Source organism: Pollachius pollachius (assembly GCF_949987615.1).
Source record: "Pollachius pollachius genome assembly, chromosome: 2".
Taxonomy (NCBI): Eukaryota; Metazoa; Chordata; class Actinopteri; order Gadiformes; family Gadidae; genus Pollachius; species Pollachius pollachius.
In genome coordinates this window covers 35,289,835-35,497,178 of record NC_136935.1, presented here as the reverse complement: position 1 = coordinate 35,497,178, position 207,344 = coordinate 35,289,835, and the positions used below count along the sequence as shown (strand labels likewise).

Genomic DNA, 207,344 nt, shown 5'->3' with positions numbered 1-207,344 from the left:
TTATTCAGGGGAAAATCCTAAATCGCAATTTATACAGCAACAGGGTTCTCCAGCGACATTCCCTGGAGGCCATGTTAATTACGTTCGCGTCTCCAACCAAGTCTCCCCCAGCTCCCAGCTATCCGCTCCCCGCACCGCTCACACTCAGAGGGCCCCGGGCGCTTTAATAACCACCGACCATTTAAAAAGAGTGCACCACCGTATACATGTGAACATCGCTCGATTTTCTCCCCCAGCTTACATTTCGATACAATTTTGAACGACACACTCACATTAAGAAATCGAGGCCCATGGCGTTCTCCGTTCCCCAACCAAGGCCTCGCGACGTCACGAGGGCCAGCAAGGCCATGTCCAGGTGTTTCAGTGTTAGAATAAAAGGTGATGGGGTTTGTCTCTAAAGACGGAAAAAGGGTGAGCTCCATGATGCGATCCGTACACTGCGGAGTGTTTTCTATGTGTGTGTGACACTAGCCTCTATCCTCAGACATGGACAGAGGACACAGAAATCTCTCTCTGTTATCATTTTTTTCCGAGTTTGCAAGCACAAAACTGTTTTTTGTTCCTCGCTTTTTTTTTTTCATTTACCAGGGTTAATGGAGAGAGGCTTGGGCGTTTGATCACATGGGTACAATTCACCTGAGATAGAAACAAAGAGCGCAAAGAAAGAGAGAGAGAGAGCGAGAAAACTGAGAGACATGGATTCAACATGAGAAGTCCAAGGGACACACAGGGGTTATTGTTGCTCTCTCTCTCTCTCTCTCTCTCTCTCTCTCTCTCTCTCTCTCTCTCTCTCTCTCTCTCTCTCTCTCTCTCTCTACACACACACACACACACACACACACACACACACACACACATGCACAGAAAGAGGGTTCAAGAGAGAGAGATGGAGAGAGAGCGAGAGAGAGATAGAGAGAGAGAAAGAGCGAGAGATAGAGAGAGAGATACATAGAGAAGGTTCAACTCCCTTCATTCTCAGGTCATGTTTCTGACAACAATCATGTGCGTGTACAAATTGACCGGAAGTCTATCATACTTTGCGCATGTGTCATCTTTGCAGCAAACAAGAATCGTGATTGAAAAAGAATATTGTATCACATTATCGTTTAGTAGGCCTAAAACCAACGTTTCGTCAAAAATGCGACCATAAAAATAGGGGAATGTCTACATTAATTTCTCTATCCTCATTTCTTGAAGACTGTAATACATATCTGGACAAAAGTTCCTTCAAAATAGGATTATTTTATATACACTATGCTCCATAGTGTCAAAACACTATGTGTGTCCTTTTTATGGCATTCTTCAGTCTCCTCGGCGTCTGTCTTCTGGAATCTACTTATCAATTTATGGCTTATCCTATTTTGGCTAGACGATTCACGTCATCAGAATTACCCAGAAATCAAATATTGTGCCAATCCCCGTTTTTGAACCGTTTAATCTCCCTACTCTCATTTCTAAACCAAAAACAAAAAGGGCTGCATCTCTGTGTGGCTCTTTGAAAGGTGTCAAATTATTTCACCACAAATAATTATTCTAATAATTGTTTATTTATTTCCAATAGCATGTCAACATAGGCAACAAAGCTGCCCTTCTTTTGGCCCTAAATGGGCGCACTGTAAAGTCACTTAAGCCACTCCGATGTAAAATCTCACCTCTTTTCATTGGAAATATTCATGCTGACAGACGGACAGGCATTAACAGTACTGCTCTGCGCCAATGAGGAGCGAGGGGAATATTGGTGGGCCAATAGGTGTGGAGAGCGCACCCAGGAGGGGCGTCGCCGCCGCAGTGCTGGAATGCTGCCTCTTTGGGAATGTTTTCCACTTTCAATCACTTTTTTCTTTCCTTCTCACAAGGCGCTCTTTAAGCTTCTGCGCGCGACACAGAGCGGCCATTCATCGCCGAGGGGGCAGGGGACGGAGCTGCAGCGTCACAGGGTTCTGTACACGGACCGACCATTCCCATGTTAAACCACTGAACATCACATTTGGTAAGATGTTCCTTTTGTTATTTTTGTAAAAATATACATAATTGGTTTTTTTTATTTAGTTTGCTTGAGACTTTTTTTTGTAAATCTCGGTTAGTGGAGTTTTAGGAAAAACGAACTGCATCAATTAGGCTGAATAATGAGTGTTTCGGGCAAAATGTTTTAAACGTGTTTGATGTATTTGTTATTGATAAGCCTATATTTTTTGGGGGGGAAATAAAAATATCGAATGAAGTCTTTATCCCGTATGCTACTTTTGCTTACATATGCTTCGTCGTCTGTTTTTGCATGCGTTGAAACTTATAAAATTATAACAATACTAAATCCACCAAGGATTTGACTTAACACGCTGCAAAGTACGGTAGAGATGGGCCCAAACTTCGTATTTTTATTATGAATAATTGTCCATGTATTGCCCGTAACTACCGCACTAACCCTTCACTTCATTACAGGTGGTGTCTAGGTGAAGCTGCTGTTCATATCACACCCGGAGACAAGGAGCGGGGAACCTTTAAAAAACTTTCCTTTAATAGTTCTGGTGTGAACCGCCAGTAGAAAGAGCGAAAACAGATTAGCCTGGGGCACATTGTTCATCTATTAACACTTCATACAAGACGACACTTGTATGACCCATTTCACTTCTTAAAAAAATCCCAAATCGGGCTTTCTTTATCAAAAAAAAACAAAAAAACACAACCATGTCGGGTGAGGAGCACAGCCTATCAGAGGCCGAGATGAGCCCGGGAGGCTCCGAGGACTGTCACTCGCTCTCCCCGACTCACCCGCGGGCCGCGGCGGGCCACGACTCGCCCCTCGATGGCCAGTCCCAACAGCTGACGGCCCTCTGTGGCGCCGAGAGCGGCGGGGAAGACGGGGGACGCACGGTGCCGAAGACCGAGGAGGAGGACGACCGTTTCCCCATCGGCATCCGCGAGGCCGTCAGCCAGGTACTGGACGGGTACGATTGGACGCTCGTGCCGATGCCCGTGCGGGTAAACAGCGGGAACAAGAGCAAGCCGCACGTGAAGAGGCCGATGAATGCCTTCATGGTCTGGGCGCAGGCCGCGCGCCGGAAGCTGGCCGACCAGTACCCCCACCTGCACAACGCAGAGCTCAGCAAGACCCTGGGCAAACTCTGGAGGTTAGTATGACTCACAATGGAAAATCCCATTTCTCATTTTATACGAATCCTCTGATTGAAATCGATAATTTAAGCCTCTTGAGTTCTGCTAAATTAGATAATTATAATCATTAAATAATAATAATATTTGTTTAATTTTAAAAAAAAGCGATTGACTAAATACGCCCCTTTCTTTTCCTAACATCAGGCTCCTGAACGAGGGTGACAAGCGGCCATTCATCGAGGAGGCGGAGAGGTTACGGAAGCAACACAAGAAAGACTACCCGGAATACAAGTACCAGCCCCGGCGACGCAAGAACGGAAAGCTCGGCCCCACCGCCGACACTGACGGCCAGGGGGAGGGGGAGGCGAGCCACTCCCAGTCCCATTACAAGACCCTCCACCTGGAACACAACGGTGGCGGCGGGTCCCCGCTGGGAGACCTGCACCACCACCACCATCACCACCACCACCCTGCCGGTAAGCATCTCATGAGTTGATAATCTGTTGTGAAATGCAAAAAAAATAAAAGATCAATATAATAAATTGGCTTGCGCACACACGCAGTCACGCACACACTCATACAACAAACACACATTTTTAATGACCAACATTTAAAATCCCACCTTGTGAAATGTGGGATTGCCCAAAATACTTCAAAGCAACAGTAAGCATTTTGAAGGGCTCAGCTGACAGACCTCTCCTCCACCCTTGTGCCCTCAGGTCACAGCCCCCCCACACCCCCCACCACCCCGAAGACAGAGCTCCAGTCTGGGAAGCTGTCGGACTCCAAGAGGGAGGGTGTGGGCGCGGGCTCCAGGGGGGCCCTCGGGGTGGGAGCGGAGGGCCCGTCCGTTGGGCCCTCGTCCTCCGGCGCCAAGCCCCACATCGACTTCGGCACCATGGACATCGGGGAGATCAGCCACGAGGTCATGTCCAACATCGAGCCCTTCGACGTGAACGAGTTCGACCAGTACCTCCCGCCCAACGGTCACCACCAGGGGGCGGTGGCCGGGCCCTCGGCCACGTCCTACGCCTACGCCCTGGCCGCGGCCAGCGGACACTCCGCCTGGCTGTCCAAACAGCAGCAGCAGCAGCAGCAGCAGCAGCAGCAGCAGCACGCCTCCCCTTCCTCCTCCTCCTCTTCCTCCTCCGACCCCTCCAAGGCCCAGATCAAGAGCGAGTCGGCCTCCGGGAGCCACTACGCCGAGTCCTCGTCCTCGCCGTCCCCAGGGGCCCACGTCACCTACACCCCCCTGAGCCTCCCCCACTACGGCTCCGCCTTCCCCTCTCTGGCCTCCCGGGCTCAGTTTGAGTACGGGGACCACCAGACCCCCGGGGCCTACTACGCCCACTCAGGCCAGTCCTCAGGGCTGTACTCTGCCTTCTCCTACATGGGCCCAACACAGAGGCCCCTGTACACCACCATAGGAGACCCCGCCAGCGTGGCCCCCTCCCACAGCCCCACACACTGGGAGCAGCCTGTGTACACCACACTTACCAGACCCTGAGGAGCCCGGCCAAGCCAGAAGATCAACAGCATAGCCTATGGGAAGTGTGTGAATGTGTGTGATTGTTTGTCTGTGGGTTTAAAGTGTGTGACTGCACGTGTGTGTGGGTGTGCGTGTGTGTGTGTGGGTGTGTGCGTGTGGGTGGGGGTGTTTGTGTGCGTGTATGTTTATGTGTGTGTGTGTGTGTGCCAATGCCATATTGACGTTAGGAGATGTTTTTCTTGTCATGCCAACGCGAGAGGCAAGGCCTTATGAAGATTATGACTCACCCTAAATATTTGAATGCAAATCAATGGTCAACAACCAATCAAATTTAATACACCTAAACAAAAGCGTGCCAATAAAAGTGTCGGGATGTACAGCGAGTTTGTATAAAATGAGTTATAGGTATAAGTGACATTTTTGCAGTTGAGGTAGGATTGTGGGAGGGTTGCTCGACATGACCTAAGAACCATGGGTTTAAGGCTGACATAATCAGATTATATTAACCAAACTAAAGGTTGTTGTTGACATCATAGTGTTATTTTTTATGAGTAGTATGTGTATTATTATTGTTGTTGTTGTCGACCTTTAAGGGTGTAACATTAATGTGATTTAATCTTAAGTGGCTGACCACTGCTTTGGGAAAGGAGACTTATGTTCAAGATGGCCGACCAGGTTTTTGAAAAGAATAGTTTTCTTCTTTAACTTTACGGATAATTCTCCATCTTTTCATTTTTCTTTGTTAAATGCAACAACAATTTAAGGGGAAATAGGACAAAGAGAGGGAACGAGAATGTTTAGGATGCATTTCAGCTTGCCTATATGTCGCCTGGATTTCAAAAGATCACATTACCTCAACTCCATTCATGTTGTGCCAATAGTGGTAGAGAGTTACTATTCGTCGTCCCAGATTCAGTAACACGAAGGTATTCAAAATGTTTCAGCACTAAACCTTCAGTTTAGTCACTCACTGGACTATGTTTTCATGCTTGTTGGTTATCAAGTGTATACCTCTTTGTGGCCTTATATTTTTTTTTTTGTTTCTCCAGTTACTGAAGCAAAAATATATACACCAATTTCTACAACTAGAGTCTTAAGCAAATCTTTTGAGGTGAATGGCAAGCTTTGGAACCTACTTAGGGATCAGAGTCCCATGCACCACAGTTGTAAAGCACATGTAGGAGAAAAGCATGCTTACCGCCCTAATATTTCCCTCATCATCTCTTCTTAACCCTTCCCCTCGTCAGCAATGTGAATCAGTTCTTACCACAGGCTTTTCTTTATTATATGACGCATACTGTATAATTTTTTACTGACCCTCTCAGCGTGTAGTTATGTTTATGTAAGTGATAATGCATTTGTGTGTCAAACATTTGCTTTTACAGTTTTGTATAATTCTGGATATTTTTTTTTAAGGATCGAGATAAATGTTTGGAGCTATGTGCTTACATGAAAACAGCGATGTTGAAAAGTTATTGATGTTGTCAACTATTAAATCATTTTATTTATCAAAAACCTTTCGCATGTCTTTTTTCTCTACTCTTTCCAACCAACCATGCAAATATATGCTTAATATTCAATGATGAAAATTTTTGAACATATCCCTCAAAGGGAGAAACTGCAAAGTCAAATGTTGCTGACGTGTGAACTGTGGATAACGACTTAATGAGTGTCTCACCAAACTAAGCTGTTTAGTTTGTGTGTTTGTGTGCTTGCGAGGCTAAAATTGACTACTAATTCCTCACATTTAATCGGCTGGGGCTGCACGTTACCGAGCAGCACAAAGACAGCCATTCAGTTTAAGGTAAGGGGAGGGATTGTGAGGCAGAGAGGGGGGGGGTGGGGTTGGGAGAGAGGGGAAAGGGAGATTGGGGAGAGAGAGTCAGAGAAAGGGGGGATTGGCGAGAGCGAGAGAGAGAGAGAGAGAGAGAGAGAGAGAGAGGATAAGGAGAACGACCACAGGCCAGGCAAATTGCAGCTTAGTAACTAATATACACTTGGACTTTTGTACATATCCTGTCCTTTCCTTCCCCTTTACCCTCCACTCCATGAAAGCTTTGTTGAGTTATTTCTTGGTTAGCGTTTCAGTTAATTCAAGACATCTTATGATTTTATTGGCTCCGTTTTGAGACATCAGTTATGACATATCGCTTCAAGGAATTGAAGTCCAATAGACAAACATAAATGGGGTGGACAGTACTCTAGTAGGCCTTTACTTCAGTCAAGGGGACTTTATCATTTTCTTCCACTACGATTAAATGCAAATAATTCAGATTGTATTTCAGTCAAGTATATAAGTAAAGCTTTTAGTCTGAAACTGTTGTCAATATGAGAAAACCATTAGGCTTTCAACCACAACAGGATGAACTTTTTGGATTAATAATCAAGAATTTATCCCAGTAAATCGGTAGGAGGTCTTGATGATTCTTAAGTATTTAGTAAAATGAAAACGAAAATGAAAAATTAAGATTGTTGCTGCCACGTGGTGTTATTATCATCGACGTACTGAAACTCATTTTCATATTCTGAAGACTTCATTTCCCTTGAGCCACCGCGGTTAACGTCATTCCGAGGGCGCCAAATCCACAGCAAGGAGCAAGGTATAAACATTGCAGACTTTCGTGGAGAGGATAGCTTTAAAGCTCTATCATCGCGAAAGGAAAAGCTATCGTGAATGATACAAACGCCGACATAAATACAGTTATTGACTTGGTGAGCAGGGATTCATCAGCTGAGATATCAATAAAGTTATATTCAATGCCGCAATAGATGCTCAGGTGCTCAGATGCTCTTGTAACAGTTACAATGCCTTTCCTTTTACAGGCCAAACCCCTCGTTTTCTTTTATATTTGTTTGTTATATTTGTTATATATATTTGTGTTTGTGTAGAAATAGAATGCTAGCCTATTAAAATAAAAGTCAAAAGATAGATAATTGATTGAATAAAATAAGTTCATCTGTGGTTAGTTAGTTCTTAGACATATGATTGATTTCCCCCCCCCAGCTGGAGTTTTATTAAGTCATGGATCTCGGGGATTTCGAAGCAGACAACTCGGTCAGCTGCCGCCTGACGTCTGAGATCCCGGACATCTGCAAATCAGAGGACTGCTGTTTGGGTATCGACGAGGCAGGGAGGGGCCCTGTATTGGGTGAGTTGCTTATATAATCATACACTCAAAATCAAGTCTTTCAAACCTTGTATACGTTTGCTCCCTGACATCTCTGAACCTTCATTACTATGAATGATCCATCATTCTAGCCATCACAAGCAGGAATAATGTCAAACCGTAGCCATACCATGCATGATCCATAGGTTTGGATTAGTTAGTTAACATTTTTATATTGCATCATCAACACGGTGGCCCTTGAGCTCACCCTTAGAAGTTTGAAACAAACAACAGGCGGATTGGAAAGCACTTCTACTTCTTATCCCCTAAAGCAATAAGCCACTTGTATACAAATTACTACACGGTTATTGGCTCATTTCATAATCTTAGAAAAGCTCTGACTGCTCTGGTTTCGGAAAACATTCAACCAACCATACAACGTGGGATTCAACTGCAAGTATTTAGCTGTGACTGTGGACTTTTAGACTGTGGCTTTGGTCATAATAATAATAATAATAATAATGGCCTGTTTTGATACTTTGTCTTTTCTTTAGATTTTATTTCCAGATGACCCCCATTGCACTTTAATGTACTCATGTGCATCCATATGACTCTGTGTTTTCTGAAAGTGAACGACTAATTCCGAACCTGTGGTCGTACCATCATATCCAATAATACCATACCACCAATTTGCCCTGATCTAATTTGAAAGTCAGCAGTTGGTACTCTACCTTACTAAAGTACTCAACTACAGTGAAGCAAATGCAATACAGTTTTGTCCCGCATTGATATCCTGTTGAAACGCACTACATTATGCAATGCCATACTCTAATTGCAGTTTCACATTGTCTTTAAGGGTTTCCGATTCAGACTAGTGTTGGTTATTTGTCTTGTTTGTATTGTTTTAATGAGTTTCCCCTCTTCCCCCAGGGCCGATGGTGTATGGGATCTGTTTCTGCCCCGTGTCCCGGAAAGAGCAGCTCAAGGAGCTGAAGGTTGCAGGTAGACTATCACGACACGTCAGAGCTGTCTTCATCACCCTCACCTCAGGCCAGTGCACGTCACGTGCACACCAGGCTTGTTTTCCTCACATGCACTTCAGGCCAGTGCACGTCACGTGCATATCAGGCTTGTGCTCCTCACATGCACCTCAGGCCAGTGCACGTCACGTGCACATCAGGCTTGTGCTCCTCACATGCACCTCAGGCCAGTGCACGTCACGTGCACATCAGGCTTGTGCTCCTCACATGCACCTCAGGCCAGTGCACATCACATGTACGTCAGGCCTGAGTTCGCCACATGTACGTCAGGCCCATTCCCTTCACATGCACGTCAGGCTTTTCAGATGCATTTATCCCACCACAGTCCAGTTTGTCTCACAGCAGGGGGCTGCTTGCCCCAGGGAGCGTAGCCTCTGTGTTTAATCATTTGCTTCTTAAGTTCAGCCTCTGTTGCAGTTCACAGTGAGGGGGGGACAGGAATTATTCCTTTGTTCCTTGCTCCTGTTTTAACCGATTGCTGGGAAATGTTTAGGGCTGGGTAAAAAAATCGATTAAATCGATTTTGGATCGATTTCATTACAATTTTGCAATATCGATTCATAGGGCATGAAATCGATTTTCTTTTATTTTTTTTAATTTGTTTTTTTAGTTTTGTTACCATTATTATTTTTGCACTTTAATAAACAATGCCTTAATGCAATTTGCAGTGATGGAATGTTGTAGTTCAAGTACTCTTTCACTTGCAATTCCTTTCTAATTTCAAAATTGCACTTTTGAGACTTGAGACAGTTTTGTTTACAGCTCAAGTTGAAACTGTCCAATTTACAAGTTTAAAACCTGTTGTTTAAGATGAAGAGAAAAAATAAAGTACATTTGTATTTTGTAACACAGTTGAGCAATTTTTATTATTTAAGAGCAGATTGAATCGAATCGAATCGTGATTAATCGACTCAGAACCTTATGAATCGAAATCGAATCTATTTAGGAAATTGGCCACAATACCCAGCCCTAGAAATGTTTGTGTGTTTTCAGCCACAGGAAGCACAGAAGTATATTATTTGTGATATATCTGTCATACTCCAGACAAGCAACCAGCCATTGGCTGGTGGCAGGGATAATTGTGGATGGTGCTCTATACCAATACCTCCAATATCCCGAGTTGAAATACGTTTTGAGGAACATTTCCTATTAATTGCAAACAAGGAACATTTAAAAAGTTATAATTAGTATTACAAAGCGCATGCAGGTGCATAGTTACTTCAAGCGATTTTAACTGCATCACAGCATACATTTTATGTTCATGTTTCACCCAGCTGTAATGGTTATATCCATGAATCAAATTAAATCACATCGGCTATTGTTCTGTGGTCTAGATGAATAGTTTAACGACTCCTTTATTCATTCTACCAGACTCAAAGACGCTGACGGAGGCGGAGAGGGAGAACCTCTTCCAGAACATCAGTGATGCCAAAGACTTTGTGGGCTGGGCTCTTCAGATCCTCTCACCCAACACCATCTCCACCAGCATGCTGCAGAGGTGCACACTCATACATATATGTATTTAGGTTCTATATAGGTTGATACATTCACACAATAATCTATATTCCGATATCTGCCTCTGTATAGGTCAAAATACAACCTGAACGCTCTTTCACATGATGCAGCCATCGGCCTGGTCCAGTTTGCCTTGGACAGCGGTGTGCAACTCAAAGAGGTATAGTCAACCAGTAGAGACTTTTATATAATAGAGAACCAGTAGAGGTCTTGATGGAACTCAAAGAGGTATAGAGAACCAGTAGAAACATTGATAGACCTCAGAGGTATAGAGGACCAGAATAGACATTTATGATATAACTTGCTCTGCTCTCCTCTCATGTCTCTGCTCCTCACCCGTCTCCCCCTCTGTGATCCTCACCCGTCTCCCCCTCTGTGCTCCTCACCCGTCTCCCCCTCTGTGCTCCTCACCCGTCTCCCCCTCTGTGTGCTCCTCACCCGTCTCCCCCTCTGTGTGCTCCTCACCCGTCTCCCCCTCTGTGATCCTCACCCGTCTCCCCCTCTGTGCTCTTTACCCGTCTCCCCCTCTGTGCTCCTCACCCGTCTCCCCCTCTGTGTGCTCCTCACCCTTCTCCCCCTCTGTGCTCCTCACCCGTCTCCCCCTCTGTGCTCCTCACTCGTCTCCCCCTCTGTGTGCTCCTCACCCGTCTCCCCCTCTGTGTGCTCCTCACCCGTCTCCCCCTCTGTGTGCTCCTCACCCGTCTCCCCCTCTGTGCTCCTCACCCGTCACCCCCTGTGTGTGTGCGCTCCTCACCCGTCTCCCCCTCTGTGTGCTCCTCACCCGTCTCCCCCTCTGTGCTCCTCACCCATCTCCCCCTGTGTGTGTGCGCTCCTCACCCATCTCCCCCTGTGTGTGTGCGCTCCTCACCCGTCTCCCCCTCTTTGTGCTCCTCACCCGTCTCCCCCTCTGTGCTCCTAACCCGTCTCCCCCTCTGTGCTCCTCACCCGTCTCCCCCTGTGTGTGTGTGCTCCTCACCCGTCTCACCCTGTGTGTGTGTGCTCCTCACCCGTCTCCCCCCTGTGTGTGCGCTCCCCTCAACCGTCCCCCCCTCTGTGTGCTCCTCACCCGTCTCCCCCTCTGTGCTCCTCACCCGTCTCCCCCTCTGTGCTCTTCACCCGTCTCCCCCTCTGTGCCCTCACTCGTCTCCCCCTCTGTGCTCCTCACCCGTCTCCCCCTCTGTGCCCTCACTCGTCTCCCCCTCTGTGCTCCTCACCCGTCTCCCCCTCTGTGCTCCTCACCCGTCCTCCCCTCTGTGTGTGTGTGCTTCTCACCCTGTGTGTGTGTGCTCCTCACCCGTCTCCCCCTGCTCCCCTCACCCGTCCCACCGTCTCCTCCTCCAGGTGTTTGTGGACACGGTTGGTCCTGCTGAGAAGTATGAGGAGAAGCTCTCCCAGCGCTTCCCGGGCCTGGAGGTGACGGTGCGCCCCAAAGCTGACTCCCTCTTCCCCATCGTCAGCGCGGCCAGTATCTGTGCCAAGGTCAGTGCTCCCCAGAGACACAGGAAGCACTGGCTCAGTGTTCAGGCCCAGACAGAGCCAAACTGAAAATTGGCTATTTGTTTTAATGACGTCCAGAGCTTCCTCCTTGTGTCCTTGTAGTCCCTGCTTGAGCGGTAATACAAATCAAAGGTGCATAATCCCTAAAAATCTCTGCACGTCTTTCTTCAAACTGGTTCATTTTGAGATGAACAGGCAGCATAATTGTCCATATTTTACACATAATACAATTATTTCCAGTTATCAGGCACTGACATAACAATTCACATGATATGGTTTGCTGAGGGGCGATGTTTGAGGGGTACGTGGAAAAGTACGACTGTGCAATGCTATCCTTCGTTGTGCTCTCAAACTGGCTACTCTGTCTGCAAATACACCTAATTAAATAGTGTTAATAAGTATATTGGAAACTTTATTTGGGAGCTGAAACCGATTAGTGGTGTTCATGTAGCTTTCCTTATGTTGGTGGTTGAATAAGACAGACGAGCATCGTTTTTGAAACACTGCTATGACTGAATGTAGTTTTGTATGGGCTGATATCACTTTTTCATGCATAGCAGACAGTACAGGTTCTGACTGCAGTAGCCTTTGTTAAACTAGAGATGATAACGCTGCAGAAGGTGGAGTATTATTATGTTCTTGTGTGTTTTGGTTACTCTTTAGCGCAGACAAAGTCTGGACTTTGAATTCATTACGTGTTGAGGAGGTATGTCTTTCAGAATCCTACAGATAAAGACCTTATGTGCTGATCCTCAGGTGGCCAGAGACCATGCAGTGAAAGGCTGGAGTTTCACAGAAGACCTGGGAGAGGTGGATAGGGACTGGGGCTCCGGTTACCCTGGCGGTAAAGTAGAACACATGGAAAACCAAACACACCAGGAACTACTCTCATCCCCACAAAGAACTAGTACTCTTCTCTTACTTGGTGGTTTAAAAATTATCTATGCAGCCCCTTGCCCTTTTTGCATTGTGTACATTGTAAAATAAGAGTGGAGGTACATGTAGATTTAAAATAAATGATTGGACAGGCTTATTACAGGCCTGTGACAGCGACAGATGAACAAAAAAATGTAAAACAAATGTCAGTGCATTTGATTTGATTGAAGGGATTTCAACAAATTAGACAAAAAAAGCTTCACACACAAGATCACACACATTTCCAAGTTTAAACATTTAAACACTGAACCTAAAAACTAGATTGAAGATTAGAATTGATTGATGGATTGATTGAACATTGTCTGCCACCTGTTCTCTGTACTCAAAGCTCTCCTGTGTTTGGCTCTTTACCCAGACCCTAAAACCAAGGCGTGGCTGCTGAAGTACCAGGACCCAGTGTTTGGCTATCCCCAGTTTGTGCGCTTCAGCTGGAGCACGGCAAAGAACCTGATGGACAGCAAGGGCGCGGCGGTGTACTGGTACGGAGTGGTTGGCCATTCTAAACTAGTATCTAGTGGTGCAAGATGCTCCTTTTGTCTACCTTAGCTTTCGAAAGACTTTTGATTCAGATCCGGATCCATGGTTCTTGTAGAGGGTGGCATTATGAATCTGCACAGAACACTGGATCAGAGGCCGCTATACAGATAATTGTCTGTAACCAATCCATGTAACCAATTTCGGTTCACTGTCTGGTGACAACCCAGCTGCTTGTTCCAAGCATTCTAATTCGTCACTTTTTTGCCTCTGCGCTTGTTTATTACTAACAGGCAATGTGTCATGGGAGGAGTGGTAAGCATGGTTTATAGCAGTGGCATTCACCGACACTGATGATCCAATGTACCGTAATCACAGCCCTCATGGTCCGAGTGCACGTCCATTTGTGGCGAGTGTCATTGTTTTAAGAGGTTGTACTTTGTGATTGACAAGGGTTTGTTTAGTTATAGTACTGTTATACGAGCCAGGCTATAGGCTCGAATGCAAGATATAACAGATGTCTTCTTTATCCATAAACACTGTATGTGTATTCAGAATTCTTAAATTGTCAAATTTTAAAACGCTTTGCCTCCTGCCTGCTTATGAGCTGTCTGTGATTTGTAATTTGGCAGGAAATGCCTGACTTAATTCTAATTCGTAGGAATTTAAATATGTTGGAATGAAATCAGAATGTTCCTAGAAATTGCTTAAGCCCTGTATACAGTAGTTGTTGACATCTACTCCTTAAGAACTGCAGTTTGTGAATTAGCAATTTATCTTCATTTTGAAGGCGTTATTTCAAATGTTCTACAAAGATTGTTGTGATACTGACCCAGACATTTTCTGAGTCATGACTCATTCCCAGTAGCTCGAGGACATGATCTCTATCGGTACTCCCAGTAAAAATTAATGACAACACAACGGATGTCAAACAAGAGCTTTGTTCCTCCGCAGCAACTTTCCCCAGTCGTTATGAACCTCTGGAGGAATCAGGGTCTAAAATGTTGCATATTCATAACTGATAGTTGACGGGATTTTGTTGGTTAGTATTTCTCTTTTTCATGTCCTTTATTTTGTTAGGTGCCTTATGTAAAAGGACCTTAATTTGCCTATATTAGACAACAAGGGTCAGAAGGAACCTTTTGGGTTGCAGTCGGATACTGCGCAAACGTTGCATGTCCTTTCCTAACCTCTAGCCTCTGTAGGTACGTTTTTATAGATAAGCCCGGCCCACCCCCCTCTTTGCTCCCTCCCTCCCTACATTTCTCCAGCATTAAGAAGGCTTGTGTGTCTCACACCTGGGAATAACCAGCAAGATGGATTCCCTGAACTAGTCAGGGAAGAGAGGTCCTCCTGATTGGTCAGAAGTGAGCAGGGAATGCTCTATAATTTAGTTTGGCTCATACAGAGTCAGGCGCGCAGTCAACCAGAACAGATGTGTAATTTTCACTTATATTTCACTCACTTATAGAATTATTATATAAATCCTACTCACAGTGCCTTTTAATCAAAATATTTCCATGGACAATCCCTTGTTGTGTTTACACAGTACCTTTAGACTTGTTAGTTTACCAAAGGAAAATTCCACCAGCCTGGAGTGTTTCCCAACTTTTTAATGGGACCAATGTGTACGGGAACGTCCAGTCCAGCGTTTGTGTGAGTATCTCTCAGCCTGGAATGTGTCCTCTTGTGTAATCGGTCTGTTTAGGGACGATGACGAGGAGGACGGGGAGAAGGCGGCCGCACGCCAGAAAAACACCTCCATGTTGTCCTTCTGCAACCGCCCTACAGGAACTACTGCCCAGGGCACCGCCCACCAATCACATCGCTTCTTCACTGAGAGACGGCTGCAGGGCCTGGGAGCGCTCTGAGAGACCGTCTCACTCTCAGTCCCTCTCTCTCTCTGTCTCTGTCTGTGTCTGTGTGTAGCCTCGGGCTCTTTCTTTCTATTATTTTCTCATGCTCATTTTTATCTTTAATCTGTCATCCCGCCCCCTTCTTTCCATACAAACAGAAATGTTGCTTTGTAACATCACATGCTAATAAACAGGCAGTTAGTAGGCCCCTGCACCAATGTGGTGGACTAAATCAGTTACACAATGTATTTCTGGGCTTTTTCTAGCAAACGCTTTACTTGTCTTTGTATTTTTTATGTATAAACAGAACTTTTTACAATGTTTGGAATTTTCCTTGTGTCCCTCCTTTGTATAATATTTTATATAATTATAACTATTATGTGAGCAGAGGGTTAACCTGTTCTTTGGTGACCCAGCACTGCCCCCATCTGGCAGATGGACAAATAACAATGAAAATCACACATTTAGCTTATCCACATGAATATTTATTATAGTGGTCTAAAGGTATATAACAAATTTCACGTAATTGTCTTTACTAGGAAACTAGAAACTCGTAAAGATTTAGTTTGAAATAATATTTCTACCATTGTAATCGATTAATACGTCATCAACGTAGGGCGTTGCTAAATGCACACCGGAAGTAACCACTTGAAGCGCACTCTTTTTTTTACCAACTCTTTACAACCTGTAGAATGTGACACTCCCAGTGCAGTCGTCATTGTTCCCACTTCAAGTCAAGTGTTTGGTTCCAGCTGGTAATCAACTTGGTTGCTCCGAGATGTTCAAAGTTAGGTTGGCCTAGTGCCTACACACATCTTTCTATCTTGGTTCAAAAGGGGAAAATTATGAGTCGTTGAAGAAGGTCCCGCTCTTCGGTAACCCCTAAACGGCAACACCGCTTTTCAATCCCGTCCCTACAAACTCGCCCGTCGGACTGCAGTTATCTTCGTTATCTAACAAAAGCACATTTGACGTTGCATTGTGGGAGACGTCCCTCTCATTCTTCCTCAAGCTCGTGCGCCGCTCTTGGAACCTGTTGTCGACATGGCAACCTGCCATCCAATCCCACATGGGATAACAGCATTCCACGTCTGTCTCGTGAGGCGTCCTCTGCTAACACACTAATACCAAGAGCGTGGAAGGGTTAAGATGGGACCACACTCTGTGTGATAACTGCAAGTAGAAGATGCCTGCGGCCGCAGGAAAGGCCTAATAAAATGCATCATTAAAAAATCATGTTTTTAAGAGCATCCGTATCAGAAAAAGCCATTGTTGTTCAAATAAAGACCAGCAGGCCGCGGGCGCTAACCTCCAACTGAGCCCTCCGTTTGGGCGTACGTGATGGTTCGGGACTTTTTCCGGGACTCCTGGATCTTTTTACCGAAGTTCATGGCCAGCGTGGACACGGCGAAGGACGAGAGGATGAGGATGGAGCTGCCCACGAAGCTAGAGGAGGCGCCTCGCTGGTTCACTCTCGGGGGCGGCCTTCTGGGGGCAGGGTCTCTGTCGGACTGCGCGCCGCTCACGGACTCTCTCGCCGTTGCCATGGTGACCGTGTGTTCCGGAGTCCCTGGATGTCTCGGTCCAGAGGTGTTCCGGTTATGAAGTTCACCCGCCGGGCTGGCGCGCTTGAGTATATAAACGGGGTTCTCGGCTGGATTGATGTTGTTCTTCTCTCCCACCTGAGCGTCGCTGCTAGATGTGTTCTGTCCGGCCGCGTTTCAGCTTTACCTTCCCTCTCCCCTGCTCCTTTATATAACCTCCGTCCAGGCTTAGGGTCAGATCCAGCCAAACGGCCCCATCTGCCACAGCGTCAGTATTGTGAGTCGGATGGCCAGGGCAGGGCTAAGACGGGATCTTCTCCAGTCAGAGTTCCCTGGTTAATTCTGTAACTGGATAACGTCTGCTTATCCTTGGCTGGAAAACAGTGTCTGAAGTTGACGTCATGATGTCAACATGGCAGCTGGTGGCTCGATTATCTTGTTGATTACACTTGAGTGATGTTTACATTTAACAAGGAAGCACTGCGTTATGATATAACTTTCTATTCAATGTTTGTCCCATTTGAATCTTTGTTTTTCTTGTTTACAAATATTCCAAATAAGTGACATCTGGTTCTGGCCCTCTTTCTCCTGTTGGCATGTTCTTGTTTCAAAATGAAAAGTGTTCAAATATTGTTAATGTATCTGTTATTCTTAGCAATGTCTCGGTTGGCCTTTTAATATGATACGCTTCTATAAGGTTTTTTGAATATATGAAATTATGAAGAAAAGAGTTGATTGCATATTTTAATCTCATTGTTTTTCAAAATGTCTCTCAACTGCTTTCAAACATGTGGGTGGGGATGTGTTGTGTAGGACTGTTTAACAGCGTCATCGTTTACACTTACCCGAATGATTTACGAATCGCGGGCTTATTAAAAGAATGATGAATCAAACAATCACACGACCGGCCGGGATTCGATCATGAATCCACGTGACATTGGTTTCAGCACCACGGGGAGCGCAGCGGCGCGGACAGCAGCACGCGCCTCCAGTAGTAGCTGTTCAACGGGCCCCTCCTTATTCGAGTGGTTAATGCCCAGCACATGCCACACTTTCTCTCTCGCCTTCGCGTTAATAGGATTCCGCGTTCCTACTCTGATCCTCCTCTGAAACAGAAAATTGGGAGCGAATCATTAATTAGGATTAGATGACGATCCAACTCGATAAGAGTGCTAGAGAATGCCGGGAAATGAATAGGATCGTGTCCCGAAACGACGTGTTCCATGACCCTGGAGCCCGGTAATGATCCCCTTGTCTCGGTCATCAGCCAGACAGAAGTCTGGCGTTCGGTCTGAAACACTCGACAGTAACACGACGGTTATCCCGTTTGCGATAACATATAAAAAACAATACCCGTTTTTATTTCCTGTGGTTTTCTGCATCGTCTGGTCGAGAGCATCAAATGCACATTTCAATGCCTCAGGCTTGGCTACAGTGTATAATATGAAAATGTAACGTATAAGTTTGTGCCGTGTGAAATCCTTGGTATTTCTAGTTGAGCCAATTAATCGGAAGCTTGTGATATGCGTTCTTATTATGTCTCCATGTGTGTATATATATACCTAGCCAGGTGCGACGATTAGCCTGTTGAAATTATCCCTCGAGATCCAACATTGTAATTACAACTTTCTGCCACACGGTGTCCACATTTCCCAACATTGAGCGTTGGGTAAATCTGGGTCGTTGACTGTTGCTTTTCATTAGCCTATTTAAAATAAGAAGTTTGTGATTACACGCGATATGCATGTACCCAAACATGCATGTATTCTGTGTATCCTAACATGAATGTACCCTGTGTACCCTAACATGCATGTACCCTGTGTACCCTAACATGCATGTATCCCAACATGTTGGCTCCCAACATGTTGGCTCCACACAGATAACCTAAAGACAATAAGGGGACCATGAAAGGAAAGCGATGTGTTTAAAGTTTAAACTATTCTGCAAGTCACTGAGTATACGAGTCAATACAACTTGGACAGCACAGACACTGATCTGGCACCAAAAGTACTACCAAAAGTACAATGTGGCTGATGGCAGCATAAACAGCGGAACGGACAACTCCAACAGTGGCTCGTATCCTAGTTTCTTCTCATGACTTTGTTGGCAGACAGCTCCCCGATGCATTGATGTAACCGTATAAATGTAATAAATTCAGGGCAGGACGCCACTGTGAAACACTGAATGCAGGAAGAAGCCGGCTGTCCCTATTTGCATTAAACTGAGGCAGAGGAAACAGAAAGCCATCCAGCATTTGAACACGCATCAACTCCCGTCCGGGGCAGATTGGTATTGGTGTGTGTGTGTGTGTGTGTGTGTGTGTGTGTGTGTGTGTGTGTGTGTGTGTGTGTATGTGTGTGTGTGTGTGTGCGTGCGTCCGTGTGGGTTTCTCATGGGGCTCCCCCCAGAGAGTGAGTTTTGCCTGGTGTTTTATTTAGAGGACTCTCTCTTTCTCTTCTCAGAGCAGGCTTTTAGCCCTGCTGTTGTCTGTGACCCACTTCCCCCACCACAGAGCTCCAGTAAGATGGAAGCTTTCGTGTGTGTTGGGTTGTGTGTGTGTGTGTGTGTGTGTGTGTGTCTGTGTGTGTGTGTGTGTGTGTGTGTGTGTGCACCTGTTTCCAGCAACTAGGCACACTGGCAGCGCAGAATACAAAGAGTAATATCAGTTGTTGGAAGTTGAAAAGAGAGAGAGAGAGAGAGAGAGAGAGAGAGAGAGAGAGAGAGAGAGAGAGAGAGAGGGAAATGAACAACTTGAATCTATCTAGTCTCAAGTGATATGTCAAAATATACACACTACTGGTCAATTTCCATTTCTTCCTCCCAGAATGGCAGTGAGCTGAGCGAAGTATGCGTGTGTGTGTGTGTGTGTGTGTGTGCGTGTGTGCGTGTCTGTATGTAAGATGAGCAGAGGTGTCCTGTAATGGTATGGAGGATTATGAAAACAATAGGATCACGCCACAGAGATGAAACCATAGTGGGTTTAACTTTAGAGATACACACACACACACACACACAGTCCCCCCCCCCCCACACACACACACACAGTCACAGTGTTAACCTATTAATCAAAAACAAAAGTAATCTAGTCCTTTCTTTGAAAAAAAAAAGAAGCAATTTGAGTCATGCCATAAATTATTGCATTGGTCGTAATACCTATTCTCCCCACACAAACACACACGCACACACCAGGGATCTTTCCGCATATGCACACACACAGACACACACACAAAGACACACACACACACACACACATACACACACACACACAGTGAGGTTGATGTATTCAGTCAGTAGCACCCCGGGGGGAGACATACAGGGTGGTGGCGTGGCTTAGATGAGACAAAGACTCGCCAGCTCGTTGGGAAATGAGAGAATGGCATTCCCCTGGCAGCAGGAGCAGCAGCAGTATTCATACAGTCGAGCCAGGGTTCAGGCCTGCCCGCCTGCCTGCCCGCCTGCTGGCCAGTGATAGCTGAGCCCTCTCATTTCCCCTTCAGGGCTGAATCCCTTTCTAAGGGGGTGACATCATTCCTGGTGCCTTACGCTGGGGGCAACAAGGTGTCCTAATGGGGAGGGAGGGTTATTAATATTCATGAGGTGGAATGAAACACAGCCACTCCAGGGGGAACACATTTAATGGGGTCTCATTCATGGTGTTTTCTTAGCAAATGTGGTTTTACTGTCACCAGCTGTACTGATCTCTTTTGGAAGATGATCAGGTCCCAACCACGGTTTGTGAGATAGCCAAACACACTCCCTACTCCCCTCACGCTGCCACCCAGACAAGTGCAGCCCAAGGTGTCAGTTGAGCATGTGCGGGCTTGTTGGTGTGCATATTTGTGTGTGTGTGTGTGTGTGTGTGTGTGTGTGTGTGTGTATGTGTGTAAGGTGCGTGTGTGTGAGTGCATGTGCTTGTTTTTGGGAGGACATACAAGTCGTTCTCTGAGTTGTTGCACCCCCTCCTAATTCCAACCAGTGCCCTAGTCCCAGAAGAACAAAAATATGTAAAATTCATGTTCCTCCATTAATTATTTACTATTAATTAGGCGGGTAACGCGTTTTAGAGTCTGGCACACTGACTGTGAATAGGCCTGCCTTATAAAACACCAGGCCTTTCACAGTCTGCTTACCAAAAACATATCAGGGTGCACACGCTGTTGGAGTGCACAGGGTACATGCATGTCAGGGTACCCAGGGAACATGTATGTCAGGGTACCCAGGGTCCATGTATCTCAGGGGACACACGACATGGCACATGCATGCTAGGGTACACAGAGTACATGCGTGTTAGCGTATACAGGGTACATGCATGTCAAGGTACACACTACGGGTCACATGCATGTTAGGGTACACAGGGTACATCCCTGTTCGGGTACACAGGGTACATGTATGATGTTGTATACGGGGTACATGCATGTCAGGGTACCCAGGGTACATGTATGTTAGGATACACAGGGTACATGTATGTTGGAGTACACAGGGTACATGTATGTTAGGGTACACAGGGTACATGTATGTTAGGGTACACAGATTACATCCCTGTTCGGGTACACAGGGTACATGTATGATGTTGTATACAGGGTACATGCATGTCAGGGTACCCAGGGTACATGTATGTTAGGGTACACAGGGTACATGTGTTTTAGGGTACACAGGGTACATGTGTTTTAGGGTACACAGGGTACATGTGTGTTTGGGTACACAGGGTACATGTGTTTAGGGTACACAGGGTACATGCATGTAAGGGTACACAGGGTACATGTGTTTTAGAGTACACAGGGTACATGTGTTTTAGGGTACACAGGGTACATGCATGTAAGGGTACACAGGGTACATGTATGTTAGGGTACACAGGGTACATGTGTGTTTGGGAACACAGGGTACATGCATGTGAGGGTACACACTGCAGGGTACGTGCATGTTAGGCGGGGTACATGCATGTTAGCACAGTGAAGAAGAGCACCATACAGAAATGCTTCTGTTGGTACGTTTTGTTTCAATTCATCACCATTGATTGACATGCTTTTTGTTGAAAAGGGGGAGATCTCTTTGAATATACAGATGAGTGGGAAAGAAAGCTGTGGGAGAGTGTGAATGTTTGAGTGACAGATAGCGACGCTGAGGGGGAGGACTGCGGGGATTGAACTGCCAGCCAATCAGGACCAGCAACTGCGATAATCGGCCTTCCACTAGAGATGGTGAGCTTTGATTAGGTTTAACTCATAATGGAATATGAAGGATTTCAAGCTCAGGAAAGAGAGGTTGCTGATTCTGTTCAATTGGCACACTCTAACATTTACTGCTCCTGGAAATAATTCGATTGGATTAACATTAATCTTAATTATGTGTAAAGCTATTCATCGTCATGTTCAGATCAGTTTTTGCATCTGCTCTATCTTAAAGGCAACAATAGCCCAAATTAACTTCATATTTCCAAAGTGCATGTTCATGGGCCATGCATATTTTTGATACCCTAAAGTTGCCCAGCTCGGTAACCCTAACCCTAACCTCTTCTTTTAATAAAAAAATCCCCGCTTGCCCGACCAAGTGACTTTACCCCCGGCTCCATTCTACTCCCGCATAATCTCTCTCACATGGCCCACCGTGTCGATGGCGCCTCCCGTTTTGTTGTCATAACAGTTCCTGCGTTTTAACCAGGGGTGTTAAGTTAACACTGTCAGATACATCCGCCCTCCCCGTCCCCCTTCTGTCCGCCAGAAGGAAGAAACACAACCTTTAGATCAGGGATCACGTTGAATGAAAACGAAAGGGTCAAACGTTTTAAAAACGTTTTCGTTGCATAGAGCCAAAGGAAAGAGGGTTTAGTTGCAAAGAAGCTTAATCTGTCACCAGCCTTGATCATTGATTTCCTCGAAATTCAAATTTATGGAAATTTGTTTTTCCATGTGAGTTCAGGCATTAACTTGAAACTTTAGCAGGGGGCGGGTGTGAAGGGCTGCTTGGCAAGGTGTGAATATTGAATCACGTGTCAACCTAAACCTTCACAGGTTTTTTAGTTTCCTCTTAACGATCGAATTGCTTTCAACCACAAATGTAAACATCACCCGTCCTCATGCAAACGGAAATCAAAGTTGAGGTGAAGTGGGAGAGGCTGATAGGCTCGGTTTGTGTGAGGAGGTGTTCAGTAGGAAGTGGGTGGTAGAGATAGGATGAGGGGAAGTAGTGGAGGAGCCTATGTAACGTCCTTACACAGCAGAGACCCAGCCTACACAACACTACACCTTACCCCGATCTACGATCACATGGAGATCATACGCTGTACGCTCACACTTCTTCGATACGAACAGGAGAACACTATCCCTGACGACGCCGAGCCGTGTGTGACAACGTGTGTTTAGTAAGTGGTTCTACGTGGCTGTGATCATATGGACGTCCAGAGAAGCGCCCCTTCTCCCGCCATCAGCACATAACAACACCGCCCGGATTCCCATCGATCGCTCTTATTTTCCACGCACGGATCATCTCTAAGAATCGCCCACACTTCATGGTTGTGGTGATTATTATTAGTTGTAAGTGTCTGGGGTGATTGTCAGTACAGTGTAAGCCTGTACTATTTACACCGTGGGAACAGACTGTCCGCGCTGTCCATTCCTTTGTAGCCCGAGGATAACGGTGTAAAACACCAGGCTGTGTGGTGTATACACTTGGACCTCTTCGACCAACGCAGTGGATGGTGTTGTAGTAGTAGTAGTACGATGGACTCGGTTGGATAAACGGACCTACCTTGAAGCGACACGTTGTTTTTTTTTGTGCTGACATTTATTCGGGCTGTTAGTCGGCAACACTGCGATGAATCAAAGCGAACACGTCGTACCGGAGTGGAGGAGAAGAGGCTGTCAATAAACATAGCCGCTGGATTTACAGATGAAGACCGGGGTTGTTTTTTGCGATCACACTCACAACGTGTGTAGGCCTGCAGAGCGCACCGTGCGCACGGATATCCACCCCTGGCTCGCGCTTATTCAGCAGCTCAGGGTAGTGGTAGTAGTGGTAGTAGAGGTAGTAGATTGTTGCCTGCTGTAGTGTGGTTTCCTCACAACTGTACTCTTAACTGTATAGTGGCCCCAGAGTCACGGAGTATCGTGCACTAACCATTTTGAAAACAATAAGATAACTAGGCTAGTTCTTAACCCACTAGTTCCTCTTCTGGTCATCCGGCCCCAAAGTTCCCCGGCCTGCGTGACTGCATTGGTGGCAAGACCCGACCTACATGAGTCCTGGGTTTCCGCCATGGACGACTCCGGGATCATTCGAAGACGGAGGCTACAGGTGGGGTGACAACATAATGATGCATGAACTCAATTAGACTATATGCTGTAAATCCACCGATTTAGCATTGCCAAAATGGACGTGATCTCTCTGCAGTTGTGGTGTGGCCTGTTTCACATGAAAAGAGGCAAACTGAATTTGAAAATGTTAGTTGGGAACTAATTTGAAAGGTCAAGAAAGATGAGAATGCCCTACATAGATTAAACTAAAAGCAACTTGTATACATGTATTTAGTAAAGGTTGTCTATTCCTTTCTACAGAGGTAAAAAGTTGGGAAACACAATTTGTCTCATAAATATCTTGAAGATTCTACATGATTACTTTGTGCCTGGACAAAGATTGATTTTCCAAGGTAGCACCTACCCTTGAACATCTACCCGCAAAGATTTCACTTGTGAGTGAAAAGAGATGCTTGATGCTTTGGAGCAAAGTGCACCAGTGAATGTTTGTCGATGTGTTGGCAGGGACAGGTGGTCATGGATGCATTTGCAACCCGCTGATGCTGATGTGTAAACGTACATCCAGCAGCCCTGCCTAGAAATGAACACAGCACTCTACATATCAATCGTGGAGGGTCGATAAGCATATCAGAGCTAGGGGATTATGAGGATGTGGCCCATTAGCAGGTCTTATATTGGCATAGCTTCCCTGGCCTTGGCCCTTGTAAGAGAGTCGGACCACTAACAGCCCCACCAGTGACTAGGGTGGGGGCAGCAGCTGGCTACTTAATGGTAGACCCAAGTGGCTGTTAGAATATGCTCATTTCCCTTCACCACTCTGTCCCACTTTCATCATCCAGAACATTGAAGACAGAGGAGAGGGATGGAGATATTAATTATAAAACACTTGCATTAACCTTTGTATATTTAACAATTGCCACTAGCAAGCTAACCATAAATAGCAGTCTTTAAGTAGCTAACCATAACTACCACACAATACTAGCTTTGAATGACTAGCGAGTCATTCACTAGCTAACCATAACTAGCAAGTCGCTATAACCTAACCATAACTTGCAATTCATGACAAGCTATCCATAACTAGCAAGCTGTTAGTTGATCATAACTAGCAAGCCACTATTACCTAACCATAACTAGCAAGCCATTACTTCCTGACTATAACTAGCAATCGATTATGACTATTAAGCTGACAGCAGTCTACTATAACTAGCAAGTTGTTATGAGCTAACCATGATTAGCAAACTGTTACTAGCTAACCATAACTAATAATGTTACAAGCTAATCATAAATAGCAAGCCATAACGAGCCTACCATAACTAGCAAGTTGTTATAAGCTACAAATAACTAGCAAGCCGTTACTAGCTAACAGAGCTAAACATAAAAAGAAAGGCTATACCAGCTAACCATGAAAAACAAGCTATTATTTTCGATCCATAACCAGAAAGCCTACCACTAGCAAGCCAAAGCCATAACTTTGAAGCTTTAACGAGCACACCGCTGTCACAGTGGTTGGGTGTCTTGTGAGGCTTTCATGTAAGCCGTAAGAAAAGTCCTTGGGTACCACACATGATTGACTGACATGATGTTCATTGAACGGCTCCCCTCAGTGCTTAGTCATCTAGTTCCTCTGGGCAGGTGGTGTTGTCACTGTCTGCCTGTCATTTACCATGGCTCGTACAACCAGGCAAGGGAGCAGGGAGCAGGGAGCCGTCCCAGTGTACTGGTTTGGTGGCCACCAGTGGTAATGCAGTAAAACGTATTATCAGACCTATATGTAAGGGTATCCATTTACAGCAGAAATGAAATAAACAAAAAGCTTCAGGAAGGAAGTATAGGATAGGATCAATTGAGAACCATTTCTTATATTGGTCTAATGCTACTATTAGTATTACAATTTGTTTGTTTCAGCAACATCCCAGGAGACAACAAACTACTTTTAAAAATCAAATGACAATATATGAAATCTGAGCATTGACCTATTATTTGCTCAACCTTATCCAGATAACCCTGACTGGCGGGACTTATATCAATTGAAGCTAAAATATAGGGTGTTAAGTAAATACAAATATGGCAATTTTTGCCTTCTGTATCCAGTTGGTGTAATACATTTAATTTGATAACTGAATAGCTGAAAACTTTAAAATTGCTCATTGACTGACCAATTATGAATATTTAATCATGGTCAATCATTGTCATCAGTTTGCATTTGAATAATCTCTTTTTCTCCAAATGGTTAGTTAATCAGTCTTAGTTTACTTATTGACGTACCTTTCCTCTCCCTGACAGGTAGCTGTGTAGAGATCCATATCAATCAACAAATGTGCTTAGATAGTACACCTATGATTCTCTCCACACACACAGACCCTCTCCTCTCTCCCCCTCTTTCTCTTTCTCCCTTTCTGTCTTCTCTGTCTCTTTGTCCCTTTCGGTCTTCTCTCTCGCTCTCTTTCACTCTCTCTCTCTCTCTCTCTCACTCTCTCTCTCGCTCTCTCTCTCTCTCTGTAATTTGGTCCAATATTTAGTACTGGGCGCAGGGCCCATCTTGAATGCTCTAAGCAGCAGAGATAAGAGTGTGGAGTCTCTAGAAGAGGCAGCTCACTTAGCCAAGTCATGCCACTCACTGCCATACCAGCTGCCTCTGCTCGCTCATAATAGTCCACTGATGATAATTATACTTCCAGAAATCCAAGCAATGTATTTAATCCAAGTAAGCTAAAGGTATGTCGTATAGTGTCTATGAACCGAAGGGGAATGTGAGTGCAGCTTGTTGCAGCTGAGTGACGGTCGTACCTGAGGAGGCTCCAAGAATGGAGATTGCCACGGAAACAGGTTAGAAAATGAAATCCCTGGCTGGGATTTTATGTCCAGATCAAAGTGTTACATTCCTTTGATCCCTTGTTTGTTCTGATTCAACTTCAGACATGAACTCAAAGGTGAACGGGTGAAGCCGATTCATGTCTTGGCTCTCTAGACATAAATGAATACTCTCAGTATCAGCTGCTGCAGAGCCATGATTCCAGGTCCCTGGTTAAACAGCTGGTCAACCATTAAGCTCAAAGGACAAGGCTGGCAGAAAGCTATTGGTATTTCGGTGGGGATGTTGCCAATTGGAAAACCGTCACATTATGTGGACCTGGTGCTGTGACGTTGTTTTTCAGCACATGGCTTGTCTGTGGTTTTGCAACATGCAGAATATTTGTTTTCCCAATCCTTCATTAATCCTGGGTAGGAATGACTAAACAAAAGTATACAAAATGGCAAATCAGAAAAAAAGTTGTAATAATGTACAAATCACACATGGTATATGAAGAAGAATCATAAACAAAATAAAATAAAATACCATTATTAATACAGCTTCATTAATAATGCGTTTAGCTTTTCATTGTTTTTCTTTCTGTCTTTATTTATATAGGGTCCTCTCAGTTTGCCCAGCTATCATGTTCTAGTGGTTGTCATGGTCACAGGGCACATGACTACAAGGGACAACTCATAGCGACATTGTAGAGTGACTAGCTCATCCATGGCAATCCCACGGACAGAACACAAGACAGGGCCAGCCAGAGAACAGGTGTTTCAGCCTCTATCCATTAGCCTACCCTAACGGCTATATCTACACACACACACACACACACACACACACACACACACACACACACACACACACACACACACACACACACACACACACACACACGCACACACACACACACGTGGGTATGTACACTTACACAAATACGTTGACCCACACGCGCACACGCATGCCATGAGGGCTCTCTACAGGGTCCTTCTGGCTGAGGTCACTTCCTTGCAGTGATGTAACTCATTAGCTGCTCCACTGGTGGATGATGTCATCCCATTGAGAAAAGCGGTCCACCCTTAAGCCCGGCTGCTGCACTCTGTTGCTCCTGTTTTACGACTTCCTTTGAACACGTTTCCACGGACACCGGTGAGGACACGTGCCCTGCACCGATCGTGTGTGCGCGGACAAATGCTACGGCTCATAAGCTTGTATAAAAAGGAACTTTACAAAATGTATGTTAAGGCTAGGCGTTGTTTATTTTAAATGCCAATGGTCCCAATACCTGCTGCAGAGATTTACATTTTTATATTAAAAAAAAGGGCATGTCCTCACAGAGGAAGGATATAAATGAAAACATGTGAGTGAATACTCAAATAAATATTTATTTACCAGCAAAAAGAGGCGACTCAGAATACCACACCCTCATTTAGACCTCAGTCTATCTCCAATTGAGGACACAGTGAGCTTACAAATCACAGAAAGCGGCAATAAAAAAATGACATACTGACTCATTTCTAAGGAATTGTGTTGAGTCTGTAGCTGGAGGCTTGCGTGGAGACGAGAGCTCTGAACGCCAGTCTTTGGTATGTGAGGGGTGTGTTGTTTACATCTCCAGGGACATTGAAGGAGGAAACACGACGCTAGAGAAAGAGATTAAAGAAACAGCCAGACAGAGAGAGTGAGAAATTTATGACTGCTGTGTGCCCACCGGAGGGAAGGAAATCCCTCTCTGGAAAATAAAACCCAATTTCATTCTGTGTTGACCGTACTATCCTGGCACCTTTTGTGTTTGTTGTCTGACTTTTCATCCCAGCGTGGCTGTTAACTCCTGGATGGATGCCAGAAAGTGCACCCAGACTGTAACAGCCCCCCCTCAGCCCCCTTCACATACACCAGAACCGCCTTGATCAGAATAAAAACAAATGTCGGCCCATCTGTGAGATGATATAACTTGATAAGAGAGCGCAGACTTTAGCCACGAACAGTAACCCGATCTAACCCGGGATCGGTGTAAAGTGGAACCAAATTGCCAATGGATGGGCAACAAGGAGGGTAATTGTGGTTGAGATCCGACCCGAGGGATTCTAATCGAATCACCGCCCTCGCCGCTCAGTCTCCATGCCATGTACACGGCGGCAGCCATTTTTAAAAAACGGCTTTTGTTTTAACGTTTGCCATGTCCGTCCCATGGCCCCATTGAGCTTTCTCTCGCTCTGAGGACTTTCTGCATTTTGAAATTAACTTAACACGTTAAGATGCCTCGATGTGGTTATTCTTTGCCAGCAAGAGAGTGTGTTATGCTGGATCAATGCTTGTGTCCTTTCGGTCACTTTAGCGGTTATCATTAATCTTAGGGATGTCAGTCAAAAGACAAAACATAAAAAAGCTGAAACATTGTGAGTAATACCAAATGACCTGGAACTTTCTGAAGCGACTGATAATATCTAGTCAGTATCTTCCTTGTCCTCTATTTGTAATATGTTACCCAAGTATCCAATGTTGCAATCACTTATGTTATATCTAATGTAGCATGCACATATTTTGGCTCTAAAGGTATACAAGTCATGTTTATTATCTGTTCAATGTAGCAGACCGTTTTAGATTGAATAGCGTCGACATATGTTTGTAGGTTAATTGTATCGTCGTTCTTGTGGCACTGTGTAATTGAGCAGGTTCTCTGGTGCCGTCGTCATTGAGCAAAAATAACATGATAATCAGGAGCAGTAAACACCTACAAATATACTGGCAAGAGGCTGAATTACATAAGTCACACTAACACCACATCATTGAACACTCTCCGCAGGGTGGTTATGTTGAAGTATTAAACCTTCCTCTGTTAAGTAAAGAAACCAGAATGTTTTCCAATGGTTTTCATTGCATCAAATCAGTTTATTCATTCCTTCGTATTTTCTGCTTTCTTTTGAATTTACAGAAGGACCTTCCACTGCCTCGGAAAAGTACCAGGTGGGTCCACTCTTGTCACATATGCAAATAGTTTGATTGTACTGCTGCGTTAAAATCATGATTTCATGGCGAGAAAACCTGAGATGTTCCAGACCACAGTGTTTCTAGCTGTGTTTGGTTTGCAGTGTTCTGAGCCATGTTGTTGTGTGAGCTGTGCCTGGCCTCTGTAGACACAATCTGTTGCACCAGTGAGCCACGGCCTTAAGGAGAGAGAGAGAGAGAGAGAGAGAGAGAGAGAGGGGGAGAGAAAGAGAGTGGTGTGTGTGTGTTTGTGTGTGAGAGATAGATAGAGAGAGCAAGAGAGAGAGAGAGGGGGGGGAGAGAGAGAGTGGTGTGTGTGTGTGTTTGTGTGTGAGAGATAGATAGAGAGAGCAAAAGAGAGAGAGAGAGAGAGACAGGGCCGTAGAGAGAGATCTAGGAGACAGAGGGGTAAGAGACAGATGTATAGAACAAGGAAATGGACTGGAAGGGAAGGAGAGAAGGAAATAAGAGGAGAAGAGACGGAGAGCGGGAGGATAAGATGAGTAAGGGTAAGGGAAGGAGGGATAGAGTAGTGTGGGAGAAGCATACTGAGAGAGAGGGAGAGAGACACAAAGTGGTAGAGAGAAGTGTGACACTGCAAGAGAGACAGAACGAGTGAAAGAGACTGATAGGCCGTGCTTCAGGAAGGGAGTAAAGTGCCACATGTACTGCTTAGATGTGACTGATTAACAATGGCAGTACTAAGTATGTGTGCGTGCATGCATGACAGTGACTTTTATTTCTCCAATTCAGAACAACAGCGTCATTGAAACGTCTCTGATCCTTGCTTGTGGTTAACCTTTATCTTTATTAAAGAGGCAGATGATGAAGAGATTTTTATATTATTATATTTATATTATATTACAATATTTATTTACATTTTCAGACAACAGCACCACTGTTTTGAATGATCAATTTGCACACATAGCTGTGTGTGATATTTTATAGTATGACAAACGCAGTATGTAAATACCATGTCAACTGAATTTGCACTCAAACCAACCTCAAACTGCTCACCATCTGGATAGGTGATTGACCGCTTATTTTTTACTGTGTAACGTCTACGTGGGTCTGTGTGACAGGATCTGTGTTTTGGTTTGTGTGCGTGTGTGTCGCTGTCCATGGTGCTGAAAACCTAGGCAGGTGTAATCAGGTCGGGGTCAAAGTGCACCGCACACTCAGATCTACATTAGAATCTATCGATTAACATCTAAGCCCAAACCCTCAAACTGACAAGAAATAAACCACACATGACCCCAGTAGGAAAATACCAGAAAGCGTGAGAGGGAACACACAGGAAGATGGAGCTGTTGTTCAATTTAAACACACAATTGGTCCATTGAAATGTGCGATCGAGAAGTAAAAGACCAACAAAGCCTTGAAGGTGAGTCATCAGCTTGTAATGTAAGGCGCTTCCCCCCTTGGATGTGTGGCTCTGTTTAACTCTCTAGCGCCCCCTCTCTGTCGCATGGCCAAACATCTTCTCATAGCTGATGTTGAGGTCCTTATGAAATACAACCGTATAATTTACAGCACAAATAAAAAGGGAATTCATTTCCTCACAAAAGCATTGGAATGGATGCACAAGGCTGGACAAGCAAAAATGCGAACCATGACCTTTTACAAAGTCATGTTCAGGTTTTTTAATCAAGCATTTTCTTTTGCCCTCAACTTGTGATTTATTTTGCACAAAAAGAAAGCGTTGATCAAAAAAACTACACAATTGAGATTACTGAGTTGGATCAATTGTCAGGGGAATAACTGTTGACACGTGCAAGATTACAGAAGCCAAGAGGCAAATTCATGTTTGCTAGCTGGCTTCTGTATTGCATGAACAGACGGGAAATAAATCAAGCTGTTTTTTCTTTCATCAGACAAACAGGTATTCCAGCCCACACGGTCACGATAGTGGTGGTTTTGAATTGCGTGTGTTCTTTGTACTTGTATATGTGTGTGTGTGCGTGCGTGTGTTCCTATAAGCCCTAATGCATTGTTCTCGGTTGTCATTGCCCATGGCCTTTGACATGTGCCTAATGGTAGCAGATGTCACTGCAGGACACGTGTGTGTGTGTGTGTGTGTGTGTGTGTGTGTGTGTGTGTGTGTGTGTGCATGGGAGGGGTCACGGCAACAGAGGAAGACCCCTTTCAGAGGCCAGATCATGACATCATTACAGTAGCATGTCCGGATCGCTCCTCGACGCATGGGAGAGGAAAGAGTACCACAAATACATTTGAAAGTTGAATTAATGAGGCAAGGTGTTGCGTCCGTATACCTGGCAGACCAGCATGCAAATGATATGACCACACACACCCTCCCTCCCTCCCTCCCTCCCACCCTCCCCTCCACTCCATCTCCCTCCCTCCCTCCCCCCCAGGTCTCCCATGTATATTTTATCCGGTCGGACCGCCACATTAGTGAGGTCATCCATTATTGAGCTCCCCCCCCCCCCCCCCCTCCCCCCAGCGCTGTGCGGCTACCATCACAGCGGCTCAGCTTCAATGTCCCCTGCTGCTCACACACACACACACACGCACACACACACACACACACACACACACACACACACACACACACACACACACACACACACACACACACACACACAGGGGGGGGAGTGCTGCCCAAACACACACACACACACAAACACAGAGGGAGCTGCCCAAAGACACACACACATTGGGGGAGCTGCCAAAACACACACACGCACACACACACGCACACACACACGCACACACACACACACACACACACACACACACACACACACACACACAAGAAGGGAGCTGCCCAAAAACACATGCAACCACACACAGACATGTTCACACATAGGCACACACACGTATGCACCCGCACACAGGCGCACACAGGCACACACAGGCACACACAGGCACACACAGGCGCACACAGGCGCACACAGGCACACACACAACCACAAAAACAGAGACCCAAACGCACACTCGCACGAGACATCAGTACATGTTAATGCACTCCTCTCAGAATGTTTAGCGTTTTCACTCACAAGCGGTCACACACACACACACACACACACACTCTCTCCCTCTCTCTCCCTCCCTCGCTCTCTTCTTGTAAGAATGCATTAAACAGCTTGTGTGATATCTAGGGCAACAATGCAAGATCTCATGAAACATGGCATAGATGGTAGAGAGATAGAGAGAGAGAGAGGGAGAGAGAGAGAGAGAAAGAGAGAGGGGAAGAGAGAGGGAGAGAGAGAGAGGGAGAGAAATAGAGGGGGGTGAGAGAGAGGGGGAGATGGTGTTTCTTTTTATAACAGCAAATTAATTTCCTCAAAATAGTTGCACTGCATTAGTTCCTGTTAGACACTACTAGCCTCTCTCTCTCTCTCTCTCATGTCTCTCATATGTTTGCTTGCCTCAACATCCTGCCCTCTGGTTACTCAGCTGTCTGTTTGCAATAATTCTCATTAAAACCCCGACACACACACACTAAAACACATACACACACACCAACAGACCAACTATCACCTCTGTCTCTTTGTCAACTCATTTTCTCTGTCTTTATCTGTCTCCCCTCTCTCTCTTCTCCCTCATTCTCCCTCTCTCCCCATCCCTCAGTCTCGACCACCTCGTCCCCTCTCTCTCACTTCCCCTCGCTCCTCATTCACATTTGCATTAGTCCACAGTTCACCGCCTCCTCATCCCCTCGCCTCAGATTAGCTTTCCCTCCCTCCCTCCCTCCCTCTCCATCCCTCTGTTTGTCCCCCCACTTTATTTCCCCCCTGTTTCTCTCGCTCGCTCTCTCTCTCTCTCTCTCTCTCTCTCTCTCTCTCTCTCATTCTCTCTCTCTCGTTCTCTCTCTCTTTCTCTTTCTCTTTCTCTATTTTTCACTCTTGCTTCCTACTTTTTTTCAATTCTCATTTTCACTCCTCATTCTCACCTCCCGCACACTCTCTCTTTCTCTCCCTCTCTTTCTCTCCCTACATCTCTACCACTCTCTCTCTTTCTCCCTACCCCCCCCTCTCTCTCTCTCTCTCTCTCTTTCTCTCTCTCTCTTTGCCCCTCCTCCTGCTCTGTCGCTCAGCACTTCCTGCCTTGGCACGGTACCCTTGAGAGCCAGCCTGCTCTCTACTCTCCTCTCTCTCTTTGCGAGAGGAACGCCGGGCAGTCTGTTCCCTCTCGCCTCTCCTCACCTTCTCTTCTCCTCTTACTCTCTCTCTCTCTCTCTCTTGTGCTCTGTCTATCTCCTCTCAATTTACCATATCTGCGGTGCAGCTGACATTTCCTAATCTTTATAATCATTGCCCTTTTCTGTCTCTGTCTCTGTCCCTGTCTCTGTCTCTCCCTCTCTCTCTCCCCCCCTTCTCTCTCTCTCTTCCTTTCTCTTTCTCTGCCTCTTTCCCTTTCTTTCTCTTTCTCTCTCTCTCTCCTGCTCATATTGGAGCTCGAACGCCCGGGTCATCAGGGATCTTGGAGATGTAGGAGACCATGGATGTGTACATTAAAAGCCTAGCCGCGGGGAGCTGTCATGCTGTTGTGGAGCGCATCTGCCTTTTGACTGCCTGCTTGTCTGCTTAAGTGTGTGTGTGTGTTTGTGTGTGTGTGTCTGAGTGTGGGCTCAGCTGCTCCCACGTGCAACTCCCACTAACAGAGTGGGCTGCCGGCGACATGTTTCGACGCACCAAGAGGTAAATGAAAGGCTGTGTTTTATTCTCTTGTCAAGCTTCCTTTTATTAAATGATAATTGTCTTTTTTCGTTTAGCCAGAGAGGATGCTGTTGTAGATATGCTGTCTGTGACCCATCTCTAGGTATTTGTACTGGTGTGTGTGTGTGTTTGTGTGTGTGTTTGTACTCTTTACTGTTTATTGAATAGAGTGTGAGTTGGACCTAAAGGGCATTGTGTCCTGCTGGGAAGTTATAGATTCCGACACGCACACACACACACACACAGACACACACACACAGACACACACACACACATGTGAATATATATATCCGGGTGGATATATATATATATCCACCCGGACGCATGCACACTGTTGGCTGTGTTGTCAGTTCTAGCGTTATGAGGTGAGGCCATTATCTCTGGTGTCAAGGGGGCTCTTGTAGTGGGAAGCCAATATTGGGGCCATGCTGCCCTCTGTTACTACGAGAGCCTTCTGCTCCTCCTCTCTCCTCCTCCTCCTCTCTCCTCCTCTCTGTACTCTCCTCCTCCAGGCTGGCGCGCTCTCTATCACTGCCTCCCTGTCTGCCTCCTCTCATTAGCCTTCACTCCTGTCTGCTGCCCCGTCTTGTCCTCTATTTCCTCTCATCCTTTCTTTATTTCATGACCACTGCTATTTCTGTCCTCCCCAACTTGCTCGTCTTGATTTATCTGTCTTCATGTCTCTGTACTCTAGATCCCTCCGTCTGCATTTCCTCTTTTTTGCTTTTCTCTAACCTGTCCTCCTCCTCCCCTTCTACTATTTCTCCCTATTTATCTGTCTTTATCTGTCTTCCCCCCCCCCTCTCTCTCTTTCTTTCTCTGTCTGTCTGTCTGTCTGTCTGTCTGTCTGTCTGTCTGTCTGTCTGTCTGTCTGTCTGTCTGTCGTCCTTTCTATCTTCTCACTCTTAATCTCTTTTCCTCTCCCTCTCTCTCTCTCTCTCTCTCTCTCTCTCTCTCTCTCTCTCCCTCTAAATCTCCCTGTCTCTCTGTCTTTCTCTCTCTCTGTCTCCCGCTGTCCCTTCCTCTCTTGTCCCCAGCATCTAGCATCCATCCCCCGCCTCTGTCCATTCTTCCTCTCCTCTTTCCTCTCCCTCCATAATATTACTCCCCCCATCCCCACCACCTCCAGCCCCCAGCCCCCCAGGTCCCCAGCCCCCCGTGGTCGCCCATCCCAGGCTGGCCTGATCTCCTGGGGTATGGATTAGTCTGACTGTCCCTGCAGGACTGCTGGTTGGCAGCGGGATGCTTCTGAACTCAGAAGAACCGAGTCATTCAGACAACATACTCCATGTCTACAACATGGTGTTTTTGTGTGTGTGTGTGTGTGTGTGTGTGTGTGTGTGTGTGTGTGTGTGTGTGACAGCATAAGTCAGTATAGAGCTCTCTGTTTTGGAAGTGGGCTTTACCTTTGACTTTAGTTTGGTGGAAGCCTACCTTGGTACGGTCATAAAGTATGGTGCCCTCGTCAGTGCAGCGCTGCACCAGGGGTGAAAGTGTTATAACTGCTTGTGTTTATATCTGGCTGTCACTGTCATATTCACATAATGGGGAACTGAAAAGGACAGCTAAAGTCCTAGCAGGATGCGCTTCTGTGGTTGCAATCATTAGCATTTGCTATATCTGGAGGAGGTGCTGATTTCGATACCCCTAAACATGCCCGAGAGAAGGGAGGGCTATTCTTTAGTGATTTTATACTGCCTTAAAAATCGAAAGTAGTATAATTATCTGTACAGTAAGCATGACTTACTATATACTATTTGGGTTGATCTACAGTTTAACTGTACTACACTTTGAGAATCAGTTTTTAATTTTATGATTATAATCTTCAAAGGGGTGAGTGTAATGGAAAATCCCTATAGTGCTTTGCTGTATAGCATTGTCTTTCTGAATCGGCGTGGTATGGAGGGAGCTGAACAGGGAAGTTGGCTCAACAGATGTTGGTGGTAAGATGTACAGGGTGTCCTTTGCACCACACCGTACCACCGCCCATTATAGCTTCTACCGCCTTTTGATCATTATTACAACCTCACTGATGCAAACATCTCCTTCTTCAGAAGTAGTATCAACAACATTGTGAGCATCTCCTATTTTGACGGAGCGCTCCTATTGGGGATACCAGCTGTATCTTTAAAACTGTTCAGTGCTCACTCTACTAGAGAGGAGACTGGTGTATGCATGCATTAAAATAGGATTCTTCAACTATGGTGTGCTAGGGAGTATCCACACACAGTGTGCACATGTGATCATGTTCTGGGATATTCCCAGGTAACTCTATGTGGGTGGGTGCCACCTGGGTCGAGACACAGTGCTGCTAGTTTTAAAATGGTTGTTACAATATGGTTACAATATCATTCTACCATATACATACGGGAATCAAGTGTGCTGGTTTGTGAATAACTCAGAGACTGACTGACATTGTGTGTGTGTGTGGGCGAGCAGGGACTTGCTGATGTGTCTGTGTGTGCGTGTGTGTGTGTGTGTGTGTGTGTGTGTGTGTGTGTGTATGTGTGTATAACAAAAGGTGGGAGTGTGTTTAATGTTCTGAAGTGTTTTGCCTTTTGTCAGTGGGTGTGTTGAAGCTGTATGTGTGGTAATATCACACCGCTAATTGCATCTATATCTATAAACATCAAGGGTTAGGACAATGGATGGGCATGCTTGTGTGGGTTTGTGTGTGTGTGTTTGGCTCAGTTCAGTTCTGCTCTTTGAACTCTTTCTATCTTTTTTGCTATCTCAGTATATTTGGTCTTCGTATGTGTGTGTGTGTGTGTGTCAGTACGTACGTGTTTGTACATGTGCGTGTGCGCGCGCGTGTGTGTGTTTGTGTGTGTGTGTGTGTGTGTGTATGTGTGTGTGTGTGTGTGTGTGTGTGTGTGTGTGTGTGCATATAAATGTCTCTTGCTGTCTCCGCTCTGTTGTGTTAATTAGAGGACTGATACTTGAAGCTCTCCCCTGATGGGCGGAGCTGACGGAGGAGTGTAAAGCAGAATAAGAAACAGAGAGAGAGGGAGAGAACGACGGAGACGGAGAGAAAGAGCCAAAGCGACTCAGAGCCAAAGAGAACCAGAAATGGGCATAAGCTTTTGAAGTGACTGAGGGAGGGGAGAGCGAGACACAAGTCGGCCCGTATGAAAGGTTCTGCCTGAGGTGCCGTCTCGGCCTACATTTCAGAGGTGGGGCTAGGCTGGCTAGCTCTCTCTCTCTCTCTCTCTCTCTCTCTCTCTCCCTCTCTCTCTCTCTCTCTCTCCCTCTCTCTCTCTCTCTCCCTCTCTCTCTCTCTCTCTCTCCCTCTCCCTCTTCCCCTCCCTCCCCCTCTGCTGTGTCCTTACCTTCCTCCTCCTGTTTCTCTACCATTCTTCTTGTCTCCTCTACGGTGTCCATGTGGAACGGTAGGAAGAAAGTGTGGGAGTAAAAGATGAGAGGGCGGTGGCAGAGTGGGGGGTGATAAATACATGGTGATGGCTGGAGCCAGAAGGAGCCGGCACCCTGTGATCTCACCCCCCCCCCCCCCCCCGCGCTGTGCGGGAACAGTTGTAGGAGCTGAGCGCAGGTTCTCCATCCGTAACATCACGTTGCTCCTGCATAATTTACCACTTCCTCCCTAAAATTCTCAGCTGCAGCCGAACATATTTACCACCCTCCCCCCCCTCCTCCCCCCTCCCTGCAGGTGGTCTTAATGTCTGCCATCACTCTGTCTCTCTCTCCCTCCCTCTCTCTCTCTCTCACTCTTTCTCTACCTTTCTGTCTCTCTCTGTCTCGGTCTCGGTCTCTCTCTCTCTCTCTCTCTCTCTCTCTCTCTCTCTCTCCCTCTCTCTCCCTCTCTGTCTCTCTCTTTCTGTGAGTTGAATTCGTTCCCCTTCATTGAAACGGGGAGCATTATGGTCTCGTTCGGTTCCCCTTCCCACTGGGTCAACACGATCCCCCCACAACGACACCTTTTGTAACACGGAGATTGGGAGCTGAACAGGAGCCCCCCCTCCCTCTCTCTGCCCTGCCTATACATCTGCCTTTTTAACATTTCTCTAATTATCTCCAGCGGCTTTTACTGTTGCCTTTTACCAAGGTGTAAAATATTAATATGCGTCGTTCCCCACATACCTTCCAAGTTATGCTCAAACTGAATAGACTACACTTACTTAGTAGTGTTTGCCGTTAGCATGCATTTATGTAATACACAAAGTACGTCTCTGCAGATACACAATACACAAAGTACATCTCTGCAGATACGTAATACACAAAGTACATCTCTGCAGATACACAATACACAAAGTACAGTTCTGCAGATACGTAATACACAAAGTACATCCCTGCAGATACACAATACACAAAGTACATCCCTGCAGATACACAATACACAAAGTACACTCCTGCTGATACATAATACACAAAGTACAGTTCTGAAGATACATAATACACAAAGTACAGTTCAGCAGATACACAATACACATACAGAGGGTGTTGATATGTGAGTATTGTTCCAGCTCTAGTACTCACATGTACACTCCTTAGGTGTGTGGATATGTGGGTATTGTTCAATGGTATTAACATGGACCCATCTTTAATGTGTGGATATGTGAGTATTGTTCCAGCTCTAGTATTAACATGGACACTCCTCTAGTGTGGATATGTAAGTATTGTTCCATAGTATTAGCATGGACACTCCTTTAGTATGTGGATATGTCAGTATTGTTCCATAGTATTACCATGGACACTCTTTTAGTGTGTGTATTTATTGAGTATTGTTCCATAGTATTAACATGGACACTCCTGTAGTGTGTGGGAATGTCAGTATTGTTCAAGCTCTAGTATTAACATAGACACTCCTCTAGTGTGGATATGTGAGTATTGTTCCATAGTATTAACATGGACATTCCTTTAGTGTGTGGATATGTGAGTATTGTTCAATAGTATTAACATGGACACTCCTTTAGTGTGTGGATATGTGAGTATTGTTCCATAGTATTAACATGGACACTCCTGTAGTGTGTGGATACGTGAGTATTGTTCCATAGTATTAACATGGACACTCCTGTAGTGTGGGTATGTGAGTATTGTTCCAGCTCTAGTATCCACATGGACAGTCGTGTGTTGCAGCACAAGTCCTGTCGTGGCGCGTGGCGGTCGCCATCTGCTATTGGCTGGGGCTCTAGCAGTGTCTTGGCATCGGGACATGGGCGGGTTTGTTGTCTATTTTTTGACGCTGAGACGACTGCAAAACAAACGGCTCGGATGTAGCGGTTGGCTAACGGCCACCAGGAGGCACAAGCAATATGAAGGAGTGCTTGCGCACGCCGAGGGGCGGCGGCGGCTCAGCCGTCCTGCCCTGAAGGCCGCCCTTCCTGCTAAAAAGCCCAAACTTTCTGTTTGACAATAAATACATACCAACACGCAACAGGAAAAACAGGACAAACAAAAGAAAGAAAGCACACATTAACGCTCCCCTCCCCTCCACCCTTTCATCAGTTTAAAAATAATAAACGAATCTCGTTGATTAAGTGTCTCGTGGTGACACCCATCTTGGTGTGGTGCAGCCGCTCCAGATGTTTCGTGCTCTTCATTTTGAAGCGTCGATGGCATTTCTACCTGGGTCCCAACAGACGCAGCCTGTGATCACCGTGGCTTATCCATATGCATTAGCATAATCTGATCCAACCCAGACGTAATACCTACCAGGCCCCGGCTGCTAGGGCACGTTCCACTGATGGAAAAGGCTTCGGTGGTCCCTCCCAATAGTATGTTTATAGTTGTTTTTTTCATACCGTTTAAACATATATATATATATATATATATACGGTTGTTTTTGGAAACTTAAAAGAAAGAAGGTGACCGAGTCGCTTCCCGTTTCCCCAGACAGAGAGACACACAGAGAGCCTGCACACTAATAAACCGACAAAGCAACACGCACGACAGATAGAAACACAAGCAGACGGGTGAGTCTTTGCACTTTGTTCTACCAAAACATGGAGCTGGGTCCTCCCGCCTGAGGATACGTTCTCACATCAAGTCAAACCTCAACACCTTCAACTGGTGAGAAGAGACCAAAATAGAGTGTTCTAGAATATAACGACGCACTGCAGTCGTGTGCCGGGTTCATCTCGTTATTCTCTTCAAGGCATCTGGTGGAAAGGATTTGGCTGCCATATGCACACTCATTTATCTACTGTATAGATCTATATCTATATAGATATAGATATATAGATATAGATGGAGTATTATCTATCAAGGTTTAATCACTCGATGAAACTGATCTGTTCAAGCAGTGTCAGCACAAACCAAAACAGCCTCCACCCAGCTGCCTCACACCCTGCGCGCACGCACACACAAATGCGCCACGCACTCACGCACCATGTATGCATGCACCCGCACACGCACACAGACGTATATATGCACGCGGACGCACACACATGCATGCACGCACTCACGCGCACACAACCCCACACACACACACACACACACACACACAAACTCACACTCACACACAGGCAGGGCTGACGCCATTGAATTTCTTTTTCTCCTTGCCGAGATGCTCCATACATGTTGGAAGCGACCAGATGCAGGGGTGCAGTCAGTTGGCTGCATCTGTTGGCGAGACCCCCGGGGGAGCAGATGAACCGCCCAATGCAGGCCCGCACACACTTCCTGTCTGTTGGTCCACCAGACCCTCCACCCAGCCTGCCAGTCAGAATAACAGGCTCTCAGCTAAAAAACACATATGCACGCGCGCACACACACACACACACACACACACACATGCGCGCACGAGCGTGAACACACAGGCGCATGCGCAAGGACACACACACACACACACACATTGTCTTCAGTAATTCACGTTCTCCTTATCATTGTATACAATTCAACATGAATAGTTGAGTTTGTAGTGTGCTAAACTAACATGAGGAAGCTCAATCTTCTCAATACGTCACGAGGAAGCATTTATATTACTTCTGGCATCCCCCCTCCCCCTTGCCTTCGATCCCTGTTCCCCTCTATAGACCCTTCTCACAGAGTCTCACAGTACGACAGACACAGGGGGTTCTCACGGATCTGCTCCTAGTATCTACCAGGGCACAGGTAGCAGAGTAAACTAGGGAAGGTAACCTTGATCACTGCTCGTGCTTTGCCACACATATGAAACACCTGCGTACCTACCCATGTTGTGGCCAACACCTTGGTCGACCCTGCTATGACAGGTATGAGAGTTAAGGACGGGACTCGCCAGACACACATTTGCAGAGTGAAACTGTTTTCATCAGGACACACCATGCCACATCCTCTGTGCCGTAAACATGCACTCCTGTTATATGAGTGTCAGGGATGACAGGTGGGTCATGTGACAGGAAGTGTGCCTCAGTGGGTCGATGGTGTTGGGAGGCTGGTGTGCTGGAGTGCTCTGTGACTCAGCACTAAGAGGGTCAGATGACACCGGGGTGGGACACACATAAACAAGCACACACACACACACACACACACACACACACACACACACACACACACACACACACACACACAGACACACACCCGGTGGCCCCGTTTTGCTCTCTATATTCATCATCAACATGCTCAAGCAGTCGCTCAGTAATGCACTTAGTTAAATGCATCATACGCACAGGAGAGTTCATAACTAGGAAGCTGTCAGAGGCTGACGCGTGCATACTGATTCTTAATCACCCCCGGTAATGCTCCCGGCCACACACACGCAAAGACACATGCTCACACAAACTCTCGCACACGCACACACACACACACACACACACACACACACACACATAATTCCGGTCATGTATGTCACAGCTGTTGGAGGTCATTGTGTTCGGAACGCAGCCTCGCAGCAATATGGACCCTGTTCCCGCCCCCAGACATCGTTAAGGAAACAATTAACAACGACCTCAAACACACAAGAGGAAATCAAAGTCTGAACACTGTCTGAGGAAGGGAGGGCCTGTCATGTGTGTTTGGCGTTTTTGTTGTTGTTTGTGCGCGTTTCTTTTGTGTGTTGTGTTTTTCCTCTACCTTTTTAGTTATTCCCTTGACATGATTTCTTGTCTTTTGTCTTCCCTTTTTTCCCTCATTCATTGTTCACTGCTGTCTCCTGTGACTCATAGACGTTTGTTTGTCTGCTGCTGTGTGTTGGTTGTGTGCCTCTGCGCTGCTGTGCGTTGGTTGTGTGCCGCTGTGCTGCTGTGTGCATAGAGAGCCATCGAGGCATTTCCAGCCAACGCTTGACTGCTGGTTAACATTGATTCACTCCTTTAGTAGCTGCCACACACGTTCATCTGTGGATACACACAGACGGAAGCAAATACACAACCCCACACACACGCTCACCCACACACACACATACACACGAGCATACCCACACACATATACAAACACACAAACACAATCAATTCAACCCTTGATCACACAAACTGCACTTACGCACAGACATGCGCAAACAGAATACCCAAACACCAATGCAAACACAGATACCAATGTTCAAACACACACGCACACACACGCATGCACACACAAACACACACACACACACACACACACACACACACACACACCTGAAGCAGGGGACGAGGGTACAGCAGGCTGTCTGGCTGGTTCAATCCCCTGCTCCGCCTAGCAAACTGCAGAGGTAACACATAACCCTATAATTGCTCCTGACACACTTGTGAAGGGTTGACGGCGCCGCCAGCGTCTGACTGAGCGTGTGGGTGAAGGGATGAATGCCAGGCGCTAATTGTGCCGCACTCTGAGTGGCCGTCGGTCACAACAGGGGTCCGTGAACGCAGGCCATTCACCGTGAGCGTGGGGTCTTCTTCAGGTGCCCCGGTTCCTTCCCACACATTAGACAGACATGATAGGTTAATGATACTGAAGACCTGATGAATGCAGCCATCAAAGTTCCCTAAGGCCACATCAAAAGACGTATTGTAGAGAAGGGAACCACGACCACTAGACATGTATACATGCACGCACGCTCGCTTGCACTCTCTATCTTAATCACTCACTCCCTCACACACATATCTACGCATGCAAGCATACTCGCACTCTCACTCACTAACACTCTCTATCTCACTCACACATAGACACACTCACTCACTCCCTCACACACACACTCTTTCTCTCTGTCTCTCACTCACACACACACACACACACGCACACGCGCACACACACACGCACGCACACACACGCGCACACACACACACACACACACACACACACACGCTTTCTCTCTCTCTCACTCACACACACACACACACACACACACACACACATGCTTCAAAAAAGAGCATGCTGCACAGATTACATAACGGCTTCACACGGATAAGGAATCCCATATGCATTGTTTTTTAACACACACACTTTGGTATAAATCACAACGCGCACACACACAGCTGTATCTCATCCCTGACTGTCCAGGGCTTTGTTCCTTTGATGTTCAATGCATGGGTTCAGAGATGTCGTATTGATCATATTCAAAGGATGGACCGGATCTGCTTTAACATTTCAGCACACTGCCTTGAACAGGAAGCCAGCCTTTCTATGTCTGCCTTTTAAATACATTCACAACCATGCAGTGTTATCCCGATTCACCTGTTTAATGATGTAGTTTTTGTTGGACCGATTACTTAATAATATTATGATATGACTCGTCTCGAAACGCACAAGCAACCAAACCGACGACATCAAAAAAAACAACAAATCAAATAAACCAGTAGGAGTTTCTCCGTATGTATGTGTGTTACCATGGGAACCTTCTATGCTCCCCTTCCTTTCTCATCTCCTCCTCCACCCATCCGTCTTTGTTAAAAGCATTATAGATCCCAGGAATTACTCCCCGTCTGAGAATCTCATGAATATTAGATGAGCACTTCTCTCTTCTCCCCAGACCTGGACCTATGGGCCGACGCCCCTGTTCCCTGGCTGGTGAGACCTCGTCTCACCGTCGGCACAGGCTTTATGGAGGCATGGGGGAAATGCTTTGCTATGATGAGTCTAGTCACACAATCTTTCATACGACTGCACACACACTTTGTTTGTTTGTGTGTGAGCAGTGTGTGTATATGTGTGAGCAGAGTGTGTATGTGTTAGCAGTGGGTTTGTGTGTTGCTGTGTTTGTGTGTTGTGAGTATTGTGCGTCAGTTTATTCTAAAAGACGGGTGCCAGCGCAAGATTGATGACCACCGCCACTTTTGATTAATGGTTCACCACCTAAGAATACACATGCACATGCACACGCACGCACACATGCCAACGCACACACCAAACACACTCGGGGGATGAGCTCAGGAGGCATGACCATCACTATGACGGAGTGATTCAAACTGTCACTCACACTTTGCTGAGGACACACTCCCACACACACACGCACACACACACACACACACACACACTCACACACACACACACACACACACACACACTCTCACACACACACACACACACAGACCCACACACACACTCACACAGATATTATCATACATATATCATGTATGTCACTCATACTTTACAGATAACAAACACACACACTCCAGCCAGTGCACAAACACACACTACCACACACACACTCCCACTAATATTATCATACATATATCATGTATGTCACTCATACTTTACAGATGACACACACATACACACACACGGATAGTTACATACATATCAAGTATTCACTCATACTTTACGGATGACACACACCCATGCATGCACACATGCACACACGCACCCTTACACAGCTTGACTTTATGTTTGGTGGGTGCATATCTCTCATCACCTGTTGCTAATCACTTCATCTTGCATCAGACTCTCAGCACTACACTGTGTGTGTGTGTGTGTGTGTGTGTGTGTGTGTGTGTGTGTGTGTGTGTGTGTGTGTGTGTGTGTGTGTGTGCGTTTGTGTGTGTTTGGGGAGGAGGGGGTTAATCTCTTTCCAGGTCCAAAACCGTCCATCTCAACGCGTCACAGGGCCGAGGCTAAGCGCTAACTAAAGCCCTGGTCTGCTGTCTGGAGAACGCGCGCAGCATACATAGTTAATGTGACATTTACAAATCCTCCGTATCCAAGTTTGCCATGAGACAAGCTCATAGATCACAGATTTGCCGTCGAATTGAGTCTCTCTTGTTTCTCTGTAAATGGCGGCAGCAGATGCTGTCGTCTCTACCCCTAGTCTTGTCGACGACAAGCTAACAGGACGCTGTCGGATTACCTCTGAGAGTAGTGTGTGCGTATGTGTGTGTGTCGTGTGTGTGTGTGCGAGTGTGTGCTGTGTTGTTATGATGCTGCAATGATAACCAGTGCAATAACCCCCTGTCTTCCACCTTCCACCAGACAGTTGGTGATGTGTCCCTCTGTGGGAAAGTGTGAGGGACTCACAGATGGGCTGGATGAGAATACATTGTGTTATGTTCTGAAAAGAGGGGAAAGCTCACATAAATAAGGCCAAGTGTGGAGAGCAGGTGGAAGTGGGGGGTTGGGGCGGAGACGAGAGGAGTGTGTGACATGGCAAATGTGGCATTGTTACACAGAGAATTTTCCCCAGAATTCTTGGTTGATCCTCATCGAGATTATAGCGGTGTTTTCGCCCAAATCTGATAAAGTGTGTGCAATTGCCGCACACACCCAATAAAAAGCTGTTTGAATCATACTGGCAAGCTTTAGTTATTTTAGAAATAACACATGATGAGTCACAGTTAAGTATCAATGATAAGCTTATAACCAACACATTTAAAACACACTTTGTGTAATGTGCAACAAAGAGAAATTAGCAATGTGCACAGATTGAAGAAAAAGTACTTGTGTTGGTGCAGGGGGGGGGGTCAACTAATGCATGTCTCTTCAATATTTCAAAACCATGAAAGAGGTTTTGTTGAGATATATGGATAGCAATGGAAATGTACTTTTGTGTTGGAGTGTGTTTGTTGATGGGAGAGCGAGAGAGCGAGAGAGGGAGAGAGAGAGAGAGCGAGAGAGGGAGAGAGAGAGAGAGAGAGAGATACTAGATTTATTTAGTGTCTTCCAGAGCGGTCTTTGCTGATGCAATATGAAGCAAGCTGTTCACCACTGTTTAGCTAACCGTGTCGCATCTTGGAATTCTTAAAAACTGTGTTGGATAACACGAAACACAGACACACTAACACACACAGACACACACAGACACACAGACACACACACACACACACACACATAACCCCCCCCCCCCCCCACACACACACACACAGTGTGCTGAAATGCTGGGCAACATGTCTATTGACTCACTGTATTATCCTCAAAGTCTCACACGAAAACGCTTGTGAAAGAAGCGACAATCAAACTTCAATCTACCCGTGAAAATAACATCTGGTCTATTCATCTTCCAAACTGTCAAATCGCACATGTGCAATCACGGGTCCGTCTGTATGTGTGTTGGTGTGTGTGTATGTGTGTGTGTGTATGTGTGTGTAGGTTGGGTCTGAGCTGTAGTGTGTCCTAAAAAGCAATAAATAGCAGCGATGGAGAATTAGACCTGACGGTGGAAGGCTCTCGGCCAATCACAGCGCTCCGTACTGTTTCCCTCTTAGACCTTTCTATCTTCCTAGCGGCCTCCGCCTCTTCGTCTCATCAGCCTTCAGCTCTTATCTCCTGTGACAGCTGTGATGCTGAGGAAATTACACACACACATATAAACACTCTCATACACACACACTCACACACACACACACACACACACACACACACACACACACACACACACACACAAATACAAGAAGGCACACACAGACACACACACACATGCACCTAAACACGCGGACACGCACACTCATTCATATACACATCCACCCTCACTCATGCACACCTTAACACCCTCATATACACAAACGCTCAAGCATTTACGCAGGCTGACACACCGTCACTCAACCACCCACACTCTCACTCATATAGACACACATACTCTCTCATATACACAGATATCAGCGCAGGTACACACACAGACACACAGAAAAGAATATGCATAAGCACACAAAAACACACAAATACATGCATACCCAAGCACATACGTAGGCACTAAATCACTCCCTCACTAATATACAAACACACAAACACACACACACTCACACACACACACACACACACACACACACACAAAGAACAGCAACAATAAAACATATTGGTTTTAGAGAATTGTAGAATTGCTTGGAACTGGATCCCATTTCCTGCCTTCAATCCACCATTCACAAACACAGACACACAAACATACACACACACACACACACACACACACACACACACACACACACACACACACACACACACATAATGGCCGCTTTCCGCTCTTGATACGAATTGTTTCAAACATTGACAGATATCGATGTGTTTATGTTTTTTTTGTGTTACCAGTTGCCGGACCAGTAACCGGAAGAGCCTGATCCTGACCAGTACCTCCCCGACTCTCCCCCGGCCGCACTCTCCGCTGCCTGGACACCTAGGTACCTGCACACGGGGGCCTGCAGCCTGTCCTCCTGCGACGCTGAGGGGCCCCATATGTCTCTAGTCTCTGCCGCCTCTACCTCCTCCACAACCGCAGACACATGCTCTAGCCCCATGCTCTTGGCAGATTACCTCATAGTGTGAGCTTTACACAGATACAGGAATCAGCCAAGTGGGTTGTTAAGTGTGTGACCTACTATTTCTACACAAACCCGCTATCGCTATTGCCTCCTACTACGATGTAAACGATATAACCACCTCTGTTTCACAATTGGCCCCAATCGCATGTTCTCGTCAAATGCTTCGCTCTGAATGGCGTGTCATGGGGATTTTTAAAGGAAGAACTTGTCTGTGCGTAGTCATCGATCGGCTGATAACTTTGTTTATCTGTGACGGCGATGCGTCACGCAAAACCGGTATTTGCATGGAGGAAGTGCATGGGCGGAGATGAACCGCGTCAGGGCAGGTGGTACAGCCTCTGTAGAGTCAACCACATGACGCATTCAGGTCTGTGCAGCGGGACCATGAGAACAGCGCTGCTATTGATGTGTCCGTTTCAGCATTTGGTTCATCGTAATATGTTGATCTATTTTTAAAGATAGCTCGCCTTATTTAACAGAACCTGCTTGTCCAAATTATGTACCACATCATCGAAAAGCAAATGCTTAACACAGAGATGTATTGTGAAAGTTATTATGGGCTATTTATTACTTGCTATTTGTGTGTTCTTTAACAGGAAGCAGCCCGTTGGACAGTCCACGTAATTTCTCGCCTAGTGGCCCTGCCCACTTTTCCTTTGCATCCTCAAGAAGGTCTTGTTTTATATGTTTCACAACACACACACACTTACACACTTACACACACACACACACACACACACACACGCACACGCACACGCACACGCACACACACACACACGCACACACACACGCACACACACATACACGCACACACACGTATGCACACATACATTAACCCACCACATTGCATATATTTCCATTGTTTTGCATGATTCATATGCTTATATTACAGTCTCATGTGAACACATAAACACACACAGTGGAACTATCCTTCAGTTGTTGTTACTATCCCTCTTATCTTTGTTTCTCTGTTTCCTTCTTTCTCTCTTTCTTCCTTTCTTTCTTTCTTCTTTTGTTTTCCTTTCTTTCCTTCTTTCTTCAGGGCTGATGGGCGAAGATGGTCCCTTGCTTCTTTACCTTCCTCAGGATATGGAACCAACACACCCAGTTCGACGGTACACACACACACCACATACACATACCCACCGCGTCCACATGCACGCATACTATAAACACACACACAACCACACATCCAAAAGCACAAAACCACACACCCACAAACGCCTCACAAGATCTTCGACCAATTTTATACATAAAGTATTATTCGTATAAGATTAAAAATACAGATTAAATTAGCAGTGCACTTTCATCTTCTCTGGCTTATCTGCTTTTGTGTGCGAGAGTTGTTTCTGGCACATTAATAAATATGACATAGTCAGAGCCGATTAGCATATTTGGCCATGCATGATTCCCAATATACTATGTTAATTATGGTGTGTACTATGGAAATCATGTTGTGAAAGTTGATGGGCTACCTTTGGTGGAGCCTTACATTAGAGGCTGCTTTAAAGTGATTACATGCAACACTAGCCACTAATTGTCATGGACACACACACATGCACGTATCACGCATGCATGATCGCTCAGTTAGCACATGCGCATGTAAATTGCTAATATATGCTATGCGCACACATACATACACACACACAACACGCTCACACACACACATTCACACATAACAAACACAGAAACACACACACGCTGACACATAACACAAACACATAACACAAAGCTAAAAATAACCAATTGGTTGCTAAGATATTCTGAACGTGATTTCTCTGCAGCTGACTTTTTTCCTCAAAGATGCAGGGACAACATGACCTGTCCTTCTGTGTTTCAGCCGGCAGGGCAAATTGAAAGGGGCAGGGAACCAGGAGAAATATCTGGTGAAGAGTCTAGATCAAATGAGGAGAGCTTGAGAGGATCAGGGAGTGAGAGCAGATGAGGAGGAGTCGAGTGCTCCAATAGAAATGGTGGAACCAGGATAAAGTGTAACTATGTGGGAGGATGTCAGGGACCCTTTGTGGTCGCTGGGAAGGCAGTGCTTTCTGGGAAGAAATATGCATTTTAGGACTGACACGTGTCAAGGAGAAGAACACTGGCCATGGACGTTTTGGAAAAGTTATTTTGAGAAATGGGCTTGGAATATGTGGAGCGCTGTTCACCCAAATACAATGTCGTGCCCTATTGAACGGTATTATCTGCTGCCCTCTTCTCTTCTCTGCTGCGCTGTCTCTCCTCTCCTCTCTCATCCCCTCCTTGCCTCTCCTTTCCTCTCTTTTCTCCCCTCCCATCCCCTCTCTACCCTCTTCTCCCCTCACAACTCCTCTCCTTTCCTCTCCCATCCCCTCCTCGGCTCTCCTCTCCTATCCTTTCCTCTCCCATCCCCTCCTCTTCTTTCCCCTCCCTTCCTCTCCTTTCCCCTCCTCTCCTCCTTTTTCCTCTCTTATCCTCCCCTTACCCTCCTATTATCACCTCTCCTCTCCTCCCTTCTCTCATCCTCCCCCTCCTCTCCTCTCCTCTCCCCTCCTCTTCTCTCATCCTCCCGTACCCTCATCTCCTCTCCTCTTCTCTCCTCTCTTCTCTCATCCTCCCCCTACCATCCTATCCTTTTCTATCCTCTCCTCTTCTCTCCTCTCCTCTCATCTACTCCCACCTTCTATTATCCCCGCAATATGCCTTCCTTTCCCGCTAGCAATCCATGCAAGCAGCCGATGTAATAACACTGCTCTAGTTGAGGGAAACCAACTATGATAACAACAGAAACAGAATAGTAAAGATTCAGCTCTAATGTCAATAATCAAGAAGAGTGTAATGTAAAATATGATGATAGTTAGCATGTATCTCGCCCAGCAGCAATTGATGTATTTCTTATGTTGTCGCTGGCTGCCAGTAGTCCTTTATTCTCATCCTCTCCTCACCTCGATCTCCTGTCTGCCGTTCCATCTCTGCATTGGTGCTTCGTCGGGTCCCTGGGTTCCGCTTGTCTCGTCTACGCATCGTTAGGCTCTCAGGAAGCGAGGCACAGAGTTCTCTCGCTGCTCTGATGCCGAGAAGCAGGAAGAAAGGGCTGCATGTGTGTGTATGTGTTTTGGGGGGCGGGGGGATTGGGGGTGTAGGCTGAAACAAAAGGTGGTGGAGAGTGTTTGTTCAATTAGAGAGGGAGGTTTACAGACGGAAAACCCAGAAGATGAAAATAGTGTATGCTTTCTGAAAATAACTCAGTATGGAAAGCGGAGTAGAAACTGCATGTCCACGTTGACTCACGCCAACATGACACACTTCTCATCTCCAATAACTCTCCACCTCACTACGGCTCTTTAATTAACCTCCCACTTGCTTTGAAGTTCTTAACACACTTGACAATTAAACAAGTTCCCTTAAAGGGATTTCCCTGTGGAAGACACATGTTCAATTAACCATACATTGGTTGAGAACAGTCAAACCAACAATAACAATTGTATGCAATTAGAAGCAATTACAAGGGGGTTTCTAAACTGGATAAGTTATTGGTGGATGGGTGGGCTGGTGCATGTTTAGTGTTTAGTGCATCTCATAACTTATTTAGAGTTATGTGTTGTGACCACTTTCATCAAGGCAGTGCCAGAATACGTGCTGGGCCTATGTTGTCTTTTGGGATTGAAAAAAGGGGACAGGATGTGTTGGGGAAGAACAGGAGAGGGCTGAGAATAATGCCTTGGGGCACACCGGTTTTCACCTGATGTGACTATCAGACGCCCTCGCCCTCCACCGCACCCTGTGCTTCTAAAGAGGGGGGATTGAAATGCCCTGGGCATGATCCCAGTGACGCTGGTGCGATCAGAAATAGGTTGCTGGAGGGTCGGCTGGTTTCACGTGCCTAATCTCCGCCGATAAGTCAGGCAGGATGACATCTGATGATCTACCACGAGCTCCGGGTCGTCTCAGTGGAGGGAAGCGGAGCTCTTTTGAAGCCAGCAGGCTATTCTGCAGGAGAAACCATCAATCGGTTGAGCTACAGCAATGGTTGTGTTGTGGATAGGGGACATTGCCATAGTTGTTTATCAGTTTTTTCTGTCAGAAGCGGCAAGGTCATCCGAGCCTTTCAATATAATCAGGGAGCGTTCCTCCTGATGTAAAACACAACAGTTTAAAGTCTGAAATTGAAGGCTTCTATCAATAATTTGTCATTAAAAAGTTCTCCCAGAGCAGGGACGAACGAAGGTCCCTGAGCCAGCGTCGAGTGAAGCAGGGGCCCATGAATGTTAGGGGACCGAGGGGTCCTGAGCACGCGGTCTGACTGCACAGATCTATGCCGAGGCCACTCCGGTCCCACAGGGGGGTGTGTTCATTAAGCCGTCCATTGATCCGGCTCCGGGGTTTCCTGCTAGGCTGGAAAGGAGAGAGGGAGCGCTGGTATTGACCGGCCAGTGGCTCAGCACTTATACCCTCCCAGCAGGTCTCACTCCAGCCCTCCCGTTCTCTCTCTCTCTCACTCTCTTCGGGTGTCTGGTCACATCATGGCAATGAATACATTGCCGGGCCACCTGAGTGCTGAGCAGTCAGTGAGTGAGGGCCGGGATGGAGAGCAGGCTGTTTGCGGCCACGGGGATGGGGGGGGGGGGGGTCATCATATGCCGTTAAATTCCTGTGACTCACTTGTTTACAAGGTCTTCTGTTTTTAATAAAGGCTTTGCCAATGCTTTGTGGAAGCCTGTTGATGAAGCGCTGTTCAGACATGACTTTACCTCACTTTACCTCATGGCTTATTTCTTTTATCTCCCTCTCTCTCTCTCTCTCTCTCTCTCTCGTACTCTCGCTCTTGCTCTCTCTCTCTCATTCTCTTTCTCGCTCTCTCTCGCCCTTTTTCTCCAATCTCTCCCTCTCTCTCTCTTTCTATCTCTCTATCTCTCTCTCTCTTTCGCTCTCTCTCTCTCACTTTGTGGAAGCCTGTTGATGAAGCGCTGTTCAAACATGACTTTACCTCACTTTACCTCATGGCTTATTTCTTTTATCTCCCTCTATCTCTCTCTCTCTCTCTCTCTCTCTCTCTCTCTCTCTCTCATACTCTCGCTCTCTCGCCCTCTCTCCAATCTCTCCCTCTCTCTCTCTTTCTATCGCTCTCTATCTCTCTCTTTCTCTCTCTCTCTCTCTCGCTTTGTGGAAGCCTGTTGATGAAGCGCTGTTCAGACATGACTTTACCTCACCTCATGGCCTTTTTCTTTTATCTCCCTCTCTCTCCCTCTCTCTCTCTCTCTCTCTCTCTCTTTCTCTCTCTCTCTCCCTCTCTCTCTCTCTCATGCTCTCTCTTTCTCTCTCTCGCTCTCTCTCTCGCTCTTGCTCTTGCTCTCTCTACCCCTTTCTCTCTCCCAGTCGTCCAGCTCATCCCAGGAGCGACTGCACCAGCTGCCCTACCAGCCCACCATGGACGAACTCCACTTCCTGTCCAAGCACTTCGGCAGCACGGAGAGCATCACCGACGACGACGGCGGGCGGCGGTCCCCCAACGTCCGCCCGCGCTCCCGCAGCCTCAGGTCAGCTGACCCTCATAACGCCTCGATCATAGCTATAATGACGAATGAGGATGATGATGGTGATGATGATGGTGGAGGTGGTGGTGCTGATAAATGACGATGATGAAGATTAGGGTGGTGGTGGTGGTGTTGGTGAAGGTGTTGGATGTGGTGATGCTGATGATGATGATGGTGTTTTTGCTGATGATGATGGTGATATTGATGATGATGATGACGACGATGATTGTGGTGAAGATGAGGGTGGTTATGGGGATGATGATGATAATGATGACGATGATGATGGTGACTAATGAATTTTAGTGTCTTAGTGTGAACTAGAAAGTCACTAGTCCCAGTGGTGAAATTAATGGTGAACTAGAAAGGGGTGAGAAAGGGAGCAGTCCAGTTCACTAGTCCTAGTGGTGAGATAGTTTGTGCACGACATACCTATTCCTTTGTAGCCTGGTCCTACCAGACTCTCGTACTTCATTTCATTTGCACAGAGAGTCTGGACCTACTCAATTGACAAACGTTAAGTCACTTGAAGGCGGGTGTCTGTTGAAGTTTAAAACTATTGGATCTGCCCAGTGCCACTCTGGATCTGCCATAACCAATCGCTAACGTTTGGCCGGGAATCACGTTGCACGCAGGCTGTAAACAAACCAAACACCGTGGGTGAAGATGTCCGTCAACGAGAGCTGACTTTAACGTCATTGTTCTCAGCCACTCCATCTGTTCGCTGATTGGACGCAGAAAATTTGGACGGAGAAAACCCACTAACATACTGCAGACCCAGACGTAGTACTGAAGGGAAATTGAAATTGAGCGGAAGTACTTAGGCGGGCGGAGCCAGGCTAATTCCTTTGGGCTTTGTTCTCTTGTTTTAATGGTGTGTATCGATTGCTTTTGTTGTGTTTATGTGTGAAAAAAGACCCCACCATATCTCTTTTCCGTCCAAAACACTGCAAATCTTTGCACCTGTGCAACCTTTCAACTAATTGGGGCAGGGAATTTAGGATCGTAAAATACCGCTGGTGGCTCCCCCAGTGATGTGTGATGTATGTTTCCATTTCTTTAGTCCCCCGAAGGTTCTGGGATCCACCCCCACCTTCCTGAGTCTACCTGTAGGCCTTCAAGAGCAAGAGGGCCTGACCCACACCCCTCCCTTAGGACTGGGATCTAAACCAAATCCCTTTCAGGCCTTCTTTGAATAAGAGCATCTGCTAAATGACCCACTAGTGAACGTAGTAAACAACACACCTGAACTTGGTGGGTGAGTCTGCTTTAGCCCAGCGTCCTACCGGACAGCCTCATACACAAGCCATAGGGCTTTATGAGGGCGTACACTGCTGTAGTATGACCCCCAATCTGTAGTGATTTGGGGGGTCCCCAGAGTGTGTTCCTGCTGAAGTGGGCTATGACCATGGGCTATGACACAGCCAATCACAGCCTCTCCTCCTGGTACAGTACCCCGGCCCGCCCCCTCATTAGGAGACACTGCTCAGAGAATAGTTCCTCTTTTATGAAATCTGGGGGTCCCCCAAACTGTTCCCCCCCCCCCAAGAGGGAGCAAGCTGCCTTGTAAATTAAAAGTTGTACATTGTTGATGTAATTCTGCACATTTATAAGCTGTTGTTTAGTGTTGTAAATATTCATGAAAATATTCCAGTATATATTCCAGACAATGCGTTCCGTGTTAAATGCTCCTTTTTAATATGCGCTCTTTAAGCATTTGGCAGAGCCCTGGTTGAGATCCCTTGACGTTTCTCATACTAACACGTACATACTAATGCATACATAATGTGTTGTTAATCTGCTGAGGACTAAACACTGTACACCAGCACCGTTCACCATCGGGCATATACCAAAACGACTGCCTATCCTTTAATGTGTTGGCCAGGGGAACCGAAAATAATTCCCTTTTGTGGCTGGAACTCAAGTGCAGAAGTGTCTGTTGGTGTGTGTGTGTGTGTGTGTGTGTGTGTGTGTGTGTGTGTGTGTGTGTGTGTGTGTGTTGGTGTGTGTGTCTCCCACACTGTTGATGGAGGAGTGCGGCTGGTGTGGGGCTCAACCGCCAGTGGGTCCATTAGTGAGACGGGTGACGCTGAATGTGTGATTGTGCCATTAGCATAACGCACAGACACAACACACACATGCTGGGGGCACTGTGAATTATCCCCTCACGTCGAGCTAAAAAATGCATCCCTGCTCTGCTCTCTCACTCTGTCTTTGTGTGACTTTACATTTATTTATTTTTCCCTGATATCAAATGTATTGTGTTCATTCTTTCTCAACCTCTCTCTCTCTCTCTCTCCCTCTCTCTCTCTCTCTCTCTCTCTCCCTCCCTCTCTCTCTCTCTCTCTCTCACTCTCTCTTTCCCTATCTTTCCCTCTCTTTCCGTCCCCCCTTCTCTTTACCTCTCTCTCTCTCTCTCTCTCTCTCTCTCTCTCTATCTCTCTCTCTCTGTGTCTGTCCATGTCTCTAGCCCGGGGCGATCGCCGTCCTGCTATGACAATGAAATAGTGATGATGAACCATGTCTACAAGGAGCGCTTCCCGAAGGTCAGTCCTTTGAACACACGCACACACACACGACGGTACACACAAAAAAAGGCACACACACACACAAACACACATACACACACATAAAAATGCAAAAAATGCACAGGTTTACACGTGCACACAAACACACACATAAATGCGCACAAATGCATATATTGACACGTGCGCACACACACACACACACAGAATCTACTGCTAACACAGCAAAGCAGTTCAAGTTCCACCTAGGCAGTTTGCCCTTCCATGATAAGCTCCCCAGATGTGACATCTGATAAAAATCCAAACAAGATTAACAGCTGCGAGTGACAGTAGCGATAACGCTATCAGGGAGAGGGCACACCAAGAGGAAACTCTGGATGCTAATGGCTGGAATGTCACCTTTCTATTATGTTGCATTGTATTGTAGTTAGATAATAACGCCCCTATCACAGTGATTAAACAACAGACTGGCAATGAATGTTAACAAACCCACGAAATCCCTACACAGTGACTGCATATATTCCAGCTGGAATATTATGTGTATTGTGCCATTCCAAAACGTATATTATAATCCGTATTATCCGCGACCAGGAACTAACCAGGAACCACAGTAACAGTTGAAGCCCATTCGTGGATCAAAGCTTCTGTATTCCCTAAGCCAGTCACAACAGGGGTGACCGGAAGTTCATAGTCAAAATGTGCCTGATCCTACATCCAAACGGCAGTTCATCACTGCTGGATTATGGGAGAAATGTCCTGGTGATGTTACAGAAAGTCATTCATGGCTCGAAGCGTCATGGGACTAAACGTGGTGTTATTATGCACCCTGATCTATAGACCCTCATTAGGCCAGCAGGAGTCGATTAAAGGACCTATGGACCATTAAAGGACCATTTAATAGTGTCCAAGGGACCTATTTGTGTCCCTTGGACAATATTAAATGCATCAGGTTGTAAGGAGCCAGACAGAAGTCCAATTGAATATTAGTCTGTCCCTCCCGCTTATGTATACATACAAAAAATCGAATTGCTTTTAAACTGCGAATGGGAGAAGTCAAATTTGCTTAGATAATAGAAAGATGAAAGCAGTGACTCCTTATTACTAGACACTTGATCCTCATGGCCATCTCTGATGGAACCAAACGTTTGCAATGGTTATTCGACCAGTTCTGGTAGGATCTTAAATCACTTGCCATGTTGTGGCTGCAAAGCCACAAACTATGGCCCATGCCTAAAGTGAAGCAGAAAGTGGAATAACCTTTTGATTTGTGCAGATCCTGTGACTTTCTTGAAGTGTTAGTTGTTTGGGCTGATTATTTTATTTTTTTGCTAATATTACATTTGTTTTATTTATTATATATTATATTAAATATATATATTATTATATACAATTCTAAAAATGTATTTTATTTTTTATAATTTATATATTATATTTTCTATTTATAATGTTTTTTATAACCTAAAAATAAATCCAAAAAGGATTCCTCACAATTCACCTGACTGTTACCCCTTGCTGAGATTCTATGTGAAGCCCATGTATGTTGTTTGAGCGTGCTGTGCTAGCTAGCCCCATGTGATGGTGGATCACACGTGTTCCTCTACCGCTCTAACCCCATGTGACGGACTCTCCAGGCCACGGCCCAGATGGAGGAGCGTCTGGCTGAGTTCATCCACAGCTACTCCCCCGAGAGCGTGCTGCCGCTGGCCGACGGGGTCCTCAGCTTCATCCACCACCAGATCGCAGAGCTGTCCAGGGACTGCCTGACCAAATCTCGCGAGGGCCTCATAACCACCGTCTACTTCTGCGAGCTCCAGGAGAACCTGGAGAAGCTGCTGCATGACGTGAGGAGGGGGCGGGGGGCACATCGTGTCCTCATCCCATGTGGATCTTTGTCTGTGTAGTCTGTTCAAACTGCTGCCAAAAAGACCTGCTTAATATTTATCACCAATATTTAAATTTTCTTTATGTTCGCTGTTCCTAAAATAATACACACAGATACGGCGCTTTAAACACTCGACCAATTCCATTCTTTGCCTACGCTGTACTTTCACTGGCATCCTTTCACTGGCATGTCATGTCGTACACGGTGTGATTCGACTCTAACACAGTTAGCACTCAAACCATTCCTGAATAAACATTTCCGCAGCTGTAGGCTAGCTAGATTCAGGTCAGGGCCCATTTACTTGTTTGTTAGCTGCCAGGCTTTTATCTTTATTTGGTATTTAATGGGTACATTCATCATCGTACCGTCATTATTCATTCACAATTAATGTGTGGATATTTCATTCGAATGTAGCTCCAGACAAGGTTGATATGTTTCTATTTAATATGTTTATTATCTCCTCGTCTAGACATCAACAATTCATGAATTTTTATCGCTGCTGGTTACTGTTAGAGGAGTTAGACAGGACAGGAGTGAAGGAAGGTGGTCGAAGGCATGCAGAGGAGGTGGTGTGGGGGAGGGGGGTTGAGGTAGTGTCACCTTGACTGAGTGAGCGGTGAATTGATGACTGGTTCACAACGACAGCAAAACACTCACGACGACCTGTTGGTGTCAAGCAGAAAACAACACGATGCAATTCCTCCGGACACGATTTAAAAAAAGGATGGATGTGTATTCTTTTCCCCAACATTGATTGTGAGAAAATCAAGTGAAAGGTTTCATGTTGTTAAGTGATTAACGCTCTTCTTCACCCCCTTTCTTCCTCTTGCTGTCTCCCCCCCTCCCAGGCTTATGAGCGCTCGGAGAACTCAGAGCTCACCTTCGTCACAGAGCTGGTAAAGAAGCTCTTCATCATCATCTCTCGCCCAGCCAGACTTCTGGAGTGCCTGGTGAGTTTCCCATCCATCACTACTTCTGTCTGTCTGTCTGTCTGCCTCTCCGTCCGTCTGGCTGTCTTTCTGCCTGTCTGTTCGTGTCTGTCTGTCCTTCACTATATCCGCCTGTCTTTCTGTCTGTCCGCGTCTGTCTTTCTGTCGGTCGGTCTGTCTGTTTGTGTCTGTACGTCTGTCTGCACTGTTCGGGTGAATATAGCTTAAAGCTACACTGATTTGACTTCTCTTCTCACGTTAAGTTTTAGTGTGGATCAGTTGATGTTCATGCTCAGGTTAAGTGAAAGTGTGGATCAGCTGATGTCCATGCCCAACATGATGCCTTCAGAGCTCTGACAGCATGCCCCTACGCCAGGTCACCACGGACGCAGTCATCAGCGTCATGACGATCAGCCACGTACACACACACATCAGAAGTGGTGGTGGTCTCAGGAGTGGTGGTCTCAAGCCTATGTTAGATCTAGCACTCTTTTAGTACTCACTACCTCATTGCTCGTAGTTCATCAATTTAGAGAAGCAATGAGCGTGTATGTTCCCACGGTTTCTATATAATTTGTGCCCTGCCTCAGTCTGGCTCCAGGCAGCCATAGGCCCGTCCTTGGGAAGGATTAGCCCCGCCTTCATTAACACCAACCTACCCTGCATAAGTACACTGTTTCTGTCTGGATTTGTTTTTCGCCTGTGGCTGTCTATATATATATATATGTGACTGTCTATATATATATATGTATATATATATAGACAGCCACAGGCAAAATCCATACATTAATCTTTTTCTTCTTATTTTTAAACTTTTGTACGCACACACACACACACCCACACACACACAGAAACCCACTAGGTCAGCTCAACAAGCCATCCTTCAACAGAACCCCCCCGGCCGACAGCCTGGGGCTCTTAGTGGCAACGTCTCCTCCACTCCACACCCACACCGCCAGGCCACTCTGCCTCCCAGGGAAGGCATCCCATTGGTCAGAACCAGACGGATGTCTTTGTCCTTGCGCCGCTGATGCAGACGTACATTAACTCGCCGAAATTCCTGAGCCGCGATTGGCTGCTCGGCACATGCAGGGGGCGGGGCCTGACACCTGGGTTCACCCTCACCGAACGGATCGCCCCCTCCTGCGTGCCTCGACCGGCCCGGCGCCGCCCCTGCCCTTAAGGCTCATCTTTCCGTTGTCACGGCAACCGTCGGAAGCGGTCGATAGGGTCGTTCAGGATGTGGACTTGAGATCTGTGTGGCAGATTGTTTAGAGGGGAGGAGGAAGAGGGCGGAGGAAGAGCACACAAACACACACACACACACACACAGATGCACGCACACACACACACACACACACACACACGCGCACACACGCGCACAAATAACAAATGACCCATGCACCTTCCCGTGGACACACATACATGCCCAGGCACAATGTCTGCACAAGTTTATTTAGCATTCATGTCAGTCCCACACTCTGAAATGGTGGAAATGTCTCCGACCGGTAGACAGAAGGATATTATAGTGAGGAGATTATAGCAATTGCCCCGTATTTTTTCTCTGGCCGTCTCTATCCATTTGCTCCATCCTCCCTCCATTTTCTCTCTCTCTCTCTCTCTCTCCATCCCCCATGTCTCCTCTCTCTCTCCCTGGCCGACCGAGGGCAGGGTATACACAAGAGCTCTGGTGACCCTTGCTGCCCTGTGCTCTTATTTCTGATCAAAATGTCATTCCCCTCGCCTCCACCCACCGGCTGAAACAGGACCTCGCACAAACACAGACGACCTTAACCGAAGGGTGATGAGTCATTTACAGAAGGCCTTTAGAATCGAAGACGGTATTACAACCAAAGGGGTTTGGTCGGGCAGCTCCAGTGCTCTGTTTGATTACAAACAAAGTAAAACCACAAAGACCTAGGAAAGGGAAAGTGTTTTGACCAGAGACTAGAAACCAATTGCAGATTTCGTGCGGCTGGTGTGGTCGTATGCGATGAAGGCAATTCTGTGTGAGTGAGATAGGTCATAGAGTTACACGGTGTGCACCACTGCATTCTCAATGAGATGTTCAGATTATATTTCTCACAAAGAAGAGTCACATTGAGCCAGTAATTGTACTGACGTTCCTTGGTTTTCCATTCAAAGCTGTGTTAGTTGCATTCTGACCACTAGAGGGCAGCGGGGCAGGGACACATTTTGACAGCAAACTGTTTGTACGATTTGATGCGTGTAGATTGTGTGTCAATAGTGTTTCACTGTGTAAACTGTGATTTCTTTATGCATGTATGTATGTACATGCATTTATTTATGTACATATCTATGCATTAATGTATTATAGCTCAGAGGATTCTGAGCCTAAACGTTTAGCCACAGTATTAATGTGTGTATAATCGATCCACTGGAAAATAACGTGGCGTTATTATCCACACTGATAGACCCTTTATAGACCCTCATTAGGCCAGCAGGAGTCGACACTTGGACACTTAAAACGTATCCGATAGGCAGGAGTTAGACAGAAATTGATCTGAATACTGCAATGTCTCCCCCTCTTGTATACAAAAATGAAAGAATACATCAAATAACACGACACATAAAATAGTAATTCCATGTGCGTGCATGTATGCAGCTGGGTGTGTCTGACCGGCGTGTGGTCCGTCTGTGTGAGCCAGGAGTTCAACCCGGAGGAGTTCTACCACCTCCTGGAGGCTGCGGAGGACCACGCCAAGGAGGGCCAGCTCATGGGCACCGACATCCCCCGCTACATCATCAGCCAGCTGGGCCTCACCCGGGACCCCCTGGAGGGTGAGGCAGGGAGGGGGGAGGGAGGGAGGGACAGGGAGGAAAGAAGGAACGCAGGAAGCAAGGAAGAAGGAAAAGAAGGGAGGAAGGACGGTAGGAAGAAAAAGGAAGGTAGGCAGGATAGAAGGAAGGAAGGAAAGAAGGAACACAGGAAGCAAGGAAGAAGGAAAAGAAGGGAGGAAGGACGGTAGGAAGAAAAAGGAAGGTAGGCAGGAAAGAAGTAAGGAAGGAAAGAAGGAACACAGGAAGGAAGGAAGGAAGGAAGGAAGGAAGGAAGAGAAGGCCGAACGGTAGGAAGGAATGAAGGAAACAGAGTAGAATAGGGCACACTTCCCGGGGGATTGGTTGGTCTGAAGCCTCCTTGTTAGCTGTTACCTGCTCCTCAATACCCTGTCAGTGTGCTGTCACTGTGACTCACTGTGGATTAGAGTGCTGACTGAAACCCTCTGAACCCTTAAAGAAGCGAAGCAGTGAGAAAAACACCCCAAAACCAACTGTGAATATCATGAATCAGCTCCAGAAGCGGTACAAAGGGTCTCTATATCGGTGGTCGGGGTTCCACCGGTGGAGCCTCACAGTGGAGCCACCTCTGGGGCCGGCTGCCTCTGCCTCCCGTCCCGACACCACGGCAATTAATCACCGCGAGACCCTCAGACGGAGACGCCCCCCCCCCCCCCCCGACCCCAGCTCACATCTGCTCAGCCTGGCCCGGTGATCCATCTAGAGGCGCTCATTAGCTGACGGGCTAAATGGTGCGGAATGAGTATTCACAAAGAGCTACTGCCGTCCCGGCCCCAAATTAAAACATCCTGCGTTGGGCTGGAAGCCTCGTAGCTTATCTCAAATAACAACATGGCTTTATCCAACCCCGTATTTGGTATTGCTACACACACACAGGCGCGCATAAACCAAAGACAACAAATTGAGGCACGCATTTAGGGATATCAATTGTTTTTCTTCAGGGCTTTTTCATTTGCTGACGCCGAACGCAAGATTTCTCCATTTTTATATCAAATCAGCGAGGAACACACAATCTCCTCTTCATTGTGTCCTCGGCTGATGCTCAGCCAGCAGCGGCAGCACAGCTTTATTTCCCTGCTCCTGGTTTTTAATTACACTGGCTGTCCATGTGCTGCCTGGCTTTGTGGGCGTACAGCTGCAATCAGAGCATTTCAACTGCTGTCACATCCAAGAGATAGCGAGCACAACAGACAGCGCTGCCAACAACGCTTTAGCACATGGAACATTTAAATCCTGGGGTCGGATTCACACAGACTTGGGCAGGCACGGGGAGGGCGGGATTGTACCATGGTAATGAGGCTATTTTTATGCCACCAAAATTTGGCTTTGTATTTGGTGATAATGACCCAAGTTTCAAACGCGAAAATGATGATGTGTGCAAAGTTAAATTGCATTGTTACAACGGGACTTTTATTTTGACACCAGCTGTTGCCGAGTCAACAGTCCTCTGTGTGCTCCCACCCTCTCAGACCTCGTGGGGCTGGACAGCTATGACAGCGAGGGGCCGCACACACCGGAGACCGACGACTCAGCGGAGGTGAGCAGAACCAGCACACACACACATATGCACACATGCATGCATACACACACTTAAACACACACACACACACACACATACACATACACACACATACATACGCACACATATACACACATACAAACACACACGCACACACACACAACCTCACTCCAGGAACACATGTGTGTGCACAGATTCACGCTTTCATACATTACATTCACAAACATGCACACTCACAGATTGTGTTTGTATTTCATTTGAAGGTGTCTCCTTTTTAGTGGTTAGGGTGTTAGTGGGTAGCCCAATGCTTAGCAGCCTAACCTGGCGGCATCCACGAGCAAGATGCCTAAACCCTTACTGCTCACTAATAACATCCATCAATTCATTTAAACCACGTCCATTAGTAAACATGGAAGTGCTGCATGATGACAGAGTGCTCATAGAGGATGGAGGACATCAATGCGTTGACGTTAACATATGTTTACTGTCGCTTTGCTCTCAGGGGAAGTCGCAGCCGATGAAGCCTCCATGTGAGGAAGACTTCCAGACCATTAAACTGATCAGTAACGGTGCTTATGGGTAAGGCAGGGAAAGGCTTGTCTGGGTTAGTGTGGGGTAGAATGAACCAAATAAACATTCATATTAAGTGACCCCCTCTTTCTCTCTCTCTCTCGCTCTCTCTCTCCGTCCTCCATCTCCCCCCCCCCCCTCTATCTCCCCCCCCCTCCTCCCAGTGCGGTGTACCTGGTGCGCCACAGAGAGACCCGGCAGCGCTTCGCCATGAAGAAGATCAACAAGCAGAACCTGACCCTGAGGAACGAGATCCAGCAGGCCTTCGTGGAGCGGGACATCCTGACCTTCGCCGAGAACCCCTTCGTGGTGTCCATGTTCTGCTCCTTCCAGACCCGACGTCACCTCTGCATGGTCATGGAGTACGTCGAGGGTGAGACCACTCAAGGCTTTTATTTTGAAAGGGTTACTGTCTCATGGGAGATTGTCAGTGCAGGATTCAGGCGTAGAATCACGGGGGAGAGTCGGTGTGCTCGTGTCTGGATTCAAAATTTCACTCTTAACACACTTACCAATGACGACATAAATAAGATATAATGTTAAATTTACTGATGGAATAGAAGAAGAGCAGACAAAATTAATAGGCCCAAGATTTAGTTCACAGATCCACCCTTATTTTCCATTGCTATATTTTCAAGTTTATTTCTAGATTATTAGAGTCCCCTTAATTACACCGTCAAAGAGAGCATTGTCATGTGAAAATTGCAAAAAAAAAAAAAGATATTAGCAGCAGTGTGAGCTTTCTGTTTCCATCTGCTGATATTATCACCCCTAATAGCACACCATGCCTGTTTAATTAAAACAAAAGGACCAAACATGGCCAATTCACCTAACCAGAGCGTATTTTATTATATATATATATATATATATATATATATATATATATATATATATATATATATATAAATATACAATGGCTGCAAAAGCGAGGTCAGGCCGCGGTATTGTGTTCCGCCCTGTTTGCTGTGATAACAACACATCACGCTGCATCAGGCGAACTCAAGCCCTCTGCGCTGGCACCGACAGAGAGGTCGAAGTCCCCACCGGTCGCCTCTGCTGTTCGTAAGGACAGATGAGCCGAGGGACTGCTCCTGTTTCACCCCCACCTCCATACTCAGTGGAGAGAGCCCAGAGGGTTGAGTTTAAATGCAGCCACCGGCCAAAAGCGGCAGTGACATAAACCCGTGTGTTCACTAACCTCTACCGCAGGATCCAGGAGTCCTCCTCTCCGCTTTCACAGAGCGCTCCGGAGAGGGTGAGAGCGACCAGGTCGGGGTCTTAAGGGGCCGGTCCCACAGGAAACTTTGGAAGGCTAAAGAGGACGCATCCTCCTTTTGTGTTGAAGATTGGGATATTTGACTGTTGCAAAGCACCCTTGAATATCCAAACCTAAACCTATGAGGATGTTGGCCGCTTTTTTATGCTCGAGTGATCTTATGATATTATTTTTACTTAACTACCAAACTACTTAAAAACATGAAAAGCTTCATCTGCTAAAAAGCGGCAAAGCAGGGTGCCCATCAGCAAAGGAGGCATGTTCCCCCATCCCACGCGCTTAATTAAACCCGCTGAGATGCCGACGCCGCCGGGTGCTAACCGGCATCAAACCGGCCTCTGTGGTCCTCCACAGGGGGCGACTGCGCCACCCTGCTGAAGAACATCGGGGCCCTCCCCGTGGACCTGGCCCGGATGTACTTCGCCGAGACCGTCCTGGCGCTGGAGTACCTGCACAACTACGGCATCGTCCACAGGGACCTGAAGCCTGACAAGTGAGGCCCACAGATGTTAGCCCTTAAATGTTGAATTTCGCTACACGGGTGGAGCACAGAAAGTGAAATAAGAACAGGGATTTTCAAGGTGTTGTCAAACATAGAGAGAGATACCATTTTAAAACAGATAAAATCAAAGTAAAAACATTAAAGCTTGGTGATTTGACACAATCGAAATGTTAAACAAATGCCAGTATGCACAGTTTTCTCTTGAAGTCAAACTAAACATTGTACTGAGATCTTTAGGACCTCGTGGGGCCTGACTCGGAGCCATAGTCATCATGTTTTACGATGTCCGTTCCTGAGCGAGTGAATGAGTGATCTGTGGTAGGGTGGAGGCTGCTTTTACAACGTGGTTCAGGTGATGAAGTGCTCGCTGTAACTCTGTGTGTCTGCAGCCTGCTCATCACCTCCATGGGTCACGTGAAGCTGACAGACTTCGGCCTCTCCAAGATGGGCCTGATGAGCCTCACCACCAACCTGTACGAGGGACACATAGAGAAGGACGCCAGGGAGTTCCTCGACAAACAGGTAGGAGGAGCCTGCTCATTCATGTAGTACTGAATGGAGCACTAATTATAGGACTGACTGGAGCACTGATTATAGGACTGACTGAGGCACTAATTATAGGACTGACTGGAGCACTGATGATAGGACTGACTGAGGCACTAATTATAGGTCTGATTGGAGCACTGATTATAGGACTGACTGAGGCACTGATTATAGGACTGATTATGTTACTGATTATAGTGCTGATGAACCTCTAATTATAGTCCTGATTATAATACTGATTATATACTTACCATACCTCAAATACTATTATATGTATTAATATGGTATATTTACCATTAATACTACTTGTTATACTACTGCATTTACTTATTCTACAAATATTACTCCATTTACTAATACTAATCATTTCCTTGGCTTCTGCCACCGACCGTATGATGATTGAATAAGAGCACTTAGGGTCAAGACTATGGGCTGTGTCACCATGTCCTGCAACAGCTGTCCCCCCTGGCACGTCCCAAGGGTCTGGGCCAGTCAGAGGCGGCCAGAGTGCATGCATGGTCACTCTGTGCTCACTGTACTGGGGATGCCCTTACTGGCTCCCTGGCTGCACCTTAAAGGAACAGATCCATAATTAAAGGGTAGGGCGGCGTGTGTCTACCCTCCACGTCTGGGAGGAGGATCCGTTGCAGGCCTAGCCGTCCTCTTCCAAGGCCCCGTCTCATTCAGCTCTGAGACTGGGGTAATTGAGAGCTTGTTGTCCTTGTGTTTGTTCTAGCCACTTTGCTCAAAGTCACCTTATGTGTTCTCACGTTCCATTATACACACGTTGACCTACCCAAGAAGGCAATGGTTGTGAGTTTTGAGATGTTTTCTATGTCTAATTAGGTGGGACCCGTTGTACGAGAGATGGAGACCCCACCATTTTATACAGATGCATTCTGTGTTAAAGAAAGGGTTGTAGAATTCAGATCAGGTTCCTCAGTGTCAACAGGGCCTTTGGCTCTTTAACTTTAGCAAGGATCAAACATTACGGTTTCCAGACGAGCTGTTGTCTCCTGGTTCTACCTTCTGAGCTGGTTCCATGGTCTCAGCGGTTCTCCTGGCCTGTGTAAGACCATAGCACCAGAGACATTGATTGCTTATGTAAATGTGTCTGAAAACTATAGTTGGCAGTGCAACTGTGACAAAGCAGCTGTATACACAGACATGGCGTCCATCAGCAGAGGTCATACATCATTACAATAAGATCATTAAGAGAGAGAAATTGTTCATTTGGACCCAACATGCGATATTATGTTGTTAATAATGCATGAATAAATTCATCATCCCACACCCAGAAAATCAGGGGAGGGTTTTTCCCCGTCCAGCTTGCGCGCGTAAACAAGCAGTGGTGTGCTGCATGGGCGATGATTATCCATTATGAAGACACAGCACCCTGAATCACCCATGGGTGCCAGGATGAATGGATTCTTGCTGCTCCTCGTCCTCCAGCACAAAAAAAGCGACATTCTGCAACTATAGTTATTGTTTGTTCCCCCAAATTAAACCAGTCATAATTAATCTGATTGGTCCACGAATCCTTCAGCCAACTGCGATAGCAGCGAGCATCTGTCGGACAGGGTGCAATCAGCTCACGCAGATAAACAGCCGGGCCCTCTCTGTGTTTCTATTAGAGTACACAACATGGTTTTATTATGGAGATGAGGGAGGCTTTTTTCTCTTTCCTGTTTGTCTCTGGCCTAATGTCTATGTTGTTAGGCAGTGACACAGAACCTAGAATCATATGCACATATTCCAACACACGCACTCACACACACACACACACACACACACACACACACACACACACACACACACACACACACAAACACACACACATATATAGACACAAACACAGACACAAACACAGACTGATATTTTACAGAAACACATACACACCCACACACAAACACACGCAGATGCACAATCACGCACACACACAACAGTACTTTCATGTGTTTGTGTGCGTTATGTGCGCACACATACCTGCGTGCCTCCGTACGTGAATGCTCAAGCACATGCGCGTGTGTGTATGCGTGTGTGTCTCCCTCCAGGTGTGTGGCACCCCGGAGTACATCGCCCCGGAGGTGATCCTGCGGCAGGGCTACGGGAAGCCGGTGGACTGGTGGGCCATGGGCATCATCCTGTACGAGTTCCTGGTGGGCTGCGTTCCCTTCTTTGGGGACACCCCCGAGGAGCTCTTCGGACAGGTGATCACAGGTGAGCACAGGGTACACACACGTCACGGGTGATCACAGGTGAGCACAGGGTACACACACGTCACGGGTGATCACAGGCAAGCGCAGCCTACACCCTCATCCAGGTGACAATAGGTAGGAAACCCGACGTACTCTCGATTTTTTACTCATAAAATCAATGTCAATGTCAATGTTCGTATTGGTGGTTAACGTGCAAAACATTGACAAAAGTATTTTATTAAAATGACAAAACATTTTATGAATGGAAACCTTTGAATAAACAATGCATCACAGTGGTTTTCAGTTATTCGGTTTGATAGACGATCATGAGATAGGATATGACATATTAATGTGGCTTAGTTTAGTATTTATTGTCGTAACCTCTTCCAAGGCACACATAACCATTTGAATCCACAGATAGAGGGAATTGATATTAAAATTAATCAAGGTCGGGGTATCAACCAGGACCCAAGGCACTGAGAGCATGTAATATAGATGACGTTTCTCAGAAATAACAATTGATTAATTCCCTTCAATGTTTTACTTATTTACTTCCTATTTTCCCTCATGTACTCCATTTATGTTGTCTGTTGATAGTAAAAGCATTCCTCAAGGGTCAGCAATCCTCAAAATAACTGTCTGTGTTGTAGCACACTTCAAAATAAAAGCTCTCTGTTCCCTGCTTGACTCTGATTGGCTCCTGCCAGACGACATTGTGTGGCCTGATGGAGAGGAGGCCCTGCCTGCGGACTCCGAGGCCCTGATCTCGACCCTGCTGCAGACCAACCCCCTCATGAGGCTGGGCACAGGTACTGTAGGGGCTCTCTGCTTATGTTACTGCTCCCATCTGGATAACGCCAGGTGGATCTGTTAGTGGAGACTAGAATAATATTAATTTATGTAAGAGACGTTGTGGAGCTACAGCTTTGCAATTGTTGTGATCATATTCCTTTTCCTCTTCTTCCTTTTCCTCTTCTTTTTCTTCTTTTACTGCTTCCTCCTCATATTCTTCTGTTTCTCCTTCTGCTTCACTTTTCTTTTTCATCTTCTTCCTCTTACTCTTCATGGTAGTAGTAGTTTTTTTCCGGTCAACCTTACAGCCCAGTTGTATTATGCGACCTGATTGGCCGCGCTTTGAGAGGTCTGCACTTCAACTCTATAGGAATACAGCGTCCTCCATTGGCAACCGTTGGCAACCCGGTGTGTGTGTGTGTGTGTGTGTGTGTGTGTGTGTGTGTGTGTGTGTGTGTGTGTGTGTGTGTGTGTGTGTGTGTGTGCGTGTGTGTGTGCGTGCATGCGTGTGTGTGTGTGCCACCAGGGGGAGCGTTCGAAGTGAAGCAGCATCCGTTCTTCTCTGATCTGGACTGGAACAGCCTGCTGAGGCAGAAGGCCGAGTTCATCCCACACCTGGAGTCCGAGGAGGACACCAGCTACTTTGACAGTAAGTGTATGTGTGTGTGCGTGCGTGCGTGCGTGCGTGCGTGCGTGTACATACACTGCGTTCAACTTGTTCCCAACCTCTGCTTTCTAAACCATCATCTCACTTCCTTGTCCCCTCTCTCTCTGTCTCTCTCTCTCTCTGTTTCCTCCCCCCTCGGTGCCGTCTCCCCCGTGGTCTCCCAGCGCGGTCCGAGCGTTACCGCCATATCAACGCGTATGAGGAGGACGACACCAACGACGACGAGCCCGTGGAGATCAGACAGTTCTCCTCCTGCTCACCACGCTTCAGCAAGGTGCCGTCTCCCCCCTCCCCCCTCCCCCCTAAAAGAGCGGCCCGCACACGGTCAGCGGTTAGCGCCATCCCATAATGCATTGGGACAAAGTTGGGCTCCGAGGTCACGACCTAGCGTGGTCAAACTAGCGTTCATCAATTTTAACCTCTGACCCCGGTGGACACCAATCTGATCAATGCGTGGCCAATCACATCACAGCTTTGCTTGATGTTGCTAATACAGACGTAATCGAAATGCAAACTCAACCTCAGTAAGAGTTAATGGTGTTGGCTGGCGCCAAACGCACAACCTAGCATCCGATGCTGTGCTGAACACTCGTGGTGTGATCACCCCTCCACACTCTCTTGAAGGTTGAGTCAGAGTTGGCTTCCTGCTGGCGATCAGCACTCCACTCAGTGCAACAAAACAGTTCATCTAATTGCAGCGGCGGCGGCTTTTTCTGATGAAACTTTATTTTCATCATGGACGTTTAATTAGCATTTCAACAGCTATTACAGATACCATGCTTTCTGCCTCAAATGACGGCATTGCTCGGATATCTGTCGACACAAACAGTGGAACGATATGTTAGAATATGCTATGGCTTTGCACAAGCTGGCACAATATTTTGGATGCAATGCATTCGTCTTGTCCTGAATGATGCTATCCTCTAGCTGCAGATCCCTTCGGGTTGTGTCTTTGAAAAGGGAAGGAGCTCCCTTCAAGGCAGCTCTGCTCTGCACATCTTATCTCGTCGACCGTCGAGTGTGGACCACAAAGCCTTCCCAACTCATCCGTCTCGAGAGCTGCTTCTGAACGCACATGCTCCTTTCATCCTTTCAAGGCGGCGTGTTCTCTTCTCTCTCTCGTCTCGCCACATTTTCATCCTTTTCTGTGCATCTTTCATGCTACGGTTATTTATTTCTCTTTTTATTTTAAATATACTTTCTCTGGCCACCTCTGTGGACTTATTTCATTTCACAAGAAAAATAAGAATTGAAACCGGCCCCACTGTCAGAACAACTTCACAATGTTTAGAGGATGAAGCAGAGAAGAGGAACTGAGAGGGTACGAGGTCCATGTTTGCCGAAGAAAGCAGAACAGGTCGACTGGTGACTGATTTGAAAAGCGCCAACCGTTTCAGACATCATCGGGTCGCAGAACCACGGTGAATCTTTCAGTGTGGTGTCAGAAACCCCAACCCTCGCCTCTGTTCGCTCTCCACACTGGATTGGCTTTTTTATATCACCTTGCCGTGCTCCTCCGTTTCAATTCCCATTTGTCCTCTCTTTCTCTCCCTCAGCACACTCCATTAACCGTGGTCACTTTCAGTCCGCCCCCTCTCCCCTCGCTCCTCTAACTCTCTCCTTCAGCATGGGAGTTTTCAAGTCTCTCCCTCCCCCCCCTCCTCCTCCTCCAGATTCTCCTGTACTCACCTGTTGTCTGTCTCCTCTCTGTGCTCTCCTCTCTGGATCCAGGGAGGAGGAGGTAGTTACTTGAGTACACAGGATTGTTCTTCACCTCCCGTGATTGGAGTAGAGAGAGGTGTGAAGGGCTCTCGGGCCCTATAGCGCAGGATACGCCATACCAGATTTACACGCACCCCTGCCCACTCACACATAGCCACACAAGGTTCACTGCCCTGTCCGCCCAACGAAAACTTTGCATGTTAATGTAGAACGCTTAAGTAGTCTCACAGAGCTGTCCTTACCTTATCCTTCAAGAGAGTCTTTTATTATATATTTTATTAACCGGGTCAAGAACCGCCTGCTTGTCAGTGACAGGTCTTGATTGACATGCAAGCACAACCAGTACGGACATACTCCAGAATCAGCACTTGGTTCTATAAACTTCATTTGAAAGTGGATGCACAACAGTTGCTCATCGGCCTATGAACCGAATAAACCCATGAATGTTAATAAGAGGATGGCTACATAAGAGCCCTGCTTCAACCATGTTTACTAATGGATCAGCTGGACCAGCAGCTGAGTTGATGCTCCATCTCATTTGGCGTGATGCTGTGTGCTGTGAAGCCTCCTATCCGCTAAAGACTTGCTTGGTTTTTTTCCTCAAACGGAAAATCAACGTATTCATCAGACATAAAAAAAAAGAGATAAAAAAACAAATCAGCCAATGCATCCAAATGTAAGACTGAGTTAAGACCTCTCACAGAGAGGTCTTAACTCCTATCCGCTAAAGACTTGCTTGGTTTTTTTCCTCAAACGGAAAATCAACGTATTCATCAGACAAAAAAAAAAAGAGATAAAAAAACGAATCAGCCAATGCATCCAAATGTAAGACTGAGTTAAGACCTCTCACAGAGAGGTCTTAACTCCTATCCGCTAAAGACTTGCTTGGTTTTTTTCCTCAAACGGAAAATCAACGTATTCATCAGACATAAAAAAAAAGAGATAAAAAAACGAATCAGCCAATGCATCCAAATGTAAGACTGAGTTAAGACCTCTCACACCACTGTGCTCCAAAACCTCACTTCAGACACCCACTGACATTCAGGTCCTGCAGTCAACCGCTCGCTATTTCCATTTCCATTTGAATCCCCCGGTCTCAGTGTGTTGTGCGACGCGGGGTCGTTTTGGTCCTTTAAGCACGCTGGCACTGCCACTGCAGGTCCTTGGCCATTCCCCTTCCCAAAAAACGTTGGGTCTCCACACGCCTCCACGTCGCCACACAACCTCCCCCTCCTGCCCTCAGACCAGCGACCTCCGGTCAGATGCGACCACCAGTGCATCCCTTTCGGATGCACTGCACTGAACTTATCCCAATAAGAAGCAGCGGCTGAATCCATCGTGTCTGTCACAGCTCCCAGACATCACACATAATGGGATCTGGGACTCAGCAGTCATACCGGGCGCTGGGGAGAGACGACAGCCTGGGCCAGATACCGACCCAATACTGACAGGGGTGGAGTTACGCCTTGTTCCCTGTTTCATAGCGGAGGAGGGTTCTACCCAAGAGATACTTATTTGAAGATGAAGCATTCAATGGTAGAACTTTTAAAACGTGTATTTCAACAGTGAACAGTCTACATGGTGTTTATTTAAAACCTTTACAGACACTTTCTCTAAGAGCTGTTTTAGCTGTTTTAGATGACTTCTACTGGCTTGAATTTGTTTTCCCTGCTAGCAGATTAAACGCTTTTATAGCCCCGTCTCCAGCGACATGATTGGTTGAAACAAACAGATTCGAGCTCATCGGCTATGAAATATGATATTAAGAATCTTCTGATCAGATTTTATGTTAGAGATATTATTTGATTATTCTCAATTGTGACTACCAATCAGCTCCCTATCTTCGGTAAAATGTGGGTTAAACTCTTTCTTCTTCTCTTTCTCTCTCTCTCTCTCTTTCTTTCTTCTCTCTCTCTCTCGCTCTCTCTCGCTCTCTCTCTCTCACTCTCTCTCTCTCTCTCTTTCTTTTTTCTCTCTCGCTCTCTCTCTCTCTCTCTCTCTCTCTCTCTCTCTCTCTCTCACCCTCCCTCCCTCCCTCCCTCCCTCCCTCTCTCTCTCTCTCTCTCTCTCTCTCTCTCTCTCTCTCTCACTCTCTCTCCCCCCCTCTCTGGCGCCCCCTGCAGGTGTACAGCAGCATGGAGCATCTGTCCCAGCTGGAGCAGAAGGGCAGCAGCAGCTCGGTGACCCGGCGCGAGCACCGGGGCTCCCGGGAGGAGAAGGTGTCCAAGAGAGAGAGCCTGGGCAGCTTCGGCATGAGGGACAAGAGCTGGAGGACCAGCTCCCCCGAGATGTAGGTGGTGTGGGTGTTGGTGTGGGTGTGTTTGGGTGGGTTCTATTATCATCCTTATTGTACCGACAGCCATATATTGTTTCACTTTCTCATGACAAATGCACTTATTGTAAGTCGCTTTGGATAAAGCGTCTGCTAATTGCCCTCAATGTAAATGTAAACGTAGGTTAAAATAAATTCTGTAGAACTAACCCTGTCACCGACCCTCTGACAGGAGAAATGTTCAGAAAGAAGCGAAAAGAAAACAAACAGGAGCTTAGATGTCCGTTATTCAGGCATCTAAGCCTTGTGATTATTATTATATATACAGGATGCCCCCCCCCATAGCATAAGGGTGCGTAAGGGCTGAGGACCAAAGGAAGCCAGGGTAACCTAGCGAGAGGTTACCCTGCTAACCTCTAGCTAGTCTAGACCAAGGGTCAGTCAGTCTACTCTTGCTAGCTGGTCCGTCACTGCAGGGGGGGCCGAGGCGGAGCTAACCGCCGGTCTCCGTGTGACAGGAAGCGCCTGTCCTGCTCCGAGTCCCTGTACCCGGAGGGGGACTCCAGCCCCCCGCTGGGGGCCCGCCGCCGCTTCTCCGCCCTGATGGACACCCACCGCTTCGCCTCCCCGATGGAGGGCGAGCCGGACCCCCTTTCCCGCCAGACCCCCGTCAAGGCCCGCGGGACCTCCCTGGACGGGGCCTTCGGGGCCCCGCCCCCCAGCCTGCTGGAGCAGAGGGCCGCCCCCCCCCGGCCTGACGGAGCCCCGCGGCGGCGGCCCCAAAGACGCCGACGGAGCAGGTAGTGGGGGGTGGGGGGGGGTATGGTACCCAGACAAGGTGCTCACGGTCTTGATTAAGGCTCTCAGTGTCAGCTACCTTTTATATGTTGTGTTTCTTTTGTTTTGTTTTATCTGACGTTAAGCTATTCAGCTTAACGTCAGATAAAACAAAACAAAAGAATGTTGTTTTTTTAGAGTGTTGGACACCCAGACAAAAGTAGATGTCCGATCACATAGTTCTCCTTTCTTAGATACCTCAGCCCCACATTCCCCTGAAGACAAGCAGCTGAATTCAAACATCCCGGGATGCTGTGGAATTGGTCTGAATAGTAAAATAGCATGGGACACCCTTGGACAATGATATCACCCTAGTCTAGAACCTTGGCCACACAAAAATATGCATATATTATTGATTTATTAGCTCTGTTATTCGACTTGCGTTCTGTTATTTCCTTGAATCTTCCTTGATACTGAATACTGCGACTCTTGACGCTGGATGCACAGAATCCGACTGCGATGTGCAGTGCATACACCTGATTACCAGTCACTTTAGACAGGAGTGTCTGTTAAAGGCTGTAATGCTATAGAGTCTGAGGAGACGCAGTGTGTAGGAGTACAGGAGGCTGTGCGGCAGACAGACTGTCGGCCTGGAGAAGTATACAACACTAACGTAATAAAGTGAGAGTGAGGAAACACTGGGAGGGATGGGAGAGAACGGAGAGAGGAGGTGAGAGGGAGAAGGGGAAACCTGACAAGAGCAAAAAAAGAAATCCTAACAGCCCAACAGTTGTATTTATAGCTTGAGTTTATGCGCGTGAGTGAACAGACGACGCAGACACGGTGTCACTTTCCGTTACTCTCCCGCTGTGGCCCTCCACTCTTTCCCACCCTCCTCGACTCCTCACCAACAACCCTCTCCGGTCCACCTTCCCCTCTCCCCGATCCGTAGACCCCAAGCCCCCGAGGCCAGGGGAGGGACCGCCGGCCCCCGGCCACGCCGACCCCGGCCTGGACCAGGACGTGGTGGCCCCTCTGTTCGACCACCAGGGGCCCCGGGCCACCAATGACCTGGTCCTACGGCGGGCACGGCACCAGCAGATGTCGGGGGACGGGCCCGAGAAGCGGACCTCCAGGGCGGGGAACAAGGTCATCAAGTCGGCCTCGGCGACCGCCCTCTCCGTCATCATCCCCGCAGGTACGGAGCGGGGGCCAAACGGACTCACAGTGAGGTCCATTAGACGGATCGTAGAGTTAGGAGTGTGCTCATGTACCTGAAGAGGGATTACTGTTCCTTTAACTGGGTGAGGCTGTTTGTATCTGTTGTCCCTTTTCTGTGGATAGGGGACGGGCCGGGGAACAGATCGCGTCGTATTGATTCATTTTATGGGTCCCGGGGGGGTGGAAATGGTTGTTACCTTTACAATTGTAACTGTTTCACTGAAGTGCGGCCCCTTAAACAGGGTGAGCTTGTGTGGATCAATAGGGCCTTGTCTGGTTTTATCATGATCTGTTTTGCTTCCTTGTCTCTGGTCTGCTGTCTCTTTGTTTGCAGTCTAGGCCAGGTCTTCCTCTGTAAATAGGTTTTAAGATCTTCCTTTTTGATCTTTCCTCATAAATAAAAAAAATACAAATTGTAAAGTAAGGAAATGTCTCTGCTGAAGCTCCTAGAAGGGGAGAGCAGAATAGATTGGAGCAAAACACAAGGATATGTGCAGAACGCAAAGAAAATACAAAGATAGAAAGCAATCTATGCAAAATGTACAATATGTACATTATATCTAAGTAAGTAAATAAAATGTGCATATAAAAATGTAAAATATTCAATGTTCATATTGCTGTAGAAGTGTCATCATTGCTATAAAAAGGTTGAGATAAGATTATACGTGTGTAAATCCAATTTTTTAAACCGAGCTGTTAGACTAGCTTCTCTCTCCACCTCTGTGTTCACCCCCCTCTCCTTTTTCTCTCCCTCCCCCCAGTGGAGCACTATGGGAACTTCTCCCCCCTGGCCAGCCCCATGTCCCCCTGCTCCTTCTCCTCCAACCCCTCCTCCCGGGACTCCTCTCCCAGCCGGGACTTCTGCCCGGCGGTCAGCGTGCTGCGCTCCCCCATCACCATCCACCGCTCGGGGAAGAAGTACGGCTTCACGCTGCGCGCCATCCGGGTCTACATCGGGGACAGCGACGTCTACAGCGTGCACCACATCGTCTGGGTGAGGCTCCGGGGGGGGATCCACGCTCGCTGTTTAGGTCAACCCAAGGGCCGTTTCAAGGAATTTGGGGGCCCCAAGCAAGACTTCCGAGCGGGGGGGAAAGAGAGTGCGTACTACAGTGAGAGTTTCAATGCGCGCTATCAATTAATCGCCTGTCCCCTCCCTTGTTCGTTGCATTTGGGAACATGTTTGGAAAACATGTTTTATTTCGCTTGTTTCATATAATTTAATTAATTAAGAGCGCCACCAGAGGGCGCCCTCAACACATTTGCCACCCTAGGACCAGGTCGCCTATGCCGATCGCCGATCAGTTTGTCGTTGAATTTTATCCATAACCAGTCGTTGTCTTGGGGCCCCAGGCCAGCTCGGGGCCCCAATCAATTGCTTGGTTGTCTTGCCTTCTCGCGACGGGCCTGGGTCAACCCAAGGGGTACCCCTGGGTGGTTGCTGGGAGGGTTGCTGGTTCAATGCCTGGGTCTTTGGCAAGTGCCAGGGACAGCAGAGAAGAAGCGGTCAGGCGTATTTGCACAGGGTTGATGTTTTGGATACATGCACATGTTCTTTAAGGCTATAACTCAGCCTTCTGTTGCTGTTTTAAAATACTAAGTAACAGTAACAGCGAGCTTTTGACCGTGTGTCATGACAGCATGTGGAGGACACCGGTCCTGCCCAGGAGGCGGGGCTATGTGCCGGTGACCTCATCACCCACGTCAACGGCGAGTCCGTCCACGGATTGGTCCACACCGAGGTGGTGGAGCTCATCCTGAAGGTACGGGGGAGGGGTGGAGTCACGCATGGGCGCCGGACTGGCGGGAGGGTCCACCTCCACTCACAGCTGTGGTTCTAGTGCCGTGGAGAATGTCTGTTCATGGTTATATCCGAGGCCCAGCCGTGTCCTCTTAGGGTGACCAGTACGACTGTCTTCTGCTTTATGTATGGTTAACAATCGGGGGGCAGGGGGGGCTCAAGAGGTTAGGGGGGTGGTTCGACTTCCAGAGGAAAAGCACTGGGTTCGATCCCCAGTCGACTGAACATTATATTGTGATACTTGATCCATTTAAGTATCAAAAAATATAAACCCCTAACAACCTAATAAAGTAAGTAGATTACAGATTTCTTGGCCTGGCCATGTATCGTCTGTGTCGCTTTGGATGGTCTGCTCAATGTCCGACGGAAAAGTGAGATATATCGAGGAGGTGTGCGGATGTGCTCACGAGCTGGACGTGTGTGTGTGTGTGTGTGTGTGTATGTGTGTGTGTGTTTGTTGCAGAGTGGGAACAAGGTGACCGTGACCACCACTCCCTTTGAGAACACCTCCATCAAGGTGGGGCCGGCCAGGAAGGCCAGCTACAAGTGTAAGATGGCCCGGCGCAACAGGAAGACCCCGGCCAGGGAGAGCCAGGACATGTAGGGGACTGTTGTATGAAATCACATTAAACAATGTTATGGCTATGGCTGTGTCGCCAGGCGTTACATTAGATCAGGTTGGATTAGGTCATGCTATTACTTATGAAAATATATTATAGAAAAATATTATATGTAAAGTAAAGTAAAGGAATATTAGCAGTAATATAAGTAAATTGGTAGTAATTGTTCAATGTATTTCGAAATTAGCCTGTAGCCAATTTGGAGCCGCAGCAACACATACATGTTCACACATTCTATATGATCAATATATATATATATATATATAAATATATTGTGAATGGAGAATGTCACGCAAAAAGCAATAGTAACACACATTCCGACTAATATTGCATTACGGCCTCTTCAACATGCCATGGCCTCAGTGAAGCAGGCTGTATGTTGAGTAAGCAGCATGGACGTTCTGACCACCGTGTTTCTCACGCAGCGTGTCCTCCGGGCTGGCGTCCTGCGGTAAGAAGCGGAGCTCCTTGTTCCGCAAGATCACCAAGCAGTCCAACCTGCTGCACACCAGCCGCAGCCTGTCCTCGCTCAACCGCTCGCTGTCGTCCAGCGACAGCCTGCCCGCCTCCCCCACCCACGCCCTCTCCGCCCGCTCCCCCACGCAGGCCTACCGCGGAGCAGCCGAGACCCCAGGGGCCTACCTGGGTAGGGACCTGTCGTTTGGTTCGGTCTGTGGGAGCCTCTTCTAGGGGCGAGGTGTCTCGCTCGAGGGCTTCTGGTTGCGTCTCTTTTGAGGTTTGGCCACTGATGTCACTCTGGCCATGGCTGGGCATTGATATCCAAATATGGCTTTTTAGTTTTTCCAAAATTCTCTATCCGATGTGTATCCCAATGACCCTCTTGCTCTCTTCATTCATTCATCAAGTAGAAACCGATTGTGAACTCACAAGATCAGGGTGGTATCACGAGGCCATCGATTTTCAGTTCTGCGTTTTCTGCTTCTGTTTTTCAGTTTCGTTAATTAAATACCAGTGGTAACAGTGGGAAGTGAATCAAAGTTCCCACAAAGTCTAGTGAAGTCACGTTAACGCTTTCCCCCGTTGGACTGTTTTCTTCTGATAGCTATTGTAATTAGCTAACATCTCTCTCCCCCCCTCCAGGGACCTCCCCCCAGAGCAGCTCCCCGGCCTCCAGCACCCCCAACTCCCCAGCCGCCCAGCAGCACATGAGGCCCAGCTCGCTGCACGGCCTCTCCCCAAAGCTGCAGCGCCAGTACCGCTCGGCCCGCTGCAAGTCGGCCGGCAACATCCCGCTGTCCCCGCTGGCCCACACGCCCTCCCCCACCCAGGCCTCCCCGCCCACGCTGCCGGGCCACACCGTGGGCAGCTCCAACACCACCCAGACCTTCCCCGCCAAGCTGCACTCCTCGCCCCCCGTGGTGCGGCCGAGGCCCAAGAGCGCAGAGCCCCCGCGCTCGCCGCTCCTCAAGCGGGTGCAGTCTGCGGAGAAGCTGGGCTCCCCGCTGCTGGGCCAGCCCGGCGCCACGGGGGGCCTGGGGGGCCCGCTCCGCAAGCACAGCCTGGAGGCCCAGCACTCGGACTACCGCAAGGACGTGTTCCTGTGCGAGGGCGGCCTCCAGAGCCTGCTGGAGACGGACGGGGAGAGCCTGCCGCCGCCGCCGCCGGCGACGCCGGCGACGCCGCCCTCGCACCTGGCCCCGGGCTCCATGTCGCCGTCGTCGTCGCCGTCGTCGGGGTCGTCGTCGTCCATCGCCCCGGAGACCGGCGTGCTGAAGCCCGCCAGGAGGCTGGGCCGGCAGGAGTCGCCGCTCAGCAGGGAAACCCTCCTGGCCGGGAGGGAGAGAGAGAGGGAGAGGGAGAGGGAGAGGGAGAGGGAGAGCGAGGTGGAGCGCGAGAGGGAATACAAGGCAGCCCTCGAGGCGTCTGAGACCCAGTCGTCGCTGCACAGAAGGCTTGGCACCAGCCACTCCCCCGTCGGCCTGCAGAACTTCAAACTGCAGTCCCAGAGTGGGGCGGCCGCCAAACCTCCGACTCCCGGTACGCCGACCAGAATCCCCGCAGGCCTCGGCGGGCTCCGGGGCCACGATAAGAGCAGTGAGGGCCACGGCGATCTGTCTCCAAAACAACACCAACAGGACATGAAACAGTTTTCTAACGCCAATTATCTGCAGCAGAACCAGGTGATCAGAACTGAACCAAAACACACGGGGGACTCCCGGTCGGGCGCCGGCTGGCCCGGGCTACCCAGCGGGGGTAAGAACCCAAGCGCTCACCTCCCTCCGGAGCAAAGCGCCTGTACGTCAACGGGGGGAGGGGCGTCCGCCATGAACAAACCCTTCAGGGCCCAGGCGGCGGGGAAGAGTGGCGCGGACAGCAACGGCCTGAAGAGCTCCGACCTAGGCTCCAAGAGCCCCAAGCTCGCGACGCGGGTCCTGGCCCCCGTGGTCCCGCCCCACGGCCAGCCCCTGTCCCTGGGCAAGGGAAGGCCGGGCCTGGGCCCCGTCAACTGCTACCGGGGCACGCTGGACTGGGAGGACAAGTGCCGCCTGGAGGTGGTGGAGGAGGGCTCCCCCAGCCCCTCCCCCTCCCCCACTGCCACGGCGCCCTCGCTCTGCGGGCCGTCGCTCTGCAAGGCGCGGCCCGTCTCCCCCGGCGACAAGACCAGCTTTGTCTCCCAGCTGACGTCCGTGGCCAAGACGGTCCTGGGGCCCATCAAGATGGTGACCCAGGACGTGGTGAGGAGCCGGGAGCAGCAGCCCCGGGCGCTGGAGGAGAGGCAGGGGGGCGCGGTGTCATCCCAGCCGGAGCAGCAGGGGCCGACAGGGAGCGGCTCCGCCACGCCCAAAGCAAAATGGGACCCGGTAGAGGGGCCGGGGAAGGGGCCCCCGAGGGACAAAGACATGCCTTTCGAGAGAACAGTGCAGCAGAAGACAAGCACCTGAAAGGGACCCTTGTACATTCCCTAGCTCTGAGTGTGTCGGACACTTAATGAGTGGATTCCAGCTGCGGGTCTCCTTTAGAATCAGGGTCGGTCGAAACAGCTGCCACAACGGTGCATTCTCTGTTGTTTTTTTCTAAGCTAAAGTATCTATTTAATATATCAGAATCCTCCATGTTGTGTAGACCTCTATATCAGATGTGTGTCTGTGCGTGTGCGTGGCTGGGTGTCTGTGTGAATGCATGTATTGCGATACGTATGTAGTATAGGTACACAAAGGTCGAAAAGTGCTTTACCAATCAAAACATGCTGAATACTGTGAATACCAAATCCTACTCTATTTTGCACTTTTCTTTGCAGAATTTCTTTTCACGTTAATCGAAAAGGACAATGCGGAAAACTCACAAGCAAAGACTGGGTTACAAACAAACAAACTGCGATGTTGGCATAACCCAGAACAAGCAACACCGCGTTAGGACTTAAAGGTGTCAGTGAGTCCGTAGTGACTCGGCAGCGGAGCAGCGGTCCAAACAGGTTGACCCGCGGAGGAAGGCATTGTGCAGTTAATGTCCAATCACGCTGCATGTCCTCGTCGTCCTCTGTTTCTCTGTGTCTTCCTGGGTCTAGATGGTGGCGTTGGGCGGCCATCTTGGCTCCGTTTCCAGCGGTTGCAGTAGAGCCGGTTGCAGCTGGGCTCTGGGGCAGAGCTTATCTCTTTCTCACAGGACGGCCACCTCAGGCCCAGTTGCTGAGTCATCCTCTGACACTCACATGCCTACATATACATACACACACCCACACATATGCATACAGGCAGGCACACACACACACACACACACACACAAACAATGCATACATACATGCACACACACCGAGACACACACACACAAACACATAGCATGCACAAACATTCCCTAACACAAACATACAGTCACACACAGATAGCCTACACACACATGCAGGAAACATACAAACACACAAAGCATACACATACAGTACACCTACACAAACAAGAACACACAAACAAACACACATTTGGCAATGCGTACATAAACACACACACACATGAATATATAACAAACACACCATGCATACAAGTGCACATAGACACAGATAAACAACAAACACAACAAACACATTGGCATGACAGCGATTGAACATAGGGAGGAAAGATTGGTTAAAGTATGATCTCATTTAACCAGTGAAGCTGACCCAGTTTCATAGTTTTATCTACGGTTGTATTTTTTTTGTGTCTATCAAGTGAGTCAAATTTTACAATCAAATCACCGAAGACCGTCCTTGTAGATAGCTGTAGAGCCCAGGTACCATAGGAGTGCTGTAACTTTGTACAGCACAATCATGCATTCATTTGATGAAACCAAAACACACAAGAACGTAGATGTAGCATTATGTTTTTTCACTGAAAGGGCGTGCACTATATAGGGTTGTATTTATTGTACATAATAATCCTGCAAACAAAGGGAACTCAACTCAAAAAATGGTTGGCCTCCGTAGAAAAAGGTTTAAGTCATTATACTGTTCAGTAGGAGAAGTCTCGGAATATGAAGTCAGAGATGGGATACACCATCACGAAGGATACAAATGGACCCACAGCATAACAGAATATCTCAATTTCGCTCAGTCTGGCCTTGCTATTTTCTTCAGTCTCAATAACTTGCCATTCATTATTATGCAAAACAATTGCAGCTGTCGGTGAGGCCTGCCCTATATCACTGACTGTATATCACTACATACATATACAATTTGAACTAAATGTTGCGATGTGTGGAACATATACACATATATACATTGGATTTCCCTTTGGAAGCAGAAGATAATGTTGGGCATGGTCCTACACTGCCCTCAAGTGCTACAGAGTGGTAATTGGTTGAATATTGTGGAGAGCGGCATTGGAATGATCAGGGGGGATCCCATGTTATGCGACAATTGCAACTCCCGTGCCCCATACACCTCACGTCCCCGAGAGTTGCCATTATTCAACATATACAGAACAACGACACAACACACTTATGCCACGAACATAACTGCCTCGGTTACGGTGTCCTCCAGCCGATCCCACCTGTCACGGAGATGCAATCCCCCCATCAACCACAGTCATAATTCCAGCAGTGAACCAGAACAAGGATCCCTTGCGGAAACCCGGAACATGGCGACCACAGCTGTGATTGCTTAACGACCCCACCTGACTGTGCATTCAAACCAAAAGCGAAGGCGTGACGCAAATACATACAATGCAAAGACGTGAATAGATGCACATTTTTCGCTGGCTAAGCAGCGCCTCGCCTCGAGTGTGGCAAAACGTGGCAATGCCCCGCACTCTCTAGTCAGGGCTGCTTGTGGCAGTATAGCACTTTGTCGATGGAAGTGCTTAAAACCAGGAAATTCAATTCCACCAAAAGTCCGTATGGTCCACCAGTACTCTGAATCAATCGAAATTCAGAATGTAAATTGTCCAATCGTATGGCCGAACGCACGCTGCAAGTTGCGTTAATTTGCATAAAGTTAACAAGTTCAACTTTTGTTCCGCCCCTTCAATGCAAGCCTTCCCAGAATCCCTTGCCCCAGGCGAGCACGCCACCATTGCAAAGTGAATGGGAGACGAGGGCCACACTCGAGGCCACACGTTTGCTGCGGCCGAGCTGTTAGACGTGCCGCGATCATCCGCCTGTATGCGAGCATTCCCAGAATCCCTTGCCAAACGCGAACACGCGTACAGCACGCATCAAATACAAAGCATCGGAGGTGTTTTCCACATTCGAGGCTATGCGCTTGGTGGGGCCGAGCCTTGAATGGCACGGCGCGAATGATTGCGCGTATGATGCTAATTCAATTAAATATTTGAACTTTCATGCAAATTTAGCTTGATGCTGAATCACTCGCGCGAGAAAGGTTTGTGGTTTACTCGAGCAACCTCGCCAAGTAACGCAAGTAAAATATTCGCTTCGCTTTGAAGCAGATGGCTTGAATGGCGCGACCCGAACAACCTGGTTCACTGGGATTTTGCGTGATTCTTCTTGCACAAACAAGGCAGATTTGCATGTTCATGTTCAAATATTTTATCTTTGGCGCAAATTTCGCTTGATGCTGAATCACTCGCAAGAAAGGTTTTCGGTTCGATCAAGCAACCTCGCCCGAGTAACGCAAGCAGAATATTTGATTCGCTTTTGGTGTGAATTCACCCTAAGGGGTCGGTCATCACCGAAGGCCCCATCACCCAGCACATAGTCCGTCAAGTGTTCAGGGGGGCCGGAACTGACGGTCAGGCCGACCGGCTGTCCTAGATAAGAGGCTGGCCTGTGGGAATGTTCTAGAACAGTTCTAGAACATCCCCATCCTGAGGATCACCAGGGGGTACGAGGCCCGCTGGTACCCCCCGGCCAAGTTCATGCGGCCACCACCATCCAGAAGTACCAGAGGATGTGTGTGGCTCGCCAGCGCTTCAGACAAAGGCAGGGAGCTGCCCTGGCCGTGCAGACCATCCTCAGGGCCTACAGGGCCAGGCAGAAGTACCAAGCACTGCTGCGTGAGAGCAAGGCTTGGGTGATCCAGAAGCACGTGCGCGCCTTGCTAGCACGACAAGCAGCACAAAGACAACCACATCACGACGGGGAAGCCAGCGGTTCTAGAGACCACCCATGTGAACGCACACCGAGCTGCGCAGCCTAGCAGAGGACTCCACCCGGGGGAGCTAGAGAGGCTAAAGAAGGAGCTGGCCACTACCCAGAAGGAGAAGAAGGGCATCCAGGACTGGGCCCAGAAGTACCGGGACGAGATGGAGAAGATGGTATCCGGGTTGAAGTGGCAGAATGGATTGCTGGAGGCGGAGGAGGATGACCTTCACAGAATGATTCAGGAACAGCGTCAACAGATAATAGAGGTGATTACAAAGGTGAAGGTGACAAAGGTGTGAGCGATCGTGGAGGAGTCTGAGCTAAACGAGGAGCGTTCTTGCCTACAAGAACCTCCTGACGAGCATCTCCGCCTGGGGGAGAAATAGGACGACCTCAAAGAGAAGGTTGCTCCTTTCTCCTTCAACCTGCTGGTGGAGCTGCTCCAAGACTGGGAGAAGGCCAGCGGTCAAACAGGCCGGGCGCGGGCGCAAGCACCTCAGCCTCAAGCTCATCAAGGGGCCAGCCCTCCAGTATTGAGCACAAGAAGACCGTGGGTTGTCCATTCCGGAACCCTGCAGATGCTGATGGACACTTTGAACACCACTACCCCCCCGGTAGAGCCGTTGCATCCAACCCAGGTGGACCTTGCAGGAGCTCCGACCCTGCGGAGTCCTGCAGACCATCCGTATCCCCGCAGAAGTCTTCCCATCCAGGCGAACCAGACCCAAGAAGGAGCTCTAAGTCCAAACCGTGAGATAGTCCAAACCATCCCAGGATCCCTTGCAGCAGCCTGAACCACGGCAACCATCGCTGTGATCGCCACAATATTGTAGCAGCCCTGCTTTTATTTGCACAAGCACCACACAGGTGGTTTAGCGGAACTAGATGACGGTAGACTGGGTACCCCCAGCCCATTCTGTCAGCGATTTGAATTCGCCCTGCAGAAGGGTCTGGAGAAGAGCAATACATTTCTTTCTGTTTCAGATACGTTTTTGCGGGAGCCAATCACCAAGCTGTCTTTTCCCCCTGGCACGCTATTGGCTGGTTTAACACAACGACGACAGGGAAGCAAGGGCAAGCAGCCAATTGCGTACAAGGTCGTTTGAACTATGCCCGTGGATCACGCCTCTTGTGCTGAGAAATGAGAGCAGCCTCCCCAGAGCAATCTACGATTGAGCTTGGTCTGGCAATAGCCATGCTAAAACGAAGGCAGAACATGTGCTCTTCTATTTACCTAACAAATTCCCGCGCTCTCTCCCCTACCCGTATCTCACCACCCCAAGGCCCGCCCCCTCCCTCTAAGCACCCAATCACAACAGAAACACTGAACCAATACAACTCAAGATGTTCAACTTAGAACTGTTACCATATGATTCCATTACCCTCAATTCAAGTAAGGAAAGTGTGTTTTGGCCACACTCACAATTGCATATAAGGTAGGGTTTATTACATAATTGATTAGTTAAACACAAAGACTGGCAGTAATTTACTTAATCCACTCTAGAAATGCAAATAATTGTTTTGGTTTTATTCACCAACTTCATTCTACATTATGGCATATACACACTATCCACCGTTTATATATTGATGTAATGCAGTTATTCGTTCTTAAGTCAACCAAACTCGATAAGTATTTAGGCGATATGTAATTCAAGCATTTCCATGACTCCATACAAGTGTTACATGTATGAAGTTGCGTATTAGTCCCCTCTGACTAATAAACGAGTAGTATGAAATGCACTTTATTCAAATGTTTACTATTATGTTTAATCTATACAGAATTACAGGTGGTACTGTGTATAGGAATGGTTTAAATATGAGCATAAATCCAGTATATGACGACATTCCATGTTTCTCTGTACACTGACATTGTATTTATTTGTGTCATAGGGCATTTATGTTTGTGATAGATGTAATTATACGGCAGACACCTGAAGTGCAGTATGTTAAATAAATAATACGATTTGATCATGACTCTCATTCACTTTGATGCTGCTGTAACCGTTCACCAAATTGGCCGACAATTAATATTGACGCTATTCGAAATAAAACGTCCTTGTTTCCCGTCAATATGTGATCAACGGATATTATCGATGGACAGTGCGATCACTCACGCTGTATCTTGTATTTTCAAAACAAAGTATTTAATTGATATAAATATATTATATCATCCTACCTTTTATATTGATACACATTAAGATAGCAACACAATAACCCTACTTGTATAATAAAACAAACATTTAATTAGACCATTTTGATGGTACGAAGAATTATATAGGCCAATCAAAAACCGGTAGGTTTTATTACATAAATTGACCGCCGCACGGGGCCCCGTTAACGCCCACAGATGACAATGAACCAATCGCAATGGACCAACGAAAGACAACAGGAAGTACATATCATTAGCATTATTCTGTCAAAGGCGAAGCCGCTGATATGAAAAACCCACTCTGAAAACTTGAAGCAATTCATAAATACTTGGTGTAATTGGCTTCAATGCTATAAAACCGTCTTACTAACTTTGTGTCTGGCAATTTAGTTGGAAAAGCGATAATCGGAAGTACATTTGACTCCAAAGGCTAGCAGATGCTAGCCACCGCCAGTGGACAGTAGAAGCTAACAGCCAAGGAAGCCACTAATGCATTGTCCTGCAGTGTGAAGACCATCTTCCTCCAGAGCAACAAACGCAGGAAAACCAACATGATACACACCACTACCAGGTAACTTGCATTTTGTCATAAAATACTGTAGAAGACTAGGTTTCCGTGTCATTTGCCCCTAGTACATTGTAATGTATCCTAGAGCTCCTTAGCTCGTTCATGGAGCTCCAGAGACCTGGTATTAAATCACTATATAAATAGTTTCTTCAGGCCTATCTGACGGCCGAACAGATGAGTCTCATCATTGGAAAGGCTTTATTTATGCTATATTGGATAAAGATGAACAAATATATCACTATCAAACTTGATTACTAGAAGTTGTCTGGATAAGTAGTTCTTGACATGTGGTTCTGTTCGCACTGAAATCGCAGTGCAATAGGGAGACAGACTCACAGATACACTACTGAGTGCATTTGAAACCTTCAATGTTAAATGGATCATGTGGACCCCAGTATGACAATTAGTTGTTATCCCCTTCGTTTAGGGTAATGCGCAGCTGGGGCGACCGTCACGTTGCTATCACATGACTGCGGTCAAGCTTTTAACCGCTTACGATCGAAAGAAGAAACAATATCTTGCTGTGTGGAACTGCTGCTCTTCAGTTTTGGGTCGAGAAATAAGGGACTCGCGCTCATAATGACGATGTTGCAATGAGGAATTAAACCTTATATAACTTCAGAGTCTAGAAAGAACATAGACATGCTCTAAAAAGTTTTGTCTACTGAACCAACGAGAACACAATGTTAGATTGCGTATTTTAGAATTATGTATCATTAATAAACCAATCCAAAAGGTTTTTTCTTTTGTATTTTTCAAATTAAATGCCTATTTAAACTTTTAAGCTTTTATTTAAGCTTAATCTCTTATCTCTTGATTTCAAAGAAGACTAAAAATGGAGCACTGAGACGAACTCTTACCCCTCCCTAAAGTAACCATAAAGCTATTGCCAACTGTGTAACATTCAAAACCACCTTATCAGTTTCCTCCTTTTCAAAGGATTGCATAACTTTAAAACTTCCATTGTTCTTTCCACCATAAGGCCACATAAACCCTTTGCTGAAACCTAAGTCTGCATCAGGTGGTTCAATGGAGTGTTTCCATCAGCATTGTTTAAAGGGATGCACAAATGTATCTGTACATTGGACATTACCCGTCTTACCCATATTCAGACGAGTTGTTTAATTTTCATTAGGATTATTAGGTTACCTGTGATGCACCGCTGACAGGTTCTCTCTCTATATATATATATATATATATATATATATATATATATATATATATATATATATATATATATATATATATATATAGTGCTGTATTATCTGAGTGTTGGTAGACAAACTGCAGTATTGTTGTGTTGTAACTGGCACTCTTTTTGGCAAACGCTGAAGGGAAAGCAAATTCTACCCCATTGAACTCCCCTTCTGGTCACAAAATGACCCCCATGTTCCTCTGGTCTCTCCTGCTCAGTGCTGTCATCGCTAAGAGGACCAGCGGGGCCAAGCTCTGAGAGCCCGGAGCCATGAACTCTGTGTCCCCCAGCGCGGTGCAGTATGCGGGGGGAGCATTGCAGGAGGAGCTGCTGGAGAGCCAGAGGAGTGGCAGCCCTGCGCGCAGGCTGGCCGGGGGCCCAGAGGCCGCGACGGAGCCCGACGAAGTGGACAAACTCAAGGCCAAGCTAATGTCTGCGTGGAACAACGTCAAATATGGTTGGTGATGGGGCACCGTGTGGGATCTATGTTGTTGGTGGTGTTCTTGTAATAGGTGGAGCTAATGGCCATGGGCATCAACCTCATCATGCACCTGCCCCATTGACGTCCATGATACCGCCCAAGTAAAGATTCCTGTCTGGTCTTCTTTGAGAAATTCCCTGATCCACTGCTTCCCATCTCTCAGGATGGTCCGTCAAGTCTAAGACGTTCTTCAACAAGACCTCCCCCATCACGGTGCTGGGCCAGTCCTACCTGCTCAACAGTGAGGGTAAGCTCTCAACCCAGGTGCACCAATGCGTTGAAGTCCGATTTAAAAAGGGTAATTCTGTAGTGTTCTCTGAAAGGGGAAATGTATGGTAGAGAAGGGCTAATATTAAGCTGCTGTTGTTGGCCGTTGTCATGGCGAGTAGGGTTGTAACGGTTTGAAAATGTTCCCGCTGTTGTATGTTCTTCTGAAAACACAGCAGTGTTCCGACATAACTAGACCAAAAAAAATATTAAAAAAGGTATTTCTAAGTGCATATTGTTCTCTGTCTGCATTGAAGCCAGCGGAGACATCTGCTGCAGATTTACATTTTTGCTAACTGAGCATCTTTTAATTGTCATATCTGAACGGTTAAATCATTTTTGACATGAATAAATGCACCGTACTATTATTATTATGATTATATTAATAATTATCTCAGGAGACCATTTAAAGGCATACTTGTGCTCCAATGAGCTTTCCCTCAATCAGCGCCCCTTAATATCTCTCTCTGTTCCTAAGACGAGGTGGAGCGTTTCCACGGAGCGTTCGTCTCCAGGCTGTGGCTGACCTACAGGAGGGAGTTCCCCCAGCTGGAGGGGTCCAGTCTCACCACTGACTGTGGCTGGGGCTGCATGCTGCGCAGCGGGCAGATGCTTCTGGCCCAGGGCCTGCTGGTGCACCTCATGCCCAGAGGTGAGTCCGTCTATCGCTCTCTCTCTCTCTCTCTATCTTTGTTATGGTCTCTGTCTCCTTTTCCAGCTCTAAAGCCGTAAATGCTCTAAGATAATTAGGGTAGATTGTTACGCTACTCTGCACACATGTTATTGTATTGTATGTTTGGGGTGAGGGGTTGAAGATTCAAATTTGTAGCCTCACGGTTGAAAGGATCAACGAGAGGCTCTGATATTTACGCCTAACTGAAACCTGTAGTTTGGGTTTGTTAACGCGCTGGGAACTGGCCAGCTTATCCATGGCTGTCATCTGTGGGAACGGGTCGTTGATGGCCAGTAAACAGTGGGTTAGATGTGGAAGTTTTTAATTTTGTCACAACCAATGCTGCAGTAGTAGCAGTCATTGCTTGCATTGAAATTCAAGTGTTCCCAGCTCTCCTTGACAATGCAGATAATAAGTAAACACAATAAAATAAATAAGTGATAAAATAATAATATAGATTGTACATTTGCAGGGGGCATGCACTCCCCCCTGCAACTTCCTGTAGTCCACACTAGGCTCCTTCTTGTTTTGCTGACGCAGAGATGAAAGTTGTTGTCCTGGCAACATGTTGACGGGGCACTTACCTCATCTCTATAGGCTGTCTCCTTGTTGCCTGAGATCAGAACGTGATCAGTGTCGTGCCATCAGCATACTTTAGGATGGTATTGTAGCTGTAAGTGGTGAACAGGGAGTACAGGAGGGGGCTGAGCACGCACCCCTGGGGAGCTCCAGTACTAAGAGTCAATGTGGAGAAAGGTGTCGGCGCCAATCCGCACAGCCTTGGGTCTGCCCGTCAGGAAGTCCCGGATCCAACTGCAATGGGCTGTGTTGAGCTTGGAGGGCACGATGGGTGAATGCTGAACTGTAATTAATGAACAGTATTCTCACATATGTGTTCCTATGGCCCGGGTGGGAGAGGGCAGTGTGGAGGGTGAGGGTGTTGTCTGCAGACCTTTTTTGCCTATAGACAAACTGTAGTGGGTCCAGGGTGTCAGGCAGTGAAGAGGTGATGGAAGCACTTCATGATGAGAGATGTGGGGGCTACGGGGCGATAGTCATTCAAACTGAGGACTTTTGTTTTCTTGGGGACAAGAAAACAGTGCCTCATTTTGATACCTGCCGGGGCTATAGACTGGAGCAGGGATGCAGTCTACTCCTAGTGTGTTCGCGGCTGACCTCTCAGCCTCTTTCTTACTCGCCTCCTACTCTCTTTCTTTCTCTTCTCTCTCTATCTCGGTCACTCCTTCTTTCACCCCAGGGTGTTCGTAGTCGGATGTTGTGTCTGTAAATAATTTGTTTTTCCTTTTTAATAAACGACAACGCGTTAAAGGAAGAACCTATCTCTTCACCAAAAGACACAACTTTTCATTTACACATTTACAGTTGCATCCTGCCAGTTCCCACATATGACATGGGGTAAACCGAAGGTGTGTGTGTGTGTGTGTGTGTGTGTGTGTGTGTGTGTGTGTGTGTGTGTGTGTGTGTGTGTGTGTGTGTGTGTGTGTTTCAGACTGGGTTTGGCCCGACGCCCAGCAGCTAGAGGACGTGGACTTGGAAGTGTTCCGGCCGCGCTCCCCCGTCCGCGCGGGGGGCGTGCCTATCCCCAGCTTCGGCTCCCCCCGGGGGTCCGGCGCCCCCCCGAAGTCTCCGACTGGCCAGCAGGTGCCCGCCGGCGGGGTCCAGCGGAAGAGGCCGGGCTCTGCCAGGGACAGGCAGGCGGAGCCGCTCCACCGCCAGCTGGTGTCCTGGTTCGGGGACCACCCCCCTGCGCCGTTCGGGGTGCACCTGCTGGTGGAGCTGGGCAAGAGCTCCGGGAAGCGGGCCGGGGACTGGTACGGCCCGTCTGTGGTCGCCCACATCCTGCGGTATGTGTGCGTGTGTGTGTGTGTGTGTGTGTGTGTGTGTGTGCGTTTTACTTCACTTCACCACAGGTAGTGTTGTTCAAAGGACAACCCATCAACCCAGGAAACTGATCAGGAAATAGTTTAAGACTTTTATTTAGAACTTTAACAAAGTTATATAAAAGCCGGCAAACTGTTTTTATAGTCTCGCTGCTGTGATTCCTCCTATGAGCTCTAAGACCGGTTTGTTATCAAATATGACCATAGATCACCAACCAACTTAGCAACGTCCTCAAACATCGTCATTCACATATCTCGTTGTTGCCCTGAATACGACTGCCCGGCGTCTTCACACCAGGGGTGTAATCTGTCCCTGAACAAACCGTATAGATGCTTTGTATGCTTTGTCTATCTGAACAAACCCTGATTCTCTCCTGGTGATATGGCCTTGTGTCACCTGGGGCCACATGCCTGAAAACTAGTACGTACTGGTGGAACAGAACATGGGATGACCTTTCTAAGAAGCAAGAGTCTCTTCAGAAGACTCTCACCTCTCCCACGGTTGTCACAGTTAACCATTGATGGCAACTCTGATGCAATCTCTGTTAATCTTTTAAATGGTTGTCCTCCCCGGTTCATTCATGCATCTCTTTTATGTTCTTTGTCTCAGGAAAGCGATGTGTAAAACCACAGAGGTCAACAACCTGGCCGTCTATGTGGCCCAGGATTGTACAGGTACACAACTGTTCACATATTTACACTACGTTGAATATGTTCACCTTACATAACAAACCCTCACTTCATACTGGTTTCCTTCCTGGCATTTATAAAGCAATAGCTATTGAATGCCCCTCCTTTGTATGCTAGTTCACAATGGACGGGGAATAACCTTGCCTTGCAGATATCAAATTGTGCGTTCGAACGGGAATGAGACGTTAATCCTTGTGGTGGCTAGCAAAGTGCCCGATGTATTCAGTTCTTATCCGTTTTTCCAACCGTTTATGTCGCCAGTTTACAAGGAGGACGTGTTGCAACTGTGTGAGCCTTCGCCGTCGAGGGACAAGGGCCCCCAGATCTCCTCCAAGGGCCCCCAGATCTCCTCCAAGGGCCCCCAGATCTCCTCCAAGGGCCCCCAGATCTCCTCCAACGGCCCCCAGATCTCCTCCAACGGCCCCGACACCACCTGGAAGTCGGTCATCATACTGGTTCCTGTTCGCCTGGGTGGAGAGGCCCTCAACCCAGCTTACATTGAGTGTGTCAAGGTGTTTATTCGTTCTCTCCTATCTGTCAATTGACACACACGCATGCACATACACACAGGCTGCCAGAGGCATGACATTTGGTGACCTGTGGTGATGAAAACTCATCCCTAATACTGAAATCTCATCACTAATACTGAAAACTCATCACTAATACTGAAAACGCATCACGAATCCTGCAGTGGCACTGAATGATTATCTTTGAGTCTTCTTTAGCAGCTTTGGCTTGAAGACGAGTAGCTCAAATGAAAACAAGTTAGTTAATGACAAATCCCGAATGCAAACCACCAGACAAGGCAGCCTTTGAGTTGTACCACGTTAATCCTACTATGGTGGTGCGTGTTTCTCTACCTTTTTTAATTAACCGTAAAGCTCCCGTGTGTTTATGTTCCCAGCGCATCCTGAAGCTGGAATGTTGCATCGGAATCATCGGTGGGAAACCCAAGCACTCGCTGTACTTCGTTGGCTTTCAAGGTGAGAGTGGGTCCCGAAACACCAAGAAACATCCCCTCATTATGATTTCCCGCGTGTCCCATTCACACCAAATCAGTCTTCCCTCCCTTCATCAAATAAAACGTGCTTTATACAGTCAGTTTTTATTATTAAAGACTATCATTGAATTGGCTTGTTCAACCAATGCATTTGGAGAGGGTGTTTTTTTGGATGTATTCAACTCTGGAATCCGCATTAGGACCATCACACAAGCCAGTACGAGCGTGGTAGAACCTAAATGCGCATGTTTTCTGAATGGAACTCTACGGGGTATAAGCTAAAGTTGAGACCCAACCAGGGAAAATGCGTAGAGCACGCGGAGCGAGTGGGAATTCAAACGATTAACATGGCTATAATTCCATTTCAAGGATAAACCTCACGTGCATACCCTTAACAAAATTGTTTTCACAACAAGTGAAAAGCACTTCCAGTGGATTTGCGGTCACACCACACTGTCACGTGGCATTTTATATCCCATAACCCATGTGTCAACACCTGAAGTGTCTTTTGCTCCCTACCCCCAAGGGGAACTCTAAGGGAATGTCGACCTTTTTAGATGGGTGTGAAGAAGCAATGATGATCACTTAGTGTGTCTGTGTCTGTGTGTGTGTGACAGATGACCAGCTGCTGTACCTGGACCCCCACTACTGTCAGTCCGTGGTGGATGTCACACAGGCAGACTTCTCACTGGAGGTTCGACAGACACAACTGAATTGCAGTCTCTTTCAGTCTCTTTCTATTGTCATTATTCCATGCATGCCTTTTATGGCCCGGAATTCAAACGGCTTCATCTGTCTCTCTCTGTCCCTTTCGTTCTGTCCGTCTCGTCTTTCTCTCACTGACATCGTATTCAAACGCTACAGTTTAATATAGTCCACAACCCACTGCTTCTTAGAGGATAACCCGGGCCTCTCTCTCCTTCCTTTTTTCTCTAGTCATTCCACTGCAGCTCACCCAGGAAGATGCCCTTCGGCCGCATGGACCCAAGCTGCACCATCGGCTTCTACGCAAAGAACCAGAAGGACTTTGAGTCTCTGTGTTCAGCCGTCAGCGAGGTAACCGCTTCTAGCGCCAGTCTTTATGTTAGAGATATTCTAATTGTCTTCGCTGAAGAAGTTGTGTTCCAAACCGAGATCTTTTTGTGCACAGCACAGGGCTGTTATCGAGGTTCCTCAAGGCAAAACAGTACTCTCTATGTGTATAATGTGAAAGTACACTGAGCTATTGTGACTGAGCACTGCACTCTGTACTCTCTGAACAATATCTGCGTGTCACGTCATCTGTCCCTACTTTGCATTCAGAAAAGTATGAAGCCTGCTAATGAGTGTATTGAATATCTTTTGTTCTTTGGTTATTCAAACCAAAAAGCCCCAAAAGTGCTACTATTTGAGCCTGATTAACATTCAGTGAAAATCAAGTATGTCCTCCTTGGGAACCCTCTGATGATCTAAAGGCTCTGCTAAAGATCTCCCCCCCCCCCCCCCCCCCCAACTATTTAAAAATAACAACAAAATTTAAATCCCTTCTTTTCTTTCCGGGATCAAATGGCCTATTTGAATAAGGCATTTACCTTTGCATGATTTATGGGTTGGTCAGGCATTGCCATGGGCGCCACAGTTTGACGTCAGCTGTTGCTCACCGTGCACGAGTCCTTCTCAGGGGGTTTGTGTTGTTGGCTCAGATAGTGGAAAAGTAAAGGGAACATTGGTTGTTTTAAGAACCCATGCCCGTTAACAAGACGTACTTAGGAAGTCAGGAAAGGGTGATGCTGAAACTTGGTTGAGAGTTTAAGTAGAAAAGCTAATACTGAGTATTGGAAAACATAAACATAACCGGTTTGTTTTAACACCATTCTTCATGCATCCCCATGGTGTTTCATAGGCTCTGTCCTCATCCACGGAGAAGTACCCCATCTTCACCTTCATGGAGGGCCAGGGTCAGGACTACGGCCTGGAAGGCCAGAGTCCTGCCGGGCCGACCCACATCCTGCCCCCGGGGAGGCTGAGCAGCAGGGGCAGCACCACCAGAGCCAGCACGGACGACTTTGTGTTCCTGTGAAGCCGGCTCCCACACGGAGGAGCTGCTGGAAGGAAGTGGGGAGGCGGGCCCTGCCGACACTGACCAATAGGGGGAGGGAAGGAGAGCCTGTGTGGACTCTATACTCTCTTCCTCCATCGCTATGGGCTGGAGACGTCCCTTCAGCACAGAGGGTGGCAGGAGAGCATCGCTGTTTGTTTTCCTTTACAAAATAAGCTTGCAAATAGCCGGAAAAAAGAACATCAGATAAACAACTTCATGAAAGAGTGGAGCTCTGCTTCGTTTACTATACTGGACACTAAAAATGGCCTGACACATGGCAAGATATAAGATGCATCAAGACTAAGACTTGGAAAGGTTTTTTTTCTAGGTCCAGGCAACTTATTTTGCCCACCTTTCAGCGAGTGTCACAGAAGTGTGTCATTGTTGTTGCACATGGTATGAAATGGACACATCAAATACCATGGGAGAGAGTAATATAATATAGTCCTAATTTATAATTTCATCAACTCGATTAATTTATCGTGTGTGTGTGTGTGTGTTTTTCGTTTTCTCTCTTGTGTCGCGTCGTGCTCTAGGCACCGACTCATCAGTTTAATTCATAGGTGTCTCGTACCAATGGCACTGCTATCTAACCTTACCCATGATGCACCATTCTGCAGGCTCTCCCCACTTTGTGCTCTACTCGGGCCTGGCCTACACTATCCTTAGCAACCTCACAGAAATTCGCCTGCTCAATTCTTTCTGCATTTCAGTCCAGCAACCCTATATGTCCTAAATTAAGATAAAGTCAATACAGGAAGATTGTAAACGTGTGTTTCTTTCCCCTGGGCTCTGGTTGCTTCATTGCTTGTTGAGTTGAGTAAAGAGGGGTTGTTTGGTTTAGAGTTGCTATGTTGTGTGTATTGATTTATTGTTATGTTGTGTTCTTTGTTAAATGGCTGGTTATTACAAGTTACTCTGTTGCTTGGTTTCTTCCAATTAAATGTCGGCCACTGGAACATTTATTGTATTTTATTTGATCGCACACAAATCTCTCAACAGTGTTGGTTCTGTTTTAATATTTAATATTTAGCTATGACTGGAATAACGGCACAACAACCAAGTACCTTTTTACACCTATAATCTTTCCAAGTTGTTGTTGGAGTAACGTAAAGTGTAGAAGTAAGGCAGTAACATGTGGAATTGGTATTGAATTGTAATGAAATGGTATCATTCCACTATAAAACCAATCACTTGTCGTTTATTTAAAATATATATGAATTGTATTGAAAAAACAACATAGAAACATGTCATATCCTACATAACCTGCATAGATTGAACAGCTGCGCACGCATGCGCCTTTGTCGGAATCGCCGACTACACCGTTCGGGCACAGCAGCTGAAAAGGGGGCGCTCGAGCCACGGCGGTGAAACAAATCAACCGTCAAGGCAGATTACAAAGAGGGGGGAGTGCACTAATTGCGAAAAATACTGCGCTTTTATCCTATAGACTTTATATCAACTCGGGGAACGCAGACTTTCACCAGGACTGCCTTCCATTGACGCTGGTAGGTCTGTCGCACAAGCACAGTCCGCCATTCCCCTTTTTGTTATATTTAGCTAGACAGCCTTTCACGATTTATAAGAATTTTATCTGCCAATGGTATGCGATAATTCACGCAAAGGCTCAAGTTCAGCTACAGTCGCCTTTTCTGGCTTTAGCTGTGTGTGCGAAACAAAAGATATAAGGTTTGGTGCAGCTCAGCGCTGATGTAAATACTCTGCACCTGACAGGCGCCAGACAACAATTAATATATTCTTCAGATATTGACCGTCCGCGTTATTTAGCCGGCAGGTCGCGTGAGGATAAGCGCTCTCCTGGGGTTTTATCATGATGATGAATTGTAAATGATCAAGATCTCTAGTGTTTGCCAACGCAGTATTATGTCCATTATTTCAAAGGGCTGACTTGGGTATGAAACAGGATAATACCTTTTATACCTTATACCTTTTATGTTACTGCAACAGAAAACCTTAAGTGATATATTGTTCCTCACCTATCATTTTTACTAATGTGGGTCAAAAGTTCTGTATTAGTAAATGAATGTATACCTTTATTTCTCCACATCATCCCTCCCTCTTTCCCCACTCGTCCAACTGGGAACCAGAACGCCGGGGTCTATGGCGACTCCGGACCCTGCTATGGGGGGCACCCCTCGTCCAGGTCCCTCCCCAGGTCCAGGGCCCTCCCCAGGTCCAGGGCCCTCCCCAGGGGCCATGCATGGCCCCAGCCCTGGCCCCTCCCCTGGCTCTACTCACAGTATGATGGGTCATGGCCCACCGTCCTCAGGGGCCCCTCCGTCGGGCCCCTCTGGATACAGCCTGGACACCCTGCACCCGCTGCACAAAGTAAGCAGTAGACAGGCCCTGGCGTTGGTAGGGAGCCAACCGCAGGTACTGGTAGGACACGCCCACACTTCCTGGAGGTGCTCTGTGATTGGCGGGCGATACGTCGCTTACTACACATAACCACCTCTAACCTAACCCTAAACCTAACTGTCTATAACTAATACCAAAATTCAAAATCTTAACAAAACATAAAGTCTCTCTGGCTATTTGTATCTATGTCTTTATCCTTCTCTATCTGGCTCCATCACCTCTTTCAGTATCGTAGCACTTAAAAGCAGTTGCTTTTCTTATTTTTTAAGTTGTATGCACATAAACGATTCTTGCATTTTTAAGTTAACATTTATCGTTGAATGCCCTTACTCTTAAGTTGCTTTGGACAAAAGCATCCGCTAAATAGTTATTTATGTGATGTAACCCAATACAAAAATGAACCATCTCTAACATAATACCTAAACTTAACCATCTCTCACCTACTACCTAAACCCATCAATCTCTAACCTTCTGCAGCCAGCCAATCACAGTGTGTTTCTGTGCAGTGTGGGCGGGTCTTACCATGAACATAATCACTTTATGTCTGTCAACTACCATCACCTCGACCAACCACTACCAACACTTACCATCCTATAAAAAATCCATTGGGGTAAACTCCACGTTACCGCTGTTCAATTTGCTCTGTGCTCATTGGTCGAGGAGGTTAACAGAACTGTCTCCTTGTTTCTCTCAGCCAATCGAGGGAGTGCATGAGAAGAGCGGGGCTGAGGAAGGCCGGTTCACCCAGATGAAGGGCGGGTCTCTGAGGCCGGGGGGGCACAGTGGCATGGGCCCCCCACCCAGCCCGCTGGACCAGCACTCCCAAGGTAGGAGCTGCATGCCTGGTGCCTCAGGTACCTGTGGAGGGCTGGGAGCATTATTTGTGTAATATGTATTGAAAGGGTTAATGAAGCTTTACAACGTGAAACAGAAAAAAGTGTCGCGGCTGGCCAGGAGTCATATCAAATAGCACCCACTGTATGAGTGTCTTACGTCAGTTAGGTGTTACAAATCTCGGAGCACACTTTGTCTTCTACATTACATTTAGCAGACGCTTTTGTCCAAGCGACATGCAACCATTCATGCACACGTTCACAAACCAATGGCTGTGTCAACCGTGCAAGGCGACAAACCACTCGTAGAGTGCTGTTAGGGTTAGGTGTCTTGCTCAGGGACACCTCGACGCACAGCAAGGGGGAGCCGGGGATGGAACTAGCAACCTTCCGGTAACAAGTAAAACGGCACTACCTCCTGAGCTACGGCCGCACCCTCGTCTTTGGGCATTGTCTTGCCCTAAGGCACACTGGTGGGAGGGAACCGCTTGTCTAGAATGTGCTGGTTGAGGTTTGGTGAGCTGGCTAGCTTAGTACAATGGGTGTATGTGTGGTGTGTAACCCAGTAGGGCCTGACAGTGAGTCGGAGGTGGGACTAATCACCTGGTTTGCGACTGTGTCGCAGTTTTAGCTTCCCAGACATGTGACTCACTGTGTGTGGTTTAACTGAGATGGAGACACCCAGGGTGAACCTGTCTTACCTCTTTGAGGCAGCGCTTTGTGAGATGTTGAGCGCTCAGCTAACGCTAGGCCTGTAAATATGCCAATAAAGGCTGTTTTAGTGTTCCTAGCGTAGCATCAAATAAGTGTATGTTTCAATCATGCTTGACTTAAATGCTAGCTACTAAATGTAGAAACATATCATCATAATTTAAACAGTGCAGTTGTCTTCTAAATAGCTAGAGCCACATCCCTAGATGATCTTACAAAGTGCTCCTCAACAGGCCTTTGCAGGGACGCAAATTAGCAAAGCAATGTAGAAGTGCAAATATGTTGAATTTCAATTTCTCTTGAGGAGCGACTAGCCTTGTGGTTGGAGTAAAAGAAAATAAGTTCATGTCCAGTGAAAACCAGCTCTGTACTTTAATTACATGAAAGACCATGGCTTGATATAATCGTTGCCATGGACAAATGCCAGCGATAACTCATCTGTGATGCTGTAAGACCTTGACATCAACCCTCTATCGGCTGCGTTCCCCCCAGGTTACCAGTCGCCACTAGGGGGCTCGGACCACTCCAGCCCTTCCAATGGGCCTCCTTCGGGTCCTCTCGTGCCGTCGTCAGCGTCCTCCTCTTCTTTCGCCGGCCCCGGCTCTGGCCTCACCCCCTTAGACGGCTCCGGCGGAGATCCACAGAGCATGGGTCCCAACGGCAGAGCCGGACCCCCTGGCAGCGCAGGCCCTGGACCCAGCCCCAACCCTGGACCCGGCGTGTGCCCTGGTGCTACGGGCCTGGGACCGGGCTTAGTATCCATGGGCCCCGTTGGACCCGGGGGCCCCGCCGGCCCCACCCCGTTCAACCAGACCCAGCTGCAGCAGCTCAGGGCCCAGATCATGGCCTATAAGATGCTGGCTCGTGGGCAGCCCCTGCCGGACCACCTCCAGATGGCCGTCCAGGGGAAGAGGCCCGTGCAGCAGCAGCCCATCCCCAGCCTGGCCCCTGGAAGCGGGGTGGGCCCGGGAGGGGGGCCCCCTGGTCCGTGCCCGGGACTCGCAGGCTACGGCAGGGCCCACGGTGAGGGGATTCACATGTTGTTCCACCCATGAACAAAGATGGAGCTATGAAACAAGTTGTAATCACCAGGGCTGTCGGCTTTGTCCATAGGACTGATGGGACCCCACATGCCTCCACACGGACCCCTAGGGGCCCTGACCGGAATCCAGGGGTCCCACCCCAATGGTCCACCTAAGACCTGGTCTGAGGGTACGTGGAGGTGGCTTTACATCACAGTAAACTGGGTGTGAACTCAATTTATATGTTTCAGAAATAATGGTTGGGGTTGACAAACGGACCAAATATTCTCTTATATAAGGAATTTCTTTTCTAAATATTACATAGCATGACATTCAGCCCATTCCGCCACAAGTTAGGGTTAGGGTTGAGGTATAGGTGTATACATTTTGTCAGTGTTCTTTGTCAGTTGACCTTGAATCCATCGATCCAGCGTTCGAGTGCAGTCACTCCCAGGGTCTCAGCGCAGCCTCCCCTCGTCTCCATGTCCCCCCCACAGGCCCCCCGGTCAGCTCCGCAGGCCCCTGCTCCGGCCTCCCCCAGAAGCTCCTCCCCCCGCAGCCCGGGGGCCGGCCCTCCCCCGCTCCGCCCGCCGTGCCCGCCGTGGTGGCCGCCCCGCTCATGGCGCCCCAGACCCACTCCCCGGGGCACCCGGCCCAGCCAGGTCCCGTGATGCCGCACCACGCCAAGCCCAACCGCGTCACGCCCATCCAGAAGCCCTGCGGCCTGGACCCCCTGGAGATCCTGCAGGAGAGGGAGATCAGGTACCGGGCCCCGGGGGGTTGAGAGTCGGACCAGCAGGGCAGAGCACTGGAGAGCACGGGTCCATCTCTGACAGGGCTGGAACCACCGCCGATCAAATGGGGATTCTTTCGAGGTCTAATGCATTTTTATCTGAAACGTTATTCTTAATGTAATTACGTTTGAACACTGGGTCAAGTCCATCAACCATCTTGAGGAAGTACTTTTGTCACTTCTCTACCTGAAGTATGCTGTCCAATGTAAGGGCCAGGCCATCTTAGCAGTGGGGTTCACCAGCCCCACCCTCCCTCCGGGTTCAAAGTTCAATGCTCTAGTAAACCCACAAAACATTGTCGTCGCTTTGCATGCGGGGAACATCATTTACATTGCAAAGAGCTCAGGAGTGGTGCTTACTGCAGCGCTCTGACCTCCGTGTCATCAGCGGGGGGGGGGGGGGGGGGGGGGGGGGCGTCCAACAGGGTGGCTCTGGTCAGGGTTAGGGTCTGGTCTGATGAGTGGGTCCTGCAGGAGGGTCCTCCTCACAGTGTGTTGTGAACAGTGTACCGGTGTCCCAGGCTGCAGGCTCGTATCAGCCACCGCATCGCAGAGCTGGAGAACCTGCCGGGCTCCCTGGCCGGTGACCTGCGCACCAAGGCCACCATCGAGATCAAGGCCCTGCGCCTGCTCACCTTCCAGAGGCAGGTAATGCTCAGGGCCAGAGTGTACCTGTGGGGTAAGCCAATCACAGTGAGGACAACCGTGACTGGTGGTTGGAGAGTGAGCCGTGTCAACAATTTAGGTGACTTTGTGTGTGTTACAAAAAATGTAACACACACAAAAAAAAGGGTCAGTGTGTGTGTTTGCGTTTGTGTGTGTGCTTTTGGTTTATGTGTTAATATCTCAACTTACAATTACATATTTTCTTCAACATCTATCCTCAAACACCTGTTATCATCCAGAATTATTGTAGAGGTTCTCATTGAACATGTGTGTGTGTGTGTGTGTGTGTGTGTGTGTGTGTGTGTGTGTGCATGCGTGTTGCGCCTGTGCATGTGTGCTTGTGTGCCTGTGTATGTATGTGTGTGTGTGTTCCTGCATATGCATCTGTGTTTGTGTGTGTGCGTGACTGCGTATGTGTGTGTGCGTGTGTGCCTGCCTATGTATGTATGCGTGTGCGTGTGCGTGTGTGTGTGTGTGCTGCAGCTCCGTCAGGAGGTGGTGGTGTGCATGCGGCGTGACACGGCCCTGGAGACAGCCCTGGACCACAAGGCCTACAAGCGCAGCAAGCGTCAGTCCCTGCGAGAGGCCCGCATCACGGAGAAACTGGAGAAGCAGCAGAAGATCGAGCAGGAGCGCAAACGAAGACAGAAGCACCAGGTACCCGAGCATGAAGCAAGCTCAGGGGACATGATCACAGCTGACAGGGGACTGGACAATGTCTACTCCCCTTTCTTCGTCTCTTCCTCTTCTTGACATGCCTCCCCTCTCCTCTACCTCTCTCCATCTCCCCCCCCCCTCTTCTCTGTTCTTCTCTCCTCTCCTGCACTCTCCTGTCTTTTCTCATCTCATGTCCAGGGCTCGTCTCCTATCCTACTTTTTCCTCATCTCCTGTCCTTGTCTCCTCTCCTTATATTTTCTCGTTTCCTCTGCCTGTCTCCTTACTTTTTTCTCTTCTCCTTCTTTCCTCTTCTCTTCTCATATGCTGTTGCTCAATATTATTGTCGATAATAACTCCCTCTCTCTCTCTCTCTCTCTCTCTCACTCTCTCTCTCTCTCGCTCTCCCTCTCTCTCTCTCTCTCTCACTCTCTCTCTCTCTCGCTCTCCCTCTCTCTCTCTCTCTCTCTCTCTCTCTCTCTCTCTCTCTCTCTCTCTCTCCCTCTCCCTCTCCCCTTCCCAGGAGTACCTCAACAGCATCCTGCAGCACGCCAAGGACTTCAAGGAGTTCCACCGCTCCATCGGGGGGAAGATGCAGAAGCTGACCAAGGCCGTGGCCACGTACCACGCCAACACGGAGCGCGAGCAGAAGAAGGAGAACGAGCGCATCGAGAAGGAGCGGATGAGGAGGCTCATGGTGAGGGGACCTCGGGGCCAGGGGGCCGCAGCGCTGTGCGTGTGTGGGTGTGTGTGTCATGGAGGGAGGGCTTTATGTGTGGAGGCAGATGTGGTGGCCTGTGTGTGTGTGTTTGTTTGCTTGTGCACATGTTTGTGCGCTTGCAAGGCCTGTTTTGTGTGTGTGTGTCTGGGTGGGTGTGTGTTTGTGTGTGTGTGTGGGTGTGTATTTGTATGTGTGTGCACGTTGGTGACCCTAACTCTTCCAAGCTTTGAGTGGCCCTGGTGCTTTCAAACACTCAAGGTGCTATTGAAACATTTTACCATTGATATACTCGTACGTACAAAAACAACTCACACACGCTGCATCTGTCTGTCTGTGTGTGTGTGTGTGTGTCTGTGTCTGTGTGTGCGTGTGTGTGTGTTGGTGCGTGCGTGCGTGCTTGTGCTTGCGTGCGTGTGTGTGTGTGCGTGCGTGATTGTGTGTGTGCCAGGCGGAGGACGAGGAGGGCTACAGGAAGCTGATCGACCAGAAGAAGGACAAGCGGCTGGCCTACCTGCTGCAGCAGACGGACGAGTACGTGGCCAACCTCACGGAGCTGGTGCGCGCCCACAAGGCCGTGCAGGCCCTCCGCGAGAGGAAGAAGAAGAAGAAAAAGAAGAAGGTGACGCTCGGGGAGCAGCGTTCTGTGTTGGTGCTCTGAAGGTCATCCTCGAGTCCTGTTTGTCTGACGCTGCTGAATATAACCCATGGTGTGTTATATTCAGCAGAGGCAGACAAACATGACTCAAGACCATCCGTGTCTAACTGAATGTAATCTATTCAGAATATAAAACTGAATATAATATATTCAGGTAGACGGTGGTGGTGTCATCGTTTTGCTTTATTAGCTCATCACCCAGTTACCAACCATGGCTATATATTAGTGACTTTCATCTATTATTATTGGGTGGTGGTGTAAACAATGCGTCCTACCACCGTGTGTGATGATGTGTTGTTGTCGTGGTGCGTGTGTTTCAGCTGGAGGCTGCAGAAGGACAGGCTCCTGCCCTGGGCCCTGATGGAGAGGTGAGCGTGGCCGGTGCCGCTGATGGCAGCGCTGAAATGTGCTGCATCGGGTCCTACTGATGACATCATCATGTGTGTGCCATGAGGCACAGGTTGAAAAAAAGGCACGGTAGTGGTTAAGATGTAACAAACCAGAAGCTCACCTGTAGCTGAGTGTGAGCGAGTGGCCTTAAGGGGTACTGGTGCATTGAAGTAGTTATGTTGTTATGTTTATATTGTACCCAAAGTGTTTTTACCTTTATTCATACAGCCGCTGGATGAGAGCAGCCAGATGAGCGACCTGCCAGTGAAGGTCATCCACGTGGAGAGCGGCAACATCCTGTCAGGAGTGGACGCCCCCAAGGCCGGCCAGCTGGAGACCTGGCTGGAGATGAACCCTGGGTGAGACACGGACCCCCCAGTCCTCCTCTAGCTGCTCTGTTTACTACTCTGATGTCCTCCTCTATCTGCTCTGTTTATTACTCTGATGTCCTCCTCTAGCTGCTCTGTTTATTACTCTGATGTCCTCCTCTAGCTGCTCTGTTTATTACTCTGATGTCCCCCTCTATCTGCTCTGTTTACTACTCTGATGTCCCCCTCTAGCTGCTCTGTTTATTACTCTGATGTCCTCCTCTATCTGCTCTGTTTATTACTCTGATGTCCTCCTCTTGCTGCTCTGTTTATTACTCTGATGTCCTCCTCTATCTGCTCTGTTTATTACTCTGATGTCCTCCTCTAGCTGCTCTGTTTACTACTCTGATGTCCCCCTCTAGCTGCTCTGTTTATTACTCTGATGTCCCCCTCTAGCTGCTCTGTTTATTACTCCGATGTCCCCCTCTAGCTGCTCTGTTTACTACTCTGATGTCCCCCTCTAGCTGCTCTGTTTATTACTCTGATGTCCTCCTCTAGCTGCTCTGTTTATTACTCTGATGTCCTCTATCTGCTCTGTTTACTACTCTGATGTCCCCCTCTAGCTGCTCTGTTTATTACTCTGATGTCCTCCTCTAGCTGCTCTGTTTATTACTCTGATGTCCTCCTCTAGCTGCTCTGTTTATTACTCTGATGTCCCCCTCTAGCTGCTCTGTTTATTACTCTGATGTCCCCCTCTAGCTGCTCTGTTTATTACTCTGATGTCCCCCTCTAGCTGCTCTGTTTATTACTCAGGCGTTCTCAGGATTGTGGGTTGCTTTGAGTGTGCATGCTTCTGAGAGAGCGATATCCGTTTCAGTTACATGGGTCTAGTTAGAGGCAAGGGAGAGGGAGGGACTTTTGAAATGGGGATATGTCAATTGTTCTGTCTTTATTGTGGTTCTTCTATTTCTAATCATCAGATATACATTTTCAGAGCCTCGGTCTAAGCACTGTACTTTAAGAACACATTTGAGTGCACATTAAGTACTCATGAAGTTGTATAAAACAGAGGATACATTTGTGTTCCTTCAGCTACGAGATGGCCCCGCGCTCAGACAGCGAAGGCAGCGAGGAGGAAGAGGAGGAGGACGAGGTGGGTCCTTCATCCATGCTGTGTCTCAATGCCAAGAATAAAGAACAAAGTCATGCAGTGATGCTACACAAAATGAGTAAATCACAAAGAAGCTTCCTATGATGGTATCAAGGTTACAGGATTCTGCTCACAATTGAGACACAGCCATAGAAGCATGGCTGGCTGGTGGTTTAACGGGTCCTGTGTGGTCTGAAATGGTTGCCCGCAGGAGGAAGAGGAGGAGCCTCAGGCGTCCGCCGCTCCGGTGGAGGAGGAGAAGAAGAAGAAGATCCCAGATCCGGATTGCGAGGATGTGTCTGAGGTGGACGTCCGCCACATCATAGAGTAAGATTACCCACCCATGTACAACCACATTACCACCATTAAACCATACCTAACTCCATATACCACCACATTGCCACCATTGTACCACACCGGTTTTCTGATTTTGTGCAATACTAGTTGTGTGCTTGACAGTAAAGGTGGTGTTCCTTGTGCAGGCACGCCAAGCAGGACGTGGACGATGAGTACGGCAGCGCAGCCTTCGCGCGCGGGCTCCAGTCCTACTACCTGGTGGCCCACGCCATCACGGAGCAGGTGGACAAACAGTCCAGCCTGCTGATCAACGGACAGCTCAAACAATACCAGGTGACCCCCCCGAACCCTTGAGACCCTCCCCTGGCCCCCCACAAATAGACGGGGTAGAGGGGGACGGCGAGGGCGGCTTATAGTGCGTGTGGAGTCTAACTCACAAGGTCGTGTCGGGACGGAGACTAGATTTCCGTGACCAAAATAGACTTGAGTCATCAGAAGCAAGCAAATATAGACCTCATATTGCTGTTGAGGCTTCCACTTTCTCTGCTTGCTACCATCAGGTAAAGTGGGTGCAGCCAGAATGTTGGGATAACGTGTTCCGGTCACACAAAAGGGACAGTAATTATTATTATTATTATCATAATTATTAATTATTACAACAATGATTATTATAATTATTGTAAAGTATTGCAGCCGTTTAGCCTATGGAGTCCATTTATGTCTTATGCTACATTTTTTTAACTTTCGATTTGGACCAAGATATATTCGTATCACCCATTAAACACTTTCGTGTTTGCCTTTGTCTGGGTATCTGTGTGTGTGTGTGTGTGTGTGTGTGTGTGTGTGTGTGTGTGTGTGTATGTGTGTGCGTGTGCTTGCGTGTGTGTCTGTGTGTGTGTGTGTGTGTGTGTGTGTGTGTGTGTGTGTGTGTCAGGTGAAAGGCCTGGAATGGCTGGTCTCTCTGTACAACAACAACCTGAACGGGATCCTGGCGGACGAGATGGGTCTGGGGAAGACCATCCAGACCATCGCCCTCATCACCTACCTCATGGAGAACAAGCGCCTCAACGGGCCCTACCTCATCATCGTCCCTCTCTCGTGGGCCCCACACACACACACACACTCACGAACACACACACACACACACACACACACACATATTCACACACTTAGCAAGAGCCATGAAGAATATTGGTAGCTCGTCAGAGTCATTCATTCCGTTCTGGTTCTGCCTTAGTTTTTTGGTTGTGTCAACAGAGTGAGATGTTGTGTGTTTTTTGTTGGACAGAACTCTCTCCAACTGGGTATGCGAGTTTGACAAGTGGGCTCCGACGGTCGTCAAGGTGTCCTTCAAGGTGAGAACGGTGAATGACATCATACTGAGCGTGAAATGAGAACCAGAGGCCACTATCTCTGGAATCTCAGGACAACAGTACTGGCCAGGATATCGCCACAAACATATGCAGGGCTCTCCTGCAGACCCCGTGGCCTACGGACGTTCATAAACCCCTCTCTTGTGTATCTGCAGGGCTCTCCTGCTGCCAGGCGGGCCTTTGTACCTCAGCTGCGCAGCGGCAAGTTCAACGTGTTGCTCACCACCTACGAGTACATCATCAAGGACAAACAGATCCTTGCCAAGGTAAGACATCGCACACAGACGCAAGCACACGCACACACACAAGTAAAAGAGCGTGCGAACACACACAGACACAGACACTCACATACTCACACACATGCTTACATATACATGCACACACACACACACAAGCACACAAGCACACACATACACACACACACACACACACACGCCCACTCATGCATGCCCCGACACCCACACACACACATACACATACAGTCACATACATGCACTCGCACGCACTGAGACGAATGTACAGATCCATGCAAACTCTTAAGTGTTAGGAATTAATAATCAATAATCAACCATCAGACACACTGCACTCACTCATGAAATTGACCCCGCCCAATCTGACACCCCCTCTGTGCTGCGTCTCAGTGCTTTCTCCTAGGTGCTGCCGCCTGTATAGTTGAACTGCATCTCCGCGTGTCCTCTTTGGTCATCTGCTGCTATGCTCCATATGCTCACATGTTGTCATATAGGCTTCTTGTTCGAGCTACCAGGTGGGTGTTGTAGGTCAGGCAATTGTCCCCCTAAAAATGGCTCGGGTTTTGGTTTGGAAAACAGAACTACTAGGGTCATGGGAGGAGAATGGGCAAGATGTCTTTTGTTTTGGGTTGAAAAGGCATTACTTATGAGCTGGGGACACCTAGCTTTCTGTCCATCCATCTTGAGATTTCTAGGATTTGAAAGAATGAATAGCATCATAAGTATTCTCTTCTCTCCTCACATTATCTCCTCTCCTTTTCTCTCTCTTCCTCTCCCATATACTCTTCTCCTTTTTCCTCCCATCCTCTCCTCTCCCCTCCTCTCCCCGCCTCTCCCATCCTCTTCTCTCCCATCCTCTCCTCTCCCATCCTCTCCTCTCCCATCCTCTCATCTCTCCACCTCTCCCCTTTCCTCCTCTCCTCTCTTCGCCTCTCCCATCCTCTCCTCTCTCCTCCTCTCCTCTCTTCGCCTCTCCCATCCTCTCCTCTCCCCTCCTCTCCTCTGCTCTCCTCTCTCCCCCTCTCCCATCTGCTCCTCTCCTCTATCCTCCCATCCTCTCTTTTCCCCTCCCATCCCCTCCTCTCTCCTCCCCTTCTCTCGCTACCCTCCTCTCATCTCATCTCCCCTCCCCTCCTCTCCTATCTCCTCCTTTTCTCCCCACTCTCCTCCTCTCTTCTCCCCTCCCATCCTCTCCTCTCCTCTCCCCTCTCATACCTCCCCCATCCTAACCGCTATCCTCCTCTCTCCTCCCATCCTCTCTTCTCCCCTCCGATACTCTCCTCTCTTCTCCCCTCTCCACCTCCCCCATCCTATCTGCTCCCCTCCTCTCCTCCTCTCCTCCCATCCCCGCTCCTTCTCCTCTCCTCCGTCCTCCCCACTCCTCCAGATCCGGTGGAAGTACATGATTGTGGACGAGGGCCACCGCATGAAGAACCACCACTGCAAGCTGACCCAGGTGCTGAACACCCACTACCTGGCCCCGCGCCGGGTGCTGCTGACGGGCACGCCGCTGCAGAACAAGCTGCCCGAGCTCTGGGCGCTGCTCAACTTCCTGCTGCCCACCATCTTCAAGAGCTGCAGCACCTTCGAGCAGTGGTTCAACGCCCCCTTCGCCATGACCGGGGAGAAAGTGAGCGTGAGTGTTAGCCCCATGCTGTCCGCCTGCATGACACCATATGACAGCGCACTCTGTCTACTGAGCTGATCAAATCAATGCCGTTAGAATGCAAAGGTGGACCTGCTTCGCCTTTTCTTATTCCAGACGGATGTAGATTCCTGTGTGCCACAGCCCTTGATCCGGGTTTCTGTGGACTTTAAATTCGATTTGCTCTCTCTCTCTGCTCTCTCTCTCTTCTCATCTCTTTACATATACATATGAACATACATCATTAGGTGGATCTAAACGAGGAGGAGACCATCCTCATCATTCGCCGCCTGCACAAGGTGCTCCGCCCCTTCCTGTTGCGGAGGCTCAAGAAGGAAGTGGAGGCGCAGCTTCCAGAGAAGGTGAGGGCTTACCTTTTAAAACAATACACGACCCCATATCGGATATTCGCCCTTTCTATTATTTTTCTACTCTGGCTCCTCAACCCCCCCTCCACGTCGCTGCTCTGGGTCCCTCTCAGGTGGAGTACGTCATCAAGTGTGACATGTCGGCGCTGCAGAGGGTGCTGTACCGACACATGCAGGCCAAGGGCATCCTGCTCACCGACGGCTCGGAGAAGGACAAGAAGGTCACACGGCGGTGCACACAGTTCACTCAGCCACACGCTGCGTCCTCTCCAGCGCTTAAAGCTGCCATCGGGAGCATGCAGGGGGGGGTGAAGAGAGAGAGCAGGACAGGGCAGAGGAAAGCAAGATTCTGGAACTCAAGTATCAAAAACACGTCCCCATTCCTCTCTGCTCACTCCCTCCCTACGTTTCGCCACCTTTGAGAAGTTTGCCACATTTGATTGACTGGAGGGATTGATTCCCAGGACAGATCACAGAGGAGATACCCCGATTGGTCGGAAATCAATTGGGAGCAGTCTAAAACAGTTGAATTGGCTCCTATACAGGCAGGCGGGGTATACTCAAAACTGCTATTTTCACAGTGCACTTCATTCACTAATAACTGACGGATGGCAAAAGCATTTACATCAAATTATACTCTAACTATAGGACTTAAATCTTAGCTACAGCACCTTTAGGAAAAATATACATGGAAACTTAAATATGCTCAGCTGGAAATATGCCTTTTTCTATTTTCTCTGTTATCATGATTATCTTCCTTCGTCTTTTTCACGGGAAATGGCTGTTTTATGTCTCAAAAAACATCTTTATTTTTTTTTGCTCTGCAGGGCAAAGGAGGGACCAAGACTCTAATGAACACCATTATGCAGCTGAGGAAGATCTGCAACCACCCCTACATCTTCCAGCAGATAGAGGTGCACTTCAGTGACAGTCATGAATTAATGATAGATCCAAGAGCACACTAACACACTAACGATGACATTGCCGCCAATCAAAAAAATACAAAATAATATTAATTAAGTAATGGATACTATTGATGGGCTGACAGTGAGAAATGTAAACATGATACTAAATTATGAATACAAATTGTGTTTTTTTCAGGAATCTTTTTCCGAGCATTTAGGCTTCTCTGGTGGTATAGTCCAGGGGTTAGTATTTAACCTGTATCCATTTGATCCGTTCTGCTTTCTTTAATGTATTCAACTTTACCTGGTTAAATAAAGGTTTCATAAAAAAAGTAAAAACATTAATGCATCACATTTGAAGACTACAATGTACCTCACCTAGTCAAAGTTGTACCTATGTTTATACGGGTTTGGGACAAGAGTGGGAACACGTGTGTCTCTTTGGGCCAGGCCTGACCTGTACCGGGCGTCGGGTAAGTTTGAGGTCCTGGACCGGATCCTACCCAAGCTGGAGGCCAGCAACCACAAGGTGTTGCTGTTCTGCCAGATGACCACCCTCATGACCATCATGGAGGATTACTTCGCCTACCGCTCGTTCAAATACCTACGCTTGGACGGTGAGGGGGCGGCCCTGTGTCCGTGTGTGTGTGTGTGTGTGTGTGTGTGTGTGCTTGTGCCTGCGTGCGTGCGCATGAGTGTGTTATCACGCTTGTCATTATATCTCAACAATTATCATCATCTTGTGGTTACTATATGTGTATTATCATCATGTTGTATTATGTATATTATCATCATTTTGTAATATGTGTATAACTATCATCATGATGTGATGTGTGTATTAAAATCATCACGGTGTAGTATGTGTATTATTATCATCATGATGTTATTTGTATATTAGGGTTAGGGTTAGGGTTTCTAACCCTATTTTATCATCCTTTTGGGGTCAGGCACCACGAAGGCAGACGACCGCGGCATGCTGCTGAAGTCCTTCAACGACCCCGACTCCCAGTACTTCATCTTCCTGCTCAGCACGCGGGCCGGCGGCCTGGGCCTCAACCTGCAGTCCGCCGACACCGTGGTCATCTTCGACTCGGACTGGAACCCCCACCAGGTAGGTGGATCCACCCCCCGTATGCAACTAGCGGGACATTTGGGTCCAGCCGTTCACAGCGTCGTCCCTAAATGGTAAATGGACTGCATTTATAAAGCGCTTTTGAAATATTGCCTGACCCATTCATGCACACATTGGAGCACCAGCTTGGAGGAGCTGGGGGATCGAGCTAGGAGCCTAGCAGTTACCAGCCAACCCGCTCTACCTCCTGAGCTACCGCCGTCCCTCTGCCCCCCCCCTGCATCCTGTGCCCCTGACAGCCCTCTCTCCGCCCGTCGCTCTCCCCAGGACCTGCAGGCCCAGGACCGGGCCCACCGCATCGGGCAGACCAACGAGGTGCGCGTGCTGCGCCTGTGCACCATCAACAGCGTGGAGGAGAAGATCCTGGCGGCGGCCAAGTACAAGCTCAACGTGGACCAGAAGGTGATCCAGGCGGGCATGTTCGACCAGAAGTCCTCCAGCAATGAGCGCCGGGCCTTCCTGCAGGCCATCCTCGAGACGGAGGAGCAGGACGAGGTGTGTGTCTGTCCTTGGGTGGGTGGTCCGCCTTCTCTCCTCCTCCTCCACCGACATCCAGTGATGAGTATCCCGTGTGCATCACGAGATTTACATCGCATGGGTCGAGGCTGATGGGAAATTTGAAGCAAAGCTGTTTTGGGCTGTTTGTGACTGTGTGTGTGTGTGTGTGTGTGCGCCTGTGTGTGTGTGTGTGTGTGTGCGTGCGTGCATGCATGCGTTGGTGCATGTGTGGGTGTGTCTAGGAGGAGGATGAGGTCCCAGACGATGAGACGGTCAACCAGATGATCGCCAGGAGCGAGGATGAATTTGAACAGTTCATGGTCAGTGGGTAGTTTATCAGTGTGTAGTTTATCAGTGTTTAGTTTATCAGTGTTTAGTTTATCAGTGTGTAGTTTATCAGTCTGTAGTTCATCAGTGTTTAGTTTATCAGTTTGTAGATTATCAGTGTTTAGTTTATCAGTGTGTAGTTCATCAGTTAGTAGTTCATCAGTGTGTAGTTTATCAGTGTGTAGTTTATCAGTGTGTCGTGTATCAGTGTGTAGTTCATCAGTGTGCCATTTATCACTGTGTAGTTTATCATTGTGTAGTTCATTAGTGTGTCGTTCAGCATGTATTTACAATGAAAAGAGAGGATAAAAGAGGGGAAGAGAGGATCCATTGGCAGATGCTTAGAAATGCGTCTTCATCTCATCTTCTTTTCTTCCCCCTTTAAACCAGCCTGAAAACCAAGAGACATCCCAGAATACTACTCTAGCTAATGCTGCTTTAAAATGTGGAGAGACAACCAGACAAAATCCCAAAATTATCTTTGCTCTATAAAATGAATAGCTTTCCTTGAAAATCAGGAAGGGATTAAAACTCAAATGTTCCAATCTATTGACTCTCTCTCTCTCTCTCTCTCTCTCTTCCCCCCCCCCCCCAGCGTATGGACCTGGACCGGCGCCGTGAGGACGCCCGTAACCCGCGGCGCCGGCCCCGGCTGATGGAGGAGGACGAGCTGCCGGCCTGGATCCTGAAGGACGACGCCGAGGTGGAGCGACTCACCTGCGAGGACGAGGAGGAGAAGCTGTTTGGCCGCGGCTCCCGCCTCCGCAAGGAGGTGGACTACAGCGACGCGCTGACAGAGACACAGTGGCTCAAGGTGAGGAGACACCCCTTGACCTGGGGGGCGTTGACACCGGCGCCAGGGGTACAGCCGGGGGGTAACCTAGGGCTGTGAAATTAATCAAATTTTAATCGTGATTTCGATTTTTCAGTCAAATGATCTCCAAATGAATATAGTCAAATTTATGTATATATATATTTTTTATAATTATTATCCAGAACAGATGGATACATATTTGTACCTTCTTTTTTTTTGGAGAGAGATGCTGAATAGTTGCATCATGTTTTAAATCTCAAAAATAATCGTTTGACTAATCGTGATTCGATATCGACCAAAATATTGGAGATTATTATTTTTTCCATAATTAAGCAGCCCTAGTGTAACCCGGTGACTAGTGTAGCCCGGTGTGTGAACACCAAACCCAGTTTCAAAAAGGGATGGATAAGCTGTGCGTGTTGACTTTAAAGTCTAATGAACATGAGGATGTGAATTAATACAAACACAACGAGGAGGAGCCAGGAACTGCCATCTGGGATGTTCGTTAAGGGATACAAATATTTTCTGTTCATTTGGCAATTAAGGAAGTTAGAACATTTTAATTGAATTCACATAGCACATATTACTTTTAATAGTAGTAGTAGGGAAGGAAACGCGTCAAGTCCCCGTATGTCGTCATACGGGACATGTTACCGCCCCCTTCTCTGCTTTACCCGCCCAAAGAATTTGGCCTGCCAATGAGACAATGAGCTACAACCTTGCGAGCGCCACGTGTGTGTGTGTGTGTGTGTGTGTGTGTGTGTGTGTGTGTGTGTGACTACACACTGTAACGCAAGTGTTGTACACTTCTTTGTTATTTGGATAACCGTTCTGCTGTTGGTTTTATGGCGCAGAATACGTCGGGTTCTCGGGTTCGACGTCTCTGGTATTTCCACAACAAGACTCGTACTGGGGGTTATCTCAGCCATGGTTGAGAAGGAATCGGAAAGGTACTTTGGCTTTGACTCCCTGAAGTACATGAAGTGCGACATGGAGGAGAAAGGGATTGTTGCCAACGATTGTCTCCCGCCGGAGCCCCGCTGCCGAGGGACCACCGCCGCAAAGCACCAATGCCGCAGTGCCTCGGCGCTGCTCGCGGGAGACAATCCCGGTCAACAATCCCTTTCTCCTCCATGTCGCGGTTCAAATTACTTCAGATTGATGTGGAACACGAAGAACCAGAGACGTCGGAGAACCCGAGTCCGTCGTTTGACTTCATAATATCGTCTGGAGGCGCACACAGCTTTTGGCCGTGATAATATATATTATATGATATAGATATCTATGTATAATATGATATTATTTAGATAAAGAGCTCCAGGACTCCCGCCGGAGCACCCGGAGTGTTCTAGAATATTTACAGAACACGGCCAAAAGCTGTGCGCCTCGCCATTGCGATACATCCACTGTAAACATGAGCGTATGGTACCGTGGCTGCAAGCTGCTCATGGCCCCACCCTCCACCTTGACCCGCCTCTAAAAAACGTTTAGTTTGTGGAAAGCTCTTTGTGGGACTGGCTCGTAGTAGCTGTAATTCTTCACCAAGGCTGAACGTCTTCAAGTACTGCATTAGGGCCCCACTAACACCTATATAAAAGCATTCATAAAGTAGCATGCCATGGGATCTGGAAAGAGAGTTCCAGTCTCATAGGGCAGGAGGGGCTTTAACCAAGCCTCCATCATGGCAGGATCAAGATGGAACACCGGTTGTTTCTCTCCTGAACACAACCTCTGGCCGGGGACACCGATGCCCCGATTGGTTCTGCATCCCTCGTCTTGCCTCTGCCTCCATCCTCTAACCTCTGACCTCTGACCTCTGACCCCCCCCCCCCCCCCGGCAGGCCGTCGAGGACGGGACGCTGGAGGAGATCGAGGACGAGGTGCGCCACAAGAAGACCACGCGAAAGAGGAGGAGGGGCCGGGACCCGGAGGCCCCCGGCCCCTCCTCCTCCTCCTGCTCCTCCCGGAGCGGCCTCCGGGGGGGCCAGGACGAAGAGGGGAAGAGGCACCGCAGGAGGGGGCGCCCCCCGGTGGAGCAGCTGTCCCCCAACCCGGCCCCCCTCACCAAGAAGATGAGGAGGATCGTGGACGCCGTCATCAAGTACAAAGACAGGTAGCAGCAGCCGGTGGGTCAGCCCTGGGTCTCCCCGCTGGGGGCCCACACCCCGCTGGGGGGACCCTGGTATGCGTATGGGGTGGAGGGGATGGCTGACTTGTAAGCTGTAGATATTTGATGATACATGATGTACAGGTGGCAACCATTTTGTCATTGGAACATGGGTTCATTGGCCAAAACAGGTTTGGTTAACTTCTGGGCTGGCTCAATGCATCCAGGCGCTTCCGTGTGTTATGTGTGTTATCACGTCGCTCTATGCTGACACCGTTGCACTGGTGTGGTCCCACGCTGATGATTTCACGCCCGCAGCGCCAGCGGCCGGCAGCTGAGCGAGGTGTTCATCCAGCTGCCCTCACGCAAGGAGCTGCCCGAGTACTACGAGCTGATCCGCAGGCCTGTGGACTTCAGGAAGATCAAGGTGCACACACACACACACACACACACACACACACACACACACAAACACAAACACACACACACACTCACACTCACACCCTCACACACAGACTTTTATACTCTATCACTCATAGACACACACGCATAGGCACACGCACACTCCATACTGCAGTGGCCCGTGTCACACATGGTGGTGTGTTGTTGGGCTGCAGGAGAAGATCCGAGGCCACCGGTACCGCAGCCTGGCCGACCTGGAGCGGGACGTCATGCTGCTCTTCCAGAACGCCCAGACCTTCAACCTGGAGGGCTCCCTGGTGAGGCCCCCCCCAGCCCTGACTCCCACCCAGCCCTGACTCCCACCCAGCCCTGACTCCCACCCAGCTCTGACTCCCACCCAGCTCTGACTCCCACCCAGCCCTGACTCCCACCCAGCTCTGACTCCCACCCAGCTCTGACTCCCACCCAGCTCTGACTCCCACCCAGCCCTGACTCCCACCCAGCTCTGACTCCCACCCAGCTCTGACTCCCACCCAGCTCTGACTCCCACCCAGCTCTGACTCCCACCCAGCTCTGACTCCCACCCAGCTCTGACTCCCACCCAGCCCTGACTCCCACCCAGCTCTGACTCCCACCCAGCTCTGACTCCCACCCAGCCCTGACTCCCACCCAGCTCTGACTCCCGTCTGTACATGATTTTTTGAGTGAGACATACATTTCTGAAAGTACCCCGCCTACAGTAACCAAACGAGCAAGTGCGTTTCGGCGCCTACTCCTATGTAGGAAGCAGGCACATTTTAATATTACCACCCACTTCCCCAACCCCCTCCAATCAGAGCGTAGATATGATTTTGTGGACCAGCGGACGAGCGCTTAGCAGAGATAGGGAGATTCCATACAAAAATATATGTCTAATTTGTTTGCCATGTATGCCATCCAGCAGCTCAGCTCCGGGAGTACAATCCCTTTCTCCTCCATGTCGCAGTTCAATCTGGATTTAAGAGAGTCAAAACCAAAGTGCCATTCCCCCAATTCTTCTCAACCATGGCCGAGATAACCCCCACTTCGAGTCTTTACTTGTTGTGGAAGTACCAGAGACGTCAGACGCAGTCTTTATGATTCATAATATCATCCGAGGCGCACATAGATTTTTGCCGTGATATTAGATATTATATTGTATAGATATCTATATATTATATTATTATTATTGTTATTATAATATAATATTATATCATATAGATATAGAGCTCTGGGAGTTGCAAACGGCAACAATAACTTCTCCTCCATGCTGTGATTCACTCTGACAGATCATTATATGTCTCCTTTAATGTAGCTCTCGGCTGGTAAACGTAATCTTTATTACTGGAAATGCTCTTGACTTTTTAAACCACTTTGTGTGTGTGTGTGTGTGTGTGTGTGTGTGTGTGTGTGTGTGTGTGTGTGTGTGTGTGTGTGTGTGTGTGTGTGTGTGTGTGTGGAGATCTACGAGGACTCCATCGTGCTCCAGTCGGTGTTCACCAGCCTGAGGCAGAAGATCGAGATGGAAGAGGAGAGCGAGGGGGAGGAGAGCGAGGAAGAGGAGGACGAGCAAGAGGAAGGCTCCGAGACAGAGTGTGAGTGTGTGTGTGTGTGTGTGTGTGTGTGTGTGTGTGTGTGTGTGTGTGTGTGTGTGTGTGTGTGATGACCGGTGGAGTGTCGACGGTTCTCTATGCTAGTTTTCTCTTTGGTAGTTTGTGTTTCAACAGTGTATGCCTGGAAGTTAGGGGTAGAGATGGAATGACTTTGGTCCTGCTGTGAGCCGTCAGTGAGGTACATTGAAGTCAGGACTCCTTTAAGGACCCACCAAACAGGACAGTCACTCCGCAGGAACGGCGCCATCTATGGTGAAACATGTGTCACTGCAATTTTGGACCCCCTGGTTCCAGCCAATCACATATGAACAAAATTGAGTTCCTGTGTTTTACCACAGATGATGGAGTTTTTTCACAAGTGTTTTCTTACACTTTATGCTCGGCCTGTAGCAGTGCCATAGTGAGTGTTCCGATGGTCATGGTGTGTGTGTGTGTGGTATCTCTGCAGCCCGCCCGGTGAAGGTGAAGATCCGCCTCGGTCGTCGGGAGAAGGCGGGCGAGCGAGGAAAGGGCCGCAGCCGGAGGTCCGGCCGCATCCGAGCCAAGCCCGTCGTCAGCGATGACGACACAGAGGAGGAGCAGGAGGAGGTACTTCCTGTGTGTGTCTGTGTGTGTGTGTGTGTGTGTGTGTGTGTGTGTGTGTGTTTGTGTTTGTGCGAGTGTGATTGGTTTTTGTGGTTTCCCCATATATTCCCACTATGGATTCACATCTGGACTCAGACTTTGGATACAGAATTTGGATTGAGATACAGACTAGTGGTTAAAGTGGCTTAAGTCTACAAAGAGTTCTGTTTTGTTCTCTTTGTTGACATGTCTGGCGATAAGCAGTAATTGTTCCCATCGATCAAAACAGTGTTGCCACAGACAACCAGTACAAACAGTACTGTAAATGTGAGTGCTGTAATAAGTGAGACAGGCTCAACACTATTGTGTTACCTCATACAGCGATAGGTCGATTACACATTGTTTTTATTTTTCTATTACACCATTTATTTAGTAAAGGTGACTAAATATCATAGATCACTATGTTTATGACCATAGAAGACATATCAAGGGTCAAAACAAACCCAAAACACGAGTCTTGGTTCACTGGCACTTTAACATACACAACCATCCCCTCCGGTGTGTTAATGCCATTTCCTATTATTCTCCTCTTTCCCTGTTTTCTCCAGGAGCCTTCCCCAAGTGCCTCAGCGGAGGAGTCCTAAACCACGACTTTCACAAAGTTAAACTTCACAGCTTTCAACATATAACAGTCCACCTATGTCTGCTCCATTGGTACCAGTGAGTTAATTTAGCTAGGGCCAATGCAAGGTTACGGCTGTTCATGATCACTTTTTGGTTTTCAAAACACAGTATTAACAACAAGAATTATCGTCTAAATTTAAGTTCCTTGAAAAGATATGGCCTGAATTATGACATTATGTTTGATATATTTATTTGATACACATGGGAGCTCAGTTTGACGAATTGAATGTGTGTAATACTTTTTTTTTTTTAATTTTTGTGGGATTCTTAAAGGATGAAATAATGTAATGATCATTTTGATAATATCGACTGTATAAAATGTTATCACGATAGCAAACTCTTCCGTATTGTCCAGCCCTGAGGAATAAAAAAGATGATGCATAGTCATAATTTGTACAAAACAAAAATACCTCCCTCTACATTTAAGTATATTCAATATTTATCATCAAATTATGGCTGAGATAGGATTTACGTTATCGATCGTAACATATTTCAAATGCAGCGGTCTGTGACCCGTGCTTCAGACTCATTGCTTTAAATCAGCGTGATCATACGATGAACATACAATCAATCAGAGGCTTGGCTTCCTCTGACGATCACTGTTTGAATTCCCATTAGCACACCGTTGCTAGGGCTGTATCTATTCCATCCCGCTATCTGTTTACCAACCCCGCCTCGCACTCTGGGCTCAAAAGGCATATTCTACATCTCGATACGTAAAGCCGTTGATCCGACATAAGCCCTCTACTCACTGTAGACGTAATAACCACAACGTGATTCTTGTTAAGTAGGCTACTGTGGGTTCACAGTATTTAGTGCTTCTATTTGGATGTTGAACGAGTTTCTGAATTTCTGAAACAGCTGTTTCACATGGATGTACACAGGCTTTTCTGTAAGACAAAGAGCCAGGGGGACGGGCGTTCTCTTCTGTTTATAAAAGCCTCATGGCTGGACGTTATTGAATATACATGATGGGTGGCGGTTCGGTGGAGTGTTTGCATGGTAATGGTAAACGAGCTGTAGTCTGATCCAACTGTTCTTCCTTCCATGTGATAGTAAACTGGAGCATTTATAACTGGAAACCAAAGCATTCATGTTCTTTTTTTACCAAGTTATTTGTCTTGTGCCAACTTTCTCATTCTAGTTGTAATTTATAAAGGTACAATAAATGTTGTTGATGGTGATTATGACCGTGGTTGTTCTTTATTCTATTACAACAATCGGGATGAAGTTTTTTGCCGTATTCTTGACAGTTAATAGGATCACAAATACATGTAACTGTCGCATGTCGCCAGAAATGAAACAGTACGTTCTAAATTTTTGAAATACGTGTCCTTGAATTGCCAACAGAGAGCGAAATTCTCCCTTCCTTAGAAGTTGTTCCATCGCGTTTAACCATGATGTTAATTATTTTATGTTCCTGATGATTATATAGGATATTATTGCCACCTTTTTCTGCCTGTTTATGGTCTGTATAGCCTCTGGTTACTTTCCTTATCTGCCCCCAGTGAGAGAAGTAAGCTCAAGCCAGTGGCTGAATAACTCTTTATGGAGTGCATGTAAACAGCTTGCCATAGCACAAATAATGTGGTTTGCGTCATCAATGAAATACCCTATAAACTCAACTTTCCCTTTGGGAGGCTCTGAGCGCATGTGCATGCGTGGGTGTGTGTCCGTGCGTGTGTTTGTAAAGAGATTGAGAAATTATGTTTCTGCACCTGCGTCTTAAAGCAAGTGTGGCTATTTACAGTGTTTGACATGAGGGCATTTATTTGGCTAACAAACTTCTCCTTCAACACAGCAGAATAGTGTGTGTGGGGGGATTTCTAGGAATTCCTTAAACGGCAGCCATCCAGTTTCAACTGTCGGTATGGGTGTGATACATAGAGCTCTGAAGAATAAGTCCCGCCTCCGAGGCTCTTTGTTCCATCGGTCAAATGCCATTGGAAATAACATGGGGTTTTTGAATGATCCTACATAACAAACTCTGTAGGTGGCAAAGAAGTAAAAGATGCCCACGTTTTGAACTACACACTTTTTCCATCTAGATTCCACTTGGGTTTTGGATTTTCGGTGCCATCAAAGTAGCATTTATAATCGGTTACTACTTTAACGGCACCGTCAAAAAACCCATGTTATTTCCCATAGACGATGGAACCAGGAGCCTCGGAGGCAGGACTTATTCTTCAGAGGTTTATTGGAAGGGGTCGGGGCTTCCATGCATGGGGGAGGGTCGTCCCCCAAACAGGAAGCAGCAGGAGCAGCTATAGATGACACAGAGGAAAGACTGAACGTTTGGTTTCGTTTTTAATGAAAGATGCTTGAAAAGGTCAAATATACCACAGGCATGACTACACACTCTGTTTCTGTTTCAGTTATGTCCCTTGGACAGAGAAGAGCACACGTGTGATTATGGGCTGCGATATGATTTAAGGTTATCTAAGGAAACAAACTGTCAGGGTCAGCCTGATTAGGGCCTGCCTTCGGTGACCTTGACACACACACACACACACACACACATAAATACATATACACACATACACATATTTATACACACAGACCCTCACAGACAAACGTGTGTACACACGCACATGAACGCATATATATACACATACACACACCCTCAATCCAGTGTTTACACACACAAAGACTGACACATTTAAACACATGTATACATGGACAAACACAGACCCTAACACACACACACACACACACACACACACACAAACACAATAAAATAAACATGTTCACACACACTGCACATGTATACATGCACACACATATACATGTTCCATACACACTGTGGCAACCCGGCCCGGGCCAATTAAGGACATGCAGAGCACCTGAGGAACAGGTGGAGAAGCACGGCTTAAATAGCCTGCTTCTCCACTCATTCGGGGCTCTCTTAGCCATGTGGCTCGGGCAAGGAGAGACCGGAATACGACCGTCGATTCCTCCCAGGATTTCCGTTCTTTGTGATTTTTCAGTGGGAGACTTTGTTTGATTTTGTGTTCTTAAAATATGCCTTTTTGGTTTTTGCCCAGCGAAGTTGTGTCCTGTTTGGAAGGAGGTTGTTCGCTCACCGTGCCGGGTTACCACAACACACGTATATACATGTCCACAAACAGACCCCTCCACATACACATATACACGTGTCCCTGTAACTGATTGGTGGTTGGGTTAACCATGCTCTAATCATGTTGAATGTGTTTGAAGCCATCATAACGCTGATGCGTCTGACCGATGGCCCTGAATGGCCCGTCTCCTTTCTTTCTCTGTACATTATAGAGAAGGTCATATCAGTGTGTATAACATCAGTGTGTATAAGGTGATATGCCAAGGTGATTATAATAACATAACTTGAGATCTTCAAGATCCTCCTTTTCTAGGATACAGTTTCAATCAGTACTTCAATCAAGTACTGACTAATGATGATATTTGTATATACGTATACAATATAATGGCTTTATATTCTTATTGTAATAGTAAAATAATATATATTACTTCAAGAGCAGAGTTGATGGTATGAAGGCACATATGAACACACGCACACACAGTGTGTGTGTGTGTGTGTGTGTGGCAATAGTGAGGGTGGGTGTCGTAGAATATGTAATCAAACAGCCTTTTCCACATTCCTGCTACAGGTCATTTCCACAACACCAGGACTCCCCAGACCCCCCCCCCCACCCTATCGCCCACACTGTGCACTGATACACAGAAACCAAAACACACACGCACACACACACACAAAGCACACAGACACACACAAACACATACACACACACACTGAAGAATAAACACACACACAAAATCATGCACATGTACTCAAACACACACATGCACACACACACACACACACACACACACACACACACACACACACACACACACACACACACCAATAGAGGGAGACAGACGGGAGCACAAAGGAGAAGGAAAACCGATCTACACAAGCAATGACAGTAGGCGCGGCCGTAGCCTTGGCAGTGTGTGTGTGTGTGTGTGTGTGTGTGTGTGTGTGCGTGTGTGTGCGCGCGCGTGTGTACGTGTGCATATGTCTGGGATAACATTATGATATCAGAGCAGGTGCAGCTGATAAGAAACCCAAACAGTCAACATTAGAAAATTGATTGCTGATTTAAAAAATACACATATTAGCCTGCTCTGACACCTGGCTGCCGTGTTTGCTTGTTGATAACAGTTTTAACGCTTTGATCTCAAAAACATAACAAATAAAATGTGATATTCATCGACTCGCCCTCACTATATGCACCCGCTTAAATGCATAATGCACGAGGATCAAGGCAAGGACAGTGCGTAGGTCTACACTTTGGGTGGGCAGCAGAGAATGAATGGAGCCGGAGGGGTGAGGCGAGGACGAGGCGGGGCCGACCGGAGGAAGAGGATGGAGGAGAAGCATGCAGCGCGTGGCTCCGCCCTCGCGGTTCACGTGCTAACGTTTCAAACATCACACCACTGCGCTGGCCACGCCTACCCCTGGTTTCTATGAAAATACTCTGATGAGACTGCAAAGCAACAATATCTTCCTGGCTGAAGGCATTAACTCGCTACAACTCTGCGTCCATACGAGCATTTTGCCATCACATTGCGTGGCCTTTGTCTCTCTTTCAGATAGCTGGGCTATACTAGCTCACCATCTATTTTGGTCAGAGTATAGTGAGAGGGTTGGCACTTCACTACATATATATATATTAATATATCGATATATTTAAAATCAATTACCTCTGGATTAAATCGGACCGTGGGGAAGATGTGGACGTGGAGTGGGGTCTGTGTGACATCTTCGTGCTGCCTGTTGCTGCTGCTTCATTCCCTGGCTGTTTCAGGTGAGAGAGGATGCTGGCCGGGCTGGGGGCGGGAATGTTCAGGGTTCATTCAGCCGAATGTCTAAAAGCTGAGTGTCAAAATTTCAATACCGTGTTTACTTTATTTTAGAAGATCTTATGGAAGTGTTTTCGATTTCAGAATTTCCTCTCGCCAGAAAGTTTGAAAATATATGTTTGAACGTTTAGAATTGTAGGCTGATCTAACCAGACCAAATGTTTACGTCTGTAGTTGGCATATAGACATAGCGCTCAGTCAGTGACTTTCGGATGGCTTGAAACAACAATTATGCTGCTCTGTCATTATCGATGCAAATGTCGCTTCCACATTGCATATATATATATGTGCGTGCGTGCGTGTGTGCGTGTGTGTGTGGAAGCGACATTTGTGTCTATCTTTAATGTTGGATTACAATAATAAAAGGCTACCGACAAAACTCCCAGTAGCCTACTCAGAGTGGTTATACATGTGGATGGGTCTACGGCAGGATACACCGGTTCTTGGACCATCCGATCTTCAGTTGGAGACTAGACCGGCATGTTCACTAGTTTCACTCTCCTGTAGACAGTCGCAGAACGGAAACAGGCAGTTGTGAGTGAACCGCTCCTTCCTGTCGTTTACCACCGAGGATCTGTTCACCATTCTTCATGTCATAAAGGATTCAAAATCGTTTTCGCGCTCCCCCTGAATGCAGCCTACATATAATGTATTTCGTTGTACCTTATGTCATCGGTGTTCATAAACGTCTTGATACCGGTAGACGTTCCACGAGGTTACGATAGTATCCATTCTCAGCTTAATGAATGAACACTGGTCTTTATGTTTTGCTCGCGTTCTGTTGTGAGTTTACTTCATAATTTCGAGAGGCTTGACAGGTTTTGAGTTACCTGGCCCCATTAAAATAGGCACTATATCTAGAATGCCCCCGCAGACAAAGTTTGAACAGACCACCACACAATTAAGTCCAATATGGATCATTGAATTTATGCTGTTTATTGGACTAAATAACCTTAAGGCTAACAGTATGCTTGGATTAACCATGGTGGACTCATAACCCACTAAGCTAAACCCATGAGAGTTTACAATCAGATTAGAGGATTCGCTCATGTTTCGCCAGTGCACACTGCTTTATCTCTTCTTTGTGTGTGTGTGTGGGGGGGGGGGGGCAACTCATGTATGTGTTGGCTATCTTGTGTAAAGCATGCTTCTCAAATGAGTCATCACAGGGGACCTATTTTAGTGTTAACCATGTTCAAATAGTAATTTAAAGGTGCTTTATTTCCCCAAGTTAGAAAGATCTCTAAATAATAAACAGGAATAGTCGTTTTCGTTCTTTAACCAAGCATAGAAAATCCTGCTTTAAAAGTCTGCTAATCCTTAAAGTAGAAATAGCGAACAGTTGCCACATTTTTGCAGGAATTTCAAGGGGAGGGAACATAGTAGAGAAGCAGGAAAAGAGGAGCAGGAAACTAAACCGGCTCCCGATTGGTCAGTGCCGGATGAACGGTCGAAAAACATGACCCCCAAACCTTGCAAGACCAGCGGCAGCCGTGCCTTTGATGGGTCGGTCAGACCAAAGCTCAATTAAGCCTCCAGAGCAGCAGCAGCGATTAGTGGTGGTGCTGGTGATTCATGTTGTGGACCCAGTGACCTCTGGGCCGCATGGACGGGTTCTGTTGGAGCGCCAGACACCAGCTCAGCAGAGGGAGCCTGGGTTAAATGACCACTGCATGGTCCGATGGGCATTCTGATGGGCTCTCTGGTCCCTCCAGTAAAACTCCCATCCTGATTCATAATTTTCTCTTCATGAGTGTGTGTGTGTGTGTGTGTGTGTGTGTGTGTGTGTGTGTGTGTGTGTGTGTGTGTGTGTGTGTGTGTGTGTGTGCGTGTGTGTGTGTGTATACATGTGTTTGTGTGTGTATGTACGTGCATGTGTGTGTTGTTGGGTGTGAGCATGTAAAAAGTGGTCCAGCCATTTGGTGTTTGTACACAATTTGGGAGGGATTGTCATGTGACAAATCTTTTGTTTTATTTCCAAGAGCACCCAGAATGCACCTTCCCAGTTTGTCGCTGAGTGATTCAGTATTCTGAGTCAGTAATTTGCGTCATTCAAAGTCTTCCACTGGGGTGGAGCAAATAATGTGTGCAAAGTAGGATATTTGAGAGCCAACCTTGATGCATTAAAAAAAATCATCATTGCTAGTATAATAATACATGATGCTCCACCAAGAATGTATCAGCAAGCTTGGCCCTACATGGATAAGACCTGATTTCATGGGAACCAACCGCCCCTCCCTCCCCGGCCCATTTGTTGGAAGTCCAAGTCCCTTAGTGAGAGACTTGGGAGATGGATTAGTGAGATGTGTACACTTCGGGGGGGGGGGCTTCTGCTCTCAGAGGGCTGGGGGAGGTACGGTCAGGAGCTGTGGTTGGGGGCGGAGCAGGTCAGCGAGCTGCTCAGTTTGACCTACTTTCTCCCAGCCTTGTGGTTGCCAGTCAGCCTGCGCTGGCTCCCAGCACTTGGCTCCTCTTCCTTACTGTACTACGACACACTACTCTTGTCTTCAGGCCAGCAACGGCTGGGAAACCTCGCGTCTTCTATTCCTGGAATCTTGTGTGTGGGTGTTATAGTGTGTGTGTGTGTATGGTTGGGTTTTACTGAGTTATTGTTTAACTGAATGTGTGTGTGTGTGTGTGTGTGTGTGTGTGTGTGTGTGTGTGCGCGTGAGTGAGTGTGTGTGTGTGTGTGTGATTGTATTTTAGTGAACATGTGTGTGTGTTTAAGTGAGTGAGTGTGTGTGTGTATTTTATTGAACATGTGTGTGTTTTAGTAAGTGAGTGTGTGTGTGTGTGTATTTTATTGAACATGTGTGTGTGTTTAAGTCAGTGAGTGTGGATGTGGGTGTGGGTGTGTGTGTGTGTGTCATGGGGGGGGGGCTCCCTGGATAAACATGCTGCATGATATCCAACAGTCTCAACAGTGACAACTGGGAGGATCTGGCCAACCATAACAAGAGCAGAGCAGATCCAGTGGATCCACTGGAATGAGCACGGAGCTGCTGAGCTGGACTGGGGGAGCCACAGGGTCGGGGCCCGGGGTGGAGGGCTGTGGTACCAGGTTTCAACGGCTTAGAGGCAGGCATCCCGGGTGTGAGTGTGTGGTGTGTAGTAATAGTATCTCCTGTGAATGTCAACACTGGGTAGACTTGTAGTGCACGCCCTTATCTCTTACTTCCATGTGTGTGAGTCTGTGTGTGTGTGTGTGTGTGTGTGCGTGTGCGTGTGCGTGTGTGTGGTGGAGATGGTGATGATGCCGTGGTGAGGAATGCCACACAGGGGTTGGTTGTGTGCCGGTGGTGTGATTCCTGCAGCTCCTCCCTGTCTATTGTCTTAAAGGGACAGACAATGGGCTGATGGTGCTGGCCTCCAGGCGGCCCCAGGGCCTGCTGGGGGCCCGCTGGATGCCAGGAGCACCACGCACCTCCTGTCTCCTGAGACGTGATGGAGCGTCTGCAGGGTGCTTTACAGTCCTACTGAAAGGCTCAAAGGCCCCGGTCACTCTGATGTCACACGCCACGGAGCAGACGGCTGACTGGGTGGAGGAGGGTATCAGCGACGGGTTGGGGACAGAAGAGGCATGTGTTCTGGGTTCTGGGCGCGTTTTGGGGTTCACAGTGGGGGTGCCCCGCAGAAGGCTTGGTGTGTGTTCAGCTGGGCTGTCAGTGTAATTCATTATGATCATCTTATGATCGGAGCTAAGGTACGATGTAAAGTAAATATTTTCCAATATTATTGTCCAACATTAACATGTATTGGTTGTTAAAGTGAAATGATAGAATTTAACGATTCCTTCGTCAAAGAATATGCACCTAGGGGATTATGATTTGGCCTTAATGACTGATAGAAGGAGTTTCAATGGGGGGGGGGGGTGGCAATGGAGCCTTTACTTATTGTCCATTGTAATTGTAGTAGTACTTGAATATAGGAAGAGGATTGGATTTGAGTGGGTATGCAAGTGTTGCTTCATTAAATTTGTTCCCTACATATTTCACAACCTCCTAAGGGCATGAGACATGGGTTCAGTCTAGCGATACCGGTGGCATCACTGTCTAAAACTTGTATAATAGATCCATGTGTTTATAGCAAAAAAATATTTTCAATGAAATAAAATTTCAGTTGACCTAAACTATTTTGATAAAAAATAAATGGTGTTTATTTTCTCTTGTAAATGACGATAAAATCACACTGGGGAAGGGTTAACCGTCAAGTAAAGAGGGCATTTCATGCCGATATCAGCGCATGAGTGTTGAACCTGCCGTCGGTTTGAGCGTCTGTGTCTGGACATGTGAGTGCTACTTTGATAAATCCCTCTTTTATTTAGCAATGTAATCCGCCTAATGATTAATCCTCCTCATTGGAGCATTGTTACCCCATATCATGTTTCCACACACGTTTGTGCAACACATAATGGTGTCACCATAACCGTCCGACTCCTATCATTTCAAACAATTTATTAGGGTGTCACTTCCAACAACAGGCCTCCCTTATTGCCTTCTACACTTACATCCTCATTCATTGTTGGTTAACTATTAACTCCACCAGGATGCAGTTTTATTTCACTCAGATAAGCCATAGATTGCTTAACCGAATAAAAGCGAGGCAGGAGTGGCGAGAGACAACAGCATATCCCCCTTTGACATTTAAATGTTCATTAAAGCATTGCCCTCATTCTGTGCCTGCACTATAGATATGGGATGAATTGTTGATGTTGTTGTGTGTGTGTCTTCACAGATGCAGCGGCAGGGTGTAACTCCAGGCAGTTCACCTGCGGGAACGGCCGCTGTGTGACCACCAGATGGATCTGTGACGGCTCGGACGACTGCGGTGACGGGAGCGATGAACTGAACTCCACCTGTGGTAAGCTCCCTTCACACCTGAAGAACGGATGTGAGGGGAATCTGTATGAATGACACCTGGATTACAAGATAAAGCTTCGGAGCGGATGGTTTGACACACCATATTGAACCAAGTAGCCAATCAGCCTTTAGTGGATGATTAGGTTTCCTGTACCCCCCCAGTCCTAAACACCACGGCCCCCAGTTGTGAAAAATAAGAGCAGCATTCAAACGACAAAAAGACCATGAGATATATCTGCAATAGAACCTTTATATACTCTAACAGTAATTTATAAAAAAAAATTGTTTGAACTCTTGATCTTTTCCATTTCTATTTGTAATAGAAGGCATCAGACATTATGACACCTGATTATTTCTGTGAACATGAGCAGACATCTCAATCCTCGTTGTGTGCCTCCTCCTGCCGTTCTCTGCTTCCTGCCGTGCTCTGCAGCTGCCAAGACCTGCCTCCCCTCCGAGTTCAGCTGCGGCGACCCCCGGACCCAATGCATCTCGGAGCGCTGGAAATGCGACGGAGCCGCCGACTGTGACAACAGGGAGGATGAGAAGGGCTGTGGTAAGACCTGAGAATGAACAGACGTTAATGCAGCAATAAGCATTCACTGACAAGCCAATGGACACTAATGTGTCTAGTGATCATTTCCTAACGGTGTTTATGTTTTAAAAAAAAACGCAAACTAAGTCATGGCTTCCCCTCCGAATCCCTCCTGTCACCCGACAGTGGCCAAGCCGTGCTCCGACGGTGAGTTCCGCTGCGCCAGCGGCCACTGCGTCTCCACCTCCTTCCGCTGCGACCGCGAGCGCGACTGCGAGGACGGTTCGGACGAGGAGGCCTGCCCGCCGCCCACCTGCAGCCCCGCATCCTTCCAGTGCAACAACACGTTGTGCGTGCCGGCCCTGTGGGCCTGCGACGGCGACAGCGACTGCATCGACGGCTCGGACGAGTGGCCCCAGAGCTGCGCGGGGCGGGGGCCTGCCGAGAGGAAGCCCACGCAGTGCGGGCCCCAGCAGTTCCTCTGCCGCAGCGGCGAGTGCATCCAAAGCAGCTGGCGGTGTGACGGCGGCGCCGACTGCCGCGACCAATCTGACGAGGACGACTGCAGTGAGTGTTGGGGCGGGGGGGGGGGGGGGGCATGTCTGATATGTGGCAAGTCGGCAGATTATTCGTCAAGGGGGCCGATTAAGTGAGCTCAGCAATTAACGTCGGCCACCTTTGTGTCGGACAGCCCACCCTACCTGCCAGCCGAACGAGTTCCAGTGTGACGACGGCCTCTGTATCCGTGGCGACCTCCAGTGTGACGGAGTGGAGGACTGCAGGGACGTCAGTGACGAGATGGGCTGCAGCCAAGGTGAGAGCCCGCCTTCATCCAGCCCCTCCTCCCATGATACAGATAGAGGGGCACCTTTACTGTGTGTACGCAGGCACCTGTATATACACAGTAATATCCTCATATCTCCTCATGTCTTCTTCCTCTTCCTTGAGATTGTGTGACAGTCCAACCCGCCTCATCCAAAGCTCATCTCCTGCTCTCTCTCTCTCTCTCTCTCTCTCTCTCCTCCCAGTGAAAGTTTGTGAGGGCCCCTCCCTGTTTAAGTGTCACAGCGGGGAGTGTGTCAGCATGGAGAAGGTGTGTGACAAGAACAGCGACTGCAGCGACTCGTCTGACGAGCCCGCGAGTGATTGCGGTGAGTTCAGGACATGGTGGCGGTTTAGTGAGCTGTGCTGCCGTATTGTGATTCGAACCGCCAAACCAAAGCACCAAAGAAACCTGGCAGGGCAGTCCCTGTTGACTGATGGGACTGCTCCAAGGGAAGAGTCATACGTTGAGTCTGCGCTTTCATTCAGCTATTTCCTTTTTTTAACCAATGTGGGCTATTCTGGTGTTTAACTTCTGCATGCGCAATTCGATACGGTGTATCATTGCAGAAGTACTGGTATATTATACATACATAAAAAAAATACAGCATATCAAATTGTTCAGCCCTGAGAGTTGGTCAAATGTGCCATTCCCAAGTGTCCATTACACCATTACACCCCTTTCCGCTTTAACTCATGAGACCAGGAAAAATGTAAAAAAAAAAGGAAAACTGCATCCAGGCCTGGAAAATCTGATTAGTGTACCAGGAAGTAGCCAGGACCCGTTTGGCAAGATAATCAGCGGTCTGGAACCGTCTACAGCTAATGAATTAGGAAAAAGGCTGTCATGTATGGAGGGTTTTTAACGTGTTTCTGCCGTGTTTCTGACCCTGTTTAGACAAAAACGAGTGCGACAACGGTAACAAGGGAGGATGCTCACACACGTGTGTTAATCTCAAGCTGGGCTACAACTGTACCTGCCCTGTTGGCTACCGCCTCAGTATGGACAAGCACCTCTGTGTTGGTAAGAGGGTTACCATCACTATGCTGAGCTATGCATTTTCTCGGGGGTAAATCGATTATTTTAATACTTTATCGAAGGGCTTCCTGGTTATAACCTTTCCGTCCCCTGCAGACATCGATGAGTGCTCCACCCCAGACATCTGCACTCAGATCTGTGTCAACCTCCCTGGTAGCTACAAGTGTGACTGTAAGGAGGGCTATGCAGTGGACCCTGTGACCAGGACTTGCAAGGCCCGATCAGGTAATGTGTGCACATCGCCTATTGCGATTTTTTTTCAGCTGCTTTAATTGCTACCTCCATTATAAATGTGTCATTGTTTGACACAAAGCATAAAACACTGGGTCCTAGTTGTGTTCAGAAAAGGCAGTGTTTTCGCTTCAACCAGCAGAGAAAACTGTAACCAAACCCTGACAATGAACTGTAAACACTGGGCTCGACTTTTGCTCTATGCTGCCAAACTCAACCTAGTTTCTATTATCTTATTCCGCTCTCTCCAGGCATCGTCCCCTACCTGTACTTCACCAGCAAACATGACGTGAGGAAGATGGCTGTGGACCGCACTGACTACGTGCGCCTGATGTCGGGCCTCAAGAACGTGGTGGCTTTGGACCTCGACATCCCCAGCAACACCCTCTTCTGGTCGGACCTTTCTCTGAAGAAGATCTACAGGTCAGTGATGTCATGGGATATAGCTTAGTGGAAGTCCTCCGAAGCCCTTCCTTACGAGGGGGGGTCCAAAGACATGCCTGAAACTGCAATAGTGTGTGGGGGAATAAGTGTGTGTGTGTGTGTGTGTGTGTCTGTGTCACCCTGCCCATTGTAACGATTGTTAAGGCAGTAGCAATTCTGTAGTATTTCACTTTTGACACAAAATGAGCCTCATCGGAATGCTGACATCAAACTTTACACACTCTCTGCGCGGCAACCTTAATACTTAGCATGGCCGGACATTTCCGATGAAGCCCTGTTGTCGGGCATAGGTATTTTCATGAGCCATCGCTGTCGGCCTATGAACGTGTGTGTCCCTTCCGCAGCCACAAAATGGTTGTGTCCTTCAGATGTCATTCTTGGCGGGCTGAGGCCTTTTGCTCAAAGCCCACAGGTTAATCTGCAGACAGTGAGGGGTCCAACCCTTTATCAATCAGCTATGGGGGAGGATGCTTATTCATGTCTCCCCTCCCAGCACCAAGATCAACGCTTCGGGCGAGGAACCTGCCCACCGCGCGGTGGTCGACAGTGACCTCACCTCCCCCGAGGGCCTGGCCGTGGACTGGGTGCACGGGAACATCTACTGGACAGACAGCGAGCAGCAGACCATCTCCGTGGCGACGGTGGACGGCAGCAAGAGGAAGACGCTGATCTCCAAAGGCCTGGACCGGCCGCGCGCCATCGTGGTGGACCCCGTGCAGAAGTGAGTACAGCCGGGTCTCTCTCTCTCTCTCTCTCTCTCTCTCAAAACTTTTTCTCTGTCTCAAAACTTTCTCTCCCTCAAATCTTCTACCTCTCTTTGCGATCCCAGTTGGTGTGGTCCAGTTACAACAACATGTGTTCACAACACGCTTGATGTTTTGGTGTGTTACACAACTCGATTCAACTCAACAGGGAAAATGTAAACAGCCGATGAGAGGTGTCTACATGTGGAAAAGAATGAGGCGTCCAAAGATTGTGGGAGAATAGACTCGCAGTGGTGGCCCAAAACTCTTTCCGCCTGGTCTCTGTCTTCCGAAGTGCGCTCCCAAAAGAGCGCTCCCATTGTTTGTCGGGCAGACGGACTTGAAACACCGGCGTTCATTCTAGGGCTGGGCGATATTGCAAAAAATATTATCACGATTATTTTTTCGATATCGATATTAATCACGATATATAATATATATATATATATATTTATTGATTTATTTTGACAGGTGAAAGACATAACATTAGGTGAGGGACAGAACGAGACAGAACGGAGGTCGTTGCATATTCTTACATTGTTGTTGATAGGCTGTGTGTGTGTGTGTGTATGTGTGTGTGTGTGTGTGTGTGTGTGTGTGTGTGTGCGTGTGTGTGTGTGTGTGTGTGATATAATTTGATACTGCTGAAGCCTGAAGAAACCAGAGTGTTCATTAGTTAAACCATACACTTGTTTATTATCATGCTTCTTTTTGATTGTTTATCATACGGTACAACTGCCGCAAAAGACGACACGATAGACTGCTGTTTTGGAACAGCCCCGCTCGCGCTGCTGACAGCTGCGGTAGGACGGCGGGCAAAACTTTTTGTTGCGCACATTTTCATACTTTCTGTGTAGTCGCTGGGATGGTATGTTTTCAGATGTTGAAATAAATTAGTTGTGTTTCCCAATCGTGCTGGCACCGACCGACGGCATAATTTAGAGACGGTCTTATCCTGTGCTTCATCAGTTTTGAGACAGCCAAACCAGTTTCATATAATGGACGTCTTGTAACCTTTTTTATCGACTACTTCGCCCTCCGTTGTTCCACTCATTTTTATTCTGTCGCAAAAAGCTCCTCTCCTCTCGTCTTTCCTTACCGCGGTGCTGGAACGCAAGCTCAAACATGCACCAGCAAATGGGCGTGTACTTAGACATTAACCGCAAAACTGCGATCTGACTATTGTGTTTATTTCTGCTGTATGATTGGCTGTTAGGTAAATCCATATCAGAACTGTTTTTATTTATTTATTAATTATTTTTTTAAAACTTTTTTTTTATATATATATATCGAGCATTTATGTCTAATGCTTATCGTCGTAATCGACGTGAGTTTTATCACAATTAATAATCGTAATTGAGTTATCGCCCAGCCCTAGTTCATGCCTGTGGTCAGACCGACCCCTGTTTGATGGTTTAGTGCTGATTTCAGATTGAGGAAGTAGCCCAACAGCCGTCTCCATTATAGCGACGGAAGGCTGTGTTGTGCCATCCACAGGTTGTAACGGGAGCGTTTGTTTGTCTTTGTCCACAGTTTCATGTACTGGACCGATTGGGGAGCCGAGGCAAAAATTGAAAAGTGCGGTTTGAACGGAGCCGGCCGCATTGCCTTGGTGACAGACAATATCGTGTGGCCTAACGGAATCACTCTGGGTAAATTCACTTCCTTGACACAACCACCACTCCGAAGGCGGGACGGGGGGGCGGCCAGCCTGCTGTGTTGGGATGACATGATGCCATTGTGCTGTTGTTGTTGATCTTCCAGACATGGTGAACCAGCGTCTGTACTGGGTGGACTCCAAGATGCACACGCTGTCCAGCGTGGACGTGAACGGAGGGACACGGCACACGGTCATGCACGACGCGCACAAGCTGGCCCACCCCATCTCTCTGGACGTCTTTGAGGTTCGTAACCCACCCTCTGTGTTCTCACAGGAAAACGATCATCACATGTGTATGACCAGATCGTAGTCCATTACTGTAATGTAGAACAGGGATGCAAGTCGATTTGTTGCTTGTTTTAATCCTTCAATCGACCCCCCCCCCCCCCCCCCCCCCCCCCACACACACACATCCATGTTACACAGGATAAAGTCTACTGGACCGACGTCAACAACAATGCACTTTACAGTGCCAACCGTCACACAGGAAATGACATCACCGAGCTGGTGATGGACTTGGACCAGCCCGAAGACATCGTCTTGTACCACAGCCTCAAGCAGCCCATGGGTACGGCTCGTCGCAAATTCAGCTAAGCTAAACCCAGGACAGGAACCATCAGCTGACCTTCGACACTCACTCTCCCCATGTGTGTTTGTGTGTGTGTGTCTGTGTGTGTGTGTGTGTGTGTGTGCAGGTACCAACTGGTGCAGAGATGGGAACAGTATGAACGGAGGCTGTGAGTTCCTCTGTCTTCCCGCCCCTGTGATCAACCAGCACTCTGCTAAGTATACCTGCGCCTGTCCCGACCACGCCAGCCTGGCCCCGGACATGAGGAAGTGTGTGACAGGTGCGGAGAACCCAGAGAGAAACCCACATGCAAATCATTTGTTCATAAATTGTGCAAGTGTATTCTTTGTTTCATAAGCTTTAGTAACGTTGTTTCTTGCACATCGTCGAACACTAGTAAACCATGTCCTTCTGATAGGGAAGATCTTAACCTTGGCTTCCTGTGAATAAGCTCTTAAGGGGTTTTTAATATCTAAAACTTATGTCCACAAAAGTGCCTGGTGAGTTAATGATGGTGGTTCTCAAAATGTTTTTGATTTGTTCTTCAAAACTGAAACTACCTTTGATTAACAAGTCCAAAATACAAAATTGGTACAGCTTTAGGAAACAATTTCATGCCCCTATCGATATATTATTTTGGTTGAACATAATCGCCATCTTTCTATTATTCACTTCAGACCATCACTTTGTCACACTTTTCTTTGTCCATCCCAATTTTTCTTCAATATTCAACCAAATAAATGGGTGAATAATACCATTGTTCAACCAAGTTCCGCCATGAAAGATCCCGTGGCCTCTGCTAACAATCCTCCCCTCATCCGTTTCCCATACCAGGCATGGCTGTTACTCCTGCTCCAGCCAAGCCTATAACAAGGCCGACCCCGAACACGACACCCCAACAGCCTGCCCTTCCCCCCACCACCACCAGTACCAATACCAGAGCTGCACAGAGGCCTGCCTCTCCGTCAACTACCTCCCCCTCCTCCACCCCCACAGCTTCGCCCTCTCTCGTCTCAGCTCAAGGTATAATGAAGTCTCGCTGGGTTACTGCAAGTGTAATAGTATTAGTGATATTTGTCAGTGGGGGTATTTCTTTCATGTGATGCGGACACCTCCCTTAAATGCTATCCTGGCGGATTGCCATATTTACCTTAGTATTATAAGTAGAAGTATAGTATAAGTATTAGTATAAGTATTATATGTTTTTGCATAAGAAACAACAATGCTACATGCACTACTCTTTAAGGGAATTTAAGGGATTTTTTTGTCACAATACACAATGCTGAATATTTCCCCTGAAAGGTCTGAATAAATGAGTTCAGTGGTTTTGGAGGTGCAGAAGTTAAACCTCTTGTTTGTTGTCCCTTTAGTGAACAACAGATATGCTGCTATGCCGAAGGCGGCCGAGTCTTCACATCCTGGGGCGCTACTCATCGTGCTGCCAATATGTAAGTTGTGAGCCCATCCCGCCTCACTCTGTCTCTGTCTCCCTTTCTGTCTCTGTCTCCTTCGCTGTCTCTCTCTCTGTCTCCCTTTCTGTCTCTGTCTCTCTCTCCCTCTCTCTCGCTATCTCTCTCTCTCTCTCTCTCTTTCTCTCTTTCTCTCTCTCTCTCTCTCTCTCTCTCTCTCTCTCTCTCTCTCTCTCTCTCTCTCTTTCACTCTCATTCTCTCTATTTCTCCCACCTCTGGTATTTTGCGGAAACATTCAGGGCTTCGTGAGTGATGTGTCATGAAGGAAATTAGATTACTCAGACTACGGCTGTGACAATACCATGGCAGGAATTTCCTTCTTTTTTTTCTTTTGTAACTGGATTTTCCCCAAAAAACGAAAGAAGCTTCATTAAGTATTGCGTATATAATCTCCATGGTTGTTGTTCACCGGTCTCACCAAACGTCTCCATGCGTTTCTATTGGACAGGTGTGATGTGCCTGCTGGTCTTCGGGGGGTTGTTTCTATGGCGACAATGGCGCAGGAAGAACACCAACACCATCCACTTTGACAACCCGGTGTACCAGAAGACCACGGAGGACGAGGTCCACATCTGCACCAGCGATGCCGGCGGCTATGTCTATCCCCAGGTACGACCTCCCGTCCCCACTAACACCCTGTTGTTATTCCTTCATGTCGGCCTTTCATGGCCCACTGTACAGAAGTGTGTGGCAAGTGCAGGAAAGGTATATGGTAATGCAGGTCATTCGGGTATTATATATTTTAATAAAAAAATGATTGCAAAATGAGTACCAGCATCTTTCTGTAGTCCTGCAGTCATCGCTACAGAGATCATTGGTCCGGTTTGATTTGAGCCGGTAGGGACGTAGACTCGCGATACCAGAGACGATCAGAGATCTCACCGCGTACCAAACGTCTAAGAATTTCTAAATGCAAGTTAGAACGGCCCCTAACAGACCTACTCCTTTTACGTTTTATAGTGAATGATACTGTACCGTAAACTATGCCCTCCTCTTGTTCTCCTCTGTAGTGAAGACAACAGGAGATATAGTAAACTACTTTGCAAAAAGTAGAGATTCTGTTTCAACCAATGTGGGCTCAATCCACAAGATTGGTGAAATTAAGGATTTCCAGCATCTTTATTTTATACGTATTGGTACGACAGTTTTTATAAGCACACATGAATTTTCACGTCCCCGCATCAATATGAAGGCCCCCTTAAGCAATGAAGGCTTTCCTAAAGCTCTTCAGAGGCTGACTTATGAATCTAGTAGGGATGTAGCTTAGATTCTCCTTCCAAGCACTGCCTGGTCTTTAGAGTGATCCAGACCTCTAGCGACTAAACAGGGGCGACGGGGCAGGTCAAAGCGATTCCAAGATGTCAGGGACAACACGGAAGCCAAAAACAATCAGAATCGCTGTTCATTGTCCTGAAGACAAATCCACAAGGAGTGTGTGTTTGGAAGGAAACGACCACTGAGAAAGGCCGGTTTACAATGGCCATTAGGGGATAGATTCAGAGGTTTCAATGATATAAAAAGCGTTTCTACATTTGATTGCTACCATACCATTCATCCACAAACATTTATTGTTGTTGTTGAAGTACAAAAACGATCTTTATCTGCTCTTTTTTTTCAGAGGCAAATTGTTAGCGCAGAGGAAATGGACCTAGCATAACAAAGAGACGATGACGACAATGAAAGTCATGTTTTACCGACAACCGAAGACGTGTGATCTACTGCTGCTTATAGACCCTCCAACCCGGCCATGATCTGTGGCTTTTTCCATTTTTTTCCCTTTGCACTGTCACGTCCAAATCTGAAGGAGAGAAGAATCATCAGGAGAAAAAAATGCACAAAAAACCTTTAGCGAATCCTTATGCCTCAGCGAGAAAAGCCATACTTTGAGCTGTGTTCTACAATGACAAAGCAAAAAGGACATTACAGGAAGCCATTTTGTCCAATCTCAAAATGGCCAAAGAATGAAGAAATTGTACAATTTGAAGTCAATGTTGATATATTATATATTTTACTTTATTTCAGTCAGCGATACGTGGAGTTTCTAATTTAAAGACACCTGCTAGCACATCGTTCATATCCTATATCACTTGTTACAGAGTACAGACAATTTTCATTAATCTCTATGTTGGCGGTACACACATCTAGTGTTCCCTGTTACCAGGCACTGTAGTGATCAATCATCCTTATATTATCTGACAACAAACACACCTTATCGCACCATCTGCGCGCCATGCACCATAAAGTGCGTGCCCTGTCCTACGTTTTCTTGTGCCTTACCATCATTATACCTAGGATGACAACACTATGCTCCTTTCCCCATGCTCTAGTCTTGAATGTGCCTCAACTCAGTAGGGGAGAGCCGGGTCGATTGAAACACTTTTCAGTTAAACGTCTTTTTCAAAGATGACGTTACGTATTCAAATAATTTCATCATGTGATCAACATCTCACATGTGTATTCTCTTAGTTACAAGTGTAATTCAATACATATGTTGGATGATCACGCTGTTTTTTAACTTTGAACGTAAGTTGACATTGTTTCAAACGCCCCGCCTAGTCGGTATGTTTGAAACACATATACGGGACGAATGAAACAGCATATTTTAAACAGAAACTATTGACCCTTACTCTTGTTTTTATTCAACATACCGGACAACATACTAGTGTACTCGTCATTGCTACAATTTCACATAATTTCTCATAATATAAATAGGTAAAAAAATATTTTTGTCCTGTGCGTAATTGTCAAGATGCACATTTCGATTAAAACCCACCTTTCTTCGTTAATACCAGTTGGACGACTACATTTTCATTTAATTTACTTATTTCCCTGTCCTAAGTCATGTTTATGGATACACAGTTGAACATCCTGTTATTTATTGTAAACAAAATGGTGATATGCGGGACGTTTGAAACAAGTGTTTCAATCACCCCGACAGCGACTACTGGCACTTAAACCTTTTTTGCCTCTTAACTTCAAAACTCTGACATTGCACACTTTAGGGCAGGTTTAATTACTCATTCATCTGATGTATTGTCATATTATTATGGCATGAAACAAAAAAAACAACTGTTTATTACAAAAGAACTACCGCACGAAAGATTTTACTTTCCGCACTCAAAAACAGGTTCGCGAGGATAACATTTGAATGGTATGACGTCATTACACAAAATTTTCCGGGGTTGGTCAGTCTTGCGTGCTGAACGTAGTGAACGAAATTTTGACGTGAAAGACTTGGGTGGTTTTCGAGGAAATCGCTGTGTTTGAATCGTCCCGTGTTTGAATCGACCCGGCTCTACCCTACTACCCTCCCACCATCTTCCCCTTAGTAAAGTCCTGACCGGGGCAGTTCCCACCTCAGAGAGGAATGGCCATAGTTACATTTTAACCCATGTATTTTGTCTTGGGGACAGTTTTGACTTTCATTTTTTGTGAAACCTGTTATGATGAGGGTTTGATGTTCCCGTGGTGGAAGCCATTTTAAAAGTAGTTCCAATGTAGTGGTGTGAGCAGACGATGTTCAGCCAAGGTTTACAATGCAGATTCTGCCCGATAGTTGAAGTCAACCAAAGTGAAGGAGGCCAGCGTGATCCGCCACCCAGGTGGTAATGAGTGGCGCGAGAGCCTTGTTGTGTTTTGGGGACTCTGTAAATAGTATCTGTTTAAATATTTTGTAAAAAATATTTTGTGCTCAATCTATGTCTATTTTATTTTGTTTTAATTAAGGATCAAAAACAATAAAAATATGTAAATATGACAGATTTATTTATAAATACATATGTATAATGCTGAATTTATTTGTATGTTTTGCCTTTGTTTCGACTTTGCGGTCTGTCTGTAAATAATCGTACTGGAGTGATGGTCAGTGCAGACGGATCATGCTAGTCCCTGCACTACACAGCTAAGTTATACAACTTTGGTTCAATTGTTGCCATGGGGACATGGCGTAGTTTGTGTATATATGGCATTAGACAGCTCCGGCGCTGCCGTGTTGATCTAATTACTTTCCGCGTTGGGCTTGGATGTAACGAAGCGGGCGTGTTCCTTAATGGTTTGCTTTGTTTGGAAAGCCTTGAATGATCTACGAAAGAGCTCTGACTGCATTGTGCTTTAAGGGTGTAGGATTGAAGGAATATAAAGACACTGTGAGGCTAATTGCTTTTGATTGCAGCTCAAGTCAATTCTTCTTTGTTTGTATTGTTATTTTGTTTAATAAAAGCGAGTCCATTGTTCTCCTATCACTCTTTTTATTTATTGATATTTGTTAATATGGGATGATTTTGGTGCGCTGGCACAACCATCTCTTGATTGCTGTATTTGAAAACTATTTCCTCCAGTATCTACTCTCTGATAGAGTTGATAGTGAGTACTGATCATCATAATCTAGTTTTGAGTGTATCCTCCCTGTATTATTTCCAATCACTTGAAAAACACATTGATCCACAATCACACCTCTGTATGACCATGGATCAATGTGTATATCAAGGACTGAGATGCAGTGATGTACATCTAATTATCTAGTGCTCAATTAGAGCATTTATAGTCGGCCCAGTCAAATAATGTGTAATTGTAATAACAAATGATTTCCATGATTTCCATCATATCAGCTTCCATGTGCTGAGGTCTGGTCTCTAGCAACAGGGGGACATTTCCTTCGGATTTCAGGGAAGCGTGATCAAAGCATGCTGTAATGTGGCTTGTTTTACCGTAAGTGCTTTATTGGGATGTGTCCAAAAAAGTTAAACCCACCCCCTTCCACTCAGTCCGCTTAGAGACCGCAGCATTAAATCCAAACTTGGACAAGTGGGGGCTATTTACTGCCTGCTTCCTTCATACATTATACTGCTATGAATGTAACAATATTAATCAATGCCTTTTATAGTTATTTCAATGCGACTCCTCATACTGGAGACCAATGAGGACTATATATATATATATATATATATATATATATATATATATATATATAATTATATTTAACTGTAGGCCGGTAACATAATATATACTGCCAATACTGCCTTTGGAAGCACTCTGTAAGACAGTCTGTTCTTCTTTTCTGTTCGGCATTGATGGAGACTCCCTCATCAGAGACCTCGGGGAAGATAATACCCTTCATCAATAATGTATATTAAATTACCCTCCCCCATTGACACACACACTCACTTTTGTTTGTGTGTGTGCATGTGCCAATGTGTGTTTAGGCAGTGTGCAAGAAGGGCACCCAAACACAGTTTCATACTGAGGAGGTGTAAAATAGATAGCTCTAAGATAGCTATGCATAACATGTGCTCATATGTGTTAGGATGCTTCTTTCATTGGTCATGGTTTCATGGTATCTAACAGCCAAGCATCTAGAGAGCGCAGTGAAACACATATGCGCAGATATGTGCACTCTTTGATAATGATTTGTTACACCCTTTTGCCCTTTTTTGATCTGGTGAGTTTGGTCTATTCTCTTACAAGGTTTTAAAGGCAGTACACCTGTATCTTCTGTTTTTTCTGGTTTAATGTTTGAAACAATGTTCCACTTTTAATATTCCCAATGTATATTTTAACGATTTATACACAGATTGATCGTCTTATAGGAACTTCTCCCACTTCCACCTCGACTTGAAAAGAGAAGTGGTTGCATGCTCTTCTTTGAATCGGTCCTATCTCTTCACACAGCCCGGGTTGAGTCACTTCCCTCAGCATCCCTCCATCTACATTCAATGGTAGATAACACTAAGGCTAGCCACATTGCACGTTACTGTTCACATCTAAATCTAGTGGAAAGGGATACTTCTTTTTTCAGAACTTCTCTGGCCCCCAGCAAGCATGCAACCGGGAAACATTGAGGCTGTGTGTGCGTGTGCATGTTTGTGTGTGTGTGTGTGTGTGTGTGTGTCTGTGATTGTGTGTATGTGTATGTGTGTGTGTCTGTTTCTGTGAATGTGTGTGTCTGTGTATGTTTGTGTGTGCGTGTATGTATGTGTGTGTGTGTATCCATGCATCAGCAGCCCCCATGCATAGCAGAGAAAAAGTGTGGAATGTTGTCATTCCGGCCCCTAGATCCACATTCCATCCTCCGAGATGCTTGGAGCTCCTGGAGGCCTCACCAAGCTGTTCCATACCAGCAACCTGACGGGCCTCATTTCTCCTACTCTCACTTCATTCTTTTTACTAACATGGTATTTGCCCTTGGTCCCCTTATCCCACCCCCACACACAGCCCCTCTTAGTGTTCCACCAAGCAACCCCCCCCACCCCCTCCAACACACACAGACACACACACACAAATCATGTGAAACGATGGTGTGACAGGGCGTGAGGAAGATCATGGGACTGACGTCGGAGCCTGAAGATAGCGTGACCCTTCCTCTTGGGCGGCCCGGCTTTTAGATGTGTGAACAAAGAAGTGGCTTCTGTTGTACCACCTCTGATACGACCACCTCTGAGGGAGGTCCATACAGTAGCACAAACAGCAAAGGGATAACCCAAAACCTGGTGGACAAAGAGTCTCAACAGAGTCCACAGTGGAAGAGATCTGCCTATCACTTTTACCTTCATCATCGTCCTCATCATCATCATCATCATCATCATCATCATCTTCGTCATTATGGTGTTTGTAACTCAGTTCACAAACAGCCAGTCAAATGGCTGTGCGTGTGTGTGTCTGTGTGTTTTTGTGTGTGTGTTTGTCCATGACTCCAGGGAGTATCACACACACACCTGAAACGAATGATACAGATCCGGCCCCTAGGGATGGAGAGTGTGTGTGTGTATGTGTTTGTGTCTGTGCATGTGTGTGTGTGTGTGTGTGTGTGTGTGTGTGTTGGTGTGGAGAGAGAGAAGAGAGAGAGAGAGAGAGAGAGAGAGAGAGAGAGAGAGAGAGAGAGAGAGAGAGAGAGAGTTGTTTGGTCATTAAGGGCAGTGCTGTTTGTAAATTGCCTCCTCACCTCATCTCGATTTACATATTGCCGGTGCCACGGCATTGGCCGACGTGGTCACAAAGGGGGCGGGGTCTCACCTCACACCACACTGCGTCGTGAGTGAGGCAGGCGGGGCCCTGTCGTCCTCTGAGACAATGAGGAGACGAAAGACCTGCACATCCAGGTGATGCCTGACAACCACAGAATGTTTCTGTGTCGGCATGACGACACAAAAAAGGCAAAACAAGACCAACAGGTGCACCAGGCAACCTACCTCAACTCAGCAGGGAGGGAGTAGGGAGGGGGGTGTGTGTGATGTGTGTGTGTGTGGGGGGGGGGGGGGGGGGGGGGATTGAGGACAAGCCAAATAAAATGATGCTAGAATGTGACTGTAGTTTCCCTTATTAAGTATTATAGCAAAAACTGCCCCGTAGGGAAAGGGTTATGGGAATCTGAGGGCCTGTTTCTGCAACACTTGACTCGTCTCGGGAAATGACAAATGGGGGACAGCCTGTCACATGTTTCATTTTATTGCATTTTTTATTTATATAAGGGTCAACATATTTTATTACATACTGCATTTGGTTAGATGCATGTTGTACTTATAATTAGAATATCTACATGTGTATCTTGTGTTTATATTGCTGGTTGTGTTTATTCTATTCTATTTACATTGATGGCTCTAACTTGAGCTGAGCAACTGTAATAAACAACTTCCTCCGGGATCAATAAAGTCATCTATATGTAACCTAATGTTGCGGTTGATGGATGACCGGTGGGTGACCTTAACACTGAATCGACCGAGGCAGAAACTACGCTTGTCAATGGAACAAGATGCAAACAACGCGTTATTTAAATACTGCTGGATTAGGTTTGCAAAAGTAGCTTCAAGATAAAAAGAAAACATTATGCGGAAGCTGATATATACACGATAACCAAGAATTGGTTCATTTAGTTGAATTTTTTTCAATCGTTTAAATCCCTCATTATAGGCCTACTCACTGGCAGTAGGCCTATCAATTCGCCCAAATACTAAAAACCAACACAAATATTTTTTTATGATCCTATCATCCTCATGTATCGAAATATCTCCGAGCATTACATGTTAGGAAAGATGTAACTTTATTACTAGTTTTTTTAAGAACAACGTCAACACTAGCACACGTCTCAGAACACTTTGCTGCCCCCCTGAGTTGGTAGCCAAGTACTGCAAGATCATGCCGATCGCTTACGTGAACGAGCAATCAGTCGACTTAAAAAAAGCATACTGTACGAAAATGTGTCCGTGGATCACTGCCCGGCACATGGCGTGTTAGGCCGGCTAACTGCTCTCGTCATAACCCCGGGTAGAATATGGGTTCGTTTAAACAGTCTGCAGTGACGGTTCTCTATAAAACAGGACTGGTTTGCGAGGATTTTAGGTTAATTATTTACCTCAAGGCTATTCTAGCAGTAACAATAGACCTGTGGGAGTATAACATTTACATAAACCAAATACGTTAACTTTTCGTGCTAAGCGAGCGAAGTGAGAGTAAATCGGTTGCCTAACTGGTCTGACATGTTCATGAATATATTTGCTGCTATGGTACTGGGGATGCATTATGGAAATTCAGTGTGATTTAAGGTTAATTATTAAATCAGTGATAAGCATCAGATTTTAGTTTGCAACACAGGTGTTTTTTTTTCTTTCTCAAATTACATTTTAAAAAGACTACTTAAATAAATGGGGTAAAAAGTAAGATTGGCTCAGTAAAAAAAGTTTTTTAAAAAAGCGAAACTAGACAATGATACTCATTCATGGTAGAGAAGAACTAGACGATCACATCACGTCTGTTGCCTGATGAATATACAGCTACATTGCGCTCTTGCGGCCAGTTCCCGCAGCGCAGCCAACTTCCACGGTTCAGGTGAGCGCATAACCTGTCAATGTTTTACCTGAGGCTGGTGACGTCGAACACTATCTCCAGGAAAAGGAACGGCGGAGTCCATGATCCCGTTTTAGGCTATTTTGCACACTGTTTAGCAGAGAAATGACATCATAGAATTTGAGACATTCGGTGAACAAATTTGCATTTATTTTGACATTGTTGTTTAGGCTTTTGGGTTCGGCTTTTAAACAGAACAATGTCTGTCTCTGCTGTGTTCCTGCTGGATCTGAAGGGAAAGGTAAGTTCAGCTGGGGCTATTGATACTCGAGGGGCATCGTTGGCTACACAATGACACGTTATTCCGAGCTAAAAATTTGTGGACATTTCCCATACTATTTTTATAAAAGTTGAATTGTAGCCATGGCTTTTGTCGTTAAACATTAATAAGGTAGTCGTTAAATATTAATCGGAGCCTTCGATGGTGTTTCAGTTGTGTTCCACTTCCGGAAACATGATGCACGACTGTCTGCTGGGACAACCTTAGGCCTGCTCCAAAACCTCAGCGCTTTGATCTACTGCAGGAAATTACTATATACTGGGATTGACAATTAAATCAAGTGTCATATCGTAATGCATGTTTATAGCTTGGATATAATTGATTGCTGTTTGCTGTAAGGTTTTAGCATACTGGTTCTCTCTGGTGTACCGTGACTACATGCCATTCTTCCCGTTAGTTCATGCGTTGCTTTGTCATTGTTAGGAATTCTGATCCTATTACACCTCTTGACTGTACTACAGAAATATGCTTTACTTTTTGCATGTTTTTCTCATCTAGCTGTTTCTTTGTAAAAAAAAAAAAAAAAAAAAAAAAGAACCTTTACTGATTAATGTGCAATAAAGAGTACTTTAACTTAAACAGTTTTGACGATAATTTAAATCAAAATGTGCTGTATTGTAATTAGAACTGATGAATAAATGACTTCTTGTGATGGTGGCCCACCCAACACAACAGTATAAGGCTCTAACGCTCAACATTGACCCTGTGGGGTCACGCTCCATTCCCAGGTGTTGATATGCCGTAACTACAAAGGCGACGTGGACATGGCCGAGATCGACCATTTCCTGCCCTTGCTCATGCAAGAGGAAGAGGATGGACTTCTGAGCCCTGTTCTGCTGCACGGCAGCGTCCACTTCTTGTGGATCAAGCACAGCAACCTGTACTGTATCCTTAACCCTATACCTACAGTACTGGCCAGGAAAAACATCTACAAACATGGAGGAATGAATGCGTGCATGCATGCGTGTGTGTTATATTGTAATATATTGTTATAAAATGTTAATCTGTTCCTCACTCATTGTGGTAACCCATTGACCTGAGCCAGTTTACAGTGGTGGCCACGACAAACAAAAACTCCAACGCGTCCCTGGTCTACGCCTTCCTGTACAAGCTGGTGGAGGTACGTCCTTCTCTGTCTCATCCAATGTGTGCGTGAGGGCTTTTGGGGGACCTTGAAATGATGCGCCCATTCATCGTATTCACAAGGGACCGCGGGACCACTTCCCATATGAGGCCAACCTGACACCTGTAGATCTGAACAGGGCCCAGAAGGAGGGGCTGATTAACACATTGTTGGGAGACTATATATAATCGAGGGTCAAAACCTCCATGTTTATATATAGTTATGAAGGTGTAACGGGCACATGTACAATGAAAAGCTAAAACAAGAATTCAAAACTTTATAAAAAATGTAAGATGAGATGGAAAAAGAGATGAATTATGCGAAGAAGGAGTGATTTAAGCAAAGAAGGAGTCTTCACCCCTTAGTTGATGTGCGCCCGTCTGGGAACGGCAGGTGTTCACCGAGTACTTCAAAGAGCTGGAGGAGGAGAGCATCCAAGACAACTTTGTGGTGGTCTACGAGCTTCTGGATGAGCTGATGGACTTTGGCTTCCCCCAGACCACCGACAGCAAGATCCTGCAGGAGTAAGACACTTGAACCTTTCCTTTCATTCAGTCGATTTATTGATGTTTATTGATTGATCTTCTAAAACCATGACATGTAATAACTCATAGCAAATTACATTAACTAGAGCCCAAAGAAACCATGAAAGGCTAAAGTATTGTTTCAGTATCTCTGAAACAATGAGAAGAATCAACTTATTATTTGCCTTTTGTGAAACTATAAAATGTTCGATATTTAAGGGATAATGACTTTTGAATGTAATAATAATAATAATAATAATAATAATAAATATAACCGCAAGCAGGGATTAACAGGGTCCGAGCAAAATGAAAAGTCAAGAACACACTAATGGAAGATATATAAATATGACATATAATTATGAAGGAAAGATGTTGATGTTCCCCTTAATGCCATACTGTGCCTCGGCCTTCAGGTGACTGGGCTGCAGACCAATGGCCGAATGTCATGTTCAGCATGTTCATAATGTCTAATCGGAATTCGAACTCTCAAACTAAGGATCACCAGTACAAGGCATTATCCCAATGAGCCACTGACAAACCTGAAAGCCTCATTCACATGGTGAAAATGTCTAATGAGAAGCACACCTCATCCAGAAAACTCCAAGCACACATTTCACAAGAGAATTAAGGGCTTTCTTTAAAGAGTACAGATCTGAAAATTTGCATTGTTAATGGTATCCACCTAATGATAGACATATGGTAGTTATACAATAACAAAATGGTCATATAGGCAAAATGGGTTGAGACTGTGGACGTTTGGCTTTTCTATGAAATTGTGGGAAAAGTAAACATTTTTAGAGCAGAAGACCAGGGTGAAAAAGATGCATCTGATTTTAGAGATTAATATGATGAAAGAATTTTGAGTCCAGGTCAATCTCGTAAGGAGAAATAAGGCTAGTTCATATATTTTTTTAAATAGCGCCACCTTTGGGTGCAGTACCGCAATTTGGGTTTATTAGTAGTGGGGGGTATTTTTTTTTATACAATAACAACATGTTCATATAAGAAAAATGGGCTAACTGCTCCAACTTTATTGGCCAATATTTCTCAAATGGAACTAAGTCAAACAAATTATGTTCGAGGATTTTTGTGAGGCTTGGTCTAAAGATTTTATGTGGCGATTTTGGTGAATTTTTGATTATTTTTGTAGCCTGTGAATCTTTTTATCATGTTTAGCTTTATCATGAAATTGTGGGAAAAGTATAAATTTTTAGGGCATAAGACCCAGGAGTTTATAAATGCGTCTGATTCTAGAGTCAGGTCAATCTGGTGAGGAGAAATAAGCCTAATTCATGATTTTTTACAATAGCGCCACCTTTGTGTGCAGTACCACAAATTTGGGTTTATGGGTAGAGGGGTTATTGCTAACCATACCTGAAAATTTCAAGAGTTTTTGACTTACGGTATAGGCTGCAGTATGACTTTTACAGGATTTGAGGGGAAAGAAAACGTTACAGAAACAATAAGGGCCAAGCAGCTTCGCTGCTCGGACCCCTAATCATGTATGTATTATATAGTCACATCCACTGCGTTGATACAATTAGATGCTTGTGAACTAAACTAGTGCATTTAGATTACACCATGTAACATACATGCGCACAATTGATAAATTAATGAAAAAGCTCCATCATCTATCTTGTGCAGATACATTACCCAGGAGGGAACTAAGCTGGAGGTGGCTAAAAGCAAGGTCCCCACCACAGTCACCAACGCTGTGTCCTGGAGGTCAGAGGGCATCAAGTACAAGAAGAACGAGGTCTTCATTGACGTCATTGAGTCCATCAACGTTCTGGTACGACGGCTGTAATTACATGGTAGACTTCTTATTGTTGCACAAGTTCGGATCTGCAATATGATTGCCGCAGATAGTACTACCGATGGGAAATTATGAAGTCTTTATCTATGAAAGGATCAGAGCTATAAATCGACTTTATTAATGTAAAGAATAGATTCATTTCTAACAAACAAGTCTTTTTACAAAGCATATTAGTCTATGTATCTAGCCTTACTTCCAATGTGGCATATTGCGAAAACCCCACTGCTTTTAGTTTTGATATATTTGTAATCCAAAAAGTTCAGAATTCTTCTCACCATACGGAAAAACCTTTTTGGTAATAATAAAGAAATGGGTTCGGTAATGATAGACAACCTCTGGGTGTTAATTAGGCCGGGGTCTTATGTTCTATGGGTGTCCAGTGATTGGACAGTAATGTACTCAGGCAGAAGTAAGCATCCTCAGCTTCGCCTGAGGACTTGTGGTTTATCACGCTTATACCACAGTTGCCAACAATGATTTGATATCAGTTACTATTATCTATAAAGTTGTTATTTTCCTCTTATCAGCTGGAATTCAAATATTCTTCCGTGGCCCTTCGATCATATTGTTTCTGCATTGTCAAGCAAACATGTAGTCGAAAGTTGCATTTGATTGTTTTGAATATTGGATTTGCAGCATTAAACCGCAGTCCTGACTCCGGGTTTCACTGAAGGTCCCGCTATCATCATTAATATTATTTGAATTATTACCTGTGGATGTTAATGGATTATGTGTTATGTTCCAGGTGAATGCTAACGGGAGTGTGATGAGCAGTGATATCGTGGGCAGCATCAAACTGAAGACCATGCTCTCCGGCATGCCGGAGTTACGACTTGGGCTCAACGACCGGGTCCTCTTCGCCCTCACTGGACGTACGTATTTGAGAAACACTTGGAAGAGAGGAAACTCCCTTCCAGGATGACTAGGGTGCAATGGTTGACGGCAGGTGATTCTATTTATATTCAGTTACTGTGAGAGGTGGAAGTAACTCAAATATCAGATGGTTCTTATCATGGACATGGTGTGTGTGTGTGTGTGTGTGTGTGTGTGTGTGTGTGTGTGTGTGTGTGTGTGTGACCTTTGTCATTGTGCGCCCCCTGCCAGGCGGTGGAACATCTTTTACCCAATTAATGTGTGACTCCACCACGCTGTCTTTATCACAGAGCTGTTTGTAAACCTGATTTATTTCCACCTTGGCTGCCGGTGTTTGTGTCAGGTGACAAGGGCAAGACGGTGACAATGGAGGATGTCAAGTTCCACCAGTGTGTCCGTCTGTCCCGCTTTGAGAGTGACCGCACCATCTCCTTCATCCCTCCGGACGGAGAGTCGGAGCTCATGTCCTACCGCATCAACACACACGTCAGTCCCACTCACCCTCCACGCACGCACACTCAAGTCCATAAGAATCGAGGAGTTATTCTTAATAGTTAGTATTGAGCGTTTTCTTGGAAGTCAAACCCTGTTTTCACTTGTGTGTTGATTTCAATTTGCTCCAATGAATTAAAACGATATAACAACTCAAATACGTTGTCATGCATTATAATACTCTGCATTAGATCATTCAAATAAAAAAAATCATAACATTTTGCACTATTACATCACTTGACATTGTAAGTTTACTGAGCACATGTTATATTATATTTTCATTAACTCGTTTTTAGTGTCAATGGTTTGTCTTTTTCCTCCGTCCAGGTGAAGCCTCTCATATGGATAGAGTCGGTCATAGAGAAGTTCTCTCACAGTAGAGTGGAGATCATGGTCAAGGTACGGATTTACTGAAAGGAGAGGGACCTAATCAAGTTTCTGAGTAATATTATGCAATGTATTTCTCCTGTTCACCTGTCTAGCAAACGGTGGAAATAAACTTGCCTTCAGTGCCATATACTTCTATGGTTGGCTAAAAATCTAATCAAAACAAGGGAGCCAGTATGTTGACTAAATCTTTAGATGACGTGCATGCAAGGGGAACAATGCAACAGCACAGTGTTGTGTTCTTCCGATAACTTGAAGCCAGCCCTCTGATATGTAGTAAATATATAGTACCTGGTAGTGTCAACCATTACAGTATGAAATGAACAATTTAACTTGCATAATCGGACGCAGAAGGTGCTTCATTGCCAGGTTGCACACACAAGGATGTTCGTTCTTGTTAATAAGTCGGCGCAGTGAAGGAAAATTTGTTCTTCAATATGAAATAGAAAAACGCAATATTAAGTACATGCAACAGGCGCTTATCTTTTCCAAGATGCACTAACCCTACGTGCTGTCCTGTTCTGTCCTAGGCTAAGGGACAGTTCAAGAAGCAGTCTGTGGCCAACAATGTGGAGGTGAGGATTCCAGTGCCCAGCGACGCTGACTCACCCAAGTTCAAAGCGAGCACCGGCCATGCTAAATACGTCCCAGAGAAGAACCTGGTTGTGTGGACCATCAAGTCTTTCCCTGTAAGAACAATGCATTATTTATAAATGTTATTAATAATCATTTATATTTATATAACGTCTTTTCAGGACACAAGTACTAAGAGATAAGGCCTCGCCTTGTGTCTGTGTTTTATTTTGAACCTATTTTTGTGTTTACATCCAGGTTATCTTTTAGTGAACTGTAAGCTTGTTCTTTGGGCTGTTTCCAGGGAGGAAAAGAGTTCCTGATGAGGGCTCATTTCGGGCTCCCCAGTGTGGAGAACGATGAGCTGGAGGGCCGGCCCCCGATCACTGTCAACTTTGAGATCCCTTATTTCACCGTCTCAGGGATTCAGGTGTGTGTGTGTGTGTGTGTGTGTGTGTGTGTGTGTGTGTGTGTGTGTGTGTGTGTGTGTGTGTTAAACACATTTTATTTGCTCTGGGACACGTCTTACTTCTCCTGAATAGCTGAGTCACTGTTGCTTCAACATGTGTACTTGGCTTGTCTATTCATATCCTGTGTAAACAGTATGTTGTGGCATTAACCTGCTATCCTGTTTGTCGCCCCATCCACTTCTAACATACCTGCCCCAGGTGCGATATATGAAGATCATAGAGAAAAGCGGCTATCAGGCCCTGCCCTGGGTTCGTTATATCACACAGAGTGGAGGTAAGCAGCTCAACATTTACATTTGATTATCTAGGATTGCTGAAGTGCATCATGTTGTATAGGCTATATACATAATGAGTAGATGTAGAACCTTAGAATGAGCCACACTTGGTAATACTTTTCTCTCTATTTTGGTCTAGATTACCAGCTGAGGACAAATTCCTAAAATCTACAAATGTATCCCAGTACCAGGACCTTCTGACAAGAAATCTTAATTGCACTCCAAATGAATGTTTTAAAATTTCACTGCCCTGCTTGATGTGGACTTTTTTAATACCTTTTATGAATTCATTGGTTTGAATGTTTGAATCAGCTAATTATTGAACTGCTATTAAAATGTAGTTTAACATAAAGTTGATTCAATATCTACATGTTTTGTTACAAGTACTTAACGTTTTAATTTTTTGCTGTTTTACATTTATCATCAAATAACTGCCATATTTTGCTGCCTTTAGTACTTTTCCATACATGAGGCAATCGCGTCAACCTTATTCCGCGCAAAATCAATTAGACCGCCCTTTTCACACTTGATTCTGAACATTTTCTCCAAACAAATGAATGGACTACTCTTTGAGGACATCAACGTATACGAATAGCCCGCTTTCTGCGCTCGGAAACCTCATTGGTCGGCTGCTATTGTTGCCACAGTGATCGCAGAGTAAGCGAGCTTGACTCCGCCCATCTTGCCATTTATGGAGAGGCAGCACCCACAGGACGAACTCTGATTGGTCACCTTGGGTTCTCGGCTGTGTTTGTAAATTTGTAGCTGAGGAACACTAGAGTTTAGATCTCAGCGCGCAAATGTCTTATTTTCTAATGTTGACAAACATTTCGTACCTTGATACCTTTTAAATTCACTGACTTCAAATTCTAACGGCTGTAAGGACAACCTAGTGTCTGGAATTTGTCGATACGAACAAGGTATGTAATAAGCGACTGCTATAATCCTTTATTGCTGTTCTCTCTTCAATGTTAGCCTCCGTTAGCCGGAGTGCTAATGTTCCGTATTCCTGACACATCTAGGAAAGAATAACATGATTTACTGGATATACCTACCTTTCCGTTGTACAACATAGTTAACCTAGCTTAAAATGGGTCGTTGTGGCATTGGGTTGGGAAGAAATGGGAACTGATCAGGCCGGATACATTGGTAAACATTATTTATTTTTCAGCCTTTTACGCACGTACAAGGATGGGCTATCTTCTGTTTGGTTTCCGAATAGATGTGCTCAACTCTTATTTTAGCTGCATTCGCGTTTTATCTCGACAAACAGACGGATATTTACCATGGTCCTCAGCCAGATGGATGCGGGAAGAGCTTTAACGTCGGCAGCAGCCAAAGGAAACACAAATGATGTACGGAGGATCCTGGAGGAATGCCGGGTGCCTCCCGACACAGTCAATGAATTTGGCAGAACGGCCTTGCAGGTATTCATCTCCTTGCTGTAGAAACCGACTTACTAATCATACACACCTACAATTCGGGTATATGGTGGCCAGGATTACTCTCTATTACATGTTAATGAATCTTTAACCTGCCTTAAACCATTTGTTATGAGACCAGGACGTGGATTATAGTATTAAGTATTCAGAACTGGTTTGTCAAATTAAATGACACTTGTTTATCCATTGCAAACAATGTTCAAAGAAAACAAATTAGTCACATCCCATTGAAAGCCATGTAGAACAGTAAAAGATCAGACCTAATTTCTGACCATTCTCGATGTCACAGGTGATGATGATGGGGAACACCAAGATAGCCAGTCTGCTGTTGGAACATGGAGCCAACCCCAATGCCCAGGACAGACACGGCATCACACCGGCCCATGACGCAGCCCAGACCGGCTTTCTGGAAACCCTGCAGGTTCTGGTGGAGCACGGCGCTTCTGTGAACGTCCCAGACAAGAACGGCACACTGCCCATCCACATCGCAATCAGGGAGGGTCACCGGGATGTGGTTGAGTTCCTGGCGCCCCGGTCAGACCTAAAGCACGCCAACACCAGTGGGCACACGGCGGTGGAGGTGGCCAGAGCATCCTGTTTGCCTGACATGATTGACTTGGTGTTTGCCCACATTCACAGCTAGTGAGTTGACGGGATCGAGCCAATAGTGTAGGGACTACGTGGTGGGTTTCCCTCTCCCCCTCGCTGTCCTCCTTGAAACCTGGTGACTTGAATGATTAATTGTGTAAAGGGGTTACATTGGATTTTCACAATAGTAGCTCAGAGTTGGTATATCTCCGGGAGCTTAGCATTGGTGGATGAGTTGACGTGTTGACATCTCTTTTGCACAGTGCAATTTAAGCACCTTTTTATATGTAGCTCTTTTCCCTAAGATTGGGAGTGCACATTTGTAGATAGATGATTTCTTTAGTGTTTTTTAAAAATTAATTGGATGATAATTATTATTATTAATATTATCTTGTTGCGTAAGAGCTTAAACTGTTGGTCTGTGTTTCTTGTATGTTTATGAAACTAATTGTGCACCCTCAATACTTTGCCTAGTTGTGTTGATTAGATTTCATTAGATTTGGATTTTACTCATATTTATTTATTGAAATAGGACAATGAATCTTCCTATGATTTTGTAAATAGATACATTTATTGTGGATTGTTAATTTGTTAAATGTTATTTATAAAAACATATTTTTAAAACTACAATTAAAATATTAACGTTTTCTTTGACAGAAACACAAAATAAAGTGTTGAACTTGTGTTTTTTGTCTCATTGGCTTGGCTTATATAATGACTGAAGTGTTATTAACTGTTCTATCAGGCTTAGATAGGTTAACTTCAGCTTTTTAAAAGGTGGACGGAATAAATAAATTATCTTGTTTGAAAAGAAGAACATTTGTTTTGGCCTATATTCATGACAATGCATTTGGTTTATATATACATACATATATTTACATATATATATTTACATACATTTATATATATATATATCAATTTATGTGGAGTGGGAGAGTTATATACCCAACAAATATTATTTTAAGCAACTAAAACAAAAAACCCTAACCCTAAACAATTACATTTCCTCAGTTGATCAATCCTGAATTATGAATGCAATCAGAAGTTTCTAGATTTAATTTCTAATTGAATAATGGCGTTTGTAAAATGGCTTTCCGTCATCAGATACGATTTATTCTTCATAAATAGGGCACTCCCATGGAGGAAATTGCTTTACCGGTCGTGGGGGAGGCGGCGCAGAGCCTGGACACAACGTGTTTCCTGTTTCATTTCTACCGAATACAAGTAAATAGGTAAAAGGTATGAGCGGATGAATGTTTCAGAAGGGTATTTGAAAATTTTTATTTCTACAGTGGTCATCTACAATGTCTTGATTTTAAAGGGGTGATATCATGCTTTTTCGACTTTTCCCTTTGGACTGCTAATTACGTATGCATACATGTTTTACGTCTGCTAACTGCTGACTGGATCGTAGAGCATATCCTCAGCTGTTGCCCAAAAGTCCTAGGACAAGGACGTTACACTTGGCGTCATGACCAGGTGCTGAAGGCGATAGCAGAGGCCATCTTCACCAGCATCCCTTATAACCAGCCTCTACGACCAGCAAGGCAGGCGATTGCCCTTATCCGAGCAGGGGAGAAGCCTAAGCCCCAGCCAAGTGGGGCAGTAGGTCTCCTTGGAACCGCACCGGAATGGCAGATGAAGGCCAACCTGGGGAAGCAGCTCAGATTCCCAGAGCACATTGTGGAAACCACCCTGAGACCAGACATAGTTCTGTCCTCAGATTCAATAAAACAGATGGTCCTACTGGAGCTGACAGTTCCCTGGGAGGAGCGCATGTCAGAAGCCAATGAGAGGTAGCACGCCAAGTACGCCAACTTAGTGGAGGATTACCGCAGACGGGGGTGGCGGGTCCGGTGTGTGCCAATAGAGGTGGGCAGTAGAAGCTTCGCAGCGCGATCTCTCTGCAAAGCATACAGCCTGCTTGGAATCAAAGGTGGACACCAGAGAAAGGCCATTAAGACCACCACAGAGGCAGCTGAGAAGGCCTCTAGATGGGTGTGGATCAAGAGGGGCGATACGTTGGTACATGCTACGTAGACACAAGTCGGGACTTGATCAATCCCGGTGTGGGTACCAGATTGACTCGGGGTCCTAGATGCGCAATAATGACGCACTTCCTGTAAATGTGCACGCGCGTTTCATTCATTCCCATGTTATTCTCAAGTATTAATGATCTCCTTTTGTTTTCTAATCTATGAATAATAATCTAATGTACAAATTATGGTTGCCTATACTTGGGTAACATATAAAAGAAGAATCGGTTAACTCCATTCACTGAACGGGGCGATCCACTATATTTCCAGCGCTCCCAACACAGAGTCAAAACAGTGACCCACACGAAGACACTTCCGTTCTCCTCCTTCAGAATAAGAGTCCCTAACAGGAACTGGGTTACATATGCATTCAGTGCTTTTAGACGTGTTTCCAATGGCTTTGTTTGTGCGAAAGAAGGGGCTGCGTTCAATGAAATCAAAACCAAAATGGATTGGGCCTTCTTTTTATGTCCATGATTGAGCCCCGTTTATAAACAACCCCTCCAGGTTTTGTCCGTTGGCTTGTGTCGATACGTCAAGTGTCGATACGTCATCTGTAAGCGCAGGACCCCGAGTCGATCTGGCAGCCGAGTCAATCTGGTACCCACACCGGCTGGGTCGCCTGGGTGAGGGTGTAGGATGTTGAAAGACCCGCACTCCACCTCAAAACCACGAGATGATTAAGGAAAGAGGCCACAACCAGAAGCTATAAACGGTGGAGAAGCTAGCTTAGGACTTTGTTAGTCAAGCCATTGGAATGGTGCTGATCCAGATGGCTAAGGAGAGAGACTGTCACTCTGCTGGACCTTGATGATGCCCCTAAAAGAGGTGCTGGAAATGGTGGTGCAATCGCACCACCACTTTAAAAAGAATAAATAATAATAATTACATTTCTCCACATCATGGCTTCGCAGATGTGGTTGCAGTATGAACTAGGCCTATTCACAGCGTTGTAGCTTAAAATTACGTCTGCTCTTTCCTCTTGGTCATCGTTTCACGTCCACAAGTCAATCGGATGCTTCGACCTACGGCTTCGGCTACAAACCAGAAACTATGCAAGCTCAGCTCTCTCACCCAGCACCACATTTATTTTGCAAATCGCTGTGCACTGCTGCTGTACCTTCATCTGTATTTGTTCTTAAAACTTGTACGATTTATGATTTTGGAGGACTAAAAATCGAGGATAGACTACATCATCACTTCACTAGGCTACAGTCAGTAATGATCAACGTGTAAAGCAGTTGCTAGCATAAGCACTAGGGCATCCGTTTGTGCGTCCATACATAGGCTACAGCATAATGTTACTTTGACAAATGTAAACAATGACCGAAAGGGTAAGGGGGTCTTATACCCTAACCCTAAACTCTTTAGCGCATTAAGAAATTCAAACATGAGAAATCGCCTGATTAGATGGATTATGCACCCCCACCATAAACATGATTCCGGCGCCGCTGGTCCCTATAGAACCCGACCTGTATCTAAATTATGGAGCCTGTAAATGCAATGACATTGGAATAAGGGGTGTATATAAAGCAAAACACAGAAAAAGTCAGGCAGAGGAAAACAAAAAAGAAATTAAGGTATTATTGGAGCAAAACAACTGAGAACCTTTGAGGGTGGAAGGTGTACTCATAGAAAATAAAAATAGAGGGTCAGCCATTTGTAAATTGAAGTCAGAGAGAAAAATGCCTGAGGAGTTGCAAACTTGTAGGATTTTTCATTGAAAGGTGCACAAATCCTATTCTACAAATCACAAATTTAGAAACTCATACACTGAATCTCCACCTTCAACATTTGGGGGTTCAAATGCATAAAATACAAACCATTAAGAAAAACAATAAAAAATATATAAATAAGAATTGTAATAATAAATTTGGTTTCTGTGTGGTTTTGTTCTTAGTTGGTAAAACACATAGTCCTATCATCTACTCTGGGGGTAGATAATTTACTCCTTATTGTTGCTGCTTTCAAAAGCATGTAAAAGGCTTGCTTTCCCCGTCGCTCTCTAAACGGAAGTGTTAGTGTGGCTTACAGAATCTTGTCTTTTAATATGAAATGCTTTACAACTGAAATCCTCTTTGAAATGTAGATTCAAAAATAACTTTATATAAGTAGGGTCGGCCCACTGCATAGGCAGGACAGGCAAATGAAGGGGGCAAAAGTTGAGGGTTGCACCACTCAGGCCACTGTGGAGTGCGTTGGTGATAATTTCAGAAAATTAGGTAATTAAGTAATGAGGTTGCCCTCATTAGTTTAATAAACAACTCGCAAAACACCAAGCCCAACGGTTGAACGCCTTATGCAACAAGATAATATTATTAATAATAGATCATTGATCATGCACTAATTAAAAAAGGAAAATAATAAGTTTAGATTTGTAAATTAACAAATTAACTCTCATATTTTATACAAGATAAAATAAGCTAATAATGCTTAATAAATCCAAGCTAACAAAATGAACTTAAATATTAAGTGATACAATAAAATATGTAAGGGATAATGTATAGAACGCCGGTAATTATCGGGCATCCGTTTGTGCGCGTACCGGACACCCAAGGGAAGCGGAGATGTCTTGCTTCGCCCTGAAGGGGCTTATTTTCGATAATGACCGGCGACGTTCTATACATTATCCCGCCGTGAAATAAAGAGCTGTGCAATAAACTATATTAATACACGGCTCTTCTCAATGCCGTGGAACGCTCCGTTCTCTTGCATGGGCCCTTCACAACTTTCGGCGGTGAATTATATTTGGTAATTCACCGTTGCGAAGTATAATTGACCGCTGTCAAGGAAAACAAAGGACTTTTTGCCTCTAATGACGTCTTTGGTAGTACTCCGCAAGTAGTCCGGTAACTTAGCAACCGGAGACGCTGGGGTTGACAAGCGACGTCAACGTCTTTGGCGGACTATTTCTCTGCTGATCAACACTACGAATGCTGGTAACAAATAAATTGTAAAAAGACAAACCGAGTGAAGTTATTTTTTCGTTTTGGCAAGTAGCCGTGTAATAAGCGGGATAATGTATAGAATGTCGCCGGTCATTATCGAAAATAAGCCCCTTCAGGGCGTAGCAAGACACCTCCGCTGCGCGTCGGTGTCCTGTTCGCCTTGTCGGGGTTTATTTCCCCGATAATGACCGGCGTTCTATACATTATGCCCCAGATGAAATATTATTTACTTCGTTAATCCGTGATAAAAATCAATATATACTTATTGATCCAAGAATAACTACAATCTACTTGCTCTATTTTATACCACTTTCCTATCCCACCAACTTGTTGTGTTGTGTATTACATCCACAAGATGTCCCCAAACAATAATTTCGTATTGGCTTACATGGTGAACAGTAGCTTGTTGTGAACCTTGGCCGTTCTCAAACAGGTGTCCTCTGCATTCATTGCAAGTGATAAACCATGTATTGGATGTTCAGCTGATCTTTCAATTAAGGGATACAACAATGATTTTACGGCAGTCTCTCTCTCTCGCTCTCTTTCTCTCTCTCTCAGAGACCAAGGTGAATCAACAAGGGCATTCATAATGAGCGTACAACGGAATGCAGAGTAACGTTACAGTGTAACTGCCTCGTTGAAGGTCACAGACACGATAGCTGGCTATCGCTGACGCAACCCACACACACACACCCAACGGTATACATGGGAGCTAAAGCTTTATTGTCAATAGCGAGCAATGGCTCGGGTTTCTATGTTTGCACAATGCCCATTCATACTCCCACTTGCGAGCAATTTGGATTTTTTTTATTATTATATAATATTCACAACCTGTAGCCCACCTCTTGGACTGCCATGAATAGCCTATACAGCACGACATCATACCATTAGAAAGACAAAGACTTGTAGTCATACTGTAATTATATCGCAATGCAGCACATACGCCACCCTTTTGCCAAACGATCAGGCCACTAGCCTGAAACTCGGAAGAGCGGAAAAGAAGACTCATGAAAGTTGTCATGCAGGACAAAAAAAAGGGCGTGTTGGTCCCGGGAGAGACTCCCGAGGTAAACACGTTCAGGCCCCGCCTCCTCCTTCGTTCCCGTCAAGAAGCGGCCCGAATGAGTATCTAGACAGCATTTGCGTTGCTACTAGGGAAATACAAATCCTGTCGCCCCAGAAGTCTGTGTGTGTGTGTGTGTGTCACGCTTGTCACGCGTCGGAGAGCGACCTAGGGGACGACGTACGGCGCTACTCCCCGTTTCTACGGTAATGAGTGAGCAAGACGTCCGACACGCACTCATTTCACATCACTGGGAATGAATGAATGAAGTGTGTTTGACTATACAATAGTAGAAAGGTAGTCAAGCTCTGTGGTGGGGAAGGTGTTTGTTATAAGTTGAGGTAGGAGGCAGCTCCTACCTCATATTCCGAGTTAATAACTTATGGACCACTTATTATTTGTATCAGGGACATCAACTTAGGACACCTTGAATTTCTTTACTATTATATTGCAATATGTACAATATATATTTCAAATGTAAAACATTTCCATTGGGTTTTGGTTTTGTATTTCCAGTCAAACTTCAACATTATGAGGGGGTGGGGTGGGACGTGGGAGTTGTATAGCAGTGGGGGTGGGGTGGGCTGGTCCCGGTTATTACAGAGCGGTGTGTGCGTTACGTGACTGCAGGCCAGGACTTGAGCATGACCCGCTTACTTGCTTGGTCGGCACACACCTGAACGAATAGTTTTGTACTTGTTTCAGCGTGTGAAATAGACAGAAGACAAAGAGACAAAACATGAATGGTGGGTGGCGTTAGTGCTGAGCAAAAAGGGAGACAGCATGTAAAGTGACAGGTCCCAAGGAAAAGGGGTAGTGTGAGAGAGCAAGCTATGTGTGAGGAATTATGCTCCACGCAACTTAAGTCTGTGACACACAGGCCTTTAGCTCACCCCTCTTTGGAAGGGAGTGTAAATGGCCGGCGATTATTTCAACACGTTTATTTTACTGTAAATGGGGAAAAAGTGCTGATGAGGTGCAAGAAAAGGAGTGTGTGTCACAGAGTTCAAATCTTTTTTTAATATCAGTGTATTGATTATTGTATATCCCCAAAATGCATTAATAATCAGGTAATTTAAAATGTCTTACACCTCTTAGTTCTCTAATGTATCCTGGACTATTTCATTATGTCAAGAGATCTATAAACCAAGATTTTCCGTGTGTCATTTAAAGCCAATTGTACCCCTTCATCTTTAACCCAGCCCGAACTGGGATAAATCTGCTGGGACTGGCTGGCATATCAATTTAAGAATAAAGATTGGGTGAAATTCTCGCTTTGTAAACTAGTCTGTTGTTGTGTAACACTAACCTGACAGTAGCAGGTCTAAACCAAACTTTACGGCTACATGTAATTATTAAACAATTCAAATAAATACATAGTTTGAGTAAAAAAATCTTTACAATAGATAAAACTGCATGTATAAAACACCAGTAGTCAAATATTTTGAACTCAAAATTGACACTTGGTGCTTTGTTGAGGAATATAATGTAATCCCTTTCCTTTAAATTTTTAGTTTTCTAAAAATTTTGCAACATCAAAAGTTCTTCCAAATCAACTAATCCTCAGTTTAGTTTGTACAGAGGCTGGCAGTAGATCCACCAGGTTAGTCTCGATGACCAACCCACTGAGGGACAGCGAGGGACAATCCCCGATCTCGTCAGGAAGAGAATCTATGCGGTTCCCTTTCAGCTCAAGCCGGACCAGCATGGTCAGGTTTGATATCCTGGGGCTCAAGTTGATCAGGCGGTTGTTGCCCAGAACCAATGTCTTGAGCTTCTTACAGGAGAACAGCTCCTCAGGCAGAACCTCCAGAGAGTTGAAGGCCGCCGAGAAGTACTGGAGGCCCTGCAGGATGTTCACCTCGGACGGGAGCACGGTGATCTGGTTATGGGAGACGTCCAGGTGCTTGAGCTTGTGGCAGTAGAACAATCTGGAAGGGAGCTTCTGGAGCTTGTTCCAGCTGATGTCCAACGTCTCCAGGAACTGCAGCTTGCTGATGTGCTCCGGGATGTAGCTGATGCTGTTGTACCACAGGCGCAGAGTCACCAGACGCCGGCAATGCTGTAGGCTCAGGATCTCCTCCACAGTGGTGAGCTTGTTGTCCCTCAGGTCCAGCTCCTGGAGGTTCACCAGGCTGAAGACGGCGCTGGGGATGCGCTCTAGCATGCATCCCATCAGTTCCAAGGATTCCAGGTTTGTTAACTTCTTCAGACTGCTAAAAGCCGCAATCTTGCAAGATTCGTTGTAGATGCAAAGCTTTCGCAGCTGCAATGCAACATCCCCTACACTGGTCGGGATCTTGTTGAGGTTGCTGCGAATAGTGAGGACCCTGAGAGCTTTGAGATCTGTCAGGGACTCCAGAGTAGGATTTCGGGACACCTCATTTATCAGTAGGCCACTTAAATGTAGTTCATGCAGGTTCTGGAGGTTATACATCCAGAGAGGAACCTGGTCTGCACTCTCAAAAGACAAGTGCAAGACCTTCAGCTGCTCCTTAAGGCAGGTCAAGGCCGCTTGCTGGACCTTGGTAGAGCAGTTGATGAGTGCCAGCTCCTGAAGAGCAGTAAGTTTAACTATGCCAGAGGAGATGGTCACATTAGAGAGGAGCTCCAGCTTCAGTGATTCTACCTCTGGAAGATCGTAGGCAGTATCAGGGAAACCGGGCAACATGAACAGATGGAGTTCCATCCGCTCGTTGGTGTTCTTGTTGAGGCGTGTCCTTAGCTTTTTGGCGGTCCACTCATGGTTGAGGTTGACCTGCCGGAGCCGAGACTCGCTGACCTCAGAGAGAAAGACGGCAAACCGCTTGGCGTAAAGAGCATCGTATTGGTCGCTGAGGTGGAGGAGGAATGCAAAGTCATTTTTCATATCTGGGATGTCGTCAACACCCGTCTCCAACCTGACCTGCTCAAAAGAGTACTCTTTTAGAGAACGATGGAGAAGCCAGTATAGGGTGTAGATGCACATTAATCCATATACCCCAACAAAGCTGATGTAGCAGTAGGCCAGCTTGGAGAACAGATGAGCCTTGTTGTGGTTACAGCAGTAGATGTCGAAACCAGTCAGCTCAGGAGGAACCAAGCAACGCACCACAATCTCAATGTTATTAACCAGGACCGCACTGTAGATAATGATGAGGACAACCTGGAACACTTTGAAAGATGTCTGCAGCACATACATAACATAGAGGAGGTCAGCCTCTTCCACATGCGTCCTGAACTTCTTCACCATCTCAAACAGAGCTTTGGCCTGCTCTCCTTCTTTGCGATCCAGAACCGAGGCAGATGACTGAGTTTCCGGGGGCTTTTTCTCAGAGTTGGACTTGACGGAGGACGACCGCAGGAGCCCCACTGTTTCCTCCTCCAGCGGTGCTGGGGGTTTCGACATGGTGTTCCTCCGTAGAGTCACCAGCTTCTCCTCGCTTCTCTCCTCGGAGACCTCGTTCAGGGCCCTCGTGGTCCAGGGGGAGTTAAAACACTTCCCGAGAATGGTCACGAAGAGCTCGATTTTAGACGAGGTCCCAGGAAACTTGAACCAGAAGCTGCTGACCACCATGAAGATCATGGTGTGGACGACCACCAGATAGGGGAAGTACTTTCCGTACCAATGCACAGCCCTCTCATAGCAGAAGTGGTTCACAAAGACATACTGGTGGATGTCTAGGTTGTTCTTACGGCCGTACACCTCGCGGATGATGGGGCTCACGGGGTTGGCCAGCGTGTGCTCCCGGGTCTCGTTCTCCCCGTAGCCGCGGATGTGGCTGCAGTCGATGGCCTCTGGAGTGGGGCTGCTGAAGTGGCTCGGCAGGCAGGAAATCTTGTCCTGGGTGAGCTGAGGAGGAACCAAAATGAATGAATGGAGGACACAGCTTGGCAGCTTTGTCTGAAGAATATTTTATCATGAGCAGTGAAACATCCAGCGTTTCTTGAAGGGATTAAGGGGCATTACAGGGTTGGGGTCAGATAAGCTATTGTCCAATCAGGAATTAGGACCTCGAAAAGAAATGGATATTCAATGGAAAAACAAATGCTTCATTAGACTAACACATTCTGGGTAAATACATTGCTCTCTGTATATATCCCCAAGGGCAGTTTGAGAAAATAATCTGTAATGTTGACTATAAAGTTTTCATCAGTAAAGGCTGAGAAGTATTCAGCATCCCCATTCTCAAGTTTCAACTGGCCGAGCAATGCAGAAGAGAATACCTTCATTATTTTAACCAAACAGGAAAATCAAGCCAGACTCACTGACAATGAAAGTCAGACTCTCCCTGATGCAGAAGGTAGCAAGAGTTTCCGAAATGTAAAACTCAATTTACTCCCTATTAGCATTCTTGGTAACAGACATGTCATGTAACTTTCTCTAAAGCAAATTAAACCTCAGTTTATTGTGGCACCATGCCTACTAGATGTGAGGGCAAGTGCGCTACATGAGGTAGACATTAGTTGCTAAGGAGAAGAAAAAGAAAATCCCTTCTAAAGTATTGAATACGAAATGAATACATAACCACAACCTATTTCAAACGGATGATTCCATCAGTGAGGATCCCATGCTGGTTCCTCTTCAAGTGTCAGTCAGGGCCAGACCAGTAACAGTGGAGGTAGGCTGATAGGAGTTAAGATATTAAATGCAGTGCCTTTAGATTGTGATGCATCCCATTTGAATCCCATTTCTAAAGGCACTGCATTTAATAGCTTCACTCCTATCAGCCTACATCTTTTGACTTTCCCATGTGGCTCTGCACATATTATTGTGGCAAGTCTTGGTCCTGTGCGCAACACTACAACTTTCTAAATGTATACATGAAAGGGGAGGTGAAATAATGTGTTGACTTTTGTTGGGTGAAATAGATCATTTAATGATGTTTGGCAATATGTCATTATAGTGTGTGGAGCAGGGAATAAAACTTTGTATACACACGGACAATATGTTTCAAACCTTCAATTTTTTATCTTTTTTGTTACATGAGGAATTTGTTTCATCAAACCGCTAATTGATCAAATCATTTAATTCCCGCAAAATGTCAATTGTCTTATTTCCCAAGCCAACAATTTCTTCCAGTAAAAGAGGGAGCTGCAGAAGTACTAGTTAACTAAGACTGAAAAAACAAAAACAAAAACAGTCAACAGGTTGATTCAAAACAGTGACACAATTTTTTTTCTTTTACTTTATACTTAAAAAGGTACAAATATGTAATAAATGTACTGTAACAAATCAAACAGTGTGATTTGATTCACTATTATCCGAGTAACCATGGTTGCCAGATATGAAACAAACTGGCAGACAGACACAGCTTGTTGCAGCCCTGGAAGCACGCATACAAACTGGATCAACTGAGATTGTACCAGAAGGATTTGCTTTGCCTACTCTGGTTAATGTGTCCTTGAAGTAATGTTGCTCTTAAAGTTGTGATCTGAATCTGAAGCTAGTGGAACTGAGTCAACAAGAGAATATTACCTTATTTCACAGTGTTAATAATCCACTATTGAGGTCAAATACGATTCAGTGCAAGTAAAACACACTCTGTCCAAAGGATCTTGATGAGGATATTATTGTCAGGGGCTATATGTGACATAATAGCAGTTGACAAGCAAAGAAAATTCTAAAAGCAAATGCTGGCAGTATTGTCAGTGGCCTTGAGCGATATTTCCTCGAAACCCACTGCTCCTCCATAAGCTAGCATTATAAGTTTAAAAGATCAAGGATGCACAGTGTTTGGTTTAAAAGTGCCTCACCTGTAGGGTGCATCCAAAAACGCCAATCATCAGCATAATGACGCATAGGTACTCCGTGAAGACGTCCCACCACGGTTTCAGCACCCGGAACTGTGGATTCTGTTCTGTGGCAAAGTTCTTGAACTCACCCACTGGGATCATCCTGAGGTCTGCGAAGAGAGAAAACATGTAATTGGAGCTGATAAGAATAAACAGCCAGGCAGGTCTTCAAACAGGCTGAGAGCTCTAATGGATCATATTACAAGAAGTACATAACTTACTGGATGCGAAGATGTCGCTATGTGAACAAATAAATAAAAATGTTTTTTTAAATCGAGATTAGCTGAAAACCGGAAATATTTGACTTTGCCCTCTTAAAATGAATACACCTGGATGGCTTCCTGTAGGTCTGAAACTGAATACATAGGCTACCACAGACCGAAGAGACAAAGTGGAAGAACAAGTTATACAACAACGATCACAGTAAACGTCCATGACAAAATTTCTAGGGCTTTAAATGAAGCTTATCATGTCGTAAAGTGGCTCACTTTAGACGAACATTTCACTTTTAGGTAACGTTAATAGCCAACATAATAAGCAATAACAAACTACGTTTAAATCACAATGACTGAGTGAGTTCAGTGCCATTTGACAACACTTTTGGGGTAGAAATGGAACTCAGGTAAGTGTACAATAGTTTGTTTGTTGAAGGCTTGAATAGTTTGAAGTGCATTAACCATATCTTTAACGATAGCGCAGTAATCGCACCTGCGTGTTTACTTGCGGCTGCGATATAAACGCAATGTGGGCTTATAAATTAGTTTCACTCCAGCATTAATCCATCGAATTCATTTAAACTAAGTTGACTGTGAAAACGTAAAGAAAGTTAGGTCAAGATAACTTACCAACGTCCTATGACGATTCACAGGTGTCTGGTAGGGAAGAAGATCCTTTGAGCTTCTACAAAAATTGTAACTCTACCAACTTTTCAATGACTGGGACGCGCATAATAGGCAGGTGGTGCAGTCTCTTCTTTGTATTGTTTCAAATGAAGCTGACTGACTGGAGAACCACATGGGAATGCAGGCAAGTCAATAGAGAAGGTAACCTTCCGCGGTTCAAACCTGCCCCCGTCTAGTCTGCGGGAGCTCTTCAGATGGGGTATATATGAAGAGCATAACACTATTCGTCGTCATTGTCCTGAAATGGTCGTGGTATGTTATTATTTAAAGCCTTAATATATCCAGTTATTTTGACGGTGCGAAACAGATTATTACTGCAGTCGGTTTGAAATAGAAATAGGCCCGCCATCTGTACAGCCTCACACGGGCTGGCTCACTGTTAAGTATACGTTTAGTTTTGGTCTGAAGGTTTACATAATGTTGTTTTCTAGTTATTCACAAGTTGAAGGGATTTAAATCCTATCTGCAAAACAAGTTACCTGTTCTTGTTACCGGTTCTAAAGACATGCTCTGAATCGTGTATAACTTCAAGACATTTATCTTAAGTTGGTTTTATAACAGGAGCAAAATTGATTAATTTGCTTTCAGTTTATTACCTGGGAGCTATTACTGACGTAGAGTCGAACGACACTTTTTCAAAAAGTGGAGCTCATGCGCCATCTTGTGGCAATATTCAGACGTACGTTTAAATTTGAGATATACAAGTAATAGATTAAGATAGCCCTAGTGAGTCATAGTAGGCAAATGCTCCAGCAAAAGCGTACAATAAACACTGTTGTTCCACGATGTACTTTTTTTTATTACAGAGAATGGTTTGCTGAAAAATGTACAAAGCAGACATTAAATATTGTATTCTTTCATTCCAATTACTGACACGGGAAAAGAAAATCCCTTTCAAATCAAACAAAGGTTTTTACAAATGTTTAAAACTCCTATCACAGGCCTTCCTGGTAGTTATAACACATACTAGTCAGTTTGAACGACACTGCGTTCCTACTCAATACAAAGTTGTCAGTTTAGGTCAAGAAAAATCAAAGAGTCAGAACAAATAAATTAAAACAAAATCGCAACCTAAATTGTGTAGAAGACTGAAAATCAATGTACAAAAACATTTCTTATAAACTTTTTGTAGCTTAAATGCTGTTACAAGTTTTATTTCCCACAATTTTAATTTCAGACTACGTAACGTGTTGAGCTTCTGAGGTTTGGCTAACAAAAATGTCCCATAGTTTCAGTTCTGGGTCCAGATGTGGTGGGATTCACCTTATCCAGAATCTAGAATTATTGGTTCTCTTGTTGTTTGGAAAAGGTGTCCTGTGAACCAAATGCTACAGTATTTCCCCACTACAGACTTCCAAATTAAACAACCAACAAAACGTACAGTATTTTAGAATAGACCAACAACTCCATTATCAATTTATGAGTTGGGCTATTTCTATTTCCCTTGATTCGCGTCCAATCATTTGATTTGTATTTGTCACGTTAGATTTGTTTTAAGGCCCGTCCATACGACACCAGAGGTTTTTTAAAAGCAAAGAAGTTATGCTGCGGGTTTGCCTTGCATCCACATGACATAAGAGGGTTTTTAGGCCTGAAATCCGTCTTCCAGAGTTAAGCTTCTTTTAAACGCAGCCATGGGGCGAAACCGTAGCTTATTGCAAACCATGACGGTACATTGGGGTAGAAAGCCGTTTAAAAACAAGCTTGTGGACGTCTACTGTGTTTTTTTGCATATTTAAGCAGAAAGGTTACACCGCCAACTAATTGCCTGAAATATTTACTACATCATTTCACGTTTCCTTGTTGACGAGGATAGTTTGAAAACCTTGCCGTGTGGATGCAAAACTTTGAAAAAAACGCAACAGATTTCCTTTTTCTTAAAAAAAGCCTGTGACGTCATGTTGATGGGGCTAGGATTTTCGTACACTGTTTTCCACTAATCAGAATACAGGGTTCCAGGCAGGATCCAAGTCCGGCACCCCAAAGAAACAAAATCTGAAGACTAGTGAAGCCTACAGCCGTGGAAAACGGCTTTGTGCTGTCTGATACTAACTTAATGCTATCATTTATCCCCCATCTCACCCTCCTTATAAATAATAGATTTTATGAAATAGTTTTCCTCCATGTATTTTGGTTTTTACGCACAGCTGGTTGTGAAATATAAAATGAGTCCTTGGCTGTTGGTGCAGCCCTGAGCCAATGAATGGCCCTTCAGAGCACACAGCCCTCTCTCCCATTAGGTAAAACAGGGGAGTCATTGGTCCAATTACACACACACACACACGCACACACAACCACACACACACACACACAAATTGGTCTGTGGCCGGTTCCCACTGAACTGTTTACCATTAAATGACAAATCGGTCCAAAAAACTAAACAAAGAGACACTGTATAGAATCTTATTTTACTGTAAATTCTCACCCAGATTAAAGGTGAGGAGGCCGATCCAGCACATCTGTGATTGTTTGTTTTTTGCAGGTTTTTGGTGGAGGAAGACTGAGAAAGAGATGAGACAGAGGAGCTCCAGGAGAAGACCGCCCCCCTGCCCTCACGTGTTCCTCTCAGGGAGGTCGCTGTGTCTCTGGGAGGAAGAGGACGACGTGGAGGAGGAGGAGGCGGAGGAAGAGGCGGAGGAGGTGGGGTGGTGAACGGGCGGGGACGCCGAGCCCCCGTCACGCTCCGCTCGCGGACACGGCTGGAGGTCCTTCTGGCAGGGCTCCATGGTGACGGCCACACCCACCCCGCTGCGCCCGGAGGTCATGAGGGTGACCTCGGACCAAGAGTCCGCCTCGGGGTCGTAGCGCTCCACGCTGTCCAGGAACGTGTTGCCGTCGTAGCCGCCTGTCGTAGAGGGTAAGGAAACCATGGCAACGGTCATTTCCCCTCAGGCTTACGATCTTCAACAACAGCGGTCTTTGATAAACTTCTTGAGTAAATGTCAAGCGAGTGAGTAACATCTGCATGTCACACAGACATTTTCCACTTCATACCTGGCGCAGTGCACTTGAGATAAGCACAGATACATTGCGGTTTGTTTGTTTAACAACGGGGTCATTCAACATAGCATTTCTTGAAGCCAACGGCACAAAGCGGAATGGAACCTTTTCCTTTATTGAGGTAATTTCCTGAACACTGAACAAACACACCTATGAGAGATGAGTCACAGCTTGGGCTGCTGGGCAAACACAAAGACATGTATCATTTATAGTTGGAACCCTGGGCGGGGAAGACGAGTCACGTCTGTATATCACCTTATGTTTACAACCTTGTTTACAACCTTGAAAAGTTACAAGAAGAAAGTTATATATAACTAAACGTAACCAGCACTATCTTAATGATTAATCTGAAGCACCGATCTCAGAATATGTAAACATAGCCGTCGCATCCTAATCTGTTAAGACAATCAGAAGCATAAGCTTGTCTGATAAAACAAACAGTTCAAAATGATGCTTTCAGTATAACCATCTGTGTTTGACAAGAAGTCAGTCAAATCAACCAAGAGCCTGAATAGTAGGCAGACCAACTGGGTTGTAAAATAGGCTTTCACTAGGACTCAAACCCAAGAGTCAGAGGATAAAACATAGTGTAACATAGTGATTGTACACGCTTTAGTTCCGGTGAAGGGTGGTGCAGAAACACAGCAATAAGGATGCTGGCGTGAGAGAGCATGCGAGCGAGCAGCAGTTATATTTATTCATTGATATGGATATTTTGGGTGAACGTTAAGCCCGACAGCACTGCGCCAGACACCAAAAAGTTTGCATACTTTGTTGAAAAGCTGAAGTGTTATGCATGGTAAATGAGCCAAAGTAGCTTCGGGTACTTCTAATGTCGGATCGAGGCGTTTTTGAGACGGTAAAAGTGCATCTTGTCTATCCCGGTGAACTCGTCCATTAAGCGTGCGAAACATGCAACATGTGCGCGTGCGTGTCCCTCGTCCACTCACCCAGGACGTAGATGCGTCCGTGGTGCGCGGTGACCCCGAGCGCGCTCCGTCGGTGCCTCATGGACGCGGCGAGGCTCCAGCTGTCCGTCTCTACCTCGTAGCGCTCCACCGTGTTCAGCTGGTTGGTGCCGTCGTAGCCGCCCATCACGTAGATGCGGTGGCCCAGCGCGCACACACCTTGGAGGGGGTTGAAGGAGAGAGGGTGATTTCTAGCTCACACTTCAGGAATGAGCAATGAATACACAGCCAGTAGGTTCCTGAGCTAGTTCCAAGCCTCCGCCCTGGCCCCGTATTGGAGGCGAGGGCCAAAAGATTGAGCCTTTTTCGTAGCGAGCAAGTGGGAACAGGACGTATTGAGAACAAGGGTTGGCATTAACTTACAACTCTGTAAAGGCGTTGCCGTTGAAACGTTTAGGAAAGAGGAGTGGAGTGATCATGGTCTCATGGCCGGCTCGGATTCATTGATTAAGCTAACCAGATTTAGTTTGTTTACCAACACACATTACTGAACCGATATTGTTCCCATCACCAATCAAATCTCCCATTTAATTAAAATAAATGTCGGGACGGTCACCCTCTTAATAGTTCGCCCTGATCCTCAAGACACCCTCAGCCCAGCGGTCTGGATCGGTGACTCACCTGCTCCGGAGCGGACTGTGTGCATCGAGGCCATGGGGGTCCACTCGTCCCGGTCGGGGTCGTAGCACTCTGAGGAGCTGAGGCGGTGGGTGCCGTCGAAGCCCCCGACAGCGTACAGCAGCCTGTTGATGACCGTGACGCCCACCCCGATGCGCCGCGACATCATCGGTGCCACCAGCTGCCACTGGTCCCTCTCAGGGTCATACCTGAGGCAAGAAGGTCAAAAGGTCAGTGTTCACACCCCTAGATTAATTACCAGTTCAGAGTTCCAATGACGTTGTCACAAGGCATGCATCCTTCCTGGTGGAAGGACACCATTCAACAAATAATGTCGCAAAGCTCAGGAATTCATTTCCTGAAACTCTCGGACCCTTTATCATCCGTGTTCAGTCCAACCGCTGCTGTCCTCTACCAGATATTTGAGACTTGGTCTTTAGTGGACTAGGTCTTTCTCACAACCAGCCTTGGTCTTTAGGCTGGCTGTGCTAGCTGAAACTTGTGTTTGGACCGAACATGCAAATGAGTGCGTCAGCGGTCTCCATGGAAGATCAGACCTGACCCCGTGCCGAGCGCCGTGACTACGTGCGTGACAGAAGCGGACCGCCGCTCACCTCTCCACGCTGTTGTGGTGAATGCAGCCGTGGGACCCGCCCACGGCGTAGATCAGCCCGTCGATTACGCCCACGCCGATGCGGTTGCGGGGCACGCTCATGGGTGCACAGGGCAGCCAGCAGTTGTTCATGGGGTTGTAGCAGTCCAGCGTGTTGGAGTCCATGTTGCCGTCGGGCGCGTTGTTCCGGCCGCCCACGGCGTAGAACAGCCCGCTGATGACGCACGCCGCCAGCCCGCTGCGGGGCACCTGCAGGTCCGCCAGCCGCAGCCACGCCCCGGTGCAGGGGTTGTACGCCTCCAGGTAGCTGAGCGACTGCCTGAAGTAGCCCCCCGCCGTGTAGATGAGCTGCGGCACCTTGGGGGTCCGGCAGGAGTTGAGCTTGGTGGGCTTGTGGAGGGTGAGGTCCTGGAAGATCTGGGCCAAGTAGTCCTTGCACTGCGGGTCCCAGTCCCAGTCCAGGGACTGCAACTGGGTCTGCAGGAAGTTGGGGGTGAGGGAGTGGCAGCGCACGGCCTGCAGCAGGGCCTGCACGTAGGGCCGGCGGTTCTCCTGGTCGTAGCGCACCCACGCCACGCATGCGTGGAACACCTCCGACTCGCAGCGCACGTTGAGCTCGTCCCGGCTGATGAGGGTGACCAGCTGGCAGTGGGACAGGTTGAAGAACTCCTCCTGGGTGGCCACCTGCAGACGCATGGGGGAGGACAGGACTGAGACATGGCCAAAGAAGGGAATCCAGGGATAAGGGATGAACCCAATTTATTCCAATGACAAACATGAGTTCACCCTTTTCAAATCAATCTTTTAACTAATTTGATGAAACACATGATAAAGAAAAAAGAGTCAAGCTGTTTTGGCCATTGAAGAGGGATATACTACATTTCTGGGCCTCAGTCTGTTCTTAATCCCAATTCAGACTATTCCAGGTAATTTAACAAATACATATGTCCTACAATGTAGAATAAGTAATTCAATCCTTTCTGAAAGATCTTCCTTGAGTGTGACGCGTTATAAAGCTCAGCAATGAAATACATACATTTCAGTTCTCGAGTGTACAAAGGGACAAGGCATACACACACACTTTCATCAGCCTGGTGTTTCAGTTCCTGAAACCAGGCCAAACCAAGACATAACTGTGGAATCTAAACCTCTCTAGAGCAGATTATATGACACAGTAATGCCAGCACTACCAGTTTAACCAATACCCTTCTGTAATGGAGATGGAATCTGCATTTTATTATGGTCCTGGACCAAAAGCCAAATGCCCTACAGCTTCTTCCTGAACAATTAAGAATTTTGCAAGTCATCCTGCCTGGACACGGAGCAAGAAACAAAGGTTTAGGCTTTGGATAACATAGAATACATAGGTATCCTTCAGCCAGATAGCATTCACACATAATAACACGTAATAAACACTATAAAATTGTAAGTGTAATTTTTGTAGGCCTACACTTTCTTGCTTGTTGCTCTTTGAGTTATAATAAGCAGCACAAGGTAGAAAGTCGAATCAAGCAATCAATTGTAGTAGCATGGATTAGCAAAGTATCAATAATCATGTTTTACATACTTCAAACAGCCATCAATGTTTAGGGAGTTACATTTTAAAAAAGATATTGGTATAGACCCTAAAACACCCTGTCAAAGAACACAAAGCAAATCATGCTGACTCATTCCAAAAATAATTCACTATTGACACACGAACGGGACAAGGAAATGTTTCAGTGAACACTAAACTGAAACGTTACCCACAGAAGCAGACCAAGAAAAAAACATCAATCTTTAATTACAGACATCTTTCAAATCATCTATCGTGAAATATAAGCAGTTTATTATAAGGCTTGCAAGGACAAGGTTAACAAATATATGCAAATGTGTAACACTAAACAACAGACCATGCCTTCATGCAAACCTCCATCAGACACTAAACATCCAGATGAATTACACATAGGACAACTGTGCTAGCAACATCAGGGGCCAAACAGAAGGCTTACATTACAGTTGTCAGGTCCATGAGATATGAGTGGGAGCAGAGTGCATTCGTTTGTGGACGTATGTTTGTATATAGGCCAAGCTAAAAGCCGTTTTTAAAAAGGATTGATTTCTATCGTGGTGATGCAAACATGATGTGCATGTGCAAGACAGGAGAAGCAAGGGGCCTGTTTTTAAACTGCCTAAACACAACACAACTCTGGGATGGGATCTGGCCAGGATCGCCACCGGAACCGACCTGACAGATCACGCACAACTGGTGTGACCAGGTTATGAACATTAAATTAGAGTGACGGGTGAAACCATCCTGTGATAAGTCAGGAGTGTAAAAAAGAACGTGTAAGTGAAACTCAAAAAAAAAACTCAACGGGCAAGTCACGACTGCAGCTTGTTGAAGCGTACGGTGGGTTCTTCGTTTACACAGAAAAATGGGCCGAATGTTATAAACATGACTAAATTAGAAATGCTGTACTGCATCTATTCAAATTAACAGACCGCTGTTGAAAATTAAATACGTTTGAATCCATCCATCCCTCGCTGCAGTATGTTGCCACAGGAGTTTCCAACACTGTCTTTCTGTTGGGTTTCTAATGATATCTTACTTATCGGATGTCAGGTTGGGACCAGTGAACTGACCCAAACGGTTGGGTTCGTAAAAATGTTAGATACTCTGGACAATGCAGGAGCCCCATACGTATAACATAGGCTTGCATAAAGGCAGAGATGAATCAACGAAGAGTGGTGATTTTTGGTCTCACCTGGCTGAAATTCATATAGATGTACTCCCTGGCCTTCTGGTGCAGCTCTGTGCAGCTGATCTGCTCGGCAAAGTTGGCGATGCCGATGGCGTTGCTGGGGTCCAGCTGCTGCACCAGGAAGTCGCAGCAGGCCTTGACCACGCTGTCGATCTGGTACATGACCGCCCCGTTCATGATGTGGATCACACACTTCTCCCCCACAGAGATGCTGGCAGTGTAGGCGAACTCGATCAGCCTTTCCATCACCTGGGGTACAGGAGAGGAATCCAAAAATATGAAAAAAACGAATCATGCGATTTGCCCATAGTCAATATGCATCAGTCTGTTCGTTTGTGTTAGATTAAAAAGCAATGATGGATCTGTAGCGTGATTAAACTTGATTAAGCGTGATTAAACTGATCTGATCTTGGATTATTTACAATAACATGGAAACCTTGACCGGAATTTGACAATATTGAATTGACGTCTTGAAGCCTAAACCTAATTACCATCAGTCCTTGATGGAGCAACGTTCCCTAACCTGTACGTTAAAGGAGAAATCCAGTTTAAAATGGATCTGGGATATGTTTAGTATGATAACGAGTTGGCATTCTTAAGTTGTCTGTTTTTAGCCAATTCTACCAAAACGCTATAAACTTGGAACGATGGGGGCATGTGTTATGGTAAAAACTAAATCGCTATTTCAGACCACTTAAATTGTCTAGAAGTAGCCAGACACTTCCTTGGTGGCATAATAAGGGTCTTAACATATAACACTAGGCATTGATAACTTTATAAGTGTACAGTTTTTTTTATTAAAAGGACATTTTATACACTCAATACCATCAGTAGCGATTTCGTTTTTACCATAACACATGCCCCCATCGTTCCAAGTTTATAGCGTTTTGGTAGAATCGTTTAAAAACAGCCAACTCAAGAATGTGACTACATGCGCTTTTTTGCCTCCAAACAAACTTCCCAACTCGTTATCATATTAAACATATCCCAGATACAATTAACACCGGATTTCTCCTTTAACGTTGCATCAAACCGCATGAGAGATTTCACTCAAGGGGACACTTTGACTATGGTTGGGTCTGGCAGACTTTTTGACCGCCGTTGTGTTTGGTTCACTGGCAGGGTCAGATCTCTCCTGGGACTCTCCAGTCCCAGCAGGGATCAGGTGGTTCTGATCCTGTTTGCGCCAGGTTTGATCAACCAAGCCGGTGGCAGACGCCTGAAAAAGAAAAACCTCTTTGTACAGACTGGAAAATCAGCCTGTGTCACCAGAGTTTTGCTTCTATAACTTTGCAAACATTGAAAAACTTTGATGGCAGCATTTGAGTCGTTAATTCGAATCTCTTTGAGCAAGCTTTCAAAAAGCAACTCAAACTGTATAGACTTAAAAATGGATTGTCTCCGTATTAACTTAACTGAACTTTAACAGATATAATACAGGCATGATAATAAACATATGTACTAATGAGGTTAAACTATCTTTAAACTATAACATTTATTTGAGGTAGTTTGCCCAGGTGACAAAGACCAATTCTACATAAAGTTACATTTCAATCGTATGTAAATAAAAAAAAGTATAAGAATCAACAAAAGAGGTGATCACATGGATGAACCCACAACATTGAGATTAACAAATTAAAACATACAAGTAGAGTAGAGTGAGAGGTCCGAGAGGGAGGGAGGGGCTTTTACAAACTTGATGGTCACAGGACTGTGTAATGACCCCCCACTATACAGCCTTACAAAGCCTAACTGTAATAATTATGCAAAGAGTACAACAGAGCTAAAGGGCTTTAAGTGCTTAAACTGGCCGGCCAAATGGGTTATAAGTATACAAGTGATATTGCTCTAGTACAACACAAAGCACCATTTAAGTCGGAAACCTTTCACAACATAAACGTTAATTTCTAGTTCAAACTTAATTTTTAAAAGAAATGTAGTAACTGCGGTAAGCAGTCAAATAGGGAGGTAAACAAGGAACAAGGGGCACAGTCGTTTCTCAAATTGGATTGAAAAAAACATGCATGTTCAGCACATGTCCTTTTGCCTTCTTGATTTTCCCCGGCCTACTTGTTGTTGACCTTCCTCGTGTGGACAACTTGGTGTTTGTATGATTAATTGTATGTGGGAGAGTGTGTATCTCAGGAATGTATGAAAGAGGGGCCTGGTAGCATACCCTGTCCAAGAATAGAGTATGCTTAAACTCATCAGGTGGTAAAAATGTAATTAACAGCGCTGGGGTGCGTTTGGTCAGGTCAGTGAACCAAGTCAATCTTGGGGAGGACAGGATTTGCGTTAGGGTATGCTGTGGAGCGTTCGTGGGATGAATCACTTACCAGGCCCGGATCAGTAAACGACCCAGGACCCAAGTGTCTAACTCAAATTAGTGCAGCCTGGGATGGTTACAGACCTATAGAACCATCTACCCCAACCGTAAACCACACTACTTAATTATTGTTCATCGTTCCGCAATATTTCCAGAATCATATCAGCACTCAAAAATCGTAAAAAAATGATAATAAAAAAAAGCATTTATCGCATCTTGGCATCTCTGGTTGAATAGGGGACTACGACAAGAATAGAAGAATGGATAGTATCTACTGGCACAAATAGTGAGGACTGTCAAAATTGCCTCTCTACTTTAAACATCAAAGTCCAAAGTGTTTGACCATTGGACGGTTTGCAGGTGAGCAATGAAAGACACTCAATCACAGTGATCATTTGAAGGCATACACCCTTCACGTGGCGTTCATATCCCTGTGTAGCGTGTGTCAACTATATCCGTGTCCTGCGGGGGTGTAATAACACCCTTCCTGGTTATCACAACGCTGAATCTATTTGATTCACTGGGGGACTTTCTGTGTGGCCTGCGTAGCAGGAAGTTAGCGTGGCATACAAGGCTGTCAACCACACAGGCTGGCAAAGGGGAACTTATAAGTACATAGGCGATTATTATACAACACATTTGCGAGGTTTGACCTAAGTTTCGATCATGGGATCAAAACTTTGCAATCCAAAACTGACCATCAACATATTACCAATGGATTGAAGAAAGACGAGTGTGTCTTTATCTTTATTTAACAAGTGTACAGTGACTGCTGCCCATCCTCTGAACACGTACTTGGCTGTGACATAAATCATAAATGATTATGAGTATCGTTTTGTTTTACACTGCATACATATTAGGTTGTGTTTAAACAACCTGCTTAAGGACAGCTGATGAACACCACTGCCCAGGCTACTGGGGGCAGTCTAGGGCTGAATGATTAATCAAATTCAATTGTGATGTAATAGAACGCGATATAAAAATCGCAAAGGCGATTAAAAGAAAAAAAAAAAAACTACATTTTTTCCAAATATATCTTTAATTTTTTTTTGTATGATTTGTTACTGACTGGAGGTCAGTAAGATTTATATTTATTTTTCTTTTACAATTCAATAGTTAAATAGAGATGTTATAATATCAATTCATCTCAACACATGGGCCTGTCCTAAAGGAAAGAGCAGTTTATATGTTGACTGCTTCCAATGTTGTGTTGGTCCTACTTATGCAATACTTATTGCATTTTTAATGAATAATACAGAACATGAGGAACCTAAAACATTTAAAAATAAATCGCATATTACATCGCATTCGCAATATTGGTCAAAATAGTCGCAATTCGATTATTTCACCAAATCTTTCAGCCCTAGTGCAGTCTCAAATACAAACGCGTTTGTAGGGCTTTGAGGCCCTCGCGCTTCATTGTGTTCACCACCTAAAACGCTAAAAACACAAACGCTAAACGTTTGGGAGGGGAAAAAAATTACATGTTCAGGAATCCAACATTGGTTTATCAGATTGAACTGTATGGAAACAAAACTCATTTTAGAAATATATACAAACATGAAAACACATCAGACACTGTCTGTGACATTTCAACTATTAGCCGAAATGTATTTTGACCTACGGCCATGCAGCCATTTTGGAAATATGTCACCCATCATGTGTCATGCAGAGGGGAGGGATGAGGGTGAGGGTAAGGGTAGGGCGGAGGTTTGTGCGACTCACCCTGGGATGGATCCCCTCGATGGGCACCACCTCCTTGCCGCACTCCTTCAGGCCGTTGGTGAACATGGCCCTGAACACGGGCGAGGAGGACGCCAGCACCACCTTGTGCGCCACAAAGTCCACCGCGTCCAGGTCGTTGTAGCGCACGCGCAGCGTCACGTCGCACAGCTGCCGCTCCTGCCGCAGCTCGTTCATGATGGCGAAGGCGGCCGCCGTGTGGCTGCCCAGCGTGTAGCTGAACACCCGGTGGCCGTTATGGGTGGAGGGCGTCACCAGGGCCTTGCACTCGGTCATCGACTCCGTCATCGTCGCCCCTCCTTGCTCCGGCTCCTCCTTCTCCCTCGTCGTCGTCGTCCTCCTCCTCTCTAGTTGGCGCCCGCTGAATCACCCGACATCCTCCCTGCGCACGCGGGATGTTGTACAGTACGAAAGGAGAAGGAAAAGGGAGGGCTCCGGACACTTTCCAGGGGGGTTCGTTTGGAGGTTTTTTTTCCTCAAATCAGAGGGCAGTTGTAGTGGGTGTCTTCGCTCAGCCTTTCAGGACAACCATGATGCCCTCTTAGAAATGACAACAAAATACTTCTAAATGGCCGCAATCACCACCTTTTCTTTTGTTGACAAAGAGAGAAAGTGAGTACAAGCAGGGAAGGGCAAGGCCGCTGTGTCCGAGGGCTACTCCGTCCCCGTTGTTTGATCCGACAGTGAAAGCGAGATGATGGGCTTAAAGTCAAACCAGGTACGAAACACCAGGTACAACAGCACTAGATCCAAGCACCAGTCAGCTCCTCGTTCCACGGTTTGGAAGTTTGTTCGAAAGTTGTTGTGGTTTGTTTCTGACCTCAAGCTCTGCTTCAGACACTACAACACGCAGGTCAAACAAAGGAAGAAAATGTTCTCTTGAACGTGTGTCTTTCACATAATTTTCCATTATCACTGAAGTTCATGCCTTGCTGACTTACTTGAAAATAATTCCCAAAAAGGTTGTAATAAAAAAAAAAGAAGATCAGATTTGCATTAGTTCTAGAGCAAGGCTGATGTAGGAACACATTAGAGGTCCAATGGCAGCGTGCGATGTACTTGTCCAAGCGGGGGAAGTGTTGTCAACTCTGCATAGCCAGGGTGGGAGAACCAGGTTGTGCAACGTGCCAGAAGTGACATGAACAGAAGTTGTGGCCCCCGGGCTGAGACTTGGCGGCTGTATTTCTCTGGAAAAGCCTTCCTAGAAGCAGTGACACTCAGGAAACGTGTTTACAGGGAAGCCGTCAGCTGTGATCAACAACTGAAAAACAGCAAGGGGAGAAGGAGAGGGAGAGGGGGGGAGAGAGAGAGAGAGAGAGAGAGAGAGAGAGAGAGAGAGAGGGTTTAGTACTGAAGTTGTTTTGATATGTTACGCTTCTCAATAGTGATTTTTCGAAAACTTGTTGAGATTGCTCAGCTTTCATACTCAATGTCTATGTATTTTTGGAAGTTTTCAATACGTTTACGAATGGTGAAACCAAACCAGATGCTAAACTCCACACCGTTTTATACCGCTTTATGTAGAAGTTTTTGTAAAACTTTTACTCAAAACTTAAACTGCTACACAGGCCCTAGATAGATACCAGTATGCATTTAAATTGGAGTGACATGCTAAAGCTAATTATGCACTAAAAAGGTCCAATTTATTAAATTGAAGAACCTCAGAAGCATGTCCAGAAGTGAGTCACTGCGCCCAGAAGAGATCTCCACTACGGTCACATCTCCACACCCAGTTTCCTGCTGGTCACGATGACCATGCGACTGTGTCCATCCGCTAACCAAGCTCCTGTACTGAATAACGGTGACGATGTATTCTGTGTTCCAGCATCAGTGAATGGATAAGAACATTTGGTCCAAACCCACTTGGCTGGAAGTGTGAACTGTTCCAAGGTACCAACACCGGAGCTTATCTGGATTGTGATAGGTCAAAACAGTAGCAGCGCAAATCTGGTTTCACTTTTTTTTTTTTACACAGAGACCTGCATCTATTCTATGAAGCATGGTTTAATAATTCGCCTTCAAATTTGAAGATATTGTCTTGTTGCCCATAGCCATGTTGTCATGCGTGTATGACATGATGCCTGGCTGGAAACATTTCAACATTCCTGGCCAGCTATTCCATAAATGTAATACAGGAATAGTGGGGCCTTCAATGCATAAGAACTGTTTACACACACTCACACACACACGCACACGCACACGCACACGCACACACACACACACACACACACACACACACACACTCTAAGTCAACCAAAACAATAAGAACATTTGATTGGTCTGGTGTGTTGCGTCTTGGGTTTCTAAAACGGAACCAGTCACAGTTACTCAGCAACAATTGTGCTGCAGATGTTGAGTTATATAACCCAGCACCTAGGGGTTGTACACGGTCTGCAATCATTACTGCACGAGGTGCTAAAGGCCGAGAACAGGGGGCAACGTTCGCCTAATGTACAGTAGTGGCCTAACTAGGTCAGTGTGTACTGAATATGAGACGATTCCAGGTATTTGACACTATAAAAGATGGGCCTATAGCTGAAGTTTCGAGATGACACATCGACACGTTGCTATCGGCTGTATGCATATTAGACTCAAGTGAACCCTAGATATACATCAAATGAATAACCCATATACAGCTGCTGCATAAGAGTAGAGAGACCTTCTATTTAGGGCGACTTTTTTTTTTGGTCTCGGTTAAATAGTTTCACCCAGCATGCTTCTGACATGCAGGCCTGAGAGCGGTCTGCGAGAGACTATGAAATTTGACTAGACTATGTAGTCCGTCGTAAGGAGTTCATTCCCGCCAAATATTATTCGATTGATATTTCTGCGATTCATATTCATTTGCCTATCTGTGTTGCGTATACGCTCAGGAAACAGCTGTCAAAACAAAGGCCAACAGTGCACGGTGCAAATTGCACAATAGTGGAGTTAGTTCCACCATGGCAAAACTTCATGTATTCAAACAATTCAATAGAGCCAGTGTGTCTTTCGACGTGCATTACTACACTGCCCATGGACAAGTAAGCAATGACGGCACACTTGGGAACGAGAATAAAATCAAGCGAGAAGGGAATGCAAGAACGGACACTTGTACACGTTTAAAAACAATTTGGCAAAGAGCCTTCCTCGGTGACTCATCGCGAACTTACCGAGCACAGGATCAGAAAAGAGATTCACGGGACTCGATGTACGAAAATGTGAGCCGCGATTGAGGAAGGAACTGAACATGGCATGCATCGACGCATGCTTTCTGTGCAGTTTGTCCATGTGTGTATGATTCATACAAAGGACAGCATCAGCCTGGGATCAAAATACTCGAGTTTTTTAGGGTGGCCAGAAATAATAAAACGCCCAAATGCGTGTAAAGAGACCTAACAAAAGTGTAACAGAAGACACAATAGACCTGACAAACAGATCACGGGAATTCAAATCACAAGTCTTTCTCGGAAATATAAGTGACAGCAAAAGGACTGATATCGTTCAGTAACGTTTCCACAACAGCCAAGAGTCGACATACGTAACGTTACAGTAATAGAGAAAGGGGCTGTCCTACATATGTTTCTGGTTGTAAATACATTTTCCGTCCCGTCAACGAATATTTATCTAAGACAGTTACTATGTGAATATGGACAAAAACAAACTCACGTAATCTAGAGCCACCATCGCTGTCCGCCTAGCTGTACGCCACAAGAACTGGGAAAGCTATAACTCACCATGACTAAGCATTGTAGGAGCCTCCCCTTGCTATCAAAATAAGAGTGTGCAACGAGAACACACGTCTCCGCTGCCTTTAAACGTAAAGGCATTGTAACGTTGCCTGATGGGAGGAGCTTTTACTTAGAAATACTTTTATCTATTGGACAATAAAAGCCAGTTCTTGGAAATGCGAACGAAGAAATATGACAGTATTTAATCTCGAAACACCATTCTGGCAAGACGCAGGACTGGTACAATCCTTGCTACAAAATAATTAAGAATCCATTTAATTGCCATATCAAATGTAAGGATTTAAAAGAAGCCTTTCAAAATAGTTACATATGGTGTCTTGACGTTATTAGGGATTCCCAAAAAAACGTGCACGTTGCAAAACTAGCGAAAACATTTCATAGTTGCACACGATTGATTTAAGTTTTCAACCCCACGTGTCTCTAATAACGGGTAATAGTTCTACCGGTTTTGTCTCTTGATAAGGTATGGAAAAATAAAAGATGCCTTCACGCAGTAACAGCTCGATTCTTGACATATATGTTCGCGATTCCACACATAGCCAGCTGTTTTCATACAGACCATCATGGGGCCACACGTTCAGATGTCAATCATTCAGACAGGTAACGCCCGCCTTCAAATAGCGAATTTAGGCAAAAACCAGAAGGTGGCAGTATATTGCTATTCTTACAAAACCAATTAAAAAATACCGTCACATATTTCGGATTGTTCTGCTCTTACAATTACATTTGACTCAGTCTTACATTCTCATGGTCCATTTTTACCCCATAATGTAGACCCACAGTAAAGTGTGTCGGCCAACAGTCTGAAGCTGAATAACCTACTAATAAAAGCATCCGCTCCTTTTGTATATTATGAAATAAAGATAACTACGTTACATTTTTGTACAGCTAGTCATCACAGTGCAGTACAAACACCTGTGCCAGGTGTTGCCTGGGCACTTTGCTACTTTAAACAACCATGCACAACTGCCGGGCGGGTGATGGCGGGCCAGCAGGTACAAGGAGGGATAGGATCCAATTGCACACAACTCAGGAAACAGAACAAAAAAGGGCCTTTAATAAAGATACTTGAGCTCCATTTCATGGAAAGACAAAATAAAACCATATAATTTAGAAACCAAGAGGAAAAAGGGGCATGACAAAAACGAAGAACCAACAACAGAACAGGTGAATATATAAAGGGAGAGACTAATGGGGGAATGAGGTGCAGGTGGGAAGATTGCCCGGGAAAACTCAGGTGAGGGAAATTAAGTGAATACAGGCGGGAGTGAAAGGACCTGCGGAGCGAGGGGGAAAGTCTATTAATATCTGATGGACAGGGGGAGAAAAAACACGAAACATAATAAAGACAAAAACATGACATCCCGAACGGTAAAACCTGTACAAAGTAGCCTACTTCATTGCATAAATTATACCGTAACTGCTGGTTATTGGTTTATTATTATTATTGGTCATAATCTAATGAGACTATTATAAACGTTGTTGTCTCTTGTTATATTCTGGAACTATTATAATGTAGTTACCTGATTGGAGATATTATAAAAGGACTATTATAACTTGATTGACTCTGATTAGTTATATTTTGAAACTATTATAATTTAGTTGTCTCTGATTGGTTATAATATGGAACTGATTTTAATTAGGCTGTCTCTGATTGGTTATATTAAAGTCTGGGACTATTATAAGGTGGTTGTCTACAATAACCACGGAGGAGAGGACAGAGTAAAGGGGAGGTCCATGGAAGGAGGGGTGAGGAGGAAAGAGGACATTTTAGGATTAATAGAAAAAGTAGAGTCTAACATAAATGGCACATAGCAGAGGACAGAAGACTATGTTAAGTGAAGGGGTGATCAAACTTAATAGTGTTTTCTTTAGATAAAATCCAGTAGGCCTACAGCCCCAAAAATGTAACCGTTTAACCCAATTCAAAGCGAGAGGAGTGAGACGGCGACACCAATCCACAGCAGCGAAGACATAGTGAGAGGGCGCCATCCGGTGGACGTTGTTTGAACTGCACTAGCAGTAGTGATGCCCGGCATCGGCGCCAACGTGGTGGGCTGTTCGATTTTCGCTTGTCCCCTGCAAGTGCCCACGTTCCCCGCCTGGTCCACAGCTACCAGCTCTACTGTCTGCGCACAGCAGGAGGCACTGAAGGTAACCATGGTGACGTTCTCTCCGGCCGCTCCCACCTGCTTGCTGGTGTTTAGCGTCCCGTTCCCCTGGCGAACGGAGACCGAGTCAATGCCGGTTCCGTTTGCCCCATCTGTCAACTGGGCGGAGAACTGCCACTGGGCGGAGCTACAGAGGGCGGAGCTGGAGGGACATGTGTCTGATATGGAGATCATCTGACACACGGGCCCCGAGACGTCCGTCACCTGCGGTCGGGGACAAATATTTTACGTTTTTAATATTTACATTTTAATTTTACGATTTGGAAGCTTGGGACAGAAATGGATGTTAGGTGAATGTGATCTATGTGAAATAAATTATCCAACACTCAGACATTAGCCAAACCACGTATTGCCGAAATAAGAACAACTATTGGCTTGAATAAACATAAAAGCTGAAGGTTGAGGCGTTACCTTGGCAGCTAATGCGAGCCTCAGCACAGCGTAGTTGACGTCGGCGTCCTTAGCCGCTTCCACAGTCAGCGTCACGGCGCTCCCGCTCGCCGCGGTCCCTGGCACCGTCAGCTCCACCGTGCCGTTGGCTGTTCCCCCGTCGCCCAGGGTTAGGGTGGCAGGCGCCGTGCTGGTGTAACCTTGGTCGTTGCTGACGCGCACAGAGTACGTGCCGGTCGCGCTGGCGTTGACCACCCCGTCGGCGGTGGAGGAGACGGTGAAGAGGACTGAGATGGTGGAGCCCGGTTCTACTGAGGTGGCGTTGGCTTGGACCTTGAACCAGAACACACAAGTACACATTCAGGGTGAGCTGTTTCGGATGCCAGCTCACACTTACGTTATTCTGAGCAACTCTTTGGCCACAGCTACTAAATAATAATAATAATAAGTTGATTTTATATAGAGCCTTTCTCACACCAAGGTCGCTTTGCAGATTCATGGGAGCACACACGGAGCATGACAGCACAGCAAGAAGTACAACAACACAAATAAAAATAAATAATAAATACAGAGGGTCTACGCAGTGGTGGAAGAGGAGAAGTGTACTACATTAGATTAGCGCATGAGAGGCTGGAGCTACTGAGGCTACACTGGAGGGGTGTGGAGGTGAGGTTGGGCTGGTCAGGAGGAGATGGAGCGCTCACAGAGACGGAGATGCTGGAAGTCTTGATCTGGGTGTTGGCCTGGCGTTGGAAGGTGCCGGGGGCTGACGTGGATCTGGAGGTGGTGCTAGCACTCTCTTCACCCCTCAGACGCACCGAAAACTCCCCCTCTGGCACGTTGGGGAAGGTGACCAGGTAGTTACTGCTGCCCAGCGCCTGTGGAGGACAGGAACCAAAACACTTGACTGCATCCTCTAAAGCCAGAGGTGGAGGATTGAGTGCATGGAGGTTTTGTACACGAGTCAGGGTTGCTCTGTGGTTTGAAAAAGTGAGAGAAAGAAAAAGTGGGAAATTCAAATTCTGCATTTTACCCGAATTGATCCATTGATCTGGCGTGACCCCGAGCCTTCGACCAGTGTGACCTCAGTGAGCTTTGCCGTGTCACTTCCTGTCACTGTCACTAGTAGGCTAGCATTGCCTCCTGGAGGAGAAAATAGAAATCGAGACTCAGCGGCTGGACACAAACTGAAACTACAATGGAATTTAGATAAAACATGCCACAACCAACCAGTTAGGCTAACCAACAAGGCAGAAACACAGACCAGTTAGACCAACCAGCCAGTCAGAAACACAGACCAGTTAGACCAACCAGCCAGTCAGAAACACAGACCAGTTAGACCAACCAGCAAGTCAGAAACACAGACCAGTTAGACCAACCAGCCAGTCAGAAACACAAACCAGTTAGACCAACCAACCAGTCAGAAACACAGACCAGTTAGACCAACCAACCAGTCAGAAACACAAACCAGTTAGACCAACCAACCAGTCAGAAACACAGACCAGTTAGACCAACCAACCAGTCAGAAACACAAACCAGTTAGACCAACCAGTCAGTCGGAAACACAAACCAGTTAGACCAACCAGTCAGCCGGAAACACAAACCAGTTAGACAAACCAACCAGTCAGAAACACAGACCAGTTGGACCAACCAACCAGTTTGAACACAAACCAGTTCATTTCCTTGAAGGTTTGGTTCCCAAGCTAGTGGAGGAGACAGCAGGGTTTCACCTGTGAGCGGGCGGCCCTCTTTCAGACTGTAGCCCCTGTGGCCTCCCTCATGCACTTCCATCAGGTTAAAGATGAAGTTCACTGAACTTTGACCTGGAACAGACCCAGCCCGATACAGACAATTGCTTAAATAGTTGGACATCTGGATCGGAATGGCTTAAAATTCCTTTCTACCAACCAATCAATGAAATGCTGAGTAGACAGGATGTCTACCGGTACACCCTAATGCTTCATTGATTGGTTGATAATCTATGGCTTGTGGGCCAATTGTGGGCTTGAAAATCTTACCAGTGACTTTGAGTGAGTAGGGATCATTTGAATTAACAGATATTTCCCATAATCCCGTCTGATTGTCAGTGTGGAGGCTGAAGCGTCTCAGGTTGCCCACGGTGGAGAAGGTTCCCAATGGGCCGCTGGGCTGGCTGGAGCCCTGGGAGATACCTGCACAACAAGTACACACAGTATACAGTACTGAGCCGGGAAAAATGCTCCATTTCTCAGGTGAGACTTCAAAAGGTGAGCCAAACCCCCGACCAACGACTTTTGAAAAATAGCTTTCAAGCTTTTGTTCATTCTGGGCCTGCAGGGCTGCCAGTTCACCTGTAGATAAAGTCCCCTTCAATGGAATGCATCAGGGACCGCCCCCCCTTTGGAACAGCTCTGGTTCCGGAAGTAAATATCCCCTCATCTTCTCCACTTACTTTACAGAAAATCGTTATATAAAGAGTTTAAAGCCTGGATTATCCCACAAAGTATTCGTGAACATAAAACACTTGATTTGGAGCAAAATAAAGTTAAATAAAATAAATGACAGAATCTCCATTATAACATCTTCCATATGCGGGTAAATTAGACAAAATTGTTAGTTGAAATGTTCCTACTAAAACAAAAAATGGCTGAAATGGGGCCCCCCTTGTGTCCTCGGAGTCCTATCCAACAGCACAGTGTGCATATAGTAAGAAACGGCCCTGGGTACAAGCCTGTGTACATTATCTGGTGAACGAGAGAAGGAAGTCCTTTTCCAAGGACTAACAACCCAAGTGCGGTTCTTGCATCTTTGAACCTTAACTGTTATTTAGTGTTTACATTGTTAAAGTTTGTATCAGCGATGTTCGGTGACGTCACTTCTATTGGTATTTGAAGCGAGATCCCAAACGAACAGAGCCAGCTCGCCCCTCCCTTCCGCGTTTCGTGCATCCAGTCAAAACAATCATGATCGCAGCGCAAAACCCCACAACACCCACCCCTTGTCGGTGATTAGTTGTTATACTATTTATTTTGTTGGAGTGGTTGGAGGTACCATTTGTCGTTGAGTACAATCTCGGAGCATAGGCTGCGTACAGAGACCCAGTTTTTTGACAGCCTGTTTATGGGGCGGGCAGCTAGCGGATCGAGAGGAAAGATCAGATGAATGTGATCATTTATGTTTCAGCCTATGTTACGTATTTTAAACACATAAGCTGTAATTACTATACATAGCCACAGGGCGTAGAACACATAAGCTGTAATTACTATACATAGACACAGGGGGCAGAACACATAAGCTGTAATTACTATACATAGCCACAAGGGGCAGGACACATAAGCTGCAATAACTATTTCAGCCATAGAGGGCAGCACCTTTAGAAAGGTGAGAATAGCGAAACCGGTGCGTTTTATAGGCCACGCATACTCAGTATAAAAGCAAGACTTGAAGCCCGAGGAATTTTAGAAACATCCGGCAAGCCATAGAGAGAGATAGGTAGAGAGGATTGCTGTTTGTCGCTCCGCACGTGCGTAATACAATTCCCCTCCTTCTGCTTCGTAGTTACCATACCGAAATACTTAAGTAAATAAAGTGAGTTCAAAGCGATCCTGATTAGACTACTTTCCTTGAAGAAGAACGCAACATTTGGTGACCCCGACGTGATCCGGGTGAAAAAGCTCCACCGAAAGAACCTAGAGGATCGGTGGGAAGGACCATACAAGGTACTCTTGGCAACACCCTTTTCTGTTTCTGTAGAGGACCGACGTGGGGCCCAGTGGCATCACCTAAGCCGGTGCCGCAAAGCAGATACCCCTGGCCGATCGTGGACAGAGACTTTGACCGACCTAGCTGCACTCCAAGCCAAGGACAAACACGTCCCACTCCAAGACGATGGGCCGGAATATGCACCTCGGGAAATACCTGGTGGGACTCATACTGATGGTCCTGTTCCAGGAGGGAGCAGGAGATAATCCCGCCCTACATGAGGACCCCGTCAGGTACCCACCGTACAAACCAAGAATACCAGGTCATGTCTTGCTAAAGTACTGTCGGGGGGTAGAAACTATCTTTGAATTAGATTTCTGTCAACTACTGCCCTGTGGGACCCGGACGGACCGGGTCTATTTGGCAGAAAAGTACATGTGTGTAGGAACCGGACCAGGTGGAGACTTCCAAGGAAAATATGCCTGCCAGACGTGGTCACAGGCGTCGTGGCTTACTCACCCTGGGTACAAGGAGGGTTATTACCCTCTGACGACCAGCTACAAGATACTCCAAAAGGGAATCTCCCTGACCAGAAGGACATATGGATATAAGGAAACCTGGACCAGTGATGGTCTAGCAGTCAAGGGGGAGACAATATTCATAAGGTTAAAGGCAGAATTAATCGTTCCTGAGAACAAATCGCAAGAGAAAGACAAAGGCCTGGTCTTTCTAGTGTTAAGGGTGGATACAAGGGGAGAGGACCTAAAAATAATAATCCTTCTTTCTGGATATTCATGCGGGCCCAATAAATCACCACCTAAAGGAACGCATTATTTTTTAGAAACGTCACATCTCTCACCCACCCCGATATTACAACCTGACGAGGTGGCTCGAGAAGAATATTGGGAGGTACAGACGGGTGAGCTTAATCAGAACATGTGGTTGAAATGGATGAACTATACGGCCCGGGCTCAGGGCAAAACCAACTGTATTATTTGTGCCGCAGGACGTCCCAGCTTAACCACAGCCCCCGCTAGGATCACCCCTCTCAACTCACCACAAGGTTTTGCTTGTCTATTGGAGCTGTTCGTAGACGGCCACATCCCGGGGTGCTCGATTCCAATAAAAACCAGATTACAGATCATGTATCCTCAGACCCCGATTAGAGCTATTCCCCCCAGATTCGAAGTTAATCTAACTCCAGACTATCATTGTATCACAGGGAAGGGAACAGGGAGAAAGGTAGGATCCCTTCCCCCTGGGACATGTAATACCACTAGGGAAATAGAAGAGTTGTCCAATATGACCCATGCTCGTAGTGATATTTGGTGGTACTGTGGAGGACAGACCCTCAGGGGAGTTCTCCCCTTTAACTTCTTAGGCACATGCGCAATAACACAATTGGTAATGCCCATCTACATTTTACCCAATAGCAAGACTGTAATGGATCTCAAATTATCTAGGAGTGGTGATTTCCCGGATTTGACCCGTCGGAAACGGGAGCATGTAACCGTCCCGGGTAGTTTTGATAAAAACATATATATAGATTCAATAGGAGTACCCCATGGAGTCCCAAACGAACATAAAGCCCGTAATCAAATAGCGGCAGGATTTGAAACGATTCTATTCTGGTGGTCTACTATTAATAAAAATGTTGACTGGATAAATTACATATACTATAATCAACAACGGTTTGTGAACTTTACAGAAGAGGCAGTCAAAGGACTGTCCGAACAATTAGATGCCACCTCTAGGATGACCTATCAGAATAGGCTAGCCTTAGACATGTTATTAGCAGAACGAGGAGGAGAGTGCGGAATGATAGGGACGACATGTTGTACTTTTATCCCAAATAACACAGCTCCTGATGGGTCAGTGGCCAGGGCATTGGCCGGACTACAATCCCTCAGGTTAGAATTGGCTGAGAACTCCGGTATCAGTGACCCTTTCACTGGATGGATGGAGAACCTGTTTGGTAGATGGAAGGACATGATCCAGTCAGTGCTCATCGCAGGAATAATGGCAGCTGCCGTGTTAATTGTGGTCGGCTGCTGTTGTATTCCCTGCGCACGAGGACTACTACATCGATTGATCACCTCAGCAGTGGGCTCTACGGAAGGATCAAGTGCCATTCAGGCATACGTAGGAGTCAGATATGATTTGGTGAACATGGACGAGATATCACCTGAGGGGCCCGACCATATCCCACTGCAATAAGAATAGTCAACACCAGTAGTAAAGTCTAATTCTAAGATAATTAATATCCCGAATATACTTGAATAACAAATTGTTAAAACAACCAATGCGGGATTTGTTTGTTATTGATAGTATTGTTTGGATGTGAGTGCAACCCGTTATTTCTGTATCACTGCACTGCCAATGGGACTGTTGATTTTTTGAGTTAGTTGTTTACAGGTTTCTTGCTGTTGACATGACCGAGTGGATGAATGAACGCCTGAAGGAGGCTCACATGATGTGCTAGTAACCTCTCTATGTGAGCCGCGCCCTTGACAAGGAGGGACAAACGTTGGGCACATGAACTACAAGTCCTGAGGACAACTAAGGAAGATCACCTGAGCCATTCACAATGTCCAAAACCCCCCACATGTACCAGCGCACCAATACATGAAGATCACCTGAGCCATTCACAATGTCCAAAACCCCCCACATGTACCAGCGCACCAATACATGAAGATCACCCGGGCCATTCAAATCTATGCAAGCCTACAGACATTTTTGAAATTTTAATTGACGTAATTTTACTTGTTTTTGTATGCTACTTGTTTTTGTATCTTTTACCTCTAATGTTTTTGCATGCTACTTGTTTTTGTATCTTTTACTTATAATGTTTTTTACATGCTGAAAATTTATATTACCAGGAAGTATTACTCCAAATTTCTATGAATGCATTTATCTATGTGCCTTTTGACCATATGATTGTATGATAACCAGGTTATATGCTTCCTATTGTGTTGTTGACAATAACCTGTATTTCCTATGAGACTCACCAAGGTAAATTCCGTTTCAGAATTAGGGGGACGCGAGGTGGTTTCTCTCCCCTCTGGAGTTTTTTCCACCTCGGTTGGTGGTATTGATGATTTTCCTACTTTGACTATGTTTTCGGTGTGGTAAATGATGTTTATGACTTAAAATATCGTATAGTATGGTCATCTGAGATGACCAAGGAGGGACTGTTACGTATTTTAAACACATAAGCTGTAATTACTATACATAGCCACAGGGGGTAGAACACATAAGCTGTAATTACTATACATAGACACAGGGGGCAGAACACATAAGCTGTAATTACTATACATAGCCACAAGGGGCAGGACACATAAGCTGCAATAACTATTTCAGCCATAGAGGGCAGCACCTTTAGAAAGGTGAGAATAGCGAAACCGGTGCGTTTTATAGGCCATGCATACTCAGTATAAAAGCAAGACTTGAAGCCCGAGGAATTTTAGAAACATCCGGCAAGCCATAGAGAGAGATAGGTAGAGAGGATTGCTGTTTGTCGCTCCGCACGTGCGTAATACAATTCCCCTCCTTCTGCTTCGTAGTTACCATACCGAAATACTTAAGTAAATAAAGTGAGTTCAAAGCGATCCTGATTAGACTACTTTCCTTGAAGAAGAACGCAACACCTAGAATCGCTGATACCATCTTTAATGAAAGTCTTTTAATATATTGTGTGTGTGTATGTATATTGTTTCATATGGTTTTTATAGTGTTGGCGTCGACATGGTACAGTGCTTCGTTCCTGACTGCAATCACTGCTTAGGCGTTGGGAGTGTGTTGGCTAAGTGGATGGGTTTTTAGAAGTAATAACGTTACTTGTGTACATATGAATTCAGTAACTTATTCCAGTTATATATTCTTTCAATGTTATGTATTCATAGCCTATATCCTAGCCAAATAACTGTATAGCACTGCTATATCAAATATAGCACTAGCATATACCAGACATGCCGAATAAAACTTGTTTTTCTGAAAACTTTTATTTAACTTGTGGCTTCTACAGGAGCCGATACCATTGTTTCACAATCTCTTGGTGCGTGGTAGGTATACCTTGGAGGGTGACGACATAATGGCTATTCATCAAAACCTCTATGCAGAATATGAATGTGATTTCCACTTCCGTAACCACAATAAGCTCTATTCAGGTGTGTTGCATTAACGCTTAATCAGCAGACAATGGCATGCCTTTAACCTATAGAAGAAAGCAACATTCTTAATGTTGTCCCGCTTGAAGAAGACTGCATTACTTAGCTATATCTGCACTGTGTATTACTTTAAAAAAAAGGCGATGTCACTTATATTTTCAGTGATACTGCCTATCCAAAGAAATTGGATCATTAACAAGCTGTATATTTTTATAACCAAAATATCCCATATCTCTGAATCTTCGCTCTGGGATTATTAAGTCAGTAATATTGAATGGAGTGAGTGGTACCTGAGGAGCTTGTGAGGTTAAAGGTGAGGGAAGCAGCTCCAGTGATATAGGCAGTCAGGTTTCTCATGGATCCGTCCACCTGGAAGCTGAAGGTGTCTGGCTTCCCTGGCTTCCTTATAGACTGGATCAGCGTGACCTGCCATTGTGAGAACAACAGAACAGGTGTTCAGCTCAACACACATACTCATCAGGTCAACTACTGAATGGAGTACAGTTCAGTATGAAGTTCCGCACATAGCAGAAACCTTCATGTGTAGGCTTCATTGTGCAAATGTGCTAGCTAAAGCCAACACATGCTGCAATGCAAGGTGTTCAAACGTCTCCTTCGAAGTGGTTTGAAACATGTTTAAATTGTTTGTACTGCAGGTTGTGCTGGTACTGCAGGTTGATAGGTAACTGAACTGCCGAAGGTTGCAAGGTTGATGTCTTTCCAAAACCTTACTAGGTTACAAACATACAATTGATTTCTCTTAAAAACAAAATCTCTATTGTACATGTTGCTAGGTAATAGCAACCACTGCTTGGCAGGTTACGTTTATGCTGCAGTTTGTTTGGTTTCTGTTGTACCCCAGCCAAGTTGTGTTCGTGCCACAGGTTTATAGGTTACGATCGTACCACAGCGGGGGCTGAAGAGTCTTCTATGATGCTAGTGGCCAGGGTCAGGTCTGACTTGGTGACCTCTATGGCCTGTCCTCCAGAGGCCTGAGCCAGCTCCCGGTACACCTGGGCATCTAATTGGCTCATGACCCGCAGAGTCCCGCCCTGAGCCTCACGGCGGCGCCGTCGACTGGCCGTTACATCTGTCAACATGAAGGTCACCTGGAAGTGGGAACAATATGAAAAAGTACAGTCTTGGAGTTGGACAATCAACAGTGCTTTCCCCATGCAACCACAGATGAACCACCCCCAAGGAGACACAGATCGGACGGACGGACGGACGGACGGAGGGACGGACAGACAGACAGACAGACAGACAGACAGACAGACAGACAGACAGACAGACAGACAGACTTACCACAGACTTGGAGCTCTCTATGAGGGCAGTGATGGCACCCTTTAGGTGTACGTCTTTGGCGGGAGCGTCAGTGAAGACGAAGATCTCAGAGGAGGGTGGAGCTGCCGCCAGGGCCAGCTGGTCGCAGGGACAGGAAACACGGACCAATGAAAACATGTTAGAAGGTAGTTGGCGCGCCTCACAGACCATCAGGTACTCAAGATGGGGAAGAAAGGAATATTAATGAAAGAACAATGAAGACGTCAAAAGACGCAACAAGGAACTTGTTTCAAACAGCTCCATCAAATGTTCTTCTCGCTACAGAGTTATTCTTTTATGGGACACTGCCGAGACTCTAGTGACAGCATGAATGAACTGCTTTTACCTTTTTAGTCCTTTCTTGGCTGATGCTGCTTTCATAAACAGTGGGGGGTTTAAAACATAAGCACACTAGATTTATTGGTAGATGCCCTTTTCACGGCATTTACCAATACATTTGAACCATGTACATGGGAGGCTGATATTTCAACTAACAATTGCAAATCTAACAGTTAGATATTTGTCTTAATAATATCTCTAATGGATTGGGTGTGTCCACACCAGAAAGTTTTTTTTTCTATATCTATCTATATGCTTCAACGTATCCTGAATAGTATTGATTTTATGAATATATGAATTTATGGAACATATATATTTATATATATAATATATGAGTCCCACCTGCAGTCCGGACAGGCAGAGTTCTGGTATATCGCCTCCTCCAGATGCTGTCAGCCGGTTGATGTTTGCTTTGAACACATCTGCATCTGTTGTGATGAGCAACGGGCCAAAACCTGGACATCACAAAGGCGAATGAATATTGATTACGGTTACGGTTGGTTGAAATTGGTCATACAGCCAGCCAGACAGACAGACAACCAGACAGTGAGACAGTGAGACAGGCAGACAGACAGATTGACAGATAGCAAAGGCAGACCGACACCCAGGCAGCCAGACAGAGACCTGGATCGTTGAAGGGGACCAGGATGTAGGCCGAGGGTTCCTCCTGTGTTCCTCTCTTGCTGTCTATGATGGAGAAGGACACCCGCTTGGCCTCGGCGATGTCATCCCTCATGCTGCCCGTGGTGTCGATGACGAAGCACAGCACAGAAGACTGGGAGAGGCCCATCAACCTGGGCCAGAGCAGAGCAGGGGAGCATGGATGTAGAACACAGCCACCTCAGGGTTCTTCAGAACAAAACCACTGGGTTAACGGAAAGCGTTGCGCAATTTTACACACGTCCATTTCAAACCAGCTCCGTCGTTGCTCGCTTCAGACAGCTGTCCGATCGAGCCAAAGTGAACTGAAACGTGGCCTAACATGGCTGCCTGAAGTGTCAGCCGTAACCCTCCTGGTGCTGGATACTATTAGATCCAATTCAACCGCTATTAGCTACCTGCCTCTAGGCTTGTCGAAGGCCGGGGAAGTCTTTTTGTACAGCACCCGCCGCAATACAGACACCATGTAGAGTGCTTTACAGTAGGCAGGAATCACATTTAAAGAAAAACGTTTAAAGAGATTTAAGGGACAATCATCAATAGACATTCTTTTACAAGAGAAACGTACAATTATAAGATTAATTAATTTGTTAAGTATAAGAAGGTATATAAATAACAAAAAATGGATCAACGTTTGAGCACTACTTTGAAGTATATTGTATTCAGGCAGACCGCAATGTTCTGAATACTTTTTACATAAGGGTGTGCTCCGGTATCTGGAGACTCCCTTAAAAACATTACATGGAAATTGAACCTTGCAAACCTATTACATAGATTATCCGATTATTAGTGCTATTTAAATAACTTGCAGACTACATATGCTACATTATATTACATTTAATGTATATAATGTATCTACAATAGCAGAAGCTTTTGTCCAAAGCGACTTACAGTAAATGCATTCAACAAAGAAGACATACCTCAAAAGGTGAAAGAATCATTTCGGTGCATAAAATAAACCGAATAAGCTCAGTGCTACATTATAGAAACCAGAGCTAGAGACCGATAGAGAGATAAATTGCTCGCATTTTTTCAATTGTATTAAGCTGCTAGAGTTCCCCACGCCTTACCGCAGGAAGTTCTTGTCCCCCACAGCCAATCGGATGTCCTCCAGCAGCTCTACGGTGGCGTTGACGGCCAGGGCGGCGGCCTGGTAGTGCAGGGCCCCGTGGGGGGATCCGGGGTCATCCTTGCTGATCCCGCCCACCGGGTCCCGCAGGCTGGTCTTGTCGAACGCCCCACCATGGCTGCACTTACCTGATGGGGAAACGTGGGGTTGATCCGACGTGATCTGCTGGGATCGTTCTGATTGGCTCAAAATGGGTTCTGCATGGTGACGCCATGTGTGGTGACGCTCTACCTAGGTGTGCCAGGCGTTGGCCTCTCATGAGGTTCTATTGGGTCTTCCGCCTGACCGTGAGTGGTCTTTGAGGGTCAAGCGTGGGTTGGGTGTTTACGCCATGAAAGGATGAAAGTCCTAAATTACCTAAAAGTCTAGTGGTTGGGTACCTGCTGGCTTGGCTGAGGAGAACAGGTTGAAGTAGCCAGATGTGAGGAGCCCCTGTTGCAGAACATCTGGCAGGATGTTGTCGGTGCAGTCCCCATCGATGCAGTTCCGACAGGTTGGGACACTCGAGCCTAGAGTGAGTTTAGGAGAATACTACAACTTTGAGTGGTGCTAAACCAAAGACACATTCATCTTTTAAGAGTCAAACTGCTCAAGCGTGGGTATCGTTGGAATACAGGATAACAACTATTTGTAAAGCCTTTGATACCTGTAGTGTATTGCAGTCTTCCAACACGTTTGTTGGTGGAAAACCATTTGGCTTGTTTGGCCATGTTTAACACTTACTATCCTCCTATGTATTTGTACACCCAGTTTGTTTTGGCCCACAAAGACTTTGTGTAAACATGATGCTTTTTCAAACCCTAGCTGTGGGGCCGGGAGGGCTGCCTACCTGCCAGGTTTTCCAGCTGTTGGTCTGGCCTGATGAGGGTGCTGTACGGGGCTTTGTTCCCCAGCTCTACCCAGTTACTGTGGCTGTAGAAGTCCTGGGAGAAGAATTAAAGATTACAGAGGGGCTCTACAAGCAAAAGATGCTCACCATACTTCAAGTCATAATCTCGCCCTATCCCAAAAATCATTCCTCCCCCCTTCCCTCCATCTCTCCACCCTCCATCCATCCATCCTCCCTCCCACTATACCACCATCTTACCAACCCCATCCATCCAGCCACCCCTCCACCTACCACCAACTTACCAAACCCATCCATCCACCCACCCCTCTTATCTACCATCATCTGACCAACCCCATCCATCCACCCCTCCCTCCATCCATCAACCCCTCCACCTACCATCATCTGACCAGCCCCATCCATCCACCCCTCCCTCCATCCATCAACCCCTCCACCTACCCCTCCCTCCAACCACTGGCTCCTCCATCCTTCCCTCACTCCCTCTAGCCCACCTGTAATGTGTGACAGACGAATCCCAGGTTGAGCCTTCCAGCCACAAAGTTCTCCAGCTTCACGCTGGCCTTCACTGCAGACACGCCTAGGAAGCAGAAATGAACTGCTAGACTCGTTCCTACCACCCTTTGCATTGATGTTCTGTTGTGATTATACCTTCAAACCGGTTGTAGGGATTTATTCGTAGTGTCTTGTAATGGCAGGAATTAATATGAATGAAATGACTCTTAATGGAATCAGCGCAGTGGTTTGGTTAATACAGAAAAACACACTTGTGTCAGTTTCCCGCATTCAGCTGGTCTGACATTTGTCTGGAGCAGTGACCTTAAATTCGGGCTCATGGGTAGTGTAGTAGATATCATGGACACAAGTAGAAGTTATGGTATGAAGCACAGATTCTCAGTAGTTAAGGTAAACATTTACACTAAATGGTTTAACAGGGAGAAAAATTCTCCCCTCAACAGTTATTCTAATGGGTTGAATATGGGGGCAATCAGGGAGGAACCAAATGGCACACAGATTATTCTGACACACTCCTCTAGCCCTGCTACTTCCTGCCCCTATACCTGCTGTTATGACATCACGTCCTCCCTGGAACTCCTCGTCGTCGAAGTGGACCCTTTCGTCCAGCGCCAGTGCCACGTCTATCGCGGCGTTGCTCAGGTATATGTTGGTGATGGCCGCCTGGAACATGACGGTCGAGAGGAGCGTTGATCCGCTCGTGGAGCACGCCCGCTGCACCTCGGAGCTCGTCAAGCTGTCGTCTATCTGAGGAGTGGGAAAACTAGAGACTCAGGAGGGGAAAAACTACTAACTGAGGAGCGGGGAAACTACTAACTGAGGAGCGGGAAAACTACAAACTTAGGAGCAGAAAAACTACAAACTGAGAAGCGGGTAAACTACAAACTCAGGAGCGGGTCAACTATAAACTGAGGAGCGGGTAAACTACAAACTGAGGGGCGGGAAAATAACAAACTGGAGATCCGATAAACTAAAAACTGAGAACAGAGAGCTACAAAGTAAACTAGGGGAGTAGAGGACTAAATATAAAAACGAGATAAAAGTAATAATGGGAACTGCAGACCAAGAAAACCCTAAGAGTCAGGGCCTTATACATATATTTAGTCATTGCTAAGATGAAACCCCATTTATCATTTCAGAATCTGGAAAAAGTAATGCACGCTTTCATCACATCACGGCTGGATAACTGCAACTCCCTTTACCTAGGACTCCCTCAATCACTCCTCCCGCGCCTTCAGCTGGTCCACAACTCCGCAGTTAGGCTGCTGACTGGATCCAGAAAGCGGGATCATATTACCCCCATCCTAGCATCCCTCCACTGGTTGCCCATCCAGCACAGAATAAAACCCTAAATGGCCTGGCCCCGTCCTATATCACAGAGCTAATCCACCGCCACTCAGCGCCCAGGTCCATTAGATCATGTAGTATGGGTCTCATGTAGTATGGAAAAACTGCAGCCCCTGTTTCCTTGTATTTATTTACAGGCCAGTCTTTCCCTCTCTATTATGGCGGAAACAGGTCAAAGCAGTCAATGCGGCGTCTATGTACTGTATATATGTCTATGGTGAAGACCCTCGGCTCCCATAAGAATACCCACCGTCAGGCTGAAGTCTCGGCCCTCTGCGGAGGCCAATGCCCGACACACCTCGGCTGACTTGTAGAGCAACGCCCTCTGTGTGATCTCAAGGTGAGTGGAGGAATCTCCCACCAAAGAGAAGAGAGGCTGGAAGCAGAGCGCTGAGGACCACAGGAAGGAGATGAACACCAGGTGGGGAGTAAGGGAGCATGTGTGTGTGGAGGTCATGATGAAGGAGGAGGAGGTGGGCTGGAGACGGAGAGAGCCTTGAGTGGAAGGTACACAGTGTCCCGTTCGGGGGATTTCCGAAACTATCCAGGCGTGAGATCCGTTGGCCTTTCGGGATCTGAACGGCTGTGTTCAGCTGAGAATAACAAACCAACCAATCACACGGCAGGTGAATCACCATCAACCAGGCGCAACGAGCTACAGTGGCTACACCTGCGGAGAGAGAGAGACAGTCAGAGAGAACCATAACACAGACCAATACTTTTACAATAAGATGGAAACTGTAAAAAGTGGTCGAATAAACAAAATATCGGTCAATATATATATTTTTATTAATTGATTAGAAAATATAATACATTTTATAATCTTGTATATTCTTACCAAATAGGTACATATGTTACAGAACATAACCGAATAATCCCAATTATGTGATTACTTTATGTAAATGAACTCACCTAATACCTTAATACAATTTTTCTTATATTGTTGGGTCCAATGCTTCATATGACCAGTACCACAGCATTATTCAGGGTAAGGAAGCCTAATGCTGAAGTGAGTTGCTGAGCGATCAACTAAACTTACCTTGAAATTCTTCTTCTGTGGTGCTGATTTGGTCCTGTCACGTAATGTATTTGAAGTGTCCGAGGAACAGACTGACCCAGAGCTGTCTGTTCAAGAGGTGTACGAGGGACAGACTGGCCTCAGGTGAGTTTGTGTGTACAGTTTTGAGAAAGAGAGAGCGCGAGAGAGAGAGAGAGAGAGAGAGAGAGAGAGAGAGAGAAAGAGAGAGAGAGAGAGAGAGAGAGAAAGAGACAATGAGGTGCGTGTTTGCTTTCGGAGTGTGGGTCATGGTTGACAACTAGCCCCACGTCACAACCATTTCCAGGCCTTAGTGATTTTTTTAATGACCTATGTTTTTTAAATAAATGATATTCAAATATTAACAATTGTGTTATTTTTGTGTTTTTTACAAATATAAATCAATATCAATATGTGATCATTTTAAAATACTCATAACTGATGCTTGATATGTAAACGTTTTGTTAACGATGTTAATCGTCGATAATAATGTCCTTATTCCTACAAAAAGCTGTTTGTCTATCATTTTGTTTTATAGAGCCGTCAACAAAAAGTGTAAGTTGTATTATTTGATTATTAACTGGTTGGACACTTTTAACTGGTTGGATCTAGCCGGCTCTTCTGCTGGGGGGCGGGGCGGGCATTGTGAGGTCTGTGGGGAACACGGAGGGAACCATGAGAGAGAGAGAGAGAGAGAAAGAGAGAGAGAGAGAGAGAGAGAGAGAGAGAGAGAGAGAGAGAGAGAGAGAGAGAGAGAGAGAGAGAGAGAGATATGAAGGACTGCTGGGATGACTCGCTAAACCACACAAACGTGTTGTGCAACCAGCTGAATTTGCAATATAGTGACAGTGAAAACAGTGAGAGGGAGAGCGAAGATTTGGAGAAGCTTTACAAAAAAGGAAATGCTGTGTGAAGCAATGAATCAAAACAACGATGACATTTTGTAACGCGATCTAGCAAGCTCACTGAAACTCTAACAATGGGGAAGTGATTAACCGCAAACAGAAATATCGGATCAGGGCAAATTACACCCCTCTGTCTTCATTACTAAGACCAAAAGAATACAATCATTCTATTTAGTTATACCACTTTAATATTAGCTTAATCAATGAAAAGTTTTTTGTTACCTTAATAGTTTAGGGACAAGGGTTAGCTATTTGTTTAGTCTTTAATGGAGACGTCGGATATGGGGGAAAGTTTGAATATTTGGGGTGCCATTGCCCACCCCTGCGCATGCCTTTCGGCATCCATCAGTTGGATGGAAAGATATCTAAGACAAGATAAGACTAGTACATATGTATCACCTTTATACAACGTGAATTGTCACACACAAAAACACACACAAAAACTGGCGCACAAACACATACAGAGACACACGTACGAACACACACACAAACACACAAATTGTTTCACCTGTGAGAAGCATTCCATGTGTGAGTCAAAGTGTGCACACCCTGGTGTGTCAAGAGGACTCTGCCCCACTGTCACTATGAGCACTCAAACAATTCTATGAGTACTCAGATGCTTGACTATTTATGATTCATATTATTTGTCACTTTTATCCAAAGTGACCAACAATGAACTCAGATGCATGCCATTAAGGAGCAGGTAGAGGCTAAGATACATGTCATTAAGGAGCAGGCAGAGGCTCAGAAACATGTCAATAAGGAGCAGGTAGAGGCTAAGAGACATGTCATTAAGGAGCCGAGGCTAAGAGACATGTCATTAAGGAGCAGAGGCTAAGATACATGTCATTAAGGAGCAGGCAGAGGCTCAGAAACATGTCAATAAGGAGCAGGTAGAGGCTAAGAGACATGTCATTAAGGAGCCGAGGCTAAGAGACATGTCATTAAGGAGCAGAGGCTAAGAGACATGTCATTAAGGAGCAGAGGCTAAGAGACATGTCATTAAGGAGCAGGTAGAGGCTAAGAGACAAGTCATTAAGGAGCAGGTAGAGGCTAAGAGACATGTCATTAAGGAACAGAGGCTAAGAGACATGTTATTAAGGAGCAGGTAGAGGCTAAGAGACATGTCATTAAGGAACAGAGGCTAAGAGACAAGTCATTAAGGAGCAGAGGCTAAGAGACATGTCATTAAGGAGCAGGTAGGGAATAGGGAGCACGTCATTAAGGAGCAGGTAGGGAATAGGGACCATGTCTTTAAGGTGCAGGTAGGGAATAGGGGACATGGAGACAAGGAGAAACACACACACACACACACACACACACACACACACACACACACACATGCACGCACCACACACACACACACAGGAAATGGAAGAGACAGCCATCTTATTTGGTAACGTATGAGTTAAAGAATAGACTGAGAGAGAGAGTTAGAGAAGAATAGAGTTTACCTACCTAGAGGTAGAGTGACTGGCATAGTTTTTCTCTTACAGTTGGCACTCTGTCAACAGCGTTTATTGACATTTTAAAGTAGGGAATAGTTCACTATTTTATCTTCCCCATTGCTCACTGGCTGTGGAAACATGTGGCCAACGCTTTTCAGCTGAGATAAGGGAAACCTTAAATCTGGTGTATCTGGTTCAGCTAGATGGGAGACTAAACATCAGTTGTACCCAGCAGTGGAGCCTTTTCAGGCATGCTACTTGTAAGATAAGGGAGACTTAAGATCAGGGGTATTCTGTCTTATAGTATACTGCAAATGCTAGGGTTAGATTAATACACTTTCTTTTTTAAATAAAATCTTGAAGTTTTCCACTTTAAGTAGGTTTTGACAAAAAAAGATCTACCTAGTTACATTTAAAATGTCATTAGTTGATAAGAATACATTTGAGTCTTCTTCAGAAATAAATGTGAGGAAAAAGACTACAGGCAAGAGAAGAATTATCTCTACGTCTGTACACTGCACACAAAATGAAATAAAAACAGCTGTTGTCAAGCTGATTTGATTTAGCCTCAAAGAGGTTTGTTTTGGGAAAATCAAGACAAATTCTTAACATTTAGCATTCGCTTTGAGAACGTGTGAAAAGGATTTGTTAAAAGTAACATTAAAAATTAAAAAGTATAGCTGATTCTTATTCTGATTTGAATCCATAATCTAATCCATTCTTTATATATTGGATCCACGTTGGGATCTTGTTGACATATTGCCATGGTTATTTTGTATCAAGCGATCAAACCAACAATTCTCAACAATTCAACAATTCACATGTGTTGCGTACGCCCATGTCCACTATCAGTCTTAACATTCCCTGGTTCTGAGTGATAAACACACACATGAACACCTTTTGTCCCTGTAGGCATCACCTTTTGTCTCTGGAGGCATGATGACAATTGAAACCTGTTCTGTACAATGTGGCTACTGTTCAGTGTTCTTCTGTGTCTTTAACACACAGGGAGGACTGGTTTCATCACGTCCTCCCTCACTTAAAGCACTCTATCAGGTAGACATGACAGTAGAAACAAGTAGATATGACCGCAGCAACAGGAAGTCATGACCCCTTTTCTTTTAAATAAAGATGTAAGGGGGCAGCTGATTGGGTTGAAAATGGAACTGACTTTGTCCTTTTGTCCTCAAAACTCTGGTGATGATTTTGAAAGGTCTTTAGTTTAACCATTCAGATGTTACTTTTTAACAAGGGGGGTTGAGAGGGATGAAGAAAAATCATTCAGTGTCATTAAATACAATAAACTGTTTTTTGTTATTCTACAGCTGGAATAAATGATAGTCCAGGCATTGTAAGACATGACGACGCAAAAATCTGAACAGAAACTCTTTCAAAGGTCTAGTCTTATACATATATAATTTAAAACTTATCAAAGCTCCTAAGATATCATTCGGGTGGAAAGTAGAGGAAAACTGACCAGAAATCTGCATAAAAAATTAAGTTGACCCCAAAAACCAAGAGGTTATAGAATAGACATGCATAAGCTTGTTTTTAATATATGAGTATATTGATTTGAATGACTCATACATGGTAACTATGTTCCAAAGATATGAGTATAATCTTTTTTCATGTAACATTATGAAATATCTGTTGAAAAATTTGTTGATAATTATGAATATGTTTCAAAATATTATTATAAATTGATGAATCTATTGATTGATTAATCTAATAGTGAATGATAACAAACCAAAAAGGCCAAAAACAAAATCAAAGGTTCAGACCCGTAACTGATATTTTTAAGGAGAAAATACTGGCTATAGCATTGCTCAGCGAAGGAAATTCCTTCATCTCTGAGGACATATCATAGTCATTTTTTTGATAAACAGCACATTTGTTACAAATTGTACCAAATTAGTTTTTATTTGTAAATGGGGTGCCATTTGTGTGAGGTTCACGGTTTTAGACTCACAAAATGCCTGTACTAGAAATCAAAGCATATTTGTCAAATTGAACACTAGGCCTGTCAAGTTCGGTTGGTTGATATGCACTTGTTCGATCAAATTCACATTGGTCGGACAATCGCTGGTGTAACTTTAAGGTAAAAAGCGCACAGGGCAGTAGGGACAAATGCAGATTGTGTATGTTATTTTTCAGTGATTTTTCAGGCTATATTGTATTAGAAATAACCTTGATTATGAATTATATTAAATTATATTCAAGGTTTTAACAATCATATGTTTTTATAGACTATAAGACTTACAATGCAAGAGGTCAAAACACCCCCGTTTTCACAACTTTGAACTTACCCAACTTAATTGAGACTGCTAGTCGTTGCTGACATTTACTCAGCACCAAACTAACATACACCATTTAAAATAAGTATGAAAACCATTCATAAAATAGTGCAGACAAATGTTATTGAGTTGTACAAGAAAAAGAAAAAAGCAGGAAGTGAAATTAAAAGCTTCTACTTTTTCCTCCACTGTCCGACACAACTTCCTGACACTGGCAGAGTACATGAAGGTAGGTTATAACACAATACTCTATACTACTATACTATTGTATGAACTACTATAATATTTTGATATTCAACAATTATACTGTCCAATTTCTCAAATTAATTTTAATTTGTGTGTTTATTTGTACCAGATGAAGTCTCTACTAATAGTGATGGTTCTGACTGTATGCGAAGCAGCCTCTGAAGGTGAGCTCATCTCAGTAGTGGTTGCTTTGTGCCATTAACCTCACTGGAGTAGATTTACAACAGGTGGACAGTTATGGACAGTTTTACTTTGCTGCTCAGGGGGTTGTACAAAATATTTAATCATTTGGAACCAGATAGTATGCTTGTCTTTTCAGATCTCACAGGAAAAATATTAAACTTTCCAAGGGAGAACGGCAGGGACTACGTGAAGCTGATCCCAACCAACGAGATGTTGTCAGCCATCACAGTCTGTCTCAGGTAATACAGAGGCACTTTACTAATAATAGTTATGATAATAGAAGTATCTATTTTAAGTTCATATTGTATATTATTTGGTCCATTTTATATTGACATTGTATATTAGTGCACTGCCCTGTCAAAACGTGCCTCTGCAACCTAATCACCAACATAAACAACAGAATATGTTTTTTGTCAACACACACACACACAAAACTAACATGATGAGCGGTCGTTGGTCCAGTGCCCCCTATCGACTGAGCGGAGAAACAAGCAACACGTCACATCTGTCACGTTTCTCTTTTCTAAAAAAAAGAAAGCCTCTCATCCAAACCACTTCCCACTCGACCACCTCCTTTAGTCGTCAGCAGTACACCCGCCAAGCGGGACGTCGATCGGATGGGTGATTGTTGACGAAATCCAAAGACAGAGATACGTACAAAGGCTCCTTCTATTTGAGTTTGATACTGGCTACTACATGAACATGTCTTGTTTGCTCTTCTCTCAAGGTCCTTCACAGACCTCAAAAGAAGCCACAGCCTTTTCTCCATGTCCACTACCTCCTTTTTCGATGCCTTCCTGATTTTTAAGGAAGATGAAGCAAATCGGTTCCAGCTGAATGTCAAGAATTCTGGCGTGACTATGTTCGAGCAGGAATACAAACTGAGCACCTGGCAGTCCGTCTGTGCCACCTGGGATGGAAAGACTGGGCTGGTGCAGCTTTGGCTGGATGGAAGACCAAGTGCCAGAAAATACTGTACTGATGGAACCTTAACCTCAAACAGTTTGATCATGCTAGGACAGGTAGCATTATCAATTAATACCTATTGTACTATATATCAATAAATGTGATGATATATACATGTGTGTTCTTTGATCTTTTAGATAATGATATGTTAAATGGCTCTTCGTAAACCTTTCCCTACAGGAGCAGGATTCCCACGGTGGCAGATTTGACATTAAGCAGAGCTTTGTCGGCATGATGGGGGACGTCCACATGTGGAACTTGGTCCTCTCTCCCTGTGAGATCCAGCGCTATGTAGAGGACCTTAACTACTCCCCAGGCAACGTGATTAACTGGAAAGCCCTAAATTATGTGATTTCAGGGAAAATACTTGTGGCTGACAAAAGTGGCATCCATGTCTAGCAAAGAGGAAGATGACAAATATATTTAATCAGTCCTGCCAGGGTTGATGGATATCCGCTGAACGTGTTGTAAATCAATGTCAAATGTATTTTTAATTACATTGTAATGAAATGAATAAACGGTTTGATGACTGTCTTCTCTCCTCTTCTTCTCTTACTTTCTTGTGTGTCAAGGCCTTTCTTTCAACGATAATCTGTTACGTTTCAAGACGGGGTGGACCCAAACGCACGGCACAAATGACCACAGACGAGAGCGGTAACAGTTGAACAGTTTATTAATCCACGGTTGATTAAGGTTGGTGTTGGTGGTTGCACCAGTTAGGGATAATCCTGAATCCACGGACCAGGTAGTCCGAACCGGGGTTGGATGAGTCGGCTGGCAGCCGAACCGACAGCCACACCCGACGATTCGGTGATGATGGTAACTCCGGCAGTAGAGCAGGGTTGAAGTATAGTCGTAATGGTGATGACTGGTAGAGAGACAGAAGTATTAGGAATGCGCAGACTTGAACACGAGTAAATTAGAACACTAGGAATACAGGGTATGAAGAATCAGGAAGCTACTCAACAGGGTAAGTACAACTGACGATCTGGCGAAGAATGGTTGGAAGGCTGGGGTAGATTTACTGGTGATCCTGCTTGGAGATGAGTGTCTGGTGCGGGTGATCAATGTGGCTGGATTGGGGATCTGCGCTGGAATGCGCAGGCCACGCCCCCGTACATGAAACACTGAGACAGCGACAAACAGGGACAGACAAGACTGACAAAGAGCGGTACTAGCGGAAGCTAGGATCTGGTGGGAGAGACCGTGACATAATCCACACAGAATGTCAGAATGGGAACACGGTGTAATAATGTGTGCAGCCAATATTCCTTAGTTCTGGGTGGGTGCTCAAAATTGTCATCCAGGCCACTGCTTGCTCATCTGCAAAAGTGCCATAGCTTCTACCTGCTATGGCACTACCCCCCTTAATGACATGTCCCCTAGTCCCTATTCCTTATGACATCACCTATGTATGATGTCTTTCTCCTATGTATGATGTCTTTCTT

The 207,344-nt window shown here is 46.1% G+C and overlaps 12 protein-coding genes across 18 annotated transcripts; 9 read left to right on the top strand and 3 right to left on the bottom strand.

Annotated features, from left to right (window-relative positions):
* The first annotated feature begins 1,907 nt into the window (after nucleotides 1-1,907).
* LOC307091855 (transcription factor SOX-10-like) lies at nucleotides 1,908-6,001 on the top strand. The gene is made up of 4 exons (XM_079758687.1): nucleotides 1,908-1,990; nucleotides 2,440-3,128; nucleotides 3,316-3,587; nucleotides 3,831-6,001. The coding sequence occupies exons 2-4, from the start codon at nucleotides 2,686-2,688 to the stop codon at nucleotides 4,616-4,618; spliced, it is 1,503 nt and encodes a 500-aa protein (XP_079614813.1). The 5' UTR covers nucleotides 1,908-1,990; nucleotides 2,440-2,685; the 3' UTR covers nucleotides 4,619-6,001.
* A 1,175-nt stretch (nucleotides 6,002-7,176) lies between these two features.
* rnaseh2a (ribonuclease H2, subunit A) lies at nucleotides 7,177-15,348 on the top strand. 2 transcript variants are annotated; one of them, XM_079730733.1, is made up of 9 exons: nucleotides 7,177-7,200; nucleotides 7,605-7,749; nucleotides 8,638-8,709; nucleotides 10,119-10,245; nucleotides 10,335-10,422; nucleotides 11,604-11,741; nucleotides 12,516-12,603; nucleotides 13,051-13,174; nucleotides 14,878-15,348. In XM_079730733.1, exons 2-9 carry the CDS (start codon nucleotides 7,623-7,625, stop codon nucleotides 15,038-15,040), a joined length of 927 nt encoding a protein of 308 aa, XP_079586859.1. In that variant the 5' UTR covers nucleotides 7,177-7,200; nucleotides 7,605-7,622; the 3' UTR covers nucleotides 15,041-15,348. The 2 variants fall into 2 exon arrangements, with proteins under 2 accessions (XP_079586859.1, XP_079586858.1); XM_079730732.1 differs by having other exon boundaries at nucleotides 7,178-7,312.
* An 8,204-nt stretch (nucleotides 15,349-23,552) lies between these two features.
* Nucleotides 23,553-86,383, top strand: LOC307071072 (microtubule-associated serine/threonine-protein kinase 1-like). The gene is given in 28 exon segments (XM_079729941.1): nucleotides 23,553-23,859; nucleotides 29,549-29,580; nucleotides 47,646-47,734; nucleotides 48,472-48,547; nucleotides 48,918-48,990; nucleotides 53,228-53,388; nucleotides 55,853-55,928; nucleotides 57,539-57,748; nucleotides 58,638-58,739; nucleotides 61,388-61,520; nucleotides 63,008-63,075; nucleotides 63,560-63,636; nucleotides 63,792-64,000; nucleotides 65,258-65,396; nucleotides 65,795-65,927; nucleotides 68,003-68,168; nucleotides 68,854-68,955; nucleotides 69,465-69,587; nucleotides 69,770-69,879; nucleotides 73,451-73,617; nucleotides 74,118-74,387; nucleotides 74,389-74,399; nucleotides 75,329-75,574; nucleotides 76,359-76,591; nucleotides 77,238-77,360; nucleotides 77,862-77,998; nucleotides 78,444-78,664; nucleotides 79,120-86,383. Coding segments are annotated over 28 exon segments (5,328 nt in total). The 5' UTR covers nucleotides 23,553-23,820; the 3' UTR covers nucleotides 80,922-86,383.
* A 560-nt stretch (nucleotides 86,384-86,943) lies between these two features.
* On the top strand, nucleotides 86,944-96,512 carry atg4da (autophagy related 4D, cysteine peptidase a). The gene is made up of 11 exons (XM_079758963.1): nucleotides 86,944-87,269; nucleotides 88,680-88,918; nucleotides 89,106-89,189; nucleotides 89,688-89,861; nucleotides 91,393-91,747; nucleotides 92,394-92,458; nucleotides 92,735-92,985; nucleotides 93,378-93,456; nucleotides 94,091-94,167; nucleotides 94,410-94,529; nucleotides 95,356-96,512. Exons 2-11 carry the CDS (start codon nucleotides 88,732-88,734, stop codon nucleotides 95,530-95,532), a joined length of 1,569 nt encoding a protein of 522 aa, XP_079615089.1. The 5' UTR covers nucleotides 86,944-87,269; nucleotides 88,680-88,731; the 3' UTR covers nucleotides 95,533-96,512.
* A 1,162-nt stretch (nucleotides 96,513-97,674) lies between these two features.
* On the top strand, nucleotides 97,675-118,794 carry smarca4b (SWI/SNF related BAF chromatin remodeling complex subunit ATPase 4b; the record flags this gene model as incomplete). Its single annotated transcript, XM_079730940.1, has 33 exons — nucleotides 97,675-97,902; nucleotides 98,627-98,759; nucleotides 99,969-100,499; nucleotides 100,590-100,688; nucleotides 100,996-101,260; nucleotides 101,813-101,939; nucleotides 102,441-102,614; nucleotides 103,136-103,309; nucleotides 103,782-103,952; nucleotides 104,309-104,356; nucleotides 104,607-104,737; nucleotides 105,779-105,839; nucleotides 106,048-106,163; nucleotides 106,319-106,466; nucleotides 107,068-107,231; nucleotides 107,422-107,488; nucleotides 107,662-107,772; nucleotides 109,145-109,393; nucleotides 109,651-109,764; nucleotides 109,884-109,991; nucleotides 110,598-110,684; nucleotides 110,872-110,918; nucleotides 111,126-111,292; nucleotides 111,623-111,786; nucleotides 112,075-112,320; nucleotides 112,548-112,625; nucleotides 113,228-113,446; nucleotides 115,288-115,559; nucleotides 115,872-115,980; nucleotides 116,171-116,272; nucleotides 117,436-117,568; nucleotides 118,035-118,174; nucleotides 118,759-118,794. The coding sequence occupies 33 exons, from the start codon at nucleotides 97,675-97,677 to the stop codon at nucleotides 118,792-118,794; spliced, it is 5,019 nt and encodes a 1,672-aa protein (XP_079587066.1).
* Nucleotides 118,795-123,383: 4,589 nt separating this feature from the next.
* On the top strand, nucleotides 123,384-140,345 carry ldlrb (low density lipoprotein receptor b). Its single transcript, XM_079729282.1, has 18 exons — nucleotides 123,384-123,681; nucleotides 128,471-128,596; nucleotides 129,029-129,151; nucleotides 129,317-129,697; nucleotides 129,822-129,944; nucleotides 130,159-130,281; nucleotides 130,851-130,976; nucleotides 131,088-131,216; nucleotides 131,474-131,645; nucleotides 132,160-132,387; nucleotides 133,943-134,061; nucleotides 134,174-134,313; nucleotides 134,496-134,637; nucleotides 134,765-134,917; nucleotides 135,472-135,660; nucleotides 136,008-136,085; nucleotides 136,556-136,716; nucleotides 137,726-140,345. Exons 1-18 carry the CDS (start codon nucleotides 123,606-123,608, stop codon nucleotides 137,762-137,764), a joined length of 2,628 nt encoding a protein of 875 aa, XP_079585408.1. The 5' UTR covers nucleotides 123,384-123,605; the 3' UTR covers nucleotides 137,765-140,345.
* Nucleotides 140,346-144,941: 4,596 nt separating this feature from the next.
* ap1m2 (adaptor related protein complex 1 subunit mu 2) lies at nucleotides 144,942-152,066 on the top strand. The gene is made up of 12 exons (XM_079729401.1): nucleotides 144,942-145,183; nucleotides 145,951-146,107; nucleotides 146,275-146,342; nucleotides 146,739-146,869; nucleotides 148,514-148,661; nucleotides 149,431-149,557; nucleotides 149,902-150,044; nucleotides 150,378-150,449; nucleotides 150,968-151,126; nucleotides 151,315-151,440; nucleotides 151,679-151,754; nucleotides 151,895-152,066. Exons 1-12 carry the CDS (start codon nucleotides 145,142-145,144, stop codon nucleotides 151,918-151,920), a joined length of 1,275 nt encoding a protein of 424 aa, XP_079585527.1. The 5' UTR covers nucleotides 144,942-145,141; the 3' UTR covers nucleotides 151,921-152,066.
* Nucleotides 152,067-152,260: 194 nt separating this feature from the next.
* cdkn2d (cyclin-dependent kinase inhibitor 2D (p19, inhibits CDK4)) lies at nucleotides 152,261-154,903 on the top strand. Of its 2 annotated transcripts, none has more exons than XM_079729403.1 (3): nucleotides 152,261-152,675; nucleotides 153,053-153,182; nucleotides 153,487-154,903. In XM_079729403.1, exons 2-3 carry the CDS (start codon nucleotides 153,057-153,059, stop codon nucleotides 153,838-153,840), a joined length of 480 nt encoding a protein of 159 aa, XP_079585529.1. In that variant the 5' UTR covers nucleotides 152,261-152,675; nucleotides 153,053-153,056; the 3' UTR covers nucleotides 153,841-154,903. The 2 variants fall into 2 exon arrangements, with proteins under 2 accessions (XP_079585529.1, XP_079585528.1); XM_079729402.1 differs by having other exon boundaries at nucleotides 153,029-153,182.
* Nucleotides 154,904-155,050: 147 nt separating this feature from the next.
* Nucleotides 155,051-166,728, bottom strand: LOC307070762 (volume-regulated anion channel subunit LRRC8E). 2 transcript variants are annotated; one of them, XM_079729392.1, is made up of 3 exons: nucleotides 166,453-166,728; nucleotides 165,569-165,717; nucleotides 155,051-163,664 (listed from the first exon to the last, which is right to left on the bottom strand). In XM_079729392.1, the coding sequence occupies exons 2-3, from the start codon at nucleotides 165,707-165,709 to the stop codon at nucleotides 161,385-161,387; spliced, it is 2,421 nt and encodes an 806-aa protein (XP_079585518.1). In that variant the 5' UTR covers nucleotides 165,710-165,717; nucleotides 166,453-166,728; the 3' UTR covers nucleotides 155,051-161,384. The 2 variants fall into 2 exon arrangements, with proteins under 2 accessions (XP_079585518.1, XP_079585519.1); XM_079729393.1 differs by lacking the exon at nucleotides 166,453-166,728 and adding an exon at nucleotides 165,829-166,204.
* A 556-nt stretch (nucleotides 166,729-167,284) lies between these two features.
* Nucleotides 167,285-182,270, bottom strand: keap1b (kelch-like ECH-associated protein 1b). Of its 4 annotated transcripts, none has more exons than XM_079729397.1 (7): nucleotides 182,170-182,270; nucleotides 178,504-179,782; nucleotides 174,456-174,701; nucleotides 171,710-172,392; nucleotides 171,099-171,304; nucleotides 170,460-170,636; nucleotides 167,285-169,354 (listed from the first exon to the last, which is right to left on the bottom strand). In XM_079729397.1, exons 2-7 carry the CDS (start codon nucleotides 178,807-178,809, stop codon nucleotides 169,062-169,064), a joined length of 1,911 nt encoding a protein of 636 aa, XP_079585523.1. In that variant the 5' UTR covers nucleotides 178,810-179,782; nucleotides 182,170-182,270; the 3' UTR covers nucleotides 167,285-169,061. The 4 variants fall into 4 exon arrangements, with proteins under 4 accessions (XP_079585523.1, XP_079585524.1, XP_079585525.1 ...); XM_079729398.1 differs by having other exon boundaries at nucleotides 182,238-182,269; XM_079729399.1 differs by lacking the exon at nucleotides 182,170-182,270 and adding an exon at nucleotides 181,674-181,798.
* A 1,017-nt stretch (nucleotides 182,271-183,287) lies between these two features.
* vwa10.2 (von Willebrand factor A domain containing 10, tandem duplicate 2) lies at nucleotides 183,288-199,963 on the bottom strand. The gene is made up of 18 exons (XM_079729911.1): nucleotides 199,858-199,963; nucleotides 199,069-199,488; nucleotides 198,017-198,218; nucleotides 197,450-197,535; nucleotides 196,941-197,034; nucleotides 196,492-196,620; nucleotides 196,053-196,239; nucleotides 194,947-195,116; nucleotides 194,665-194,777; nucleotides 193,966-194,082; nucleotides 193,566-193,769; nucleotides 192,951-193,086; nucleotides 186,832-186,984; nucleotides 186,544-186,636; nucleotides 185,847-185,956; nucleotides 185,518-185,691; nucleotides 184,835-185,146; nucleotides 183,288-184,627 (listed from the first exon to the last, which is right to left on the bottom strand). The coding sequence occupies exons 2-18, from the start codon at nucleotides 199,273-199,275 to the stop codon at nucleotides 184,178-184,180; spliced, it is 2,937 nt and encodes a 978-aa protein (XP_079586037.1). The 5' UTR covers nucleotides 199,276-199,488; nucleotides 199,858-199,963; the 3' UTR covers nucleotides 183,288-184,177.
* Nucleotides 199,964-204,856: 4,893 nt separating this feature from the next.
* Nucleotides 204,857-206,295, top strand: LOC307071779 (female protein-like; the record flags this gene model as incomplete). The annotated part of the gene is made up of 4 exons (XM_079730860.1): nucleotides 204,857-204,911; nucleotides 205,067-205,169; nucleotides 205,658-205,952; nucleotides 206,077-206,295. The coding sequence occupies 4 exons, from the start codon at nucleotides 204,857-204,859 to the stop codon at nucleotides 206,293-206,295; spliced, it is 672 nt and encodes a 223-aa protein (XP_079586986.1).
* Nucleotides 206,296-207,344: the final 1,049 nt, after the last annotated feature.

Excerpts from the sequence above, each read along its gene's own strand:
- vwa10.2 (XM_079729911.1), bottom strand. The coding sequence starts at position 199,275 with ATGACCTCCACACACACATGCTCCCTTACTCCCCACCTGGTGTTCATC. Across the intron at positions 197,536-198,016 it reads ACGTGATGTCATAACAGCAG|GCGTGTCTGCAGTGAAGGCC; the intron begins GTATAGGGGCAG and ends TCTGCTTCCTAG. Across the intron at positions 186,637-186,831 it reads CTACTCACTCAAAGTCACTG|GTCAAAGTTCAGTGAACTTC; the intron begins GTAAGATTTTCA and ends GGTCTGTTCCAG.
- LOC307091855 (XM_079758687.1), top strand. The coding sequence starts at position 2,686 with ATGTCGGGTGAGGAGCACAGCCTATCAGAGGCCGAGATGAGCCCGGGA. Across the intron at positions 3,129-3,315 it reads ACCCTGGGCAAACTCTGGAG|GCTCCTGAACGAGGGTGACA; the intron begins GTTAGTATGACT and ends TCCTAACATCAG. Across the intron at positions 3,588-3,830 it reads TCACCACCACCACCCTGCCG|GTCACAGCCCCCCCACACCC; the intron begins GTAAGCATCTCA and ends TTGTGCCCTCAG.
- ap1m2 (XM_079729401.1), top strand. The coding sequence starts at position 145,142 with ATGTCTGTCTCTGCTGTGTTCCTGCTGGATCTGAAGGGAAAG. Across the intron at positions 145,184-145,950 it reads TGCTGGATCTGAAGGGAAAG|GTGTTGATATGCCGTAACTA; the intron begins GTAAGTTCAGCT and ends CTCCATTCCCAG. Across the intron at positions 151,441-151,678 it reads TCACCGTCTCAGGGATTCAG|GTGCGATATATGAAGATCAT; the intron begins GTGTGTGTGTGT and ends TACCTGCCCCAG.
- atg4da (XM_079758963.1), top strand. The coding sequence starts at position 88,732 with ATGAACTCTGTGTCCCCCAGCGCGGTGCAGTATGCGGGGGGAGCATTG. Across the intron at positions 92,459-92,734 it reads TGTGGCCCAGGATTGTACAG|TTTACAAGGAGGACGTGTTG; the intron begins GTACACAACTGT and ends TTATGTCGCCAG. Across the intron at positions 93,457-94,090 it reads GTACTTCGTTGGCTTTCAAG|ATGACCAGCTGCTGTACCTG; the intron begins GTGAGAGTGGGT and ends TGTGTGTGACAG.
- keap1b (XM_079729397.1), bottom strand. The coding sequence starts at position 178,809 with ATGACGGAGTCGATGACCGAGTGCAAGGCCCTGGTGACGCCCTCCACC. Across the intron at positions 171,305-171,709 it reads CACCACAACAGCGTGGAGAG|GTATGACCCTGAGAGGGACC; the intron begins GTGAGCGGCGGT and ends TTCTTGCCTCAG. Across the intron at positions 170,637-171,098 it reads CACAGTCCGCTCCGGAGCAG|GTGTGTGCGCGCTGGGCCAC; the intron begins GTGAGTCACCGA and ends ACCCCCTCCAAG.
- cdkn2d (XM_079729402.1), top strand. The coding sequence starts at position 153,042 with ATGGTCCTCAGCCAGATGGATGCGGGAAGAGCTTTAACGTCGGCAGCA. Across the intron at positions 153,183-153,486 it reads TTGGCAGAACGGCCTTGCAG|GTGATGATGATGGGGAACAC; the intron begins GTATTCATCTCC and ends TCGATGTCACAG.
- ldlrb (XM_079729282.1), top strand. The coding sequence starts at position 123,606 with ATGTGGACGTGGAGTGGGGTCTGTGTGACATCTTCGTGCTGCCTGTTG. Across the intron at positions 131,646-132,159 it reads TCTCTGAAGAAGATCTACAG|CACCAAGATCAACGCTTCGG; the intron begins GTCAGTGATGTC and ends CTCCCCTCCCAG. Across the intron at positions 134,062-134,173 it reads GCCTAACGGAATCACTCTGG|ACATGGTGAACCAGCGTCTG; the intron begins GTAAATTCACTT and ends TTGATCTTCCAG.
- LOC307070762 (XM_079729392.1), bottom strand. The coding sequence starts at position 165,709 with ATGATCCCAGTGGGTGAGTTCAAGAACTTTGCCACAGAACAGAATCCA. Across the intron at positions 163,665-165,568 it reads TTTTTGGATGCACCCTACAG|CTCACCCAGGACAAGATTTC; the intron begins GTGAGGCACTTT and ends GTTCCTCCTCAG.
- rnaseh2a (XM_079730733.1), top strand. The coding sequence starts at position 7,623 with ATGGATCTCGGGGATTTCGAAGCAGACAACTCGGTCAGCTGCCGCCTG. Across the intron at positions 7,750-8,637 it reads AGGGAGGGGCCCTGTATTGG|GGCCGATGGTGTATGGGATC; the intron begins GTGAGTTGCTTA and ends CTCTTCCCCCAG. Across the intron at positions 11,742-12,515 it reads CGGCCAGTATCTGTGCCAAG|GTGGCCAGAGACCATGCAGT; the intron begins GTCAGTGCTCCC and ends GCTGATCCTCAG.